Consider the following 288,358-nt stretch of genomic DNA (forward strand, 5'->3'; position numbering starts at 1 on the left):
AGACAAGTAAGTTACCTATTGAAACTAAAGAAGAAGAAGAAAACAGAATCTAAAATCACTACGAATATTATCTACAATCTTTGCTTTTTTAACAAAAAATATTATGAGATACACAAGGAAACAAAAGTATGACCCATACACAGGAAATGAAAATCAATCAATAAAAACTGATTCCAGATGGCCCTGGGTGTTGGATTTAGCACACACACAAAAATTTCAAAAGTGATACGTAAGTATGTCTGTGCTATGCCTTGCTTAGTCAACTCAGTTGTGTCCAGTGCTTTATGATCCCATAGGCTGTAGCCCACCAGGCTCCTCTGTCCACGGGGATTCTCTAGGCAAGAATATTGGAGTGGGTTGCCATGCCCCCCTCCAGGGGGGCAACCCAGGGATTGAACCTAGGTCTCCCCCATTGCAGGCAGATTCTTTACCATCTGAGCCACCTGGGAAGCCCCAAGTATGTCTAAGGAACTTAAGAAATATGTGTATTCAAATAATTAAGAAGAAATATGTTAAAAATGGGTGAGCAAATAGGGAAACACACCAGAGAAACAGATCCTATTAAAAAGATTCAAGTGGGAATTCTAGAGAATGCTGAAATCCTAGAGAAATGCTGAGATGTATCATATTGAAAGGAAAAATATATTAGGTGAGCTCAACAGATTTGACCTGACCAAAGAAAATCAGTGAGCTTTTAAAATATAAATTATAAATCTGAAGAATATAAAGAAAAAAGATTGAAAAAAATGAACAGAATCTCAGAGACTTGTCTGGATCACATGAAGCAGTGTATCCTACATTTAGTTGAATTTCCAGGAGAGAAAAGAGAAAGAGGCGCAAAATATACATGAATAAACAAAGGGTAAAAATAATGTAATTAATGGTTAACTTTGCATCAGAAACAATTGAAGTCAGAAAACACTGATGATTCAAATGCTAAAAGAAAACTCTCTCAACCAAGAATTCTATATCTAGACTATTTTTCAGAAATGAAGACAAAATAAAGACTATTCCAAATAAACAATCTGACAGAATTTGTCGTTAGCATATTTGCACTGTAAGAAATGATAGAGGAAGACCATCAGGCTAAAGGGAAATGGCAGCAGATGGTAACTCAAATCCATAAGAATGAATGAAAAACATGGGAATTGCTAAATACGTGCACCCATAAGGAAGATTATATTTATATATTTTCTGCTTTATTCGCTTAATTTCTTTAAAAGGCATATGACTTTCAAGAAAGCATTTTAACATTTTACTCTGGGTTTTACAACATATAAATATGTAATACCTAGCAACAATAGGGCAAAAGGGAGAACAATGTTGCTAGACTCGCGATGTGTGATGCGTGTGTGGGCTAAGTGCTTCAGTTGTGTCTGACTCTGTAACCCTGTGGACTGCAGTAGTACATAAATATCTTCTTGAGGTAGATGATGGATACTATTGTTGTTGTTGAGTCGTTAAGTCATGTCTAACTTTTAAGGTGTCGTGACACCTTAAACTGTAGCCCACCAGGCTTCTCTGTCCATGGGATTTCCCAGGCAAGAGTACTGGGGTGGGTTGCCATTTCCTTCTCCAGGGGATCTTCCCAGCCCAGGGATCGAACCCAAGTCTCCTGCATTTTTTACCACTGAGGCAGCAGGGATGCCCCAGTATATCTTCAGAACTACTAAAAAATAAGGCAAAGAATAGAGCTATCAAATTAACAAGGATTAAAATAGAATACAAAAGTATAGGAAAATTCTCTTTTCTCCATACCGTTCTAGCATTTATTGTTTGTAGATTATTTGATGATGGCCTTTCAGACTGGTGTGAGGTAATACCTAACTGTATTTTTTGTTTTTTGTTTAAAAAAACGTATTTATTTTTATTTCTGATTGTGCTGCACACAGGCTTTCTCTAGCTGTGTTGTGCAGGATTCTTGCTAGGGTGGCTTCTCTTGTTGCACAGCACAGGCTCTAGGGTCCATGGGCTCTGTAATTGTGGCACTCTGGTTTAGCTGCTCCACGGCATGTGAAATCTTCCTGGACCAGGGATTGAACCCATGTCCCCTGCATTGGAAGGTAGATTATCATCCATTGTATCACCAGGGAAATCTCATCATTGTAGTTTGGATTTGCATTTCTCTAATAATTAGTGATGTTGACCACCTTTTAATGTGCCTCTGTATATCTTCTTTGGAGAAATGTTGATTTAGGTCTTAATGGGAAGGAAATCCAAAAAAGAGCAGATATATGTAGACATATAGCTGATTCACTTCGCTGTACAGCAGAATAACACAAACTTATAAAGCAATTATACCTCAGGAATTTTTTAAAAAAGGAATACAAAAAATAATTTATAAGCATAAAAAGCAGTACAGGAGAAATAGAGGAGCAACAACAATGACAAAAAGGTGAGATGAATAGAAAAAAATAGCAAAACAGCCTACCTCATCCAAACGTATTAATAATTACATTGAATATGCATGGACTCCAATGGAGCAGGCAATGGCACCCCACTCCAGTACTCTTGCCTGGAAAATCCCATGGGCGGAGGAGCCTGGTAGGCTGCAGTCCATGGGGTTGCTAAGAGTCGGCACGACTGAGCGACTTCACTTTCGCTTTTCACTTTCATGCATTGGAGAAGGAAATGGCAACCCACTCCAGTGTTCTTGCCTGGATAATCCCAGGGACGGGGGAGCCTGGTGGGCTGCCATCTATGGGGTCGCACAGAGTCAGACACAACTGAAGCAACTTAGCAGCAGCAGCAAACACTCCAAACAAAAGTCAGATATTGTCAGATAGGATTTTAAAAAGCAAGATTCAATATATGTTTCCTACCAAAGATGGCTTTAAATTCAATGACACAACTGCAATCAGGACATTTTTCACTTTGGATATTATAATTTTCATCTTCAGAAGTTCCACTTGGCTTTCTTCTTTCATATCTCAAATTCTCTTTCAATATGGCTACATGGCATTTCTTCTACCATCTGAATATGTGGAGCATATTTATAGTAGCTGATTTTTAATGTCCTTAGCAGTTAGTTCAATCATTGATATAATTTTTGTGTATGTTTCTATTGGTTTATTTTTGTCTAGGTTCTGATTCACTATTTTCCTGCTTCTTTGCATGCCTTGTAGTGTTTTTTGTTTTTGTTTTTTTTTAATCAGATACCAGACATTGTGAATTTATCCTGTTCATTGCTATATTTTTTTGTGTTCCTTTAAATACCATTATATTTTTTCTGACACAGAGTTGTTGGATCACACTTGGATCTTTTCAAACTTTTTTTTACACTTTTTCTTCGGAGTCCACAGCAGCCTTTAGCATGGTTTTAGGCCCATTGCTGAGATGTTTGACTTTTAAGTTTCCTACCTGATGCCTCGTATATTATGAGATCTTTCCATTCTGACTTGTGGGAACAGGAACTTTGCTCAGTCCTATGCTACGGCTATTCTTTTCTGAGAGATCTTTCCCTGACCTCGGGTAAGTCTATCTCATTCAAGCAAAGATAAGCACTCAGTCATAAACATTTGGTTGACCCTTCTACAGATTTCTGAAGCTCTCTTTCTTCCTAGCTCCCTCATTTGCAGTACTCTGCCCGGCAAATTTTGACTCTCTTATTCTCCCCTAACTCCAGTCTCTGCTTCTGACTCAGCAAGAAACGCTGGACTCTGTTTGGGTTCCCCCTTTCTATGCTACCACCTGGCAACTCTTTCCAGAGGGTAAGCTGGTGCCGTTACAAATCTCACCTTATTTGTTTTCCTTCACTCAGGCATTATAGCCCTGCTTTGCTGTTGTCCAGTTTCTGAAAGCTATTGTTTCATATAATTTTCTAGTTTCCTATTTATTTAAGGCAAAAGGTAGATTTACTCTTCATTCCAACATCTTGGCTAGAAACAAAAGTTTCAATTTCCTTGCTTTTAAAGAATAGTTTTACAGTATAATATGTATATACAATTAATTTTTTGAGTATTCTAAGATTATTTAAATACATGGTAAATAATACTGTAAGTTGTTTTTTAATTATTTGTTTTCTCCACTTAAAGTAGGATTTATATTTATTTTTATTGCTTTTAGTAGTTACAATCCACTCATTTTCACCACTGTATAATATTTCATGATGGGACTGTACCAATATTTACTTCTCTTCTGTCAGTGTTTGGATTGTTTTAGTTTTGTGTTATCATGAACAAAGGTTAGTGCTAATAGCAGTATTCTTAGGTGTCTGCTAGCAGACAGATGCAAGAATTTCTCTAGCATATATAGCCAGGAGTGGAAGTACTGGACTTGAGTGTAGACAATATCCACTTTATAGGATCATGCTCTCCTTTGTATTTTTCAAACTACTAGGCTGATTTCAGTTTCTCAGCTCCTCTTTACCAGCTCAGAGCCTTTGCACAAATCACTTTCCATACCCAAAATACATTTGCTACTTGCTGTTTACAAAGCATGCTCTTTCCGTGTTTTAGATGTCTGCCCAAATGTCACCTTTGCAGAGAAGCATGCTCTGACAACCGACTCCAAACGTTTCCCCTCTTTATTCTCTGTTGTACACCTAGTTCATTTATTGCCTCTTTCTTTCACCAGGCTGTAATGTTCATGAGGGCAGGAGCAGTATCTACCTTGTTGAACATTGTTTATCTAGTGCCTAACTCAAGTGGATATTTTAAAAAATATTTTCTGGAGGAATGAATGCATTTGTTGTTCAGTTGCTCAGTTGTGTCTGACTCTTTGTAACCCCATGAACTGCAGCACGCCAGGCTTACCTGTCCTTCACTATCTCCTAGAGCTTGCTCAAACTCATGTTCATTGAGTCAGGATGCCATCCAACCATCTCATCCTATCAACTCCTCCTCCCATCTTCAATCTTTCCCTGCATCAGGGTCTTTTCTAATGAGTAGGCTCTTCGTATCAGGTGAATGAATACATAAGCAGAAGCAAAAAAAGATATTATAATCTTTTTTTTACAAATAAGGATGTTGAGGCTCAGGAAGGGTTATGTAACATAGCAACATGAGACAGTGACTGAAGAACCAGGATTCCACTACTGGACTTGTTTTTGAAGGCTTTGGATAACAGTGTTAAACTAACAGAATCTTCCAATTGTTATGAAGGCGATCTCTCTTAGTTCCTGGGGCCCCCTTCACTATCTAGTGCTCTAGCACTGTGGGGAACTTTTGGTGCTAACTAGCATGTTTTCATAGGCTGTTGGGCATCTCTTACTCTGCACATTGAAGACAGGTACCTTATTAATTGTTGCCATATCATAAAAGAGTTTCTGTGGAAGGTAAGGAATGGGATAACCAGGATCTATTTCACTAATTAAACTTGGACTATTCCACTGACTTAAGATCACCTTTATCTGTGCTTTAAACATAAACCAGAATGTGTTATTATGGATTTCTTGTGTTCAAGAACATGCCCTTTGATCTCAGTGTCCTAGATGTCTAACAGAGTAACTGCCTTACAGTAGATACTCAGTACATTTTAGGTGAGTGAGAAGCGGCAGAAGCTAGGTTGTGAGAAGGGGATATCATTTCACCTTAAGGGCAAAATAATGCCACTGAGACTTATGCATATGCTTTCATATTATATATAGGCTTACCTCAGAATCTCTGCTCGATTCCAGACCAGTGTGTGTGAGTGCTAAATCGCTTTGTGTCTGACTCTTTGTGACGCTATGGACTGTAGCCCACCAGGCTCCTGTGTCCATGGGATTCTCCAGGCAAGAATATTGGAGTGGGTTGCCATGCCCTCCTCCAGGGGATCTTTCCCGACTCAGGGATCAAACGCATTTCTCTGGCGTCTCCTGCATTGGCAGGTGGGTTCTTTACCATTAGCTCCACCTGGGAAACCCTCAGACTACTGTAACAAAAAGAACATCATAAAAAAGTGAATAACATACATTTTTAAGTTTCCCAGTGCATATAAAAGTTATGTGTACACTATACTGTAATCTATGTGTGCAGAAACATATCTAAAAAATATACATGCCTAGTTTAGAAACTTTATCGCTAAAAAATGCTAATAGACATCTGAGCCTTCGGTGAGTTGTAGTAGTAACATCAAAGATAATTGATCGCAGATCACCATAACAAATATAAAAATACTGAAAATTTTGAAATATTTTCAGAATTACCAAAGTGTGACACAGAGACACAGAGTAGTAAGCAAATACTATTGGGAAATGGAGCCTATAGACTTGCTCAAGGCAGGGTTGTTTCACAGACTTTCAATTTGTTAAAAAAAGAAAAAGGAAAGAAAAGAAACGAAATTCAGTATCTGTAAAGTGCAATAAAATGAAGCACAATAAAATGAGGTGTGCCATATACATATATATATATATATATATATATATATGTAGAAAGTAAAGTAATATAATAGCTTGTTCTGAAGACTTACTGTTATGGGAAATAAGCATTATAAATTACAGCAAAATTAAAGATACTTGACAAAACCAGCATATTCTGGCCAGGAAGACTCTTGAAGCTGTGGAAATGTTGGTAGAATTATCTCTTATGGCAGAATTAACTACACCTATACACAGACACACGCACACACACACACACACAGTATACTAGAAAAAAAAATCTAACAAATACAACTCTGGTAGAGACATGAAAGCAAAACTAAAATCTAAGGATAGCAACATAAACCAGTTGTTACTGTAGAAGGATATTCGGCATTGCGACTAAAAGTAGGGGCAGGAACATCAAACCTGGGTTCAAACCCAGCTCCGCCATTTAGTACTGTAAGAATTCAACAAATTACTGCTCTGAGATTCCAGCTTCTCCTCTGCAAAGTAAGGACAATAACATCTACTTTGTAAGGTTATCGTAAGGTTAAATGACATAATAGGAGTGTTTGAAACAATCCTGGATACATATTAAATGCTCAGTAAATAAGAGTGCTATCACCATTGTTCTCATAATCATCATTATATCATATTGGTAATTTGACTAACACCCTTTAATGGGCAGCTCATGGAACTGGAGATGTACTTTGTTTGGACAGCACAGAAAGTATTTTTCTATATGCTTGCTATGCCTTCTTTTTCTCTCCTCAATAGACAATAGACTATTGTAAAGTACCTGGACAACTGGATTAATCTGCTATGATAACAGTTAATGCAAAATGTATTAGAAATAAAGAACTATATTAAGGCCCATTCCACGGGGAGAATACAACATCTTCATGATCATGGAGCACAGAGGGTCTTGCTCAACAATTAAAACAAGAAAGACTCAGAAAGTTCAGAGAGTGGGAGAAATACTTCTGCACAGTAAGAGGCAAAGAAGCTGGGTAAACGTGTGGTTGAATCCTAGCTCTATCTCATTATTAATAATGCTTGAAGTTAGATAGTTTTGTGAGCAGTAGTTTCTTCACTGATAAAGTGAGAGTATACCTGCCTATCAAAATTCTGTGAGCATTAGATAGTATAATCGCTGCTGAATTGCCTGGTGGAGCATCTGGCACATAGTAGACACCGATAAAGAAAAGAGCGATCTCTTATTTCCTTCCCAAATCTCTCGAGTGTTCTAAAGTCTCAGTGGAAGGAAGCTAAAAAAATTCCTTTCTGAGAATAAGGGGCAGCTGTTGGAAGCGGGAGAATGTGGTCCAAGGCCCTGGAGATCTTCCTGTTTTTATAAAATCTCAAAATGAGGAAGCAACAAATAACAGAGTAGCAAAAAGGAATTGCTGTGTGCTCTCTCTTTGATTTTTTTGTTTGTTTGTTTTAACTTCCATTTCTATCATCTTAAGGTTTTATTGTAGTCTAGATCCTTCTAGAACAAAATGTCCAGGTAACCTGATCATACAAGCTATACTGAGTTTTGGAAGCAATGACAAACGTATCATATAGGCATAAATCTTTAGTAGCTGTGCATTTCTTTTAAGATTTTCTTTTATGTGGATCAGTTTTGTTTGTCTTTATTGAATTTGTTACAATATTGCTTCTTTATTATGCTTTGGTGTTTTGACCTCAGGGCATGTGAGATCTTAACTCCGCAACCAGGGAGTGAACCTGCATGCCCACAATGAAAGGCAGAGTCTTAACCAGTGGACCACCAGGGAAGTTCCATGGTTATGCATTTTTGTAAAGATTAATAAACTCTGTGAAGCTTCATTTCTTCATTCAACTCATAATTTGAAAATTCATTATGTATTAGAAACTGTCCCAGATCCCAGTAACACAGACATAACACTATCTTTTCAAGTTGTTTGCAGCCCAACTCCTTTCCTCTTACCCTCAACCCTTGAAATGTGATTGCAAAGAATATTTACACAGAGACAAAACTCTCCCATACTGATTTCTGACCATTGTCAGCCTTTATAATGATAGGAAGTCAAAGAAAGGAAATGCCAGAAAGCTACAAAGACAAAACAGACACGCAAGAAAGTGTGACATGGTTAATCAACATGGTAAAGATTTTCAACTTAATCTGGGTATCTTCACTGATTTTTAAAATCATTTCTAGGCCATTATCTGAAAAATCTACCTTTTGTCTTTCCACTTAGTTAAATCAGAAATGTCACTTACTTCTGTTTTCTTTTTGATCTGTAATAAGAACTCATTCAGCTTGAGTCTCTTGAGATTTGAGATACATGCATTTTCTTATGAGGTGTGCCCTAATCTCACAAGTGGCCTTTGTTAGATTTTGTTGCACTCAAATTCCCTTTGCTCTATCTTTCATGTTGTTGTTCAGTCGCTATGTCATGTTTGACTCTTGTGACCCGTGGACTGTAACCCACCAGGCCCCTCTGTCCATGGGATTTCCCAGGCAAGAATACTGGAGTGGGTTGCCGTTTCCTTCTCCAGGGAATCTCTGCAACCTAGGGAATGAACCCGCGTCTCCTGTTTGGCAAGCGGATTCTTTACTCCTGGGACACCGGGGAAGCCCACCCTATGTTTCATAGTTATTTTAAATTAATTTTCCTTGCTACATTGTTTGCATTATTCTATGCTACCTTAAATCCCTTTGGAATCAAGGAAAGATAGATAGAAATATAGGCCTTTGGCTTTTATACTATACTTGTTGAGGATAGTCTTTCTTTGTGTATTCTTTTAGAAACGCAACTCACAAGATTTTTTTAACCTGTCAACAGTTAAAAGATAATGGTTACAATGGCAAATGCTAACTTTACAGAATTTTAGTTTATTTTATTAATAAGACTAGTTAGTTTTATTAATAAACAATAGGTCAAGGAATTTGTTTTTTATAATAGCCCAAATTTCAGAGCCCTTTTCACCTTGGTACAAATAAATAACTATTAGAAAAAATTATAAAAACATATATCAATGGATTTATGTTTTAAAGCTGTTTAAATCTGTTTCTTCCAATCATTTCCATGCTATTTGATTTGTAATGAACAGGATGGTTAAAGGTTCAAAAAGCCCCCTGGAAGTCTTTCTTTTGGGATACATCCAACTCATAGCATGAAATATTATAGCTGCATAAATTATTAATACCACTTTAAACCTCTATTGGAAACTGCAGCATGAACCAGACTGTTTTACTATGTAAACTACACCATGGGAGCATGTTAAGCACCTTTAGATGCTGTTCTAATCCTTTCAGCACTTAGCACAGTGTCTCCAAGCACGATTGGCTCAATTATACATGTTTTATTCACTGAGTTCCAATCATTTGAGTTCATTTGATCCACTAAATCATTAATAGGGAAAGAGGGGCTCGTAGTCAGTTCAATTCAACAAGCATTTATGGAACACCTATTGTGTAATCCGATCATGTCACTCCCATACTTAAAATCTTGCAATTATTCCCTCTGGTTTTCAGGATAAAGTTCAACCTCTTCATACAGCATATGAGGCCCTACCTAATCTATCAGCAATGGCAGATATGTGACATACAGGCTCCACTCCGTTCTTCTGCTCCCATTACAAATGGAGCTATTGATTGTATCAATTTTCCCCACAGAGACTAGACATGGCTTTAGAATGCTTCTTAATACAGTGTTCCAGGTGGCCACTACCAATAGATCAGAGTTGAAACCTATTTGCTAGTCCTGACAATCTACCCTTCTAGTCTCCCAAAATGTCACCAAACACCATTACTTTAGCCACATTGCAAGAAATATAGTTCCCTAAACACGGAGAATTCCACACTTGTCTGCCTTTCCTCTGCTATTCCCTCTTCCTAGAATAATCTCCTTCTCCAAGTTTGCTAGCTCACACATTCTGAACAGTTCAGACCAAGCTTCACATGAAGATCTGTATGCCTTTCTTCTGTGCTCTCAAAGAAACCTGCACCTAGTACTTTATCAGGGGGACCATGATTGTTAATTGCTTGTCTCCCTGACTAAAATTAAATTCTTAAAGAGGAGGGGTCATGTTTTATTTCACTTTGTAAATATTTCAGGCAGCCAGCACAGGGATTCAAAAAATGTTCAAAAAACAAACATTCTAGCCACTGTACTAGGTTCCAGGAACACAAAAGAGAATAGGGTGTAAGACTAGGAAACAGTTATTGAGTATTCCTATATACCAGGTCCTATTCCAAGCACTTTATGTGGATCATTTTATTCAAACCTCGCAGCAACAACCCTTCAAGGGAGGTGCTACAAGTATCCTCCTTTTGTGAAATGAGGAAACTAAGACACTGAGAAGTCAACTGGTCTCTCCAAGGTGATTCTCAGCCAGAGTCTGGTTCCAGAGTTTCTAACTATTATGTTCTACTCCCTGGGCCCTGCATGGGCCCTGAACTCCTTAAGGAGTTCAAAGACTAGCAGAGGAAGACAGGCAGGTAAATGACTCATCACCATAGAGCATGGAAAGATTATAGTAGTTGTTCATGCAGCATAAAGGGGTAGCACAAAGGAGGGAGGGGTTAATGTGGTTGGGGCTGCTGGACAGGTGTTCAGGGAAGGTTTCACTAAAGAAGTGTATTCAAATCAGCTTTGACAGACTAAGAGGAGCACAGGAGATGGAGAGGAAGGGAAGGATATGCTAGGCAGAGAGAAGAGTATGTGCAATACACAGAGAGGGGAAGCAATGTGATGTTTGGGCACCAGGACCAGCTATATAATTTGCTGAGCCCAGAGAAAAATGGAAATGTGCGGCCCCTTATTCACAAATTACTAAGAATTTCAAAACAGGTATAGCAGAACATGAAATCAAACAACCCTTGTAAGTGCAGGGCACAGGTTGCATTGTCCATGAAGCCAGACTGCTGGGCACCATAAATGCTTCAGCCTTGCTGGAACAAGAAGTACCTGGGGCAGAAGTACTTTATGAGGCAGGAAATGACACTGCTGAGGTCAGCAGAGGTCAGATCATATGCCCGGCTGAACAGCCTGGACTTTACCCCCTAGTTAACAGGAGGCCAAAGAAGGCATGTCAGCAGGGATGCAACCTGATCAGATTCGTTTACAAAAAGATAACTTCTGTCCTCCTGTTGGGAGTGGATGGAAGACCAGCAGGAGCATTAGCAGTTATGCAGGTCAGAGAGGGTCAGGTCTTGAACTTGGCCTTTTCAGTGGAGACGTCTGAGAAAGATAGGTCTGAGGGATGAGTAGGAAGCTCAGCTGGCAGGAGCTAATGCTAAGGGTGCACAAGGAGCCCATGAGGAAAGAAGACTGGACCAAAGGCTCAGCCAAGGGTGTGGGGTTCAAGAGAACACATCACCCTTGTGCTTGGGCCTACCAGGCCCATTGAAAGCCGTGCTTGATCCAATTATTTACCATCATTTACATCAGGGACACCCCCAATCCTTGTACAAACTGTAAGAGATAAAGTCCTTGTGCAGATTTCCATTCCTGCAGCTCCCACAAGCAAAGAGGCACATGAAGAGTCTATTTATTTGCTTCTTGATCTCTTTCCAAGGAACCATGGCTTTTTGGGTCACTCAAGTTTTTCCCATGAAATAGAAAAAGAAATGATCCTAAAAACCCTTCTGATGTGATTTCTCAACTGCCAAACTGTTCCCAAAAACTTCCTGAGTTCCCTTCGGTTTTCTGGCACTATTTGAATGTGATCTCCAATATAATATGAATTAAATAATGCCTTAGTGTTTAGAAATAGAAGTTCAATGTAAATACAGCAATATCAGTTTCATTTAATGTGAAGACAGTGAACATCCAGATCCTGGGAAGATAATGATGTTTCACAGAACTAATGTATTCACACCACTTCTCCTTAATCTTGGATGCTATTTTCCTTTATTTAGTTTTTCAGCCCATTTGTAGACATTTTCCCAATTATGGTAACTTCCTTTTCACTTCTTTGCTAATAAAACTTAGGGAACCAGAATATCAACAAACACAGACTTAAATAGTCAAAGAATGGGCTTGCTCACAAGTCATAATCATCATTGTTAAATAACTTTTAAAAATGGGAACATTGCAGATTATACTTGGATTTATTCTCTAGTTCTAGGACTGTCACTTAAACATGTTCTTTAATGATCTAAATGCTCCTAAAGAGGGTAGCAATCATCTAACAATATGCAAACCATCAGGCAGCTTGGTGTAGCTGAAAGGTCATGGGCTTTCAGGGAATAAGGGTTGGTACAGGTATGATCTTGGTCAAGTTATTTAATTTCCCTGACCCTGGGTGTTGCCCTGGGTGTAAACCAGAGTTTATCTTTGCATTGAAGGTTAATAGAAGACTGAGTAAGCTCATGAAAGTATAAATAAATTGTCCCAAAGCATACCTTCAATAAAGTGAGGTTCCTGAGTAGCCTATATGTGTGTTTGGTAAGGCAGCTTAAGTGATATTTAATATCTCTTTATTCTCTACCAAACTTTATTTATTAAAATTAATATATTTTTGGCTGTGCTGCATGATGTGGGATCTCAAGTTCCCCAACCAGGGATTGAACCCAGTTCACTCCTAACCTCTAATCTACCAGGGAATCCCCTCTCTACCTAATGTTAATTGCTTGGTTCTGAGGGTTCCTGAGTAGGTTTCTTCCCTTTGGGTGTAACCAAGTGGGAAGATCCTTCAGATCTCAGTTTAAGAACTTGAATAGGTCACTTGAAGCTAGAATCCACTGTGCCAGGGTGGAACCTGAGACAACTCACCAGCAGCACTTGGAAATTCAGAATCTTTATCCTCCAAACATCTAGGAGCTCTTCTCTTCCCTTCCCTTCCTAGGAACTGCTTTTTAGGCCTCACATTCAGTGCTTCATTAATTTCCCCAGAGGCCTCCCCCTGCCTCCCTGACCTCTCCATTCCATCAGATCCTAGGCCATAAGTTCTCCTAGAGACCTGTAGTTGTTTCTTTGTAGAGCTTAGCACAATTATAATTGAGCAATTAATTCTGCAATTAGTTGTTTCATGTGCATTTCCTTCAATAGCAAGAGGATTCTACTGGAACTCTTTCTTGTTCATCACCTGTTCATCCCCATGCACCCTCTTGCACATTGTTGTTGTTCGGTCGTTCAGTTGTGTCCAACTCTTTGCAACCCCATGGACTGCAGCACATCAGGCTTCCCTGTCCTTCACCATCTCCCTGACTTTGCTCAAACTCAGGTCCTTTGAGTCGATGATGCCATCCAACAGTCCCATCCTCTGTCATCCCCTTCTCCTCCTGCCCTCAATCTTTCCCAGCATCAGGGTCTTTTCCATTGAGTTGGCACTTTGCATTGGGTGGCCAAAGTATTGGAGCTTCAGCTTCAGCATTGGTCTTTCCAATGAATATCCAGGGTTGGTTTCCTTTAGGATTTACTGGTTTGATCTCCTTGCTGCCCAAGGGACTCTCCAGATTATTCTCCAGTACATAGTGGGTGCTTAATAACCATGTGTGACTAAATGAATGAGGAGGTGCTGGGTCCTTGTAAACTGATAAACACAAATAGGATCCATAGTTATACATGATGATATGGGTTAATTTGCTTGATTTAGTTTGTCCACTTTGAACAAAGGACTAGGCTTTGAACAAGGACATTTGTGATTGGTAACCAGTACAGTGCACTTACTGAATTGCTTTTCTCAGGGAGGGGGTGAATTTGTGCAGATCTATCCATACTTTCCCCCTTAATAACTGTAGAGTCCAGTGGTATATACTTACAAGTTGGTGAGACAAAATGGCCATCTCTCAAAGATGGCATGTCTTCATGGAGTGGCCAAGTGAGGAGGAGAATAGAAATGAGAGAAACACCTTCCAAATCCATGGTGGTGGCACCTTTAACCTTGCCTACAGAATTTGAGTACATCCAAGAGTGACCTCCTGAGGACTCCAAGCAATGGGGTCAGTGCATGGGTGGTGTGTGGTGATCAGTTGCTTCAGTCATGTCAGACTCTTTGTGACCCCATGGACCAGGCTCCTCTGTGCATGGATTTTTCCCAGCAAGAATACTGGAGTGAGTTGCCATGCCCTCCTCCAGGGGACCTTCCCTACCCAGGGATCTAACCTGTGTCTCCTGCATTGCAGGCAGATTCTTTCTGCTGAGCCACAGGGTAAGCCTGCATGGGTGGAGGAGGAAAGCAATTAACAATGAGAAGTTACCACGCAGAAGATACTGAATCTACTGACACTGATATTTTCCCCCAACTAGAGTTGAAGAGACTGAGGTTCCGAGATCTTCAGTAAACTTTCCAAAGACACCGAACTAGGATGTAAAATAAAGACAACTGACAGAGAGTGAAAAGAAAATACTAGAAAAGGACAAGGAAGAAAATAATGGGGGAAATAGAGAGATATAGGATGGGCCCAGCCTACACAGGCTAAGGTCAGCCTCATTTTTCTAAGAAATTTACAACGGCAACCACTAGCTCTATGACCCATTCAATCTCCCTAATATTCACCCCATGACTGTTAAGAGGCAAAAACTCAAGGTATGTGGAGTCTAGGAGGTGGGACAAAGCACCTCACCTTAAAGCCACTGTTATCAATGATCAATTAGTAGGGATGAAGTATCAGATATCTGAAAAGGATATGAGGATTGGTTAAAGAAAAAGAGGAATGTGGGCAAGATCAAGAAAAATTACCTAAGAGAAGAGGTTGTGGGCATAAAAATCCTTCCACCATCACCATTTTGCCCCGCACCAGCCATTCCAAATCACCACTTTTGCACCTCGGGTCTGCAATGGACACGTTTTAGATGCATGGCCTGAGCTCTCCTTAACAGAGATCTGACCCTTACCATGGTCAATCCATGAAGGTGACTTCTTTTGCACATTAAAAGAATTAAATGGTTCCACCATGAACCAAGTGGCTCGTGCCAGAATGTGGAGTCATTCTTGACACCTCTACTTATTTATTCATCACAATCAATCATTTGTTAAGGCTCAGTTCTGCCTCTGAATATGTTTTCACTCCATTTTTTTTTAATTTCCTCTGCTGCCATCCTCCCCAAGGCCCTCAGCTCCCTCTTACAGACTCCTGATTGTCTACTCTTGCTTCTGTCCATGTTATTCTCGGTCCAAGATACAGAAGAATATTTTAAAACACAAGTTTGATCATGTCACTCCCCTGCTTAAGACCCTTCAGTGGCTCCCTCTTGTTCTTGTGATAAAATCCCCAATCCATCTGACAACCGGCAAGGCCCTACCTGCATCACCTTGGCCAACTCTGCAGCCCCGACTCCTGCCTCTCACTGCACTGGCCTTCTCTCGGTCTCCAGACTCACCAAACCCTTTCCTTTTTAACCCCTCACTTGTGTGCCATTCTCTCTGCCTTTAAAACAGTGTTAATATCAATCTTCCTGGCAACATGTAAGCTCCATGAAGTTAGGGAATATAGCTACCATTCTAAGGGGCCATTGTCTACCATTCTATCTCTAGAGCTTAGCACAATCCATGGCACATAGTAAGATGTCATTAAATATCTTTTGGAAGAGTAAATAAATATTTGTTGGAAGAGTAAATAAATATTTGTTGACTAACTGTCAACAAATAATAGCATCCACTTACTCAGTCTACAAATATTTCTTGAATCAGTAGCTCTGCCAGGTAATGCGTAAAGAAGTAAGGATACGCTGAGCAAAACAGACATAGTCCCTGACCTGTTAGAGTTTATAGTCCAGCAGACTTTCTCCCTTTCCTATTGTAATGAAATATGGATCTAAGATCTTGTAAAATCTTGCATGATAATTTTCCTTTTCTCTGAGTTTTCTTGAACTATATGATTTAGCTCTTAAACTCTCTCTCCTAAGCTCTTGCTCTATTATTTTTCTCATCTCCTCACTGACAAGGTAAGATACTCGAAGGCAGGGGATTGTTTCAACTTTTTTTTTCTTTTTGGTCATATCTCAGTTTAAACAGAAGTTTCTTGTAAGAAACAAAAATAACTATACAGAGTTTTTAAGTTAAAAAGTGGCATGCACATCTATGATGCTGGAAATCAGAACAGTGGTTTTTACGGGATGTGAATATTGACTGGAAGGCGGTTAGAAGGGAGCTTTCTGGGGCAATGGAATTCTTACATATCATGATTGGGGTTATATCATGATTGGGGTTATATCTTGATTGGACTTACATTTTGCTTGGGTTACATGAATGTGTACATTTGCCAAAACTCATCAGATTTTATGATCTGTGTGTGTCTTTCACTGAAGGTAAAATTTTACCTCAATTACAAATATTTTAGAAGAAAAGCAATATATGCTTATTACATGAAAAGTTATCAAATAAAAGTAAGCAAATATAGGAAAATCAAAATGAACTGTAATCCCATCACTCAAAGAGGAGCATTGATTACACTGTGGTGTATGTCCTTCCAAACTGTTTTATTTTTTACATGTTAGGACACAATATGGGTTCATACAGAATGTAGTGCCTCCTAATTTGCTTTTTAAAAATAGTATACTGAGAACATTCATAAGAGGTTCTTTATAATTACTTCTTATGGAACTAATTTGTTAAACTAAGTAAAAATCAGGATCTTAAATTTCTTTCCAAAACTTTTAAAGCCTATGATAAAGCCATCATCATCACCAACAACACTTACTGAATGTGAAATGCCATCCCTGAAAAGATTTCTTGACCAAGAATGCTCTTCATGCTCTGTGTAAGATTACTAAATTTTAACTACCAGACGATCACTAACAGTAAATCTTTGAGCTGGTTCCAAATTTACAATCAGCTTTAACTATGAACAATCTAGTGACTAAGTATATTAAACATCATCTTAGAATCCATTTTCCTGTCCTCCTCAGATTATTAAGCTGTTTTAAGATCCAATTCATGGCATGTTACTTATATTTATTGTTTAATTTGTATAGATTCTAATTCAATACAGGGACCCGCATAATTGTATGGCTAGACTATTGTGATCTACAGCCTCGTAAAATTTGCCACAGCATGAGATCATACATGCAAAGCTCACATTTATATCAGAAATTCAAACCACATCAAACTTAAGACATAATATCTGAAGTCAACAAAGCCACAGCCCACCTCTAACACTTCCTAAAATGTATTGCTAAATCTAGCCCACTAAGAAGACATCTGGGTAAATATTCTGGTGTGTCCTTTGTTAGTTTCCCAGTGGTGGTACACAGTATTCAGACAGAAGGAGAATTATTTGGAACCACCCAGAAAATTAGAAAAGTAAGGACTAGAAGCAAAGATCTGTGAGAAAGAGAAATGTCTTGAGCTTTACACTTTTGGCAAGCGATAAAAGGAAGCTTTAGTGACAGCAGCCAGATGGAGATCAAATGACAACTGTGAGTTCATAATGGTCTCCAGCGTTCTGGCAAACACAGGGGCAGTAGGGGAAGTGGGAGGGATCAGCTTTACTGGTACTACAAGCCAATCTGGTGCGCATCAGCGTTATCTGACGTCAGCTAAAACCAGTTCTGAGGCATTACATCAGGACCAGCTGCTAGATACTGAAAGCACCCTGGCCTGCCTCTGTGTGTTTCCCTAGCTCCTGCTCCTAACATTTACAGGATGCTACTACCGGTTAATTTATGTTCCCTGCAACAGGGAGGACCCAGATGTTGAGGCTGCAGTTGCTGATTTGAAAGGAGTTCACAAATACAGGAAGCTCTCAGAGGATTAAAGAAACATTAAGAGTGTTCTACAGTTTGAGAAACTCATTGTTCTGTATTCACACACACACACACACACACACACCACACACACACACACAGAGGGTTTGAATAACATCAAGCCCTGTTCCTTAGCACGCAGAAGTACATCACTTAGGCTATCAAAACTGCATAAAGATCTAAAGTTCACCAATGAGGGAAAGTTTGCTTCCTCTGTAGTCAGAAGGGAACATGTATATTGGATTCATCTGTGGCTGTATTCAAATTCAGTGGAATTTTTCACAGCATTAGTTGAAGGCAGGGAAGTCCAGTACTTTTACTATCAGCAAGTATGCCCCAAATGTCAGAGAAAATGAAAATGCAACATTTACTTAGATGAAGAAATTGGAAAAATGGGTGCCAAATAATTAACACTTATGGCATTCTATGTGTGGTGCACTGTAAGCGCTTTACCTACATTACTTCACTTAATCATCATCATAAACTTATGAGATAGGTACTATTGTTACTTAGGAAAGAGATAAAATGGGTTAGGTGATTTGCCCCAGCCTGACTCAAAAGTCTGCATTCTGAATACTAAGCCCTGCTGCCGCATAAACTACAGATGTTCTAGAGGAGGATGGTCTGCTGCTAAAGAGCTGAGATCTGGGGTCTCTCAGATGTGAATTTGTATCCTGTCTCTGCCCCTTAGCTATGGGTCCTTTGAGCTAGTAACCAAACTCTCCAACAGGCCACAGCTTCTGCAGCAATAACATGAAGATTACAGTATCCACCCCAAAGATGGTTATGAGAATCAAGTGATATCATATAAATAAAAAGTGCCATGCATATGATAAGCATTTAACAAATCAGCGGTTTTTATTAATAAATCACAAATCTAATTAGAAATCCTCTCAAACATCCCTGGGAGCCAACTTGCTGATGCATACAGACCTTAGGAGAAATTTTAAAGGGAAGCACATGGGTTGAAATCTTCTCATCTCAGATTCTTGGAAATTTCTGCTAAGTGTTTTAGGTTAAGAGGAAGTTCTTTGCCTCAATAAAAACCTAGAAAAATGTAAAGAGACATTTATCCATGTCATGGACGACAAGAAGTCACTTGAGAAAAAGTTAATTGCAGAGTACTGCTAAAGGACTGTGTTTAACAGCTTCTCACAGCTAGACCCAAAGACTTTAGAATTTACATTGTGGTTGAATTTAAGGAGAATATAGCTTCAGGATCACAGATGGACCTGTTTTGATAGTTTATGTAAAAGATATAGGCCCAAACTTATAACATGGAGTAGAGGGTCCAGTTGCTAGGGATAATGAGAGACACGCCAAATTAACCAAACTTAATTTAAATGGTCATTAAACAATGACCCCACCTGGTTTTCAGTCGTTTTACCATCTGTTGTAGCTGTTTCTTCTCAGACGGGAGAATTCCCACTAGCTCCCAGGTGCAACCTGTTTATTAAGAGACAGTGCCAAATCATACTCCATAGCATTTGGTAACCAGGCAATACATTAAGGTTAACAAGGCAAGCTGCAACCTAATCTCGACTAACCTATTGAAATGGTTGAGATTTTTAAAAATTGATACCACAGCAGAGGGATATGAATGTGTTTTTAATCCTTTAGGCAGATGATCTGGTGATTAAGCTTTTAAGGCCCAGAAAAAACTTTTTTATAGTTTATTTTTTATTATTGATTTATTTTTATTTTGGCTGTGCTGGGTCTTCATTGCGGAGCACAGGCTCTTACTTGTGGCATGTAGGCTTTCTCTGTTTGGGGTGTGGACTCCTCTTGCTGCAGAGTCCAGGCTATAGAGTGTACAGGCTCAAAAGCTGTGGCCTGCAGGCCTCTCTAGTTGTGGTTTACTTGCCCTATAGCATGTGGAATCTTAGTTCTAGGACCAGGGATTGAACCTGAGTCTTCTGCGCTGGAAGGCAGATTCTCAACCACTAGATCACAAGGGAGGGCCCTAGAAAAATAACATTTTTCATGGTAAATGAAATATTAAATGTCTTTTGGTGGTTGCTGAAAATTACAGAATGATTATTAGAATAACAAATTATTAAGCAAAAATATCAAAGTTGGAAAGGTGTTATAGAACAAACTTTTTAGTTTCCGACCATGATCAACAAAGACAACGAGTTGAGCTGGGGTGGGGGGCTGTTGATAAGAGGAGGCCCAAGCCCTCAGACTTCTGTTTCTCAGCCCCACCCCCATCTGACTACATCAGCCAGAACACTTCTGCTTTTATTTATCTATGTGTGGGATTATACCTACTACTTCTTTGGAGTAAAGGGAGTTCTCTTCCCCCAAAGGGGAGGCAACTTCTTTCCCATCCCCAAAGAACTCTCCAAAGGGAGTTCTCATCCTCATTACTTAGTAGTAAATGAAGAAACTGAGATATGAAGAGGGTAAATATCCTACCTAAGATCACGTATCATTCAATCCACCTTCTTAGAAGGACATCAAATTAGATTTGTCATGCTGGCTATGTAGGCAAAGTAGCCCCACAGATCTTAATTTTACAGCATCACTTCAAAAGATTTCTAAGATACAGATGTAAAATATAAACAATCAAGTGAATCTATAGACAGGACTTCTTATATTTGATGGTGATGCTTTCCTAAAATAGGGAGGATAGCTTGCCAAGCCAGGGTGATATTCCAGCTGAGAAAGCAAAGTCCCTGACACATTTCTGCTAAGTGGCCAGTGATACTAACGGGGCCTCCCCCTCCTCTGTCTTAAAGGGGATGAGCTATAGCATATGGCAGAAACCCTTATAGGTCAACACAGAATGGTAAACACAATCCATCACTTTGCCACAAACTGATATGGTCCATGAAGCCCAGGAGTAAAGTGTTCATAATGGACAGTCAGATAACAGTCTGCTTACTGCATTCTTTGGTTACTAAAAATGAGGCTACTTTAGACCTTTACAATATAAAGTCAAACAGAAGCCAGAAAGAGTACTGTCAGACAACCTCCAGACCAGCCCTGAGAAATGGGTGTTTCAAAAGACTGTTTCCCAGACCCTCTTCAAAAGATCACAGCCTTATAGGGTTTAATCATAAATTGTCCTTTTTAATATTTAATATCTTCCAGACCTAGAGACTGACATTTCATTGCCAAAGTAAAGGAAGACCAAAGCAAAAATGTAAGAATGCATATTATTCACAGAATAGATCTTAAAAGAAATTTCAGTGTCTAAGCTCTCCTGGCAGAAATTTCCAATGACTAGAGATGAAACGCTTACAAGTGCTAAAGCCAGAGAAAGAGGTAAGAGTTCAAACAGTAGTAAAGAAGGCTTTTATTTCCCTTTGTGCTTTATTTCTTTTGCTTACAGTCTCCTAAATATTACTCAGTGTTTTCAATTGTATTTCCATTTGTTTTTCTTGTATGTTGCTTCTATAATGAACACTCCATCTCTGCTCTTTTAAACCTCCCACTTCAAAACTCACCTTCATAAAAACCTTTCAAGGTTGTTTTCCTCATCATTATAATCTTTTATGCTACAGTGAAAGAACAAGCCTTGAAACTCGCCAATTAAGTACCTTTTAATCTATTGGGTTTTATATGTGCACACGATACAGACTGGTAGAGGTCACAAATCCTTAGTTACAGAATGGGCCAGTTTATAGCACCTGAAAAAATATATTTAAAAATTGTTGGGTTGGGGGTGAAGGGTGTACAAAGAAGAATATAAAAATGTAGATAAGAGCATACAAACCTCTGTGATTAAAAAAGTACAATCAACAAAAATAGGATTCAGTAAAAAATGGTTTCTGATATATAAGAGACTAGAAGATGTGTAGCTTTATGTTCTAGTTCATTAATTAAATCTTTAAATCTGTATAACGTATTCATTCAACAATATCTGATTCAATGACTATTTATTCCGGGTCTACCCTGTGCAAGGCACTCTTCTAACTACTTAGGAATCAGTCAGTGACCAAAACAAATCCTACTCCATTGAACTTATACTTTGGGAGCAGAGTGGGTAGGAGAGGGGAGCCAGATAATGATATATAAGTATGTTAAAAGTATTTTAAAAAGAGAGAGAACAGGGTTTAGGGGATCCGTAATGCCAGGAGTGGGCAGGGTAGGCCTCACCGAGAAAGAAACTTGAAAGGAGTGAGCAATGTGATGGTCAGGAGAAAATATTCATGGCTTTCAGTCAGTACAGGGCTTCCCTCATGACTTAGTTAAGAATCTGCCTGCAATGTGGGAGATGCAAGCTTGACCCCTGGGTCAGGAAAGATCCCCTGGAGAAGGGAATGGCTCCAGTATTCTTGTGAGAACTCCATGGACAGAGAAGCCTGGTGGGCTACAATCCATGGGGTCACAGAGAGTCAGACACGATTGAGCGATTAACACTTTTAGTTAGTACAGAGCCCTGAGGCAGAAGGAAGGTCACTGTGGCTTGGAAGGAATGCATATGATAGAGTAGTAAAATATGAGATTCGAGGAGGGATTCAGTACTTTTTTAATAACAGGTTTATTGAGATACAATCTACATTACCTACAATTTACCCTATATACACTACTCAGTGACTTTTTAATATATTAATACAGTTGTGCACTGCATGGCATGTGGGATCTTAGTTCCCCGACCAGGGATAGAACCCATGTCCCCTGCATTGGAAGCATGGGGTCTTAACCACTGGACCACCAGGAAAGTCACTGGAAGGACTGATGCTGAAGCTCCAATACTTTGGCCATTGGATGCAAAGAGCTGACTCATTAGAAAAGACCCTGATGCTGGGAAAGATTGAAGGCAGGAGGAGAAGGGGGTGACAGAAGATGAAATGGTTGGATGGCTGATGGACATGAGTTTGAGTGAACTCTGGGAGATAGTAAAGGACAGGGAGGACTGATGTGCTGCAGTCCATGGGGCCACAAAGAGTCAGACATGACTTAGTGACTGAAGAACCACAGTTGTGCAGTTATCACCGTCATCCGTATTAGAACTTTTCATCAAGGTGGACAGAGTTTTGCAGGGTCTCTTAGACCTTAGTAAGGACTTTGGCTTTTACTCTAAGCGAAAAGTGGAGCCATTAGTAAGTTTGGGTCAGAGAAGTGACTGTGATCTGACTTGATTTTATAGAAACAGTATATATAGTATTCTATAGTCTATATAGTACTATAGTATTCTATATTTCAGAGTTTCTCTGGTGGCTCAGATGGTAAAGATTCTGCCTGCAATGTGGGAGACACGGGTTCGATCCCTGGGTCAAGAAGATCCCCTGGAGAAGGAAATGGCTGCCCACTCCAGTATCCTTACCTGGAGAATTCCATGGACAGAGGAACCTGGTGGGCTATTCTATAGTATATGTAGTATTATAGTATTCCATAGTATACAGAATACTTTGGCTGCTGGAGGTAAGTAGAGGAAGGACAAAAGCAGAGAGAGAAACCAGTTGTTGCAGCTATCCAAGGGGCAGATGGTGGTGGGGTTGTGGTAGAAGCCTGAGAATTGGTTGAATTATTTTATTTTTTGAAGTAAGTCAATAGGGTTTGCTGATGGACTGGATGTGGGTTGTGAAGAAAAGAAGTCAAGGATGACACCATGGCTTGGGGGCTGAGCAATGGGAAGAATAGAGTTTCCATTAACCCATCCTGCTAAGTCGCTTCAGTCATGTCCGATTCTGTGTGACCCCATAGACGGCAGCCCACCAGGCTCCCCCATCCCTGGGATTCTCCAGGCAAGAACACTGGAGTGGGTTGCCATTAACCTATAGGAGGACTATTACCAACTTTGGTCATTGTAAGTTTGAGATGCTTACTGTATATCAACACAGAGATGATGAGTAAGCCTGAGGTTCAGAGGAGATGACTGACCAGATTGGAAGTATATTTGGGAGTCATCAGCATATAAATATTTAAGGTCATGAGACTGGATGAGGTCACCAAGAGAGTGAGTATAGACAGAGAAGAACTAAGCTTTTAAGAGTTAGGAAGGACAAACCTTTACAATGAAGGACATGGGTGAAAAGAATCACCTCTTCTATTTCAGAGACAGAGAATTCAGAAACCTGGTCATATTACCAGAACACCAATGGCCAATTACCCATCCAGAACACCTATCTTCTTCACTTTTGAGCAGTCCACCAAGTAGAGACATTCACAGAGAGAACATTCCTACCATGATAGAAACATCCTGATACACTTAACTCAGTGGGAAGGTGGGGAAATGGGGTGAAGGGGTCCCTGAAAAATGTCCTAGAGAGTCTCTTCATCTGACACCTCAACTGGATGGCCCCTGCATGGCTGGTGAAACGTGAGCAGCTAATGGCAACACAAGGTGGTCAGCCTGAAGCTCAAAGCAACACCATGCCTCTAGTGCCATGAATATTAATAGCTGAAGAAAATTTCCATAGGGTAAGAATTTATTGAACATACAACAAGATAGTATTAAGGATATTGCATTAGGCTTTGATTCTACATAACAGATTACAAATAACAAGTTACTTAATGGTATAAAACAACACTTAGTATTATCACATAGTTTCTGCAGGTCAGATGTCTGGATGTGGTTTAGCAGGGTGATGGTTTTAGAGTCTCACAAGGCTAAAAATCAGTGTTAACCAGACTACATTCTCATTTGAAGGTTTGACTAGGGAAGGGTATATTGCCAAGCTCCCTCAGGTTGTTGGTAAAATCCATTTTCTTGCAGCTTAATGGAAGTTTGTTCCTTCAAAACCAGCAGTGAAGAAAGAAAGTCTCTGATGCTTCCAGTACTTCTTCAGAGAAGGTTGAGCCCTCTTCTAAAGGGTTCACGTGATTAGGTTAGGCCCACCTAGCATAATCTCCCTTTTTATTTATTTATTTTTTTGTTCTTCTTCAAATACTTTTTCCATTTAGGTTATCACAGAATAGTGAGCAGAGTTCCTTGGGCGATACTGTAGATCCTTGTTGGTTATCTATTCTTAATATGTCAGCGTGTACACAGAAACCCCAAACTCTCAGTCTATCTCTTCTACCAGCCTTACCCCTGGTAACCATAAGTTCATTTTCTAAGTCTGTGAGTCTGTTTCTCTTTTGTAGATAAGTTCATTTGTATCATTTTTTTATATTCTGTGTATAAGTGATATCATATGATCTTTGTCTTTCTCTGTCTGACTTACTTCTCTTAGTATAATAATCTCCAGGTCCCTCCAAGTGGCTGCAAATGGCATTATTTCACTCTTTTTTTAATGGCTGAGTAATATTACATTGTATATATGTACCACGTCTTCTTTATCCATTCATCTGAACTTCAGGGCTTCCCTGGTGGCTCAGGTGGTAAAGAATATGCTTGAAATGCAGGAGACCCGGGTTCAATCCCTGGGTTGGAAAGATCCCCTGGAGAAGGAAATAGCAACCCACTCCAGTACTTTTGCCTAGAAAATCCCATGGACAGAGGAGCGTGGCATGCTATAGTCCATAGGGTCACAGAGTTGAACAGGACTGAGCAACTACCACGTCTTTGCTATTGCAACAGTGCTACAGTGAACACTGGGATGCATATATACTTTTGAACCAAGTTTTTCTCCAGATAGATGCCTAGGAGGGGGGTTGTTGGATGATATGGTAGCTCTATTTTTAGCTTTTTACTGTTCTCCATAGTGACTGTATCAATTTACAGTCAATCTTCCTCCTGATTAACCCAAAGTCAACTAAATACTTATACTAGCAAAGTACTTTCACCTTTGTCATAGAATATAACACAATCATGGGTGTGATAGCTTAACACATATTCTATTGGTTCGAAACAAGAAATGGGTTCTACCCACACGCAAAGGAAAAGGCTTATAAAAAGGTTAACATTGGGGTTAGAGATCATTGAGGCCATCTCAGAATTTGCCTACCAGATGGTCCAAGAAACTAAACGTTTATGTTAAGTTCAAATGGAAATATTGATCTTATGAAATTATACATTTTTAGGTGTAAATTGTCTGAACAGTCTTCTTTGAGAAAAAAATTGAGGGAAATTGAGAGCCTGACTTTAGAAACTAACTTTACCAGACTTATACAAAAAAATACTTCAGGAACCTTAGGATTTTTAACAACAAAATGTAATATAATACAGTTCTAGATAAGTATTAATAGTTAATACATCTGTCATAGACTAATTGATATCCTTCAATGTGAAGAATAATATATCTAGTACTGAAATAATAAGCATCATATTTCCTTCAGATGTTAAAGGGTTGATGAATTTTTGAAAGAGAGAAAATTTATCATTCTATACTACAGTACCAGTAGTAAGAATATATGTATAATAATAATGAAAAAAATAAAAAAAGACTTTTAAGATGTAAAGCAGGCAGCAGTGCTAAAATTATTTGACAATTCCTGAATATAAATTTATTTTTATCTAACATCCAAATATAACCATTTAGCATCATTATAAATATTATCAGAAGGTCATTCAGTTCTGTGCAGTTGAAGTACTTGGAATTACCTGGGATATTTTTTTAAATGATTATATATATTGGAATTATATTTTAATACAGATTATTTTTAGAATATATGAAAAAAGTATATATACACATATGTACCTATCTAGGGCTATTCCTGTAATTTATCATTGGATACCATCCTCCCCAGGGACAAATAAGCATTTATGAACAGTATCATCTAAATTTATCCTAATATATAACTGCAATCTAGTGGCAGACAAATGCAGCTCCTACTTCCAGTGTGAAACACCAAAATAATCAGTGATGAAACAGTCTAGGCAGACTCAGCAATGAGGCAAAATGGTGTAACATATCTGAGTCAGAAAGTATGACAGATGAATATTTTTGAATACTGGAAGGCTAGGCTTATCTCACAGAGAACAACCCCATAGCACTTGAACAAATCACTTTCCCTTGAAATCAAATAAAGAATGCAGTGTACTTGTTGAGTGAGAAACTGGGCCTATATTAAGAAGTAATCTTTTTATACCACATTTTTACTTATTATAATTGACCTTGGTGGGGTATTATCAGGGCTGTGGTTCACTTGAATTGGAATAACAATACATGGGTTCTACTGTTCTACAGTTTCCGTTCAGATGACTAAAGTCATGGGACTTTCAGCATAGCTGGCTGATGACAGTGCATAGTATTTTGTCCCCAAACCCAGTTCAAGCATGGGCATAATAATTAGATGGTAAGCCCTTTAAAGGCAAAGGGCCAGGAATTGTACAGTTCTTGGTATATTGTAGGACAGCAAAGAAGTTTTTTTGAACTAAAATTAAATGTGGAATATCTTAGAATTCATGCATTGCACAGGACTGCAGTATTCTGAGATCTTATTGTTCAATTCAGATTCTACTTAACTCAGTGAACACTGGCCATGCTTCCACCAAATGCAGAAATTGTAGTAGGTGCCAAGAATACCACGTTGATGAAGTCACACTCCCTGCTGTCAAGAAACTCACTCGATTTCCTAATTTGCTGTCAGTTTACAGTGATCATACTTCTTCCAAGGAACCTCTAAGAAATACCTAGTGAGTAGAACCTTGGAGTTCCACAGAACAGAGTTCAACAGTCTCCAAATGATGACTCAGGCCAGATTGCATAATTCAGGTTTTGTTTGCAAAACTGAAAATGCTTCAGCACCTACCTAAATTCCAATTTAAAGGAATTCTTTAAAAGATGCTACATGTTAGAATTTAAGGTATGGATATGAAACATACATTTCTGGGTAAATGACCCACAGACCAGCACCATTCCTTTAGTCAAAACTTGTCCCTTGCTGACAATGCAGTTAGAGATGAAGTGCAAAATGGCAGCTCAAATAAATGAGCCAGAAAACCTGACCTATCACTTTTCTTTTCCTCTAAATTAAGATCAAGAAAGCTGAAGAATATTTTGTCTAGAATGATATGAACATACGGGTACAAAAACTCCCTTGTAGCTTAGCAGAAAATTACTTCTGTGACCTTTGTCTGTACAGTGACCTTAAAAATGCAAGCATTGTTTTGAAAGCAAGCATATGGGAGTATTTTTTTTTCTTTTTTTACCACTTTTGGTGACTTCAGTAGGTTTAACACATATTTGTGCATTTATTGCATAAACTCATGATACAAAGAACTTTCACCTGATTCAAACTCTACATTTAATTTTGTTTTTCAAAAATGTAGAACTACTACTTTCTTTCCACCCACAGATTGCCATTATCTCAAAGGTGAAATTTTAGCCTATGACTAAAAGGACCTATAGCTGCAACTTCATGATTCAGCATCTAACATCAATAATTCACAGTGAGATCATAGGCCCCCTGTGGAAGGTAGTGACATACTTGCCTCATGAAAGGAAGCTGAGGGCATATCCAGAGCATTTTGAGTTTAGATGTGTGCCTTGTGTGGGTGTGAGACTTTTGTCTCTTAGCTGGTGCCCTGCAGAAGGATCCTCCTTTGGGAAAGGCTGAGAAAGGTGAATTGGGGTTGTGAGGCTAGGATAATAATGGTTATACATGTGGTAACCAGCTCCTCCTGAACTCAGTTTTCCAGTTACCCTGGGCAGGTGGGAAGTCTTTCTGCTTTCTGCATAAAAGATTCCAACTTGGTTTCCTGCCACCACCAAACACAAATGTGTTGATTTTTCTTTTTTGAGCTTCCAACCCTTGCAAGTTTCCAAAAATAAATCAAACCAGCCATCAGGGCACCGAAATAATACTACTACTAATAAGCAGCTTTGCTTAGACTTACATAAACAACACTTCTGAGGTAAACTTTGCCCCAGAAGTCTGGATACACTCTTTTTATATAACCTGCGTACTAATAATTACTAGACTTGGGTGCATTAACCCTGAAAATAGATGTTAATAGCAGCCCCCCAAAACAAAAGACTTGAAACGACAATTAAAAAAAAAAAAAGCGCACCAGCAAGAAAAACACTTGGCAGCCAGCTCCAGCCCAAGCTGAAGACACCCTCCTTTACCCGCCCCCCTACGAAGACTCCGCTCCTACCCGCCCCGCCTACCGGGTGAGAGTAGGCTCGGAACCCCGCCCGCCCTCGCCCCCTAGGCTCTTTTTCCTCCTGGCCCCTCCCTCTTCCGCTCCTCTCCGCCTGGTTCCTGGAGCTGAGGTCAAATTGTCTGAACAGGCTGATTTGCATAGCCCAATGGCTGCGCGTATGCAAATGAAGAGGATGGTGGTTGGCTGGGGGTTGGCAGGATAACTCCTGGGAGCGGGGCCTTTGTCCTTCAGCGGCTGTGAGGCAGCTGTGGAGTTAGTGTCGTGGTTAGTGGCGAGTGGGCTGCTGAGAGCTAACTAACGAGCAAGCGAGCGAGCGGGGCGGGAGGGGCGGACGGCGCGGTGGTGGCGGGCGCTGGAGGAGCCTGCAAGGGAGTGTGGAAAGCAGGCGCCCGCGCGCCGGCGGTGGCAGGAGCAGCTCGCACGCCGCTCTCTCTCTGTGGGCGACCTGCAGTTGCAATATGACTTTGGAGGAATTCTCGGCTGGAGAGCAAAAGACCGAAAGGTAAGTCGGCCAGAGCCTCTGCCAGAACTCTGCTTGCCTCCTGCGCGCACTCCGGTGCTGCTGGGCTATGCAAGGTTAATGGGGAGCGAGTGGTTCAAAGTTTGCAGCGGGTACCTCCTATCCCGCCTTTCTTCCTCTGGAACACTCCGGAGGCGCGCGTGGACGGGAAGAGCGTACCCCGCACGCCGGTCGAGCCCCTCGAGGCTTTGCAAACGGCAGACGTGACCGTCCCTGCCCGTGCAGCTCTTGCGGCCGACAGCCTGTGGCTGCACCCAGCGCCAAGGACTAGTAGAGCACTAGGGAAAGGGTGGCGGATGTCACTCTCGGGGCTGCTCACAGGATGCCGGGCCTCTGGGCGTAAGGGTTATGGGGGGAAGGGGATGATATCCCAGGGAGTCCTGGGTTTGCAAAAGGTCGAGGGGCGCTATTGAGCGTGTCCTCGGTTGGGAGGGTCGCGGCGCAGGGCGAGGAGGCGGCGACTACCCGGAGGGGCTTAGTGTGACGGGATCCCCTTGCTTCTTCCCGCGTGTAGGATGGATAAGGTGGGGGATGCCCTCGAGGAAGTGCTCAGCAAAGCCCTGAGTCAGCGCACCATCACCGTCGGGGTGTACGAGGCGGCCAAGCTGCTCAACGTGTAAGTGGAGCCCTCGCGTGACCCTCTTGGTTCTCCTGTTCGCCCTAGCCAGAGAACGTCGCTTTCACTGGTCTCCCCTCGCCCTGCAGCGCCACTTCCTGCCGCGTGCCATCTGTCCCGTGGCTACTTGTCCCAGGGGGAGTGAGCGGACCCGGGCGCGACCCCTGACACCTGGGCGGGGGGTGCAGGCTGCCACGCGGCGGGTCTTGCCTTTGGGCTCACCAGCCCGTTCGTTCCCTGCCCGCAGCGACCCGGATAACGTGGTGCTGTGCCTGCTGGCGGCGGACGAGGACGACGACAGGGACGTGGCTCTGCAGATCCACTTCACCCTGATCCAGGCATTCTGCTGCGAGAATGATATCGACATCCTGCGTGTCAGCAACCCGGGCCGGCTGGCCGAACTCTTGCTCCTGGAGACCGATGCGGGCCCCGCAGCCAGCGAGGGCGCAGAGCAGCCCCCGGACCTGCACTGCGTGCTGGTGACGGTAAGGGAGAAGGGGACTTGCGGGCAGCTCGAGGTTAGAGTCCTGGCAGGAAGTTCGTGAGCGCTGAGAGTCGCCTGACTCCAGATCTGAAACGGGCGAGGGTTAAGAGACGGGAGCCTTTGCCCCATTAAAGCGTGTGGCTGGACTTTCAGCCGAGATGTGCTAGTTTCATCATGGGGATTTTCTCTGGGACAGAACGTGTCTAAGCACGTTGGAGGCTGCCAGAAGCGGAAGAGATCCTTGTGACTCAGCATTGTCAGTCCAGCTACTCCCTACCTACATCTGCACTACCTCCCGTGACTAATTCCTTTAGCAGGGCAGATTAGATAAAGCCAAATAAATTCCTGGCTCACCCTCATTAAGGAGTCAGCTTCATTCTCTGCCAGTCAGAGCTAAAAATAGAAATGGTGTAGGAGACAGACCTCATTAATTCCCTAGAAACACATTAAGAGGATAGAGTGGAAATTTTTTCTTTGTGGTCTTGAAGTTTTTTAAATGCCCCCATGCCCCCATAAAAACCTTTGAAAGGTAGATAACTTGTATTTACAGAGATAAATGTCATTGTTTTGTGTTTTACATTTTGGAACAGTTTGATCTCCTTAAGTGGCAGTCTCATTATTTTGCTACTCCTGAAAAATACTACTCTCTCTTTTGGGAGGATAACAGGTGGCAGTTTTAGTTAACTGCTCTGCAGCTCTAAACTCCTGGTAGCCCAGCACTGAAGTATTTCTCAGGTGTCCACCAAGGTACAAGTTTGGTAGGACAAGCCTATGAATAATACTCTCAGGCAAAAACTGAATAAATATGAAAACATATATATGACTCAGTTAGTTGCATGTGTTCAGACTTTGCAGAGTATAGCTTTGTAGAGAATTACCCTTAATGATTTTGCAGGAAACCCAACTACCTGGAAAAAATTTTTTAATGGTTTTAAGTGGTCTGTAACACAGCCAAAGTATAGAATGTTCAAGCGTCTTCCCCTCAGAAGTATTGTAATTAGTAGCAAAGTCTGATTTTTAAAAAAATAATAATTTTGTTTTTTCTAAATTTGTTCCCAGAATCCGCATTCATCACAGTGGAAGGATCCTGCCTTAAGTCAACTTATTTGTTTTTGCCGGGAAAGTCGCTACATGGATCAGTGGGTTCCAGTGATTAATCTCCCTGAACGGTGATGGCATCTGAATGAAAATAACTGAAGCAAATTGCACTGAAGTTTTGAAATACCTTTGTAGTTACTCAAGCAGTTACTCCCTACACTGATGCAAGGATTACAGAAACTGATGTCAAGGGGCTGAGTGAGTTCAACTACATGTTCTGGGAGCCCGGAGATAGATGACTTTGCAGATGGAAAGAGGTGAAAATGAAGAAGGAAGCTGTGTGGAAACAGAAATACAAGTCAAAAGGAACAGAAATTACAAAGAACCATGCAGGAAGGAAAACAAAACTATGTATTAATTTAGGATGGTTGAGTTACATTTAAATAAACCCAATATGCTTTGTTAAAGTTTAAATGTGCAGCCATAGTTTGGGTAATTTTGGTTTTTATGCCCTCAAGTTAAAAAAAAAAAAAAAGGTTAATCATATTTTAAAACCATATTTTATTGTATTTTGATGAGATGTTAAATTCTCAAAGTTTTATTATAAATTGTACTAAGTTATTTTATGACATGAAAGGTTATTTATGCTATAAATTTTTGGAAACAATATCTGCAATAAACTGGTATGGAATAATTGCATCATTTCTTAATGTGTGCTTTTGTTTCTTTAACTTGTACTTTATTTTCTTTAAAACAAGTTTTTTTTTTCAATATGGAAAAATTAAAACCCATGTGAAATCATGTATATATAGTATATGTGCATCTGTATATATAGATGTGTGTGTATGTATGTATATAAAATATTTTTCTACTCAAAACATTTGGGCTGAACATGGCATGATATTGGTTTTTATTTAGTGGGCATTTTAGTGATGCCTTGCTCTACCCTACACCAAAAGTCAGAAAAACAAAGGTCATTTAGAAGTTGGGTGGGAATTAGGGAAAAGTGGTGTGGGAAATTGCAGTTGCAAAACGGATAAATACAGTTAAATGATAACTAGTGCTATAATAATATATGCTACATGTTTACAGAAGCAGAGGGGAGGGAGTCACCAAAGACCTACCTGCAAGACCAGTGAAGTTTTTCCTGGGAAGAGATCATTTTGTTTGGATCTTAAAACAGGAAAAGGATATTGCTAGCAGCAGCACTAGTTTCTGGGAAGGTGTGGAGGCCTGAAAGACCAAAACCTGTTCAGAGAACCAAGAGTGATTCCGTGTGTGCCTCTGGCGTAGAAAGATAAGAGAGAGATAAGGCTGAAAGGTAGGTGGGATTAGGCCCAGACTGGGAATGGCATTCCAGGTCACCCTTAGCATTTGGGCTTTCTTCTGTAAACTTTGGCCCGTCTGCAGACGCCTTCACGCAGGGAGTGACGTGATCAGTGTTTCAGGAAGATAACGCTGGGCACTGAAAGACGGGTTATTGGATAAGCTGCCACAGGTGAGAAGGCCAATTGGAAAGTGACCGCAACCGTCCAAGGCTGTGCATTTTGCAGAAGCACATTCAGGAAGCAGGGAGTGGCTTGCTGAAGATTTTGGTGCCATTCTTCTCTTTACAGAGCTGTGTGCCTTTCAGCTGAATGTGTGTGCTATGGTTCTGAGGGGTTTGGCTAAATTAGATGGGAGAGGGAAAAAAAGAGCAAAAGAAATGAAAGGCTTTAGCAGAACAGTCATCTTTTACTTGGAACAGTCACTTGATAATTAACTGTAACAATCTTTTGGACATCCAGCCAAAGAAAGCAAAAATGCCTACTGAGGAGAGGCCTAATATAGCTTTGGTACTCGGGATTTTTCTTTGCCTACTTCTCAAACCATACCCTCCCCCACAACACCCCATGGCTCCCTGGCCATCTGTCTCCCACCCTTGTCATGACTACATACAATCAGGAAAAAGTAGAAATCAGAGGAAAGAAATGCCAGTTAAGAGTTACAAAAAGCACCAAGTTTCTGCATATCTTAGGAATAACATAGGCACATGAGCCCTTCACCTTGCAATTAAGTTTCTGTTTTTCCACATCTACCAGAAATGTGGAGTTGTAGTCCTTGTTTAGGCTTGTATCTTATTTAAGCTAGTGCCTGATCCAAAACGTAACTGCTATTTAATAGTTGTTTTTTACATTATCAGAAGATGGAAAGCAGAGAGTTTGAAACAGATTTTTTTTTCGTCCCATTAAGTAAAAATGCTTCCAATTCTTTCCCAAAACTACTTGATTAAAGACCCTCCTGCAAAGATGAGTAAATTAAACTCGGAAGGCAGAGTGGGGAGGAGCGGCTTATGTATGTTCTTAGCCACTCACTGTGTCTGACTCTGATTTACAAATAATGAATGCAATCTACCTGGCACCTGATAGGTGTCAATACAGTGTGTCTACTACTAAAACTGGAGCGATGGCAATAGGAAAACTTCCAAGGCATCAGAAAAATCTGTTGCTTATAACGCGATATACGTATTCAAAGAAAAGTGTCTTGCATGTGTACTCTGATTTCATAGTGCTGAGAGATGAAAGTGGTAGTGTGCATCCTTGAGGTTGTTTGCTTTCAGAAAAATCCCAACAATTCACGGGATTTTGAAGTCTCAGTTTTTAAGTATTAACAGTTGTTATTCCTTCCTGATTGAACATAACACAAAAGTAACAGGGCGTTGAAAAATCCACTCTGAAACAATTGAGTTAATTGTAAACAAGTATGCAATTACCAGGGCAGATTCTGCCTCTAAATGTTGCTAGTATTTTTCAGTTGTTGCTTTAAATGCTATTACCCTGCTTATTACAAGTAGGTGGAAATGTTACAGAGGGGACAGAAGTCCCCTCCTCTTTCTAAGGTGTGTTGTTTGTGGAAAATACCTACTTTTCCCACTGGCAACTTTACCTCAGTGTCATAAATAGTATTGACCCCTCCCTCCTGTAGTTAGTCAAGGCCCTCAGTAAATTAAATTTCTATAATGAAAGGACTCATGAAGGTAAGTAATCTCCCATAATACATATTTTATTTCCCAAATGAAGGAAGTGTCATGGCTAGGAAAGAGCTGTTTGTATATTGTTAATTGGAAGTGTTGTCAAAGCATGTCTTGAGACGCCTTGCTATAACCCTTATAAAATCATTGTTTCCTCAATTTTCAACTATATGGGTTCAATTTTATTCTTTGAGATTTGATAGAAGGCTGCAAGCAGTGAGATGTGGTTCCTTTAAATGAATAAAACTCTCAATGGCATGATTTAACACCAGGCCAGTGTCCCTCAAACTGAATTGAATCTTTTTTTTTTTCTTTTTCCTTTTAAACAATCCTTAGATAACCATCAGGATTCCCCCAGTGGCTCAGCAGTTAAGAATCTGCCTGCAGTGCAGGAGATGCGGGTTTGATTCCTGGGTCAGGAAGATCCCCCAGAGAAGAGGGTGGCAACCCACTCCAGTGTTCTTGCCTGGAAAATCCCATGGACAGAGGAGCCTAGCAGGCTTCAGTCTATAGAGTTGCAGAGTTGGATATGACTGAAGAGACTTAGCACATAGCACAATAAACATAAACTGTGTAAAAAGGTTGTATTCATGAAGATCACGAAGAAAGAATTTTGTTGTTGTTCAGTCACTCAGTCATGTCCGACTCTTTGAGACCCCATGGACTGCAGCATGGCAGGCTTCCCTGTCCTTCACTATCTCCTAGAGTTTGTTCAAACTTACATCCATTGAGTCAATGAAGCCATCCAACCGTCTCATCCTGTTTGAGTGCTTATTATGAGCAAGGGCTATGCTGGTTATATTGAAGTCTACAAAAAAAAAAAAAAAAAAAAATCAGAAACCTACTCTGACCTCAAAGAGTTTCCAGCCTAGTGAAGTAATGAGACACAAACATCAACAGATAAAATCCAAAGCAGAAGTGCCTAGAGAACTGCTATGAGAATTCAAGGGGTGGAAATTTCTGGAGGGCACATGAGGATGACTTGCAGAAAAAGGTTGTGAGTTCTTTGATCAGAAGTTATCATCGTATCTTGCAAACCACACAAATTACTTAACTGATTGAATATTGATTATAATTCTGCTAGGTGCTGCAGAGAATAGACAGAGGTAGCCTCTAAGAGGTAGCGCTTGTCCTTAGAAAGTTTGTTATCAAATAAGGAAATCAATATCAACACATTCACTTCTTTAATGCTATTTACTGAAAGCCCGTCATGCCCTGGGCACTAAGTCCCAGGGCTGCAAAAGTGTAAAAACAAGGTCTTTGTCTTTAAGAATGTGTGCAGTTTAGTGTAAAGACTGACACCTGTGATGCAGGCCAATCAGTGACAATGTGCTGTGTTCAAGGCTTAAGTGTTCTTGGGGGGCCGGGAAGGTTGGGAAGATCCAGTCAGACCCAAAGGATGAAGAGACTGGCCAGGGGATGGTGAAGGGACACTTGTTCCTCTCGAGGAGCTGTAGCTCTGGAGGGTATGTTTGAAGCACGATTGGGGTGAGTTTCTGGGACAGCCACAACCCTCACAGAGGGATTTGTTGTTTTGGTTTTGTGCTTAGTCGTGTCTGACTCTTTGCAACTCCATGGACTGTTGCCCACCAGGCTCCTCTGTCTGTGGAATTTTCCAGGTGAGAACACTGGAGTGGGTTGCCATTTTCTTTTCCAGGGGGTCTTCCCAACCGATGTCTCCTGCATTGGCAGGTGGGTTCTTTACCACTCAGCCATGAGGGAACCCTGGAAACTGGTAGCTAAGAGAAATTTGTCCTACACGATGTTGAAAAACATATTTTTTTTTAAGTTGTCAACATTTATACATGAAAAAATTTCTTAGAAAAATCTTTATTTCTATTGTCTCTTGGAATATTGCTATTTGCGGCAACAGTGGGCCCACAGTCTGCACGGTAGCAATTGGCTGCAGCTGAGGGAGGCTCCTCCATTTCAGACAAGGATTTCCAGTTTGCTACAGACCTTACCCTTGCCTATTGTCAACTTAAGCCTCCTGGACTCACTTAGGTTTCCCTTCCTAATCCTTTTAGGCAAGTGGGGTCCACCTTTCACTCACCCTCCCCCAATGACAAATATCTCTCATTCTGGGGCTCAGATTCTTCCTGTGTAAAAATAAGGGATTTGTCCTCCAGAGATTCTCACATTTTCCAATAGACAATGAAGACCTAGGGCTGTATGTTAAAAATACAGCTCTAAGACCCTTTCCCAAGAGCTTCAGATTAAATGGGGCTGGGAAAGGCTCAGAATTTATTTTTTTCAAAAGTACGTTAGGTTGTTCTTATTATCAGGGCAGTTTGACAAACATTGCATGCTTTCTTGGAGTTCTTCCACCTGAAACGCAGTAGAATCACGCTTTACAAATCTCGGGGGAGGGGGAGGGACAGCTTTCACCAGATCAGTCTCTCTGATGTCAGCTCACCAGGAGCTGAGGGATACAGGTTTCTCTGCAAAGATTAAAGAGACTCTCAGGGAAGAGGTATAACCAGAACAATTTGCTACCTGTGGACAGAGTTAAAATTTACTAGTTTATTATTCTGTACCAGTCCAAAGAACTAGGGCTTCCCAGGTGGTACGGTTCTATCAAGAATCCGCCTACCGATGCAGGAGATGCAGGTTCTATCTCTGGGTTGGGAAGATCCCCTGGAGTCAGAATTGGCAACCTGCTTCAGTATTCTTTCCTGGAAAATGTTCCACGGACAGAGGAGCCTGGTGGGCTATAGTCATGGAGTTGCAAAGAGTCATATACAACTGAGCACTGAGGAAAATAACTACAAAAGGTGGGATGGTCCACAGACAGGTTGGCCCTTAGGGCTTCCTTGAATCGAGAGAACAACAGACCTGTTATGCACCAGACACAGGGCTGGGCACTTGGACAAGACAAGAAGTTGACAGCATTGTAGAGACAAACTCTTGTAGAGGACTGCTCAACGTCAGACATAAGGTAAGGTGCTCGGGAAGTGAGTAGAGTTCCTATTTTTCTTATATCTGTTAAGTACTTTCTGGCTTATAATGCGCTTTCACATTTATTAATCCATTTGGTTCCTTGCCAAAGCTCTTGAGGCTCAGGGGTCAAGAGACTCCTCTAAAGCCACATGGCAAGGAAAGGGAAAATCAAAATTCTACTCTAAACTGTCTCTTAAAGGCCTTCCAGACAGCACAGGTTAGCCTAGGGGAGGCTGAAACTAATTGGATCTAATCTTTTACTTATCCACTAAGTGGGACAGAGCCCCAGGAAAACTAAAGGGGACAAAAACAGGAGAGAATTCTAAGAATTGTTGTCTTTCATCCTAGAACCTCCTCATGGGAGAAGTGACTTTTGTGTCCCTGGGTACTTTATGCTGATATACCTTCTACAAATAAGTGTCTGAGGACTTTGCAGAAAAGCAGCAAACTTTCCTACCATCACCACTTAACACCTGATTACATCACCACAGTATCAAAATAATCACTCTGATAAAAGGCTCACCTGGAGAAAAGCCTTCTGATTTCATTTTGGGCTTCTTTGTATAACTGGACAGAGCTGGCAAGTGATCAAGAATAAGAGTATAGCAGATAAAACAATAGGCTTTTAAAAAATTTATTTTTGGCTATGCTGGTTCTTTGTTGCTGCCCATGGGTTTTCTCTAGTTGTGTTGAGCGAGGGCAGTTTTCTAGTTGAGATGCACGGGCTTCTCATTGAGGTGCACAGCATGGCTCTGATGGCTTCAGTAATTGTGGCTCACAGGTTCTAGCTGCTGCTGCTGAGTCCCTTCAGTCGTGTCCAACTCTGTGCAACCCCGTAGACGGCAGCCCATCAGGCTCCCCCGTCCCTGGGATTCTCCAGGCAAAAATACTGGAGTGGGTTGCCATTTCCTTCCCCAGTGCATGAAAGTGAAAAGTGAAAGTAGTCGTGTCTGACTCCTAATGACCCCATGGACTGCAGCCCACCAGGCTCCTCCATCCATGGGCCAGCAGGTACTGGAGGGGTCGCCATGCCTCCAGGCTGAAAGGAAAGTAGTCGGTCTGACTCCAATACCCATGGCGGGTTTTCCAGGCAAGAGCACTGGAGTGGGGTGCCATTGCCTTCTCCACATAGGCTCTACAGCACAGGCTCAACAGCTGTGGTGCATGGGCTTAGCTGCCCTGGGTTGTGTGTGATCTTCCCAGACCAGGGATCAAATCTGTGTCTTCTGCATTGACAGGCAGATTCTTTACCACTGAGCCACCAGGGAAGCATTTGACAATAGGCTTTTATAGCCAGAAAGACCTGAGCTTGAGTCTTGGATCCCAGCTAGGACTTGTGAAAGGTAGTGTAACTTCTCTCAACCTCAGTGATTTCTCCCAGAAAATGGGAAAATAAACAAGGTTTATATCATTGGTTTGTTTGTGGGGATTAAATAAAACAATGCATAGAGAGCACTTGGCTCAGTTCTTGGAGATACTAAATATATGTGCCCTAATGATAACTACATCTCCCACCGGTGAGTAATTTCCTATGTATGTATGTATTTTGTATCATTATTCTATGTTTGCAAATTAGAGGGTGACTTCAGTGAAAAAGAAAGCACCTCCCCCCAGTAAACTACACTACAGAATGTGAAAAGACATCATCCAATTAAATTATGTTAATTTCCACTAATCTAGTTTCTCCTGTCCATTTCCATTAACTTAATTTGGTCCTTTATCACTCATTAGGATTATCAAAGCAGAGCAGTTTCTGTTCAAAATCAAAGGTTGAATGCATGCTGTGTGCCAAGTTCTGTGCTGGAACTTGCTATAGAAAGATGATTGTGGTGCAGTTTCGACCTGCAGTCTATGTAGGAGCTGACAGACACAGAATTTTCAAGGTGGTGTAGTGGCCTGGCAAGTCTGGGCATGCGCTGTGTGTGTGTGAGTTTAGGGTGGTGGTGGTGGTGGTGAGGAAGCCTTCCAGGAAAGGGTTGATGCTTGACCTGAGTCCTGAAGCATGGTTAAAAGCGAGTCAGGGGAGAAAAAAGCTGTGCACGAGGGACTCTTCTAGTCTGTGGTGTTTGCTAGAGGATTAAGTGTTAAGGAAGGAGTGGAGAAACGTAGGCTAAAAAGGTAGACAGAGACCAGCTCAGAGAGAGCCTTCTGAGGAGCATGACTTTGCCCTGCAGGCAATGAGGGGACTTTGAGGATTTTATTCGGAAGAGTAAAGTGGGGTAATAGTGGTCTACGGTTCACTCTTCTCAGATGAATTCAATTACCCGGGTCAGTGTGATGGGATCGGAGAGGGGCGTAATGTAAAGGGGCAGCTGTTTGTTGTTCTTGTCTGTCCTGCTCCCCTCCTCCTCCTCCTTTCTGGTTAGCACCCCTCACCTCAGCCTCAAAAGGAAATTTGGAATATAGGCCTGGGTCATCTTCCTGGCCATGGTGATTGGGATGGGGATAGATCATGTGACATCAGCTGGGCCAATCAGAAATCTTCCTGAGACTTCTCTGTCAGAGTAGAGAATCTCTTTACAGGCTGACAAGCTGATTGATGAGTCTAAGATTACTGGCAGGCGTTTGCATGCCGTGGAGAGTAAGTTTATTTAAGAGCAAAGGGCAGTCCTATTGAGTGAATTAAGTCAGACAGCAAAGGAGAAATTTCATATGATAGCCCTTATATGTGGAGTCTAAAAAGAGATGATATCAATGAACCTACTTAAAAACAAAGAGACTCACAGACTTGGAGAATGAACTTATGGTTGCCAGAGGGAGGAATGGGGGGAAGGGATAGTTGGGGAGTTTGGGAAGGATGTGAACATACTGCTATATTTTGAATGGATAACCAACAAAGACCTACTGTATAGCACATGGATTTCTACTCAGTGGTATGTGGCAGCCTGGATAGGAGGGGAGTTTGGGGGAGAATGGCTACATATCTATGTACGGCTGGGTCCTTCCACTGTTCACCTGAAACTGTCACAACATTTTTTGTTAATCTGCTATACCCCAATACAAAACAAAAAGTTTAAAAAAAAAAAGCAAAGGGCAGAGGTGAATCTTTGAAGCAGAGCTCCTGAATCCAGCTATACCTGAAAGTAGGTCTATGGATTCTCAGTAATGTACGTAATTTCATTTTCAGTTAAAAATAGGGTTTTAGTTTTATTTGCAACTAAGAGCGGGGACTGAGAGATTTCCTGGGTGCAAGACTTTCAGGGTCAAAACTGAGACAGTTCCAAGTAAACAGAAAAAGTTGGCCATCCTAATACCAGGGCAGCCATGGAGGCTGGAGTCTACATGGGACACTTTTGCAGTTCAGTCAAGGGGTGATACAGGCCTGGACTTGCAGTTAGGAAAATAAGAGATGGATTTTAGAAGTATATGGGCAATGAAATAGGTGAGGCTGGGTAACCAGATGTAAAGAACGAGGGGGAATTCTTGAATGCCTCCTAGGTTTCCAGCTGAGGCAATTTAGAGATAATATGGCTGTCAGTTAAAGTTTCTGGAGGGGAGATGGGTTTAGTCTTGGATGTAGTATGTTTCAAATACTTGTGCGACTACCAGTTAGAAGTGTCCAGTAGAATAGATAAGTTGGATGTTTGGACAAAATTGGGCTGGATGTTTTGATCTTGGAATCCTCAGCATATACTAACTGTGAGAGTGGATGAGCTCACCAAGAAGAATGGATAAAGTGAGCAGAGCAGCAGTCAGCCAAGGATAGAAACTTGGGACTCAGGGTGGGATTTTAAAAGGCAGACATAGAGGGAAATGAGAGTCTTGATGTCACAGAAGCTGGAGGGGCAGAATGGTGAGTTTACAGAAGAGAATAATTCTCACTGTTAGAGGAGTCCCTAAAGCAGAGACTGAAATGTTCCATGGAATTTGGAAATTAAGAGTTCACTGTCCATTTCGTTGGGTGAAATCAGTTTCACTGTGTCGGTGTGAGTAAAACCACGTTGCCTTCAATTGAGAAGATGGGAGGTGGGGAAGAGAAGACACAGAAGGTGGACCACTTTCTGGGGAAATTTTGATGAGAAAGAAGAAAAGAGGAGAAGGGGCTCCAGGAATAGCTAGTGGACTTGCTTCTCACCTGTGAGCCTGATAGAAATTATTTGCTTGGGTGTGATGCAGAAATTTGGATGTGGAAAGGTAGGGAGTTTTAAAAATTCAGGCCAAACGGCCCCAGCATTTTTTCTGTTGGGGAAGGCAGGATTATTTACTTGATGGGAAGGAGATAAATACAGAGAGTTTGAGTAGGGTGATAAAGGTTTGGAATGAAGGAGTTGAACAAAGTTCAATAAAAGAATTATGAAATCCTGGTGGGGGCTTAGAAATAACCACTGTCAGTTTCTCTTCACTAGTTCTTTCTCCTTATTCAGTCTAATTATCTTTAAGGAAACAAAGCTTAACATGTCAAACCCCTGCTTAAGCAACTCTACTAACTCCCTTACCTTGTCTTTATAGTCAGTAGAAAAGCTCTGCTTTTGATGACTTGACTCAAGCTTCTTTCCCAACCTCATCAGCTTGTTCCTCCCTGTAGTCCTGCCTCAGAGATCTGTTACCCAGAATTAACAGAAGTCTGATATGCAGACTTCTTTAGAATTTAGCTTGTACACACTGTTTTAGCAGCTGAGAATATCCTTCACTCCAGTGTTCTTGCCTGGAGAATCCCAGGGACGGAGGAGCCTGGTGGGCTGCCATCTATGGGGTGGCACAGAGTTGGACACGACTGAAGCGACTTAGCAGCAGCAGCAGTCTTCACTAACCAACTCCTACTCATCCTTCAAGGCCCAGCTGATACACTGCCTCCCCCAAGAAATCTTTTCTGACTCACTCAGGCAGGGCCACTTCTTAGAATAGCATTTACCACATTGCATAGTAATACCCACCGTCTACCCCTACCCTCCCTATCTTGGGAGATCCTAGTCTTTTCTGGGTTTATTCTAGGGCATACTTAGTGTTAGTAGTTACATACACAGTGTTAGTAGGAGCTACCATACTCCTAGTAGGAGCTCAACAAATGAATGAATTCTTCTTTGTCCTGCTTCTAAAAACTAAATTTTAAAATGCTCTGTTACTTATATTTAATGTTTGAGTGGCCTGTTTTTCTTTTTGTAGTTATAACTCATGAGACATTGTTGATACTTCGAAGAAATGTGCTCATTTAATTCTATTAACTGCTTATATACAAAATACCTTTCTACAATTCATTTTTCCTTAAAAATTCTTTCCAGGCCTGATGATGAGTCAGTAGCTGAAGTATCGGGAAGTGATCCTTTAAATATCTTTTAAATATCTATAATTATACACAGCAAACCCACATTCCCTTCAGTGACCCCATACTCTAGACTTTGGCTCTTTCCCTCCTGGTTTTCAATTCAAGAAGCAAAATGTGAGATGACTGAGGGTGAAGATGGTAAAAAAAGGTGATCCAAAATGAATTGCTTTCCTCCTCCAAATTTGTATACAATTTAAGACTAAAAGAACAGTTAACAATTACTTAGCCTGAATCCTTCTTAGATAATCCGTTTTCTTTTTTTTCTGGAAACAGGACCAGAAATCACAAAACTCATAAGGTTACACAGCAAGTTAGTGGCACTCCAACTACAGCCCCACGTTTTCTGCTTCCAAGACCTGTTCTTTCTCTTACCTCATACTGACAACTCAAGAAAAATTGCAGTTTTTTAAAAACATGAATGCATGCTCAGTCGTGTCCAACTCTTTGCATCCCTATAGACTGTAGCCCACCAGGCTCTTCTCTCCATGGGATTTTTCAGGTTGCCATTTCCTCCTATAGGGGTTCTTTCCCCAGGGATCCAACCTGTATCTCCTGCACTGGCAGATGGATTCTTTGCCACTGAGTCACCTGGGAAGCCCTAAAAAAGCATATCAAATGCACTTTTGGATCTCTCTGAACTTCCATTACCTCATGTGTAAAGTAGGGTTAATAACAGTAGTGACCTCATGGGCTTATAGTGAGAATCAAATGAATTGAGATGCAAAATTTCTGAAAGCTATACCTGGCCATATTAAGTATCTGGAGTCTAGTGTTGTTTATTATTTAAAGTCCAATACATTACATTCTTTTTTCCCCCAAATTTGTTTCCTTTAATGACATCTACATGTCATGGACACCTTTCCATATCAATAGAAAGCTACTGATGTTTTTAAAGGACTACATAGAAATGCATTACATTCTTGATTGCTGAGGAACTAATTTACTCACTTTACCTTACTTAATTTATTAAAAAATTTTTTTGTTACCGACTTGATGTACAGTATTATGTGTCAGGTATACAACATAGTGAGTTACAATTTTCAGGGTTATATTCCATTTCTAGTTGTTATAAAATACTGACTATTCCCTACGCTGTACAATATATCCTTGTAGCTTATTTACATAATACATAATGGCTTGTACCTCTTAATCCTCTACTCCTATATTATACCCCCCAACCTGCCCCCCTCTGGTAACCACTAGTTTGTTCTCTGTAAGTCTCTTTCATTTTTGTTATATTCACTTGTTTTAGACTCCTCATATAAGTGACATCATACAGTATTTTTCTCTGTCTGACTCTGGATCCACCTGTGTTGTTACAAATGGGAAAATTTCATTCATTTTTATCCTTGAGTAGTAGTTCATTGAATATACTTATATACCACATCTTCTTTATCCATTTACCTGTTAACAGACACAGGTTGCTTCCACATCATAGAATTATAAATAATGCTGCTATGAACATCGGTGGCATGTATCTTTTCAAATTAGTCTTTTTTTTTTTTTTTTTTTGAATGTATGTCCGGGAGTAGAATCGCTGGATCATATGGTAGTTCTATTTCTCACTTAATGAGTTTCAAATTTCCCAAAGTTACTTTTTCTCCCCTCTTCACCCCATTCAAACCATTTTACAAATATGAAGACAGAGACCATGGGTTGTAGAATCCAGCTGAGCTAGGTGCGTGGAATTAGAGTCTGCACTTCTTAGCTGTAGGACCCTGCATAATCTGACTTCTCTGAGCCTCAGTTCCTCATCTGTAGGACAGAGTTAAAGTCTACTTTTCTTTTGAGAGTTGTTGTGAGGCTTAAATGGGAGGATACGGAGTGCCCAGCCTGTGTCAATGTTGGGTCCCTCCTTTCCCCAGTGCCTCACACAAAGTTCTGTAAATACTAATAGATGTTGTATGAGCTATATTGATATGTACTTCTTAGATATCAGAGCTATAATGGTTTATCTAGAACAAAGTGACTCTAACGCACTGGCCTTGGGGAAATGTCTCAAGGTTAAAAGGAGGAAGGATCTACTGCATGTGGATGATTCTTGGAGCACAGTTCTTCAAAGGGATGCTTGCCTTCTGATATACCACAAGGCTTCTTAACCATTTTTGCCATATCCAAGTACAAGCTGTGCTATTATACACCCACATTTTTGAAAATGTAAATTGGCTTTTTATTTGTCTGTTTTAAGAGGAAACTTTATATCACAACTTGTTCAGTGAGTGACTGCTTTAGGCCTGCCCGCCCCCACCCTCACTTCATGTCAGTTTACAGATCCACAGGGTGCTTGTGGTGACACTTGGTTGCTCTATGTGAGGACCAGATTATAGGTCTTTTTGTGGCTGGAGCTCCCACTTCTGTCATTAAGCCATGTATGTGTGGTGTGTGTGTGTGTGTGGTGTGTGTGTGTGTATGTAAAGATGGGTGTATGATTGGATCTAGAGACTAGAAATAGCAATTTATACCTATGTATCTCTGCTGCAGATTTAATTTCCAAGCTCAAGACCTTACCATTATATAGCTCAGCCATTACAATTATTTGCTTTCATAATTGAATAGATTCTCCAGGAGGATTCATAGGGTATAAAAATGCTTCATATGTAAAATTCTCAATATACTTAAAACTTTATGGTGAACTTTTGCTCCTTTGTGTTAAGCATTTCTCTCTCCATAGTTTTATTTTACCGTGCCAGTAGTCTTCAGACTAATACATAGTCATATAGCATTTCAGGATGAACTTATTTGGATGACATTTTCTTCCAGTGCAGAGAAATTATTGGTTTCTTAAAAAATTAGTAGCTGAGGTGTGGGTTCCTGAGACCAACTGTCTGTGTTTGCCCAGGGCTGGCTTATAGCTAAAGGGCCTTTAATAGATGTGATTGACTCAGATAAGGGAACAGTAATTGTGGCAGTGTCTGAAGGCAAAGGTTATTTGTTGCTCACAGCGCTAAGGGGTTGAGAAGCAAGCAGGGCCAGGCTCTGAAATCAAGCTAAAGGCAATACTCATGCCAGGTTATGCAACAGTGGCTAGAGCTTATGGTTGGGTAGGTTCTGCACAGTCAAGAGTCGTAAGCTCAAAGTTTGTAAATGTAGACATAGAAAAGGAGGCAGAAATACCCTAGCTCCAAGTATGAAGGCTTATGGTGAGTGTCCACGTATGTATGTAACAGACCCTTGCCAATGAGAAGCTGACCACAGCCCATGCCCAGGAGAGCTAGGAGATGGCCTGCATCTCCACATTTAACTCCCCCATTACCACCAGGCTGGACTTCTTTGTTTGTGCCATTTAGATCATGGACCATTTCATCTGCCATATTTACTTAGTCTTCTCACTTCAACTTCATCCTCTCTCCCCTATGCATGTTGTGTTCTTAGTTGCTCAGTCATGTCCAACTCTTGCAACCCCATGTACTGTAGCCTGCCAGGCTCCTCTGTCCATGGGGTTACCCAGGCAAAAATACTAGAGTGAGCTGCTGTTCCCTCCTCCAGGGCATCTTCCTGACCCAGGGATTGAACCTGTGTCTCCTGCATTGCAGGTGGTTTCTACCTGCTGAGTCATCAGGGAAGCCCTACCCAAATCCCATTTACCACCTCCTAATACAATCATCTGTGATTGCAAGTCACAGCAACTTCTGGTAATTTGGTTTCAACCATGAAAGTGCTGGTCAGTTGCTGCCTATTTTTCATGACTGCAGTATCTAAATGCTTCAGTCTTTTCCTAGAAAGGGTTGAGTGGCTATCTCTGCCCTGACTCTTTGAGAGTATGTGAGTGCTGGTTTTCTGAAGCAGGGAACATCTCTGTGGCTTGCCCAGCCCAAAACCTTGTTGGCTGCCTTCTTCCTTCCAGCGGCTTTCTGGATGGTGTCATCCCTCCCTTCATCTCTGAGGGAATCCCAGCCCTGGAGGAAGGGACTGGGCAGGAGGCAGGGATACCTTCAGCAAACACTTGGTGAGTGTGAGTCATCAAGTCTGATGACCTTTCCATTTGTTATCTGTTTCCATGGTCATTGCCAGGTCTCAGGATGGGAAACAGCCTTCCACACAGTGAATCATTACACTACTCCTTCTTAACAACTTCCACCCTCTTCCTGTTGCTGGGTGGGTAAGGGGGTATGGGAGATGCTCTGCACACTACCTTTGAGCTCACTTTTCTCCTCCTCTTGCAATTCCCTCCCATGACTGCAGGGTTTCTTTATCTTTCAAGACCTAGCTCAAACACCACCTCCCTTGGAAGCCTTGTCAAGACTTTGCTGTGGTAGAGGCAGCCCTCCTTCCTCTGGACTCTCACAGCGCTGCGTTCCCCTGAGTTCAGGCACATTGACCATGGTATTATTAGTTTATATACAAGTCATTCCCATCTTTTGTTCTACACTGTGAGCTTTTCACAGGCTAGCATAAGCCTTATTCATTTGAGTATAATCAGAGCTTTTGTTCCATACCTGGCTCTTAACAGGTACTCAGAAAATGTTAACTGAATGAGAGCAGGAAAAAGGCAGGAGAACTGGTCTTCTGTTAGTTTATTGAGCAAAATATGGGTAGGAAGATTCAATGAGCCAGACCCAGTAAAGAGAGCAATGGTGCTTTAATGAAACTGTTTTTCAAATCTGCAAACACATTAGCTGTGAAGTAAATGCTTTTATTCCTTCCAGAGAACAGATTTCCAAACAACGATCACAATATATAGGTTAATAAGATGCTGGACAGATAAGTAGTCAAAGAATGTCCTAAAACAACAGTCCCATCAACTAATATATCAAATGCAAATTTACTGAGACATCAAGAGACTATGTTTATAGTTACATGGCTACAAACAAGACTTTATTACAGTAATCAAGTTCATAAAACTAGAAAAAAAAAGCCATATAACAAAAAGGCCTTTCATAAGCTATTAAATGAGCACACACAATAGACAAACCGATTTTATATTTGAAGCAGCGTATAGCACCAACATGTTGGCAGGACCAGTAGAGGGGTAGGCCACTGGACGGAACAAGAGGGTATCAGCCATCAGCTACTTCAAGCCCCTTATTTTACAGATGGTGAAATGGAGGCTCAGAGAGATGGAGTGCCTTGTCCAAAGTCACACAACACAGGAGCACAGGATTGGCTAGACAGCGATCCAGGACACCCAGCTCTAGGTAAGTGCTCTATTTTAACATACAGATAACTTTACTTAATTCAATGTATTTTTTTTTTTCTATTAACAGATCTACCATAAAAGTCAATACAGTCATAACACACTCTGGTATTACATTTATTGAGAAAGGACCGACATGTACTGTGATTCACTTCTTAGGCCTATATAACTCTTAAAATTCAGTGTAATCACTCAGATGACACTATCTTAGTTGTAAATTGAGACAAAGGCATATGGAGGGAAAGTTTGGCACATCTTCCACTACCTAAACTAACTTTATGCCTCAAAATTACTAAATCATTGGTATAATTTTTTTTTTTTTTGGATAGTTGAAAGATTAGTAAAGTACAAAAATAGTCCCAATAGAGAGAAAGCAAATTAGGTCTTTGCTTTAAGGGGTTAGTATGGCACTTTTCATTTTAATAATAAGGAAATGTAAAAACCTGATTCTTTTTAGAAAAAACCTACAGCTTGTGAACCACATGGTATAGAAAGTGTTTCTCTCTGTTTTAAAAAAAAGTGTGTATTTGTAAAATACTTTGGAGTCATGAAATTCTTGCCATGGTCCTGAGGTGTCAATTGGACAGATTAATGATGAACTAAAGAAGAATCAGTGGAAAAAGAGATCATTGTTAATAGAAGCAGAATTAAAGACAAAGTATAGTGAACATATTTAAATAGCCTCATAGATATGAAGCCAGGAAGTTGCATGTACATGAGTGATTGTGTCATTATAGTGGTAGTTTGGAAATAATAACACATATTGGGCATTTGTCCATCATTATAAACCAGCTGCTGTCTAATAGTTAAACTGTGGCTTTACTAGTAGAATAAAGCCTGATAAATAAAAGTGACTTCTGCATATCAAATATATGTATACATATATTATATTTTTCTCACATAGACGTCTCATAAAAAGTAAATCAACACTTAGCTACAATTTTTTCCCCCTTGGGTCCAGCATCAAAGGACTTGATATCACTTTTCTTAAACATGCCCTACACCTGGTTAGGAAGTTATACGATGTTCATACTTGTAGCCTTTACGATATCTGGCTAGCAAAAATAAAAAAAATCTCCCGGGACCTCAAGTCCATTCCTTACCACTACAAGCATATTAACAAATATATAGCAAACCATACTTGTTTTCTAATAGGGAAAAGAACATGTTTTAGTACTAAAGAATAAACTATGCTTCCTACCAAAAATGTGTATATAACAGTATAATAAAAGTAATTTCATGAAAATATTTTGTAACAAGCTACATTATAAATATTCAAAGAAACATGGTAAAAATCAGAGTGAAAATAAGATTAGTGTTCTGAAACTATCAGTAGAAAAATACACTTATTAAAAAGAAAGGAATGTCTCATTAAGTGATGCAGTACATGTAAAGTTGTCTTAGTGTATATTTCAAATTTCACCTTTTGAAAGGAAAAACCTTTCTCCACCAACAGGTGCCTATAACACCCTTGGAAACTGGGCCCTTTGCAGAACCAAGTGTGGATGACAAGAAGGTAAGGGCAGTGGCATGATTTCCACATGATCCTGGAAGAGGGAGGGCAGTTCACAATGCTGGATAGGCGACTTGCAGAAATACGGAATAGATCTGAGCAGTCTGAAAACAGCACTGTATTTGTTCACCCACAATTAACATAATACTCAAAGCTCAGGTGTTAGATTTAAAAACGGGCTTGCACTGCAGGGCAAGACTGTACAGAACTAGGGAAAACCATTGTAAATAATTCCTTCTCAGGGTTGAATCCTTTCTGAGAATACTTTTAACTTTTCATTAGTAATGTTTAATGAATGGAAGCTGAATTAAAATAGCAAAGGTCTGGTGCATGGTTTGGGCCCATAAATAAATGTTTAGAAATACCCTCTCCTCCTCTTAGTGAACAATATGCCCTCTGCCACAGGAGACAACCTTCTTTGGGGATCCCCACTAGCCATTCTGGGTGTGTGTGGCAGTAATATCCAGGCCCAGAGGAAAATCAAGGAACTGTGAGCCCAAGTAGTGAAACAAGCCCCTCTGATGGTGTGAGGCCCAGGTAGGGATGATGCAGGTGCTGCAGATACTTGAAAAGAGCTTACGTGCCCGATACCTTTACATTCTTTGTATACTTCTTTCCCACCATGATCTACCCACTTGGGGCTGGGGAGGTGGACATTAACTCTGAAGACATGATCTGGCTGCAGAGGAAAGATAAGAGGGAAGGCAGAGAAAGCGAGCTAAATCACAAAGTTAGGCCACGAAGAGCAGCTGGTTTTCACGCATTCCTGCTCTGCTCTGGCCCGGGCGCACGGCTGCTCTCTCTAGTTCCCATCGTTAGAGTAGGAATTTCAGGGGTCTACCTCCAATCAGAGACCATGAGCCCTGCGGCACAGCTGCCCAGGGTGCCCCCAAGGGCTGCCTCCCCTTTCCTAGATAGATTCGGGATCGCTGAAACCTGAAATCCCTGGGTGAAAGAATGCTCGTATTATAAAAGGGCTTTCAGTTCAGTTTAAAATTTTTGATTGGCAGGTCAGCACGGTTTTAAGAGGAGAGAGATGACTTCATTACTCAACTACGATGAATATAGGCTGTAGAGTGTTCTTTTTGTACAATAACTACAAGAAAAGAGTTTAATTCTACCTACACACAGCTTGAGATAAAGGTATAACTTCTGGAGTTGAACTGATAGTATGGAGGGAGAGACATTTTAATTGGGAAATAAGCTTTGAGATGTGTATATACAAACACACACATATATATACACAAAACATTTCTCACCCACATATACTGTACAGATTGGCACAACTCTATTAAGAATAGACTACGACAAAAATTTTAGGACCAGTTATCCTTGGCATTTTAATCTAGACGACTGCTTAGGTAATTTAGGTTTTAACTGGATCACTGATGTATTTGTTTTCTTTTTAAAGGCCAGACCAACTTTCCTTCAGCAGTAACTAATAGGACACCGTAGTTAACAAATGGAAAACAAGATTATTATTCTGGATTAATTCAGTAAAAGGCATTTTAGAGAAAGAAAAACCTGGAAGGTAAAGACTTCAGAGTCCATAATTCCAAGTTAAGAGCATTTTCGTTATTAGCAGTGGTTACCAAATAAGCTGAAGGTAAATCTTTTCAAGGAGCTGCTCATCATTTGCTTTGTTGAGAAGAGGGGAGGATCCACTTCGCTACTTCTCTATAAGATGGTGCAGGTCTTCTTATCCTTGAAGGGGTTTTCTGAAGTTGGTATCCCCATCAGCAGAGGGTCATTCCTGGCATGTTCCTCACAGTAGGACATGAGGTCTGCTGACGCCTTTGAAACCTGGTGTGTAGACAAACCCAAGGAAACAAAATATTTACAGGGTGCAACTAGAGATGATCATACTAAGTGAAATAAGTCAGAAAGAGACAAATACCACATGCTATCACTTATATGTGGAATCTATATTACGGCACAAATGAGTCTATCTACAAAACAGATTTATCGATAGAGAACAGACTTGTAGAGGAATGAACTAAGAGTTCAGGGTTGGTAGATACAAACTATTGCATTTAGAATGGAGCAACAATGAGGTCCTAGTGTATATAGCACAGGGAACTATATTCAATATCCTGTGATAAACCATAATGGCAAAGAATATATACATAAAAAAGAATGTATAAGTTTATAACTAAGTCACTTTGCTGTACAGCAGAGGTTGGTACAACACTCTAAATCAACTGTTTAAATAAAAAAAATTTTTTTTTAAAGGAGAATATTTACAAACTCGAAAGGTATTTGCATGCTAACCCACTGGGTGGAAGGCTGTTGGAGAACAAGATAACCAGAGTCTTGAAGTATCAGTCCTAGGTTACCTGTTACATAGAGAGGGGAAAGTTACTTCCAAATGCAGAAATCTGGCAGATAAGCCCTTCCTCAACCAAGTGATCAAACTGACATCAGCTGTCTCTTAGGCTGAGGGCAGAAGACATGCCACCAGCCAGCTAGTATTCCTGCCAAAACCTTTAGCCCGAATTTGATCATCAGCAAACAATCTCATTTGCAGTGAGGGGCCTGGAATCTTCAAAACCAGACTGTGTGTTAGATATCAGCAGCTGATCCTGAGTGTAACAATTGTACTGTGGTTATGTAGAGGAACATGCCCTTGTGCTTAGGAGACAAATGGTGAAGTATTAGGGGTGAAGAGTCATGAGGTCTGCAAATAACTTTCAAGAAATTTCAGGAAAAAATTACGTCAGTTTTGTACGTGTGCAGAGACAGAAAACAAATATGGTAAAATGCTACTTGGTGAATCTTGGTAAAGAGTATATGGGTGTCTATTGTTACAACTCTTCCGTAGGTTTAAAATTTCTCAAAATGTTGGGAGGAGGGAAAAAAGAAAAACGTCTGAGTCAAAGGAAGGCTGTATCTTAGCTTCTACCCAATTAAAGAAAAAATAAATTAGAATGCAGAGCAGAACAGAGTTAAAGCACTGAAATACGGGCTCAGAGCCAAATCTCAGGAAGAACAGAGCCATATTTTGGTAGAGTGTCAAGATTTACCATTAAAGACTGGGCTTGGGGAAATAAAAAGAGGGACAAAACCAGCATGGAAAGATGTAGCACCTTACTTTGGCATGAGTTAAAAATGGAAATACCATGCCTTTTTCGGGGTCTGGGTAGGAGACCCATTAGAATCATCAGATCAGTGTCCTCAGGCCAGGGGCACAGGCCAGCTGAGCCCTGGCAAATACAGGACAGGCAGCCTCCTGTTTTGAAGACAGGTGACTATCTCCAGGCCCAGAGGAATTTATCAGGTGACTGCTTCAGTATCTAGGAAACAGCATTACTCACAACATTCCAAGGCACTCACTGCTTAGCCCTCTCTGGAGATTTTTGGGGAAATGACTTTTAAGTCAGGTGACCCATCAGATGCCTTCTGGTTTCCTCCAGGTCTCAAGTAAGGCTGGCACTATTTGCCCTGGATGCAGACTGTGGTCATCAAAGTTCACACACACTGAAAAAGTGCCTTCTCCTCAAAAGGACACCCGACCGTTGACTTGTTATGCAAGGCTCCCTCGGCTGCAGTGATAACTTCAGAACACTTCATACATTCCAGAGGGCTGACGAGGGTGTTTATATAAAGTCCACCTGGAACCCCTGTCCCCAGGCAGAAAACAGTGCCAGAAGGCTTGGCCGTGTGAGCCCAGGGAAAGCAAGTCCTCAGGAAATCCTGTCATTGGTTTTAGGTTTTCTGTTCAAACAGACATGCTCACTTCAGACACTTTAGCTTGCCCATGCTATGTAGAAAAGAAAGTTAACATTTGGAAACTCTCAGCTTGCTCAGAGGAAATCATGGCACCTGGCTGAATTATATGGCATTATCGTCTCAGAAATATGGCCTGGCCTCAGGAGAGCAGAGGGAGATGGTGAGGAACACGTCTGGCCCACTCGAGACTCTTACCTTTATTCTCTCGATGGAAGCTTCCATTCTCAACTGCTGCACAGTCCTCCGTGCCTGGGCAATATTGTTGGTACTGGCTGTCTTGCTCGACATCTTCAGTTAATGGTTTTCACCTGAAATTTAAGAGAACTTTTTTAAAAAGGTGAAGAGCAGTCATCTTTAAGTTGTTTGGACATTTGTATGCTTTGTGTTACTTGAGGGGGAAAGGATGCATTTCCGGTCACCATAGCTTCTTGGAGGCAGTCACCACAAAGTCCCTCGGAAATGGGAGTGGTAGCCTCGGTGTTTAAACTGGTAATGCTTCTGAGCACTTTCGTGAATCTTGCCTCTGCAGAAACCCAGTATGTGTGTGCTTAGTTGCTCAGTTGTGTCTCACTCTTGGCGACTTCATGGACTGTAGCTTGCCAGGCTTCTCTGTCCATGTAATTTTCAAAGCAAGAATACTGGAATGGGTTACCATTTCCTTCTCCAGGGGATCTTCCTGACCCAGGGATCTAACCTGCATCTCCTGTGTCTCCTGTATTGGCAGGTGGTTCTTTACTGCTGTGTCAAAAATCCAGTACTAGTAGTTTAATCCTGGTGCCCTATATAGAGCATAAAATAGCCTTTCTTAGGATTTTCTAAGGGAAACACACACAAAAACATCTATGGTAATTTCAAGGCCTCCAGCACACATGGGCCACATCCCATGTGCAGGTTAACATAATTACTGCCATGTACCTTAATATAAGGTTTAGATTTCATTTTGTTTTGGCTCTCTTACCCAACTGTTACACTGATGTGAGTCCTGGCAGCAGAAAAATGGCAAATGAGAGTGCTTCTGGAAAACTGTACACAAAGGGTGCATTTTTAGGAGATATCAAGATTTGCAATTGTTTGGAGAATGTTAGGCAGATAAGGAACCCCTTATTCAGGAAAAAAGTAGAAATCTTTCAGATGAAAGACTCTCAATGATAAACCTAAGTCAAATGGTATACAGCCTCAAGCCTGAAATATTTAATGGAACTTCATCAGTCCCCTCCCTCGCCGCCCTCTCCCCGTGGCCCCCCCCCACCCCCACTCTGATCTCCCTGGCTTCATCCTGGTGGCCAGGGTAACCCCACACTTCCACTGCATGTTCCTGGGCTGACTCTCTTCTCGGGTCTGAGCCCGTGGCTTTTAGGCTGCCCTCTGTTTCTATCTCCCCAGCCACCTGGTGCAAAGCAGAGGAAACTCCTGGACCTTGAGCTTCGACCTGTCTAGTTGTCCCACGGCAGAGTCCAACAGGAGGGCAGGCTAGGGAAAGGCACTGCCCGGTGTCCCTGCCATATATGGCCAGGACCTCTCTCGGTGCGGTGGCACCGGAAGAGATCGCAGAGCTCGCAGGTCTGGCAGCAGTGTGGCAGTTTTATGACTCAGAGCAGGTGGACAGTAGGTGTGTCTCCGCATGCTATGCACGGGGCTCAGCAAAGTCTGGCGCCGGCAGCAAACCCAGGCTGACTCAGCCTTCTGGAGGGGCTGCAAGTGTACAAAGCGTATCTGCTGTAAAGGCTCACACCACACAAGGCTGCAGAAAACAAACACCCGCAGCTCCAGCGGCATCCACCAGAGATCTACTGCACTCAGAATGCTCCGGGTGGCCAAGTTCAAGGACTTGGGTAGGGCTTGAGAGGCAGCTTTGGGTCAAATGCCAAAATACAGCTGTGCTTTTAACTGCCTGCAGAACTTTCAAATCCTAACCAGCAAGCTTCATGCCCCTGGTTTGGAGCCTGCCTTCCAGTTACTAGCTGGGTGAAACTAGGCGGGTTACCCAACTTCTCTGAGCTTGTGTTTTGTCATTTGTGATATAGGGATACTGTGATTTTTGAAGATTCAATTCACTGGTGCACATGTAGTGTTTAGCAAAGGACCAAAGCACTCCACACACAGTAGCTGCTACTGTATTTATCCTCAGGGGTCCCACCCAGCACAAGTAATGGGAATCTCCTATGTACCTATCTGTGCCCCACCCTGGTCAATAGGCCTCTAGGATATTGAATGACCAGTGTGGGTGGGCATTGGCCCTAAAGCAGTTCTGTGGCACTCGGGTGTCATGGCAGAATGGAATGGCTAGAGACAGCCATCTGAGGATTCCTCTAGCACAAGGGAGCCCAAGCCACGCAGGAAACTGGGAGCAGCCGTCACATGGCTGGACATGGTGGCCTTGCCTTGGGCGACTGGGTTACAACACACTTCCCGATGAGCTGCCTCTTCCCCAGATTCCTCAGTCATCCTGCCACACCCAAGGGAGAGGCCAGGGGTCTCCTCCTGGTGACCCTGCTCATACCTAGCGGCCTGACCCAGCCCCTTCCGTGCTCCCAGCAAGCACTTGTTAATAGAACCTTTGACGGGTCTAAGGCAGCAGGCAGCCCCTCTGTGAACAGTCTAAGTGCCCAGATTCAAAACCACACTGGTTTTGTTCCCTGGAGCACGTTAAGCTGGGCTCCCCTCCCAGCTGGCGCTGGTTCAGAGGACTGGTCCCCAGCCTCCAGAATGCAAATACGACACCCTTTCTGAGCAGTCTGTGGTTTCCAGGCTGCACCCTCAGGACTTTCTTAATGTTCCCTTCACAGGAAAATAACACCAAGCATTCTCTTCTTCGTCTCAACCTCCAGGGCATAGAGTTTCCAAGGCCTGAGCAAGTTTTCCTGTAACTGTGGAACATTTCACACACGTATCAGGACTGGGTCAGCCGTGGCTCCCACCCACATGGCCATAAGCAAATCATCCACAGTCAGGCTTTATTTATAAAATGCTTGGGTAGGTCCTCCTAAAATTGGTGAGAAACTTTGCATCTGGTACGCAGAGGACTTAACTTCCTGACTGTATTACAGGATGAAAAAGAGCCAGCGGTTCACAGTTCCTGCTTGCCAGCTTGGGGCCCTGACAGCCCTCCCCACTTCTGACCTCTGTGTTCTCACTGGCTCCTTCACAGAGAGCCTTCTTCCCATCCCTCAGATGGCTGCCTGTTCCCTTCTATTCCAGAAAAACTTCTAGAAAAACTTGTTCACTGGGCCACTGGAAAAGTACATCATCTCTTATGATAACATGCTTCCAATGGAGAAGTCAAATCAAAATTATATTGTTTTAACCCGAGGAGCCTCTTTAAGGAACTCGGGCGGCTGAACTGCCTGTCTGAGAGCAAGGTTGCACGGGCTGCTTGACGTCGGGCTGGTGGGCGGTGTTTACAGGAGCCGGAGGTCTCCCGAGGACTTCCTCTCCTTTTGCAGCTGCTCTGCATTGCCTCAACAGCTGGGCTGGGGCAGCACCAGACGGACAGACTGGGACACAAACATCTCTGAGTGTCTCTGCACCCTCAGAGGGTTTCTTTGGTCTTCCCTCAACGGCATGGATGTCTGGCTGTTTGTGCTACTATTTCGATTAAAAAAAAAAACTTGCTTTATTCTTATTCCAAGAATAGCTTCCAAGACAAATAACACCTGATATTCGTAAGGAACCTCAGAGCGTACATGTACTTTCATCTACATTCATCCATGAAGCCTCACTCTCAGCCTGAAAGGTGTGTTACTTTTTCATCCTTGTTTTATAGATGAGGCAACTAAAATTAGAAAAACGTGCTCCCAGTTCATCCAGCTCAGGGCCTTGAACCAGCTTGTAAGCTTCTGTATCCTCGAAGTCACACTTCCTACTGCTGTATCATGAAAGGATGCAATTCCAATTAATTAGATTCACAAACACTCAGGGCATCACTGAACAGTCCACGATGTGGTTCCAATCAAGGGTGACCTTGACACCCCATGACCGGGAGTTGTGGCCTTGCTGATGCCTTCACATTTGTGCAACACTCTTTCTGGTGCAGAAGGCATCTGTTTGTCTGTCTTGTGCTCTGGAAGACAGGTCTCCCCTGTCACATCCATGAGCAAAGTGAGAATATTCTTGCTGCGGCTACTAGGCAAGGACTGAGGTTAGTATCTGAACATCCTGAGTCCCCAGGGGTCCCTCTTACCCAGAAGGGCCCAGGCCTGTGCCTGCGCTGTGCAGAACCACAGGTCGGATAAAACCCTGGCTCTTGCTTCTGCAGCTTGGTTTTCAGTTTTACATGTGGCTGAGAGATTTGAATAAACACAGCATTAGTAGCAAAGTAGCATTTAGCCATTCAAATGCTCTGCATTGGTTTGAATGCTATTATTCATCTGAATTCTCAGCTTCCTAGAAATTCCTAGGAACAAGATGTCACATTAGAGAAATGTGGGCATTTTAATCTTTGTCTAGGGGGGCCTGAAGCAGGGAGAGAAGGGTGGGGATGGCAAATGTATCATAGAGCACACTCTGGCAGGAAGGCACCACCAAGCCCCAGAATCTGAATCACAAGTCATCAAGGCCTGGCCAGTTATTGAATCATTGGAGTGAAGCCAACATTCTAAGCAAACACACCCCTTGTGGCTGTAATAAAAGAGCACACACACACACAGACACACACACAGACACACACAGACACACACAGACACACAGACACACACAGACACGCACAGACACACACAGACACACAGACACACACACACACACACACACACAGAAAAAGCAGGCTTCCTCTTACTCTCTTATCCCTCCTTCAGCTATTAATGTCTTACCCCAGCTTTCTTCCTGCACCTCATCTGCTAAAGCAATCTATCTCACAGGCTTGTTGGGATGACACACAGAGCACCTAGCACTAACACACATGGGTGTTTAAGTGTCAAGGGGACAGAGAGATGAGGAAAGCCTGCAAGGAACAGAGAAGACACACTTTGGGATGGAGAAGAAGAGAGCAAAGTGATAGTGATAGTCCTTTCTTTTTAAAAATTTTGTTTGTTTGCAGTGCACGGCATGTGGGATCTTGGTTCCTTGACCAGGGATTAAACCCGCGTCCTCTGCGCAGCAGAGTCTTAACCACCGGACCGCTGGGGAAATCCTGATATTCCTTTCCAAGAGAAGTATATATGTAGGCTCAGAATTAGCAGAGTGAAAAAGAAAGAACAGTTCTCTCTCAAGCTTGATAACAAGACAGAAACCATGCATCCAATGGGAAACGAAGGTAAAAACTCAGCAAAAGAAGAGTTTCAAAGTAATCAGGCAGTAACATCTACTGACAGAGCCTTTGGAGGAATGCAGAGAGCGGACAGTCAAGCCCCTAAGAACTGGTTTTCTATTCTCATAAACACTTATTATTTTCTATCAGAGCCTACAGGCTGAATCCAGACTGCAGATGTGTTTGGTTGGGCCCCATACAGGGTTAACCCGTGTGTGTGTGTGTGTGTATGAAACAGAAACATACAGAGAGAAACAATGTGTGTATGTGTTTTAACTGTCAACATTTGAAAAATAAAGATATTTCATTTTAAAAAGAAAAATCTCTAGAAAAGTCAGAAAATCTTTTAACAGTGGGCTAAATCTTAGTAGGTGCACACACGCCGGATCCTCTGCTTTAGCTTATAGCCCAGCCTTTACACTCTGCCTTGGATGCTCAGCTCCGAGTGTATGCTTGAGGATTAGGCTAGGGGACTTGGGTTCACTCCTGCCCCCGACCCCTCCTACCTTTAGTGCCCTATGTGACACTAGTACCCTTTCTAAACCTCAACTTTCTCATGGGAAAAATGGGGATAATAATACTTCTCTATCTCAAAGGCATCAGATAAGCATGTGAGTCTAGTAAATATAGAGAGCAGCTAGTACCTGCATCCTCTGATTGCAGCCCAAGGGAAGTGCTTTGAGCACCCACAGGCTCATGTTCCCTCTCTTTCGGCTGAGCCGTGCTACTGCAGTGTCATCAGCTGAACTATGTCCCCAGAAGTTTCATAGGCTGGAGTCTTAACTCCCCCAGAATTCAGAATGTGACTGTATCTAGATATAGGGTCCTTAAAGAGGTAATCAAGTTAAGATGAGCTCATTAGGTGGGGTCCTCCTAGGAAGTGGGGATTTGGCCACAGCAGGGGACAGAATGGCCATGTGAAGACACAGGGAGAAGGTGGGCACCTACAAGCCAAAGAGAAAGGTCTCAGGAGGCCAACCCTCCCCAACACTTTACCTGCAAACTTCTAGCCTACAGAACTGTAGGCAATTAAATTTCTGTTGTTTAAGCCCCTCAGCCTGTGGCACTTTGTGTTAGCAGCCCAAGCAAACAAATATACCCAGGTGCTCTTGCAGCTAGGGTCTGGACGATGCAGGCTTTGCTGATTTCATGCATTCGAGAGGGATCTGGAAGGTGGAAGTGAGAAAGCCACTTTCTTGCTGCTCGGCTTATTTCTGATGGCTAACCAGGTGGTAGGCAACCTGCTCTTGGCAGAGGTTCTTGGCACCCCAGTGTGCAGTCACTAGTAGCATGGTGCTAAGAAGCTGTGTGGCTGCAGCAGCCTGCTAATTATGCTGCAGGGCCCCTGGGCACCAGTTCTGTGGTGGTATCTAGAAGTTGTTCGGGGGGCTCCACTGAGAGCCTGTGTCTCCATTCCTTCCATTGACTACACAAGCACACAATCCCCTATATTAAAGCTCATTCTGCTAACACCCCCAAGAGTGCTTTTGGTTTGCTAAATCCCAACTAATTCACAACTGTTAATCTATTGTTTTGTAATTTGTAAATAGTTTACAAAGATTAGCTATGATTTCTACTTTCATACTATTGTTGCTGAACACACCAAATTCTACGACTTGAAAAGGAAAGCTAAGGCAGAATTCTTCTTCCCAAACAGAGCTTGCAGGCAAGAAGGCCATGGGTAGCTGAACATGTGACCAGCTGCCTGCATGTCCTGCCCTGCTCCTGTTCAGTTTTGAGAACAAAGGGCGAAAATAACAAGTTATTGGCCTATGGGGACGGAAAGTAAGACAAAGAGATGAGGAAGGCCTGCATGGAACAGTGGAAGACATGTTTTGGGATGAGAAGAGATAACAAAGTGATGGTGATATTCCTTTCTATTTTTTTGACTGCACTGTGGGGCATGTGGGGTCTTAGTTCTCTGACCAGGGATTGAACCTGTGACCTCTGCATTGAAAGTGTGGCAGAGTCTTCACCCCTGGACTGCCAGGGAAGTCCCGATATTCCTTTCTAAGAGAAGTATATGTAGGTTCAGAATAAGCAGAGTGAAAAAGAAAGAATAGTCTCTCTCAAGACCTCAACAGAACTCTTCCTTTAAAAGCAGATGTTTTTATACTTGTTAACCCTTTTTAGTCCTTGTCTGGTATATTTGATTAGTTGATTTTACCTGCCATTCAGGGCACCTGTGCTTGAATAATGATGGTGTTACTGTTACTGTCATCATGATAAAATTCAAAAAACAAATACTACTTGTTGAGTACTGAAATATGTGCTAGGTAAGTAAAATCTAAGAATCATTTCCTTTAATCTTCTCAGAAATTCTCTTATCATTTCTGTTTTATAGACGAACACAGATGGTGAAAAAAGTCCTGCCAAAGATCACACTGAATTACGTAGCAGAGCTGGGACTCAGGGCCACCTGACTTGCAATGTCATCCTCTCCATTGCCACTCTATACTGCATGCCTCTGAACATCGAAAGACACAGGAAGAAACTGAGAGAAAGCAAGGCCAAGCATCAGCCAGAAGCACTGGACAAGGAAGACAAGGCCTCCCGTTCAGGGCCTGATGCCCCTTCAGTTAGATGGTCTCCACAGCAATGATAGTAGAAGTGGGGAGTTCAATGGCCTTGAGAGAAGATCAAAGTGAAGAAGAACTGGTCGCTCTTATTTTAAGAGGACTGCCCCAGATTTCAGGTAGGACTATTGCTAAAGACACAGGATGGTTCCCATCCTCCTCCTGTGTCCCAGTGAAGCTGGCAGAGAGCCATGCACCAATGAGCCAGTCCTGGGTAATAAATCAGAGGACAGAGCTGCAGAGCCTGAGCAGCTGGTTCCTAACTTCACTGTGTATCCAGAACACCTGGGGCACTTGCTAAAAAAAATCCAATCCAGTATATCAGAGGCAGGACCCAAGAATCTGTGCTTATAGGCCTCCTAGAGAACTCTGATATAGGTCCTCCTGAGAAACACCAGTGATGATTATCAGAGTCCTACCTCTGGGTTCTACTCACATTTATTTCTGCCTGGGTCTTAGAACAAGTCAGCTTAAAAGAATGCCACTTCCTACCTATGCTTAACTTTTCAAAGGTCTGAACAAGTCCTGGAAAATTCTAACTCCTTCTCATGACCTTAACCTACAGGATTAACCCTCCCTCAGTTTGAAATAGTTCTTAGTACTTAACATCCTTCTTTGTAACGCAAGTCTAAATTTGTTTTCCTAACAACTACTTCCTTCTGGAAAGTGTCTTGTCCCTGGCATCCGTGATGCTAGGCTGTCCTGTTCTTGCCTGCCCAGTGCTGTTCCTTTCTGCAGCTCTTGTTCCTTCTTCTGACTTTGGTTTTCTCAGGGACTCAGTCCTGGAGGGCTGCAGCAAGAGCCTTTATATTCAGATAAATTAGAATCCTGTCTCCTCATGGACTACTACCCAGAACTGCTTTACTTCTCTGGCCTTCAGTTCCCTCATCTGTAAAGTGGGAAGGGATAATAATAGTACATACCTAATAGGAGAAGGCAATGGCACCCCACTCCAGTACTCTTGCCTGGAAACTCCCATGGACGGAGGAGCCTGGTAGGCTGCAGTCCATGGGGTCGCTAGGAGTCAGACAGACTGAGCGACTTCCTTTTCACTTTCCACTTTCATGCATTGGAGCAGGAAATGGCAACCCACTCCAGTATTCTTGCCTGGAGAATCCCAGGGATGGAGGAGCCTGGTGGGCTGCTGTCTATGGGGTCTCACAGAGTCGGACATGACTGACGTGACTTAGCAGTAGCAGTAGCAATAGGGTTGAACCAGGAGCAAATGGGAGAACATATGTAAATTACTCAGCACCTGCCTGACCCACACTGGTCCTCAGTGACGTAGATGGTGACCCTAAAGGACTTTAGCTAAGACCAACACGCTTCCCATGCATACAACCCTGACCTTTTACCTTAATTCCAATGTCTAAATAAAAGCCTATTTTGATTTACACTCGAATGCTGCACAGTTGCTTCAAACACATCACATCTAAGATCCAATACAACATTGCCACCTGCCCCAACCTTTCTCAGGTCCCTTTCTCAGCACCACTATTGTTCTGGCCACAGGACATCTTTTCAATTCCTAAAACCGATCTTTGTTTGACAGAAATGTAAGCCACATGCAAGGTTAAATTTTCTAGTAGCCACATGAAAAAAAAGAGAAGAAAGTGAAATGAATTTATTCCAATATGACCAAAATTAAAACAAATTAATATTAAAAAACTGAGCTATTTTACTCTTTTTGGTACTAAATCTTTGAAACTCAGTGTGTGTTTTGCACTTACAGCACATCTTCATTTGAGCCGGACTTTAAGTGCTCACCAGTCACAATGGCTGTCTAACTGGACAGTGCAAAGTTAGACCCTTTAAGAGGGCTTCCCTGCTGGCTCAGACAGTAAAGAATCTGCCTGCAATGCAGGAGACCTGGGTTTGATCAGTGCAAACTTAGATCCTGGCACTTTCTAAATTCTCTTGATTTGTACTTTGACAAATTTTTCATTTAAACTTTTCCCCATTTTCCAGTTTCTATTTTACCTGAGTTTTGGCCCCCAGCACCTCAATTTAGGATTATTGCATCAGTCTTGTAACCATTCATGTTCCTTATTTGCCTCCAATCTAATCTATCCTCACCAGGATATGCTCAGATAAAGTACCATTTTTAGCTTATGTCTCTCTGGCTCAGGAAAGTTCCAGGGACTCCCCAGTACCCCTAGGAAGAGTTCAAAGGGCTTAGCTTTGCAGTCAAGATCCTCCCCAGTACTTCCATCCCATAATAAAAATTCTAATCCTAAAAGCAGCTTATTACTGCCTAGAGCTTACTGTATGGCAGACAGCAGCCTGTAAGCCAATGACTGGCAGTACATTATCCTAGTGAATCCTCACAAATGCCTTGTGAGAAATACTATGCCTTTTCATCCCCATTTTATAAATGAAGATGCTGAGCCACAGAGAGGTTAAGTATGTACCTAGTGCCACACAGCTAGCAAGCTGCCTGGCTGGGATCTGAGCTCAGGCAATGTGATTCCAGAGGCCCAGCTAGAACCTCTCCTGCTCTCTACTGCTTTAGCCTCAGGGGTCTGTCACCCTATCCCTGGCTTTGTGGGCTGTGTTTTCAAGTCCCATCTGGAAATCTCCACCCACGTTTTCTGCCTGCTTCTCTTGGCCAGTTTATTTTATCTTTTAAAAACGTTTATTTATTTTATTTGGCTGTGTCGGGTCTTAGTTGTGACATGCAGAATCTCTGTTGGGTCATGCAGGGTCTTTCATTGCAGTGAATGGGATTCTCTAAGCTGCTGCACATGGGCTGAGTTGTTCCATAGCGTGTAGGATCTTAGTTCCCCGACCAGGGATTGAACAAGCGTTCCCCTGCATTGCAAGGTGTACTCTTAACCACTGGACCACCAGGGAAGTCTGTTGGCCAATTTAAATCCTCTCTTCTTTTAGACTACTTCACATTTCTCTCTCTTCCAGGAAGGGCTCCCTAACTGCTTTTGCTTACAGTGACTAATTCCCCTTATAGATTCCTGCTATTAATATATGTTTGAAGCTCAGAGGCTCAAGGACCCCTAAGGGATGGCCCATGAATGAGATGGGGAGACAGGAAGAGTTGTGAATGAAGTCCCTAAAGCTATACATAAAATTTGGTATGTGTACCTATGTTTTCTTCTTAAGTGAGGATTTGTAGCTATCATCAAACTGTCAAAAAGCGCCTGCAACCCCATTGACTTCAGTGCTTAACTGCATGTTATTTAATGCTTATTGGTAAGTAACTGACTTTGTGCGCATGGAGATTATCTTCCCACTAAACTGTGGGAAGTTTAGCTCAGTAATAATAGTCTAATAAGTACATTTATTCATCACTTACTATGTGCCAGCTACTATATCAAGTATTCTCTACAGATAATACTTCACTTAATACTGTCTGCAACTATAAGGTTGGAAGCTTAGGAAGGTTAGGTACTTTCTGATCTTCGAAGCTCAGACAGCTAGAAAGTGGTAGAAACAGATTTGAACCCAGAGCTTTTCTGCTTTAAAGCCACACCCTTTACCAGGCAGGTGAGTTCTCTGTGCCTCTCTCTGTTCCTCTCTCAAATTGGGCCTCAATAAATACCTGGTTAGACTAAGACATATGATGTAGCAACCAACACAACATCAGCCAGTGTGAACCTATCACCCCGGGGTGTCAGTGTACCCCGTGTTTGTTTTCCTAGAGACGGGATACACCCTGCTGCTCCTTCCAACGTGTACCCTGCAAAATATTGCCTGTTCCAAGCCAAAGGTTACCCACCTGCTTGGTTCCCTTCACAGCTCTGAGGAGCTGGGGTGGAGTCCCTGGGACTCCGATGCACTTGATTAGGGCCAGTTTCTGGGGCTGTGAACATTAGCCTCCTGCATGGGTTGTCCACTTGAGTGGTGCCCAGATTCTGAGGGCAATGCCACTTTGCACCCTCAGACCATGCCCCACACAGATTTGCAGTCAGTGAAGGTGTGATGAGGGAACAGCTCTCTGATGTGCAAAGTAGGGGTGCAGGGCTCCCCATCACCTACCCCCAAATGCCAGGCTAGGGTCCAGCCATGCAGAGGCACGTGTTTACCATCAAGACTGAGGCTGATCTTTACAAACAAGTTTTACTCTCTGCCTAGCATAGCAAGACAAGATATGAGAAATGATGTGCTTATATCTGCGTGGCTGGCTGAAGTCAGCTGGATGTCCCATTTGTTAATTCTTGAATGACTACATAAATGAACAGATGACTTCCATAACTAGTTAGTACTAAAGACAGAGGCTAACACTAACAGTGTGCTTTTTCTGTGCCAGGTCCTGTGTTCAGGGCTTTATGTCAAGTTATTCTATTTACTCTTTACAACGTCCCTGAAAAGGAAACTACTATTATGTCACTAGTGGTAGTGTAGTGTTAGTTGCTCAGTTGTATCTAATTCTTTGTGACTCCATGAACTGGGGCCTGCCAGGCTCCTCTGTCCATGGAATTCTCCAGGCAAGAATACTAGAGTGGGTTGCCATTCCCTCTCTAGTGGGAAGATCTCCAGGGAATCTTCCTGACCCAGGGATCGAACCTGGGTTTCCCACACTGCGGGCAGATTCTTAACCATCTCAGCCACCAGGAAAGCCCTATGTCCCTAACTAATTTTTAAGTTTTAAAAGAACATATGTGTATAGTCCAGATTTTAAACAATCCAAAAGAGTATGCAACAAAAACTTGCTGTCCTCCTACTCTAGATTTCACAAGGCAATCACTGTTACTAGTTTCTTGGGTTTTCTTCTGAAGACATCACATGCACATACAAATGTGATTACTCATATATCTGTTTCAAAATATACAAATGGGATTATGTCATATGCATTGCTCTGTACCCTGTTTTTATTTTAATATATTTGGGGGTCATGGTGAAGGTGGTGTTATTAACGCATTTTTCAGATGAGGAAACTGAGGCTTTATAGGGCTGAAATCAACCCTGGTGCTTATAGCCATCACGGCACATACTGCACCTGCCTGCAGGTCCTATACGAGGAGCTCGCTGGGGCTGGAGAAAGGAAATGGGAATGATCAGAGAAGCTGATTAGAAGGCTGAATTCCTGCCTTCCAAGGGCTCACTGCTTTGGGGAGCAAAGGATGCTATCTGAAGTGAGAAAGTCCCCTGAGCAGTGCTTCTCCACCTCTGAGTCAGCAGGTCTGGGCTGGGGGGTTGAGAATTTGCATTTGTGAGAAGTTCCCTGAAAGGCTGATGTTGCTGGTATGGTGTGGAGACCACTCGTGGAGAAGCACTAATCTAGGGGCTCCTCGCTGGAGTCACCCCACCTCTCAGGCTCCTTCCCTTCACAGATGCTGAGCACCTGGGGGTGCAATGAAATGGGCTCTTTGCTATGTTCTTCTGTTGTTTTGGAAATCATTCATTTGCTCCCAAAGACACAGGCACTTCACCTTGAGGAAGTTATTCCTGGCAAGGGACACAGGACCAATCTAAGGAAGGAGGCAGAACATTCCAGATGGCCATTCATCTCTTACCCGTGGTTATGTGGTTGATGGCCTTTTCCTCTTTTTTGTTTTTCTAATTATGAAAGCATGATAACACATTTACAGGAGACTTGGAAAATACAGAACCAAGTTATATATAGTTCTGCTCTATATTATAATTATTTTTAAGTAGATGAGATTTTCAGTTGGAGTTTCAATATCAAACTCTCAAAAATTAATTAAATATATGGAACGCTTCACGAATTTGCATGTCATTCTTGCATGGGGGCCATGCTAATCATCTCTGTATCATTCTAATTTTAGTATATGTGCTGCTGAAGCAAGCACAGTTGATGGCCCTTTTATCCCCAAACCCAGACAACTGGTGCCTTCTTCATCTATGTGACCTATTGGGAGTCCTCCCACCAGCCTTCCTGGGGGATCTGCCTTGCACACTCTCTAGCTCCCCAGGCTGAGCAGGGCTGGACATTGTCTACAATAAGATCTATTACCCAGTATGTTGTCCACAACATAGCCATTCTACCCTCGTTCTTAATGGGCTGACAAAGCAGCAGAACAGAGATATTTAGGATTCTGGTCATAAAGGCCTAGCATCTGACTGACTTTAAACAGAGGGCATGTTTTCTAATATTGCTAAGCAGAGAAGAGTTCACCTACTTGCCCCAAGTGAATTAAAACAACCAAGCAACCAAACACCTAATGGGAGAGTTGAAAGTGAGGCAGCAGGCAAATACTGTTCCATCCACTTTCGGTTAAGCAATTTAGCCATTCTGCTTTGAACGGCACAGGGCACAGGAGTGGGTTTGAGAGAGAGAGAGAGGCCGTGAAGGGCTGAGACGAGTGTGCGCAACTCACTGACATTTACAGCCACCAGCTGGGGCTGGGCATGGCTGACAAACAATGAATGTGGGTGTTACACTGGTGATTGAAGGGCTTGTGATTCCAACGAGATGGGCTAAGTACTGAATATGAATAAGGAGTATCAGTGGGCCAAAAGGCATGCCAAGTGCAAGCATTAGGAGCTTAGAGAAGATAGTCAGTGAGGGATTCAGCAAGCAGACATGCTCGCAGGACACAAGTCTTAACAGGACCAATCCCCTGAGGGTATGAACTGGACGGGTGGTGGCGAAGGAGTGGGGAGACTCTCAGAATGGTTGCTGAGGGGAGCGGTGGAGTGGACGTGAAAATGGGAGCCCCCAAAGGTTACTAAGTAGAATGACAGGCCTGGGGAGTGTTATCAGAAAAACAATCAAATGACCTTATGCAGGATGGAACAGAAGTGGGGAACTGAGAGGGACCAGTAGAACATTTCCGTGGAAGGTCTGGGGAGCAGGCAATTTGGTATAGATCATATGTTTGATCAGATGGAACTGGGTTCAAATCTGCGCTCCGTGTGTATGCAGAATGAACCACTTAGCCTCACTGAACCTCAAGGTGCTCTGTAAAATGGGGTAACAAGAGTGCCTACCTCACAGGACCATAATGATTAAATTACAGAAAAGAACCTGGCACATGGAAGCCACCCAGAGTTATCTATCAGCATCATTATTGCTCTTAGGGGTCAGAACATAAGAGTTCAAACAGATGGAGGCAATTAGAATGCAAAGGAAAAGCTGGATACAAGAGGTAAGAAATGTGAGAATGAACAAGACTTCTTTCTTTGGGCTGAATGGGGATCAGCTGCCCGGACGTGGCGGCTGAGTGCTGGACTCTGGAGGGAGGGCATGGAGAGAAGAGCAGGGCGCACCCTTGGGCCTTCCCCGTGTGGGCAGGGACCAGAAAGGCAGCTTTAAAGGAGCAGAGACGGCGCAGAGTGACACCAACACAAAAGTCAGGGAAGAGACGCAGGAAGGACAAGTTAATGCTGTGTAAATATGTTTAGTCAGTCAGTCATAAATATGCTTAGTTAAAATACATTATATCCAGAAAACACACTGGAAGCAAACATTCCACAATGTAGCTGTCACTAGGTGGTAAGGATTTTAGGGGATTTTTAGTATTTTGATGCAGTCCTGCAGTGTGCACATCTTTATTCATTTATTTTGCTCTTAATAGCTAATACTTGTACAGCTCCTACATTGCCAAGTATTGTTCTATGAGCTTTACAGATATTAACTTACTTCATCCTCAAAACGAAGCAAAACAACGCTATGAGGTTCTTACTATTGTTTTTCCTAGTTTAGGATTAAAGGAACCGAGGGAGGCAGATGCTTAGAACACAGACAGCCAAGGTCAGAACGAAGGTAAGTGGAGGCGCCAGCCCTGTGACCCGGCAGCCTGGCTCCGGAGGCTGTGCTCTTAACCACGTGTGATGCTTTTATGATTTAAAAAAAAAAAAAAATCCCAGTAATAGTTATTCACACAACCAAGAGGAGGGGCAGTTATTAGTCACTTCACAGAGGTAAAGAAAGGAGAGAGCAAGCCTAGCGCATGGAACCTGGTGACTGGGGGCCCTGAGTGAATGGTTTGCACAGTGTGAAGGGAAGGGAGGTGGAAAGATAAGGGGAGACCCATTAATTCAGAAACATGGGTGGTGAGCATGGGGCTTCCCCAGTGGCTCAGCAGTAAAGAATCTGCCTGTGATGCAAAAGATGTAGGAGATACATCTTCCCGGGTTGGGAAGATCCCCTGGAGGAGGGCATGGCAACCCACTCCAGGGAGAATCCCATGGACAGAGGAGCCTGGCAGGCCCTGTAGTCCACAGGGTCACAAAGAGCTGGACACGACTAAAGCGGCTGAGCACACACGCACATGGGTGCAGAGCATAGGGGAATATTTAGAAAAGTGTGGCTGAAAGTCTTCTAATTGGCAGTGAAAAAGGGAATCCAGCTACTGACGCAGCAACAACATGGCTGGGTCTCTCAGCCATCACCCTGACCGAAGGGGAGCCCATCACAGGAGAGCGCCTACTAGTTACATTTACATACAATTCAAGAAAAAATTAACCTCTGGTGACAAACCAGGAGGGTGGGGGGACTGGGTGAGGAGGCAGATGAAGCAAGACTGGCCACTGATGTGTTGCTCACTGTTGAAGCTGGGTGGCAGGCACACAGGATGCACCCTACTTTTGTGTATGTTTGAGAATTTCCAGGGTAAAAAGCTAAAAGTAAGATTCTATGATCCGAAACACTTCATAGCCCGTAACACAGTAATTACCAACACTATAAGATGAGCTCTGTCATTAAAGTGTGGGAGATAGGTTAATTAGTATCTACCGTTTCCTCTTCCAGATCACCATCTAGCAAGGATGTCCAATGTCCACAGTGCAGAGGAAGTAATTGCCTTTTGAGGAGGCACAGATGGGATTAAGACAGCCATGATCTGGGCCCTTTGCCTGCTGTATACAGCATTCAGGACCCAGGTCACAGATGCCAAAGGTTAACCTGCCAGGAAGCCCCGGGCCCCTCCGTGCATTCACCGATGAAAAACAAAAGGCCCAACTCTGGTCCGGATACCCATAATGTGTACACGCTACAGACTACATAATAGAATATTTAGTTTTTCTTTCTTCCTTCATCTCACATTCTCCCCTGAAACTACAGGCAGGGAACATGCCCAACCTCCAGTCAAATGTGTCTGGACTTGATTACTGCTTTGGGGAAAAGCAGTGTCCATCACACTTCAGGAGTAACCAGCAAGATAAACTTTCCATGCTGGTGCTCACAGGTAAAGTACTTGTGTGTTTTGAACCTCAAGGGACCTGAAAGTGTATATATTTTCAAAGGAAAAGAACTGAAGATACAAGGGGTCTGTGAGGAAGCTTCTTGTAGTTATTCTCTACGTAAAAGGATCAGAACTCTTTCAAAGCAAACCTGTTGATTCTCTCCTTTTCCAAAAAATGTTACTTGAGGGAAAACATGGGCTAGGAAACCAAGCCACGTCATTTAAGGTCCAAACCTCATTAGCAACATCAATGCAATTTAAAGAAGCTGGCCCCCAAAAGGCACACTTTTACTGCAGCTCAATTTTGTAAAATTTCAGAATATCTCCGATCATCTTAAGAGGCAATATAAAATTCCTTAGAAACACGAATTAATTCAAATCCATTAAACTTTTTCTTTCAATGAGATAGAGAACCTTTGAAATAGATGGTTGAATCAAGCAAAAGATAAATCATGACAGAATGATACTTAAAACCATTGGAAAGATGACACATTTAAATACACAGCATTTTACTACCAACAGCTTGCTTGTTAAGGTTTGTTCTCTTAAAGGCAAGAATTTCACAAAACAAGATCATCAAATGGAATGCAGTGGGAAAGGATGCTGCCTGTAAACCCTGAAAAAGAATTTCTATGGCTACTTTCAGTCCCAGATTTTCCAGGCCAGAACTATTTCAAATATTCCGCTCCTCTTAGTGTGCTAGTAACTTACCAGACCACAGGTCCCAAGAGCTGGCTTTCCAACTACGGTCATCATACTTGGGACCACAGGTCCCAAGAGCTGGCTTTCCAACTACGGTCATCATACTTCTCACAAATATTTGCGTCTACTGCACCCACCAGAGTCCTCCTTTAATTCTCAATCTGACGGTTGGCCCTTGAGGCCAGCCACCCTGTATTACACCGTTCTTTACTTCCATATGCTGTGCACACAAAATCAATACATACTGATTTGGTTTGTTATGAGACACATGGATGGCCTTGGCAGGAAGTGATGGCTTTGCAATTTTTTCCTCTTCATAATTCAGAAAACAGAAGGGAGAATATATTCCTGGGGCTGGACACAGAACAGGAATTCAATAAATACTTTATCCAATAAAATTGACAAGGGATCTGTGGCTGTACTTTAGGTGAGTGATGATAAGGGCCCGAACTCAATGTATAAAAATAAAAAGTCAGAATTTCTGAGACAAATGGGAATCATGTCACATTAAAAAACATTTCTTCAGATAATACTTCCTTGATGTGTTATCTCCGAATGAAGAGGTTAAGTCAGAGAAACTCACTGTATTAGGCCTGATTCTGTATCAGTTAGGAACCATAACAAACACCTCAAGTATAATATTTTGCACAATTCCTTTTGTGTCCTGAGCACAGCTCTATTTGACTTTCCGAAGTGATCACTAGTGTGTACACTTTCTTCTTTCCTTTAGTTATGAGAGTGAGGGTGACACGGAGGTTGGTTTTAGGCTACCTGGTACCATTGGTTTCAAAAGCAGCTCCTTATCTGGCCTTTGGCCTCACTGGCACTTTCCCCGTTGTATTGAGGGCAAACCTAAGAAAGCACAATTCTGATGCTGCACGAGCTGGAAAGAAGGAAATTCCCCCAGATGGCTCCATCACGTGTGCAGGTCAGCTGCTTACAGTGGAGCAGAGCGGGCTGCTTCCCAAGGACGATTCATGTTACGAGTGGCGCTGGAAGTAACATACACTCTCCAGCAAATATTAGTACCAATACAACGACATTAGTGCCTTTTATTTACTCATGCATTTAACAGTAAAGTTAAACTTTTCTAACACTTAATGAGTCCAGGGAGTAAATTCCTGAGACAGATCACAAGAAATCAGCATTTAGTGGTCTGGAACCAAATATGAGTTTCAGAAGGTTGAACTAGATTCTATCAAAGTTTGTCCTTGGGGTATTTTCAGAAGCTCAGGAGATTCTTTGGAACAATTTCATGCATAATATAAGTCAAACGACACATGTTTACTTACATGTAGAAATTGTGAGACTGATTTTAATAGACTGAGTAAATAAACACATCCAAGTCTTATAAACAGCCATTACCTGTCAGTGTCAACATTTATAAATGAACAAACCCAGCAATCCCATGGTTGTGGGATGTTCATGCCTTCGTTTATAAATGAAAACCATCCCCAGTTAAATTCTAGGAAAATATACCTACGTGTCACATGTAGAAGCTGCTATTTGTTATGTTGTTTCTGCCTTGACCCAGAGTTGAAATCTGGTATTGCATTTCTAATGCGGTAGGTCTGGGGTAATCACAATGCCACCAAGATTGAAATTTATGAAATGCTTTCTCATATACCATCGATACCAGAGAGGGTCAACCAAATACTTCATTTTATTTTAATTTCTATTTATGGACTTGTGTGAACCTCTTGAATTTAACATGCAAATTTATGTGAGTAATAAGTAAGAGATTTTTGCAGATAACTGGAAAAGTATAAGAACCCTCTGCGTTGCAGAACTCCTATTTCTTAGTAGCCTAACGGCTGTTTCCCCTATTACTATTAATGTAACTTTCAGTTTTAATAATTCCATATACTTCTTAAATAGAGGAAAGTATTAGTTTTTCCTCTCTGAAATACAACCTGTTTAATGACATTTTCTTAGAAGCAGATTATACCTGCCCTTAAGAGGTAGTGTGGAGTGAGACACAGAAGCCACAAAGTGTCTAGAAGTTGGATTTCTAACCGGTTTGCTTTCGGAATCACCTGGGCAGTTCTTTCAATGCACCCGTAAGCTCCAGAATCAGAATTTCAGGATAAGCCCTGGGCAAAGTACATTCTGAAAAAGGTCTGGGGGATCTGCATGTATACTTGGGTGAAAGAGCCAAAGGGACTGGGACACATCAAGACTGTTCAGCACAACACCTGGGACTCCCTGATTTCTCTGCCAAGCTGGTGGCCTCAGGCATGTCACTTCCTCTCTCTAGGTCTCAGCTTCCTCATCCTTAACAAAGGACAACAATATATGTGCTCGGCACCTTTTCTTTGCTTCTCTCTGAGTGGTCTCTCTGTCCTGCTCTCCAGAACTACTCAGATCATTAGCTTAAGTGCTTAATATTTTTATGTTGTCATGATGATCAAGACACTGAATCTAGTATCCAGAGATAATTATGCACTTGGGAGGGGGCTGAGGTCAGCACAGAACTGCTTCTGAAGCCCCAGCAGACTTTTATAAGTGGGGGCCAGTCCAAATAGGGGAGGGTGGGGGTGGAAGCTTCCCTCACCAAGTCGGTTCTAAAGCAAGCAAGCATATGGGAGAGAAAATACTGTTCATAGATGTTTTAAAATAAAGCCATGCTCACAAATACAGTAACCTCTCTTTTACCCAGAATGTTCTGGGAAAGGCTAGCAGAGAGAACTGAAATTTCTGGCTGAGTTACCATGTGCAAAAGCACGCAGCTATAGGTTTTCAGAGATAACAGCACAATAATATACTTGGAACTCTGAACACTACTGATGGTTAAGAAGGCACTTCCGTGGAATGTCATGATTCCAGATAAAGCTGAAGAACTCTTGGAATGAGTCCATTTTTTGGCACGGACACTGCTGGCCTGTCCTGCCCTCCTGACTCTGACTCGGTCTCTGAGCCCTGGCCCGCCCCTGGGCACGCCTTTATGCCTCTGACTGTCCCGCAGTGACTCCCGGACTGACATCTTTCTGTCTCTGAGTTCTCCAAGCTCAGCTGTCCTTGAAGATTTTTCTTCTCTCTGTCCTCCCTCATTCCATCTCCTTCCAAGGGCTTGCAGAAGACTCTTCTATCTGTGTCTGGTCCCGGAGCTGTGTGCAGGACCCCCCCATCCACACAGCTTGCTTGCTCCTTAAACTTGTTAGAAGTTGGGTTCCCCTTTCTCTCCCCAGTAGGGGGGCTCTTCTCTGGGCTTGGCTTCACAACCTCTCTGCTACTAAAACAACCTTTACTACGGTTTGTTGTTATTCGGTCACTAAACCATGTCCGACTCTTTGTGACACCATGGACTGCAGCACGCCAGGCTTCCCTGTCCTTCACTATCTCCTGGAGTTTGCTCAAATTCATGTCCATTGAGTTGGTGATGTTATCCAACCATCTCATCCTCTGCCACCCCCTTCTCCATTTTTTTTTTTTTTTACTACAGTTACTAGGACTCAAAACTTCAATTCTGTTTCTGAAAGTAGCCCCCTGCATCCTGACATTCAAAGGATTCAAAGGGGTGACCCGTCCTACAGGTTCTATTTTCCTATCTGCACCTTCTTCTATGGTGTCCCTATCATCAGCCTCTGGATCAGGACCTTTCTTGACATGTGTTTGGAGACGATTAAAACCGCTTGCTTTTCTTGGTTTCCCTGAGCTCTCCCCCAACAGCTGTCCAATTGTGAGACTGCTGGCCATGGACCAGTAATTCTAGATAATGGTAAAAGCTAATTAAACAGATAGGAGCACACCTGCTCTGCTGGAGGGCGGCCGTGAATGAGGAGCTCAGAGCACGACTACTAACTCCAGTCTCCCTTCTCTCTGCTTGGTGGCAGCCCCTCAGGGGACTCTGCAGATTCCCAGGGCTCTTAGAAACAAAACACAACTTGAAACCACCACTCTGAGCCATCAAAGATACCACAGCCAGATAAATCTTCCTAAAATTCTGCTCTAATCTTAGGATGCCCCTCAGAATCATCAGCTGGATGGGGGGAATACAAAATATGGCACTCTTCACTTGGGAAGAATATTTACATATTGCCATCCCAGTCCAAGGTGTGTACCTAAGAGAACTGTGTACACATACCTACCAAAAGAATGCATTAGAATGCTCATAGCCACCCCCAAATGGAAACTCCCCAAATGACCCAAGCAGGAGAATAACAACTCACTCAGTGACCACGAACAAGCTTCAAACGCATGCAACAACATGGATGAATCTCACAAATATAATGTTGCATGAAAGAAACCTATGTGAGTGTGTACATGTGTGTTCATGCTCAGTTGGATCCCACTCTTTGTGACCCTTTGGACTGTAGCCCTCCAGGCTCCTCTACCATAGGATTTTCCAGGCAAGAATACTGGAGTGGGTTGCCATTTGAAAGAAGCCAGACACAAAGAATAAAAAGAAGGACCTACCTTATGAGGTCACTAAGCACAAACCCAGGTGAAACTAATCTAAGCTATTAGACATCAGGCTAGTGGTCACTCCTGAAGGGGAAGGTGGCAAAGGGGACACAGGGGACTTTTCCAATAGCTGGTTACATGTGTGTGGTTAACTTGTGAAAAAAATCATTATGGTTTGGCTCAGTAGCTGTAATATATTATACTTCAAAAGAGAGTAAAGAAAAAAAAAAAAAAGAAAAATCAACTGCTCCCTATTTAACTGCTGAAGTAAATGCATTTTCATCGTGGCCCAGAAACACTGCACAATATGGCTATAATCTACCTTTTCAGTCTTCAACTAGCTTTTTGCTTTGGGGATTCTTTATTCCCCAAAAGGTCCAAATGCCCTCTGTGAAACAGTGGGTATTTACATTTTTCAGGGAGAGGGTCCATTGCATTAATCAAAGGGGACCCACCACCCAAAAGAGGTGGAGAAAATCACCTGACCTGTAGCCCTTCGAATGGTCCCTGGACTTGAACTCTGACTTCTTCGACCCACTTTGAGATGTCACCTGTTTCCAGGTTCTGTCAGGTTACTTCTACCACCAAGTCTCTACTGATCCTTCAGTCAAAAGCTACCCCTAACCCTCCCTCTCACAGGTGTTTATCGGGGAGGGGTGGCTAGCTGTTTATTGGGGAGCTGCTCTGATGCTTTGGAAGGCGTTGAGCATGTACAAATAAACCCTCAAGGAGCTTTCCATTCAGCAGAGGGAAAACTGGTATATCCACAAATAACCTAAAGCAGAAAAGCTGCATCAGGAGAGACAGAGGGGTCAGCAAAAAGGGAGTTCCGAAGAGGGAGTGATTCCTTCTGGTTAGGGGAAATCTGGGCAGGCTTCAAGGAGAAGGTGGCACCGTACTGCAGGCATGGGAGCTGGGAGGGTAGGGCATTCCAAACAGAAGGGCAAAGACTATGAAAGCCCTGGTGCTGTGCAGGGAAAGGCAGGTAGCAGTTAGGTTCACCAGAGCAGCGACACCATGAAGAAGAGCTGGAAGGGGTGTGGGAGAGAGTCAAATGGTAGGCTGCCAGTCTCCGGAATTGGGATTTTACGCTGGAGGCAACTGCGGCTAAGTCACTTCAGTCGTGTCCGACTCTGTGTGACCCCATAGACGACAGCCCACCAGGCTCCTCTGTCCCTGGTATTCTTCAGGCAAGAACACTGGAGTGGGTTGCCATTTCCTTCTCCAATGCGTGAAAGTGAAGTCACTCAGTCTCGTCCGACCCACAGCGACCCATGGACCACAGCTTTCCAGGCTCCTCTGTCCATAGGATTTTCCAGGCATGAGTACTGGAGTGGGGTGCCACTGCAACTGAGAACCACTGAAAAATTTTAAGCAGGGAATGATATGATCAGTTATGTCTCTCCTGGGTCTGTCAGATGGAGGTGAGTTGTTCCTCTTTTGAGGGTCTGAAACAGTCCTTGCACCTCTCAGGCACTAAACTGCCTCTGGCTTTGTAATGGCGTTATCTGTGCGCTTATCTCTTGGTGCTCCCCACCCTCTCTGAACTTAAGCCAGTGAAAGACAGATACGGTTTTAGTCTTATGCATGGTGGCACTCAATAAATATTTACTTAACAAATGAAGGTGCAACATCTCTTTAGTTTCTGAGTGAATGAGGAAAGAGAGTGGGAAGGTGAGCAGAAAAAGCCCGTACAGGACGTAGCATAAATGAGCTGGACAAGTTTAGGTGCGCCATTCAACCGGACGATCTGATCTCTCTGCTAAGTCACTTCAGTCATGTCCGACTCTGTGCAACCCCATAGACAGCAGCCTACCAGGCTCCCTGTCCCTGGGATTCTTCAGGCAAGAACACTGGAGTGGGTTGCCATTTCCTTCTCCAATGCATGAAAGTGAAAAGTGAAAGTGAAGTCGCTCAGTCGTGTCCGACTCTTTGCGATCCCATGGACTGCAGCCTACCAGGCTCCTCCATCCATGGGATTTTCCAGGCAAGAGTACTGGAGTGGGGTGCCATTGCCTTCTCCGAATGACTGACATCTGGAGGGAAAACCGGTAAACCCTACAGGAAGTATCTGTGAGGAGTGGAGTTCCACTCCAAGCCATTCTTCAACAGACGCTGACAACCAGTTACAGCTACCCTCAGAATACGGGACTGTTGCATGAGGAGGGTTCAGTTAAATGCTTAGAATGTGGAGTCTAAGAGTCCAGCCTCACTTTGGGCCCTGTTCCCTGACTTCTGTTCCCTGATCATTCTGTGAGCAAACTCCAAGAGATGGTGAAGGACAGGGAAGCCTGGCGTGCTGCAGTCTGTGGGGTCGCAGAGTTGGACACAACTGAGTGATTGGACGATAACAACAGATTCAACCTCTCAGGCCCTCATGTTTCTTATCTACAAAGGGGATTCCTAGGACAGCAAGTCCTTTGACTGCTGCAAAAGAAGGGGCTCTGCTTCCCAATCAATGCAGAAAGTGAACGCTGTGTTGGGAGAGAAATCCGTTCAGGCACTGAGCACTGCCCACCCCTCCCCCTCTTCCCAGCTCAGCACTACCACTACTAATAACCAAGGGCCAGTTTTTCTTTCAAATAGCCACCTTAAAAAAGAAAACAAAACCTGCCACCTTTTACCTTTTGAAGCCCTTTCATGTCTATTATCACACCTCCAACTGCCCTGTAATTAAATTACTTTGTAAGTCTAGCATCTGAGAAAACTGAGGCAAAAGGAAATTTGATTTGTCCAAGGCTCCTCAGAATTGGGAAAGGACCCCAGTTCCTGAATTTGAGACAAGGCTCTCCCTACTCCGTCTCACACTCTCGAATCTTTTCCCCCCGGGCAGGGCTCCAAGCTTTAGGGGAGGAACTTTCTCAGGGAGGGGACTCTGCAGAGGTGACCCAGTGATAACAACGGCCCTCCTGGCAGTCAGTGCCCACTTGTGTTTGAGCTTGGGGAGGACGCCTCCATTCAGTCAGGGCCTGGGTGATTAAAGTGCTTTTTCATGGCCAAGGGCAGTACGGGGGGAGCTGAATCCCCGAGGACCCCAGCAGCCTGGGTGGCTTACCGGAGGGAAGGCGTGGGAAAGGAAAAGCAAAACTTAGCGCCACTTGTAACTGCACAGGCTCCAAAGCCACCCACTGCATGGCTGAGCCGAGCCGGCGCTGTGCTGACTAGGAATGGAATTGGCCCATTTTCTGGTCTGGTCTGAGTTTCCCTCCTTCTCACTGCAAAGCCTCCCAGCCCAGGCTGACAACACCCATTATTAACCACTATTATTTAGTCTAGCCCTATTTTTGGAGCTAGCTAGGGGTGTTTCCCTTTTATTATTTTCTTCTTCTTTTAATAACAAAAGAAATATGTTGAAAAAGTCAACCTATATGCATGTGAGTAGGATAAAAAGTTAAAACTCTTTCCTTCTAATTTTACTCCAAAAGGGTAACTACTGTTCCTGGTCTGTTTCGTTCCTTCCACACCTTCTCCTGGCCCTTCCAAACATAACCATCACACACATATATGTGGATTTTCAAACAAATGGAACTATATTTATATATAGTTCTGCAAATTTCACTTTTTACTCAATAATAACTATATTATGGACAACCAGCCTTGCTCATACAGAGGACTGGTGCATTTTGCTAATTTGAATTTCTCATTTTGAGGCATTTACAATTTAGAGAAAAACTGCCAAGGGCAACAGCAAGTCATTTTAAAAAATTGGCAAATTCCTGTAATTGCTTTACTTCTCCCCAGTGGACTTCTCTCTGATCCTTCCTGGGAGTCAATGCACAAGCAACTTTGGAATGTGCAGGGGAGGGGAAGAGCAGTCTGAACACTATCTGGCTGCTGCAGGACTTTGCACGAGGTGGCTCAGGCTGGCTGGGTGCTGAGACACTAGCACCAGAATCCGAGCCTGCAGAAATTGTAAGGCTTTTCATCCACTGCTGGAGCCCCTTGGAGGAGCTGCTCTGGTGAGTGGTGTGTGACAGGAGGAGCAGCAAATTCAGTCAAAGTGCAATGCTTTCCAATCATCTTCCCCTTCTGGAAATCCAGGAACCAATAGCATGCAAGGGCAGCTGCCTTGTTGAAACCCGGGGAACTTGAGCTCCTTTTTCACCAGCATACTCTCTCGCAGCTTCTGCTGGGGCCACCCACAAGCGTGTGGCTAACACCGATAGCTGTCCCCTGTTCCAGCAAGAGTGCATGCTAATCTTGACTCAAGGGGAGACAGACCCAAGCCCAGCTCTGAGCTGCTATCAGGACCAACCAGATGGTGAAAGGCAGAATCTAGGGCAGCTAGAGAGAGCACTGAGGGGAAGAGGGAGGGTGTACTTCCTCTGTTGTGTTTTCTAAACATCATGAAATAGCATTTTGGCTTTGGCCAGACCCCACAGGTAGCAAGTGTTTTGATTCAATCTTCTACATTTAGAATGAGTACTTCTCTATGTGCGCAACACTCTCCTAGGTCTTCTAGATGTATTGACTAATTTAGTCCTCGCCATCAACCTGCGAGAGAGTGCCATTATATTTCCCCATTGTACAGATGGAAAAGCGAGGCAGAGGAAGCAGATATAGCTTACCCACATAGTAGCAGATATGGTACGTAACCCAGGTATTTGGTTCCAAAGCCCACACACTCACACTTGGTTATATACTTTCATATATCAGGGTGGTGCATCTCAAAATGTGTTACCACTTAATAGGTATACAAGGAAATAAGGGTCCACTTCACATCTATTTTGAAAAGCCCTAGTTCAAAAAAAGTAGACTGAGCAAGAGCAAGACTTCTTCCATGCAGGACTTCTCAGGGTCTTCCCACGCTAAGATGCACTTATGATCTGCAAGAGACATGTGGTTTACAGCATTTCCTCTAATTATTTGAACACAGTTACGTTTTCCTAGGAACATCTCCTGAGATCAAAGTTCTGCTGACACACTTTCTGTAAATGCTGGCAAGGAACGTGATTAGGAACAGGGCTTAAGTTCTGGCGTTTGCCATTCAACTGCTTTGTGACTCTGGATATTGCTTAACCCGAGCTCAGTTCCCCTTATCTGCAAACTGGGAATAACAATAGACCCTCTACCTCATGGAGCTGTTGTGAGGGTTAAAGCTGTATGTGAAGTTTTTAAAAGGGTGCCTGCCTCTGAGCATTCAATAGACGGGAGTTATTCACTATATAATGAATAATTTAAGAACAAGGGGATTATGAGAATTCCATGAAAAGGAGCAGAGTCCCTCAAATATAAATTCTCAGTTGCTCTTCATAAGCAAAAGTTCCTGTCAGAAAAACATGAGCAATTTTTACACAAAAGAAAATCATAAAAAGCCATATAGTACATTATCATCCCAAGAAGAGAAACAAGGGAACATATTTGAATCAAAACCAAACAAAAATCAAAAACCAAACGAAACCTCAGATAGAAAGTTTCTTTGGCAAAGAGGGTCCTCTGATCCCATCACAGAGGCAGCAGATCAAGGACACGGCCAGTTTCCTGAGCACTAAACCAAGCTGTGTCCAGGGCCCTCCTTCACAGGGGCCAGAGCCAGGTGCTAGACCCCACTGTACTGGGGGCGATGCAAGCTGAATGCCAATTTTTCCTTTTTTTGGGGGGGGGTGTAAATTCTCATAACTGAACTGAAAATGGCTTGGCATCAACAGGATGTCTTCCTGTTCCCGTCTCATGCAGTGACTCACGCCTCTGCCATTTCGCTTGCAGCCACTGTGGGAGAACTCTGCAGGGGAACCCTGACTCCACAAAAGGCACCCCCCGCCCTGCCTTCTGGTCATGGCTGCCAAACACGTGACAGTGGACAAAACCCAAAGCAACCTCTCACCCTGCAAACCCACTCCAAGCTGCAGGAGAAGACTGCTACTCCCCACGGCGAATGCTGAGGCGAGGGCACGCCCATGGCTGCGGGACCAGGGCACCTGGAGCCGTGGCTCTCAGTGGGCCAAGCTCGGCTCTGAACACCGCCCCACTTCCTGTTGTGCAACAACTGTAAACGAGCCTGTGCTCAGGCTGGGGCCAGCTGCCCTGAGTGGCGGGGATGTGTGATTAATGGAGCCCCCAGGGCAGCCTACAGGCTCAGACTGTGATGATGCCAGCCCCAGGGCTGGGCCCCCATGGGGCACCTCCTCCTCCATCAGGGAAGCTGTCCAGGTGGCACGGCTGGGCAATTTCCTGGCAAATGCAACCTGGAGGAAGTTAGGAACCAGGAACATCAGGAGGCAGCGACTGAGTTGGGGGGCACAGTTAAAACCTAGGGGACTGGACTGCCAGCTAAACTCACAATGGTCTCTTTGGGTTACTTCTAACAGACCCCAATTTCCTCATGTGTAAGATGTGAGGGGTTCTTCTCTTTCCCCAGGGCCTGGCCTTTGCAGACATCAAATGGTGTGCTTTCTAATGTTCTCATTAGAAAGGAAGTAGCTCCCTCCTCATCTTGCAGATGTGTAAACGGAGGCCTGAAGGACTGCTTTAGCTTGGCCAGCACGGTATATACAGGTAACTGAGTTGTGGAGCCAGGATGTGAACTGAAAATTGTGGATATTCAGATGTGTCCTGTCGTGAAGGTTTCCATGAGCTTCTCAGCTTCCTTAAAATGATGTTTGCAACTCAAATCAAGTTTTAATTTTTCGACATGAGAATTACTTACTTGGTAAATTATCTCCTGCAAATTAAACATTTTACTTTCAGCGACCTTTCCTGGACTACTTATTCTTTAGCATTGCCAAAAGGAATGTGTTTAGGGAATTGTAAATGGATTTTGAAATTAGCTACAGCAAAGTCTAATTATAATTCTCATATTAAATTACCTGCAAAATAAATCACTAAAATAATTCCACGGCCAAAAATAAATGAGTTCTGTTCTAAGGCGATACCTCAATTACTGGTCTGAAGAAACTGGGTGCTGAGAGTCAGAACAGAGTTTCAGGCTCACGTTAAGGAGACCGAGGGGTCCATCCAGTCATTAATTAGCTGTGTCACTTATGCAAGTCACTAATCCCACTCCCCTTTCCTTTCTGTATCAGTAAAACAAAAGGCTTGGATTAGATCTGAGTTTCCCAAAGACTTCTTCTAAAGTACAAACACTCACTAAACTCTCTCCCTTGCAAAGATACTTGGTCATTGGAGTTATTGTTTAGGAGAACACGTCACTCTCTCTTATTTTACTAACTGCAACTGCTTTATATACTTGAATAAGAGTAGTGCATTGATGGTCAAGATCTTATTTATTCAGTTTACTGTCACTGGGCGGTCCCTCAACACTCTCCTACCCTTGGCAATAAACCATCTACTTCCCTTACCATCCCCGCCTCCACAATTTTGAACTTTTCCATTAAATTGTCCTCAAAGATTCCTTTCAGTGTCAAGCTTTGATTCTATCATATGCTAATTACTTCTTAAGAAAAGACACACTTTCTATTTTTGGTCTGGAATAATAAAGCAAACTTTCCGTTAGTACTTTTGTTTTGCGTGAGAAACCTGTATGGAGGTCACGAAGCAACAGTTAGAACTGGACATGGAACAACAGACTGGTTCCAAATAGGAAAAGGAGTATGTCAAGGCTGTATATTGTCACCTTGCTTATTTAACTTATATGCAGAATACATCATGAGAAATGCTGGGCTGGAGGAAGCACAAGCTGGAATAAAGATTTCTGGGAGAAATATCAATCACCTCAGATATGCAGATGACACCACCCTTATGGCAGAAAGTGAAGAGGAGCTAAAAAGCCTCTTGATGAAAGTGAAAGAGGAGAGTGAAAAAGCAGGCTTAAAGCTCAACATTCAGAAAACGAAGATCATGGCATCTGGTCCCATCACTTCATGGGAAATAGATGGGGAAACAGTGGAAACAGTGTCAGACTTTATTTTTCTGGGCTCCAAAATCCCTGCAGATGGTGACTGCAGCCATGAAATTAAAAGACGCTTACTCCTTGGAAGGAAAGATATGACCAACCTAAACAGCATATTAAAAGGCAGAGACATTACTTTGTTAATGAAGGTTTGTCTAGTCAAGACTATGGTTTTTCCAGTAGTTATGTATGGATGTGAGAGTTGGATTATAAAGAAAGCTGAGTGCTGAAGGAGTGATGCTTTTAAACTGTAGTGGTGGAGAAGACTCTTGAGAGTCCCTTGGACTGTGAGGAGATCCAACCAGTCCATCCTAAAGGAGATCAGCCCTGGGTGTTCACTGGAAGGACTGATGTTGAAGCTGAAACTTCAATACTTTGGCTACCTGATGCGAAGAGCTGACTCCTTTGAAAAGACCCTGATGCTGAGAAAGACTGAAGGCAGGAGGAGAAGGGGACGAAAGAGAATGAGATGGTTGGATGGCATCACCAACTCAATGGACATGGGTTTGGGTAGACTCTGGGAGTTGGTGTTGGACAGGGAGGCCTGGTGTGCTGAAGTTCATGGGGTCGCAAAGAGTCGGACACAACTGAGTGACGGAACTGAACTGATATTAATCATGCAACAGTTTAATGGCCACAGATTAATTTACTCATCACACACATACTGAATGCTCGTGCTGGGCACACTGAGGTCAATGAAACAGACACAGTCTCTGTCCTCACAGAGCTTTAGTCTCTGTCAAGAATTTCTCGTGATCCTGAGAGCTCCTTCTATTTATGGCCAGCTTCAATGTCTCCCGGACCTCTGGCTTCTAATATACACCTCCCTGCTCAATATTTACACTATGATGCACCTCAAACTTAACATGTATAAAGCAATACCTGGATTTAGGTACCCTCACCTGCCCAAACCCATCCTTTCTTAGTGTTCGCTGCCTCTGAAATGGCAATATCATTCACCCAAATACTCAGGCCCCAAATACCTGGAGCCTCTTTGACTCCTTTCCTCTTCTCATACCCAGCAGTTACTCCCAGAGAAAGCTCTGCTGGCTCCATCCACAGAAAAACATCTTGAGCCCAGTGGCTTCTTATTCACCTCCCCGCTCCCAGCATCGTCCAGGCTACCCTCTCACTCTCCTAGATGCCTGAGACAGCTTTTTCGTTGTCCTGCCCTATTTCTTTTTTGCTGCCCTTCAGTTTATTTTATAATCAGCAGCTGCAGTGAAGCTTTCTAGATTTAATCTGATCACACTGTTTTTTCTGCTCAAAACCCTCTGGTGGTTTTCATCATTCCTGGAGTAATTCCAGGATTTTAGTATAGTTTATGAGATCCTAGATCTGGCCCCTGGCCACGATTCCACTATTCTCTCCCAATCCGTAAGGCCTACTTGCTTTTTCATAAACATGTCAGATGGCTCCTGCCTCAGGGCCTTAACATTTGCTGTTCTCCTAGCCTGGAATGCTCTTCTCTTAGGTATGTGCATGGGTAATGCTTTGCCTTTTTTTTTTCTAGGTTTCTGCTCACGTCACCTTTTCAGGCAGGCATTCCTTGAAACAGCCACCACCCTATCCTACCTGTCACTTTCCTTTTATCCCACGCTTCGATTTTCTTCTGAACGTGGGTCACTTCACGACATTGTAGACTAGGTGTGTCTGCTCTGCTTTTGTGCCAGAATCTGAGCTTCATGAGGACAAGCTGTCTTTTTCAATGTTGTCTGCCCAGCTCCTAGAACAGGACCTGGTGTGTACATATTGAATGAATGACTGTGTGATATAATATCGATTCTCTAAATACCATTACCTGTGTTTTATGTACCAGCTTCTGTTTTCACTTTATCTTGAGCCCTTGCACTAACCCTACCAAGTGTATAATATCATTAACTATTCCATAGACAAGGAAATGTTGCCCAGAAAATGTATGGAGACTGTCTGCAGTCTCCTGGGCACTGACTGGTGAGGCAGGCGTTGATCCAGGATTTGGGTCTCACAAGTGAGATAAGAAAGCCAAGAAAATGGCAGTGTGTGTCTGCGTAACTTGGCGACTTTGTTGGGTGGGCCTGTGGCTAGTTAGTGGAGTCCTGATGTTCTGTGAGGAGATCACAGGAATTATTCTAGCAGTTCCTGAAGAAGTAGCAGGAACTCCTGAAACAGACTTGGTGGTGACTGGGGGGTCGGGAATTCTGAATCCCTGGCTGCCCTGTGGCTGGACCAGTATTAACCATCCTGCAAGTCCTGTCTCCCTTCAGGTTCTCACTCACATTGGTCTTTTTCTCCCTTATTAAAAAGAAGGGGTTCCAGGTGTGCCACACTCCAAAGGCCATTCTCTGATCACACAGTCAGCTCTCCTCAGGGCTAGAGACAGTCCTCAGGCAGGAGGAAGCAGTCATGGGAGGTACCTGAAAGGACTACAACCAGCTGGCCTGCTGTGTGCTCGGGCTGGGCACCACCCAGTGAGGACCCGGCCATCAGCCTAGGACTCAGCTGGGCAGGTTCTGAAACTCCGTCTGGGGCCCCGAGGGGATCTTCTCAGGAATGAAATGTGCTAGTCAAACTCAGAGCGACAGACAGACACCAGTGGGGACCCTCCTCACTGTATAGGGCAGCCCTCTGTGTGATCAGGTGTCTCAGGGGAGGTGCCAAATGACTGGGTGGTCTCGTGGTGGGGCACACAGTCTAAAGAGAGCTAAGGGATAGCCCAGTCTGGTTGCAGCAAGACCCACAGGCCTCTGTCCCCCCAGCAAGTCTACTTCTTCAGTGACCTTGGATCAGCAGGTCTCTGCCCTGCACAACTGCGATCATGTGCTACTGTGAAAAAAAAATCCATGTAGAAGTGACCAGTGTGGTTTAAACCCATGTTGTTCAAGGGTCAGCTGTCTATGTAAATAAACTGAGCAGTCAGAACATGGGAAGATGAATTTATTTGCTACTAGGACTATGAATACACTTGCTATTGCTTGAGCAAGAAGAATAATTAAGAATATATCAAATAAGGAACAGAAAATATAAACAAACCAATTACCAGTACTGAAATTGAATCAATAATTTAAAACACAAACAAAAAGTCCAGGACCAGATGGCTTTGCAGATGAATTCTACCAAATATTTAGAGAAGAGCTAATACCTATCCTTCTGAAACTACTCCAAAAAATTACAGAGTAAGGGACACTGCTGAACTCATACTATGAGGCCACCAGCACTCTGATACCAAAACCAGAAAAAGGATCACAAAACAAGATAATTACAGCCAACATCACTGATGAATATAGGTGTAAAAATCCTCAGCAAAATATTTGCAAACTGACTCCAACAGTAAATTAAAAATGTTAACTGACTCCAACATATGTCATGATCAAGTGGGATTTATTCCAGGAATACAAGAATTTTTTAGTATCTGCAAATCAATATGCTACACCACATTAACAAACTGAAGAATGAAAATCATATGATCATCTCAATAGACGTAGAAAAAGCTTTTCATGAAATTCAACATCCATTTATGATTAAAAAAAAAACTCTGCAGAAAGTGGGCAGAGTAAAAATATCTTGACATATATGACACACACACATATAAAATAACATATATAACAAACCCACAGCTAACATCATATTCAATGGTGAAAAAATGAAAGCTTTTCCTGTAAGATCAGGAACAAGACAAGGAATCCCATTCTCACCACTTTTATTCAACATAATTTTGGAAGTTCTAGCCACAGCAATCAGAAAAAAAAAAAAAAAAAGAAGAAGAAGAAGAAGAAGAAGAAAGAAATAAAGAAAAGCAATCCAAACTGGAAAAGAAGTAAAACTGTCACTGGACAGAGATGACAATGCTTTACAGAGAAAATCCTAAAGATGCTACCAGAAAACTAGTAGAGCTCATGAATGAATTTGGTAAAGTTGCTGGATACAAAATTAATATACATAAATCTGTTGCACTTTTATAAACTAACAACAAAATGTCAGAGAGAGAAATTAAGGAAAAACCCCATTCACTATGATATCAAAAAGAACAAAATATTTAGGAATAAACCTACCTAAAGGAGGCAAAAAAATCTGTAATCTGGAAATATAAGACTCTGATGAAAGAAATCAAAGAGACAAAAAGACAACCCACAGAATGGGAGAAAATATATGCCAACAATGCAACCAATAAGGAATTAAATTTCCAAAACATACAAAGAGCTCACAGGTTAATATAAAAAAATAAAAATAAAAAATGGGCAGAAGACCTTAATAGATATTTCTCCAAAGAAAACATATTGATGGCTGACAAGCGTATGAAAAAATGCTCAATATCACTAATTATTAGAGAAGTGCAAATCAAAATTACAATAAGGTACCACCTCACAACAATCAGAATGGTCATCATTAAAAAAAATCTACAAATAATAAATGCTAGAGAGGGTGTGGAAGAAAAGGAACCCTCCTACACTGTTGGTGGGGATGTAACTGGGACAACAGTATGGAGTTTCCTTTAAAAATTAAAAACAGAGTTACCATCAGTTCAGTTCAGTTCAGTCGCTCAGTCGTGTCTGACTCTTTGCGACCCCGTGAATCACAGCACACCAGACCTCCCTGTCCATCACCAACTCCCGGAGTTCACTCAAACTCACATCCATTGAGTCGGTGATGCCATTCAGCCATCTCATCCTCGGTCGTCCCCTTCTCCTCCTGCCCCCAGTCCCTCCCAGCATCAGAGTCTTTTCCAATGAGTCAACTCTTCACATGAGGTGGACAAAGTACTGGAGTTTCGGCTTTAACATCATTCCTTCCAAAGAACACCCAGGGCTGATCTCCTTCAGAATGGACTGGCTGGATCTCCTTGCAGTCCAAGGGATTCTCAAGAGTCTTCTCCAACACCACAGTTCAAAAGCATCAATTATCCAGCGCTCAGCTTTCTTCACAGTCCAACTCTCACATCCATACATGACCACAGGAAAAACCATAGCCTTGACTAGACAGACCTTTGTTGGCAAAGTAATGTCTCTGCTTTTGAATATGCTATCTAGGTTGGTCATAACTTTCCTTCCAAGGAGTAAGCGTCTTTTAATTTCATGGCTGCAGTCATCATCTGCAGTGATTTTGGAGCCCAAAAAAATAAAGTCTGACACTGTTTCCACTGTTTCCCCATCTATTTCCCATGAAGTGATGGGACCAGATGCCATGATCTTCGTTTTCTGAATGTTGAGCTTTACGCCAACCTTTTCACTCTCCTCTTTCACTTTCTGCTTCTGCAATTCTACTCCTGGGCATAAATCCACATAAAATTATAATTCAAAAAGATGCACGCACCCCTATGTTCACAGTAGCAGTATTTATAATAGCCAAGACATAGAAGCAACCTAAATGTCCATCAACAGACCACTGACTTAAGATGTCTCACACACACACATACACACACACACAATGGAATATTACTAACCCATAAAAAAGAATGGAATAATGTCATTTTCAGCACATGGATGGACTTAGAAATGATCATATTAAGTGAAGTCAGATGGAGAAAGAAAAATATCATATGATATCACTTATTGTGGAATATTTAAAAAATGATACAAATGAATTTATTCACAAAACAGAAATAGACTCATAGACATACAAAACAAATATATGGTTACCAAAGGGGATAGTGGGTAGTGGAGGGATAAATTGGGAGTTTGGGATTAACAAATACACACTATTAAATATAAAATAAACAACAAGGACCTACTATATAACACAGGGAACTGTAGTCAATATCTTTTAATAACCTATAATGGAAAGGAATCTGAAAAAGAATAGCTATAGAGATATATGTATAAATGAATCACTTTGCTGTGTACCTGAAACTAATACAACATTGTAAATCAATGATAGTTCAATTTAAAAATGGTTTAAAAACTAAAGTGATTTTCCAAGTTAAAAATAATATAGTAAATAAATATAATTATGTCTCATATAGTTCTTCCTCAGTCACCTAGAACCGGGATCTGCAAATTATAGTCTGTGAGCAAAGACCAGCCTGCTGACAATTTTTGCAAATAAAGTTTTATTGGAACATAGGCATGCCCACTTAATGTTTATATATCACCATGGCTGCTTTTGTGCTACAATGGTAGAACTGAGTAGTTGTGACAGAGAATGGATGATCTACAAAACCTAAAGTGGAACTATCTGGCCTTTTATAGAACAGATTAGCCAACCTCTAACCTAGAGTAAGGGCTTTCCTGGCTCAGGGGTAAAGAATCCACTTGCCAATGCAAGAGATACAAGTTTGATCCCTGGGTTGGGAAGATCCCCTGGAGAAGGAAATGGCAACCCACTACAATGGCAACCCCATGGGCAGAGGAGACTGGCAGGCTACAGTCCATGGGGCCACAAAGAGTCAGACACAACTTAGCAGCTAAACAATGACAACTCAATAATCCAGAGCAAAGAAAGATCATGGATTCATTCACAAGTCCATCACATAGATAACCGAACAGGTACTTCATGAATACAGATAAATAAATTAGGAATTGTCTGTTTTACGCTTTTATCCACTAGTTCTTAAAAAGAATAAAATAAAATGAATCATCTCCCCAAATACATCTTCCCACTGTTTGTTTCTGCTTCAACTTGGATAAGTTGGTCCTGTATTAATCAAATAGTTTATTATCTAATTTGGATCTCAGTTCATTTTTATAAAATACACACTGGGGAAAGGAGACAGAGAAATACTTCTTAAGTTGAAGATTAGTGCTAAGAACTGAAAAAGCATTCCTTATGCTTTTTTTTGTTTGTTTGTTTTTCTTTTTAAAGCTTCTCTGGCCTTCTGAAAGAACAAACAAGTCAAGAGTTCCTGGCTATTGTAACTGATTGCACACCTGGACTTCAAGGCCACTACCTTCTTGTGTAAGGTCACTAATAAGCACAGCCAACATGGACCTTCTTTCCAAGCTGTTCCTTATTGCCCTACAAAAAGGCACTGACCCTGGAAGAGAGTTCACCATATTCTAACAGAAGTTCCTACCAGGTTACCTGTGCTGTTAACTGGTTACCTGCCAGTTAAGCCTGGCATCTGCTTCCTTTGTTTGCAAAGAGGGAAAAGATTGGAGTCTAGGTTTTAGGGTTTATTCTCATGTTTTGGGAGGAGCTGGGATTCCCCCACAGAAACTGACCACCAAAGTTACAAATCATTCTTTGACGCCAGCATTCTCAAGAGTTCGTAATAATTAAACTAGCTTGTTTGACATGGGAATAAATTGCTGAAAAAAAAATACTGTTTATCTATGGACAAATTCTGCTATCAATCAAGGAAGCAAAATCTAAGTCAGAAGGCTCATACTAGCATCTGGAGGGCTGGAGCTGGCAGCAGACCTGTTTAATTTGGCCCACAAAGGATTATTTAAAAACAAAACCAGCAATAGAGCCAATATCTAGATATTGGGAGTTCTCACATACAATCCAGATTTCTGATTTTTTTTCAGAGACAGCACATTCCAACATGGCTGCAGACTTCAGGGTAGAGCCCAGCCTCACCCATGACTATGCTGCCCTGGACTGGCCCTTCAGAATCTGAGTTTGCAATGATGGGGGAAACGTTTAGGAAAACTGCTCTGCTCTTTCAGGCAGTGATGAGACCAATGACAGTTCAGGAATCAAAACCCTCAAAGTCCTGAGCCTGAATTTCAGTTCTTTCTCCTTCTCCACTTGGGGGTGGCATGAATGAAGAACTGGCCAGAGACAGATTCTCCAACCCCTTTTCAGAGATGACTTGAATAAAGATAGTCCAAGGTAGCTCAGCTGGTAAAGAATCCACCTGCAATGTGGAAGACCAGGGTTCAATCCCTGGGACGGGAAGATCCCCTGGAGGAGGGCATGGTAACCCACTCCAGTATTCTTGCCTGGAGAATCCCCATGAACAGAGGAGCCTAGAGGGCTACAGTCCATGAGGTCATAGAAAGTCGGACATGACTGAGCAACTAAGCACAGCACGGGACAGTCACTAAGACTCATCTACAATAATATGCATTAATAAGCCAACAGCAAGAAATATCTTATCCTCATGACCCATTTCTGTTTATTTCCCTGACTATTCTACAACCACCTTCTTAATCATTTGATAAATAATGTGTTGGACGTCTACTGGAGGCAAACCAGTATATTCTATACTCAATGAATTCAGGAATCTTTTGATGCCTAGGATTTGATAAAGTCAGCTGGGAAGAAAACACCCACACAGACCAGAGAGGAACTAACAGCCCTAACTTTGTGCCAGGCACTGTACTCAGAGCTTTCATCCTCACAATTACTCTAAGAGATAAGATTGATTCTTATCTCAAAAGAGGAATACACTTTAGACCCTTAAATGGTAGGTAGAGTCCAAAGAAACTGAAGAACAATGGTGCAGCACAGTGTGTAAAAAGGGACACATACTACCTGAGAAAAAAGTATTTATTATAAAGTTGTTACAACGAAATTACTAGCAAATTATACCATTTTGGCTGTTCTCTACATTAAAGAGTACTATTTTCTACTCTTCGTGACTTGCCATAATTTTTGGTGGTACACAGACATCCATTCTTATAATAATGGCTAGTATTTACTTTAATGTTTGTTAGAAAAAAAAAAAAAGAATTATACATCACACCAGTGGTTTTACTGATGAAATCGTTTGAGAAAAGACTAAAAAGTGAGTTAGTTTAAAAACAGATTTAAAGAAAAATATTAAACATGACACGTGATATACAGATATGATAAACACTCTTGATGGTGGTATGCAACAATACTGGTGTTTTATACATATTTATATTGGAAGAGTAAGATACAAGCTGTATATTTATTAATTAGAAAGAACAAAGCTCAGATTCCTTAGTGCAAAATTCACAGCCACGTAGGATTCCCTAACAACACTGTCTCTGCGTAGAGTGTTACCACTGAAGCTACTTTCTGGAATTTGAAGTAGGGAAGGAGTGGAGGAAGCTGGGTGAAAACAAAATGCTGTCTAGTAATTGAATCCTGGATTTGTAGCATCAAGATTTAGTATGTATTGTACTAAGTACCTGAAGGAGAAGCAAGGTTCTTCTTGACAATGTCAGCTAGGTTGGCAAAACAATGTTAAACCACAGCTAAACAGCACAAAATGCAACACATCTTTGTTAACAAACCATAAAACTGTTACCTATGTACAAATGTTTCTATATAGCAGATGGAAGTATTTTTTCTTATTTGCTGCTAACAAGGCCTAAGGCAACAGAATGAGAATGAAACCTAGGTAACAGTTGGATTAGATAAAGAGGGTGCAGTTCAGCTCAATCGCTCAGTGGTATCTGACTCTTTGTGACCCCATGGACTGCAGCATGTCAGGCCTCCCTGTCCATCACCAACTCCTGGAGCTTACTTAAACTCATGTCCATCGAGTCAGTGATGCCATCCAACCATCTCATCCTCTGTCGTCCCCTTCTCCTCCCGCATTCAATCTTTCCTAGCATCAGGGTCTTTTTCAATGAGTCAGTTCTTCACATCAGGTGACCAAAGCATTGGAGCTCCAGCATCAGTCCTTCCAATGAATATTCAGGACTGATTTCCTTTAGGATTGACTAGTTGGATCTCCTTGCAGTCCAAGGGACTCTCAAGAGTCTTCTCCAACCCCACAGTTCAAAAGCATCAATTCTTCGGGGCTCAGCTTTCGTAATAGTCTAACTCTTATATCCATACATGACTACTGGAGAAACTAGATAAGCAGGGTAACAGGCCTGAATGCCTACGGATATAAGGGCATTGCAAAGTAAGGCCCCGGGGAAAGAAGACATTTAGGTCTCCTCCTATCTGTCTATGTCTGGATTTGCTTTTTGACCCCATCACAGAGGAAAAAAGAAAAAAAAAACACCACCACCAAAATCCTATGTAATGTATGACATCTATTGTTTAAACCTCAGAAAACTCAAAGAGCAATGAATAAAGGCTGCTGTCCTGCTTAAAGAATAATTTCATATTTGTATTTATTGATAAACTAAGTTTGTTGTTTTAAAAAACATACTCAGTCATGTCCCGACTCTGTGATCCCATGGATTGGGGCCTGCCAGGTTCCTCCATCCATGGAATTTTCCAAGCAAGAATACTGGAGTGGGTTGCCATTCCCTTCTCCAGGGGATATTCTGGACCCAGGGAGTGAACACAAGTCTCCCGCATTGCAGGCAGACGCTTTACCATCTGAACACTAGGGATGACTGTTTTAGGAAACAGGAGCTAATAAGATAGGAAGCAGGCCAGTCACCCAGCTTTTTTCAAAGGTTTTGGTCCCTAAGAGATGTGGGAACATCAGTGAGGTGCTAAATAATTTTCTGGAAATATCAGTTCAGTTCAGTTGCTCAGTCGTGTCTGACTCTGCAATCCCAAGGACTGCAGCATGCCAGGCTTCTCAGTCCATCACCAATTGCCAGAGCTTGCTCAAACTCAAATGCTGGAAATACATCAAGATGGAAAAAATTGGTATTTATCTGTGATTACTGAAAATGGTTAGTACTGTAATAATGTAAGAAGCCACTTTGGGTGTGTTAGTGTATGTTTAGGTGTATGTATGTGTAGGAAGGAAGGAAAGGAGGCAGGTAGGGAGAGGGAGGGAGGTGAACATCCTCAAAGGTCTTTGCTTGAAGGATAGTAATAGGAATAATACTCTGAACAGTTTCAGTTCAGTTCCGTCGCTCAGTCATGTCCCATTCTTTGCGACCCCATGGACTGCAGCACGCCAGGCTTCCCTGTCCATCACCAACTCCTGGAGCCTGCTGGGTTCTTAACTAAGCAGCAGGCACTGTGCTAAGTGCTGCACAAGGACTACCCCATTTAATCTTCACACTATTCCATGGGGGAACTGTGACCATTGGCATTTGATATGAGGAGGAACTCAGGCATGGAAAAACAAGTAGATTGGATCTAATACACTGCGGTACTGGGACCTGATATACAGGAATTGACTACAAACTTTCACTCTTTAACGCTAGTCCGTTAACTGCCTTCTAAGCAAGATGGGTTCAGGTTAAGCAGGGTTTTGGAACTGCCAACCACTGTATGCAAGTCTAGAGTCCCAGTTGAAGTTCTCAGGGTTACCTGTAGTGTTTCTTCACTGTGCCCCACATCCTCCCCAGTACCTCTCTAAATAATTGATTTTCAGATGTGTAAAGAACATTCAAGGGGGGTTTCCCAGGTGGTTCAGTGGCTGGGAATCAGCCGTGCAATGCAGGGGACAGGGGTTCAACTCTTGGTCAGGGAACTGAGATCCCACATGCTTTGGAGCAACTAAACCCATGAGTCACAACTAGAGAAGCCCACACCACAATGGAAGATGCTGCAACTAAGGCCCGAAGCAAGCAAATAAATTAAAAAAAAATAGAACGTTTGTGGGAAGAGGTGCCAATCTGCGGTCTGCTGAGAGAGCTCACGTAACTTAGTGCAGTTTTATGGAAATGGATCAGCAAGGTGAAGTTCCAGCATCACAAATGTGTAACCACTACTCAATGAGCAGCTTCTCTGTCTCATTTCCTTGCTAGTGGCACTAGCATTAGACTCTTTGTGATCCTATGGACTGTAGCCTACCAGGCTCCTCTGTCCATGGAATTCTCCAGGCAAGAACACTGGAGTGGGCAGCCATTCCCTTCTCCAGGGGATCTTCCTAACCCAGGGATCAAACCTGGGTTTTCTGCACTGCAGGCGGATTCTTTAACATCTGAGCCGCCAAGGAAGCCCCTCAATTCCCTTGCTATGACCCTACAAGATGTGCATTAGTCCCTTGTTACAGATGGAAGAGTGAGGCCTGGAGAGGTTCAATCATTCACAACAAATTGCACACCTAGTAAGGGATAGACCCGAGATGTGAACTGAGGCCGCTCCAGCTTCACGCTCTCTGGTCCTTGTAACGTTTCACTTAAAGAGACGCAGATTGCATGGTTAATTGGCTATACCCCAAAACAAGATAAAAATATTCAAGTTAAAATAAATAAATAAATAAAATAAAGGAATATGGGATCCCGTTTAATACAACAGCAGGGAGTAGTAGCTACATTCACAGATGAGCAGCCAGGCGGTCGGGGCTTGATCAGCTCTGCCACCTGGTAGCTGTGTAAGCGAGGGTGAGTCACTTGTTTTCTTTGTGCCTCTTTCCTCATCTGTAAGATGAGAATAATAATGGCACCTGTCCTCTTAAGTTGTGCTGAGGAATGAATGATTTAGCATTTGTAGATTGTTCATTTACATGTTTGGGAAATAAAAAGATAAATCTCTTTTATGTGAGCACAGATGACAAACAGCCAGGGGTAGTGGATATAGTATCAATGGAAGATGTACTTAAATAAGCTTTCACAGTGGCCAACAGTGCAAGCCCACCACAAATACCAGCTGTGGGGCTGGTTTTTGATCTGAATTGCTGCATCAAAGAATACGTTGGGAATAAAGTCCTAGGCATTAGTCCTAGATTGGATATGAATGAGTTATGATGAGGAGAAGGCATTTCACTCTTCTGGGCCTCAGTTCCTCCCATGGAGATTGGATGGCCTGGCAGGGGAGAGAGGACAGAAACAGGTCTATGTGTCCTGGGTTCTGGTTCTCCTGCACATGAATTTTACCACTTTCAACATACAGCTTCATCTTTGAATTTCAATTTCCTCTCCTCTTTTTATTAATGCCAAAGAAGCTGAAGTTGAATCGCTCTATGAAGACCTACAAGACCTTCTAGAACTAACACTAAAAAAAGATGTCCTTTTCCTCATAGGGGTCTGGAATACAAAAGTAGGAAGTCAGAAGATACCTGGAGTAACAGGCAAGTTTGGTCTTCGAGTACAAAATGAATCAGACAAAAAGCTAACAGTTTTGCCAAGAGAACGCACTGGTCATAGCAAACACCCTCTTCCAACAACACAAGAGACAACTGTACACATGGACATCACCAGATGGTCAACACCGAAATCAGACTGATTATATTCTTTGCAGCCAAAGATGGAGAAGCTCTATATAGTCAGCAAAAACAAGACCAGGAGCTGACTGTGGCTCAGATCATAAATTCCTTATTGTAAAATTCACACTTAAATTGAAGAAAGTAGAAACCACTAGAGAGAAAGAAAACCACTAGACCATTCAGATATGACCTAAATCAAATCCATTACGATTATACAGTGGAAGAGACAAATAGGTTCAAGGGATTAGATCTGATAGACAGAGTGCCTAATGAACTATGGACAGAGGTTTGTGACATTGTACAGGAGACAGGGATCAAAACCATTCTCAAGAAAAAGAAATGCAAAAAGGCAAAATGGTTGCCTGAGGAGGCATTACAAATAGCTGAGAAAAGAAGGGAAATGAAAGGCAAGGTAGAAAAGGAAAGATACACCCATCTGAATGCAGAGTTCCAAAGAATAGCAAGGAGAGATAAGAAATCCTTCCTCAGTGATCAATGCAAAGAAGTAGAGGAAAACAACAGAGTGGGAAAGACTAGAGATCTCTTCAAGAAAATCAGACATAACAAGGGAACATTTCACGCAAAGATGGGCACAATAAAGGACAGAAACGATACGGACCTAACAGAAGCAGAGGTGGCATGAATACATAGAAGAACTATACAAAAAAGATCTTCATGACCCAGATAATCACGATGGTGTGATCACTCACCTAGAGCCAGACATCCTGGAGTGTGAAGTCAAGTGGGCCTTAGGAAGCATTACTATGAACAAAGCTAACTGGAGGGGATGGAATTCCAGCTGAGCTATTTCAAATCCTAAAAGATGATGCTGTGAAAGTGCTGTACTCAACATGCCGGCAAATTTGGAAAACTCAGCAGTGGCCACAGGACTGGAAAAGGTCAGTTTTGATTCGAAAGAAAGGCAATGCCAAAAATGTTCAAATTACTGCACAATTGCACTCATCTCACACACTAGCAAAGTAATTCTTAAAATTCTCCAAGCTAAGCTTCAACAGTATGTGAACCAAGAACTTTCAGATGTTCAAGCTGGGTTTAGATAAGGCAGAGGAACCAAAGATCAAATAGCCAACATCTGTTGGATCACAGAAAATGCAAGAGAATTCCAGAAACACTTCTACTTCTTCTTCATTGATTATGCTAAAGCCTTTGACTGTGTGGATCACAAGAAACTGTGAAAAATTTTTAAAGAGATGGGAATACCAGACCACTTTACCTGCCTCCTGAGAAATCTGTATGCAGGTCAAGAAGCAACAGTTAGAACTGGACATGGAACAACAGACTGGTTCCAAATTGGGAAAGGAGTACGTCAAGGCTGTATACTGTCACCCTGCTTATTTAACTTCTATGCAGAGTACATCATGAGAAATGCTGGGTTGGAAGAAGCACAAGCTGGAATCAAGATTGCTGGGAGAAATATCAATAAATTCAGATATGCAGATGATACCACCTTTATGGCAGAAAGTGAAGAGGAACTAAAGAGCCTCTTGATGAAGGTGAAAGAGCTGTGAAAAGGTGTAAAGCTGGCTTAAAACTGAACATTCAACACATGAAGATCATGGCATCTGGTCCCATCACTTCATGGCAAATAGATGGGGAAACAATGGAAACAGTGACAGACTTTATTTTTTTGGTCTCCAAAATCACTGTGGACAGTGACTGCAGCCATGAAAGTTAAAAGACGGTTGCTCCTTGAAAGAAAAAGTGGTGACAAACTTAGACAGCATGTTAAAAAGCGGAGACACTTCTTTACCGACAGAGGTCCATATAGTCAAAGCTATAGTCTTCCCAGTAGTCATGTATAGATGTGAGAGTTGGACCAAAAAGAAAGCTGAGCGCTAAAGAATTGACGCTTTTGAACTGTGGGGTTGGAGAAGACTCTTGGGAGTCCGTTGGACAGCAAGGAGATCAAACCAGTCGATCCTAAAGGAAATCAGTCCTGAATATACATTGGAAGGACGTATGGTAAAGCTGAAGCTCCAGTGAAGAACTGACTCACTGGAAAAGATCGTGATGCTGGCAAAGATTGAAGACAGGGAGAAAAAGGGACGACAGAGGATGAGATGGTTGGATGGCATCACCAACTCAGTGGACATGAGTTTGAGCAGGCTCCGGGAGTTGGTGATGGACAGGGAAGCCTGGTGTGCTGCAGTCTATGGGGTCACAAAGAGCAACTGAGCAACTGAACTAAACTGAACCTGGCCCTCATATTCCGCAGGGGTGCAGACAAATAAGAATTTCTGTTAATGCCTGCTGCATCTGCTAAGATATGCAATAACATCTTCAGTTTGGATAGAAAAAAAAAGTTGCATGAAGTACAAAAACATAAAAACCAAACCAAACGAAAACAACAACAAAAAAACGGAAGTAAAGATTTTAATTAAAGCCCAAAGTACCGAGAAAAAGAAAGAAAGATATGCAAGTACAAAGCTCTCATGTATCTCCAGACTCCTCTGAATTCTTAGAGGAGGTGGTTTGGGTGGGAGACTGGCTGAGTTAAGAATCTTTACTGTCTGAGCCACCAGGGAAGCCCCTAAGATACTATAAAGTGGTTAAATTAACATACTCAGCAGGTACAGGGGCTTTCTAAAGCTGAATACCAACTGGGATAATTAAAGGCTAGAACCCTCTTCTTTTTTAAAAATTGACTCCCCTGTAAACTACCTGCTGACAAAGGCATAACTGTAAGAATACATAAGGAAACTTCTCCATTCTTAATCTAAAGAAAAAGAAACACACACAAAAGTCTTACTTCACCCCCAAGCTCAACGAGCACACAAATCCACTAGAACTAAAAAGGAAGTTACAAAACACTTTTTTCTTTCTTTCTTTTAAATTAAGTACTGCAACATCCTTGCTTTGCAGTAACCAGTCTGTTGGAGGCTGGGAAGTAGCTAGGGCTGGGGAAGGCATCAGCAGGGAGGCAGGCAGCTGTCCGGGCAAGGCAGGGAGGTGGTCAGCCCAGCTCTGCCCTGAGGGATGGAAGAATGCCCAGGAGCCTCCTCCGTGGCTGTTTGGCCGAAAATAAAATCTGCCATTTTTTTTAAAATACAGTTCTAAAAATAGGGGGTTTGGCTTAAATCCTCCAGTTGGTGTTTTGATTTTTAAATTATGTGCAGATGATCACGGTTAAACCCAAGTGAGTACTGGTAAATAATTCAGGGAGGTTGCAGTTTTATTTTGATTTCAAGGCTCTAAAACATTTCTTCTCTTAGAACCCAGGAAAGGTGAAAGGAGATCAAAGGAAGGTGATAAGAATGGAGAAGGCTTAAATTCCAGTTTGAAAGCAAAAGGCAGCTGAATATCCCTAGAGCGAAAAACATATTTTAAAAGCTTTATTTTGGGGGAGGGGACTAAAATTCGCTCAAAATAAGTGGAAGAAAAACTGGTGAGTTTCATCTTACTCATACCTTTCCTAGTGTCATTTCTGGATGCAAACTTCATGTACACAAAACTGCAAAAATGCCACTTTTAAAAGAATAAAGACTCTTCTGAATGTTGGGTGATGCAAGATTTGGTTTTGGAGATAACAGTTTTAAAGTTTCCTTGATTAGGTACCAATCATAACCAGAATGTATTTCAAGATTGATATCTTATTATAGCATCTTTATTAATGAAGATTAATTTCACATGAAATTGGGCTATTTCTAAAATGCTTTCACAGAATGGGACACAATGGGTGTGGTTGGGGAGTATTATAAGGAAGCAAGTATTAATGCTATGTGCTTCCAGATAAAATGACTGAAGCAAATGTTTGACTTCACTTGTGAATTTTACAGATGCAATTTGCATCTCTAATCTCCAGAGAATAGAGGTTTGGAATTTGGGGTGTGTGTGGGTAGCATCATGTGTGAACCATGAAAGTCACCATCTCTCCCCCTCTCCCCGGAACAAACACCCACAAACCGATGGGGAAGCTCTGAAGGTTGAATTGGATAGTTTAATTGTCCAGGAATGTACGCTATGCAAACAATGTCGGCTCCCTGTGCCAAGGCAGAGATACTGTGGGACTTGAGGCTGCTGGCCACGAGGACAAGGATGGTGGGGCACAGTTCTAGTCACTGTGGCCAAGTGGGAACCCAGGGAGAGTAACTGCCATGTTTCAGTCTCTTAATCTGCAAAAGACAAATAATTACAGAACTTGCTATATTAAAACCAGACTGTGAGTCGGCCTGGGGCAGGGGCTGGCGTAGAGAGGGAGGGGAGGGATAAAGAACCTTTCTTTTAGGGAGGGAAAAAAGGAGAGAAAACTTGCAAAGTGAACTATGGTTCACTTTTCATGGAACTCTTCTGCTTTGCAAAACGGTGCTTCTAAAGGGGATAAGTCCTAGGTATTTAGGAGTTGGGTTAAAGGTCCATAAAGAAATCCCTAACTTTTCAGATGCTGGAGGCAGAGAAAGTAGTATGAGGAGGCACGTTGCCAATCAAAGATCGATCCCACGTGAAGGTCAGAGAAGGCCAGAGGGGATACCATAGGCTTCTGGGAAGATGCAGTTTGCTTTACAAAAATCTCCTTTAGGCCCCGCCCCCCACCGCCCGGCCCCGCCCCAGAGAAACACAAGAGATGTGGTATCTTCAACTGAGGCAGCAGGAAGGGGATGGGATGCTGATGGGGGTCTGGGGAGCAAGGAGAGAGGGTAGAGGAAGGGCCCCGTCTCTCCTTGGGATGGCTGGTGTTTTATTTGCACCCTCTAAGAGTTCCTGAAATAATTAACATGTGCTGCCATTCTTGTTTTTCCAGTGGTGATTTCATCCAATCCCTGCAGAAACTCAGAATTAAATCTCATGGCTTTGTTTTTTGGAGAGCAACTCTCCCCCATACAGGGGAGTTCTGCATACCGTGGAGGGCACGTGAGGCCTGCAACGTTCGCAGAGCACTAATCATTAACACACTGCTTTTGAAGGCAGGGCTCCCCTTTCTCTGCTGACTATCACATTTCCTTCCATTGGATCCTGCCCTGTCTGGTTTACTTTCTGTTTCTCCCACTCGTTTCCACGCATTCTTCCGTAACACATGCGGAGTCCAGAACAACCTCTCCCTTTCAGCTGGCCAGCTCAACGCTTCCCTCACAAACCCTCCTTTTTCAAAATAAATTCATCCCTGACTTATTTTTCCAAGGCCTCTCCCTCTTCTTACTGCCCTGGGAGAATAAGTTCTTTTCCTTCCCAAATAATGCAGGAGAAGTAGGAGCAAGATTTGTAGGAAACTGTAAATAAAAAGTTTTCTGAGGGGAAGAAATACCTGGTAATTAAATGTGGAGCCAGACAGATCTGGGTTTGCGTCCCAGCTTTGTCATTTACTAGCAGCGAAGCTCTGGAAAGTTTGGTTATGTGACCTCCCTAAGCCTCAATTTTCTCATCTGCAAAATGGAGATAATAATGCAAAAACTCTGTTAAGGGCTATAAGGAGAACTGAATGAGGTAAATCACATGAAATGCTTCCAGTTCCTGGAATGTAGCAAACACTCAACAAATATTTGCTGCTACATTACTATTATTATTTAAACCTTTTGGATAGGAATGTCACCACCCCCACCGACTTGCCCCACAGCATCAAGAGTAACAAGGACTCTGCCTCTAAAAGCTAAAGAATAGAACCATAAGGAAGGCTTGGGCACAATTATTTGCTGATCCAGCCTCTGGGAAGCATTTCTCGGAGGCAATGTACAGAAGCGAGCAAACGGTCTATTTTTAGGCATTTCCCATCAGGACACAGTGGTTGATCTGGATGCCTTACCTGGCAGGCCAGCCTGGGCCACAGCCCCCTTCTCTGCAGGCTGTCAGCATTCCCAGGGGGATGGAACACAGCCCCAGACTCAGGAATTTTACTGTCAATTTGCCTCCCTCCTGATGTCCCTTCTCCCTTTTGGTGACCTCCAGGCTGGGGCTAAATGAAAAGCCAAAGCTCAGTCTCACAAGTAAGGCAAGGGGCCTGCCTGCTGCTACTGAGCCACCGCTTGTCTCATTTGTAGAGTCTCTGAGAAAATGACACTCCAAACGCACAAAGTCAGGCTCCAAATCTCAGAAAGACTCTGATTCACCCGGGTGTGCTGAAGAGCTGGAACTCTGGGTACATGAGGTACATCCCTGCCCAGGCTGCCAAGAGTCTACCTACCTGAGAGAGAGAGAGAGATGAAAGGAAGGAAGAAAGCAAGACAGAAAGAAAGGAAAAAGGGAAGAAGCCCGAACCTTTCCTAATAAGGTAACACCACATGCCAGCTGTGGCTCTGAATGGCTCAGCATCCTAGGACCATGTGACATTCCCTGCAGCCATGGCTTCACGCTTCTGTGAGGCTCTCAGGGGCAGGATGGGAAAGTCTTCAGTGTGCCTATGGGGATAACAAACAAATAGGGCCAGGCTCGGCCGGTGGGGCCCCACATTTTCCTGATTAACCACAAGGCCTCACATCCCTCCTTCACGCTGTGGCCTGCAGGACCCCTGCTTTGTAGCTCAGGCACTGGGAATGCTCTCAGGTTGCTCTGCAGGCATGCTTTTCCTCTCCGGCTAGGTACAAGCTTCTTGAGGGCAGAAACGCTCCTTTATTTCCTTTGTTTCACCCTGCCATGCTTATCAGAGTGTAATCCACCCAGCGGTTACTCAATAAATGCTTGATGACGGACTCGGGCTGAGAATTCTACGCATCAGTAGGTGACTGCTTTATATCGTTAACCCCCAACTTATAAATCGGCAGGGTTTCAAAAGTTGGCTTTCAAAGAAGGCACTTAGGGAGCATATTTTCCCATAGAAACAGTCTTACAACTTGGGGTTAGGTTTCTAGGCCCACTTGTTTCTCAGAATATCCTACACATATTTATATACCTTCTTATTGAGCCATATAATTTGTCTCAGACTTACATCAGACTGGCAAGTACATGTGCTTGAAACTTCAGTTCTTTCAGTTTAATGATTCATTTTAGTTACAGCATCAGGGCCTTGTGTAGATTCCCACCCACCCTCCATGCCCTGATTACATATATTTCATAATATGACACTTTATGTAGCATCAGGTAACATGTTTGACACTTTTAAAATAACATTAAGAGGGAAAGAAATATTTTTTGCTCATCATTAAAAAAAAAAAAGGCTTCCCTGATAGTTCAGTTGGTAAAGAATCTGCCTGCATTGCAGGAGACCCTGGTCTGATTCCTGGGTCGGGAAGCTCCCCTGGAGAAGGGATAGGCTACCCACTCCAATATTCTTGGGCTTCCCTGGTGGCTCACCTGGTAAAGAATCCACCTGCAATGTAGGAGACCTGGGTTCAATCCCTGGGTTGGGAAGATCCCCTGGAGTAGGGAATGGCTGCCCACTCCAGTATTCTGACCTGGAGAATTCCGTGGACTGTATAGTCCATGGGGTGGCAAACAGTTGGACACAACTGAGTGACTTTCACTTCAAAAAAAGATGCATACACTTTGGTTTTTGCTTGTATATTAAAATAGTTTATGGGGAGGGAGGTGGGAGGGGGGTTCATGTTTGGGAACGCATGTAAGAATGAAAGATTTTAAAATTTAAAAAATAAAAAATAAAATTAAAAAAAAAAGTTTTTCAATAGTTTTTAACTACTTTATTACTTGGGCCACCTGAACTTACCCAATGACTCACACACACACACACACACACACACACACACACACACACACACACACACTTATACATGAACTCACAATCTATCCTCTTTCAAAAAAATATTTGTAGTAAGAATCAGTCTCCAAGAATGGCCATTTATGTTTTTGTATCAATATAAATGTGCTCTCAGGCAGCACAGTCCAGGATGGGGCCTTCCAGCAGGTCAGGGTTGCTGTGTTTAGGATCATGAGTACAAAAGTACATGTACTTCCCCCAAAATATGCTCACTCAATGCCTGAGGTCGTACTGCTCCCTACAATATTCCCTGGACACTGAAAACCAAAGCAGCCATACCTTGGCCCTTGTTCTCATTCAACAGCATCCTGCAAAGATACATCTAATCGATACTCCAGCATGAAAAGGGAGAATGGTGGGAAAGGGTTCTTCTATGGACACTCCAGAAGAGCCAAGCCCAAACAACAGGCAAACAGGTTGAGAGCAAACTGCACATGCTAGTAAATTCACGTACTAAATGTGCTTCTCCCCACCTTTTAGCATTCACGGTTGCCTTCTAACCCAAACCAGCATTTAACGCAGCCCAACAGAGATGTCAGGTTAATGACCGTGAAGCGTGACAAGCACCAGTGCATTTGTATCACATCTGTCTTTCAGCAAGGTATTACCAAGACACAAGGAATTGTGGTCTCTTCTCCGCTCCTCTGCGCCTGGCTCATCCTTGATTGAATGTGCTGACCCTTTAATGGGAAGCTCTGAATAACTGGATGTTCTCGTTAGCAGCCCTTTCCCTACATCAGCACTTAAGGAGAATCTAACATATGTTCCTCTCCTCTCCTGCCACCGGGAGAAATACAACTTAATCACTGTAGGAATAAATTATCCTATATTTATCTTTCCTTGGAGTTTCAGGATGTGGCTCTGCTTCCAGCTCCGATCAGTGGCAAGCGGGCAGCTGTCTACGGAGCATAGGAGACTGGACTGAAAAAACTGGAATTCCAATAGACAACTTTGAAAGTATGATGGTGTACTTTAAAAAAATTCACATACGAACAGAACACTTTCATCTCTGAAAAATGCCAAGTGCGTAGGGGTGGGATTAATAGGTTTTATGTTGCCAGATCCCAATTATTTGATCTATCATTCTAATCTGAGGATGGCAAATGTTGGCCTGCCTGCTACCCCTCCCCCACTGCACCCATGGCAGACATCACTAATGGATCACATGCTCTTTTCTTACTGGGCCCAGGCATGAATTAACATCCCCTTTCAACACCTGGCTCCAATCAACCATAGGTGACACACAAATTGAAAACAATTTGCTAGTCTTGTTTTAAATGATTTAGTACTTTAACTTTTTTACCTTTGATGCACCTGACAGTTGACTAAGGTATTATTATTTTAGCAACATCCTCTCTGTTCTCAGCTCATCCCTGAGCTAATCTGAGCTGTAAATAATATTAGCTATCAGCCACTGCATGTTTACTATGTGCCAGACACTTAATGTCTGCTGCTGCTGCTGCTGCTAAGTCGCTTCAGTCGTATCCGACTCTGTGCGACCCCAGAGATGGCAGCCCACCAGGCTCCCCCATCCCTGGGATTCTCCAGGCAAGAACACTGGAGTGGGTTGCCATTTCCTTCTCCAATGCATGAAAGTGAAAAGTGAAAGTGAAGTCGCTCAGCTGCTCCGACTCTTTGCGACTCCATGGACTGCAGCACACCAGGGTCCTCCATCCATGGGATTTTCCAGGCAAGAGTACTGGAGTGGGGTGCCATTGCCTTCTCCAACTTAATGTCTAAGTGCCAATTTATATCAGAGTAGGCAATGGCACCCCACTCCAGTACTTTTGCCTGGAAAATCCCATGAACAGAGGAGCCTGATAGGTTGCAGTCCACAGGGTCGTGAAGAGTTGGACATGACTGAGTGACTTCACTTTCACTTTTTACTTTCATGCATTGGAGAAGGAAATGGCAACCCACTCCAGTGTTCTTGCCTGGAGAATCCCAGGGACGGGGAAGCATGGGGGGCTGCCACCTATGGGGTAGCACAGAGTCGGACACGACTGAAGCGACTTCAGCAGCAGCAGCAGCAGCAGCAGCAGCAGCAGCAGCAGCAGCAGCAGCAGCAGCAGCAGCAGCAGCAGCAGCAGCAGCAGCAGCAGCAGCAGCCACCGCCAGTTTAGATCCATGTGTCCTTACAAAAAACCCAAAGCAGGCAAAGGCTGAACGAACCTGATTGGGATCACAGCTTCTAGCAACTTTCCCTGGTGACTCCCTGGCTGAGCTGGTAGCCTCCCTTCAGCCTCCTACAGCGCCACCCCAGCACTGACCTTGGACTACAGAAGCAAGCTCATGGGGCTCTTGTCTTCCCTACTCAACTCCACGAAGGCAAGACTGCATCTTGCTCCCCTTTGCTACCCAGCCCCTGGACCAAGGCTGAGTACATGGTGGGTGTCTGATAAATACACTGTAAGAATGTTTTTGCTTGGTTTTTAAAGCTCCTGTTTTCAAATATCTCCAAGCTTTAGCTCATGTTCTATACTGAAGAGATTATCCCTGACCACTGCTATCTCTGGTGCTCATTTACATCATAATGCATGGTGTGCTGGTGGGTAGAGGGAGCCACAACTGAGGTAGGGACCTGGGCAGACCCCAGAGGCTTGCTTGGGTCCAGTCTTGGCCCCACCCTCTGAGCAGTCCAAAGCCCCACAGTCCCTAATTCTCTGTTTCTATCTTCACTTCTATCTTCACACTGCATTTTTTTTGCCTTCTCTGCCTCCCAAATGGGATTATATTCTCCCTAGCTCTGTAATCCCAGCACTTACTAAAATGCTCAAGCAGGGTGAATCAAGATTCTCTGCAGGGATTTGTAACTGGTAAAAAGAGCACTGGCCTGAGCGGGGAGAGCAGGGAGCTGCTTCCGGGGCTGTACGGACGCCCTCTCCTTGGGTGTCTCCTTGCCCGGTGGTGTCTGTGCTTCTTCACGCGAGAACACTTGCCCCAGCAGGCCGGGCAGCACACAGAAGCGGCAGTGCATCTAAGCCCTCTGCCAGGTTAAGAGCAGGGTACCACGTCTCTCGCATGGACAGGGCCCAGGCGTCACCAGCACACCCCACCCCTCTTGGGCCTGGCCCGGCTCTCCTCCAGTCCCTGCCGTGCAGTCCGCTTCCCGGTCACCTATGAGAACGGATGTGCCCTGCCCCGTGCCCCTCCTACCATGTGACTCACTGCACATTCTCGCCTCGTTTTCTCCCCACCAGCTTCCTGCACAGATTCTTAGGAGGATCAAGTGTAGCCTCCTAGCAGGACCCCGGGAGCATTGACTTTAAGCTCTTTCCAACCCCACTCCCAGTCCACACTAAGCTCCGATGCCACCTGTACTCATCACCCACCCCCACCACTTTACTCATCGCCCCCTGACGCCCACAGCTGTGGTCTCCTGCTTGGGGAGCAATGTCACCAGCTGCCCAACCAGACATTTGGGAGTCACCCTGGGCTCCCCCCACCCACTCCACCTCGGCTTCTTCTTCCTGGTCCTGCTCACTCGACCTCCCCGGTACTTCTCAAGTGGGTATGTTTTTACCCCCCTCGCCACCATGCTACTCAGGACCAAGACTATTATAGCAACGCCGCGACAGCTCCCTGGCTGGTCTGCCTTTCCGAACCCACTGCAACCTCTTCACAGCCGGTGGTTCCTGAAAGAAAAATCTGATCCTATCCCTCCCCTCTAGAGACTTCTGCCCCAACTTAGATGTCGCTTCCTCCTGGAAACCTTGTTCCTGGAGGCCTTGCTCTCACAACAGCTGCATTTCTTCCCTCAGATGCCTGGGTTGGGCGGGGGGGGGCGGTGCTTCTCCACTGAGGAATCACCTTGTTTCCCTCAGAACAACATGAGCTATTTAACAGTTCCCTCTATGGTAAGCACTCTAGCCTGTCACCCAATAGCCATGCCCCCTGCTTCCTCGGTACTGGCAGAACAGGGGCACCATCTCATGTGATTAGGGAAAATCTAGATTGTTCGAGGCCACATAAATGACTCCATCCTATTTGTCAGGGCTGAATTTATGAATGAGCATCTGCCTTAGTGCTGGTCTGCACAACATACTGGGGAGTTGGTTGGGAGCTTTCGAAAGATCTCTTTGTTCTTAAAGAGGGCTGCATAAGAAATCGTTATCTACTTTGGTACTGGTATGAGAGGATGGGATGCCTGCAGCCTTTCTGTACCTATGTGGAGAGTTAGCTGATGCTCTGAGGTTGACATGATAGCTAGAACTTGATGTTGTCAACGAGCACTAAATTGGTCAACTGGGAACAGCCTCCCCCTGGACTTCTTTTCTTAGGTGAGAGATTAAGTCCCCTTTTTGGTTTAGGCCAGTTTGAGTTGGGTTTCCTATTACTTGTAGCCCAAACAGATATAGCTTCCTAGGGCATTTCTCACTTTCTATTTGGTCTTAGAGGCACTTAGGTATAAATCTTGTTTCTTCTGTTAGGCCTTTGGCTTTTTAAGGACAGGGTTTGTATTTTATGTATCCTTGTATCCCCCAAAGTGGCTTATCCCACTCCTGTGCTTGAGTGAAGAGAAACCACTATCTTTTGGGCTCATACTGTGAGGTGCTAGTGCTTTAAAGTGTTCAACATAGGAAGAAACACAAACAAAAAATGTAAGGCAACTCCAAGAGGCACACCCCACCCCACCCATCCTTATACACCTTATAGTGCCGAGAACATGCTTAGTACCAAGTAGATGCTCAAAAATGTTTGCTAAGTGAATAATTTAATTTGCCTCTGATGAGTCAAGGGCACTTAAGAGTTTTATAGTGTCCTAGGGTCATAACGATGAGCAGTAATTATAAACAAATTGTACTAAATATAGCCTAGTACTGGGACATCACTAGTGGTAAGTTGTTGTTTATTTATATGAGAGCCCTGATACCACCAAGATGTTAAGGCATTTAAATAGAACAAGCAGCAGAGCCAGACACTGGAGAATGAAGCAAAAACTAAATTTCAGCACCAGATGCAAAGGTGCCAAATGTGTACTGAATGCTCTTGCTGTTTGTGCCGCTCTGGGGCCACAAACACTAATCAAACAGGCCCGCCATCCTAAGGTGCTTTGCATGTGCAGGGTGCGGGGAGAAAAACAACTTCCAAACCGCGTGGTCAGGGTTAGGAGAGCCAATGGAGAGGGCATGGTAGGGATGCCCAGACCAGACGTGCTGAGTCAGGAAGGTGCCCCAGAGGAGCATTGATGCACCTGAATGCAGCAGAGGAGCTAGTTAATCGAAGGGGCACGAAGAGAGAAGGAAGGGGGAGTAGCATGAAGGCTTTGTAGTTTATAAGAAGCCCATTCTGGCTACATTATTTGGTACGAAAGGTGAGGCTGGACTCAAGACGACCCGTTGGGAGGCTACTGCAATAATTCACTGTGGAATAACAGGGGCGTCTCAGACTAGACACAGGCTGACAGTAAATGACATCAGGTTCCCTAAGATCTCGGGGTGCTGTGGTCTTTGCTCAAAGGGCAACGGCTCTGAACACCAAGCCTCTCATCTTTTGAGTTCAGGATGGGGAATGGGTTTGAGCTGGAGGCAACAACATGGTATAGCCATGTGGCTTAAAATTTCCATTCGGTTGTAAAACACTGTATAAGAATGAGATATGAAAACCTGATACTTTAAAAGAAGAAGTGTAGCCCTGTTGGACCTGGTGTGTATATGTGTATGTACTGATGTAAACGTGTGCACACATGCATGTGTGTGTGATGTCATGCCTCCTCATTCACACTGATCCCACAGTTTCATGTGCACAAGGGATGGTTCTGGTCCCAACAAGGTGACCCAGCTCAAGCCTCTTTGACCCTCAGTTTTTTTTCGAAAGTCCCATGAAAGGGCTGGACCTCAGAATCTCTAAAAATCAAACACCTGCCTTGAATTTCCAACTTCTGGCAGCAAAAAGGTTTGGTAAATTAAGAGTCGTGGATAATGAGCATAGGGGTAATCTGATGATGACTTTGCGGGTGATGATCCTGTAGCTCAGAGCCTCTCAAGCAGCACCCCTGGGTTAAGGTTCAGGTGTGCCCCAGCCCCAGGTGGCCGAGCAGGGCCTGACTGTCCAGAGCCTGGAGCTGTGGGCATCTTTCTCCCTACCCTGATATGATGTTCCTACGTGAGAACAGGCAGGAACTGCTGTCCCAGACAGGAGAGAGGAAAACACCCACAGGAGCCCAGCATCCCCTTTGGCCTCACTTCCACTTCCCCTGCCTCACGCGTGTCCGGTAGTTCTGTTAATGACACAGCAGACATCCACCCACTTCCAACTGCACCTTGGAAAGGTGAGCGAAGGGCCAACATGGCCGGAAGGTGACAAGTGGTGGAGACAAGGGAGCAATGACAAATGGGAGCCTTTCTACCTGTGCTCTCAAACTTCCGCCTCTGCTTGCTTGGGGACCTTGCTCTGTGGACTATCACCTCCCGTTCAACAGTTCCAAACTCTCTGTCTCCTGTGACATGCATAATTTTTGTTACAATGGAAAAAAAAATCTGTTTTAAGGGAGAAATATTCAGAGAGAGAAGCATTGCTTTCCTTGAAAAGATTGAACCTGAGGCCTACAGTTCACCTCCCACTGCTGCCCTCAGAGATGCCGAGAAGTTCTGAGAAGATACAAGACGGCAAAGTTCACGTACAGAGAAGCGGCAGCAGACGGAGGCTTCCAGAAACAAGTCTCCGTGCTCAGAGTCACAGGTCAGAGGAGGAGGTTTTAGTCTAACTTCTTTTGGGCTTCCTATTTCAGTGACACACACATAAAAAAACAAGCAGCCGAACCCTTGGGACTGAATTATTATACCCAGAGCATGACTGAAGAGACCCGGGTCCTTTCCTTTCTCAGACCTCACTGGCACCATGACAGTAAAAAAGACTGCCTGGTCTCAGCGGCCAGCTCACCAACGGAGGCAGCAGGCCCCCTCTGCTGCTCACAGCCCCCAGCACCAGCCAGGCGTCATGACAGGGAAGCAGGCCCGCTTGGGTGCCCTACGCACACACTGACGGCTTGGTGTGCAGGGCTGGCTTGACACCCTGCAACCCTCTGGCCTTTTGAAGCTAATATGTGGCTGGACACCACTCTAGCAGAACAAACAAGCCCAAGAAACGCTTGCCAGAAAAGTGTGAAGCAGATAAAGTTCTCTGAGATGCTCCCTGCGGAAGAGTTTCCTGGAAACATTTGTCACGATGACAGACTTTTCCTGACTGTTCCAATGGAAGAATATCCTATTACTGACAAAAAGTCAGGAGCAAAATTCAGCACATGGAGCTGCATATATACCCCATAATGGAGGCCAATGTGGTTTTTGGGTGGGAGTGTGAAGACTGGTATAGTTCTTCCTTAAGGAGTCTTCTCTGTGTTGGCTAATTATAGTCTGAGTGGAATAGTTCAACTCAGCAAACACTTATCAAGCTCTTACTGCATACAATGTACTGTGGGAGGCAGCACAGTGCAATGGTAAACAAACCAACAACTTTGGAATCGCGTGGGTTGGGGTTTGTATTCTGACTTCCATTCACTCCCTATGTGACCTTGGCAAGGTTACATAACCTCTCTGTACCTGTTGCCTTCTCTGTAAAATGAAGGTAATAATAGCCTCTGACTTAGAGGAGGATTGTAAGTATGGTACTTAAAGCACTTAGAGTAACTTTTGATCTCTAGTAAGTAGGCAATATCTGTTTGCTATTATTATTATATTCTTTGCACCTCAATTTCCTTATCAGTAAGGCATGATAACCCAGCCAGCCTCATAGGGTTGCTGTAAGGATTAAATAGAATAATGAAATGTATGGTGTTTAGCACAATACTTTGCACATAGTAAGTTATGTAACAAATGCTAGTCACTGTTATTCCTAGGAGATTCTCCCCAGACTATTTTAAAAATAAGACACTCAGATCTGAATAAAAGTCCAGGAAACAAATTCTTTCTTTGAACAACTTGAGCAAAGGGCGTTTGTCACTATCCCCCATCATCCCCTTCCCCTCTGAGTTCCACTTATGCACAAAACACTGTGCTTTGTGCTGAGTAAGCACCACAGGGACTCTCTCAGGAGTCCTGATGTCCCTCCAAATATTTTAGGCTTCCCTTTAACTTGATACTGACATGCCATCCACTTTTCCATTTAAGGGAATATTTTAAATTCTGGCTTTGTGAAACAGGGAGCAAGGCACAGACTTCTCCTGCAAAGGCTTCTCTAGCCCATCTACTTGGCTTGGCAGGGAACAGAAAAGTGGTGTTTCATGGTATCAAAAACTAGACTCATCGCTACTAACCTTGCAGAGCACCTCCCCACCCTGGAGAAGTGCTGAGCATGTTATATGCATGACATCACTGAAACAAGGGCCCCAGGGAAGTTTCAGGATGTCTAGTTGGTAGGAGCAGAGCTAACCCACACTTGGCTCCTAAGACCGTGCACACAAACCCTGGGATCCCTGCCTCCTTCTCAAGGCAAGCCTCCCACCTCATCCAAGAGTATAAGGGTATCAGATCACTCCTACTGTTCTCTTGGTAGGGCAATCAATCCGATTTTTTTTCCTTCCCTCTTTGTCTGCTATTTGGCCAACCCCGCCACCTAGTGGCCCTTCAAGCACACAACCACAGGTCTTTGTGAAAGGCCGGCAGATGACACCCATTCTCACAACAGGAGGGACCTGATGATCAAATCCAAGGTGCGCAGAGAAATGAAGCCCAGAAAAATGAAGCAGGTTGCCTCAAGTTAAAGGGAAAGGCGCCTGCACCCTAGAATCAGGACATGGTTCTGATTCAGACTGCCTAAATCCTATCTTCAGCAAGATGCTTCCTTCAATCATTCAACAAATGTAGGTTGGGCACCTACTGTGTGCTCATCACTGTGCCAGATAGTGGGGACAGGACAATAAGCAAAGAGGACAAGTCTATCTTCATAGTCCAATGGGACAGGAAGATAATAAAACTGAGAACGTGACAACACTAGTTAATAGAAATGAAGGGTTTACTCTGCGATTACTACTCTTGCTTTAAAAATGAATGAAAAGACATGAAAGCTGTGGTTAATAAGCCTTTGCAAGGTTCATTATACCTTTCTAAGCTTATGAAAAGGAGCTTGTTGGACTAGATGCTAAAAAATTTCTAAGGCCTCTTTCCAGCTCTGTTTCTCTTTACTTCTAGGACTTTTGGGGTAAAGTTTAGATTAGAAGGCAGGTCACTTGACCAAGAATCCAGTGCTTTCTCTTCATGTACTGTGCTAACCAATGCTTATTAATAATAACTGGTAGGAATCAAACCGGAGAAGGTGATGGCACCCCACTCCAGTACTATTGCCTGAAAAATCCCATGGACGGAGGAGCCTGGTAGGCTGCAGTCCATGGGGTCGCAAAGAGTTGGATATGACTGAGTGACTTCACTTTCACTTTTCACTTTCATGCATTGGAGAAGGAAATGGCAACCCACTCCAGTGTTCTTGCCTGGAGAATCCCAGGGACGGGGAACCTGTTGGGCTGCCGTCTATGGGGTCGCACAGAGTTGGACACCACTGAAGCGACTTAGCAGCAGGAGCAGCAGCAGCAGGAATCAAACACTTACTATATATATTATATCCTGAATTAATATCAGCTCATGCAGTCCTTAACAAACTATGGAAATATGAAAGTAATACAAGTAAAAATATCATGCTCTAAAATGTGTAACAGTTTCCAAGACAAATGGAGAAGCTTTCAGCCCAACCCAAGTGTAGGATTCTTAACCACTATTTGCCCCTGATTGATCTAGTTATGTGGTGGTTTAACAAATACTTATGTATTGGTGGCCCCAGGCTCTAAGAACTGGAAAGGACAATGCGCCCAAGCAAATAAATGGCTCAAAGAATAGTTACTGTCCAGGGAACACATTTTTCAAGAAAAACATTTCTCAACAACACTGCTCTGGGGGTAACTCTGGGAATCCAGACACTGTGAGGTCACATGAGCAGACCTGACCCCTTGCGGAAGGGTCTGATACCAAAAGAATAAAGTAGGTTCCAGGAATTCCACTGAGTATATCAGAGATCAGCAAACTCTCCAACATGGTCCTGCCATCTCCTTTATTCTGTTCTCCCTGGGTATCTATGCAGCATCTGCTTTCTGTGGTGGGGGCCATCAGGCAAAAGCCAACAGTGATTCTGCAAATGGAGGCCTCAGGTTCACAGGCAGCTGGCTCCAGAGCCACACAAAGCTCCTCCTGCTTCCCTCCTGCAGCGGGGCCACTTCTTCCAGCACCTGGGAAAGCAGACCCTGTGGGACCTGGAGCTTCCTGGGTTTTGTAAAACTCTCACCCGTCCAGCCAGGGTCTCCAGAGTGACATGCCAGCAGGCGAGAGTGCGGACATATGCTAGACACACAAGAATGCTCAGCCCACAGTGCTCTGCTATCCTCTTCCAAATGGCAAGATTTCACTTAAATTTCTAGGTCTAAGATTCCTCCCTGCCTTGCACAACCACCACCCTTGCCCCAAGCCAGGTCCGCCCACTGTAAGAGCCTATGCTCCTATAGTACCTAGCATGGGATCGCAATCACCGATTGGCCTGTCTGTGGGTCTGGGTAGCTTTTCAATCCTACACAGTTGGTATCTAGCACCCTGTCTGGATCGCAGAGGTGCTGATTTCCAAAGAACTGGAAAGAAGAGGAAGGAATTTCAGGGCTAGACAAAGCTTAAGAGATACCTTATTTCAGCTACTGCCCAATACAGGATTTCCTTTGAAATATCATTGCCCATGCCTGTGTTCAATAGCTAAGTTGTATCCAACTCTTTGTGACCACACAGACTGTAGCCCACCAGGCTCCTCTGTCCATGGGGTTTTCTAGGCAAGAATACTGCTGTGGGTTACCATTTCCTTCTTTAGGGGATCTTCCTGACCCAGGGATCAAACCCACATCTCCTGTGTCTCCTACATTGGCAGGCAGATTCTTTACCACTGAGCCACTCGAGAAGCCGAAATATCAGTAATGAAAAACTTACAGTTTGTGTATGTATAGGTGTACATCCATACATATACGGTGTCCTTCTAAGAATGAGGTGCGTGGCGGTAAAGACACAAAGAACAAGACTCACTTAGGTTTTCTTTGAGAATTAGCTATCATCTTTCTTGAGAAATTTTGTTTCCTCCTTATTTTTCAAGAAATGCATGCTATTTATAGAAAAATGTGTGAAATACATTAACATGGATATAAGATAACAAAAGTTAACACGTTGCTATATTTCCTTTTACTCTTTGCTATGAGTTTTTAACGTAGCTGAAATCACACTCTATTATGTAATTTTGTTTTGTTCCTTTTCAGCAATGACATTTCCCTAAGTGCTTATAAATTCTTCATAAGCATCCTGCTTAAAAATTTTTATTTTGACATAATTTCAGACCTAAAGAAAAGTTACAGGACTAGTACAAAGAATTCTCTGATCCCCTTCACCCAGATTTGGATTCCTCAAATGTCAACATTTATAATTTACTTTAATCCCTGCACACTCCCTCTGAGGCAGGGAAGTAGAGAGAGAATGTTTTTTATCCTTAAATACTTCCCTGTGTATTTTCTACAAATAAGGAGTTCTTCTAAATAACCTCACTACAGTTAATACACTGCTGTTATCCAATCTACAACCTCATTCAGATTTTAGCAATTGTCCCAATAAAGTCCTTTACAGGAAAAGAAAACCCCAAATTTTACACAGTCACTCAACTGTTAGATCTCTGTGTCCAGGCTAAATCGCTTCAGCTGGGTCCGATCCTTTGTGACCTCATGGACGGTAGCCCTCTAGGCTCCTCTGTCCATGAAATTCTCCAGGCGAAAATACTGGAGTGGGTTGCCATTCCCTTTTCTAGCGGATCTACATGACCCAGGGATCGAACTCCTGCCTCTTATGTCTCCTGCACTGGGAGGACAGTTCTTTACCACTAGGCCACCTGCAAGGCCTTTAGTTTCCTTTAATCTGGAACAATTCCTAAGTCTTTGTTTGTATTTCATAGTATTGATATTTTTAAGAGTAAAGGGTCGGTTATTTTGTAGAATGCTCCTCAGTTTGGGTTTGTTTAGCTCTTTTCTTTCCAGTCAGATAGATTTAGGGTTTGCACTTTTAGCCCACACAAGTGAATACACATCATTTTTAATGATTTCAGAAAGATTTCATTTTACACAGGCATTTCCTGACTGCAGAATCTTGGGCAGTTGTGTAATTTTGCTACAGTTCCAAAATGTAGCACTTTCTCTTTTTTCCCATCAACTATCTATTGACCTTTCTCCATTCATTTGTATATTTAAGGATATACTAACAACTTTTTCCAAGACACTCCTGTCAATTTGTAGCCCCACAGCTGATAACTGGCCTTGCACACTGGCATATTATGAGATATATTTTAGTTTAGGGAGACAAAAACTAACATTGCACTGCTGTTTCAATAGACTTCATCTAAAATAATGGTTATAAAGAGTGCTGTTCCTCTCAGGACTGATCCAGAATAAATGTGTCTGTCTGTCCATCTGTTCCCTGTTTAGTTTATGTGTTCCTTCATTCACTCAAGAAATCTTCAGAGTGTCTGCTCTGTGCCAATATTCTTCTACATGCTGACATCAAGCTCTTGCAGGGAAAAAATAAATATGGTAACACATTATACAAGGGCTATGGAATACCCCAGTGTCAAGTGATGGGAGGGACACTTGTGGCGGAGCAGGCAAGAGCCTGGAGACAGACATGGACTGGTGAGCCTGCAGTTGGGACACAAAGGAAAAGGGGAGCCTCTTCACTTACACCCACAGCACTATCACTTTGATCCTGCAAACATCTGCAAAACCTGCTCTTTACTAAAAACACGAACCCCAGATGGACCAAGTTCAAATACACATTTCTAAAGTCTGACCTTCTCCTTCCTGGTCAGCAGACTCTGAACTTGAGAGGGCTGCCATTTGTGAGTAATAATGACAGCTTGAAAATGCCCTGAAATTAGAGGGAGCTTACAAACCACTCTGATGTTGCTCAGCCTTGCAATTATCTGAATATCAAGGAATCATTAATGAATCAGGCTGTCTCAATGTTAGATTAATGGCCAGTTTCAACAGTGGAAACAGGACAGATGGCCGGCAACAAAGAAAGATAGGGGTGGGTGTGTGTGTGTGTGTGTGTGGGTGTGGGTGTGGGTGTGTGGGTGTGTGTGTGTGAGATGGCCAGGAATAAAGGTAGGTAGGTGTGTGTGTGTGTGTGTGGGGGCTGTGTGTGTTTGTGATGGCCAGGAATAAAGAAAGGCAGGTGTGTGTGTCTGTGTGTGATGGCCAAGAATAAAGAAAGGTAGGTGTGTGTGTGTGTGTGTGTGATGGCCAGGAATAAAGAAAGGTAGGTAGGTGTGTGTGTGAGTGGGGGTTATGTGTGTGTGATGGCCAGGAATAAAGAAAGGTAGGTAGGTATGTGTGTGTGTGTGTGTGTGTGTGTGTGTGTGTGTGTGATGGCTGGGAATAAAGAAAGGTAGGAGTGTGTGTGGTGTGGTGTTGTGTGTGTTGGCCAGGAATAAAGAAAGGCAGGGGTGTCTGTGTGTGTGATGGCCAGGAATAAAGAAAGGTAGGTAGCGGTGTGTGTGTGTGATCTCCCCTCAAATAACTGGGGTGGTGGCTGAAATCATGGGCAAGGAAAGAAAAGCATCCAGCTTGTGCTATGGGTGAGGCTGGGTCAGGAAGAAGTCCAGCTTCCAGACCCATCCCCTCCTCTGGGCTTTGTCACAGTGAGTCAAACAGCAAGAAACTAGAGGGATCTGCCAGCAATTAATTCTGGGGCAAATATGTGTGTGTGTGTGCATGCATGCTCTATCATGTCTGACTCTGCGACCCCCATGGACTGTAGCCCATTAAGCTCCCCTGTCCATGGAATTTTCTAGGCAAGAATACTGGAGTGGGTTGCCATTCCCTATGCCAGGGGATCTTCCAGACCCAGGGATCCAATCCACATTTCTTGCATCTCTTGCATTGGCAGGGAGATTCTTTATCACTGTGCCACCTGGGAAAATATAATCCCCATCTCAACCACTAAGCAATTCCTATTTGGTGCTTAGGACAATTGATTTCCATTTACCTGGGGAAAAAACAAACATGATACCACCCCAAATTTTTTTTTTCTTACATAAAACTTACATGAGGTAAAAAATTAGACTATATATATATATATATAAATGTGATCAATAATCATTAGAAAACACTATCAAATATTGAGAAAATTATAATAACCTATAAGGTATGCACACATTCTTTTCCTTCCACATCTTCCTTTTGAGGAAAAACAGCCCCAAGTAGGCAATTAATTTGATGTATGAGTAATAAACAGTTTCTTACAATGCCAGGCCTTCAAATCTTAAGTGCATCTAAGGGTTTCTGAGAGCAGAGAAAGAAAAAAAAAAAAAGACAACTATTAAAAGCATTATTAATATAAACACTATGGTTGTATCCTCCACTTGGGGGATGGAGATCCAGGACAATGGAGATGATAAACATTCACCAGGGACACACACTACCACTTGGTGGACAAAGGACAGCAGATGAGATTTCAATTATGAAGGCTCTTATTACTGAAGTTACAATAGAGGCTAAATAATCAGGTCAGTTCTGATAATTACAAGCAGCTGTGTAACTTACAGAGGGCTGAGAAAGGTGACAGGATAAAATCATATTTCAACATAAAATGACATATGTGGGAAGGTTTTTATATTTCAGCCATTATCCTTCTAAGTCTGTTCCACGTTTTACCTCTAAGAATATATAAAAAGGTGCAGGAAATAGTGAAATAACTATCACCAGTTAGCCCAACTGTGACTTTCTGGCAACTGTAAGAAGTATGTATAAATGAACTGAAGCAAATAATTAAACTAGCTGGACTAAAGCAAAAGATATCAATGTAGGCAGCAGTGAGTTGGAGTTTGCAAGTCAAGATCACTAATAGATATCCAGTTAGTGGTTGAAATTCATGTTTTCTGGTTGGTGTTAGGTCACTGTTACAATCTCAAGGAGTAAAAGAAGCCCACAGACTGGTAAGGATTTGCCATAACCAGCAGCGGTAGCAGAGTTTTGGCCAAAAAGTTCACTGCAGTTTAATAGGTGAAACCCTTAAACCTAGTGGCATTTTAACCATTTTACTTTCTAGAGATATTTTTTAAAAAATATAACTGAAGCTTAGAATAACCGTTTCAAGACAAAAAACCCATTCCCCAAACCTTAGAGACCCAGCCCCTTTCAGTGTCCTAACTCGTCACAGGCTGACAATTTCTTTCCAGATCATCAGCCATAACAATGTGCATGATAGCTCATTTTATACAGTTATCTATTTATCCACCAGGGGGCGAAGTTGGCCACTATTAGACTGAAAGAGAAAATTATTTTCAAATAGTGGTAGAAAGATATTCACATAAAGAAAGGGCCTTTCCCCTCCTCTCTCTTCTTCCCAGTACCTTTAGTCCTGACTGATTAGCAAAGCACTGCAGCCCTTGCGCAGGCTAACAGGAATGGGACATGCATGATCGCTGCTGAGAGTGAGCTAGCACACATGGTTAGCACAGTCCTGTAGGCTGGCTGGCCCATTCTCCCAAAACTTGAGATCAGAGTTATGGTTTTGCCAAAGCTGAAACAGTTTCAAGGATATTCTCTCTCTTTTTAAAGGAGAATCTTCCACCAGGCCTAGTTCAGCCAGCTGATGCTTCATGCAGGGCTGGCTCCCTCTTGCCTGGCTCCTTTCAGGGCCTTCCCAGCAATCACAAAGCCACAGGAGGGCCTGCCTTCCTGCAGGGATGGTGGGACCTTTGCACCCGGGGGAGGGTGTCTGGTAGCCAGGAAGGAGCCCAGACGGCAATCAGTGGCTGGGACTTCCTCCCCCTCAGTCAGGGGGTTAGGACCTCCCAGTGGGAACTCAGGTCTGGCTGGGTCTAGCCACAGCAGAGAACACACAGGGGCAAAGCCTGCTCCTGCCTGCTTGCTAAGTTGCTTCAGTTGTGTCTGACTCTTTGTGACTCTGTGGATGGTAGCCCGGAGGCTCCTCTGTCCCTGGGATTCTCCAGGCAAGAATATTGGAGGGGGCTGCCATTTCCTTCTCCAGGGGATCTTCCGGACCCAGGGATCGAACCTGCATCTCTGGCGTCCCCTGCATTGACATGCAGGTTCTTTACCACTAGGGCCACCTGGGATGCTTGTTCCTGAGGGGGAAGCAAACTGGAGTTTCAGCATTGTGGTGAAGGCGAAACTGGGCGCAGGGAAAGACCCAGAGTGTGTGCTCGTTCTCCCAGGTCTGGGGGCAGATCCAGTTTTTAGTGAATCCTGAGTCTTATACAATTTGGGAACCTCTTTAAGAAAAGAATGTGAAATTAGGAACAGCATATGCACTATAGGACATCAGAAGGGGTCCTTGCAGTGAGAGATCCTTAGGCTTAAGCTTCATAATGCCAGAAGCTCCTTCATGGGCCCTGCAAGTTGAGGATATGCGGGCAGGGGGTTCCCAAGAGGCTTGTCCACAGAATGCCAACAGGAGATTTCCCTAAGGCCACATGGCTCAGCACCTGCCTCAGGGAGTGGGTCATGGAGCTGGGCAAGGAAGAGGGCAAGAGGTTCGGTTCTGCTCTCCGTTTATCCTACCTGAGATGCTCCATAAACACTTGTTGATCCACCAATCCAAGGGGCCCCGCTGCACGGTCCCCTACCCGTTCCTCCCCTTTCTCTCGAGCTTCCCGGCCACATTTCAAGTTTCCGCATCAGGGAAGATCATTGTACTGAACTGCCTGATCAGTGAAGATCAGACAGGAAGATCACTGATTGCTGAACTGTCTGCAAGGGTGAGTAACTCAGACCCAACCTATGAGCAGGTGTCCTGTTCACCTGGATGATTCCTTCCTCGAGGGTATCCAAGCATGAGTGACACAAACTTCAAAATCAGCCCAACAAATAGTGATGTTATCATTATTCCTGGCAAACCTGCTATTTGGTGCAGCAAGTGCACTGGTCAGTAGAAAGCAAGGAGATGGGAGCTCTGCCGGCTCAGGACTGCCCACTGCTCCAGGAAGGCCCTAGGGACTAGCTGCTCCGTGGAGCGCAGGCATTGCCCTGTGTCAGGAGCAAAGCTCCCCGTCAGGAATCCCCATTCCGCCCTGTGTCGGGGCAAAGCTCCCCAGCAGGGATCCCGCTCCACTGAGGCCAGCTCTCCATCTTCCTGACCAAACCCTGACCCCCAGTTTGGATCCTCTTGTTACAGCTCAGGCCTTGTCATCTCCTCCATGTCCCCTTCCAAGTCCTCTCTGGGTGCCATGAAGGTGCCTACTATACGTCTTTATTGAGAGAAGTTTATTGAAAATAAACTGATCTGAATTTACAGCATCTAGTTAAATATAGCTATGTTTGCATATTTCCACAGGACTTGTAAAAATAATATGTAAACTTCTCCTAATCTAGTGAGAAAATCACTTACCCAAGACTTCACAAGGAAAGGAGGTGAAGCCTAAAAAATTGGAAAGCTGTTTGGTTTAGTTACGTAGCCTGCTTTCATATATGCTACACTTTGGTATTTATAAGCAAGCCAGGGACTCAATGTTCCTGTTCCTTTTTGAACAAAACAGTGAGAACAATTTCTTATATATAAAAGTGTCTTTGTGAAGCCATTTACCACAAGGAAACAAGGGTTCTGAAAATTCTTATCTGTAAAATGGAGATAATGCAGGGATGGGGAAATGATGGCCACCATTTTTTTGGGTACTTACTATGTGCCAGGGCTGTGCTGGGCATTTCCTACAGATTACTTCACTTAATCCTCTCAATATTCCTGCGGAGGATTATCCTCCATTTATTAAAGTCAAATTTAAGACTTAAAGAGTGACTTGCCCAAGTATTGCTGGAGAACTGATACTTTTTTCAAGGCTTTAAAATTGTTTTAGAAATCATCACAATAGTCAAATGCAAACAATGGTAATATTGCATTTATTGAATATATACCATGTGGCAAGCCATTGTGCTGAATTCATTTCATGCACTGGTTTCTTTAATACAGCTCTCTTGTAAGGCAACTGTAATTATCCTCATGTAACAGATAAGGAAACAGGCTCAAGATGCTAAACCACTGTGCTTAAAGCATGTCAAGTGGCTGAGGAATGGTCTGAAATCTAGTCTATCTGCTTATACTATGTTACTTCCTACTGTAAAATACATAAATAGAAAGCTTGCTTTAGGTGACAGCCTATTAGCAATTTTACATATCTAGATTTTTTCAGTGGCCCAATATATATATTCTTTCAGGCCAAGAGAGGAAGATTAGGTGAGCAGTGCTAGGCTAGATCAGCTGTGCCCTCTGGGTCTCTGTCTCCAATGTTATCTGGGGCAGGAGAGGGGACCCAAGGGCAGTGGAGGAGGAGGGGAGGGGAGCTACAGCTCACCAGCTTTGTAGACAGCCATGAAAAGTAGCATGAGGACGTTCACATCTGGAAATGTAAGATTGAGACCGGCCAGGAAAATCAGTCCACCATGGAACAACCCAATGTACATTTAATATTTTCTTAGGCTGACATCCCCAAAGTGACTCCTTCCCTAAATTTAGCTGGTCGAAGCTTTTGCTAGCACTTGTCACTTGCTCATCTGAGATGCTGCCCTCACCACGGGGCGGGAATCTAAACAGAGTGACCTGCCTGCTGTGGGATCCACCATCACAGTGGCCCAAGCTGCTCACGATGCAGAAGGGCACCTGGAAGAGAGGCCCATCCACAATGCTGGGGCTGGACAAGGCAGACCACCAGCTGAGTCCAAAGGATGCAACATAAGAGAAAAACTGCAAAAAAAAAAAAAAAAAAAAAGTGGGGAGGGGTGTTTGGGCGGGAAGTAGGGCACATTCTGCAAGGCTTGCATGTGGAGAGTTCATAAACTGTGGATGGACCCCGATCAAGATGCTCCTGTGAAGCCCAACAGATCAGCTCTCAGATCAACAGAAAGGATATGAGGGTCAGGAGCATGAGAAATGATGCTTGAGCAGAGTTTCCCAATACTCGCTTTCTGCTGGGGTTAAGTCAAGTGCACCCTGGTGTGACAGTACGGGAAAAAGACCCAGAGATGAGGTCAGCGGCTTCCCGGTGGTCTTAGAGAACGGAGTGCGGGTGCAAGCCTGGCTGTCTCTAAAATCCCCGAGTCCAGGCAGGTTTTCTCAGATGAGCCACACGCACACAGTTTCGATCCCATTAAAGGGAATGTTATGGGGACCCAGGCTCAGCTTCATGGGAGCAGCATCTTTCCAACAACTCCAAGCATCTGAAAGTCAGAATGGGATGCTTGTGAGGGAGGGAAGAGGAAGGTTCCCATGCCTGGACAGCTTTCAAGCACAGGCTGAAGGACAGCTTTTAGGGCTGTTGCAGAAGAGTTCCCTGAACTGGGCCAACAGTTAATATAATAAGATGCTCAAGTGGAAGTTTCCATTGAGGCAACACAATTCAACAGATGGGAAATTCCAAAGCCAGAAGCCAGACCATTACATGGAAATTTCTAAGAAGTTGACCTAGCTGGCTTAAAGGTTCAGGACAGTGGAAAGTGATGGGAGGATTTTGTGGGGCTGATTTCTTGCTAATGCTCTGATTCCCACCCTCCCTGAGGTGGGTGGGGTGGTAGGCGTACACTTTTCATCTGAAACCTGGAGACAAGAGCTTCAAAGGCCACATGTGGAGGGCTTGATACATGTCTCCTTGAGTTTGGGGACTGGTACGTGACACCCACCCGAGGGACCACAGTGTGGGAGGGGGCTGAAGAGACACAAGGTGACTCAGAAGAAAGTGACTGCTCGCTCCCTCCCCTGATGGGAGGTTAAAGGGCACCAGGTATGTCAGCCTTGGTCTCCTTGAGACAGATTCTGTCCACCAGGGCTTCACACTGAGGGTGAGAGAAGCCCAAAGAGAGAGTCTGAATGGGAAGCAGAAGGTGCTGAGGACGGTGGCAGACAGCAGGAGAGGCACTGCCTGAATCCTGGGAGATCCAGATGGAGAGCGCTGGCAGGGGAGGCCTGCGGGGAGGCCCCGGGGCTGCCTCAGAAGCAGCCCGAAGAGTAAGAGAGTCCATCCACCCACCAGCCAGGCTCAGAGAACCCAGCACCAGGCCTGACAACAGTGGTCAGGTAAGAACTTTCCCCTCTCTCTGCCTCACCCGGGCAGGCCTTTGTGGCGGGCAAGATTGAGGAAGTCTTCTCTTGGAACGAAAATTGACCATACATAGACTAAAGTGAGCATTTCCAATTTCCAGAAAGGATGGGTACTTATGTGTGTGTACCTGAGTGCACAAGAAACCATAGGACTTTCATTGGAAGGACTGATGCTGAAGCTGAAGCCCCAGTAGTTTGGCCACCTGATGCAAAGAACTGACCCACTGGAAAAGACTCTGATGTTGGGAAAGATTGAGGGCAAGAGGAGAAGGGGGTGACAGAGGATGAGATGGTTGGATGGCATCACCAACTCAATAGATGTGAGTCTGAGCAAGCTCCGGGAGTTGGTGACGGACAGGGAAGCCTGGTGTGCTGCAGTCCATGGGGTTGCAAAGAGTCGGACACGAATTAAGGACTGAACATAGGACTCTTTATTACCTAAGAGTAACCAGAAACATCACAGGCCTGATCAAGTTCTCATCAGAAAACAGACACACATCCCAGTGAATCAACTTTAAAGGCACAGTGAGAGACAAGAAAAAAGCTATGTCTTAACTACGTTTCACAAGCTGTGTTGTGCTGTGTCTTAGTCACAGCTAACCTCTGCATCACTACCTGTGTGCCAGGCGCTGGGACGAGGATTTTATAGATGTGACCTCTTCCAAGCCCCCAGCAGCACCGTGGGGCAGACATTATTACCCACTTTGACAGAAAAGGAAACTGGTTCAGAGAGGTGAGGCAACTTTCCCAGAGTCACACAGGTAGGTGAGCGGAGTAGTAGCTTGGACTCAACCTCAAGTCTCACATGGAACCCTGGACTCTGTGCTCCCAGACGAATGGTTCTCAGCAGCCAGTGGTGAGTGAAACACGACAAGGTCAAGGGGCCTTCCTATCCTTTGCTCTCAGGAGTCCCCAAGCTAGAAAAATAGAAAGCTGAGTTTGAAAACCACTGAACTGCATGATCTCAGCAATCTCCTCCAATTCTGGGATTCTAGGATTCTATCATCGGTGGGTGCGGCATGGAGAGAGGTGGACCCCCACAAGAAGACATGGAGAAGAGGGAAAAATCCAGAGACAGCCGGAAGGAGCTGGTTCCAGCAGGTGGTACCATAACACACCCAAGGTTCACAGAATTACAGTCACATGCATAAAGGCATAGCTCAGAAAATGCACGTAAAGCACTTAGCAGGGGGTGAGCACCAGAGTAAGTATTAGGTAAGTGGCAACTACGACTGTGATAAGTTTGCATACATTCCTAAAAACCTCAACATGCAATTTGATGCAACATACTCAGCCACTGACATCACCATGTCTGCGCCATAAGGAGCTGTGTTTATCATGGACGCTAAACTCGACTAGCTTAGCCAAGAAAAGAAACGAACACATAGGATTAATTAAGCTAGCCAAATCTAAAACAATTCAAGTAAGTCTGAAGTACTGGCTCTTAAGCACTAGGGAGCTGGGGAGTCCCATAAAAAAAAATGATAGAAGTATGATCCTTTTCTCCAGTTTTTTTTAAAAAAATACCACACACCACTTTGCAAATAATTACAGAAGCCCATTCACTGATCCACTCAATGGATTACAGGTCCACTGAAGCCCAGTGTCTTCAGGTTAACAGTCTAGATCTGGGAGCTGCAACATGAGGTCCGCAGGCCAAAAGCTGCCTACCTGACCCCACAGTGGGGTCATCCACCCTCTTCCTCTCTGTGTGCTCACTGTTGCTAGTCTCCATCATGATACCAAACTTGGAAGAGGTAGTCAATGTAACTGACGCCGAATCTAATTTTTAACCTTTCAAGTTTAATGGTCCCATATTAAGAATTTCTAAATCAGTACACTCTGGTACCTAAAAATTTTATTTGCTTGGCACGCTCTTTGTTTTTCTGGAAACAACAAAAAAAACCCCTCATTCCTCATTTTTTCCTAAGGACCCTATTTCATGTGATTTTGGTGGGATTCATCCTTTCTTGGGGAAGACATGAACAAGCCCTGGCCAAACAGATGCTGCTCACTGTCTACTGCCTAGTCCTGGGATTGAGGCAAGGAATCCAAACAGGGCCAAACCTCTTTGGTAATAGTAACAGAACAAAGGCAAAAGAGGCACTCTAGCTGCTGAGATCCACGGCTGTGAAGATGATGGAAATGTGATGCTAGTGTCTACCTCTGCATGTACTGAGGGGGCTCTTGCCTGCGAATGAAGCTCACCGAGTTAAACAGAGCCAAGAGATGAAGAGAGTGAAGGATAACAGCCTGATAATTGTTTTTGAACCCATGCATACACCCATGCCCAAAGTCCATGCTAGCATGGACATTTTAGTCATCAAGTCAATGACACCAGTTTACACTGGATTTCTGTTCCTTGCAACCAAAATAACTCTAAGGAAACTGATCTAAAGACAAACAAAGCCCAAAAGCAAATTCCCATCCGTGGGCAGTCTTCATGGAATTTTGACCTCCTCTCTCACAAATTTTTTTCATCTTATACACATTACTCTCACATCATCCTCTGTTCCTGCTGGTTCATCTTACCAGCGCTGCCAACCAATCAGACCCATTACTCTTGGAAAAATTTATTAAAGTTATAGTTGGGAAGAGGAAAATTAGAAGTGGACAATATATAGCTCAGTTTATAGTTTGCTGCCATCCAACACATCCTTGGAGTCCACTAATCGTATTCCAGTAAGCTTCTCAAACTGCCCTGGTTCCCCTCAAAGGTACAGAACACCCTGGTATCTAAGATGACATAAAGCCACAGGGCTCAAAATGGAAGGAGAGAGACACATGGAGCAAGGACAGCGGGCTGCACAGGTCACAGTGGACAGGGTCCATATAAATTCTGTGTATCAAAAAGCCACTCCGCAGACTGAGTCAGGGCATAGCATGATTTGGAGTTGGGAGAAATAACATTCACTGAGTACTTCCCAGGAAGTTGTTTATTATTCTTTCAGAACTGGGATGGTAAGGAGATTGCAATGCACGTGCCAAGTCTGGTCCGCAGCCAACTGTCCAGGCTCAGCATCAAGAAGCGTGACAGTCTCAGACGTACATCACAGGGGGAGTGGGGATGAACGTATGCACTTGTTTCCCAGTGGAAAATACTACCTTTTATACTTTGATGAAGCAAGGCCAGCAGAGAAATGCACACCCAGACTGAAAGCAAACTTCTTGGGCTGCACTTGGGTGTCAGCACTGCAGGTTGACACCGAGGGTGGTCTTTATTAGTCATTCCTATAGGGATGTTGTTTGCTAGCTTCAGTGGCATCCACTTCATAACCACTGGGGGAAAATTACTCCAAGTTTCAAAAGAATCACAATTAACCTTGCTTCTTCTGAGTAACTAGCATGCTTTTATCCTCAAGCCACCAAGAACTCTTAACTGAGTATGCTTTCCTAGTACTGACTTATCAGAAGCTCAGAGGCAAGACCCTGGGGCCTACCAGTGCCCGTACAGGCTTCTCACTTGAGAACTGGGAGCCTGACCTTACCTCTGACTTCACCTTACTTTCCCTTCCCCACAAGCTTCCTCCCTTCTTTCTTTGTCTGGATCTTATCACGTGTGTATTTAGACGTCACCTCAAAAATCTTTGAAAGAAGACAGGCATATATACTAGATCAACAGCAACCAAAATAATGTGTAACAAGTCGGATGGTGAATGGAGGGCAATTTTACAAATGCTGCCTGTTCTGACAGCCGGGATGGGGAAGTTCCAAGGGAGCAGGGTGAGAAGGTGGTGGCCTTGGACCTGGAATAGCCCTGGGCCAAACTGTCAGGTCAGCAAATGTCTCAGACAATCTCCGACTCTCCCGCCCTCCTGCAAACCTCTCTCCATCCCCACTTCATCCTTCCTTGGGCAACTGGGTACCCTCTTACCCATTCCTACACATCCCACACCTACTCTTTCATTAATACTGCTGGTTGCCCTCCCTTCCCCAACTTCTCCCACCAATCAAAGCAGCTGACACTTCTCTAGCACCCTGTACTTGACAATGACATGTTGTCAATGGCTGACAGCAGCTTTAACACCTATTGCTTCTCAGGAATGAAGAGGAAGAAATCAAAGGACTAAATCACTAATAGTGGAACAGGTTGCAATGATGATACAGACGCAACTGAGGGAGATGCTCTTCTTGTAAATTCCAAATAATTCTCTCTGTAAAGCAGTTAGCAAAGTGCCTAGCACACAGTCTGCATTCAATAAATAGTAGACGCTAACTGTGACTATTGCTACTGTAATTATTAATCTTTCTACCACTGGATATTCATTGTCTATTCCTCAATCACCACCATGATTACCCCCAGGAGGGAACCCCTTTCAAAAACACTGGCGAGTCACAGTTTCATAGTCAGTTAATGTAATCACACTTTATGATTGATAAAGCACTTGCACATACATCATTCTTTTTTATCTTCTGGACAATCCTCAAGTGAAATATTATTTCAACTGGTTGCTGTTGGAGAAATGGCAGACAGGCTAGTTTGGCGAGAAAAAAAAGGAATGGTGGGAGAGGACAGGGCCAGATAATGGAAGCAGGGAAACTAGAGAGAAACCTAGACTGGTGTGGTGGATGACATGGAGGCAGTGACAGCTTCTGAACAAAAGAGTAACATCCTGAAAACTAAACTGGAGGTTCTATATTGTGATGCAAGGATGGGAGTGGAAACCTGGTATCAGCAAGACCACCCAGGATCCTGCTGAACTGACCTAGATGCCAGATGGCAAATCACAAAGCCAGGGCGAGGGGATGGGCTATGAGACGGGAGCATGTCCTGAGCACTCTCAGCCTCCAGGTGATTTTCATTCCATCACAGATGTTTCCATAAATACTGTAGGGTGGACTATAAAAATGGCCACAAATCTTCCCCTCTCTGCCCTCCCTGCAATGTAATTCTGCAGCTCTTCTCACCAAGAGGTAGAATCTAGTCCTGCACCTTTTGAATCTAGGGTCGCCCCAGAGCTTGTTTTAGCCAACAGAATGTGGTAGGGGCAGTGTGACGGCAGTTCTGAGCCTTGGCCTCGACACTTCTGTTGTCTCTCTTGGTACTCTGCCCAAAGGCCAGGCGCACAAGCTCAGGGGAGCCTGCAGAACACTGAGACACATGTCCTCACTCCAGCCGATAGCCAGGTGACCCCCAGCCTAGCTGACCCGGACCTGCAGTTAACCGAAGACACACGAATGGTCCCAGCTGAAGTCAAAAGAATCACACACCTAGGCCCACCTCAAACTGCCAACACATTTATGGTACCCAAAAAAAAAAAAAAAAAAAGATGGCTATTTTGAGTCAGTCAATTTTGGCTTATATTTCTGGCAGTAAATTTGAGGGGAGGTTTGTTATGCAGCAAAAGCTAACTGAAATACACCGCAAATAACAGTAACACCACATAGCAGGGAGAGGCGCCACATGAAGCTTCGAAGCTTTTTTTCACTTAAGTACTTTACTTCCCTAGGTCTAAAGGAAGTTTTCTACTACTAAAGAACTGTTATCTCCTGACAATCACACTTAGGCTTAAGGAGAGATGCAAGGAAAATATACAGCAATAAGAAAGCTAATAAGTTACAGCTATGAGCCAATTTTACATTTTAACACACTGCAAGGGACTGTCTGAATTCCTTGGCTGAAGTAAGACTTTGTTGTTTTGGATACTGTTTGAAACAAGCAGACCATCAACAGCGGCCTGGAAATAGTTTCATTACCAAAAAAGTTTTTATTTTAATAGTATTTGGCATGTAATCATAGATCTTTTCCCTGACCATGTTCTTAGCAAAAGAACATGGATTGATTTTTTTTTTTTTTTTTTTTTTTTAGGGCCCGGAAACATTGTGAATCATTTCGGGGAGCGGGGGGGTGGGGGGGACCATGAATAAATAGACATCTAATCCCAGTACCAGTAAGGATACATTTAACTTAGAAGTGTGAATATCATTTCAAAAATAATGTCAAATGGTCACTTTGTTTTAAAAATGAAAGCGCACTTACCAGTAAGACTCTGTGTGGCCCACCGTCACCAGGTTTTAGGTGATGGAATGAATCTGAAATAGAATGAAACAAGCATCCCGTAAGAAAATCACATTTGGAAAGGGTGTGCCTTCGATCCCAGCGACTGCCATCCTGGTATTTATTCTTTTAAAGATTAACAAAGCTTTTTCTGGCTCCTGATGGAATAGGGAGAGTTTTTCGCCTACATATTTCAACTTCCTCAACAGAGCGCATTCCCTCATCTCCTTCAGGGAGTTTGGAAAGTCTGAAGCCAGTATAACTATAAATGGTAGTGTTTTCATCCAAACCCCTCCAAGTCGGCAGAAGCCTCCCCGGTTGCTGCTCTTGCCTTGGCCCTTCCACTGCCTTCTGCAAGGACCATGCCCTGACTTCCTTTAGGAAACCAAAAGGAGGAGGCCAATGGGAGGAGTACACAATGCTTTCCAACAGAGGTCACCTGTTCTCAGATAATCACAACCTTTTCTTTTACTGATAATGGTGAGTCTAAAGCTCTGCTGTTCAACAGTAGTATAACACAAGCCACACTGATAACTCTAAATTTTCTAGTGTGTGTGCTATGTCACTTGAGTCATTGTGACTCCACGGACTGTAACCCACCAGGCCCCTCTGTTCATGGAATTCTCTAGGCAAGAGTACTGGAGTGGGTTGCCATTTCCTCCTCCAGGGGATCTTCCCAACCCAGGGATCAAACCAGCATCTCTTACATCTCCTGCACTGGCAGCAGGTTCTTACCACTAGCGTCACCTAGGAAGCCCAAATTCTTTCTAGTAGCCACATTAAAAAAGCAAAAATAAGGACAATTTTAATATTTATTTAATTGAATTTATTTAGAATATTACCATTTCAACATATATAAAATGTTGAATAATATAAATAGTATAAAAAATGATTGAGATGGTTTGCATTTGTTGTGTGTGTCATCCTAAATCTTCAAGCCCCAGAGCATTTCAACTCAGGTTGGCAGCAGTCCAAGCAGTCAACAGTCACAGCAGCTAGTGGCTTCCATAGCAGACAGCACAGGTCTAGGCAATCTATGCTTGGCCTTCAGGTAGGTACTGGCAAGGCTCCAAAGTGACTGAAACGCACAGAGATTTTGTTCATCCAGTCTCCTGCTCTTAGGAATCCATCATTAATTACCCCATTCCAGAATGTCATTTAGCATAAATAATAACATAGTAATAGCAGATACTGGGTTGCCCAAAACATTCATTAGGGTTTTCCATGCAATGCTATGGAAAAAGCTGAACGAGTTTATTGGCCAACACAGTATAGCACTCACTGTGTGTCCTTGGCAAGCTCCCTTGTTAGTTTAATGAACCCTCACAATAACTTCATGCTGTTCAGCTGCAAAGCCATATCTGACTCTTTGCAACCCCAGGGACTACAGAATGCCAGGCTTCCCTGTCCTTCACTCTCCTGGAATTGGCTCAGACTCGTCCACTGAGTCATTAATGCTATCCAATCTCTCATCCTCTGTCGCCCCCTTCTTCTCTTGCCTTCAATCTTTCCCAGCATCATGGTCTTTTGTAATGAGGAAACTGAGGCAAGGAGAGGTTAATAAGATACTGAAAAAGCTGGGATTTTAATCTACTTAGCTGGCCTCCAGAGCCCATGCCTGTAGCCACTATACTCTCAAGTTAAATTTGAACAGCTCAAAATAAGATATTAATAATTACTTTCAGTTTTAATTATAATCATCAAGTGCTCCAAGGCTGTTCCCATGACACATGGTCAGATAATAGCAGTGATGGCAGACGGGGGAGCTATGGGATGTGCTAGCAAATTAAATTTAAAATAATTTGGGATGGGAATACAAAAACCACACGCAAGCCTGGGGTCGAAAAGATTGCCTTGCATCCAGGGATCTGTTTGGCTGATCAAGATGGGAGTGCAGGCGGGAGCAATGTGGGGTATCTGGAAAATTGTATCTTAGTGATTTTTCCAAGGGAAGAGTCCGTCCATCACTTTCATATGATCCTTAAATGAGTCTGTAAGACAGATATCTCTGTGTCCGTCCTAACAGGGATAGGAAGGAGAAAGGAACTAGGTAAACACACTATTTCACTTGATTAATCTGTGCCCTTCTCCAGGGGACCTCATTTTGTGAGGTCCCCTGGAGAAGGGAATGGCAAACCACTTCAGTATTCTTGCCTTGAGAATCCCATGAACAGTGTGAAAAAGCAAAAAGATAGGACACTGAAAGATGAACTTTCCAGGTCAGTAGGTTCCCAAAATGCTACTGGAGATCAGTGGAGAAATAACTCCAGAAAAAATGAAGAGACGGAGCCAAAGCAAAAACACCACCCAGTTGTGGATGTGACTGGTGATGGAAGCAAGGTCTGAGGCTGTAAAGAGCAATATTGCATAGGAACCTGGAATGTTATGTCCATGAATTAAGGCAAATTGGAAGTGGTCAAACAAGAGATGGCAAGAGTGAATGTTGACACTTTAGGAATCAGCGAACTAAAATGGACTGGAATGGGTGAATTTAACTCACCCATGCTGTGAAGAAGCTGCACTCAATATGCCAGCAAATTTGGAAAACTCAGCAGAGGCCACAGGACTGGAAAAGGTCAGTTTGATTCCAATCCCAAAGAAAGGCAATGCCAAAGAATGCTCAAACTCCCACACAATTGCACTCACCTCACATGCTAGTAAAGTAATGCTCAAAATTCTCCAAGCCAGGTTTCAGATGTACAAGCTGGTTTTGGAAAAGGCAGAGGAACTAAAGATCAAATTGCCAACACCCGCTGGATCACTGAAAAAGCAAGAGAGTTCCAGAAAACCATCTATTTCTGCTTTATTGACTATGCCAAAGCCTTTGACTGTGTGGATCAAAATAAACTGTGGAAAATTCTGAAAGAGATTGAAATAGCAGACCACCTGACCTGCCTCTTGAGAAATCTATATGCAGGTTAGGAAGCAACAGTTAGAACTGGACATGAAACAGACTGGTTCCAAATAGGAAAAGGAGTACGTCAAGGCTGTATATTGTCATCCTGCTTATTTAACTTATATGCAAAGTACATTATGAGAATCGCTGGGCTGGAGGAAGCACAAGCTGGAATCAAGATTGCTAGGAGAAAAACCAATAACCTCAGATATGCAGATGACACCACCCTTATGGCAGAAAGTGGAGAAGATCCAAAGAGCCTCTTGATGAAAGTGAAAGAGGAGAGTAAAAAAGTTGGCTTAAAGCTCAACATTCAGAAAACGAAGATTATGGCATCTGGTCCCATCACTTCATGGGAAATAGATGGGGAAACAGTGGACACAGTGTCTGACTTTATTTTTCTGGGCTCCAAAATCACTGCAGATGGTGACTGCAGCCATGAAATTAAAAGACGCTTGCTCCTTGGAAGAAAAGCTATGACCAACCTAGACAGCATATTAAAAAGCAGAGACATTACTTTGCCAACAAAGGTCTGTCTAGTCAAGGCTATGGTTTTTCCAGTAGTCATGTATAGATGTGAGAGCTGGACTTTAAAGAAAGCTGAGCTCTGAAGAATTGATGCTTTTGAACTGTGGTGTTGGAGAAGACTCTTGAGAGTCCTTTGGACTGAGAGGAGATCCAACCAGTCCATCCTAAAGGAGATCAGTCCTGAGTGTTCATTGGAAGGACTGATGTTGAAGCTGAAACTATAATACTTTGGCCACCTGATGCAAAGAACTGACTCATTTGAAAAGATCCTGTTGTTGAGAAAGATTGAAGGTGGGAGAAGGGGATGACAGAGAATGAGATGGTTGGATGGCATCACCAACTCAATGGAGATAAGTTTGGGTGGACTCCAGGAGTTGGTGATGGACAGGGAGGCCTGGTGTGCTGCAGTTCATGGGGTAGTAAAGAGTCAGACACAATTGAGCGACTGAACTGAACTGAATCTCTACCCCCTTCCCTCCTTCCAACCCCCACACAAAGAAATCATAACAAGTGAGCAAAATCAGATCTACACACACAGAGTCTTCACCACTGTACTACCAGGGAAGTCCCTCTGGTGGGCATCTTGTCCTTTACCCACACAAACCTATTTATAGGTCCCTAAATACTACCCCCTCCCATTTCTCTGCATCTTTGCCAAAGACTGTGTTCTTTCTGTCAAGAATGTCCTTCCCTGCAGTATCTGCCTGCCTTCAAGTCTCAGCTAGAAAAATCAAAACTTCTGGGGAGCCTGTGTGAACTCTGTTGGCTAGCGTAGGGACAACTTCTCTGCAGTAAAAGCAGTAAAGCATTATTCACTCAATTCAACCAATAATCATGTACCATTACTACAGATAAGAATAAAAGCTGATCTTTATGGAGCTACATGCCAGGCACTATTTCAAGTGCTTTACGTGCTCCTTTAATCATCTGAGTAACCTCATGAAATGGGTTATTTTATTAGCCCATTTAGCAGGTAAGCACGCTGAGGCACAGAAGTCAAGTCAGTAGCCTAAGGTCACAGAGTTTACAAATGGCAGAGACAGACTGTGAACCCAGACAGCTTGGTTCCAGAGCCTATATTCTTTTTTTTTGAAGTATATTTGATTTACAGTGTTGTTAGTTTCAGGTGTACAGCAAAATGATTCAGGTGTATATTCAAAATGATTCTTCATATTTACACATTTTAAAATACTTTTCCATTATAGGTTATTACAAGGTACTGAATATAGTTCTCTGCGCTGTACAGTAGGTTCTTATTTATCTATTTTATATATCGTGGTACGTATCTGTTAATTCCAGTCTCAATTTCTCCCTCCCCACCATTTTCCCTTTGGTAACCATAAGTTTGTTTTCTGATCCAGAGCCTGCTCTCTTAAGGCTGCACCATGCTCGCTTTTCACTATGTTCCCCTGCCTTCTCCTCTCATTGCTCCAGTACTTGTCTCTGTTAGTCCAAGTGGCTCCTGTGTTTCAGTGTTTCATTTACTGGCCTCTTTGCTACCTTGTTTGCAGAATCTCTGGAGGATGAGAATGTGTCCAACTCATCCTTATCTTTCTAGGACCTTGCAAGGTGTTTGGTATACAGCAGATGCTCCACAAGGGCACACACATGCAAACACTGGCACAGCACTGGAAGGACAGGGGATAAGGGCTACAAACTTGGGCATAAGAAAAGCACACAGGGAGAAAAGTCTCCAAATACACACTCGAATAAAGCAAGCTCTAACTTCATCTTTTAAATTTAGCCCGTGCTAAGAGCATAGTCATTTCCTAGGCCTGTTTAATACCAGAGGGAACAGAGGCAACTCAGATCTTGGCTGACTTGACTATACTCCCAAGCTCATCAGTTTCTGCACATGGATTTAAGTAAGAATACGCCCTTTAAAAAGCTTTGGCTGGCCATCATAAAGAAATGCCAGAAAAGACATTTTCCTTTAAAAAAGACAATATTCAAGCAAAACAGGATGCAAAACCCTATTTATTAAAGGTTTCCTTGGTTTCAAATAATTGCCTATAAGTATATTCCAATTTTTTTTTTTTTAAACAACAGCCTCATGTCGAAAAACCTCCTTTTGCTGTTCAGACACAGCTGTGCCATTTTCTACCCTAGAATTTCATAATATGTTTCTTTCCATCAATATTTAAACTTTCCTTGGATGGATATAAAAGTCCCTGTGGAAAGACACTTTCCTCTTTCAATAACAATAGGAAAGACAAAAACTTCAAGATCTGGGATGTATATAGACTTCTAGAGAACAAAAGAACTTCTGGCTCACATCAGAGATTACATCAGGACTTTGGCCCAGCCTATCCACTCAGAGATTATATATTAATACAATTAGCCATAATACCCACCCTTCCCACTTGCATCCAGAATGTAAAAGAAACCATCAACTTCCCATGAATATGGATGTCAGCATCCTCTTAGATATTAACAACCAAATTATAAATCTTCATTTTTGATTCTTGCTATCTCATCTCCTTCCACGATAAACAGTAATTTAATTATTCTTGAGTGCAAATTAAGGGCCAGGCACAGTTGTTGGTGCTAGAGATACAGCTGTGAATAGGGGTCCTTATATTGCAATCAGTCAGTCAGAGTTCAGTCGCTCAGTTGTGTCCGACTCTTTGCGACCCCAAGGACTGCAGCACACCAGGCCTCCCTGTCTATCACCAACTCCCGGAGTTTACACAAACTCATGTCCATTGAGTTGGTGATGCCATCCAACCATCTCATCCTCTGTCGTCCCCCTCTCTTCCCACCCTTAATCTTTCCCAGCATCAGGGTCTTTTCAAATGAGTTAGCTCTTTGCATCAGGTGGCCAAAGTACTGGAGTTTCAGCTTCAACATCAGTCCTTCCAATGAACATTCAGGACTGATTTCCTATATTGCAATAGGAGACAGAATAAGTGTACAAACCAGAAAATAAGAGAAGTTCCAACAGTGATGAAAGTGAAAGTGAAAGTGACGTTGCTCAGTCGTGTCCGACTCTTTGCGACCCCATGGACTGTAGCCTATCAGGGTCCTCCGTCCATGGGATTTTCCAGGCAAGAGTGCTGGAGTGGATTGCCATTTCCTCCTCCAGGGTCCAACAGTGATAAATTCTACAAACTCTTTCATACAAACACGGAGTGATGCAACCCAATGAAAAGCTTAACAATGTCTCTTTGGAAGCTGTATGGAGGAGTCTAGAAATGGCAACACTGAACAAATAGATCAGTGGTAACCAAATCTGAGGTCACTAAATTGTGCAGAAGAGATATGATGTTACCTTGGCCTAGGGTGGTAGCAGCAGAGATGGGAGAACCAGATGGATTCAGTACAGGTTCTGGAAGTAAAATAGCTAGGACCTGCTGATAAAGTGGTTGTAGGAGATGAGGGAGAGGAAGGGGCTAAGATGATACACAGGTTTCGGTTTAAGCAACTAGGTCGATGATGGCTTTATTAGGGGGGAAACAAGTTGAGGGAGGAAGGAAAATCAAGAATTCTGATTTGACCTTGTTCACTTGAAGACATCTAAGTGAAGACGGCAAGAAAGTACTGAAAAGTCTAGTACTGTGTTGTCCAATACTAAAGCTATTACTACATGTGGGGATTTAAATTTAAATAAACACAGTTAAAGACTCATTTCCCCAGTTGCACGAGCCACAGTCAAGTGATCAGGCAGACACAGAAGCACCTACCATCCTGAACAGCACAGGTGTAGAATGTTTCAATCACCATACAAAGTTCTATTGGGCAGGACTTGTCTAGAATGAACATGATAACTTGCTAGACTCCTTTCATTATTATAAAGCTTATTGCAATTACAAAATACAAAATCATAATTCTCAGAGACCTTTAGCTTTGAATGGAAACTGGATGCTGATCTGTCTGAAAGTATTTGTGTCTAATCCTCAGGAAAAATAAGACAATAGAGGCACAGTGGGAGAATGAACACTAGATTTATAGACCTGGCTTCCAGTTGTCTTCACTGCCAATGATTTCCCGCAAAATCACTAAATGTCTATGTGCCTCAATTTCTCCCACAAAATGATCTGGGATGGACTATATTGAGAAGTACGCTGGAGAATGTTTCCACCTCTGCAGACATCCCCATTGTTCTCTGGTCATATCTATTGTTTCCACTTGCAAATACTGACATGATGCTATCTCAGATGGCAAAACAGATATAAAAGGGCCTTTGAAGCACATAAAAGACTCTGTTGCTGCTGCTGCTAAGTCGCTTCAGTCGTATCCGACTGTGCGACCCCATAGACGGCAGGCCACTAGGCTCCCCCATTCCTGGGATTCTCCAGGCAAGAACACTGGGGTGGGTTGCCATTTCCCTCTCCGATGCATGAAAGTGAAAAGTGAAAGTGAAGTCGCTCAGTCATGTCCAACTCTTCGCGACCCCATGGACTGCAGCCTACCAGGCTCCTCAGTCCGTGGGATTTTTCAGGCAAGAGTACTGGAGTAGGGTGCCATCGCCTTCTCCGATAAAAGACCCTACCGTAGCATAAAAGGTATATATTCCATAAAGGCAAGACAGAGCCAAAAGAAATATACCCCATGCCTTGAGTCTGCCTCAGAAAGTTGGGTGTTTTGGGATGTTGGCAGGGTTCAGTTCAGTCGCTCAGTTGTGTCCGACTCTTTGCGACCCCATGGACTAGAGCACGCCAGGCCTCCCTGTCCATCACCAACTCCTGAAGTTCACTCAAACTCATGTCCCTGGAGTCGGTGATGTCATCCAGTCATCTCATCCTCTGTCGTTCCCTTCTCCTGCCCCCAATACCCCCAGCATCAGAGTCTTTTCCAGTGAGTCAACTCTTTGCATGAGGTGGCCAAAGCAGGGAGTTTCAGCTTTAGCATCATTTCTTCCAAAGAAATCCCAGGGCTGATCTCCTTCAGAATGGACTGGTTAGATCTCCTTGCAGTCCAAGGGACTCGCAAGAGTCTTCTCCAACACCACAGTTCAAAAGCATCAATTCTTCGGCATTCAGCTTTCTTCACAGTCCAACTCTCACATCCATACACGACCACTGGAAAAACCATACCCTTGACTAGACGGACCTTTGTTGGCAAAGTAATGTCTCTGCTTTTCAATATGCTATCTAGGTTGGTCATAACTTTCCTTCCAAGGAGTGAGCATCTCTTAATTTCATGGCTGCAGTCACCATCTGCAGTGATTTTGGAGCCCAAAAAATAAAGTCTGACACTGTTTCCCCATCTATTTCCCTTGAAGTGATGGGACCAGATGCCTTGATCTTCGTTTTCTGAATGTTGAGCTTTAAGCCAACTTTGTTACTCTCCTCTTTCACTTTCATCAAGAGGCTCTTTAGTTCCTCTTTACTTTCTGCCATAAGGGTGGTGTCATCTGCATATCTGAGGTTATTGATTTTCTCCCGGCAATCTGGATTCCAGCTTGTGCTTCTTCCAGTCCAGCGTTTCTCATGATGTACTCTGCATGTAAGTTAAATAAGCAGGGTAACAATATATAGCCTTCACATACTCCTTTTCCTATTTGGAACCAGTCTGTTGTTCCATGTCCAGTTCTAACTGTTGCTTCCTGACCTGCATACAGGTTTCTCAAGAGGCAGGTCAGGTGGTCTCGTATTCCCATCTCTTTCAGAATTTCTACAGTTTATTGTGATCACAGTCAAAAAATAAAGTAATGCAATGGGTGTTAGGGGGTTATGAACCAAGTGTTGATCCCCAAAGGTAAAAGACAGTAGACAGTCATCAAATGGTGACACTTTCCCTTCCTATGCAACCTTTCTGTCCCAGGGAAGGGCACACCTGGAGTGGGTTAGCTGGCCTACTTTAGCCAAATGGTGCCCCTGAATTTTTCCCACCTCAGGATTATCTCCTGGCCAGAAGAACTGGTCTGGGCTGTTGACTGGGAGAAACTTTTGTATCTCGTCATCTGCAGAGTTTCTAGTGACTTAAAAATTTTTCTGAGGACCTGGTGGTTTATATCCTCAACTAATTGGTGGATAGGTTTGGAGAAAGTGTTCTCATAATGCCAGTGAGAAATTGTAAATATATATATATATATGTTGCCAAACTTTAAGAGAATATATTAAAACAATTAATTATGACATGTTACATTGCACATAATTTTTTTTCTCCTTTTCTACTGAGAGGGCAATGACAATTTTTTGTTAGTTTGTTTCTCCCAATGGCAGTTTTTTAAAAGGACAGCATTCTTTGGAACTACCCAGATTTCTACCATCCTAGAGCTACAATTTACTTTTGCCTGTCACCCTTGATAGACATATGCGCTATATGACTATGGCCACAGTTTGTAGACTGTTGCAGCAAGGCTTTCATGTTTGACAGATCTAGGTTTGAGTACAGGCTTTTTAACTATTGTGAGTCCTGAGACAAAACACCCCTAAGCCTCAACTGTCTAATATGTAAAGTAGGACTAATATGCCTTTTGCATATTGTTGCTCTGAGGGGAGTAAAAAAGGGAGGACACAGAGAGCCATCAGGAAAAGAACCCATGTATGACTGCTGTTATTTTCTTTTTTTATTTAACTTTCAATTTCAAATCTTTTTTGTGTTTCTATCCATATTCATAATGACTGTTGTAGGGACCTAAATCTCTCCCCTAATGCTGTATATTTAAATTATTGCCAGTTTTTATTACTATAAATAAGATTACATTGGAAACCTTCATGCTTCTGCTTTTTTCATCCCTTTAACCTGTTTCCCTAGCTTCCCTTAATTCCTAACGGTACAATTCATAGGTTTTGCTTTTAAAGGGGCTTTTTAGTTAATATATGATAATATCATCAACAAAATAACTGAAAATTTCTGAGACTGACATTTCATATATATTTTATAGATAAAATGGTATTCCTGATGCTGCTTTAATCTGTATTTCTAAGATAACTGGGCTTCCCTGGTAGCTCAGCTGGTAAAGAATCCACCTGCAAATGCAGGAGACCTTAGTTCAATTCCACAGTTGGGAAGATCTGCTAGAGGAGAGACAGGTTACCCACTCCAGTATTCTTGGGCTTCCCTGGTGGCTCAGACAGTAAAGAATCTGTCTGCAAAGTGGGAGACCTGGGTTTGATCCCTGGGTTGGTAAGATTCCCTGGAGAAGGGAATGGTTGCCCACTCCAGTATTCTGGCCTGGAGAATTCCATGGACTGTATAGTCCATGGGGTTGCAAAGACTCAGACATGACTGAGTGACTTTCACATACATACATAAGATAATTAGTGAGGATGGGCATTTTTTCCTATTTATTAATGATTTGTAACCTTGAGAAACAGCAAGTCTATATACTCTTTGCTTATTCATGTAGTGAGATCTTGATATTTTTCTTTTGAATTTGAGTTTTTTATAGTGCATGATAATCAAAAATTACTATATGTATTTGCTACAAATATATTTCTGATATTTTTCAATGTAAAGATAACCATTTTTTATTTATACAGCATTTAATAACTAATAAGCAACAGCCATATTTTGTATAAACCTCATCAGCTATGACATTGCTTTGTGGCAAAATGTCTGATTTTTGACAGCTTTTCAACGTCTATTGACACTCTGATTTTCCCAGAAACCCTGTGAGTGATCTGGGGAGGATGATAATTCCCACTACAGAGCAGAGAAAGTGAGACCCAGACAGGCCAGGTGACTATATTATAGAGGGTCCCCAAATTCTGAAGCTGGCTAAGACTAGCCTCAGTCCTTTGCTCTGTGAACCCAAGGGCTCCTCATGAAAGGAAGCTCACCATGTAAAATGAAGGGATGTATTTTGTGCAAAATGGATTCTTATCCCAAGCACCAATTCCACACTGTCTTTGATTTAAAATTCTTTATACAGAGGATGAGAAAGTTGGATGGCATCATTGACTAAATGGACATGAGCTTGAGCAAACTCAGGGAGACAGTGGAGGACAAGGAAGCCTGGCATGCTACAGTTCACGGGGTTGCAAAAAGTCAGGCACGACTTAGCAACTGAACAACGAACAACCACCACATGGCATCAGAGCACTATGCCTGCTGCACTGGAGGCACTCAAGAAATCTTAGTATGATTTTAGCAAATCCTCTCAAACAATGGCTTACATTACGGACCATCCTTACTGAGTTTTTATGTAGTTATGATAAATTAAATAACTTACACCTAAAGTTAGTGTTGCTTTATTATTATTTTTTAACCACGCTCGAGTATAACTTCTTTCCCCAAGTATTCCTTCCTTCTTTGGCTGCATGAAACCATTCTCCTTGAATTTCAACAAGTGCTACCACTTTCTTCTACCTGTCTAGGTGCTTCAGAACATGTTTAAGCTCTGCTATGGGAGAATCCATCTGCCAATGCAGGAGATGTGGGTTTGATATTTGGGTCAGGAGGATTCCCTGCAAAATGAAATGGCAACCCACTCCAGTATTCTTGTCTGGAAAATCACATGGACACAGGAGTCTGGCTATAGTCCACGGGGTTGCAAAAGAGTCAGACAAGACTTAGTGAATCAACAACCAAAGGCTCCATATAATATTTGTGTGTATCTCCCAAAGAGCGTAGCACCCTGCTCAGCACAAAGATGGCACTCAAGTCAGTGTTTTATGGGGAGATGGGGGAAGAATTTTATGAGCTAAGAGACAATGGAAAAAGCAATTACAGTTTAGTTAAGGATCGGGGCATTGAAATATAGTTTGCATGAATTGTGTGCTTTCTGCTACGCCACTCTTTATTTTGGCAAGCACACTATCATGGAACAGTTCTAATGCAGTCTTAAGCCAGAAGTCTACATTAGCTAAACAATACTGAACTACATTAAACAGAACATCCAAAAGCGTTTCCAGCCTTGGACAAATCTGTATAATTCTGTAGATGTATCTGTTATGTTTTTACTTGAGGATTCTGATATAACTCATTCCTCAAAAATTTACTGTGAACACACACACACACATACACATAAAAGTTCTGGTTCAGCATTTGGAAAAAAAAACCTCAAGATAAAAATATGGAACATCTGCTTCCTAATATCAGGAAAATTCACAGGAAACGATTAATGTCCACAAGGGAGAAAGAAAAATAATCTGGATCACATTATGAAATGAAACATCCAAAATTCACAATTTAATATAATATATCCTGCAAGTCATCAGATCTTCAGAACTGAGGGGAAGATTTCACATTTTATTAAAACTTGCAAGACAAGAAATATTTTTATGACATGTACATACAAATAAACATAAAATGGAATGTCCTCACCCTACATAATATTCTTGGGTCCTGTGTCTCCCCTACTGATATTTACATAATGTTTAGCAGTTGGGTTGTTTACCTCACATGTATTTTTGTAATGTGCTCAGTGTCTTATAAGGCAAAAGAAGACCTAACTAAACTAGATGGTGGTCCATGAATGAAGAGGATGTAACTATTTTGAGAAAGATCTAGAGTTGCTTATGTCTCCCAAGGAGGACTGAAAGGACAGTCAGGGTCACTGCAAGGCCAAAGCCACTGTATATAAAAGTGGTCTGCTCCTTGGCAGCTCTTCCACTATCCTGCTTCTTATAAGCCTCACTATACCGACTATGAGCCTGGCAATATGGAAGGCTCTGTGGGTAAAACAAAGAACAAAATACATTCCTTCTCCACAAGGAGTCTACCATGAGTCACAGGGATGACTGATCAGACAATTACAACTCCAGAGGCATGTAATGTACCATGATAAGTCCAAGGAGCTCCAAGAACACAGAGGAAGGCTGCCTATACCAGTCTGAGATGATTACGGAAGGCATCCAGGGAGCAGTGGCATCAAAGTGAAAATGTAAAGGATGACCAAGGTTAGCCAGAAGATGCAAGGAGGGAGGCATGAGCAAGGCAGATGGAACAGTCTGTACAAACGCTGGAGGGGAAGCAAGTACCTTTGTTTGCTCTGGCTGCAATTTTGAGAGTAAGGATTTCAGTGAACATGGGGGCATATGTATCTTTTAGAACTGGATTAAAATATACACACTACTATATATAAAATAGATAACCAACAGGGACCTACTGTATAGCACAAGGAACTATACTCAATAGCATGTAATAACCTATGTAAAAAAAAAGAATGTCTATATTTGTATATCTATATGTGTAACTGAATCACTTTGCTGTACACCTGAACTAACACTGTAAATAAACTATATTTCAATAATTTTTTAAAAAATCTGAAAAAAATATTTGAGCATTTTTCCAACCAACTATGCCAAGTGATATGGCAAATTAAAATAATGAAAGACTTCATATATTAAAAAAAAAAAAAAAGGCAAAGAGTTTCAAATCAGTGAGAGGCCTTATTACGTAAGAGGCCGTAGCAGGTAAAACCCAAAGAGGATAACCACAGTGAGAAGCATAAGGCCAATAGAAAGAACTCAGGCTCTCTAGCACCCTCACTCCAGAAAGAGCTGGCACTGATTCATCCAGAGGGAACAGTCAAGGCCCCCTTAGGTGACAGGCCTCTGGAGGAGGGCAAGGAGACAGACTGCCCTATCAGAGATGATGCTGGTCCCCAATTCCAAGGAAAAACACACAGCCAGCTTCCCAACCTCACGATAGGAATAGTGAGCAGGCCTTATCACTATCCCATGGGGAAGACAGAATCATCTCATTCTATAGAAAAGTTGCTGGTTTTAGATGACAGTATTCATTGGTATTCCTTTCTGTTAACTGATTCCACATCTGAATAGAGAAACCAACTCATCTTGGTCTGGCTGGAACATTCCAGTGCTAAAACTAGAAAGTCTCATGTTCCAGGAACCCCTCCTCAGTGTCATGCAAACTATGATGGTGGTCACCTACTCAGAGTTTGTGAGGTACATGAAGTGGACAATAGGGTTTATGCCCTAGGCTTTTATATTAGAACTGGTGCAAAGTTAAATGTGATCTAACCTCCTGGAAGCTAATCTAGACTCTCTGAGCTACAGGACCCTCCTGGACATCTCAGGGGCTTGTCTGGGGACCCTATATCATTTGCAATAATTCATGCTGAATTATATTTGCAAAGCACAATGATTAGCTTAGGGCCTAGTGATTACTAGCTGTTGTGCTAAAGGGAGTCACTAACTAAATGCTTACCGAACACAGTAATCAGCCAAAAGATGAGTCTGAATTTAATTTCTGTGTTTCCTGTTGTTGACTGAGAATTAACCAAATATCTTTCAAATTTAATACTGCAAATCATCCTTAAATAAATGAAACTATTTACTTACACAGGGTCATAAACATATTTTCATTACTTTGTTGGCTAGGGACCTAACCCATTGTAATGGCTTATCTTCTTACCGGTCAACAGACAGTTAAGAAAGCAGAGAAAACAAAGAAAAACATCAACATGGTTTCCAATAACTATAGTTCCAATAGGATATTACTTTATGGCAATATCTGAAAGGTAGAGAGCATCTAATAAATCTTGATAGAATGATTGGGGGTGAAAAATTGGGCCATGGAGAACTACAGAAAAAAAGTACCAGGGTTTGTGGATTAGATGATGGCCATACTTGAGTTTTCGCTTCAGCGCTGTTGACTCAGACAGCCACAGCCCACAGCTCTTGTCTGACAAAAGGAAACACAAGCTCTTCAAGAGCACTGCTTTCCTTGCAATGGGGTGATGAATAAAACAGCCCCTGGGGTGTGTAGTCAGCAGAAGATGCAGAAAGACTTCAAACTGATAAGAGCCAAGGGCCCACTATTCAATCCTGCTTCAAAGGCACCCCCACCCCCACCCCCCAAAAAGCTCAGCTAATGTTAGTAAGGCTCAATGCTCCTTGTAAAGATTCCTGAAACAGGAACGGATGGAGATATGACCTTAGACTCTTTTTTTTCTGCAACAGACAATGACCTCCAACACATTTCTGATTAGTTTTCAAGGAAAAGAAAACACTATTTTCAAAATCCAATCATGCTTGAATACAGCTATTCAAGGAAGAAAACCATTCAGTAGGGTTCAATTTTATTAGCCTCAAAAAACTGTTTAAAAAAAGAGTGAAATGTAGCAGCATTTATCACTGGTAATGTGTATTAGAATTATGTTTCCCTCTAAAAAGTTTGGGGCATATATATTAGAACTATGCTTCCCTCTAAAAAGTCTGAGGTATTATGGGTAACTGAGGTTTTGCAGATACAATGAAAATAATCATTCTCTCCATGAGACCTAGCTCTCTAATCATAGCACTCCTCTCCATGACACGCTTTTCATCAGAAACTGAGACAGAGAGATTCACTGCAGAAATATTCGGGTTATGTCCGCTGCAGAGAGTCAGACAGCGCAATGAGGGCAGGATGTAGCAAAGGGCACAGCCCTAAGCCTGGGTCAGAAAAACAGGACAGAGGCTTTGTTTTCACTCTGCCAGACTTTGCTGTGGGTGAGCGTATGTCTGCAGGCCTTGGACTCAGAGGATAAGGAAATGACAAGGGGTCCTCAAGTTAGCCTGTGAGTGGCTCTCTCCAAGTCACCTGTGTTCACAGTCACATGGAGTGCCGTGCTATGAGATCTCCCACCCTGGTTTGGGCACTTGGACTCTACTGGATGGTTCAGTCTTTCACTGTAGCCACCAAAGACATGCCTGGGCATTGAGAATCTTCTAGGAATTGTTCATCTTTATCGCATATTATCAAGAGGCCAACAGCTTAAACAAGCAAGCAAATCCAACTATGTTCAATATAATCCACTCAAAGCCACAATTCAATAAGACGACAGCTCCTAAGAAAATTGGTACAAACTTCCTGTTTTTATACCTACCACTTGTACTTGCTTTCTGGGTAAAGCCATCTTTGCTGCCTCTATTCTAAGTTTGTACCCCACTCCAGACATTCTCATGGACATTTTCATGCATTTTATACACATTCTGGACACAAACCACTGACACTACTTCAGGGAAGTATACAGGCATATATCCACTGCACCACCACCACCACTCAGAACCAAGAAAAAAAAAATCTGCCACCCACCATACCACTGGGATGATTGTGAAGGCGGTCCAAGGCATTAGGCAACATTCTGACTATGGGTTAGCCATTTCCATACCCAACCTTCCCCTTGAACCCTCATGTATCTCATTTCTTAATGTATCTGCATGGACAACTTGATTATAAGGTCCTCTGACTACCATACTTTAAATTTCCATGTATTTGTTTTCCTTCCCACAAGAATGAGTTCTTTTATTTAACATATCCTAGGCTTCCAATAAAATTTTAAAATATCTAGATGTACATATTTCTATCTATCTAAACCTAAGAAGTTCACAGTGGTCTAGGAGAAGCTCAACAGAACAGCCAGTTCAGAAATCAGCTATTTCCTATTTATCTTCTATTGGCAAAGCTAGTTTTTATTTCTCTGAATATGTCTTCCTTGATTCTGGGAACAGCTGCGGATACTGATGATGTAAGACAGTCTTTTTTAACCTTTTAAAACTTACACTCATTTTTGATAACCATAAAAACCTTCTCCTTCCTTCCTCCAAACAGATTCTGATGTGTCCTTCCTAAGCTGTTTTAGGAAACTATGATATCTACCCCTTGGCTGGATTCTCTCGTCTTCCCTACATCTTTAAAATCTACAAGTCCATTCCCAGGCTCTTCTCTGACTTAACATCTCCTCAATGAAGCCTTATTAGGCATCTCAAACTTACACCAAAGGCCACAGCCTAATAATCTCCCCATACGGCTCATCCCCTGGGGCTGCCAGTGCTGAAAGTGGGACACCACCATTCACGCTTCCTGTTCAAGGTGGAATCCTCAGTCATCTTAGGCTCCATTCTTACCTACTCTACATCCAGTCAACTATCAGTACATCCTGTCAGCCCTACCTCTAAAACATCTCTGAAATCCAGTCACATCTCAGCATCCCACCCCTCCCTCCTTTCTTGTCCAAACAGGCAGCATTTCTCACCTGGTGACAGCAGCAGCCTCCAAGCTGATCTCTCGCTCCCTCCCAGCAGGGGGCACTGGCATCCTCAGATGACTTAATTCTTTGCTAAAATCCTCCAATGGCTTCCCAGCATGCTTCGCGCACCCCCTACTGCCAACCCTTTGTCTATCAGGCTCTGCAGGAACTGGACTGGGCCACTCTATCTGATCACAGTGACCTCCCCTTTTCTCAAATATACCACACGATCTTTGCTTCGAGCCTCAACATTGACCCTTCATGCTGGTGGCCTTCTTCTTACAGACACCACAGGCTCGCACACTTGGCGGCCTCCCTGCTGGTTTCTGACAAGTGTCATCTCTCTCTTCCCTTACCCTGCTTTGCTTTCCGTCATAGTACTTAGCACTCTATTTTCTGTCCTATTGAGTTATGAGCCCTGTCCTCTACTGGAATGTAAACTCCATGAGAAAAGGACATTGTTTGTTCCCTGCTGGACCCTCAGTGCCCGAGGCGACGCCTGACACAGACTAGGCATTCCATAAAATAACGTTTTTTTTGTTACTGAATGAATGCATATTGTCAACTAACCAGAAATATTTTGTTGAACTTGATTTTCAGATGTTTGTGTTATGAAAGTAAATATTCCCCCTTTCTCTAAGTAAATCATAAGACATGATTTTTAAATGACCCCACCCCCCACACACATTTAAGATTCTGATATGTCTGCCCTTCCTAAAACACCCCACCAGGGGTTGGGCTAGGGTGCCCCATCCCCTTGAGAGTCAGTGGTGTGGTCACCCAGTTCACTGCATACAAACTCATAGCTACACTCTGAGTTTCTACTAAGCATCTGACATGTTTTACAGTCTTCTGCCTCTTACTAAAGCCTTAAAGCTTTATTATCTTCAAAAAATGCTCAGAGAATTCAACTAATAAAGAGAACTGTCTGCCTTATTTATGATAGTGGCAGTGTTTCTTTCAGCTAATTCTGAATACAGCTGGCTCAGATTTCAAAGCCAAGTGGTTGGATACACTGCTTTTGTTGTATGCTTCCAGAGAGTTTGGGCCCCAGTGGTCACAGAAAATACTGGGAAATATTAAGGAAACTCTTTGGAAGAGACAGCAGGAAGGAGGAGACACAGATCCCTCTTGCCAGGCATCCCCTATACATCTGGGTTTTCTGGTTGCTTCTTCAATATGGGTGCTTTTCAGAAGAGCAGTGTTTCCTTCATGAATGAGCTCCATTTATGATGAGGCACCAAGTGGTCAGTGTGAGCTCCGAGGGGACAGCCATTCCCAGCCCTCTGGCATTTTCCCAGTGTGGCAGTGAATGCAACCCCGTAGAGACTAGTATCTCTCTCTGAATTCCACCCTTCTCTCCTTGGCCTCTTGGCAAACCTCAGCTTCAGAGAGTCTAGTCAACTGGCATTTGTCTACTGTGTCTTCTTCCTTTTCTTAAAGTATCATCTTTCAGGAGCTTTTATACATGAGATTTTGAAATCCTTATATAAAAACGGGATATTATTCATCTCCAGTCACTTGAGAAATAGCACAGTTCAGGGATATGGTCAAATTCTAAGAGCAGAGATAACACAGACATAAAACACTGATTGGTATCAGTTCTGCCCCTTTACCTCTTCAATGAATGAAATGCAATAAATCAAATACTGCAAGTCTTGGTGAACTTCTACTGACATGTGCGTTTTTCTTTAAAGCTTAAAAGTTTTGATGTCTGTGACATGAAATCCTATTTATTTAGGAATGTAAGTTGTTGGATTTCCTGTTTTCCAAAAGAGGAAAATGACAGACACTGATTATTAAGAATTTTGCCATCCAAGTCCAAAGCTCCACAAAAATACTTTGATATACTCATACATGTCTTAAACCACAATCCGGATTCCTAGAATGTGTGTATGTATAACTTAACTCTGGACTTAATCCCGCTATAGGTTTTGCATCCTTCTCAGGCCAGGCAAGTGGTGTCCTTTCTTCCTCTGCTCTCTGAGCATTAAACCCGAGCAGAGCCAGCATAAACTGCACACTAGTGAACAACTCTTCAATTCCTGCACTTTCTGCAAAGGTTTACTGCCAACCTTCCTTTCAGAGTATCTACCTCCTCCGCCTCCGCCCATACTGTTTTATATTTTCTTCTCTTCATTTAGCTTGGTTGGGAAGTATTTTGTTAACAGTTTTTTTGGCCAGTTTCAGCACAGGGCTTCTGGCAAGTCAGGGTTGCAGCATTTCAGAGGCCTTGCACTAACTCCAGAAAATATTTTCCTACTTTAACTCTTCCTCCTCTTTGCTTCTGCCACTCAAAAAGAAGAGGAGGAAAAAAACCTTCACACACACACAATAAAGAGACATACAGTCACAAAAACATTTCTACCCAGCTTAAAACCAGCAGAATCTTAACACCCTAACTGGGGTCTTGCAAATCCTGAATCTCCGAACACATATTGCAAAGTTTTACAAGCTAATCATATCCATTAAAGTTGAACTTTTGCTTTTTTTTTTTTTTTTTAACCAGTTCACTTCTGTGAAAATAGGACTCCATACAGCCCTCAACATTTCCCTGCTAACAGAACCCCAGTCTATCTTGTGTGCAGATGCTATGAGCTCAGGAAAGGCGGGAGCACTGGCCTAAGGGTGGCCGTTGCTCTCAGCTCAGTAAGTCCTGAGGGGACATAGTATGAGGATGCTGGGAAAATTCTGCCTTCGCACAAAAGACTAGCAAAGTAATGCTCAAAATTCTCCAAGCCGGGCTTCAACAGTACATGAACCGAGAACTTCCAGATGTTCAATCTAGATTTAGAAAAGGCAGAGAAACCAGAAATCAAATTGCCATCTGTTGGATCATAGAAAACGCAAGAGAATTCTAGAAAAACATCTAATTCTGCTTCATCGACTAGGCTAATGCCTTTGACTGTGTGGATCAGAAGAAACTCTGTGGATCACAACAAACTGTGGAAGATTCATAAAGATATGGGAATACCAGTCACTTTAACTGCCTCCTGAGAAACCTGTATGCAGGTCAAGAAGCAACAGTTAGATGTGAACATGGTTCCAAATTGAGAAAGGAGTACATCAAGGCTGTATATTGTCATCTAGCTTATTTAACTTATATGCAGAGTACATCCCCTTGAACGGGAAAGAGGAGAGTGAAAAAGTTGGCTCTTCAACATTCAGAAAACTAAGATCATGGCTTCTGGTCCCATCACTTCATGGGAAATAGATGGAGAAACAATGGAAATAGTGACAGAATTTATTTTTGGGGGGCTCCAAAATCACTGCAGATGGGGACTGCAGCCATGAAATGAAAAGATGCTTGCTCCTTGGAAGAAAAGCTATGAACAACCTAGACAGCATATTAAAAAGCAGAGCCATTACTTTGCCAACAAAGGTCTGTCTAGTCAAAGCTATGGTTTTTCTAGTAGTCATGTACAAATGTGAGAGTGGGACTATAAAGAAAGCTGAGCTCTGAAGAATTGATGCTTTTGAACTGTGGTGTTGGAGAAAACTCTTGAAAGCCCCCTGGAGTGCAAGGAGATCCAACCAGTCCATCCTAAAGGAGATCAGTCCTGAATATTCATTGGAAGAACTGATGTTGAAGCTGAAATTCCAATATTTCGGCCACCTAATGTGAAGAACTGACTCACTGGAAAAGACCCTGATGCTAGGAAAGATTGAGGGCAGGAGAAGAAGGGGACAACAGAGGATGAGATGGTTGGATGGCATCACTGACTCGATGGACATGAGTTTGAGTAAGCTTCGGGAATTGGTGATGGACAGGGAAGCCTGGCGTGCTGCAGTTCCTGGGATCACAAAGAATCGGACCTGACTGAGAACAACAAAAGATAGGAGCCATGCCTCCTTGGTTCTCAACTTGAAACTGGTAGTAAAGCACAGAACTGTGATCATCCTGAGAAAGCAAGTCTAAATTTCAAAAATGGTAGATGCAAGGAATGAAAAGGGCACAGATCATCAGTGGCAAATGAAAGAAGTGACCATCTCCTCTAGACTTTCTGAATATGCAAGTGAAAAAACTTCTACTTGTTAGGGCCACAATTAGTCATATTTTCTTTTCTTGATATGCATGAGATGACAAGATTGATCCCCACTAACTCAAAGTGAGAAAACTAGTTTGGCAAATTTCAAGCTAATAGGGCAAATATGACTTGTTTAGATGACTTATAATCATTTATCACAGAGGTTCTCAGTCTTTCTCCAACCATAGTAATTGTTCCATCCATTCATCCAACCATCCATCCATCAATCATGATCTATTTAACCATCCATCCATTCATCTAACTAGCCACCCAACTAACCATCCAACCATCCATCCTTTCTTTTTTTCTGCCAACAACCAACTGCTGAACCTCTATCCAGCACTGGCCACTGAACTAGGCACTGGGAATATAAACAATGCCTAAAGATAGAAAATACTATACCTGTTTTAGAGGGAAGGACATTTGAAGTTCAGCAAGTATAAATGTTTTCCCCAAAACCACAAGGCAACATGTGGCAGTTAAGAGTCAAAACTGGGGCTGTCTGAACTCACAGGCCTTGCACTTTTTGCTCTACCACGCAGCTTTGCACCTGGCCATCACTCTGTTAGCCCAATTTAGAAATAACAAAACATTGTATTGCTTTTTAATATCCTACAATTTTGACTGCCTCTTACCCCTCCCTTGGCAGTTAATCTAAAGTAGGAGTTACACTGTAAACTGTATCTAGACCCACCCAAACCAAATATCCACTTTTCACCTGGAAGTCTGACACTGTGCTTACAGGACGGCAACATCACCATGACAACATCTGCCTCCACAACACTCATCTTGCATCTGCTGGCCATGTATGCACCATTAGCTGGAGACCTTTTCTACCTTGCTCACCAGGGCCTGGTACTCCCTTGCACAGGCTAGGTCCTCCCTACATATCTCCTAATTATATAAAAAAAATAAGCCAAATAATAAGATGCTGTCTCAGGAACTCCTGAGTGCCAGTTCTCAAGACTCTTAGTTTAATGAGCTGATATCACTTCTAAGACCTTGCCAGACAGTGTCATTCCAGAAGGTGCACAATAAGTCACTGACTAAGCAATCTCTACACTATATTTACAGCAAATATGTTCCTCATTGTGAAACACTGGCAACAACCCAAATGTCTAGCATTTGGATACAAAGGTGAATGGACGGCTACTTATCAGTACAGGAGAGACCATTTTATTGATAACCCAAGGAGAAAGCGGTGGAGTGAATGGAAACAGGAAAAGGTCAGCATCCACCAGGGCTAGACTCCAAAGCAGATCCACACAGAAGCTGCACACACTGACACAACTATGCAAAAATAAACATGCTGGGAAACTGGCACTAGAATGTGAGGACTCATAAGAATGGCTGTAAAGTGTCCAATGAAAATTCAGAATAAAACCACTCACAACTGGCTCTTCTATTTTATCTTCATAGTTCTTATGATCAATATTACAGAATTCTTACAAATGCATGTTTACAATTTAACATGTGACCAACTTTGAAAAACATGCCTGCTGGATGCCCATCATGAAAATGAATGCCCTAGTGATAAAAGACACCCATTTATTTGCCAGCTTAAACATATACATTGTTCTCGGTGCCTGAAAACCACATAATGAATGTTCTCTCTGTGTGTATGTATGTGAAAAGCATGACACATGATTCTTTCCAAACTGCACATTGAGATAACCCAGTCTTTGCCAGCGACAGCCCTTCCTTGCTGAGACTGGTGCACTCAGGAGGCTTTCTGCTTGAGACCTGGATTTCTATAATCTTGCTCTGACTAACTCTGGTTTGTTCAAGAATTTCTGAATTTGGGTGCACTTCTATCAAAAACAATAACAACAATGGGTAACATTTACTGAACATTTTACTACCTACTGGGCACACCTGGAAGTACTTTTTTTGAGCCCCATTTCAATCTTGGTTTTTACTATACCACAAGCACAGGGTAAATGACATATAGTAGATACCTGTTTATCAATTGAGTTACATTTAATTCACTTAACACTTATGTCCACACTAAGAAGAGAATATTTTAATTATCTATTGTAATAGATGAGGTGCAGAGGAGTAAAGGCAATTGCTTCAGTTCAGTCGCTCAGTCGTGTCCGACTCTTTGCGACCCCATGAATCGCAGCACGCCAGACCTCCCTGTCCATCACCAACTCCCGGAGTTCACTCAGTCTCACGTCCATCGAGTCTGTGATGCCATTCAGCCATCTCATCCTCGGTCATCCCCTTCTCCTCCTGCCCCCAATCCCTCCCAGCATCAGAATCTTTTCCAATGAGTCAACTCTTCACATGAGGTGGCAGAAAGAAATCCCAGGGCTGATCTCCTTCAGAATGGACTGGTTGGATCTCCTTGCAGTCCAAGGGACTCTCAAGAGTCTTCTCCAACACCACAGTTCAAAAGCATCAATTCTTCGGCGCTCAGCCTTCTTCACAGTCCAACTCTCACATCCATACATGACCACAGGAAAAACCATAGCCTTGACTAGATGGACCTTAGTCAGCAAAGTAATATCTCTGCTTTTGAATATGCTATCTAGGTTGGTCATAACCTTTCTTCTAAGGAGTAAGCATCTTTTAATTTCATGGCTGCAGTCACCATCTGCAGTGATTTTGGAGCTCAAAAAAATAAAGTCTGACCCTGTTTCCACTGTTTCCCCATCTATTTCCCGTGAAGTGATGGGACCGGATGCCATGATCTTTTTTTTTCTGAATGTTGAGCTTTAAGCAGCTAACAATTTGCTAAGGTTAATAAAATGGAGTAGCTTCTTACCGCAGCTCACCCCAACTCAATATGCAACTCATTCTAACTTGGAATATCACTTTTATGTGTTAAAAATTAATTAACCGGCAAAACACAAAAAGTCATGCTCACTAGAATAATTCTTGACCTCCCATGAAAACACAGGTCCTTGAAACGCAGGGACCCCCTTCCCTTTTAACGTTTCTGAAGGATGAAATGCTCTCCTAAGATGCCACCACATACAAGACAAACATGTAGAGGAGGGTGATCCTGCTGCTTGTTGAGCATCTAAATTCACAAGCACAGTTGAGCCAGGTGGTAAAAAACCATAAATTAAATTCACTGTGAAAAACAATAACTCAAGTATGAATAACAGAAAAATAAAATGTTTACAGTTCACATCTAAAATCTTGAGAAACCCAACCAGGAGTACATGGCTTTGGGAAAAGGGCCCCTTCCTGTGGTTGTGCTGACTTTTGGAAGTGAAAGTGAAACTCGCTTAGCTGTGCCCAACTCTTTTAGACCCCATGGACTGTATAGTTCATGGAATTCTCCAGGCCAGAATACTGGAGTGGGTAACCTTTCCCTTCTCTAGGGGATCTTCCCAACCCAGGGATCGAACCCAGGTCTCCCGCATTGCAGGCAGATTCTTTACCAGCTGAGCCACCAGGGAAGACCTTTCGGAAAATCCTCAATTGATTTTATGCAAATGATTCCCCATTGAACTTTTCACACTTTTCGCAAAGAAGTTCTTCCCCAGTTCCTACCTTTCCCTCAGCAAGGAAGGGCTTTTCCTGGCAAAGACTGGGTTATCAGAATGTACAACATGGGGTGGGAGATGGAAAAGAGAAGGATCATTCCCATTCTAGTCAGCACAGGTTCTAGCCACCTCTGGGATGTTCCCTAACACAGCTGCACAGCAGTTAACCATACCAAGTCCCTGGAATCAAGCCCTTTCTTGGGTGAATGAATGGGACTGGCTCTTCAGGCTCTACTGTAACCAGGGCTGAGGTGACCAGCACATCCATGGACACTACAGGGTTATCCTGATGGCCTTGAAACCAGTATCCCTGCCTCAAATCCTTCCTGGTTACCAGGCCTGTCTAATTTTCACCTACTTCCATTTTCAGTACTCTCTACTCAAGAACCTATAGAAGGTTCCTTTCACCTTTTGCCATAGTTGGCCTCCTCTGGTGCTTTCCAATGCTCTCTGCAAGAGTTCATTTGAGCTAACCAGCTTGACCAACCAAATAATCTCTTCATACACTACTTTGGTGACCTCTCCTGCCACCGTCTTCCTCTCCTCACACATGCTTCTCGGCCATGCTGGTGCTCCAGCCTGGAACACCCTCTGTCCACTAAAGCTCCGTCGGACCCTGCTGACACCATCTCCTGTAAGGCATGTCTCCTACCCCACCACCCGGACTGACTGCCAATCACCTTTGTGTATGTTAAGCTCCTTTGTCGAAAGAACAGACTCCCTCTGTTGACCTCACATATTAGAGGTTTACTGTAAAAATACGCAAGACAGTGAGGGCCACGGTGACAGGTTTCCCTGAGACCAAAAAAATCAGCTCAAGAATCGAGAGGAGCCAAGGCAGCTTTGGGGATTGAATTCTCTGGTCTTGCGTTAACAGCAGAAATACGGGACACCCGGGCCCACACACACTGATGACTCAGCCTTTCTTCTCTGCTTGGACTGATCCTGCCATGCATCCTAGGTCTCCCCTCTGCTTCTGTTTCTCTCAGTTTCTGCTGACTCAGAGCAGGCGATGTGGCTTCTGTGCTCGTATTCTCAGCCACACATCAGTGTGCCGGCTCTCCCGGTCCTATGTGTCTTTCATTCACAAATCTTTATAAAGAATCCAACTGGGCACATGGTGCCTTTAAGAAAGTTCCAGAAAAACATCTACTTCTGCTTTACTGACTATGCCAAAGCCTTTGACTGTGTGGCCCACAACAAACTCTGGAAAATTCTTAAAGTGATGGGAATACCAGACCACCTGACCTGCCTCTTGAGAAATCTGTAAGCAGGTCAGGAAGCAACAGTTAGAACTGGACATGGAACAACAGACTGATCCCAAATCAGGAAAGAAGTACATCAAGGCTGTATATTGTCACCCTGCTTATTTAACTTATATGCAGAGTACATCATGAGAAATGCTGGGCTGGATGAAGCACAAGCTGGAATCAAGATTGAAGGCAGGGGAAGAAGGGGATGAGAGAGGATGAGATGGCTCGATGGAATCACCAACTCAATGGAGATGAGTCTGGGTAAACTCCGGGAGTTGCCCATGGACACGGAGGCCTGGCTGTTGCAGTCCATGGGGTCACAAAGAGTTGGACACGACTGAGCAGCTGAACTGAACCGAACTGAAGTTTTCACAGCAAACTAGGCTGTCTGTCAGGTTATGGCTTCCGGAGGGGCAAGGGTTCCTCTTGACCAAATCCTATGGGGCTAAGGGAGAGGGCCAGGGGATAAGTCATATTAGTTAGGAACATGACCACTCCATCTTTAACTAATAGACCGGGATGCTTCCCTCAGCAGAAAGTGGACTTTTTAGAAGGAACTGACACATTTATTGGTCTCTTGGGTGAACTGCTCTTCTTCACATCTCTAATATATTACTATGCACTCCAGGCTTGGTATGCATGCCAGAGTACCATAGACTAGTCTATAATCATTTCATGACTATTTGAACTAATTTTGTACTTAGATGCTGCCAGAAAACCCTGAATCACAGGGATATTCTGGATAAACTTCACTGGAGGAGGGACTTAAGTTTTCACTGCTCTGTACGCCAGTGATCAGTTCAGTTGCTTGGTCGTGTCCAACTCTGCAACCCCATAATGACTAGAATTGTTCTAATTCAGCAGTTCCCAAAAGTGTCTGCTCTCAGGATCCCTTTACAGTTTCCAAAACTGGGGTCACAAAGGGCTTTTGTTTACTTTTTTTTACTCTATTGATATACATATCTATATCCATATATATGTCTATACACACACACACACACTGTTGGAAACTAAAGCAGAAATTTTGAAAATATTTATTAATGGACTAAAAACATAGCAACAATAAATCCATTAGATCCTAATAAAAACAACACATTGTGAGAAACTGTTTTTCAAAGCAAAAGAAGATAAAGTGAGAAGTGTACAGTTGTTTTACCTTTTCTTAAATCTCTTCAATGTCATCTCTGCAACTCTCTCTAATAGAGCACAGCTGGATTCTTACTTTTGCCTTTAAGTCCAATCTGTTTTGATATTGTACTGGCTTAGTATATGAAGTTTGGCCTCACATAGATAGAGATGGATGTTTCTGACAACACCACAACTTAACAAATGATAATCTCTTAAAGTTTAGCTGAAACCCTTCCAATGATCTTTTCATATACTGCTATGTTAGAATTGCTTAGTCTGTCTCTCATTTGAATTCACTACTGTGCGGGGCTTGTAACATCACACATGGGTCTTTGAAAACTATCAGTTCACTGAGTTATGCAGGTTTTCCATATCTGGACATATTTCATCACTTACTACCAAGAAAGAATACTTGTTAACATTATCACCAATCTCATTAGGAAAGTCATTAAGTATACTTTCTTAAAGTATGCTTGAGATGTCATCAAGCTCATGGCAGCAGATACAAATTTTCCAAAAAGGAGTCTTAGCCTCCACTGTTTTTGCTGCATTACTCCAAACGTCAATACACTAAAAAAGTCAAATATCATCTTAACATTATAAAAGAATTATGTAAGAATATTATAAAGAGCCTTGAGAACTCCCTGAAAGGTTCTTGAGCCCCTCAGGGTCTGCATACCACATGTTGGAAAACAACTATTCTAAAAAGTGTTTCATAAGTATTCTTGAATCCTTCAATGAATGAATAAAACTTCATATTAAGCAAGGAGGTTCCAGAAAGGTTTACAGGATAAGATACTTTTCCAGTTGGGCCAGCAAGAAAACACAGGATGTTTAAAAGTTGAGAGGAGTATAAGCAAACATACGGAGCTAGAAAAGTGCAGGGAACCTTACCAGAATAGGAGCATAAGAAAATATAACTTCAGATGATCAGCACCTTACACGGAGCAAAGCATATTCATGTCCATCACCTCTGTCAACTCTAAGCAACAGTCCAGTGAGACAAAAATCAGCATAATGCTCGTACAGATGAGAAAACTGAGGCCAGTCTGGAAGCTCATTGAAGGCAAATATCATGCATGTTTTCTTCACATTCAAAACCCTCACACAGAGGCCAGCATATCAAAGGCACATGATAAACATTTGATAAATAAATAAACAAATGAGGCTCAGAGAAAGCTGCTCAGGATCACACATCTAGAAAGTGGTGGTTCCAGGACTGGACTGAGCCTAGGTCTTCTGAAATCAAATCCCAGATTGTTCCCACCATACCCTGATGTCTTCAAAGGGATAAAAAAAAAAAAAAAAACAGGGACACGCTGCTGTGGGGGACTTGGATGTCAGCACAGTTATAAATTGAGGGATTTTTTTAAATAAAGGAGTTACATGATCAGAGCTTCCCTGGTGGCTCAGATGGTAAAGAATCTGCCTGCAGTGCGGTACACCTGGGTTCAATTCCTGGGTCAGGAAGATCCCCTGGAGAAGGAAATGACAACGCACTCCAGTATTCTTGCCTGGAGAATCCCAAGGACAGAGGAGCCTGGTGGGCTGCAGTCCACAGGGTTGCAAGGAGTCAGACACGACTGAGCAACTGACACTTTCACTTTCACTTTACATGACCACATTTGTGCCATTGAGGATCAAATCCAGCAGGATCTGGGAAGGCTTGGAGTGGAGAGGGACAGGAAGGAGAGAGACCCATTTGGACTTTTTCAGTGGTTTACGTGAAAAGCATGACCCGGGGGGTTATCAGACAGACACCACAGATTCCCCCTAATTCTGACACTTAACTGTGTGAATTTGGACAAGTTACTCTTCCCATTTGATCCTTCCTTTTCTTATCTGCAGAAGGGGATAATAATATACAACTTCACAGAGCTATTGTGAGAGTTAAGTGAAAAATGATGTGCACAAAGCAAGAGCACAGTTCTCGGCTCCTTACCAGCTACAAAAAAGAGAAGAGTGAGGGGGAGGAAGGGTAGGGGCAGGAAAAGAAGAAGGAAGGGGAAAAGGAGGGGAGGGGAGGAGAGGAAGGGGCAAGAAAAACAGGGAGGAGAGGGAAATACTTATTGAATGCCCAAGTGAATGTGGGCAGCGCCAGAGGGAGACAGAATCTATTACGCCCTCTCTGTTGTTTCTTAGGGCTACAATAAGAGAGAATGAAGAAGATCATTCTAAGGTTTCAAGCCTGGGTGACCACTGAATGAGCTGGTATGCAGATGCCCACAGGGCATGCAAATGGAGTTGCCAAGGAGGCTGGTTCTATGGATGCCAAAGGTCAGACTTCCAACAAAGATCTGGACAGTCAGGGAAGAGCACCGAGTAAAAGGATCCATTAATATCTTCAGGACATGCAGCATCAAAAGTGAAGGCAAATGGGAGAAAAAGGAGGAAACTACATCAGAGACACAAAAATAAAGCACCTGCTTTAAACCATTTACTGGCTCCCAACTCTTGAATGCAAGGCATATTTAGACTCTCCCTATCTCCAGACAGCCACTCCTGCTCCACCAAACCTGACATTTGATGCATTCACAGCACCAAATTTTGTTCTCTCTGCCTGTAAGTCTTTCACTGCTCTTCCCCAGAAGTCTAGTTTCTCAAAAAGCGGTACTTGAGACTTTTAAAGTCATATGTTACGATTACAGCAAAACAAAACAATTAGGAATAGCAGGCTTCAAAGTGGTCCATTTGAAGCTCTGGTTGCCTTGCCTCTCCCTGCAGATGCCCACCACACACTCGCCTCTCCTGGCTCATTTTTTAGTTTCACTGGATGCTGCTCCTCTGCCCACCACTCTTTCCTGCTGTTATAAAAGGAGGTGTGACTTTTGCCCTGAGTTGTGACCCTGTCCTGAAGTCTCAGATGTGCAGTCCCAGTTGTGTGGTCCAGGAGAACAGATAGAGGAGGTGTCATCAGAGCAGCAGCAGGCAAAGGGCGGGGTACCACTGGTCAGAGGTATGAGGAGAGACCAAGGATGGCAGGTCCAGAGGAAGCCGGTGGGTTTCACAAGAAAGAGACTCTTAGGGATCTAAAGCATGTACTCTCATTGGATGGGCTATTGCCCACTCCCCCTCCCCAAGGTGGGTGCAAACTGGCTCTTGGGCCAGGGTAGGAAGGGTAAACAATTATTAATATGACAATATTTGTGGCCCTCTACAGCTCACCCTTATGTAAGAAGATTTTCACTCCTTAATGTTTAATTAAATCAATTAACTTAAACTTATTTTTTAATCTTTCTCCTTTTTTGTTGTTCAGTCACTCAGTCTTGTTTGACTCTGTGACCAATAGGACTGCAGCACGCCAGGCCTCCCTGTCCTTCACCACATCCTGGAGTTTGCTCAGACTCTTGTCCGCTGCCCTGATGACGCCAATGAACCGTCTCATCCCTTCTCCTCCTGCCCTCCATCTTTCCCAGCATCAGCGTCTTTTCTCCCTAGAGGTGATAATGAAAAAACGCTGGGAAGCACTGATCTAGAAAGTAGTTCAATGAAAGGGGCGGACTTTGGAGGAGGGTGCTCTGTTAGGACTGAAGGCAGAAGGAGATGGTGGAGGAAAACTGCAATGATAATGACTTTTCCCTCCTTCCCTTTGTGGGGAAGCCTCTTGACCCCATAACCACCCTAGGTACTTACTTACACACCTCAGGCCCTGCAGGAAGTGCTGTACCTGTATTGTTTCACTTTTATCTTCACAACAGCCTTAGGAAGTTATGTTCCCTTTGTACAGATGCTTAGAGAATGTAGGCAGCTTATCCAAGGACCTATGGTAAATGATGCAAGTTTAGTTCTTAGCCCAGATTGGACATACCATAACTATGAACAGAGCTGGCAAGCCCGGACACATCTGTAGAGAGAGGGGAAGAACTGTCTGCTACACAATGAGTGTAAAAAAAAAAAAAGTTATTTGAATGAGACAGCAGAGAAGTGAAAGGCAACTAGGAGAGGAGACAGCTTATGGGGAAGGAATCCAAGCAACAGAACATGACAGAGTCCAGGAGGAAGGGCTGGCCCTGCCAGCAGCAGAACAGGGAGGGAGGAAAGAAGCGGAGAAAGCCAATTCGGGGCCGGGGACAGCAGGAGTGGGCAAATCCTGTCCTCAGTGGGGCCGGCAGTTGCAGGCAGGCTGTGAAGAGTCCCTGGTGGAATCCATGCACACGATCACATTACTCTGTACGGCAACCGTCTCAAATGAGTTCTCAGTTCATACTCTGTCTCCCTCCTCTTTCCCAAAGGCCCAGATTTAGAAAAGGCAACCGGACACCATGCTTTAGTGAAATAACCCCCAATCTTTTCTAGTATGTAAAAGAACTTCTTGCCATCAGAAACAAGAAACAAAACAACGGCCCAGGCCCCTAGTAATGATAGTCCTGTTGTTCCCGTGTCCACTTGTGTGAGAAAATGCTCGCTTCACATTAGCTGTGTTCAGCTGAGACACTTAAGATGACTTCACAGGGCTTTTATCACAGGAATACATTTGTGCAACAAACATCCAAAACGTGAGACAGTCTGCAGGCCATGCAGGCTGGATTTGCAAACCCCACCCTCACCTTGGGCCACAGGTTGGGAAGAAGCAGTCTACACGAAAGGCAAATGATGTCCTAGATTGGGGCAGGGTCTGGCATAACCCAGACCTCACCGCAAATTCCAACAATTTAATGATGGGTAAGTTATTGAAATACCGTTTGTAATGTCTTGGTTTTTGCCTTTGTAAAATGTGGATATTAACAGAAGGTTTGTAGTTTCATTTAGGACTGAATTTATTACTTCTAACACAGCACCCAACACAGAAGAGGTAGCTACTATGATTACTTTAGTTCTGTACAATCAACCAGTGGTTCAGTTTTTTGAAGCGTGGGTCCATGGACCAGAAGCAGCAGCATCACCGGGGGAACTGGTTAGAAATGTAATTTTCAATGCAGACACACTGACTCTTCAGGAGATGGGCCCGGCAATAACAAGCCTTAACTAGCCCTCCAGGGGGGCTTTAACAAGCCTTTCTGGTGACTCTGGTGCTAAAATCTGAGAACCATGGCTCTATGGCTATGGTTTTCAGCTTTTTAAAAAATAAACAGAGGAATCCTTTATACAAAAAGTTCTTCAAAAGGTTGATTTGTGAAATACGAATGTTTGAAACAGCTCTGAAGATCCTGGGTAGGGAGAACTCGGACAAGTACCTCATTCCACTTGCCAACCCGATGGACCTCAGGAGCAGTAAACAGGGTCTCTGACTTCAGTTCAGTTCAGTTGCTCAGTCCTGTCTGACTCTTTGCGACCCCATGAATCACAGCACGCCAGGCCTCCCTGTTCATCACCATCCCGGAGTTCACTCAAACTCATGTCCATCGAGTCGGTGATGCTAAGTTACAGATGCTACAATTTTGGGTGGCACCACTCAGAAAATACCCTGATGCTGGGAAAGATTGAGGGCAGGAGAAGCGGCTGACAGAGGATGAGATGGTTGGATGACATCACTGACTCAATGGACATGAGTTTGAGCAAACTCTGGGAGATAGTGAAGGACAGGGAAGCCTGGCGTGCTGCAGTCCATGGGGTTGCAAAGAGCTGGACACGATTGAGCGACTGAACAACTGAAAGAATGAAAGACTCAACACACCACTAAACTGTTCAACCGTCATTACAAGGCACACCCAGCTGTGATAAAATATTGCTCCCCGGGGTTTCCATGGCATCTGCAGCTAAGCCACTTCACCCTGGGTCACCCCCCACCCCAGGGTTAGCCGCCAACACCTCATTACTGGCCCTACTTGGCTTCTCATATGCTTGGGGGCAAACTTCCCACAACTGCCAACTTAGCCATCTGTCTTTGGCCCCAGCTTGATGTTATACTGCCTGCTACTCAGAACAAGTTTTACTCCACTCATGCCAGGCTAGAAGATCCATTTCTTCTGTGGAAGTGAAAGTACACTATGCCTTGATCGAGACTTGGTGGCATACTTCTGAAGAGAGCTGAGGCCCACCAGTGCCTGCCAGGGGCGAATCACTGCCTGGGGACAAGGTCTGAGAACCATTAAAGGACAGGCTATCCCCAAGGAGCCCTGAGAAGGTTTCATCTGTTTACTAAAGATGACACGGTCAAATGTATTCCACAGAGGGCTTAACGTAGGCTGTCATGAGAAAAAGAGCAAAAGGAAGAGAAATCAGGAGGAGAGCCGCTCTGGTTTCTCAGATGAAAGGCTGACTGTGCAGAGATAGATTAGGGAATGCTTCATTAAGCAAGATTATTAGGAAAAACTAGCAGCCACTGATCAAATCAGTCATCTGTCATCAGGACTGTATCTCCCAGCTCCTATTTCATAGGGGTTGTGTGGTGTTTGTCTCTACTCTGGTGATGAGGATCACTTTGACATGCTAAATTCATCAACTGCAGCATCTCAAAGGAAAGAAAACCCACCTAAGACTTCTATCCAAACCAAAAAATATTTCCAGACACCAAAGACCATTAAAAACTGCTTGCAAAGGGATTGCTTCTCATTGATCTCCTACTCTGAGCCTCTCCCAGTGTTATGGAGAGGCAGGAGCAGCACAGGTATTAACTTCAGGTGACAGAGGAGGACAAGGCAGAGGCAAGCAAAGCGCCCTTCTGAAGGTCACACTGCTTATCAGTGGAGAGCCGCGACTACACACAATGAGGTACAACCAGCCCCCTATTTCACAGAGGAGTTACTTTTCATCCAGAAAGAGGGGGTGATTGGCCCAGGCTGATTCTCCAGGGTTGTCACAAAACCAGGTGTATCTGAGCCACTGGAAAGGCGAGCCTCTCACCTAGTGAGAATAAGGCAGGAGGTAAGGACGACTTTTTTCTCCTCCTCAATGTCTCCAAAGCTGGACTGTCCAAAGGTGGCTAAAAAATCTACAATACTAAGATCATGGCATCTGGCCCCATCACTTCAGAGCAAATAGAAGCGGAAAAAGTGGAAGCAGTGACAGATTTTCTTTTCTTCGGCTCCAAAATCACTGTGGATGGTGACTGCAGCCATGAAATTACAAGACACTTGCTCCTTGGAAAGAAAGATATGACAAACCTAGATAGAGTATTAAAAAGCAAAGACATCACTTTGCTGACAAAGGTCTGTATAGTCCAAGCTTTGGTTTTTCCAAGAGTCATTTACAGATATGATAGTTGAACCATAAAGAAGGCTGAGTGCTGAAGAACTGATCCTTTCAAATTGTGGTGCTGGAGAAGACTCTTGAGAGTCACTTGGACAGCAAGGATATCAAACCAGTCAATCCTAAAGGAAATCAATCCTGAATATTCACTGCAAGGACTGATGCTGAAGCTGAAGCTACAATACTTTGGCCACCTGATGTGAAGAGCTAACTCACTGGAGAAGATCCTGATGCTGGGAAAGATTGAAGGCAAAAGGAGAAGGGGGTAGGTAGAGGATGAGATGGTTAGATGGCATCACCAACTCGATGGACATGAGTCTGAGCAAACTCCAGGAGATTGTGAAGGACAGGGAAGCTTGTTATGCTGCAGTCCATGGGGTGGCAAAGAGCTGGACATGACTTAGTGACTGAACAACAACAACAAAAATTAAATAAAGCAAGAAAAAAAAATCCACTCAGTTAGTTTCAATAGTTGTATTTCAAGTTCTCAGGGGCCACATGAGGCTAGTGACTACCATCCTAGACAGACTGAACATTTCCATTCTGCAGGAAGTCCTACTGCACAGAGCTGCTTGAAAGTACACTAATGACAAGTGTGTAGCTGCGTGGAACAGGTATCTGGAATCTGGAACCAGGAGTCCCAAGGGAGCCACCACTGAGTTCTATGAATTCAGGCCAATCTCTGGGCCTCTGTTTCCTCATCTGCAAAAAGCAGAAGTTGGGCTCCATGATCACAATGGGCCATTTCCGCTATAACCTCCCTTAATTCTGTACCTAAAAATGCCCGACAGAGGGCTCCTGACTCTGTCCAGTCTTCTTCCCTAGGACCTCCTGGCTGGCCCTTTATCAAATTAGATCAAGAGAACAATGCACTTGGACTTAATTATTTCCTGTAGAAACACAGTCACTGAATGAGAATAGCATCCTTCTAATTACTTCAAGGGTTAACAGAAGAAATGGTCCTGAGCAAGAATCTCCAAACATTCCCCAGGAGTAACTGCTGAAGATACTCGGCAATCTGCCTCCAGGATACCTCACATGGACCTATGACAAATTTGCTGGTGTTTAGAGTCAGCAGAAAAGTGTATTTCTCTAGAAAAAAATTCCTTTCACCACAGAATGAAAACCACACTGTTCACTCTGATTTGGGGGGGAGCTGGTGGGGAGGTGCTGGCTTCTCAGAGGAATAAATGATTCCACTCCGTCAGTGCCCAAGCCCAGGGCCCGTCTGTCCTGCACCTGGATCAACGACATCTCATGCACAGAGATCTTGATGGCTTCCCCATGACCATAGCTTTGCCCCATGACCATACAGTTTCAGCAGAGGCCACATCTAACATTTTTTGAAAGTACAGCTGGAATTATAACATGCCTAACAAATAGCTTAACGATCTTCCCACTATACTATACTGTAGTATAAATTTGGAGTACTGTGAGAATAAAACACATGGACTTCAAACTATCAAGCTAAACAGAATGACCGCTTCTGGCAGAACTTGCAAAAGGCTGGCTCTACGGCACCTTAACATTCCCGTCCCAAACTGTCTCCATCAGGCCCAGCAATTAGATCAATTAAACTCCCAACTAATTAAAAGAACAATGGCAAACAATTACTGGGCATCTAGATTACTCAGTGTCAGGCACAGTTCTACGCACTTTATATGTATTAACTTACACTTCATAATAATTCTAGAAAGAAGACACAGTATAATCTTCGTCTTCCAGGAGAGGAAACTGAGGCACTGAAAGGTGAGGTAACTTGTTCAAGGTCACCCAGTAGCAAGTGGCAGAGTTGGGATTAATCTCTCTGCTAGATAGGCTCCTCCTCTCTGCCGTTGCTGAAGCCCTTTTTCCAATATGGACAGTAAACCCTGTCTCAATTCATCAAGTATAAATTTTAAAACATCTCTAGAAACTATTACAAAAGCATGCAAGCCAGGCCAACAAAAAAAACAAAAATTGTTCTTGCTTAGCATACACAACTTCCAGATCTGTCCCCTTGTACCCCTCGCAGCCTGCCAGCTCTGAGCCTTTCCTGTTTAGAAATTCTGGAGAATGCCAACACTGTAATTCTGTCACTTTTCCAACATTTACTCTAAACTTCCACAGCATTGTTTTCTGGTGAAACAACCAAAACTTGTGCATTCAATGCTACCATCAACCAAAAGCATATTAATAATCAGCAAGGCGGTTCCTATCTATTACAACGCCGTGTTTAACACGGGCAAGTCACAAATAATAAAAAGACAATTGAGCTGGGAACTGATAATTCCAGTCTTCGCAGCTGTTATGAGTCAGTTTAAAAACAAATGCACATGAGTGATTGCTGGGCTCTTTATAAAGAGGGTACCTGCCAGGAAGCAGCTCCACTTTCTCTTCTCTGGACTTTCTGTCCTCCCATCCATGCCGACTCCATTAAACCCTCAGGTTTTACAATGCCTTTATGTGTTTTTATGTTTTATATGCTTCTCAAGACAATCTTCTCTCGACGATAAAAGAAAAGTCTCTTAAAGCTACTAGAAAATTAACCCTTATGGAGTTAAGGGCATTTTTTTGTTTTTGTTTTTAGTACTAGAGAGCAGAATGGTGGAGTCTGATGGACACACAGATTTGAATTATGGCTCTGCTCCTCATGATCTGTGCAGTTGGACAAGTTACTGAACTTCTCTGAGTTGCGGTTTCCTCTTCCATAAAATGAACTAATTATACTTCCTTTATAAGGCTGTAATACTTGGTCAAGAGCAGGCACACAAAAACGTTACTTCCCTCTCCTCATCATCCAATTTGTAAAAAGCGAAGTTGGGTTTCAAAACCTACTGGCACTCCAGAGATTTCATTTTAATTTGGTGTGTGGCCATAAGAGTTACAAGGGACTGCCACTTTCAGATGCTTCTGGAAGGCATCACCATACAGAAAACTTCCAGCTCTCGAGGGGGGAGGGGGACATCTATGTGGAATAGACGTTCAATCCAAAAACAACCTCTCTCTAAAAATAAAATTGTACTTGTATCCAGCAAAACAAATCCACAAATCATTTCCATGAAAGTGAATTTCACATTTCACAATTTTGCCTTTACTAAATCTCTGGCAAAAATAAAAGATGCTACTGGACATAAAACAAAATGAACACTGATTATTAAATCCATTTCTAATCAAAAGTCAAGAGCCTATATATGTTCCTCCCAAACACTAATTTGTTCCTAGGCTCCACGTGACAAGTCTGGCCATGAGGAACACATGTTGATCATGACTCAGAAGACACAAGAGTGGAATGGATTTAGCTTTCTGGAAAAAACTGTCCATGGGTGGTGTGATTTGTCAGAGACAGAAGCCTTGACTGAGAGCCCTCCTGCACCCAGAGAAGCTGTGCTCTTCCACTGGGGGTGGAACGGTGACGTTCTCCTTCTAGAACACTTCTGTTTGTCTTTACCTAATAGGATACACCAATAATTTGTTCAGAAGCGGGAAGAGCTGGATTAGACAGCTCAATGGTACAGCTCAGCGTGTCTCGAAGAAGGGGCTCTGTGGCTGACGCAGAGAGAGGATCTGTGCTCAAAGGCTGCTCCCAACCCCACAATTAGATAAGGAAATGAGCCAGGATCTGTAAGAATCACTGGTGGCCAAGTCACGACTTCTCCTGTCAACCAGCACTGCAGAGACCTGGCGCTAATGTAGGGAGCAAGAAGGCCGTCCTCCGGCACCACCGTCTATGCTTGACTGTGCCCTGAAGCCACCTGGGAACTTTACAGGAATGGCCACCCTTTAGCCCCATGCCTGAGGGGCTGACTTAACAGGTCTGCAAGCAGCCAGGGCTCCCTGATAGTCAAAAACCACTCCCCAGCTGATCCTAATATGCAGACATGTTTACAAACCACACCCTTGATTTCTTCTGCTTTCCAGGTGACCTGAGCCACAGATCCTACTCCCTTTGAGAATTCTTTTCCTTTTTTTTTTCCCCCTAATGAAAAGATTAAAAAAAAAAAGGAATGTCTGAAGTCATAAATTTAAAACTTTTCTCAAGGAAGTCTGAGGTCAGAATTCACCACTCCACCCTGACCTCATCATAAAGATTACAACCCAATTAAAGTGATGAGAACACGGAATATACTCTTCAGCAGAGGATCAAGGATGGCCCTTTCATAGAGGGGCTGAGGGAGATGCATCAGGATGTTCCTGGAGGGGAAAAGAAGTCTAAGAAAGCTTCACTGCTTTTGGATAGCCTTACGAGAGTTTTCCCATCTCTCCTGCCTCTTGACTTTACTGGGCTCCTCCTTGACTTAGCCCTGTAGCCTGCTACAAATCACTCACTCTTAGTAAAGGTCCTCCTGCCGCCACAGGTCTTCTCAGTCCTCCACCTCCAACCCAGGTTTCCACGTGGTCGCTCACTGCCAAGGGTATGACCCATAAATGCTACTAGGGCAGCTGTAGCAAGATGGGTGGAGAGAGGTGGGGAGATAGGGTATGTCTAGAGGTCTCTCCAGGCCTGGTTCCTGCCTACTTAGCCATTCTTATACAGGCTGGTCAGATGACAAGAGCTTCTGAGACTGGCCAGCACCCAGCCAGACCCCTGGCTCACAAGGTGGATTTGACAAGGTGGCACAAAACAGGGAAACAAGAGACGTGAGGTGTTCTAAGTCTCGCTTCTGCTCTCCGCGAGCTCCAAGACCTTGGACAAGAAACAGAAACTTTTTAGAAGAAGCCTCAGGTTTCCCATCTGAAAAGCAGTAGCTAATGTTTGACCAGTCCATTCAGGCTGCTATTACAGAAATGCCATATGCTGGGTGGCTTAAACAACAAACATTTACTTCTTATAGTTCTGAAGGTTGGAGTCCAAGGTTGAAGTTCCAGTAGATTCAGTGTCTGGTAAGAGCTTGCTTCCAGGTTCATAAACGCCATCCTCTCACTGTGCCCCTCACAGTGGAAGGGATGGGGCAGCTCTCCGGGGCCTCTTTCATAATAAGTGTAAGAATCCTCTTCATAAGGGCTCTGCCCTCGCGATCTAATCACCACTCAAAGGCCCCCACCTCCTAATATCATCATTCTGTGGCGGGCTGGGGGGTGGTTAGGATATCAACCTGTGAGTTTAGGGAGGACATAAACATTCAGTCCTTAATAACTGGACTCCACAAAGCTTTTCGACAAGAAGTGCTCAAATTTAAATTTTAATACAATATATAAATTCTCTAAATATGCTTTGAGTCTTCTATGACTTGAATACTCTGGCAGTAGAAAGAGGAAAAACTGTCACTAACTTCAAGAGGCACAATACATTCTGGAGAGGAGGTGGAGAAACAGCAGGTAAAACTAACCAACTCACTGCAGTCATCAGTATGCTGGTTGAAGAGTGCCACTGGAAATCCAGACAAGGGAAAATTTAAATACGTGCTTAAGGCAGCGGATCAATGGGAGAAAAAAAAAAAGACGGTAACAGCCAGAGTGATAACATCTAACATTTATGGAGCTGTAGATGTCAGGCTTGGTTCTGGGCATATTACATATACAATAATTTCAGGTGACTCTCAGTCTTATGGGTGGATTGGTATTGCTATCCCCATTTTACAGATGAGGAATCTGAAGTTCAGAGAGTGCTATGGCTTGAATATATCTCCTCAGAATTCAAGTTAAAATCACAAACCCAATGTGACGGTGGGTGGAACCTTGAAAGGTGACTAGGTCATGAGGGTGGAGCCTTCATAAATGGGGTTGGTGCCCTTATGAGAGACCCCATAAGTGATATAATATTCTCTAGTTCCATCCATGTTGCTGCAAATGGTGATATTTTATTCTTTTTTCATATTCCCCTTTGTGTATATATGTGTGTGTGTGTGTGTATACCACATCTTAAGCCAATCGTCATGATATTGTAAGTCAACTGTACTTTGATAAAAAATAAAATAAAATAGATCCCACATACTAAGAAGACTGCTATCTATGAACCCAGAAGTGGGTTCTCAGACACTGAACCTGCAGGTGTATTTACCTTGGATCTTCCAGCCTCTAGAACTGTGAGACATAAATTTCCATCATTTATAAGCCACAGAGCCTATGGCCTTTGTTTGAGCAGCTGAACTGACTGAGTCAGTCACTCAAAGTCACGTCACTAGTGAGTGGCAGAGCTAGGCTTTGAGCCTGGTTTTGGATCTTCAGCTTTTGATGACATTGCCTCCACTGTACCTGTGAAACCACTTCCGAGCTCCCAACCCCTTGTCTGGCCAAGGTAAAGTCAGATACGCCATGCCCACAGTTCACATTTCTCGCTAACCCACACACCTTGTGTGTATATGTACTCAGTCGCATCTGACTCTTTGCAACCCTGGTGGACTGTAGCCCCTTGTCCATGGGATCTTCTAGGCAAGAGTACTGCAGTGGGTTGCCGTTTCCTTTTCCAGGGGATTTTCCCAATCCAGAGATCGAACCCATGTCTCCTGCATCTCCTGTATTCGTAGGTGGATTCTTTGCCTGGAAATTGAGCCACCTGGAAGCCCAACCACCCATCCTATTATCATTGTTTTTGTGTCTGTTCACACGTTCCCCCCACCACTTGATAGTCCTTAAGGGCAGGGGCAGAATGTTATCAAGAGCCTCATAAACAGTTGATATTTAATACATTTTTTTTAATGGGTGAAAGAAAGAACAAAATTATGCTAGGTTTCAAAACACAGGCAAGAATTCACTGGGAAGCTGGAGGGGAACTTCCTCAGAGTAGAGGCAGTTATCTTACTCACTCTTCTATCCCAACACCTAGCACTTAGGTGCTGAGTAAGTGTGTAATAAACTCTGGGCAGAGGAAATGCTGTAAAGAAATCCAGAGAGATTTAAGGATACACAGTGAATATCGATAACCTGGCCAGGATGAACCAACTAGACAGGGTGTGTGGGAACACAGAAGCACTTCTCAAACTATCCTTGGTGAAACATCAGCTTTTCGGTTTTATTTCCAATTCATCATAGACCAATTCTTTTTATAAGATGCAATAAAAAGAACTGCTAGAAAAATGAAATATAAAATGCAAGTCCAATTTTTCATTAGATTTAAGAGATGTAAGATGACTGCCAAGTTGCTATGAAAAGGTCTAAATGTATGCTCTCTGTGTGGGTACTCACCTAGTGTCTGATCATTAGCCAAGAGTCTATCGCAGAGCAAGCTTGGCGTGAAACTGAGAGGGTGGGAGGATGAGGTGCAGATCAGCAGGGAAGGTGAGCTCCAGTCATGCTATCAAGAACTGTGGGCGGAGGGCTTTCTGTGTGCCAGGCAGTTCTAATTGCTCCACACATATTAACTGACTTAAATTCTATAGCCTATCTGTAAGGTTGGTACTATTATTACACCAATTTTAGAGATGGGGAAACTGAGGCACAGGGCAACTAAATAACTCTTTCAAGATTCCAGAGCTTGTAAGAAGCACAGGCAGCCTTGAACTTGGAACTCTTAACTACTAGGCTGTGATGCCTTTGGGGAGCTGCCAGACAAAGAAGTGGCATATTCAAATCCATGTTTTAGAAAAACCCTCCTGATGGCAGTGTAGAGAGGAAAGGTCAATTAGGAAGCCATGGTGACAATCCAGAGAGGCAGTGGGGATAGCAGAGATCAGACCAGATGTGTGGGCTAGTTAGGAAGTGGATGTGGCAGGCTTTGGTGGGGGCCAGGAGTGTCTGAGCTGGAGGGAGGAGGAGAAGAGGGAAGGGTTTCGGATGACTCAAGGGGCCAGAGCTTCCTGGGTGGATAGAGACGTCCACTGATAGAGAAGGCAGGAAGAAAAACAGGCTTTAAGGGCAAGATGGTAAGGTTGGTTTTCAAGGGTGCCTAATTGAATTTGAAGCGCCTAAGACAATCTGCAGCTGTCCTGGGAAAATGCCGGAGGTTGAAATCTTAAGAGTGGTTTACTGCATTCAGGGCAATACTATTATACTCTAGTTCTGCTAAACCACTCTCTTTCTCTTCTCCCCTCCTCTTTGCCCCAGTGACACTTAAAATAGTCTAAAAAATAGAAATTCCCCAATGCTAACTTTCCTCCCTTTGAAAGTCATACACAGTATACAAAAGTATTCTGGTCACTAACTCCAATTTGTGGCAGAGGCTTCCACATAGCCAAGGAATCGCTGACGCAAGCTGAGTATCCTACAGCTCAACTCAATTCTGACACTATCTGGAGAGAGCATCGGATTCCACAGATTCACAGTGGAGTCATAGAACTTTTTACCTACTAGATCACAAAGTTTATTATAAAAGGATATGACTCAGGAACAGCCAGATGGAAGAGATGCAGAGGGAACGGTGTGGGGGAAGGGCACGGAGCTTCCATACCCCTTTAGCAAAGACCACTTTACCCCACATCTCCGCGTGTTCACCAACCGAAGCCTTCCTAACCCTGTCGTTTTTAGTTTTTATGGAGGCCTCATTACATAGGCATGATTGATTAAATCATTGGTCTTGGGTGACTGATCCAGCCTTCAGTCCCTCTCTCCTCCCTGGAGGTCTGAGAGGTGGGGTCGAAAGTTCTACCCTTCTAATCACATGGTTTATTCTCTAGACAAACAGCCCCCAACCTTAGGTGTGGTCCCAAAGTAACCTCAATAACAGAGCAAAAGACACTTTTATTGCTCTCATCATTTAGGAAATTTCAAAGATTTTAGGAGTTCTGTGATAGGAAGTAGACAAAGATTGCGTATATATTTCTCCTTATAAATCACAATATTGTTCATAGCTGTATCCTCACAGAGTAGGTATAAATGCCTTGTGAATGAAAAAAGATCATTTTTGTGTTTATTAAAAACTGAAAAAAGGACAGAGAGACAGGATCTTTACCTTTGTGAATTAAACAGTTAATAGCAAAGAAACATCTGAGTGCAAGAGAGATAAGTCACAAGGCGACGTCTTTTCTCTCATGTTCCTTCTCCTTCCAGGAGGCCACCCCCTCCAGCTCACACACCTGGTGGGCATCAGAAGAGGTAATATGGTGTCATGAAGAGCATAGACTACAAAGCCAGGCAGCCGTGGATTCAAAGAAAGAAGCCCCTTCTGCTGAGCTCTAAAGTGGTATTCAAACTTCTGAATCCATTTCCCCACCTAAAAATGGAGCCCGTATTGCCTACCTCAGAGGGCTACTCAAGGCCTGTGAAAGGCTCCAGCACATGTCAGCACACAGGAGTCACTCAAGGAGTAACTATCATATCACTGTCATCGAATTAACCGCTGGCACCCTACACTCTCAATTAGGGTTTGTCAAATGCATATAACTCTTAAAGTAACTTCAATTGAAATTAAAGATGATGGGCATTATTTGAGCACTATAATCATAATATCAATTATAATGATAGTAGTTAATACCTGAACACTACCATCGACCTCCCCTGAATGCTTTATATACATTAAGAAGCTCTTTTAACAGAGAAGGCAATGGCACCCCACTCCAGTACTCTTGCCTGGAAAATCCCATGGATGGAGGAGCCTGGTAGGCTGCAGTTCATGGGGTCGCTAAGAGTCGGATACGACTGAGTGACTTCACTTTCACTTTTCACTTTCACGCACTGGGGAAGGAAATGGCAACCCACTCCAGTGTTCTCGCCTGGAGAATCCCAGGGACAGAGGAGCCTGTTGGGCTGCTGTCTATAGGGTCGCACAGAGTCGGACACGACTGACGCAACTTAGCAGCAGCAGCAGCAGTTCTTTTAAGCCAAAGACAGTATTTAGTCAATTCTAAGAAACATATTCTGTTCACATTTTAATATCTCCAATACTAGGGTGACTGTGGTAGTCAGGATGGCCCCTCAAAGATGCCCTTGCCCTAATCCCCGAAACCTATGAATATATCTCACAGCAAAAAGAACGTTGCAGATAAAATTAAGGGACAGGAGCCTCGATAGTTCAGGTGGGCCCAACTGAATCAAATGAGCCCTAAAAGCAGAGAACTTTTTCTGGTGGAGGCAGAGAGAGCAGAGGAGACCTCAGAGAGATTCCAGGCAGGAGAAGGATTCATCGTGCTACTGCTGCCTCTGAGACAGGGTCCAATGCAAGAACCAAAGAGAAGTCGCTAAGAGCTGAGCGTGGCTTCCCTCTCTGGCAGCCAGCAAGGAGGTAGGAACCTCAGTCCTACAACTGCAAGGAACTGACTTCTACCAACCTGAACAACTGCAAATGGATTCTTCTCAGAGCCTCCCTATAAGATTCCTGACTTGTAAAATCCAGAGCACAATAAAGAGCCAAACCCACGATGACTTTGGAACTGTGAGATAATACATATGTGCTGCTTTAAGCGGCTAGATTTATGGTAATCTGCAATGGCAGCCAGAGAAGACAAATACATTCTTAGGGCCGATGTGGGTTACAGCTGATAGTATAGCTATAGTACAATGGCATAATGGATGACATCTTAGATTTGTTGAAATATGGTATCATTATCTTTGTTTTGCAAATGGGAAAACAGGCTCTTTGAGGTCAGGTGACATGCTCAGGTGAATCACATTGAAGGCTCGCACTTTAAACCATCAAGCACACTGCCATAGAGTGCACAAGGGCCGGAGCATCACCCAAAAGGCCAAGGAAGGGCTGACATGATCTCCATCCCAGGCCTGTGTCCAACATGGGATCCCTAACACGGATGACCACAAAGACCCACCCGGGTCCAGAAGGCACCCACCTGCAGCAGCATTCATTCATCCATTAGTGGAGCATCCCAAGGTGACAGATCCTCAGCTAGATCACCTATCTTACGAGAGCTGACACTGCAGAGAGGTCAGCACTACAAAGGCCGGAGCACCAGAAGGGAAACAAAGCATCCAGAGTGCTGAAAATCCACCTTCAAAAGCTAACAATCCACACATTTAGGAGTTCAGAAGAGAGCACTTGGGCTTGGAAAACCAGACCCTCCTTTCTAGAACTTTCATGGGCCTCTGTTAAATGTGGGAATCCTGAGAAGGAGAGACTGTTGTTCTGTTTTGCTTTGCTTTTTGTTGATGGAGATGGAAGCTAGCTTTACACCAGACCGCCTCATATGAATCTCTAAAAGCAAAAAATTTAAAAAATAAACCACACACAGTCATCTTTTCACTCAACCAAAGATTTTCTCTCTTTTGATGGATTTCATTTTAAAAAGATGAAAATTAATTTCATATTAAAAGAGCATCCCAAGAGCTAACGGAGAGAACATTTCAAAAAGAAAGATGATTCAGTGTAACTCTAACCTCATGCCCTTCATCGAACCCTGAACTCTGGCTGGTCTCTTTACTTTGTACTTTTACTTGCCTCTTTTCTTTCACCCTGGAAATAAGAGTAGACAGCTCTCTGATGGTGAAATCAAAGGGTGAACAGGAGGCCTATTCAGCAGGTACACAAAAAAGTGGCATGTATAAGCTTTCAGGAGATGCATGTGAAAGGAAAAATCTAGATTTCTACGAAGATTTTGCAGAAAATGCCACTAAAATTTATATATTCTCAATCTCTCGTTTTTGTTTGAGAGTGAGAAATTCTAGACTAGAAGGTCATCTTCATAATGGTTTTGGAGAAGTCCCAGTTTAATAATACCATTAGCCGAAAACTATTTATAAATCAGACATTAGCAACTGGCATAAAACCCTACTTTCCACTTCTCTCGATTTTGCACTGACAATTTGGCAGCCCACTTTACCCGTAGGCCCAAAAGAGCTATCACATTCCTGAGTCTGTATTTAAGAGATTCTGACAGTGATGTAGGCAAGAGGCTTGCTTCAGGAGGAAAGGTCAACATATGCCCACAGGGGGACTGGCAGGCCTGGACTGCCCATGGGAGAACACGTACAATGACTTCAATCCTCTCACCCATTCACAATTGAAAAATGTAACTGACCCTAATTACCATTTCTCACCACTGAGACTAGCAAAGATAAAAAGAGCTGACACCCTCCGTGCTTGTGGGGCTGTGGGGAAGCAAGCCGTCTAACGTGTGGCCAGGACAGGGAGAAATGACGCAAGCTTTCCCGAGGGGATGATAGGCCCCGTGATTCAGCAGTCCTGTTCCCAGGAATCAATCCTCTAGGTTCACCTGCACAAAAGCAAAATGACACCTTTATCTGCTGCAGCGCTGTGCGTATTAGCGACAGACTGGGAACAACTCAAAGGTCTAGTCGCAGGAGACTGGTCAAATAAACTGTGGTCCATCTTCACTTTAGAAAACAATGGTGCTGACCAAGATCTCCAGGACAGACTAATTTTAAAAAGCAAGACACAGAACAATATATATAAATATACCACCTTTCGTGAAAGAAGGGAAAAACATTTATATATATATGAGGATATATATGCTCATTCATATATATGAGCAAATGAGGATATATATATGTGCGTGTGTGTGTGTATATATATATATATTTGCTTATATTTACAAGTTGCAACTGGTAGAGAGTGTGGTAAAGGCTTGGTTAAGAGCAAGATTTCTCAGTGTTTACCTTTTTATATGATTATGAGCTTTGGGGGATACCGTATAAAAACATTGCTGAAGTCCACAGGATGGCAAAAGATAGGACTCAGTCGGATAGAACTGAGCACACATGTGTGCACACTGTATATACATGACCAATTTTTTAAAAATGGAAAAGTTGGCATTTCTAAGGCATTTTTTCACAGGAGCGTGAAGACTAGAACAAGCCCAGCATGGAAGACACAAAGCTGAGGAGCCATCTGAGGTCCAGGCAATGCGGGTTGAGGCAGGTGAATTCTCACGTCGGCATCAGTAAATCAGAGGAATCTGAGTCCAGGGTTCAGGAGCTGTGCACGGAGAGCTTGGTTTCTGCCCTGTGTGATGTCACTGTGGGGTGTGGCTGTCCCTGAGCCCCATGACATTTATGACAGCAGGAGGAAGTCAGAGACCTGGAGGCTAAAGAGAGGTAAAGGAAGAAACGCGAGGATTCCCTCCCAGGCAGCATGCCAGGTGCATTTATTTGCTTTCTGGATTTGGACAGTAATGGCTGAAGCATGCTGCTCATTAAATATTTATGTTGAAAAAGAGGGCAACACATGTGCTGGAATCTTCTGCCTAATTCAACAGAGAGATATTCCTGAAAAGCTGAGATTCCTGGAGTTGTATAAAATAGTCATACTGTAAAGGCAACAGGTTAAGTCTGCTCTCTCAAGAGATTCTGTGGGGAATCCTTCTTAGGAACTGTTACTTCCTGCGATTCCTTGAGAATCAGAGCTTGCCTGAAGAAAGCTGAATTTAACCAGATGAAATGTGACAGGCATTCACGTTTCTGCACCTGTGGGCATTTTTCACATGGTGCGGCCACTCCATAAAAACAGCAGAAGGCCAAGGTCCTAAGTGCAAGCCAGCACATCTATCCTTCGAACCACTGCCTTAGCAGTCTGACCTACTACATGTGGCTGACCCTACCTGCTGTGCAGATTACCTCTCGAGAGGAGCCAAGAGGAAGGTAACTCTGACAGTCTGCTTCTAAAGGGTCAACGTGAAAGAGAAAGCATGCAAGCAGCACCAGCTGGCACTGTGAGGGACACAGACAAATCCCTTTTCTCAGTTATTGGTGGCTTTAGCAACAAACCTCTCCACTTCTCACTCCAAACTAGAAAAGTCTTTCTACGTAAGCAGCAGCCGCTCAGAGGTGGATTCCCGACTCCTGCAGTCACTGTCCTTTGCATCTGTCCCCAAGAGGAGGGCCCATGGCTGGTCAATAATACCACAGATCCCTCTGTCTGTTCTCAGGAGACACCACCGCAGGTATTGGGCAAGGCTGAGCAAGCCTGTTTGTTGGTGTTCAACTCACAGTAAACAATGTCAGTGTTGTTTCAAGTGCTGGTCTCAAGTGCTGGGTTTTACCTGCCCCTTAGGAAATGATGAACTGAAGCAGCAGCCTGTCAGAGGGAACATGTACCACCAAATGTGCAATTCCCAGTAGACAGCATCAATTTTACCTTTGATTAAAAAGAACATTCGCTCATCTACTTCACTGTGTGCAGAGAATGTGGTTTTATTTATTCATTCCAGCGGCATTTAAGTACCTACTATGTGCCAGACTTCTGCCTGCTCATGGCATTTAGAGGGTTACTGTGGCTGAAGGAGCCTGCTGCTCATCATATTGTGTCTTTGTGTGAATTAGGAAAAAGCCAGCCCTCCAAGTGGACCCAGTCTTGCAGGCTCAACAGAGTCATAAAGAAGCATCCCCTCCTCCTGGCAGAGGCAATTCCAGCCCAGGACACATGGCTTTTGGAGTAGATTTGAGCCCCAACTTTACTTCCTTGACCAGCTACTCCTGTGCAGTGAACAATCTATTGTTCAAAGCTGCCCTGTCAAGAAGTCACAATTCAACTCTTCTGCTCCTTGGCGAGACATTCAACCTTCCCCCGACAACTCATGTGAGCAGCTGACTGTGACCTTACATACCCACAAGAAGCCTCACGGTCTAATGTACAGGCAACGGTCTAAGAGTGCAAAAGTCTGGGTGGCTTAGGTACAGGACGGGCACCAAGTCTGTGGCTCTCAACACTTTGCCAATGTGTCTGAGGTTCTGGTTGAATAAACCTGGCACGATGGTTTCATATCAATAAAATTCTCACGATGTCTCAATAAGGTCCAAGAAGTTTTTGGATTTTGATCCCTCTTTCCATCCTTAAATTTCTTTTGTTCATGTTGAAAGCTAAACTGCAGTAACTTCTCCTGGAAAAGCAGACAAAACGTGCAGTCACTGAAAGCTTGGGATCTTAAGTCAAAGGGCTCCAGTTGGGGGGCTAAAGTGTTAATGTCCAGTGCTCAGAGCCTTTTCGGCTGGTGTGTGCTCAGTACTCAGTCGAATCTGACTCTTTGAGACACTATGGACTGTAGCTCGCCAGGCTCCTTTTTCCACGGGATTCTCCAGGTAAGAATACTGGAGTGGGTAGCAATTTCCTCCTGCAAGGGATCTTCCCAACCCACGGATTGAACCTGTATCTCCTGAATTGCAGGCAGTCTTTACCGTTGAGCCACAAGGAAAGGCAGTAGCATCTGCAGCTAAACGAGAGCCTGGTTATTCTACATGGGTAAAGTTAAAATTCCACCCCCATGGGCTCACGTGCGTTTGCACACAGCCATTGGGAATGAAGGCAATTCTCTGTACATGGTATGTGAGTGCGGCAACGATCACTGACTCAGAGCCCTCTCCAGGGAGCACCTGTGATGACACCAACCCCAGTTAAATCAGAGCTTACGCTCCTCTCCTCAGTCAACCAAGGGGATGCTATGTCAGTTACATGACACTGACTGCAAACGGAATGGTAGCCTATTCTGTAAGAAAGCAAAGGGAATTAAGACCTGCTGGCCCCAAAGTCACCTGCATACAATAAATGCACATGAAAAACGACAAAAGATACTTAGCCACTGATTCACTAAAGCAGACCTAAAAGAAATTCTTTGAGCTACTAATTCTCCAGCAGAGTTGAAAATATGAAAAGTCTTAACAGTCTACAACACCCTGGTTTTTATTATACAGTGATCCTCTGAAATGCAGACCCATTAAAAGAAGACAAAAACCCTCCTTGTCAGAGGATGGCAACCAGACACTCCCAGCTAAGCAGTTTTATGATACCCAATAAAGCCTGACACAATAAACCAGACATTTAAGTGACACTAGAAATGATTTTCAAGAGACTTGGGATTAAATGGAATAATCCATCTAGAAGCAACCTTTGATCAAATCACCTCCACCCTCTGCCCTGTGTCCAAGCCACCTGGCTCACTGCTCTTTCCTATATTCTCAAGAGAGAAGTGGGGAGACAGGACTTCCTAGTGTAAGCTTCTAGAGTAGGACTTATGGCCAGTGCCCCCACTTCCTCTCAAGGTCCTTTCTGGGAGTCCAGGGATGGGAAAGGACAACCATACAGATCCCTTCAGGTCTGCTGCCTCTCCGAGGCAACTGTAGAAGCTTCAGCTTTTATGGCTGCAGAGGTGGTGAGCCCATTGGCAAGGCGCTGGTAATACTCCTCAGGCGGGTCATCTCACCTCTAACAGGAGCCCTCTCCTCCTGTTTCTCTTGGTTTGATTTATAGCTTCTAAACAATGCTTCCTCCATAAAGCCCTCTTTCCCCCACCCTAATTTTAGCACTCCACTGAAGTGGCTGCAGAGTGCTTAGCGCATGGGATGTGCAGTCAGAACAACCCCAGGTCACAGTCTCATCTTGCCGCCTGGGGAGCCTCAGCTTCCTCACCTGTGCTGCTGTGAGGACTACGCAAGATCATAAACATAAAGGAATTAGACTTGGGCTTAGGACGTAGAACAGCTCCGTCAAAGGAGTCGCACAATTGTGCTATATATTTTTTTACCTATTGACCTTTCCCATTAACCTAAGTGCAGTATGTCTTCCCCTGTGACCATCTTGTAGACCTCTAACATGTGGCAGGTGCCATATGCACACACTTCTTCCAGTCAGGGCTAGGATGTAACAGATCTGGGAAGTGACAATTTCCATAAAGTCAGGGTTGGCTGTTCAGTGAGTCTGCACGCAAACCCGAAGTTCAAACATCTTTTAAGAAGATAAACCTACTACAAACTTCCAAAAGGGTCTCTCTTACTGCTAAATAATTCTCACATGTAAGTCCAGAACCTTCAATTGTTTATGCAAGCTGGTGTTTTTTTCCCAAACAAAACCAAAATCCTGCTATTTACAGCTAATCAGATTTTACTGATTGTTACACAAATAGACTATTATTTATTGGGGGCAGGAGAAGAAGGGGACGACAGAGGATGAGGTGGCTGGATGGCACCACCGACTCGATGGACATGAGTTTGCGTAAACTCAGGGAGTTGGTGATGGACAGGGAGGCCTGGCGTGCTGCGATTCATAGGGTCGCAAAGAGTCAGACACGAATGAGCAACTGAACTGAATACATGCTCAGTGGAGAAAATGTGGGGAGAAGCACCCCAATTCCACCATCCATTTGTCTGTACTTTGTTTTCTATGCATAGCTAAACTTTTAAAAAATCAGTTATAATTATAATAAGGCACTATAACTGGGCACACTGCCCTTCTGCTATTAACTTATCCTAAGGTAGACTTTATGGATCATGGATTTTTTTTCAAGCATCTAATAAGAAAGCAAAATGGGATTGCGATCCAAGAGAATTTTAATTTGTTGAGCAAATCAACACTGCAATCCACTTAATGTTTAAAAGACACAATGACAATTGCCTGATGGTATTCTCTTACTTCTTAAACACTACTTGATAGGACTTTATCAATTACTGAACCTTTTTAGATTCAGGGGAAACATTAAATTTTCATATGGTTGTTTTCCTGTTACAAAAACAATGCATGTTCATAACATGTAGAAAATCTTAGTAAGCAATAATTTAATGCTAATATTTATTGAGCATAGACTATGTCAGGCACTGTGCTTTAGTGAGATAAACTCATTTATCCCTCCCAACGTCTCATTGAAGCACAAAGGTATTAAGGAACTTGCCTACATGCTACACACCTAGAAGCATGAGCCTGGAATCCATCGCTGTGCTATAATGTTCTAAGAGTGAAAGGAATCAATAATTTATTCAATCAAGTCCTCCACTGCTTCAGAGTATAATGTCATGGGCAAGAAATGATTCATAATAATGCTGTACCCCTTATAGTTATTTAAAAATATTATAAGCATGATCTCTGAGTCCCTATGGAACAATTAGTAAAATGAAAAGTCATCTGTGACACAAGCTGCGATTCCAATCAGCCCAATTCTAAGCACCTGATGTGCGTTAAGAAAACAACAGGTGCTTAAAAGGGTTTGTTTTAAAGATGGAAACATTTTTCTAAAATTCTGCAAATGAGTCAATGATGTGATGAGTGTATTCCCTGAATTAACTGGACACGCGGTCTCACAAAAATTTACCATCAGTCACAATGCTTTTATAAAACATTTACGAACTGGGTCTGCATGCAAACCCAAATTTCAAACATCTCTTAAGAAGATAAATCTATAAATTTCCAAAAGGGTTTCTCTTTTACTGTTAAATAGTGCTGCTAATTATTCCTAAACACTTCTTATGGCTTATCTGTTAGCACTGGACATCAGTACATGAAAAATAACTAGATACCCTGGGTCACATTTTTTCATACGTTAATGAAAAATTATACTAGGTAAAAGATAGACATTTCTGTTTACAGCCTATCCAGGGTTAATAAGCCTAGCTCTTTAAATATAAAGTTCTCTTTAAATTTAAAATATGATTAATGGAATGTTTCTGATTGCCTGGCTCTAAAAATATTATACGACTATAATTCACACTAAAAGCACATTAAAACTATTAACTCTAGTAATTGTAATTATTCATACTGCTGTTGAAAATATATGACGCACTCATGTATACAAATATTTCAGATATTTAGACAGATAGTTGGCTAGATAGATATCTATAAACCCAGGCAATTTCTTTGGAATTTAATTGTTCTAGTATTTCCAGAAGCACTATCTATCTATTGATATCTATCTATAAAATCAGATGCCTTCTTTATGTCTCTGTTTCCAGAAGGTTCAAACTGCCATCTTTCACTTTATCTGATGACTGGCTGCTAGAGTCAGTTGATAAAATATCTAATAATCTTGAATATTATCCACGTATTAGGTGCAGTGTTCTCCAAAGATTGTTTCACATACTTTCATAAAAACCCTCGAGATTGAGACCACACTCATTCTCATTTTACAAATCAGACTGAAAATGGTTAAGTAACTGATATTCTCATCCACATCTGTCCAGCACTGAAACCATACCTCAAACCACTGTTAAGCTGCCTCTCTGCCAAATCAGACTCCAGAAAAATTTGACTTCCACTACTTGCCTCCCTAAATTAAGCTTAAGCTGACATATAAAACAAAAAAACACGCAACACGAATCCAACAAAATAAATGACATAATTCCAAATCTGATTTTTTTTTTCCCGTGAGAGGTTTTTAACATAAAAAAACAAAATTAATCTGATATTTACTAGCCATTTCTTCAAGTGCTTTGACTGTACAGCTTTCTGCTGTCACAACTGGACAAATCACCCATGTCCTTCAACAAGTGACAACATAAGCTCCACACTGCAAATCTGTTAGAGAGCTAAGCTTTCAAATGAGACGAGCCTGCTACACTGAAAATTTTTATAGTATTAATCTTTTTGGTTTCTTATGAAACACAGACCAACATCTTAATGTATTTCTAGACAAAGCTAAATTCTGTCTGGATTCATCTTCCTGAATTACCTGGGTTAAAAACAGTAAAAACATGACTGCATTTTTTTTTTCTCATAAGGCCTAAAGGAGCAGTCCTTAGACTGTTTGGCATTTTTTGGATTTAAACCAGGGTTTTATGGTGCTAATTAACTGTTAGAGAAGGCAAAGAAACGGAACAGTCGATCCCAAAGTCCTCTTATCTCTGAAGTCTCTGTAAAACGTTTGATTACTTTAAAAAATTATGTATGTGTGAATCACAAGTTTGTTTATTGAAAAAACGGCTTGCTGACACATACACTTTGGGTTTTTTTTTTTTTTAAGAATCAAAACAGTTCCTTACTTGAATGTGACTGTTTTGGCAACAGTTAAACTCAACCCCGTCATTCTAGCGCTGCCTGCCTTCCTGGTTCTCCTAGGTGAGGGCCGCCATCCTGCGATAATTTACACGCAGGGCTAAGACGCACCAGCAATGGTGCAGTGTGGTGACGAGCACTTTAGAAACAAAGCCAAACTCCGCTTTTAAAGCAGAGAACACACGTACACAGATTCCCGTCTCTCACAACGTCCAAAAGATTCCTTATAGACAACCTACTCAGACGAAGCTACAGCAGCCTCAGGAAATATAAACGGAGTCCGCAAAGACCGGGGGGAGGGGGGCCGCCCGGGGGGACAGGAAACAACTGATGGGAAGGAAACTGATCATGTGAAGTTTGCCCGACTCCACAAGGTCTAATACGTTCCGGTTTGTTTCCACTCGGAGCAGCCATTAAACGTGCCCTGACACGTGGGCGCAGGGGACCTCCCTTCTCGCCGGTTTTTGGCCATTTCCTTCACTGTGCGCTTGTTTGTATACAACCTCGTCCGGACAGGGGGTGACCACAAGATGACAGGCCTCGGCAGTTCCTTCACTCGGATTTCCAGTTGTCCAAAGTTTCACTCCACGGCGGGGATTTAACGAGAATCACGAGGTCCTTTCCGAAAGTTATGAATGGTTTAAGTTTACAAGACACAAACAGAACGCGAGGGACGAGCGAGTGTTGGGCGACTTCAGCCGCAGCGTTTTAAAATTAGCTTTAATTGATATGCCCTAGTTAAAATTAAAAAGGGGGGTGGGGAGTCACTCTGATCCACTCAGTAAGTGTCGGGGGCAATACTTAAAAAAAAAAAAAATCACTCAAGACTCACGTCCGAGTTTTGACTTCCTCATATCACCTGCAAATACAGTCTCCTGGCCACTCACTGCTCGGGGGGTCCCTCGCGGGATGTGTGATCGGAGTCCTCTCGGTGACCCGCTGTTTCCCCGCCAGACCCCCAGCGCCTAGCGGGTTCCAGGACTGTGTACTCGCTGCCTAGTCCCCAGAAAGAGCGGAAGAAAGTAGGAAAGAGGGGCGTGGCACCCCGGTCTCCCCCATTTGCCTGCCCTCCTCCCAAATCTGGCACCACCGCAGCGGGAGCTAGCGGGGAACCCCGGAGCCTTCCAGCCCCAACCTGGCGCGGGGCGCACGGCTGCGGGCCGGCCGCGGAGCCAGCGTGCGGGGAGACCTTTCCTCCTGCTTCAGCCCTCGTCCCAGGGACCGCGTCCCCAGACCTAGCCCCGCAGGACCCCCGGCTTCCCGGGCCATCTGGCCGCCGCCCGTCGAGGGCGAGCGCGCCGTCCGTCTCCCGGTCTCGGCGTCCCTTGCCCTCCACCCCCATCGCAGTCTCCGGCGCCCAGTGCCCCGACCAGTCCCCGCCCTCCGGGACACTCTTCCCTCCTTCCTTCCTTTCTCCGTTCCCTCCCTCCATCTCCCTTCCCAGCACCAGGAACTGGGAGGCGGCTCCCAAACTGGTCGGCCGACGCCCCGCGCTGCGCCCCTGTCCCCTCGGGGACCGGACTTGCCACCTGCGCCCGCCGCTCGGTGCTCACTTGCCTGCCGATGCGCTGCCCCTGCCGCCACCGCCGCTGCCGGGGACTCTGTCTCTAAGGGCTCCTGGAGACGACTCCGACCTCTCCTCCTCCTCCTGCTCCTCCGGGCGGGGGCCGGCTCCGCCTCGCTCGGGGTAGGCGGGGCGGACAGCCCGACGGGCGGGGCGGCGGCAGCGGCCCAGGACTCCTTCCTCCCGGCCGGCCCGCCTCCCTCCTGCCCAGATGCCCTGGCGGTTCCCTGGTCTGGCTGCTGAACCCGGGTCGAGCCTGGGCCGGCAGAGGAGAAAAGTCGGCAGCACTGAAGCCCAGCAGACATCTGGGAGCCTTGGCCACCCCTCAGGGTCCCTTCCTCGAATTCCCTGAAGCTTTGGAAGTTCAAGGACTTCTCGGGTCCCCCACTTAGCGACCCTCCACAGGGCTGCTCTGACTCCTCAGCAGTTTCCTTCCCTTGCGAACTCTAGGCACCCCTTCTGCCAGTCGTCCCTTAGGCCACGAATATGCCAACCCCCTACATAAAAGTTAGGCTCTACTCCAGGAATTTCTTAAGAAAACAGTCACGGTAAAATTAAGGGCCCTGGGGCCACCGAGTGATTTTGCTTCCCAGAAAATGGAGCTATAGCTGCGGGTTGTTGAATGTGTAGTACATCCACCCATCATGAGCTTCCCCTCCATCTCTCGCCATGAGATTTGTATTTCCCAGTGCCTCGTACCTGGCAGAATTCTGCTTATTGATTGAATTAATTAGATTTGGTTAGTCTTTTCCGGAGGGATTCAGGGTGAGGTAGTTTGAAAAGCCACTTCTATTTCCATGAACTTCAGACTATTCCTATACACAGCCATTTAACGAACGTTCATTGAGCACCTGTATGTGCCCAGCATTGCAACAAAGGTGATTGGAGAGAGATGAAGATGATTCAGACGTGGAACTCACCCTCAAAAAGTCCAGAAAGAGTCAAAAAGATGGATGTGCAGAAATCTTACCCCCCAGCAGACTTCTTGCATGCTCCTAGGAATCAGCTTTCTTGTTTGACAGGGTATAGAAAAAGGAGGAGAGGAGGCCAAAGGAGGACACTTAGAACCAGTGTGGGTCGAGTCCATACTTGAAGTGGAGTCTTAAATCACTGGTGAAAGACGCCTGTGTGTTGAGCTTCACCCGCTGGAGAGGAATAAGGCCTAGGGAAGTAAGGAGCCAAGTACAGGAGGAAGGACACTGCCTTTCATTTTTCCCTCCTGACCCCTACTCAAGTACTATTCTTGGTGAAATCTTCCACCAGGCTGCAGAAAGGGGGCTATGGGTATAGGAAGTCAGTGGTTGGATGCCTTGTCCCCAGACTGTGGTTCTTGCAACCTGTGGATGGCAGTGGTTGTTGGGATGCAAGCCGCAGCCTGCCAGGGGAGCTCAGCATTCCTTGCTTTGTACAGTGGTAGGAATTGTTTGACTGATTCACAGATACTGACGGTTCTAAGGATATATGCTGAACAGAACAGCTTAATGCCAACTGGGGCTAAGACCATCATACTCTGTATCTTCTGACCACAGACTACAGAATCAACTCCTAAAGCCCTACCAATAATTTCTGTTTCTGCTGCACTTTAGAGTTTAGTCAATGCTTTCATGTATGTAATCTCATCTGGAAACTGAGGTGCCAAGAAGCTTTTGAATTATTGAAGCTTTTCTAATTTAGTGTAATTCAAAGTGTGGTCCATAGAAGAGTGACCGTCTGAGAACTATTACCCATCTGTGATGGGATAAGCATAGAAACTGAAGGTGAACATGTAAAAACTTACATAGTGATTTGAGTAATTTTCCTGCCTGTTGAACTTAATAACTAAAAATATGGCTTTGTATTCTGTATGTCTCTTTTCTTTTTCTCATTATCTATTTTGTATTTATCATGTTGAATAAAAGCATCAGCCGCAACAGATTGAAAATAAAATCCCACAGATAGTTTGAGAGGCACTGATCTAGGCAGGAGCAAGGCAAGAATAATAAGAGCTAACGCTTTCACGGCAGATGTTGCTTTAAGTGCTTTACATATATTAACTCTATTAATCCTTCTCACCACCCTAGCAGGGAGGCTCAGGGAGGTGAAGCAATGCAATCCCAAAGTGGCAAGATCAGAATTCCACTCAAAGAGTCTGGCTCCAGACTTCATGCTTTTACCTACGCCCCTTTAGCCAGTGTTCATTTGGCTCTGCTGTGTCTAAACTTCAGTCGTTCACATTTCATCTACATATTGCTGTACCTCCTGTATGATTTCTTAAATTTATATGTTTGATTGACTTGCTTTTGTGATTTCTTCCATATATGATGCTTGTCGTTAGTAATTTTACCAGTGAAATCATGACTTTGGTAAACTAGCATCAGTCTCTCATTTTGGATCACAAGCTATATGCTTAACTCCAGCAGTTGCTGTCAATGCTCCACCATATCCCCTCTGATCCTTCTCCAGTTTCATGCACGCTGGCTCCAGGTGTGGGTTCATTCCCATCACCCATGCCTGGCACCTGCATCTCATTGTCAAAACACCATACTCAGCTGCAGGATTTACTTGGCCAGCTCACAGAACAGCTGAAAGTACCTGGGAATTAATGTTCCCCTACCCCTGCCTCAGCCTTTAAACAGTGACTAAGGACTATGGCTGTATAAATACTCCAGTTCCTTTACCCTCAATTGGGATAACTTCAGAATAGATCTCCAGGGTCTACCAGGCTCCCTACAAGACTGAGCCAAATTCTCTCCCCACTTCTATGGGGCTGAGGTCACATTCTTGCTTGTCTTTCTTACCCTTCTGGGACCTATTTCTCACTCCCTCACCTAGGAACATATTATAATCAGGACAAATTATATACTTTGCAGGGCCTGGCACAAGATTTTTAAATGTTCATGAATTATTAAGGATCTGAAGGTGGCAAGAAACTATCGAAGGGCCCCATGTGACTGCACTGGTGTGCCACTTTACAGGTTGCATGACAGCAACGCTGGCCTGAACCCTGGTAAGTAATTTTCACGTGAGTTTTCATCTCAGGGTCTGTTTCTGGGGAATGTCAAGCTAAGATAACAACTATTACAGTAAAAGCCAGCACATTCAAGGACTATCCGAATCATCTTGTCTAATACACTGGTGGTCAGCATCCCATAGCTTGCGAGACCGTCTTGTAGGAGGATGGGTCATGCCAAGCTGTATGTAAAGAGCTTTAACCGCAGGAAGTGGTATAGCAGATGAGACTGGTTTAGGTTAACAAGTGATGAGGCAAGAGGTGTATATTTTCTTCTTAATTCTGACATTGAGTGATACACACAAAGCGTGAATTTGAGTGGTATCTTAGACTGAGTTACCTGGAAACATACCTTGCATGAAAAAGGCTTATTGATGAGTGGCTAAAAAGATATACCTGTAAGCATGTGAGGCTGGCAGGATAGGGGAGAGGAAGATGCTGACTTTCAACATGGTTATGGCTAGACCTTAGTCCAAAGGCAGCTGGAGGTGGGTGGCTCTTCAGAAATGGACCAAATCAAGTACAAGGTATTAGACCTTTATATCTCCATATCCTGCATTCCTGGGAAGAGGTGTATCATTGGGCAAAGCAGTTCCCTGAGGGCAATACTCACTGATGGATACAGTTGTGACTGGTCAGAAACCAATATTACCAACAACTCAGGAACAGGTGTGCCCTGAACAGAGGGTCTAGGAGAAGTTGACAGCATACAGGACAGGTGGGATATCTCTAAGATTGTACTTGAGGTTATACCCAGTCATAACTGGCATATTCAGCCCAGCCCAGGAATGCCTGACCCCTTGGTCTTCCTTGGAGCACTCAAGCAATGCTTGGTTGCATTTTGCCTTCTTATTTGCTTTATACTAGGAACCTATTTGATTTCCCATTTTTCCTTTCTCCAGACATTTTAAAACTCTCTTTTCTTTCCCTTTCTATTTTCTGGTCCAACTATTTTCTACCCTCCAATAGCACTTGAGACAAATCAATCAATCAGTTGCCTATGAAAGAGTGGCAGTGTAGTGAAGTAAAATCTTACGCATAATGAAACGAGGCCCTTGAGATTAAGTCCTGGCTTTGCCACTAACAGTCTGTGAATTTGGGGCAAGCACATCACCTTATGTAGTTGTTGCTTGTCTTTAAAAAGAGATTTACAGTGGTCTCTGAGATACCAGTTCTTTGAAATTAAAAAAAAATGTTTTAAAAGACGATTTTCTCTGCTGTATTATCCTTCATGAAGCATGCAAGACAAATAGTTTTATAACTCAGGACAGCTGATTTTTTAACTTAATTGCAATTTGTGATGTAAACTTCCACTCAGTATTCAATGACAATACTTTAACCACAGGCTCAGTCAGAAGATGGGGGAAGAGAGATGAAAGAATGAGGCAGATCAGTTGGTCTGTGATTGGATCTCCACAGACTTCAGAACAATTTATCTAGGATATCAGAGTTGCTTCCTAAGGATTTTATTTATCTTAATGCACATGGCCACACTCTTTGTCTGAACCTGCCCTGAAAGTTATGGAGAACTGCCTCCTTTTGAATAGCTTACCTGGGTTAGTGTTTCACAAACTGGTTTTTCTGCTCAGTCAGAGGCTGCCATCTTCTCATGTAGAAGTTAGATCAGGAAGAAGCACCCACAATCTTGGAAATCCCCAAGTAACTTGTTGAAACATGTATGGACACAGGCAGGAGCTATGACATAAACTATGACTATAGATGGGTAGCCAATTCAGTGCCGTGCCATTCTCAAATGGATGGAAGCCTCCAGAGGCCTGGGTGGGAGGGGCCCAGAACTGAGTTATTAACTCAGGTTAGTTGATTACTAACTCAGAATGAGCTCTCTGACTTATTACAGAGCTAGGCTCTCTAGCTCTGGAGAACGGAACTCCCAGACACTGTTTTATAGAGGTCAAGTATGTGGGCTTAAGAATTAGCAAAATTTCCCATCATTGGAAGGGTTCAACCATTAGTCAGCTAGGAAGCAGAGATATAGAGGTTATCAAGGGAAGCAACCCAAATGTCCACTAGAGGAGATAGGATGCCTCCATCTAAAGCACTCTGTGAAAGGAGATAGATCTAAATGTATTCACATGGAAAGATGCCCCAAATTTATTTTTGAGCATAGAAAGCAAGTTATAGAAGACCGTGCATGGAATTTCCCACTCATGTATAAAAAAGCGTATATATACCAGCACAAATGTCTGTATGAGTAAATCTGTGATGATGTTTGGCAAAATGTTAGCAGCGATTTTCTCAAGGTGGTGCGGTTTTGAGTAACATACTTTTTTTTTATATTGCATGTTTTTTTCTTTTTACCATGACAGTATATCTTTTCTTTGAATAACATGGTGTTTCTCTCTCTCTCACACACACACACCCACAAACACTTATCTTTTCATGTTATAAATAGAATAAAAAAGGCACTGTGTCTATCACTGGTTGGAAAACTACGGCCAAGTGGGCTAGACCATCAACTCTTTTTGTAAGTAAAGTTTTGCTGGAATGCCACTACACCCATTCTTTTATCTATTGCCTTTGACTGCTTCTACTTACAGAGCAGAATGGTTATGACAGAAATCTTATGGGTCTCAAGGCCTAAAATATGTATCTGCCTCTCCAGAGGCAGAAAACTTGTGGCAATCCCTGGTGTAGACAATTAGAAAACTTTTTCAATATGGCAAATTGAAGCTTGCTGCTGCTGCTGCTGCTAAGTCGTGTCAGTCATGTCCAACTCTGTGTGACCCCATAGCCCACCAGGCTCTCCTGTCCCTGGGATTCTCCAGGCAAGAACACTGGAGTGGGTTGCCATTCCTTCTCCAATGCATGAAAGTGAAAAGTGAAATGTGAAAGTGAAGTCGCTCAGTCATGTCCGGCTCTTAGCGACCCCATGGACTGCAGCCTACCAGGCTCCTCTGTCCATGGGATTCTCCAGGCAAGAGTACTGGAGTGGGTTGCCATTGCCTTCTCCAAATTGAAGCTTGCTGCTGCTACTGCTAAGTCACTTCAGTCGTGTCCGACTCTGTGCGACCCCATAGACGGCAGCCCACCAGGCTCCCCCGTCCCTGGGATTCTCCAGGCAAGAACACTGGAGTGGGTTGCCATTAGATTTCACTAATTCTTCAGATTTTAACGTATCTGAATTTTCTTAAAAAATGCAAAACCTAAACATGGTCTGTGTATTTTAAAGTGCCTCCCAGTTCTGAGTAGTGATTATGATAACACAGCCAAGAGGCACTATGTATCTTTGGTCTTACTTTCCCTCCTTCTTCTTTTCCTCCTGCTCTTTCTTGTCCTCCTCCTGTTCCTACTCATTCTTCCAAGGAGATACGGTAAGTCTCATGCTATCCATTTTACCCTCAGATGATTTTCCACTTGAATGAGGACTAGATGGAGAATGGAGGTTCCTCTCTCCTCCTGGCTGGGTCTCTCCAAGATAAAATGATTGGGGAAGTTCTGGACAAAATAAATTATCCTGAGGAAGGAAGGGTGAGCTCCCAAAGGATCCACCCAGACTTGGGTGAAAGCAAGCCAGGGACGTTGCAGAGAGTGGCACACTCCAGAGGGGAAGCCTGGGAACTGGATGGAACAAGTCCCATCTCTCACTCTTCTCATTCCTCTCTCCCACAATCCTCCAATTTTCCTGAAAGCTTCCCTTCCTGCCTAATCCATCTGGCCTCAAGGTGTGCAGAGGAGGTTTGGGATGTTTCTCCTTCACCATCAGTGGTACTCAGCACAAACACGTTCAGTTAGACCACACAGCAAGGATAGCTAGTGCCAGTCTGGCCAAGCCAGGCCCTTGCTCACTGCCAGAATTTGCCTAGAGGAGCTGGATGTTGGCCCTGATGTGGAATGTACGCAGATGCTAACTAATTAAATGGTTCAACAGAAACATTCTCTTCGTCAAGCACTCACTCCAGACCTTCCCTGAAGAAAATAGAAGGCCCTTGCAGTGTCAGAAAGAGAAGCAGCCTGATAGATAATTAGATTATCAATCCATCTATAGCCCTTGCTACAAGGTTTTGACTCAGACACAGTCAACCATGTGGATCTGTGAGCTAAGTTGTGATGAGAATGGAAAGTATTTTCTCTGACACTCTGATGACAGACCTGCTAATTTCATTTAGCTTTATATTCTGGGGAGAATGGAACGTACTTTGCCTGCAACCTCTGTGACTCCAATTTACACTGCATTGTTCTCAAAGTATCTAAAATGTTTTTTTTTTTTCCAGAGTATTGAGTAATCTCAAAAAATGTGATTAAAATGCCATTTTTCTTAGTATTCTAATATTACTCTAGAAATACTGAGATAATAGAATAATCCCTACCACAATGCCACAATATAAGTACAAAATCCTAGCATCATCATTGGTATTATTCCATTATCTCAGTGTTTCTAAAAATAAAAATATGGACTATTCCTGTTCTGAGACTACACTGTGAATTATAGACCACATTCAAATTTTGAATGCAATAAAAGTGCATTAATTTCAAGAGTGTTCTGACCATTTCTGTTTAAACACTCTCTAGATGTCTTATCATTGTTTTCTCTCCTATTTCCTAGATTACTAGGTAGGTTGCGTCTGGTCCTACTACCAGTTTGGGCATGGATTTATTTTCAGAGGTTTCTGATGAATTGTGATGGATATATTTGTATTGCTATAAATAGCCTTGATCTTTGTTCTAGAATATAGTTAAGTTACTGGGACCAAATTTATCCTTTTAGGTCTTGCTTTTAAGATTAATTTGGCAGGAGTAAAGTGGTTATTGCTCTAGGACTAATTTCTCCATTTGAAGACAAATTGTTTGTCTACCCAATGATACATAAATCTTGAGGTTTTCCAGTCTGGCTGGTAGAAAGAGGCAACACTTCTGGTCCTGCATCAACATCAGGCACTGTTACCATTGATCCTTACAGCTGGTTCTGCCCTGGCCTTGATTAGTTGCTTTACCTGAATGAGTTCATCATCACTCATCATCAGTTCAGTTCAGTTGATCAGTCATGTCTGACTCTTTGTGACCCCATGGACCGCAGCACACCAGGTTTCCCTGTCCATCACCAACTCTCAGAGCCCTTGCTCAAAACTCTTGTCCATTGAGTCAGTGATGCCATCCAACCATCTCATCCTCTCTTGTCCCCTTCTCTTGCCTTAAATCCTTCCCAGCATCAGGGTCTTTTCCAATGAGTCAGTTCATCATTATATTCAGAGGGGACCTTCAGTGAGTCTCTGGGTTCTCTTTGTTCAGCTCTCTTCGATCTCACGCTCCTTCCCATGAATCCTAGTTGCTTTGATCTCCCTGAGTTCCCATACGTATCTCCTTGACTCAAGGAGCCCATCAGCTCCTTTTGAATTCCCACCTCTCCCCTTTGCCTGGAAATACCTTCCAAGTAGTCAGCTCCTTTCGTTTGTATTCCATCTTTCAGGGATCACCATCCTTTTGTCACCCGATGTACAGTGTTTTGCAAGCTGTTGTTTCTCTATTTTGTCTGTTTTTAGATTATTTCAGATAGGGGGGTAAAACCAGTTCTATACTGTAAGTAGCAGCCTCCCCAACACTCTAAACCATACATTATTCTTCTTTTCTACTTATCATTGTAAAATGTTATTTGGCACATTTGTTTTTTAAGGGGCTTCCCTTATAGCTCAGTTAATAAAGACTTTGCCTGCAGTGCAGAAGACCCAGGTTCTATTCCTGGGTTGGGAAGATCCCCTGGAGAAGGAAATGGCAACCCACTCCAGTAATCTTGCCTGGAGAATCCCATGGACAGAGGAACCTGGCAGGCTACAGTCCATGGCGTTGCAAGAGTTGAACACGACTTAGCGACTAACCCCCCACCCATTTTTTTATTGTCTGTCTCCTTATCAGACCATAAGATATATGAGGGAACTTATTATTCTATTAGGTTTACTGTTGCATCCTCAGCTATTATATCATAACATTTATTATTCTCTATATAATATATAAGAATAATAAAATAGTGTTCATTAAATGCTGAATGAATGAATGTGAATGAATGAATGAAAGCTAGACGAGAGCCAGATCATGGGAGACTCTGAATGCCCAGCAAGGAGAAGGAACAAGTTTTGCTGAGAGCAGAGGCTCTTATTCCAAGCCTAGAAAGACATATATAAAATCCTATTCATTTGCAATTTGAGGGCCTTGTGGGGTGCTTTGCTGGTGACCACTCAAATTCCTGTCTTTGTAAATCTGCCCAAGCTCTTGGTAGATTAGGTCACATTTTTGGAATCTGTTTGTAACTGAGGAACCTGGCAGTCATAATGAATCTTGCCTTTGACCCTGCCTCCTGATTTTAATGGCTCTAAGCCCTTTACAAATATTAATTATGTCTCACAATGGAGTTGCCACCCTGACCTCTTTTCTTAGGTTGGTATCACTGGGACCAGTGTTCAGCATTTCTTCCCATAATGGTAAGCTTATTCCTCCTTCCTAACAGAGAAAGGTTAGGGTAATATTTTTACAAACATTCTTAGTCAGTTAGTGTCCTAATGACAAACTTTACAGGTGAATAGTTTTCTTAAACTTCATGTGATAATTGCAAAAGCATCTCCATTGGTCTTTCTGACTTGCCTTTAAGACAATGCAGGCAGGATAAAAGTATTTGAAATTATAGCTATACTTATTTTCCCTTTTGTTAGTTATATAGTTAGTTATATCCCTTCTATTTGTTATGTCATATCAGGGATATAATATATAAATAAAAATATGTATATTGGGTTGCATATTCAAAGTCTGTACTGATGATGTGCCCAACAAAAAATATTTAGGGATCATAGATCTAGTCTCTGCCAACCCACGCTAAATGAGCCCAGATTACTCTTCCTAGAAGGCACCTTTATTTGTTTTCCTTTCTTCTGCCAGTACAAATGAGTAAACAAAAAGGAGTAACCCAAACCCCCACACCTTCTATGGCTTCAAGATGAGAAAAGTGACAATTAAAAAGAAGGGAGCTTTTCTATGCAGAGACACATTCAGTCCGCAACTGTTAATAAGCCCTCACATCTGTACAACACATTATAATTTTAAATGCATTGAACTTTGCCTACAGGCCTTTTGATTTCAGAAGAACATGGGTCTGCTCCCAGCCAAGATATACAATATATATTTAGTTCTACTCTAGACATGACTTTGGGTAAACTCTGGAGTTGGTGGTGGACAGGGAGGCCTGGCGTGCTGTGGTTCATGGGGTCGCAAAGAGTCAGACACGACTGAGTGACTGAACTGAACTGAACTGATGAAGCCCTTTATGCCCAGTTAGAGACTAAATTATGGACCCAGAACAATAACTGCAAGACCACGACTATTTCCCAAGGCTCCATCAGTGCATGTTAAGAGACACAATTACTGAAGAGATGATGGAAATAAGGAAATTTAGACATATGAAGTTATTTACTATAATTATACAGAAACAGCAATTGAGTAAAAACCAAGCCCAGTACACTGGGGGTGTGTGTGCTTGTGTGTGAACATGCAAGTGTGTATGAGTGCTTAGAAAGGGGGGCAGGGATTACCAACACACCAGATATGTGAATAAAGAAGCTGTTATGGAAGAGGAACATCTGGCCCTGAATAAATACCACCTGACACCATCTGGATTAGTAATGGTGTGTCCAGCTGAGCCTTTCCTGAATTCCTAACGTACAAGCTCATGAACAAAGTAAAACCGTTTCGTTGTCAAGTTTTGGCACAGAAGAGCTGAGAGCTGTAGACATCCCGTGAATACCTGGATCAAACGCTGCCTGAAGCAGAACTACCCTGGATTTTGCAGTGAGCCAGTACATTCCTTTTAGTTTGTTTATGCTAGTGCAGGTTGGGTTTCTGTCACTTCCAACCAGAAGAACTGTGAATAATACAGTGAAACTCTTTTAACTCAGGTGCAGAAGCTTCAGCTAATCATAATTCTCAGCTCTTGACTTAACTCTCATTATCAATCTGTTCAAGGACCTTCTCTTATTTGATTGATTGAATTTCTATTCATACCCTTTTTACCCTATTCCTATTCCCGTTCCCTTCTGTTCACAGACAAACATTTTAATTCTGTTGTGTATCTTTTTATTTGTATGTGTCCTTACAAAATACATATTATTTTTTGTACATATATTTTACTGTGGTATATTAATGGTATTGTGTACTCATTTATATGAATAATAGTTAATGAGTTTTTCCAATTCAGTGTTGTGATGGGTCATACTTTTCTCTAAAAATGCATCTCCTATTATAAATTTTCCAAGAAATATATATTCTGTCTATTGTTATTGACAATTGTTTTTGTCATCTTGGTATTTTAAGAAAAACCTCTTTTATTCTCTGAATGTCTTATTTCTCAACCCTGCTCCATTCCATACACAGTTTATTTTTTAATAATAAATGTTTGGGTTACAAGGATGCAATATTTTCTCCTCTCTTTGAGAGTATTAATGATTTTTTTTTTAGTTATTTTTCTGTTATTTTCATTGTCTCAATTGTTTTTATCTTTAAAAAAAATTTGTTCCCTTTTTATAGTCTGTGTCTTTCATGTTGGCAGCCTTCCTCAGGTGTTTTATCCCTGGCTGATTATGATTTTCTATGTGTGTGCAGAGCTTACTGTGTGGGATGAATGGGTGATGTAGTGTACATCTGGTCCTTCTGTCTGCCTACAGATCTCTATTGGTTTCCGTAGGTCTCTTTCTTTGGGCTAGTCAGATACATGAGTAAGAATCTGACACAGCACTTGCAGGTAGGGAAGGTTTAAGTCTGGCTACCATCATTCAAAGAGCCTGAAGTCTCATCATGTTTTTTTGCCTTGCTGCAGATTTTAAATCTAGATTTTCAGCTGATCTTGTTTTCTGAGTACCCTGTCCTCAACTGTGACTCATGTCATACTTTTGGTTTGCCCGATCTTTCAGTCATTCAACAAATATTTATCCAGTACCCCCTTAGCACTTGGTGGCAGGCATAATCCTAGGTATTGTTGATCCACTAGTAATCACATCAGATGAAAATCCTTTCATGAAACTTACATTTTAATAGAATCTCTATTAGAATTGAAGTGAAGGGCAAATCGCTCAGTCACGTCTGACTGTTTGCAACCCCATGGACTATACAGTCCATGGAATTCTCCAGGCCAGAATACTGGAGTGAGTAGCCTTTCCCTTCTCTAGCAGATCTTCCCACGCCAGGAATTGAACCAGGGTCTCCTGCATTGCAGGTGGATTCTTTACCAACTGAGCTATCAGGGAAGCCCATAGAATCTCTGGTCTTCTCTAAAAACATCTCCTGTCTTTTGCCAGAGTTGGGGGTGGAGTGGGAGGATGGGTGCCCAAGGAAGTGGGGGGTGGAGGAATCTGGAGGTCCAAGTGCTCCTTATGAAAACTTCCAACCAATCCTCTTATTTTCAGCCCCATTTTATACCCCCATCTTCAAAAGTGCTCATTGGCTCTGATTCTGAGCCTTTCTGGGTTTTGGTGGAATGCACCAGCTTTCTATTCTCATCCCCCCACCCTTCACAGGCATTCAGATTTCAGCTTTCTTCATTTTGCTAAGTCAATTGCCTTGTCACTTGTTCATCTATTAAAACTTCCTGTTTCTTGTCTGCTCTAGTTTTCTCTCCCATTTTCCTTTTTCTTGTTACTTATACCTTTTTGTTTTTCATTGAATATTATTTTAGTGTAGATTTGGGGAAGGAATAGAGAGAATTCTGTGTTCAATCAACTTTGTTTAGTCACATACCAGCACCTCTCTCTATGGGCACAAAGTTGCTCGTTTGACAGGTAAAAATGGTGTCACCCTGGATGGTGGCAGGATCAGGTCCCGATTTTCGGAGAGTCACATATCTGTGAAGGTATATTGTTTGAATTGACAATAAGATCACACGCTGTTTTGGGGCCTGTATTATCATGGCTCGTTTTCTTTCTCTATTTCTCTTGGGCCTTACAACATGTCTCATTTAACCTTCTTGTCCTTCAAATCATATTTTCATTTTCTTGTATTTCTATCACTGATATCACCTTTTCCTTGCTTTGATACCCTTGGTGAGAAAGTGCTGCAGACCAAATTCCTAGTTATCACACATATGTATTGTAATACAGTGAAATAGTGCTTTTTCTTAAAAAAAGCTGGAAGGAAATAATAGGAAGACAAGTAGCTAATATTTATTGAGCTCTTGCTATGTGCAAGACACTGTCCTATGCATTTTACATGCATTACCTTATGAAATCCTGCTCTTCCCCATGAGATAGCTATCACTGTCACCTCTGCTTTGGATGAGGTATCAGATTCTAACACTTTATTTTACAAATGCAAGACTAAGATTAAAAACTTGCCTAAAGTCTTAACAGCAAATGAATGACGTTTTAAAATATCCATGAAATGAATCTGGTTTCTTTATTATCAGAGTCACAGAGACTCCTTGTTAGGAGTTTGCAGTGGGGTTTGGTGCCCCAAATCTCCAAGGCTCCCAGCAGAGGGAACCACATATCAATAGCCAATTAGAAAGCAGAAAACCAGATTTATCTGATAGAAGAGCAGGGATGTCTGGTTAGCTGTGCTGGAGGGTTGGGTCTAGAAACCAACAAGGGCTTTCCTGCTCCCTCAAGTGGAGACTGGCTGGGTCTAGAAGGGTGAGGCCTGTGCAGCAGATTCTAATCCATTCACCTAACCTGCTGTGCAGGAGAGAAAGGCTGGCTGCCTCACCCTCCTCACACTGCAGACCAAAAAGCTGGGTAGAGAGACAGGGACACCTGTGCCCAGGGTGTGATTGCCACTGTGCGAGAGCACATGAAATAAAGGAGAATGCTGGGAATAGACCAGGTAGTCATCAAGAAGTGACTCAATATGAATTAGACCCCAACCTTTTGGATTAGCACCTGCTAGTTTCCTCCTTACTGACTCAATGGACATGAGTTTGAGCAAACTCCAGGAGACAGTGAAGTTCAGGGAAGTCTGGCAGTTCAGGGAAGTGCTGCAGTTCATGGGGTCACAAAGAGTCAGACATGACTTAAGCGACTGAACAAGTTTCCTCCTTGAGGCAACTGTGAAATGGCCTGGAAGTGGAGGTGGAAATGTTCTTTCTCCTAGCAGCTAGGAAAAAGCAATCTCCTTGCTGTGGGTCGAGGTGGAAATAGTCTCTCTTCTCAATATTTCTGTTTAGTGGCGATAAAAATGCCACTATTTTAAACATCATTTGTAGTTATTCTATCTTATCCTTTATATCAGTGCTAGTTGCAATCCACTCAATGGGTTTCTTGACCCACTAATGGGTTGGGGCCCTCAAATTGAAAAAAAAAATGTTGTAGGAGGTTTGTTGACAGTTTTATTTATTTATTTATTTTTAGTAGCTTAAAATAATACAAGTTTATTCTCTCATAGTTCTGGAGGTCAGAAGTCCAAAAAGAGTTCGTGAGGTTAAAATCAAGGCGTTGTTTAGTTTTAGAGGAAACAATGATTCTTATTTGCAGAGCACTTCAGGGGACCCTTTTGTTGTGCATGAAACAGGAATTAGAGACCAGAATGGACAGGAGTGGTTGACAAAGACATGTAGCTTGGTACACCTGTGAAGGATAATTCAATTAAAAAGATGTGAATAGCAATGGGTAGAACATTTTCTCATGTTCCTATTTGCCATTTGTCTTAGTCCAGGCACCTAAACCAGAATAACATGGACTGGGTAGCTAAATGAACAGACATTTATTTCTCACAATTCTGGAAGCTGAAAGTCTGTGATTAGGGTGCCAGCATGGTTGGGTTCTTGGTAAATTCCCTCTTCCTGGTTTATAGAGGGTCATCTTCGCTTTGTATCCTTACAAGACAGAGAAAGAAGGGCACTAATCCTATCACGGGGCAACATCCTCATGACCTAATTATCTTAGAAAGGCCTAGCTCCTAATTCTATCCCATTGGATGGATGCTAAGATTTAACATATAAATTTTGGGAGGACAAAAATATTCTGTCCTTAGAACTGTCTGTATATCTTCTTTGGCAAAGTGGCAACATTTTTAATAAGTCATGTGCTAAAGGCAAGTGGGATTTTTTTAAATTAACAATAGTAGTAATATTGGTAAAAATAAGCTTTCTTTAAAAAAAATCTCCTATGCATAAAACTCTGTGCTAGGTACCAGAAATACAAAGTTTAACCAAACATATGTGGCTCTTTCCCTCATGGAACTTATACTCATGAGGTAGGTGAGGAATTGGAAAAGTGTTTTTAAAAAAACAAATACACAAATGTATAATTACAAAAATGATGTCCCCTAAAAAAACCCCAAGATGTCCTAAAAAAGAATACAGGGGACTTAATCTACAGTGAGAGTCAAATATTTCCAATTCATAGCTGTAAAATAAATGGGTGATATTCAAGCGCTTTAGGGATAAGAGTATCTAAGTCCATGGAAACAACATGTGGTAAGGTCCTGAGGAAGGGAATTGCCGAGAATGTTGTTTAAATCCAAAAGCAGGCAAGTGTAGCTGGGATGCAGAGCAACAACTGAAGAGTGATGTGAGAGGGGTTTAGCAATATAGGCAGGACCCAGATAAGAAGAAAGAAAATCAGTTAGGAAGTTACTATATATAGTTCAAGTGAGAGAGAGTGGTATGAATCGGCATTGTAGCCAAGGAAGTGGAGAGAGAAGTAGATGGTTTGACATATACCTTGGAGAGAGGATGGATGAGACATGGTGAGGGACTGTATGATGTGGGGCAGAGAGATCAGGTGAGGAGGAAAAAGGTATCAAAAATAACTCCCAGGTTGATGGAAGAAGATGGGGAAAACAAGAGAAGGGCTTGCTTTGCACGGGGGTTGGGAGGCAGTGGATAGTGGTCATGTTCCTTTTAGATATGTGTGAATTCTGAAGACTTGCATGTGTTTACAAAAAAAAAAAAGTCTATTTAATAGCATAACACAAACAGGAAACCTACAACTGAATCTGAAAGAATTGAGGCTAAAGAGAACAACTCAAGTTCAAAATACATCATCACCCTTCCCTTTGCTTTTGAAATTTTTTCATGGAGATTTTTTTAAAAAGTGTGGGCAGGTGTCCACCAGATGGCAATATTTCTTTATAAAAGCCTAGATTTAGAAACCATACCTTCACCGCCGCTACATCAAGGTAGATTCTTGAGGGGCACAGAGTCAGAGTCTAGTCCAAATTGTTGAAAGCAGAGACCCATCTGCTGCTACTTCTAGTAATGTTCATAGGCAGTGGCAGTTTCATGAGTACACCTGCGCTAAGTGGGACCAGGTGCTTCTCATCATGAAAAGTCCCTTAATCCTGAGTGCTAGCACACGAGTGACATTGGAAACCTCACATCACCTCTCCCAGCCTCTTTCTCACCGTAGAGTGGTGAACACATTAGTACCAACCTCACTAGGTTACGGTGAGTATGAGATTAGATGATGCATGCCTACAAGGTCCCTAGCATAGTCCTGGTACAAAGTACAAAGTATGCGCTTCATAATTGGTAGGTCTAATTACCATATTATCCCCACAGTGACCCTTAATTCCCTACTCTCAGGCTCGACCCTTGGCCAGCCTTGGACTGCCTTCCAGGCATGAACCTCTCAAGGGAAGCAGGTGAGTCCCAGCAAGATGGTGGACTCCCTTCCATGTCCTCTCGAGTGGCTCAGGGTTAAAGAGCCTGACTGCCAATGCAGGAGATGTGGGTTTGATCCCTGGGTGGGGAAGACCCCCTGGATAAGGAAGTGGCCACCCACTCCAGTATTCTTGCCTGGGAAATCACATGGACAAAGGAGCCTGGCGGACTGCAGTCCATACGGTCGCAGAGTTGGACATGACTTAGCGGCTAAACAACAGCATGGCAGGTGCTCCTCTTTGATAATCCTTGCTCCCCATGCATTTCCAGGAAGACAGAGTCCCGCTGTAATTGACTTGTCTGATTGGACAGGCAAGCCATGAAGATGGAGAGGGAGGAAGCGCCTGAGTGGAACACAAATGCCAGAAAATCAGCCCCTCCTAGCACACCGCGTTGAATTCAATTACTCCCTGTTTAGTTGCTTTTCCTAATCTACTGAAACATGTACAATTGCTATCAGCGGACTTATAATTATATATTCCCAGCCTGCCAGGTGGGATAGGTCCAAGAACTCATTCTGTTTGGAGGCTGATGCAATATGAATGCAGCTCCGATTTGTCTTGGGAGGAAGTCAGCTCAATGCTAGTGCCTGTGGTTCAGCTATAGGGAATATTTCTTTGGCAGGGGTCAGCCAGCGCTCCCCTCCCACTGTATTTATCTTCCTCTTAATCGACTAGTTCAGCCCACCAGATGCTTCATTTTAAAATATGCTTTAAAAATATGTTTTCAGAAAAGCTACCAATTATCATTATTATTGTCCCATAACATTGTTTTATAGGTGTTTGTTAGCTTCTTTTTATTTCATATAGGGTTCTGAGAAGCAGGTAATGAGAGTGTAGTGAAAAGAGGATAGGACATATAACTTCATGGAGGAAAGGAAAAGATATTTCTTGGTCTCTAAAGAATCTGTCTGCCAAGCAAGAGATGCAGTTTTGATCCCTGGGTCTGGAAGATCCCCTGGAGAAGGAAATGGCAACCCACTTCATTATTCTTGTCTGGGAAATCCCATGAACAGAGGAACCTGGTGGGCTACAGTCTCTGGGTTCGCAGTAGGGTTGGACATGACTTAGTGACTAAACAGCTTGTATTGCAAGTAGCAAAACAAGTTTTTATGTTTTCAGTCCACATAAAAGTGCTAAATTAGCAGAATGTCAAATGTGGCCACATGGAACACAGGTTCTCAAACTTCCTTACATTTATACAGCCTAGCTTGGTTTACAAGGCACAGTATTTCATTGGCCTCTTAGGTTAATCTTATATTGTAGGTGTGGGTTATTTCTCACATTTATTTAATTGATATTCAAAAGATTAGGCAACTTGATTCATTCAAAGAATATTTACTGAAAGCATGCTGTGTGCCAAGCAATGTTGTAAGCAGTGACCAGAAGCCCCCACCCTCACAGTTTATACTCTAATGTTAACACATTCTAATGTGTTAACACACATGTAGATAAAATATATAATATGCCAGATAGCAATGAGTGGCATGGAGGAAATCAGATGGGGAATTCGGCAGGAGGTTGTACATGGATGTGTTTCTGGGTGGTGTGTTACAGTTTTAACTTTGGTAGTGACATGGTATTTTGTTAAAGACCTAAAAGAGAGAGGGAGGAAGCCATATGAAAGCCTAGAGGAAAGAGCGTTCTGGGAGGAAGCAAGAGCAGTTGCAAAAAGTGGAGGAAGAAATCCTGCTAGAGCAGAGTGGATGAATGAGAGAGAGCCAGGGGATAAGGTTTGGAGAGGGTTGAAGGAAGACTATGTAAGGGCTTATGGACCATCCCAAGACTTTGAGGAAGGGTCCGTAATCTGATCTAGGTTTTTAAAGGGTTACAATGCATTGTGCTACAGTTAGGATGTAGGAGGGTAGGGGGAGAAACAAACTGGCCAATTAGGAGGCTATTCCAATAGTTCAGGAGAGATGAGTTTAGCTTGGACCAGGGTGCTGGTGATGGGGTTGCCACAAGTGGTCAGATTTATTGGCTTTGCCAATGGATTAGCTGTGGGGTGTAAGAGATAGGCAGGAGCCCAAGGCAACACGAGGTTTGTGGGAGGATAGAGTTTCCACTGCCTGAAATGAAGAAGGCTATGGGGCAGGCTTGGCAGAGAGAAGATGAAGAATTAGATTTAGACATGATCAGATTGAACCTGTGATTAGACATCTTAGTGGAGATACTGAAACATCAGTCAGATATGTAAGTCTGGGGTCCACGTAGAGGTTCTGATTGGAGAAATAAATGTATCAGTCTTCTGTGTACAGATATTATTGAAAACCTTGAGATTAGATAGAGTCCCATGGGAGTGAGCGTAGACAGAGTAGAGGTCTGAGGTCTGAATCCTGGGACCTGCCAGCATTGGAGGGTTGGGGAGGTGAAGGATCTAGCACAGGAGAAGGGATGGCTAGTGAGGGAGGAGGAAAACCATGAGGACAGGATCTTCTCAAAGCCAAGTGAAGAAAATGTTTCAGAGAGGGAGTAGTCAGTTGCATCAGAAGCTGTTGACAGTCCATGTGAAATGAGGATGGAGAAAAGGATCATTGGATTTAGGTCTCCCCAGTTATCCTCTCGTAGCAATCTCTTTTCTTCATGGAAAAACAATATGGTAATGCCTGTCTCTTTCACTGGGTAGTGCGTGCGTGTTCAGTCACTTCAGTCTTGTCTGATTCTTTGTGACACTATAGACTGTGGCCTGCTAGGCTCCTCTGTCCATGGGATTCCAGGGAGGAACACCGGAGTGGGCTGCTATTCCCTCCTCCAGGGGAATCTTCCTGACCTAGAGACAGAACCCATATCTCCTGTGTCTCCTGCACTGCAGGTGAATTTTTCACCAACTGAGCCACCTGGGAAAAATATGTTAAGAACTCACTGTGAGATTTGTCTTCCTTTTGCTTTTTGTTTTGCTACAGAACACCATTCCTCCTTCCTTGCCTTCCTAACAGTGTCCCAAATCACTTTGGGGAATTCTCTGTCTCCTGTTGTATGTAGCTTTGATAGGATGGAAAATTCAGGTGCTTGTCTTTCTACTTTGGAAGCCAAAAGGGGCAGATGCTGGCCAGGACCCCTACACAAGGGGGCAGGCTCCATCCATCAGAGGCTCCTGAATTTATCCAACGCAGGATAAAGTGTTAAGTACCAGAATTTCTATCCTAAGCAGACCCCTCCTGGTGGGAGACTGTTGCCATGGTTCCTGTTTCCTAGGCCTCATGTTCCTCTGGGTCTTGCTTCTCCAGCCGCTCTTTAGTTTTCTGAACTCCCAGTACCTTTCCTTAAGTAAATTTTGACTTGTTTAACCAGAGCCAGTTCCTGTTCCTTTTAATAAAAAATTGTAATGTTTAAGCATGGATAAATATTTGTTGAATAAATGAAAAAAGCCTGGTTTTCATAAATGGAAAGTCTGAATTTCAAAGAAGTTTAGCCTCTAGTCTAAATCCTCATAGCTTCCATTATTTCATCATTTCTTTGATGTATCCTTTTCACATTCTCAGATTTCTGCAATCAGGATGCATTTTATACTTGATGGTGTCTTATAATTAATGGGCAGTATTTTTCTGTTTTTACTGGTATATAAAATAATGCTGTGTTTTATATCAATTTTGATTCAATGAAATACATTATTAAGTATTGGAATCAGGATTCAAACATATCTCAAAAGAATACACACAACTGTTTCCCAAGAAGTTTACTATCTAGTTGTAGAAAAAAAAGTGGAAAAAGAAAAGTCTCTCTAAATCTGGAGAGAAGACCTAACCATGGCTTCAGGGCTATATAAACTCTGAGGGGTTGGGCAGAGGAGCCTCTGGGTGGGCATTTAAATTGATCTTAAAGGGTAAGGAAGATTTTGGGAGTTTGGGATTAGCAGAGATTGGGAGTTTGGGATGATATTACATATAGAGTGGATAAACAGCAAGGTCCTACCATATAGCACAGGGGACTATATTCAATATCCTGTGATAAACTACAATGGAATATACATATGACTAAATCACCTTGTTATACACCAGAAACTAACACAGTATTGTAGATCAACTATACTTCAGTAAAAAATAAATTAAAAAAGAAAGATCTTGGTTGATGGAAAGGTGGGAGGAGAAGAGAGAAGAGAGGCTACACTCTGGATGTTGGCGATGAAACAGACACTTTAAACGCATGTCCGAGACAAGAGGCTGAGGTTGGTGAAGATCACTGCTCAGTGTTTCCCTCTCACTCTCTTCTTCTTTTCTAGAGTTAGTGATTTCTCCACCTCTCTCTGTTTCCTATCATAATTCTTTTCTGCTGCAACCTTTTTCTGGCAAGCTTCTCCTTCCCGTTTTCTGTCCTTTCCTCCCAGTTAGTTTGGCTCGTGTCTGGTCGACAGTATCCCCCTGGGCACCAGGAAGAGATGAACAGGGGAGAAGATCCTAGGTGGAGGGGCAACAGTGCGTGAGGGCAAAGACACACACACACACACACGTATATACACACACATATATGACAAAATGTCAGAGGGTAGAAGAGCAGTGCAGGGTTAGAGAACTGAGGATGCTGCAGCGGGAGCTGGTAATTCAAAGAGAATGGCCAGGGAAGCCCTCTTTGATAAGGTGAAGCATCAACAGACACCTGAGAGGAGGAAGGTGGAAGATGCGCCGGGATGAGGGCACAGCAGAGACAAACACGTTGGTGTGGGGCGGGGATCACTGTCTAACACACAGCAGGTCTTCAGAAGAGTAGGTGAGGAGCAACGTGACAGCAGATGCCTGGGGGAAGGTGACATCATCCAGATTCTACAGGCTTTGCCAGTGGCATAAGGGTTTGGGGGTTTTAGTTCATGTGGATGTAAAGCCTTTGGAAAGATCTGAGCAGAGGAAAGAGAATGGGAGGTAGATGGTGTATGATCGATCACAGAGGAGTTGGAATGCCACCCTAAAAAGTTTGAATGTGATTCTCTAATGTCCCTGTGATGTTCATTTTTGAATCATGTAAAGAGTATGAAATATACTCTAATGGATAAAAATGATTTTTTTTGTGGAACCCAGAGAGGCCCCCCCTACCTAGAACAGATGCAGTGATGTGATAGTTTGTTTTGACAGAAACAGGCTACAGAAGGTTACACTCCCTCCACTCTGCGTTTGGTTGTCAAGGAGACACCTCTGGAAACCTCTTCTCTTGTATCTAAATGTCACTGTGTAGCACTTAGATTTTTCATGTTCTCTTTTTATTATGTTATTGTAAAGTTCACCATGTAATTTTGTGCAGAAGTTAACAATTTCATCACCGATGTGTCTATTCACGGCAATGAATAGATGTGTCTATTCAGGAGCATACCCTATTCTGCTCCTTAGTCCTTCTCCATCTTTCTGAAGCTAGTTTCCCAGAGGGGGTTGCACCTGAGAAATAATCCTGTCTCCAGGAGGTCCTGAGGTCAGACAGGCTAAAAGAGGCCAGTTCATTCTGAGACGCAGATGGCAACATGGTGAATCGATGGATTCAGCTACAGAAAAATGTCTGGTGCTGGGTTGTTTTCAGTAAAGTGCATTATTTCAACTGCTTATTAATCAGGGTAGATTCTGCTGTGTTCATCTTATAAAGAAGGATATTGAGAGGTGGTGGTAAAGAGACTTAACCAGGTAGTTGGTAGCCTTGAAACGAACATCTCCTCATTGAGCGTGATTTCTACAACGCTGCACTTTTTCAAAGATAGGAGCCAGAGGTGATAGATTAATTAGTTCATCCATTTATTCATTCACACACTGTGATTGAGCGCCTTCTGTGAGCTGTGTACTGCTCGAAGCCCTGGGAGCAGGGAGGTGAATGAGTCAGACCACAGCCTACGCATGTCCCTCCAGTGCCTACGCAGACATTACTCTTGGCTGTCGGCTGGATGTAGATGCGGAATCCGTTATTGATCAGTGTTGGCCCTTTAGATGAAAATCTGTTTGCTCTCTCTGGCTCAGGCGGACATGATTCAGAGTCCGACACAGCTGATTTCTAATCAGTTCTCCCTCTGAGAGGAAATTGAGGTTTTTCAATAAGCTTCAGACTAAAAGACGTGCGGAGACGAATCTGGAGATTAAGATGGTCATGGATATTGTTGGCCAGGGATCAGACTCTCCCAAAGTGTTGTTCTCTAAACTGTTTAACAATTCTGGTGAATGGAATGTATTCAAATTGCGCATCTTAAAGCCTTGGGTTTCTGTGCTGTGATGCACAATCAAGAGTAATGACACATGCTGCTATCGCTTCCTTGCAGCGCAGAGAGGAAACAGGTTGATGTCTTTGGACCTTGTTCATCATTTACCCACAGTAGCAACACTTTCCTCTTGCTGCGGGAGGTCTTGAGGGCTTCCATCTGCTAGCAGTTTGCTTTTCACAAATATTTTTAACCAAGGAGAGATTAGAGTTTCTGTATCAAAATATCTTTCTGAAAGCTGTCAGTATCCAACATATTTAAGGAGGAGTTACACTATCTATATTACTGTCTGCACATCTTAATTACTCAAGTCTTCCAGGGCTCACCCAAATTAAACAAAAGAGGAGACTAATGAAATGTGTTATGTTGTTTAAAAGTGAAAAGTGAAAGTTGCTCAGTAGCATCTGACTCTCTGCCACCCTGAGGACTATAAAGTCCATGGAATTCTCCAGGCCAGAATACTGGGGTGGTAGTCTTTCACTTTCTCCAGGGGATCTTCCCAACCCAGGGATCAAACCTGCATTGCAGGTGGATTCTTTACCAGCTGAGCCACAAGGGAAGTCCAAGGATACTGGAGTGGGTAGCCTATCCCTTCTCCAGAGGATCTTTCCAACCCAGGAATTGAACTGGGGTCTCCTGCATTGAAGGCAGATTCTTTATAAACTGAGCTATCAGGGAATGTTTAGACAGATCAAATAATGTATCAGAAACAAATAGTTCACACTGCATTATCTGATTTTATCCTCAGCCTTTGCTTTTTCATCTGAAATGTCTGGATATACATATTATCAAGAGTGGCTCATCTGTCATGCTGCTTCTTGAGTGGCCCCTATAATGGTTTAATATAGAGCTAAGAAGCAGTCATTGTTCTAGGGGTGGGGGTTGGGTATATCTGAATTTTGTCAATCCAGCAAGCCTGCTACTTGGGGAAACTGATTTGGAGGCGAGGGAGGAGATGACAATTGACTTGTACAAGAGGGCAAGGCATTTTGGAAGACATGAGGCCCAGGTTCCAAATTCTGTTCCCTGAGGTCTGGTTGGGTAGAGATGCTGAAGAAGGGTAAGTGGAGGGCTCCCATTAAGCCCAGGACAGTGAAGGGTTATGAGATTCCTAAAATAGAGTCAACATTATGGATAGCAGACATCTAGGCTGAGGATCTGGGACCAAGATCTTAAAGTTTGTGACACAGGGCTAGGTCTTACACAGTGAATCGCTCATAAAAATAGCTCTTCTGGGTCAGCTCTGCTAGCACAGTGAAAAGGATATAGGGAAGAATTCCTGAGAACAAGGGTGTCATTGGAAAGACCTGTAATTTCAGAGCAAAAATAAGGGGACAAGCATGGGAAGGGTTGGGCAGAACCAGTCTCCATGGTGACACTGAGTAGAAGACTTGGCAGCTCTAGGCTCATCCATCTTGGTGTGGAGGGGCAGGTCTGAACGCTGGTGCATTGTGTAAGCTCTTAGGAGATCACTGGACTAGTTAGAGTTGAGGATGTCCCAAGATATCACTTCTTGCTAATAGGGCATGAGGGTGTTTGAGTATTCAAGTACAAAAGAAAGGTGATATGACCATATTTTTGCTCTGAACTTGTGAGACAGGACATACTAGCAGTGTATGTGTGATTGTGTGTGTGTTGGGGGATTCAGTGGAGATGCTATAATGCTCTGGACAACCCATATCATCACAGATTGAATACCTTCCCCTAGAAATGGAGCTGTTTAGTGACTGAAATAAGGGCCATCACTTATCATGGAAAAAGTACTGATGACTGGGAGGATTCTAGGGGACTGTGCTGAGCACAGCCTAGAAAAAGCTCTAGCTGCTGCTGCTAAGTCACTTCAGTCGTGTCCAACTCTGTGCAACCCCATAGACGGCAGGCCAACAGGCTCCCCCATTCCTGGGATTCTCTAGGCAGGAACACGGGAGTGGGTTGCCATTTCCTTCTCCAATGCATGAAAGTAAAAAGTGAAAGTGAAGTCGCTCAGTTGTGTCCAACTCTTCGCGACCCCATGGACTGCAGTCTACCAGGCTCCTCCATCCATGGGATTTTCCAGGCAAGAGTACTGGAGTGGGTGCCATTGCCTTCTCCAAGAAAAAGCTCTAGGGAAAGCTCTAAAACCCTGGGTAAGCACAGAGTGGTGGGCAGGATATTTAGGAGAGGAGAAAAGACAAGAACTGCAAAGGAGAGTGGTACAAGATGTAGCTTTACCTTGAATCTCCAAGGCAACGTATGGAGGGTAGTCTCACTCAAGCTCTGAATTTCTAAATTATAATGAAATCACTCCTTGGAGGAAGAGCATTCAAGATCTGATGTTGTAGGTCCTGGGTGTGAAAGGATCCCTGTCACCCCAAATCTGGACATCTCCAGAGATACGGGCTCATGCAGGAGTGAGGACCTGCAGTGTCCATCCCAGTGGAAGCCCCGAGGTACTGAAACATCCTAAGAGGGTGTTTGGGGGAATGAAATTATAGCTCTGGGGGAAAACATTTTAACTTTATTCAGTGAGACATACTTCTAAAATAATGGTAAAAATAATAGGTGTATATATATGTGTGTGTGTGTGTATATATATATATATATAGTTTAAAACCATATGCCAGCCCTTGCTTTAAGGGTTAGGATTAGGGTCATTCAATTAAGTAATTAAATGTAATTCATAGAATCCTCACAACTATCCTCTGAGGCAGGCCCTAGCATTATGTTTCCTCTTCTCCCTTCACTCCAGGCTCACTTATGCTCCTCATGGTGCCCAGGCCAGGCAAGGTATGCTCTTCCCTGAAAGTCGTCTTTCTGCTCTCTCTTCCTTCCCATGTGCCCGCACACCCTGCTCCCTGACATTCCTCGGGTCCTTTCTCCAATATCTCCTTCTCAGTGAGACTTCTCTTGTCGCCTTTTCAAGTTGACATTCTCTCTCCTCCTTGCCTGCTACATTTCTCTCCATAGCACTTATTACCCTGCAAGATCTGTCTCTCTCAATCTATCTCTCCATTCAGCTGTCCATCCATCCATCCATCCATCCACCTACCCACCCATCCATCCTTCCACACACTTATGTGCCTTACTTATTGTCTGTCTCCTCTGTCAGGATCATAAAGGCATTTTTGTCTGTTTCCTTTTCACTGTTGAATCCAGAGGTCATATTAAAGCACCATTAACGATTTCACCCACACAAGGACAGATGCAGGCAGGAGCACTGGGGCAGGCTTCTGCAAGGACCCCGCTCTGCCATGCTTCATCCTTTTAGTTGCTAGACGGTGGGAAGTCCAGAGGGTCCTAGGGTAGAGACTGAGGCAGATATGAAGTTGGGGCTGAGAGTGTCTGAATTTCTTAATAACCAATAACAATGTACATGTGTATTCTGGCTGAATCCCCAGTGCCTAGAATTGTGATGGCATATAGTAAGAGCTCAGTAAATACTGGTTAAAGGAATAACTCTCATTTTATGGATGAGGCCAAGTCACAGAATTAGGGAATTTGACAGTGCTGGGCATGGATCCAGCCCCTGGTCCAGTCTGGCTCCAGAGCCTGTACTGTGAACTGCTAGGTTCTACCTTTGCAGGATGGCTTTTATGAAGAGAAAAATAGAGGAGGCCGTCATTCTAAAAGTACCGGACACATCATCTTCATCACATTCTTAAGGACCCATAAGAGTCCTTAAAGCCCTCTTAGAACAAGTTGGGGATAGGAATAAATGAAAAAAAAATACATTTCTAAAAAGTTGAAAATAAAATTGTTTCAGTCAAGTTTATGATTTTTCTCTTCCTCCTGTGACTGAGTAGCCACTAGGAGAATCCAGCTTCAAAACAGAGAATAGGCACCACTTTAAAACATTATTTCTAATAGATAATAACTCATGTGGAACTCAGAGCAATGGGCCTCCAAAGATCTCCATACTCTAACCACCAGAACCTGTGAATGTTACAGTATGTGGCAAAAGAATCTTTGCATATGTGATTAAGTTAAGGACTTCGAGATGGGGAATTATGCTGGATGCTCTTGGTGGGTCCATTCTAACTACAGGTGTCCTTAGAAGTGGAGAACCTTTTCCAGTTGTGATCAGAGAGAGAGAATCAACTGTGGAAATAGGGTTAGAGAGGCACAGAACTGCTGGCTTAGAAGATGGAGGAAGGGGCCACAAGTCGTGGAATGTGGGCAGCCTCTTGGAATTGGAGAAGGCGAGGAAATGTATTCTCCCCTATAGAAAGGGGAGCTCTCTCTTACAGAGCTCACAGAAAGGAAAGTAAGCCTGCCTAGGCAGTGGTTTTAGCCCAGAGAGACCTGTGTGGGACTTCTGGCTTACAGAACTGTGTTTAAGCTTCTAGGTTTGTGATAATTTGTCACAGCTGCAATAGAAAACTAATAGACCATACCAAGTACAGGTAAAGTAAAAAATTAGCCAAGTCATCCAAGTGTTAAAAAGACTAAAAAGATTCAACTGTTGTTTTTGATTGAGTTCATTCAAAATGATTGTATTCATATAGTAAGTACATAGCTATGATTACTGTAACATTTTTGATTGATGTGTCATTGATATCAAATAAGTCTTTCCAGTCTTTTAAAGGAATGCATGATATTCATGACTATCATGTAAGGAAAATCAAATTATAGGGGAACATTCTGCTACATCAATTTATGAGTCTATATTTCTCTATTAAATCAAGCAGCTTGTCACTTACATAGAGCAGACTTCATATAAGTGGGAGAAGATTGTTGCCAAGATTTTGAACTCCCAGAGGTCTACCCTTGTAACTCTCTCCACAAATTAATCAGCCTCCAACCCTGTTCGTTCTTCCATCACCATAGTCCTTGTATCTGTTCCTTTCACAGCCACTGATTCAGGCTCCAGCACTCTACACCTAGACAAATAGGCATCTAACTGGCCCCTTTGTCTTTTACCCTCTGGTCTGTCCTGCATGTGCTTTCCAGATTCATCACTCCCAAAAACATTCTTCATCACACTGCCCTACAAGGACATTTTCATGCTCTTGTTATCAGGCATAGTCAAGGTTCTCAGCTATTAGCAGGACCTGATTAGTGGTAAGGGGGTTGCAAGTCACTGGTATGTATCCAGTAATGATGTTCTAAGATATATAGTTGATTTCCTTTCTATAAAAAAATTCTGGGGCAGATATATTCATTTATATTCATGTCATGAATATTTACAGTGTATTCGTTAGGTACCTGGCACTCTTCTAGGTACTGGGGACACAGGGTGACTAAGAGAGAAAAGTGCACCTCCCAGAGTGGACAGACAGAGCATTCTCTATGAAATAAGCAAGAAATATCTCACTGTGTTAAATGCAAGGCAAAGTATTCAGACAGGGGAAAGTAATAAAATGATTGGTGGCTACTTTGGACTAAGTAATCAGAGAGAACTTCTGGAAGGAGATGACATTTGAGCTGATGTCTGCGAAGACGTCTGGGGCATGAGTATTCCAGGAAGAGAGAAGGGCAAGTGCGAGGGGTCTCAGATGGATGTGATCTTGGAGTGTTCAAGGAACAGAGAGAAGGAGAGTGTAACTGGAGGGTGGTGGGTGAGCTGGCAAGGAAAGACTAATCATACCTTTGGTCTCAGGCACAGAACACTGAGCTTTGATTTTTCTCTTATTGTGATATAAAGCCACTTGAGGTTTAAGTCAGAGAATTGGCGTATATTAACATTTGTCTTTAAAAGCTCACTTAGATGACTGGGTTATTGTGGAAGACAGTCAGGAGCCATCGCTATGTCCAGGCAAGACTATGGTGGCTTGGACAAGGGTGATGAAGGTGGAGGTAAAGAGAGATGTGTGAACAAATCCAGAACACATCTTGAACTTATAACTGAGAAGACTTGCTGATGGATTAGATTTCTAGAATGAGGCAAAGAAAGTGACTTCTGATTTTTTGACTTGATCCAGTGGGTGATACTATTTGTTTTGATGAGGGGACCCAAAATTATCCACCACGCTTTCTTGGTTTACCAGGCATCTGGGGAAATTTGTCCGGGTATAAGATAATCAAGATGGCTTTTCTTTATAGGACTAATCCTAATACAGAATAGAAAATTAAACAGAGGAGCAAAATAATATTTAGCCAAATATGCTAAGTGGGACAAATTTATAAAGTTTTTAAACTATAAATAAACTATAAAACACATTTTAAAATCAATACTATTTATATTTTATGTAATTTTATAGTACTTTTTTTGGGACAGGATTCCCACCAAAGAAGTTTTCCCTTTCTCCCAAAATCTGTCATGGGCTAAGAAACCAAATACAAATGTTCATTAAAATTGCACATAAGATTAAGAGCAAACAGGGTCTGTTATAAATCACTTTGCTGTACACCAGAAACTAACACTACATAGTAAATCAACTCTACTTCAATTTAAAAAGTTTAAAAGAGAGTAAACACGGTCTGAATGAGGAGATGAAAAGTTGCCTATGAGTAAAAGATAAGTATTTCTCCCGTGGGATTTATTGTGATAAATAATATCACAATGATTTATTGTGATATGCTCAAAAACCTTGTTTGCTTACTTATGGAGCCAAGGAGACTACTGAATAAGTGATCTCTAGATAGATAAGGAGTTACTGACTTCAGGTTTGATATGTCTACGAGTTGCCTGTCTGCCTTTCCTAGACATCTTCTCTATCACCAGCTGACAGCTTGATCTTTGTGAGTAGGTTTGGTCCAACTCCACTGTGTCTCACTTGCTGCTAGTTCAAAGCTGATTATCTGTCCCAGTTTCAGTTACTGCATTTCCACCCTGTTATTATGACCTGATCTCCCAGGTGTACCTTGTTCTGTATCTAGGCCTTTGCCTCGCTTTGCTGGGTGCCTGCCTTGATGCCACGGTCTACGTAGAAGTGTGACTGTAGTTTTTCCATTTCAGTTCTCATTCATGTTGGAGCAGGCATTCTATTCCTGAACCAAAGGCTGGAAACAGACTCTACTACATCTCTTTCTGTGCCAAGCACTGTGATAAACACATTACATAGATGATCACACAAATTCTGACAGCTATCCAATGAATCACGCTGTTTTTTTTTTTTTTTTAATGATGAAGCTGAAGCTCAGAGAAAATATACAACTTTTTTTAGTTCGCACAGCTAGTTAGTGGGGGATAGAATAAGGATGAGGACTGAGGGTGACTGGAAAATCCCTGCTTCTCATCACTATCTGTGCTGCCCACTATAGACTGATACACAAATTTGAGCCCCCTAGCTTCCTTGACCAGGGAATAACTTGATCTGGGAATAACTTTCCTTTCTGTGTCCTTGCTACGCTTCAGTCGATGTCTCTCTGTGATGGGAAACAGACCCATATCCCTTCACTGTCATGTGTCTCTGACGTTTCCTTTTCCTTGTTAGATCATTTCATTAGGTACCTGAGATGGCCAGAAGCCAAGTCTAAAGGGGAAATTTGTATTTGTATTTAGTCTCACACTTTATAGATACCGAAACAGCAATTAATAGACCACTCACTGGTTAACTGGCCCTATAAGTAGGTGCTACGGTTTCTATTTTTGGAAAGATAAAGGTACTAAGGTCCGTCTAGTCAAGGCTATGGTTTTTCCTGTGGTCATGTATGGATGTGAGAGTTGGACTGTGAAGAAGGCTGAGTGCCGAAGAATTGATGCTTTTGAACTGTGGTGTTGGAGAAGACTCTTGAGAGTCCCTTGCACTGCAAGGAGAGCCGAGCAGTCCATTCTGAAGGAGAACAACCCTGGGATTTCTTTGGAAGGAATGATGCTAAAGCTGAAGCTCCAGTACTTTGGCCGCTTCATGCGAAGAGTTGACTCATTGGAAAAGACTCTGATGCTGGGAGGGATTAGGGGCAGGAGGAGAAGGGGACGACCAAGGATGAGATGGCTGGATGACATCACGGACTCGATGGATGTGAGTCTGAGTAAACTCCGGGAGATGGTGATGGACAGGGAGGCCTGGCGTGCTGTGATTCATGGGGTCGCAAAGAGTCGGACACAACTGAGCGACTGAACTGAACTGAACTGAAAGGTACAGATCAAGATCATGTAGGTATTTTATGCTGGGTCCTAGATTTCAAACCATGTCTGACTGATTTCAGTGCATCCTCATACTAATTTCTGGGAACTGTCTCCTAAGTGGATCTAGTTTGGGGCTTACAGGCTTCCTATTTTACATGCAGCATTGTGTTTCTATTTTATTTCCATGTAAATAAATGTCCCTGTATGAGTTTTTATGGTAATGAAAATTCTTTCAATGCAGTTTTCATCCTCTTGTGCACTCCCTTGAAATAGTACAACTGATAAACTGTTTTTGTTCATCTCATTTTGGAACACAGTTAATCTTTTTCTTATTTTGGATTTGTGCTTTTGAATGCATATTTTGTCTGATTCTTGCCTTGGAATATTTTTTAATCTGATTATATTACTGTCTTAGGAAAGGGGAGCTTTTTCTTAATAAAACAGGGTAATGCAATTTCTATAACAATTGCTTAATTATTCCAAAATAAACACAATATATCATGTGCAAAGCATCATTGAACAAATTTACCACATGAATGCTCAAAACCAAGAGAAAAAGTTATAAAGGCCAATTTTATGGAAAACCTAAAAGGATTTTGGAAATTAAAAAAATAAATCCTTTGGCTACATTCTTGAGTTGACATGTATCTGAAAGAGCCAGTTTCAAAGATGTTACTGGCTAAGGGGAAGCTTTATATTCTGAACATAACCCTACAGGCATTTTTCAGACCTCTGCTATGTAACTGGCCATGTTTTGCGCTGCATGTGCAAAAGTAGTAAGACACAATCCTTGAACTCAGAGTCTAATAGAGGGTAGGAAGCCATGATAAACAACAACAATAACACAAAGATAATAATAGTAGTAATACAGTATGATAAGTGTGCCAACAAATGTATATACAGTTTGAATCCTGCTCCCTGGTGCTCCCTCGGATTTTATGGATATATTTTCTAGCATCCTTTGACTTTGAGTACTTTTTTGTAAAATAAAAATCAAAGACTTATTGTTAAGCCATTAAACTTAGATTAACAGGAAAGGATCAGTTTTGTTAACTAATTTTTTGAATTGGCAATAAGTAGAATTTTCATTGTTACCTTTTCTATTCAATCAATTTTTTAAAATCTCCAAAATATTGTGTTAACTCACTTCTACAGTAGTTCCCAAATTTAGTTATGTATAGGAATCTCCTAAAGGACTTGTTAAAAATAGATCCCTGGGACCCCAACTTTTTTAGTGAGGTTCAGATTCATTAGGTCAAGACAGGGCCCAGGAATCTGCACTTTATACAAACTACTCAGGTAATTCTGATGCAGGTAATTTGTGAGAGAATACAGCCCCCCTAAGTCATAATGTCATAGTAGTTTGCCAGTCCTGGGCCTATTTTCTGTTACTGTGATTTGCTCTTCTCTGCTCTGCATCCTGGAGAGCAGGCTGGTTTCCCAAATTCATATCAAGTGGCTTCCAGCTGGCTTTGACCAACGGGAGGAAGACTGGTCACTGGTGGGAGACTGTAGGACAGCAGGAAGGAAGAAGCCTCTGTTTGCCTCCTGTGGAGTCCTTACATTAAAGTGTTAGTCGCTCAGTCCTGTCTGACCCTTTAGGACCCCATGAACTATAGCCTGCCAGGCTCCTCTGTCCATGGAAATCTCCAGGCAAGAATACTTGAGTGGATAGCCATTCCCTTCTCCAGGGGATCTTCCCGACCTAGGAATCATACCCTGGTCTCCTGCATTGCAGGCAGATTCATTACCATCTAAGCCACCAGGGAGTGTCTAAATATCATTCAGTTAGGCAGTTCAGTTGCTCAGTTGTGTCCAGCTCTTTGCAACCTCATGGACTGCAGCACCCCAGGCTTACCTGTCTATCACCAGCTCCCAGAGCTTGCTCAAACTCATGCCCATCGAGTCGGTAATGCCATCCAACCATCTCATCCTGTGTCCTCCCCTTCTTCTCCCACCTTCAATCTTTCCCAGCATCAGGATCTTTTCAAATGAGTCAGTTCTTCACATTAGGTGACCAAAGTATTGGGAGTTTCAGCTTCAGCATCAGTCCTTCCAATGAATATTCAGGACTGATCTCCTTTAGGATGGACTGGTTGGATCTCCTTGCAGTCCAAGGGATTCTCAAGAGTCTTCTCCAACACCACAGTTCAAAAGCATCAATTCTTTGGTGCTCAGCTTTCTTTATGGTCCAACTCTCATATCCATACATGACTACTGGGAAAAACACAGTTTTGACTAGACGGAATTTTGTTGGCAAAGTAATGTCTCTGCTTTTTAATATGCTGTCTAGATTTGTCATAGCTTTCTTCCAAGGGGTGAGCATCTTTTAATTTCATGGCTGCAGTCACTATCTGCAGTCATTGGGAGTGACTAAATGCCTTCTATGAGTCTAGTGTCTGCCAAACAAGAACAAGTGTACAATAAGCATCCCAGCTTCTACATGTATTCCTGGCTTCTGGGACCCAGTAACCTCAGCCCCAGACTCTGGATGTCAAGGTCAGGGGTAGTGGCAGTTGTTGATTTTGTTAACTTCTGAGTTGCTTCGCTATAGCTGATGCTATCAGTGCTCCATCTGCATCTTCAAGAAATCACTTACCATTTAGTTCACCAACCTAATTTCCAAAGGTAATCTCTTGCCTGTATCTTCATTGGAGGACTTACCAAATCTGTTGAAACCCACTTTGTGTATAGCAGGCTATAAGTGCTTAAGAATTAACATTCCCTTAGGGGATAGCCCTTAATCAATGACTGACTAGTATAAATATGCCAGCTCCCTTACCCCTTGGTCTATTTTGTGCCATTTTGTGGAGCATCTAGGCCAAATAGATGCCTTTGTGGGCAAGCTGTCTTGCCTTTCCTTCCTGCACTTCCCTCTCACCTACCTATAGTCCTTGCATTTTCAGATAAATTGGCTGCATTTGAATTTTGTCTGAGTCTGCTTCTTAGAAACCCAAACTAAGATGCTCACTGTCCTTGGTTGGCTTCTCAGCTTTCTGTGTCACCTATATATTCACTTCCTGGCAATAAAGTTCTTCTGTTTGAAACTCCTGGAGGAATTTTTCTTATCCTGGTTAGATGAAACTAGGTACTAAACACCACAAGTATTCAGGTGAACAAGCATGAACTTTATTCTCAAGAGGCTCATCTACTATAAGGGAAGACAAACAAGTTTATAAGTATATATGTGTGAAGAGACGTTGGAGACAAGATGGCAGAATAGGACTTGAGCTCACCTTCTCACATGAAAACAGTGAAATCACAACTAACTACAGAATAATCATCAGCAAAAAAGACTGGAAGCTACCAAAAAAGATATTCTGCATTCAAAGAAAAAGATGAAGCCACAACTAGATGGTCGGAGGGCACATTCACAATATACTCAAATCTCACCCCCACAAAATGACCAGTCTGCAAACCGGAAAATAATTTTATGACAGAGTTTCTCCCACAAAAATGAAAGTTCTGAGCTCCATATTCTGGGGGTCTATAACCAGGAGGAAGAACCCCCATAACACTTGGCTTTGAAGTTGAGTGGGGCCTGATTGCAGGAACTCCACAAGATTAGGGGAAATCAAAACCCCACGCTTGGAGGGCACACACAGATCTCATGAAACTAGCTCCCAAGGAAAAAGCAGTGACTTCACAGGAGCCTGGGCCAGACCTACTTGCTGGTCTTGAAAGGTATCCTGGGGAGGCAGGGAATGACTGTGGCTCACTGTGGGAACAAGGACACTGGTGGTGGAGGTACTGAAGAGTACTCACTGGCATGAACTCTCCAGGAGGCTGCCCTTCTGACACTAAGACCTGGCCCCACCCAACAGTTTTAGGCTCCAGCGCCGGGATGCCTTAGGACAACCAACCAACAGGGCAGCAACACAGCCCCACCAATCAGCAGGCAGGCTGCCTAATTTTCCTGAGGCCACAGCCACCTCTAAACACACCCTTTGACATAACTCTGTCCACCAGAGGGACAAGACCCAGCTCCACACATCAGAGGGCAGGCACCAGTTCCTCCAACCAGGAAGCCTGCACAAGCCTCTAGATCAGCCTCACCCGCTAGAGTGAAGACACCAGAAGAAGAGGAACTACAGGCCTACAGCCTGCAGAATGGAGACCACAACAGCAAGTTAGACAAACTGAGACAGCAGAGGAATACGTTGCAGATGAAGGAATAAGATAAAGCCCCAGAAGAACAACTAAGTGAAGTGGAGACAGGGGATCTACCTGAAGAAGAGTTCCAAGTAATGATAATAAAGATAATCCAGGATCTCAGAAAAGGAATAGAGGCACAGACCAAGAAGACACAAAAAATGTTTAACAAAGAGCCAGAGGATATAAAGAACAAACAAACAGAGTTGAACAATACAATAACTGGAATGAAAAATATACTTGAAGGAGTAAATAGCAGAATAAATGAGGCAGAAAAATGAATAATTGAGTTGGAAGACAGAATAGCAGAAATCACTGCCGTGAAACAGAATAAAGAAAAAGAATGAAAAGAAACAAGGACAGTTTGAGACCTCAGGAACATTAAACACACCAAAATTCACATTATAGGGGTCCCAGAAGGAGAAGAGACAGAGAAAGGGCCTGAGAAAATAGTTGAAGGATAATAGTTGGAAACTTCCCTAACAAGTCCAGGAAGTGCAAAGAGTCCCACACAGGATAAAACCAAGGAGGAACAGGCCTTTCCTTGTGGTACAGTTGTTAAGAATCCACCTTGCAATGCAGGAGACACCAGTTCGATCCCCGGTCTGGGAAGATCCCATATACCATGCAGCAGCTAAGCCTGTGTGTTACAACTACTGAGCTCACACACGCTAGAGCCTGTGCTCCACAATTAGAAGCCGATGCATTATAACTAGAGAGTGGCCTTCGCTCACCGTAACTAAATAAGTTTTTCATGCAGCTATGAACACCCAGCACAGCAAAAAACAAATAAATAACCCCCCAAAACCACCCCAAGACACACATAATCAAACTAACAAAAATTAAAGACAAAGATAAAATAATAAAAGCAACAAGAGAAAAGCAGCAAAAAACACATAAAGGAATCCCCATAAGGTTATCAGTTGACTTTTCAGCAGAAGCTCTGCAGGCCAGAAGGGAATGGCACAATATATTTAAAGTGATGTAAGGGGAAAACTGGAAAGCTACAATCAAGAATACTCTACTTAGCAAGGTTCTCATCCAGATTAAACAGAGGAATAAAAAACTTTAGAGGCAAACAAAAGCTAAGAGAATTCAGCACCATCAAATAAGCTTTAGAACAAATGTTAAAGGAACTTCTCTAGGTAGAAAAGAAAAGGCCACAACTAGAAATAAGAAAATTACAAATGGGAAAGCTCACTGGCAAAGACAAACATATAGTAAAGGTAGGAAACCACCAACACACAAATGTGATATCAAAACCAGCAATCATGAGAAGAGGAGAGTACAAATGCAGGTGATTGGAAATGCATTTGAAATTAAGAGACCAGCAACTTAAAACAATCTTGTTTATATATAGACTGCTATATCAAAACTTCAGTGTAACTAAAACACATTCTACACTAGATAAACACAGAAAAAAGAAAAAGGAATCCAAACACAATACTAAAATAGTCATCAAATCACAAGAGAAGAGAACAAAAGAGGAAGGGAAAAAAAAATACCTATGAAAACAAATCCAAAACAATTAACAAAATGACAACAAGAATACACATATTGATAGTTACTTTAAATGTAAACAGATTAAATGCTCCAACCAAAAAAACACAGACTGGCTGAATGAACACAAAAATAAGACTTGTATATATGCTGTCTACAAGAAACCCACTTCAGATCTCGGGATACATGCAGATTGAAAGTGAGGGGATGGAAAAAGGTATTTTATCCAAATGGAAATCAAAAGAAAGCTAGAGCAGCAATACTCATGTCAGACAAAAACAGACTTTAAAGTGAAGACGGTTATAAGAGACAAAGAAGTACACTACGTAATGATCAAGGGAGCAACCCAAGAAGATATAACCATTCTAAATACAAATGCACCAAGCATAGGCGCGCCTCAATATATAAGGCAAATACAGGCATAAAAGGAGAAAGGGACAGCAACACAGTAAGAGTGTGGGACACACGCAATGGAATATTGCTCATCCTTAAACAGCAACACGAATGGACCTAGAGGTTATCATACTACGTGAAATGAGACAGAGAAAGAAAAATGTCAGATGATCGCTCTCATATGTGGAATCTAAGAAAATGATACGAATGCACCTATTTACAAAACAGAAACAGACCCACAGACTTAGAAAACAAATTTATAGGTACCAAAAGGGAAAGGTGGGAGGGGGTAAATTAGGAGTTTGGGATTAACATATACACAATGCTATATATAAAACAGATAATTAAAAAGGAACTTCTGTATAGCCCAAGGAACTCTACTCAATATTCTGTAATAATCAGCATGGGGGAAAGACTCTGAAATAGAATAAATGTATGTATATTTATACTGGAGAAGAAAATGGCTGCCCACTCCGGTATTCTTGCCTGGAGAATCCCAGGGATGGAGAAGTCTGGTGGGCTGCCGTCTATGGGGTCACACAGAGTTGGACACGACTGAAGTGACTTAGCAGCAGCAGCAGCATGTATATGTATAACTGAATCATTTCATTGTACACCTGAAACTAACACAATTATTTAAAAAAAGAAAAAAAGAAGAACAGCGTGTAACGAATGCAGCAATTCATAAATGTGCAAAATTCAGAGGAAAGAGATTATCCGGAGAATCGGGTGAGATGAGGGAAAACTTCACAGGGGAGTTAATAGTTAAGCTGGATTTTGAAGATGAAGTTTGTGAGTGGCTAAGAGGAGGTGTAAAAAGCATTTTAGACATAGGAACACTGTTGGCAAAGTTAGAGAAGAGGAAAACAGGCTCCATATTTAGAGATTCAAGTCATTTTTCTGGAACATAGGTGGGGTTGGGGAATTGTGGGACATGTGGTCAGAAGGTGCATGGCAAAGCTGTGTATAATATACTCCAGAGTTTATGCTTGTAGGCCTGAGGTAAGTATTAGAGAGTTTAAGGTGTAGGAGGGACATGTAAGGTTTTCTCTTTAGCACTATGACTGTGGGGCTCTGTAGAGGATGAAGTTTGCTCAGATCTTATTAAACACAATATAATTAACCTAATTAAATTTTCCTTTGATGAGCATGGCTCTTGTAATGCCTCATGCAATTCAGACTTTCCAAGATGAAATATACAGATAATATAAACATATTCCTTCAGTGTCTCCATTTATTGAGTGTCTTCTTTGTACCAGGTCTATTCTAGGCATAGGAGATTCAATGGTAAATAAGACAGGCAATTTCTTACCCTTAGGGGCAACAATACATACTGAACAAAAAGGTGGCATGGTCTAATTCCCCTAAAGGTGTTCTTGAGATACTTAGTTTAGTTCATTTGGTTTAACGTGTCATCTAAGGCCAGTGTTTCCTTACTGATTTTCTGCCTGGATGATTTATCCATGGATGTAAATGGGGTGCTAAAGCCCCCTACTGTTATTGTATTACTGTCAAGTTCTCCCTTTCTGTTTGTAATATTTGATTTATGTATTTAGGTGCTATGTTGTGTACATACACATATCAAGTGTTACACCTTCTTGTTGGATTGAGTCCTTTATCATTACGTAATGCTCTTGTCTCCTGCTAAACTCTTTGTTTTAAAGTCTATTTTGTCTGATATAAGTATTGCTACCCAGATTTTCTGTTTGTTTATATTTGTGTGGAAAAACTTTTAAAAATCCTCACATTTTCAGTCTGTGTATCTTTACAAGTGAATTGAAGATTTTGTAGGCAGATGTATATGAGTCTTATTTTTTTTTAATCCATTTGGTCATCCTATGTCCTCTGATTGGAGCATTTAGTTCATTTACGTTTAAAGTAATTATTAATAGATAGGTGCTTATTATCATTTTGTTAGCTGTTTTCTGGTTGTTTTTGTAGTTCTCTGCTCCTTTCTTCTCATGCTCTCTTCGCTTGTAATTTGATGTCTGTCTTTAGTATTATGTTTGGATTCCTTTCTCTTTATTTTTGTGTATTTTTTATGGGTTTTTGGTTTGTGGATTCCATGAGGTTCCTATATATCCATGAGGTTCCATATATAACGATGTCCATCTAGATCTATGTCAATATCTATCTATATCTATGTATTTTAAGTTGATTATTCTTATATTAGAACTCATTCTAATAGCAATTCAGACTTGGCTATATTTTTTACTTTCTTCGTCTACATTCTATTTTTCACATTATATTTTATATCTTTTTATTTTGTGTATCCCTTAACTACTTATTTGTAGACATAGATGATTTTACTACTCGTCTTGCTTAATATTTTTACTAGCTTTATATGTAGGGATTTATTACCTTTACTATATGTTTCCCTTTGCCTTTACCTAGAATTTTTCCTTTCATAATTTTCTTATTGCTAGTTGTGGCCTTTTCTTTCCTGGTTACAGAAGTATATTCAACATTTTTAGAAATGCCAGTTTGGTAGTGATGACCTCTTTAGCTTTTGCTTATCTGTAACACTTTATCCTTCAAAACTGAATGATAATCTTGTCAGGTAGGAAGTCAGGATAAACCTGGAGTTAACAGGCCAGTTTGGCCTTAGAGTACAAAATGAAGCAGGGCAAAGGCTAAGAGAGTTTTACCAAGAGAATGCACTGGTCATACCAAACACCCTCTTCCAACAACAGAAGAGACAGTTCTACACACAGACATCACCAGATGGTCAATACAGAAATCAGATTGATTATATTCTTTGCAGGCAAAGATGGAGAAGCTCTACACAGTCAGCAAAAATAAGACTGGGAGCTGACTGTGGCTCAGATCATGAGCTCCTTATTGCAAAATTCAGACTTAAAATGAAGAAAGTAGGGAAAAACACTAGGCCATTCAGGTATGACCTAAATCAAATCCCTTATGATTATAGGGTTAAAGTGACAGATTAAAGGGATAGATCTGATAGACAGAGTGCCTGAAGAACTATGGATGGAGGTTCATAACACTGTACAGGAGGTGGTGACCAAAACCATTCTTAAGAAAAAGAAATGCAAGAAGCAAAGTGGTTGTCAGAGGATGCCTTACGAATAGCTGAGAAAAGAAGAGAATTAAAAAGCCAAGGAGATAGGGAAAGATATACCCAATTGAATGCAGAATTCCAAAGAATAGCAAGGAGAGACAAGAAAGCCTTCTTAAGTGAACAATGTAAAGAATTAGAGGAAAACATTAGAATGGGTTGATCCTAAAGGAAATCAGTCCTGAATACTCATTGGAAGGACTGATGCTGAACCTGAAACTTGAATACTTTGACCAACTGATGAGAAGAACTGACTCATTGGAAAAGACCCGGATGCTGGGAAAGATTGAAGGCAGGAGGAAAAGGGAACAACAGAGATGAGATGGCTGGATGGCATCACTGACTCGATGGACATAAGTTTGAGTAAGCTTCGGGAGTTGGTGATGGACAGGGAAGCCTGGCGTGCTGCATTCCATGGGGTCACAAAGAGTTGGACACGACTGAGTAACTGAACTGAATAGAATGGGAAAGACTAGAGATCTCTTCAAGAAAATAAAAGATACCAAGGGAACATTTCATGCAAAGATGGGCACAATAAAGGACAAAAATGGTAAGGACCTAACAGAAGCAGAAGATATTAAGAAGAGGTGGCAAGAATACACAGAAGAACTCTACAAAAAAGGTCTTACTGATCTGGATAACCACAATGGTATGGTCACTCACCTAGAGACAGACATTTTTATTTTTCTGTTTAGCTTCAGTGATTTCCGCTACTCTGTGTTCAAGTGCTTACTTTTTCTCTTGTGTCATCTAATTTACTATTGATTCCCTTTATAATAGCATTTTTCATTTCAGCTATTGTATTCCTAAGCTTTGCTACTTTTTAATATTTTCTCTGTTGAAATTCTCACTATTGTCCATTCCTCGCTTGAATTTGGTATGCATTTTTATGATTATTACCTTAAACTCTTTACTGGGTAGATTGCTTATCTCAGTTTCATTTAGTTCTTTTTTCTGAAGCTTTGTCTTGTTCCTTCATTTGGAACATATTCTTCAGTGTCCTCATTTTGCTTAATTCTCTATGCTCATTTCTATGTATCAGGTAAGTTGGTTATGTTTCCCAGTCTTGGAGAAATGGCCTTATATTGGGGACATCTTATGGAGCCCAGCAATATAGCCCTCTCTGGGCATGAGAGTGAGTTATTCCAGAGCTATCCCCTATGTGTGTTGCATGTACCCTTGTGTTACGGTCCAGTCAACTACTGTGGGCATGCTTGTCAATGGGGCTGGCTCCCAGCCCAGGAGCTTTGAGGCTTTGCCTTGGCTTTGTGGTTTGCAAGGCCTGGTGACATGCAACCACTGTGGGCCTGCTTGTGTGTGGGACAGGTCCCTGGCTCTAATAGCCTAGAAGGAGGATTCCAAAAGTGCTCTTGCCAGTACCGATATCACCCAAATAGCTGCTGCCTGCATTCTGTCCTCACGGTGAATCCCATCTGCCTCTAGCCTCTCCAAGTGGCTAAGATCAGCAAGTGGTTCTATCCAAGAACCTTTCAAAGCACTGGCTCTGTGCCGGGACTTAGAGCTTGTGAAAATTTGCATGTACCCTTTAAGAGCTGACTCCCTGTTTTCGATAGCCCTCTGGCTCTTCTCAACATAAGCTCTGCTGGTTTTCTAAGCTAGACATTCTTGTTGCTCATCTTCCTAACACAGGATCCCTGGACTAGGGAGTTTAATGTGGCACTCTGACCGTTTGGTCTTTGGGGAAGACTTCTGTGGTTATAATATCCCTCCTCCTATTTGTGGGTCACCAGCCTGGAGATGTGGGTCTTGGGGAGCCCATATCTCCAAACCTCACCCATCTCACCCTTCTTTATAGATTTTCTTGTGGAAAATCTTTTCTGCTCATCTTCACGTCATTCTCATATGTATTTGCTCTGTAACTAGTTTTAATTTTGGTGTGCCCATGGGAAGAAGTGAGTTCAAGGTCTCCCTATTTGGCCATCTTAATCACTTTAGTCGCTAGAAATATTCTGTTAAAATTTTTTATTTGCAAAATAATTGAGAATGTTACATATTTTATTTCCTATTAAATTCATAAAACCAAAATTTTCTAATTAAAGGCTCTGAGAAGTCCTACAGTAAAGAAATTGAATACCTAATTAATTGTTCAGTGTTAGCTATCTGTTTTGTTTTACCTACTTAGCATGGGTTCTCCTTTCTAAGAACAGCACCCTAATTTTGTTCTGGGGAACTATTCCTCTTGCTTGATCACAGTGCTGCAGGGCTGTTAATCAGCTTGCTCTGTCCTGGCCAAAATATGGACATATGGCCCAAGAAAAGGCAATTAGATGCTTTCTCTCTGGAATTTGTATCTTGAGTAGAGCAAGGCAGTAATAAAATATAGTTGAAGCCTTTTATCCCAGTCATGGTGTCCTGCTTCCTGGATTTTTTAATATATTGCTCTTTTTCTTGTGCCTTTAATATTTGGTTATTCAGCTTTTCCTTGTATTGTCATTCATATTATACACTGTGCAGAAGATGGAAAGCATTCATTTATCAGTTCAGTTCAGTTCAGTCACTCAGTCATGTCCAACTCTTTGCGACCCCACGGACTGCAGCACACCAGGCTTCTGTGTCCATCACCAACTCCCGGAGCTTACTCACACTCATGTCCATTGAGTCAGTGATGCCATCCAACCATCTTGTCCTCTGTCGTCCCCTTCTCCTCGTGCCTTCAATCTTTCCCAGCATCAGGGTCTTTTCCAATGAGTCAGTTCTTTGCAACAGGTGACCAAAGTATTGGAGTTTCAGCTTCAGCATCAGTCCTTCCAATGAATATTCAGGACTGATTTCCTTTAGGATAGACTGGTTGGATCTCCTTGCAGTTCACCTTATAGACTTATTTTAACTCCTGTGAGAGTTTAACCCCATCTCCTATGGGGATAGATTGTGGAGAGTCTGGGACTTCTGGCTGCATGTTGAGGCAGCAGAGGAGAGCTCCTGATACAACAGACTTGCACTGACATCCAGGAATGTACATTCACCCTGGAGACCTGTATGTCCACTTATTGACGCCTGCACACGCACAACAGGTCTTATTCCTATGCAACTCGAGTATCCCCTGAGGTTGCTTCTCTTGCTCCCCCACAGCTTTCAGATGCACTGGCACATCTGGGACTCCCCATTTAAGTACAGTCCCCCTGGCTGGGGAGTCGTCCTGAGGGCATGGAGCATGCCTACTGCCAGGGTGTGTAACCTCCAGTATCAAGACGTGGCTGAACAGCTAGAAATACGAGCACACCTATGTGTGCGTGCCATTACAGCTTCTGCTTACTGGGGCCCTTGCAAATTTCCTTTAGGAGGGTCTGGGAAACCAATGTTATGTATCTGTAGTAGTCTGTTTGAGCTGACAGAACAAAATACCACAGACCGGGTAGCTTATAAACAACGCAAATATATTTATCACAGTTCTGGAGGATTGAAGTCCAAGGTCAGGGTGCCAGCATGGTTGGGTCCTGCTAAAAGTTCTCTTCCAGGTTGCAGACTGCCAACTTTTTTGTGCCCTCACATGGTGGAAGGGATGAAGGATCTCTGTGGGGCCTTTTTATTTTTTAAAAATTTTATTTGTTTGCCCTGGGTCTTAGTTGTGGCATGTGGGATCTGTAGTTGTGGCACCCACCTGGGATCTTTAGTTGTGGCATGAGAAATTTCAGTTGCAGCCTGTAGGATCCAGTTCCCCACACAGGGATCGAACCTGGGTACCCTGCACTGGGAACTTAGAGTCACAGCCTCTGGACCATCAGGGAAGTCCTATTCCCACGTGGGGCTTTTTAAAATAAGGGCACAAATCCCATTTATGAGAGCTCTATCCTTATGACCTAATCATCACCCAGAGGACTGACTTCCTATTCAATGTGTGAATTTTGTGGGGCACAAACATTTGGACTATAGCAATGTCCAAGCAAGAGGCTTTAGTTTTACTTTGAGTGGCTTTGAAGGAGTCTTTTGGGTCTAGAAAAGAAAACAACGGTCTCAAAGGCCCTTGCTGAAACATCTAACTTCGGAGAAAACAAAACAAAATTTTAGGTCCCGCTCTGATGCTCCAGGCCGGTTGCATCTATCTGGGACTTATCACCCCCTGTCCACCCCCTACACCTGTCCAGAAGACTTATTACCCTCTGTCCGGAAACCTTCCACCCCCTACACCTGCCCAAGAGACTTATCACCCCCTGCCCAACTACAAATACCATCTCAACTAAAGAATACCCCAAACATCCACCCGATTAATACTTTCCTTATTGTTTCCACAAACCTCAGTATAAATATGGAGCCTCCCTGATCCCTCTCCACGCTCAGCCTGGTTGTTAGGCCAACTGTTGCCCCTCCTTGCCTGAATAAAGGTAACTGAGAATCTCAGGGATGGGGGAGCCTGGTGGGCTTCCGTTTATGGGGTCGCACAGAGTCGGACGTGACTGAAGTGACTTAGCAGCAGCAGCAGCACTTCTGTTGAGGTCGTCTTTCCTTTTTCTGCCTCGGCCCGAACGATACCTTACAGGCTTCCCAGGTGGGGCAATGGTAAAGAATCTGCCTGCCAATGCAGGAGATGCCACAGACATTGGTTCAGCCCTTGGGTGGGGAATATCCCCTGGAGAAGGAAATGGGAAACCACTCCAGTATTCTTGCCTGGAAAATTCCATGGACAGAGGAGCCTGGCAGGCCATAGGGTCACAGTCAGACATGACTGAGCATGCGTGCACATACATATACATATACATATATATATATATATATATTTATATTTACTTATACACATACATACGCTGGCTGAAACTCAAGCTGGAATCAAGATTGCCAGGAGAAATATCAATAACCTCAGATATGCAGATGACACCACCCTTATGGCAGAAAGCGAAGAGGAACTAAAGAGCTTCTAGATGAAAGAAGACAGTGAAAAAGCTGGCTTAAAACTCAACATTCAAAAAATGAAGATTATTGTATCTGGTCCCATTACTTAATGGAAAATAGATGGGAAACAATGGAAACAGTGAGAGACTTAATTTTTTGCACTCCAAAATCACTGTGGATGGTGACTGCCACCATAAAGTTAAAAGATACTTGTTTCTTGAAAGGAAATCTATGACAGACCTAGACAGCGTATAAAAAGCAGAGACATTACTTCACCAACAAAGGTCCGTAGAGGCAAAGCTATGGTTTTTCCAATAGTCATGTACAGATGTGAAAGTTGGACCATAAAGAAGGCTGAGTGCTGAAGAATTGATGCTTTAAATCTGTGGTGCTGGAGAAGACTCTTGAGAGTCCCTTGGACAGCAAGGAGATCAAACCAGTCAATCCTAAAGGAAATCAACCCTGAATATTCATTGGAAGGACTGATGCTGAAGCTCTGATACTGTGGCCACCTGATGTGAAAAGCTGACTCCTTGGAAAAGACCCTGATGCTGGGAAAGACTGAGTGCAAGAGAAGGGGACGACAGAGGATGAGATGGTTGGACAGCATCATGGACTCAATGGACGTGAGTCTGAGCAAACTCTGGGAGATAGCGAAGGACACGGAAGCCTGGTGTGCTGCAGTCCATGGGGTTGCAAAGAATCAGACACTACTGTTCAACTGAAAAACAATTTGTTATATACATGTATGGGCCAATTTGAAAGATAAGTTTGATAGAATCCTGCCTCTCCTTTTATGTATTCACTTCTTTCTCTTTCCCTACTCTTTGCCTTTCTTTACTGATGAGAAAGTTACATGTCTGGTTTCTACTTTCCCTGGGTGGTATGGTATTTATTTGTGAAATAATAAACTAACAGTAATTTTTGTTTGAAGGAGCATCCTTTTTAATTTGTACTAACTGCAGTCTTGTCTCTGGGCTGCCTCAGATCCTTCTAAACTATCAATACTTCAGCCAGAGTCAGGCAAGGTTGCTCATACCTGAACCTTAGGCAATTCCTCCCATGCCATATTTTAATACTCCTCTAGTTCCTTAAAACCTTTGGTTCCTGGTCCCTAGAACAGGACTAGAAATGAAGATACCCAATTTTATTAATGAGAAACTGAAAGCCCATTAAAATGAACAAGAGGCGGGATTTCTAGGAATGCAGACTAAAGAAGATGCCAAATTCTATGCCTCTAAAACAACTGGAGAAAATTATCTGAAACAACCATTTCAGGGCTCTGAAAATTGACAGAGGCAGATAACAAATTGATAAACATTTATTCATGAGAGGCTGCTAAACTTTGGGTAAGAACAATGGGAGTCTATAGCCTGCTTGCCTGGGGCTGCTCCATACCCCTGGCCCAGATCTATCCACACTGAAGTGTGCTAGGGTGGGGCTGCCTGTGAAAAGCAGCAGCTTAGCTGCCAGAGGGGACTGACTTGATTTGGAGTGAAGCGCACTGTCAGTAAAATTAGAAAACTCATTAGAAAACAAATAGGAAAAGCCTTGCCTGCCTGAGGTTGTGGCCCAAAATTCAACAGGGAGATCTTGGAAATTAGACTAGCTCTTCACATATCATTGGCCGACTGAGAGGATGTGCACACACAAGAAGCCCAGCCTGGTGCTCCACGATGACCCAGAGCGGTGGGATGAGGGGAGGGGAAGGGAGGCTCAAGAGGCAGAGGATATACAGATAATTACATGATTCATATTGTTGTATGGCAGAACTCAACAACATTGAAAAGCAACTTTCCTCCAATTAAAAAAATAAATAAATAAAATACATACAAAAAGAAAAATCCTGGGAGGTGACTAGTGGAAAATAAAAGCTGGGGCACACTTGAAACTGACCTGTATACATATACGGAATGACAATAACAGCACCAAGAACAAAGAAGGAACTGGAGCTATACTGGAAAAATGTTGCTGTATTTTACCAGAATTAAGTTAGTATTAACTTGAAATGAATTGTAGTAAGATGTATATTGTAATCCCTAGGGCAATTACAAAGGAAATAACTTAAAACACTGGAGTTAAAAAGTGAATTGATTTGAAAGCATCATCTAACCAGTTAATGGGAGTGGAGACAATTCACCTGCCTACCTTAGTTTCTCTTTGTGTCAGTTCAGGACAGTCACACCAGCCACACATCCTCACTTAGGTTCTGACCTCCCGTCTTACATTTGACTTAGTTCTCTGGAACACCCAGTATACTGCAGCTACTTATGTAACGAGCAGAAGGAGCAAGCCCCTTTGGGCCTTCCTGGATAGACTCCTCACTATCCTTTGCTTTAACTTCTCTCTGAAGTACCTAGATAATATTGGGTTGGCCACAACATTCATTCAAGTTTATGATATGGAAAAACCCAAATGAACATTTTGGCCAACCCAGTAGTATCTGGTATATATTTCCTGAGTTGTTTTACAGGTGCTAAAACCACCACCAGAGAAGACGGTGGTTAACAACTTGGTAACCATAAGCACATAACCCCCAGGCTTCCTGGAGCTCAAGGACTGATCATGTTAACTCCTGTGACACTGCCCTGTTACCTTAGCATCAACCAACCAGAGAACTGTGCTCAAGCTGATCACATACCCTGTGACTCCCCTTCCTTACCTGGCCTTTAAAAACGCTTTGTTGAAACTCATCAGGAGTTTAGGTTTTTGAGTATTTGATGTCCCAGGTTCCTTCTCTGGCACTTTACAATAAACACTTCACAGCAAGTCAGAGTTACCAAATTGGCTTTATTGCACGTGGGCCAGTGCACCCAAATTTGGTTCAGTAACACTTGGCCTCTAGCCAAAATTAGAAAATCTGCTGTGGCTGGGCTGTTCATTCTCTATTGTTCCCCTCCCCCAAGCAGGCCATGAACTTGGCTACCTCTTCCTGGAGCTGAAGGACTCAGCAGAGATATCAGAAAAAGTCTGGGTGCTTTGGGGAAACTTGAGTGTCACAGGATTTTCCATCTACTTTTAGTGCAGTAGAACCTAGGGGAGGCCTTGCATCATATTTCAATGCACTGACTATAGCCTCCTGCATTTCCTATGGTCCTGTTATTCCAGAAGATGAGCTGTACTACTGTTCCTTCCACCTCATATACATACACACCATTCCCCTTCCCACAGCCTCCTTTCTTCACCCCCAAAGCTCATATTTTATGTTCTAACATATCAAACTCTCTTCTGCCCCATCTTATTCTTCTCCATCAGAAGGACAATACTTGGGTTTATTATACTTTGCTTGGGCTAAGTGATTCCAAAAGCCCTGTTTTTCCATTCATTATTATTCCCGTGTTTCTAAGACTTTATCTTGTATGGGAATTATCTGGGGAGCTTATTAAGATGCAGAGTTTGGCTTAGTAGGTCTAGGGGGGAGCCCAAGACTGTATTTCTAATGTCAGCTGGAGAAAAAGACACAACCTAAAAGTTGTGAGTTAAGTTTTATTCTGTGACCTTGTTGAGGACTTCAGCCTGGGAAGAGAGCCTCTTAGATAGCTCTGAAGAACTATTTTGAAGAGGTAAGGGAGGAGACAGTATTTATAGAAGTTTTTTGCAGGGGAAAAAAAAAAAAAAACATGTGTGGTCAAACATCAAAAGATTACAGCTAATCACTAAACCAGTCATCTCAAGTTAATAATTATTCCTTAGATAACTATCTAGGGCCAGTATCCAAAGTGCATAAGGCTTCCTATTTTTCTCTATTCTGAATTCCATTCAAGATGCACCATGGTGGGGAGGGCCACCGCAGTGGCTAATGGATTGATTCTTGTTGACTAGGATGGCAGCAATGTTCCCTGTCCACACTAATACGGTCCCAGGACATGGGATGTTGCTACTCAGTACTTTGAGTAACTGAGTTCCAGACTTTGGAGCAAATATTGACATAACATTCTTTAAGGGTACTGAACTAAAAGAAATGAAAAATAAAACTAAAAAGTATTATAAGAAAAACATTGAATCAGGGTTATTGACTTCAGAATGTAAACTTAAAAAGTTTTGTTAAAAACAAAACTTTCAATGCTAGCATGTTATTTTGTGTGTTTTGTCTAGGTTCTACTATCATCCCTGGCACCTTGCATCTCTCTTTCAACAGAATTTAATATTATACTGATTCCTCTTGAAGCCCTTCCAAAGGAGTATATTGATTGAGGTAAGAAAAATAACTCATTACATTCATCCACCCTGCCATCTGTACAATCATTTTTTTAAGCTTCCAAACTACTACCTCTTCATCCATCCAGTGGTTCCTAGAGTCTACTAAGACATGCCAATGCTGTGAAGGATGTAGGTGTTAATGAGACAGTTTTTGCCCCCAAGAAATTTCATCTTTGGTGGAGATGACACAATTCTTAAGATATATTCTGAAGGACAGTATTGATGTAAAGCCTTAAATGTTGTCAGAGTGCTAGTTAAGGAGTTAGCTGCAAACTTGGGTCATTCATGATCAGACCATTCAACAAACAATATTTTCAACTATATGGACAAAACAGAATTTTATTTTCTAGCTAATACAGCTTTTCAGATTTTTCTCCTGCCTCTTTGCACAAAGGATCAATTTGAATTAAAAAAGAAATCAAAATTCTACCTTCTTTGTTTTCAGAAAGATGCATTCTTTTCTATAACACAGGAAAAATGAGAGGAATTGGCAGGGGTGTCTTTAAGGAGGTAGTGATTACCAGTATAGAGAGTAGTGTTTGTTGATTTATTTCAGTCAGGAAGCTTTATAGAGACTGCAATAACTCTGGAGGTGCTTCCAGTTTGGAGTGCACGGGTAGAATTGCAAAACTTTAGAAGGGACTTTTTAAAGTTCATATTACCCATTGCCTCCCAGATTGGCTAAGTCAAACATCCTATTAGAGGTATTGGGTTGGCCAAAAATATACTTTGGGCTACGGAAAAACCCAAACAAACATTTTGGCCAATCCAATATATCTAGGATTTCTATTCTTGGTCTCTTCCTCCCAGACAAATCAGTATATGCTAGCAGTGACTCTACTAGTATTTTTATTAAGGCAAATCATTTAAAAAATTCATATGTATTTGATGGTGATGATCAGTCAGTTCAGTTCAGTTGCTCAGTCATGTTTGACTCTTTGCAACCCCATGAACCACAGCACGCCAGGCCTCCCTGTCCATCACCAACTCCCGGAGTTCACTCAGACTCACGTCCATTGAGTCAGTGATGCCATCCAGCCATGTCATCCTCGGTCGTCCCCTTCTCCTCCTGCCCCGAATCCCTCCCAGCATCAGAGTCTTTCCCAGTGAGTCAACTCTTCGCATTAGGTGGCCAAAGTATTGGAGTTTCAGCTTTAGCATTAGTCCCTCCAATGAATACCCAAGACTGATCTCCTTTAGGATGGACTGGTTGGATCTCCTTGCAGTCCAAGGGACTCTCAGGAGTCTTCTCCAACACCACACTTCAAAAGCATCAATTCTTTGGCACTCAGCTTTCTTCACAGTCCAACTCTCACATCCATACATGACCACTGGAAAAACCATAGCCTTGACTAGACAGACCTTTGTTGGCAAAGTAATGTCTCTGCTTTCCTAAGGAAAGAAATTAGGTGCTATCTAGGTTGATCATAGCTTTCCTTCTAAGGAGTAAGCATCTTTTAATTTCATGGCTGCAGTCACCATCTGCAGTGATTTTCGAGCCCAGAAAAATAAAGTCAGCCACTGTTTCCCCATCTATTTCCCATGAAGTGATGGGACCAGATGCCATGATCTTCGTTTTCTGAATGTTGATCTTTAAGCCAACTTTTTCACTCTCCTCTTTCACTTTCATCAAGAGGCTTTTAAGTTCTTCTTCACTTTCTGCCATAAGGGTGGTGTCATCTGCATATCTGAGGTGATTGATATTTCTCCCGGCAATCTTGATTCCAGCTTGTGCTTCTTCCAGCCCAGCATTTCTCATGCTGTACTCTGCATAGAAGTTAAATAAGCAGGGTGACAATATACAGCCTTGATGTACTCCTTTTCCTATTTGGAACCAGTCTGTTGTTCCATGTCCAGTTCTAACTGTTGCTGTAACTTAAAATGCATGAACCTCTTTTTCTCTTCTACTTTTCACAGCTAGATGAGTAAGTGAATTCTAGATAATTCTGTTGGTTCATTCTCTCTTCAACTTTCTTCCTGCCTGTATTCAGCCAAACTGATAAGACGTCAAGATGGAAAAGTAGAGTAGGGGGTCTCAGGCCCCACTGTAACCTTTATCAAGGTGTTGCACTTGGGTTCCAAGCTTGGAACAACTATCAGTAAAGTGGTAGCTTGGTTTTTATGTATTATTCTTTTTTTAGATTGCTCCCTTAGGATCTCCAATGGAAGGTGAAGACATGTGGAGCAAGATTTGGGCATTTCTGAGTCCCTGGCTATAAAATCATTATCTCACTTTAACTCCCTGCTGCTACTAGAGATAGAAAGTAGAACAGTGTATTGGTTAGGGTTCAGTGCATGAGAGAAAAGTCACTTTAGCTATTTAATGCAAGAAAAAAATTAAGGAAGGAAATTAGGTGCTGAAAGACAGGGAAGTCAGGCATGCTGCAGTCCATGGGGTCACAAAGCTGAAAAATCACTGGAGGGTTTCCCTGGTGGCTCAGCGGCAAAGAATCTATTTACTAATGCAAGAGACACGGGTTCTATCCCTGGGTCAGGAAGATCCCATGGAGCAGCAAATGGTAACTCACTCCAGTATTCTTACCTGGGAAATCCCATGAACAGACAGGCCTGCTGAGCTATAGTCCATGGGGTCATAAAGAATTGAACACAACTGAGTGTCTAAACAACAACAACAAAAATCACTGGGAGGGTAGGAGGAGAGAAATCGTTCCTGCCAGAACAGCAAGACCAACTGCTGGAAAGTTATCACCTCTGAGGACATCCCCAGAAATTCTGAGTAGAAAAACTCATCACTCTGGAGCCAGGGATCCTACACTGCATGATCTGAATAGGTCTCCAAGGATCAGAATCAAAGTCAGGAGGCTACTATCCCTACTGCCTCCATCACAACTGCCTCTCTTACACACACTGGGACTCTGCTGTAGCAACATCTTCTGTCTTTGAGATAATATTGGCCAGAAGAGAAGCAGTCAAAAGGGGCAAGGAAAAGGCCTGTGCTCCATTCCTGCCTTCTATATTTTGCATAAGTGTCTCTAATTGGTGAGTCATAATTTGAGTCCACACCCTAGCTGAAAAGGAGTCTGACAATGCAGACTTACACCTTGTGTAGTACAGACAGGCATGGCAGCAGGAAGGAAGAAAGGAAGCTGAACAAGGAGTCAGTCCATCATGACAGGGAGCAAATGAAGGGGGTAGCACTGTGTTATAGACTGAATGGATGTGGCTCTCAAATTCATGTGTTTAAATCCTAACTCCCAAAGTAATGGCATCAGGAGGTAGGGCCTTTGGGAGGTGATTAGGTCATAAGAGTGGTGTTCTCATGGATAGGACTAGTACTCTTGGAGCTTCCCTGGTAGCCCAGTGGTGAAGAATCTGTCTGCCAGTGCAGGGGACATGAGTTTGATTCCTGATCCAGGAAGAACCCTCATGCTGCAGAGCAAATACGCCCATATGCCACAGCTCCTGAGCCCAAGCTCTAGAGCCCTTGAGCTGCAACTACTGAAGCCTGTGTGCCCTATAGCCTGTTCTCTGCAACGAAAGAAGCCACCACAATGAGCAGCCTGTGCACGGCAATGAAGAGTAGTCCCCACTCAACGCAGCTAGAGAAAGCCAGCGCACAGCAATAAAGACCCAGCGTAGCCAAAAGTAAATACATTTTTTAAAAATTAAAGAAAAAGAAGACACATGAGAAAGCTTCCTTCCTCTCCTTTCTGCCATGGAAGATACAAGAAAACAACAGTCTGCTGTCCTGAAGAGACTTCTCACCAGAATCCAACCATGCAGACACTACTGATCCTGGACTTCTGGCCTCCAGAACTGTGAGAAATAAACTTCTTCTGTTTGTAAGCCACCCAGTCTATGATATTTTGTTACAGCAGCCCCAACAGACTAAGATATGGTGGTGTATTACTTTATACTTTAAAACATGCTCTAATTAAGTATTACATACTCAAGAAAAACTTGGGAAAATATGAAAAGTATAAAGAATGTAATAAACATCGGATACTGAGATTGGTTGCAAATAGGAGAAACCCTCTAAAGTGACTGGCATTAACAGAAAAACATGTGCGCAAAGGACAATGCAAGAGCTCCTGGAATAATGAAAAGACTCTAAAAAGGACAAGGTCAGCTGTCTTGGTTCTTTATGGTTTACTGGTTCCTGTTTCAAGCTTCTGTGAGATTTTACCATTTACCTTCTCTTCCTCAGATTGGGTGGATGCTGGGCCATTTTTCAAGATGAAGAATTTGGAAAAATGACTCCTTAGATCCTGCATCCTTGATATTCCTCAATTTTGTAATCTTCATCATTATGTAATGCTCTGATATTTATTAATTTGAAGCCTCTTGAGGGGCCTATACTTTGACACTTCAAAAAACTACAAGATAAAAATGGTGGTGGGTGGCCCAGTGGTTGAGAGTCTGTCTTGCAGTGTGGGGTAGGGCATGGATTCAGTCACTGGTCAGGGAACTGAGATTTCCACATGCTGTGAGCCCCAATGAAAAAGGTCCCACATGACGCACTGGAAAAGACTGAAGGCAAAAGGAGAAGAGGGCAGCCCAGGATGAGATGGTTAGATAGCATCATCGACTCAATGGACATGAATCTGAGCAAACTCCGGGAGACAGTGAAGGACAGGGGAGCCTGGTGTGCTGCAGTCTGTGCGGTTGCAAAGAGTCGGACACACAATAATAACAACAATAATGCAATGAAGATCCTGTGTGCCACAGCTGGGACCCAATGTAACCAAAGAAACAGATAAATAAATATTAAGAAAAACAAGGTTAAAGGTTTAAAAGCCAACCAACCTAAAATAATATAGAAGCTTAGGATGGGTAGGGAAGACAGTCAGGTGGTTGTTTGAAAATAAGAGTCAGGGCCAGAGTGACAAGGTTGAAAACAATTAGCACTGATGTTGTGGTTGGAGGGGACATTAGCTCATATTCCTCTTTCTCTGATTAAGAACTAATAGAGAAATTAAGATGTCAGTAGATGGAGAGCAATGTTCTGTTTCATTACTGGCAAGATTGGCCTGGTGAACATGGTAAATGTAGCTTAGATCCATTGCTTCAATTGGGTTTCCTAAAACTCCTTCTGATTTGAAATGACTGAGGCCTACAGTTAAGCTTAGCATATGGAGGAGAGCAGGACTTTTGCTTCAACATCTTAACCTCTCCCTAATAAAGGCCTGTATAAAAATGTATAAAAAAGTGTCAAAGTTTATTGTCACTCAATTACATACAGCAATTCTCCTTCCATGGAAAGAAAATATTCCATTCAGGTGGAGTTTTCCAAAACTGTTTTCTTTTTTGGAATATAAGTCATTTTGGATAAATAGAAACATTTTTAATAGAACTGAAATAATGGATATAAGAAAACTGGGAGAACAAGAATAAAAGAGGACCAAAATAGAGAAATTAAGTAAATAAAATAAAAACAGAGACTTCTCTAAAACTACATGATTAAAAAAAAATGGTTAGACTAGCCTAAGAAACTATAAGAATGGTCAGAGGAATAGGTGAAAAACCAGAAAAAAATGGATGCTCAAGAAATCAAGGAAGGGACTTCCCTAGTGGTCCAGTGGTTAAAACTCTGTTTCTATTGCGGTAAGCATGAGTTGGATCCCTGGTTTGGGAACTAAGATCCTGCGTGCCATACACCATGTCCTATCCCCACTAAAAAGAAATCAAGGGAAGGAAGAATTTGGGACATAGATGGTTGGTCACTGGTAGAAAGTATGAGTAAGCTGAGTATTGAAATAGATTTTTTTTTTAAACTGAAGTATAGCTGATTTACAGTGTTGTGCTAATTTCTATTATATAGTAAAGCGACTCAGCTATACACATAAATACATTGTTTTTTATATTCTTTTTCATCATGGTTTATCTCAGGATATTGAATATAGTTCCTTGTGCTATACAGTAGGGCCTCGTTGTTTATTCATTCTTTATGTAATATTATAGCCTGCATCTACTAACCCCATCCCTCCCCCACTCTCCCAAAATGAGTTTTTTAAAGCAATTTATTGAGGTGAAATTCACATAACATAAAATTGTCTTACAGTGACTAATTCAGTGGCATTTAGTATATTAACAAGGTTGTGTAACCATCACCTCCATGTAGTTCCAAAACATTCCCATTACTTCAGAGTAAAACCCTGTATGCATTAAGTGGCTTCTCTCTTTTCCCTTCCGCTAGGCCCTGATAACCACCAATCTGTGTTCTATCTCTATAGACTTAACTATTCTGAGTATTTCATATAAATGGAAGCATACAACATGTGCCCTTTTATGTCAGGCATCTTTCATTTAGCGTAATGGTTTCAAGGTTCATCAATATTAAGGCATTTATCAGTGCTTTGTTCCTTCTTATGGCCGAATAATATTATATTCTCTCTCTATATACATATATATATGTGTCATGACTTTTTAATCCATCTATCCATTGATAGATATTTGGTCTGTTTCTACTACTGGCTCCTATGAATAGTGTTGCTGTGATCATGCGTGTGTATGTACCTTTTTAGTATCTGTTTTCAGTTTTTTAGAGTATATATGTAGGAGTGGAAGAGTGGGGTTATATGATAATTCTATGCTTAATTTTTGAGGAACTATCAAACTGCTTTCTGAAAACTTATTTCAGATTTAGCAATTTGATATTAATTGTTGATCCTAGCTAGAAGAGTGCCAGGAGAATAATGACTACAAAACAGATGGCAAGGGATTAAGAAGTAAATGAGTTTAAAAATTAAAAAAAAAATTAACAGCTTTATTGATGTATCCTTGACATATGCTAAACTGCACATACTAAAACCACAGGTTTTATTTAGTATAGGCACTTCTTCCTCTGAGACAGAAATAAGCTAACTAAGAGTAAGAGGGTATTTTATATACAGATAAGTTAGAAGTGGAGGGGAGAGGTATTAAGGGATTTGACATCTAATGGGTTTTTTCCCTTGGTAAAAGAGTTATATTGAAATGAGAACAGTAGTGTGGGAATAAGGGGGGTTAAGAAGACGATAGAGGCAATCGATGTTTATCCCAAATTCATTCTCCTCTTCCTTTTTAGTAACAGAGCCTTGATTTTGTTTAGGTAAGTGACAAAGACAGCTAAAAGACTTCATTTCCCAGTTTCCCTTACAACTAAACGTGGCCATGTGACTATAGTGTCTACATATATACGTGTGTGTGTGTGTGTGTGTGTTATAAGGAACTTCTAGGAAGGCTTCCTAAAGAGAGAGAACTTAGCTTTGAGGGGAACCCATTTGCTTCTCTGGCCTTTCACTTTCTGGCTGTTTAGGACATGACAACTGGTGCTCCCGTAGTCATCGTTTTGTGTCATGAGGTTTTCGGCAGGATAGAAGCCATCTGCTGAAGATGGCAGAATAGAAGGATAGACATCTAGGTTCTGATGAGTTTGTGCTGGTGTCTCCAGAGCACACTATGAACCTCTGATTCTTTTACCCAGTTAAGAATTAAACTGAGATCAAGTTTAGGCCACTGTTATTTTGTGTTTCAGTTATAACTACCCAAATACAACCTCAAGTGAAATAGGATCATATTAAACCTTTAGTACATTCTCTGTGGTAAGTGGGAAAGAGAATCATGGGCTGAGGCCGCAGTGAGAGGGAGTCATCAGCTTGCAGGACTGTATGCTCTTCTCCACTGTAGGCAGCCTGGAAGCAGCATCAGAGGCATAGACTTAATGGATTCTCTAAGACTTGGGAGCCATTCTAGCAGAGGCAGCTAAACACCTGTTGAGTGAAGAACTGAAGATGGTGCAGTTATTGGGTTTGAAGCCTTTGACCTTGGGATCCAGGTCAAACAGGAAAGACAGTTAAGCCAAATGGTGATGGATGACCTGAGGGTACTGGATTCTTGAAGAGGACTTTGGAAGGGTTTTTATGGCTCTATAGGTAGAGGTTTAGGAAACTGTGATCAGATAGCTGAACAGTCATGCTAAGGCCCGTGTGTGGCTATGGGAGTGAGGAGATTACTGCAGCAGGATGGAAATGAAGTTATTGGCACAAAGGGCCAGAGAATGTTTGCTTTCTTTGAAGGTGGGGTGGGGGAGGTAGGGGGAGGATCCTGTTTACTGAAGTGACCCAGCAGGATATCAACTTGAAATCTGCTAAGATAACTGAAACAGAGAGGAACAACAATTTTAGCTTAGGCAGGTCACACTGAAAATTTCTGGAAAGAATTCCAAATGGGCTGATGAGTGCTTTAAAACAGGGCCACTAGAGAGACAAGGAGAATGCAGGAACTACCACCATGACCAAAATACAGTACAAACATCTCCAATTAAGTGAAAGGACCAAGGGGCCTCTGGCCAAGATCCCTGAGGTGGACAGCGACTTTTGGAAAGGCATCAACAAATTAAATTAGACATATTTTCTGTTCAGCTGTCTTCTGAACATGAATAATATTTCAATTAGTGTCATTCAGGGAGGATGACTTCTGTTAAAATCAGTGATTCTTCTCCAGGACTCAGATATGACGTTGAAGGAAAGAACAGACCAGGGACAGGGATGTTGTGTGTGTTTTTAGAGAAATCACTGTGATTTTGTATTGATTTGTACCAGAGAAATAAAGTGTAATTTAATGAAATACATAATGTTCTCAGCCAGGGTAGCACATCAGCCTGGAAATGAGGGGAAAATGGTCAGTAGATTGAATTCCTCAGATGATGGCAGTGCTTTTAGAGCAGAGGCTATTAACCTTTCCAGCATAGAGATATCCTCTCCTCAGAACATCAGGAGGCAGCGAGACATGGTGGTAAGGTTGAGTTCTATGATTAGATTCTCTAATTCTGAATCCCTGCTTTTTGAGATATTCACCAGGTGTCCTCGGGGAAGTAATTTAACCTTTGCATGCTTCAGTTTCCTTATCTTAAAAATTCACCTTCCTGTCATTTTCACTGTCCACACTGAAACCCTCCTCAGAGGTTAGCAATATCACCATTTTTGGTGTATACCTCTGAAGATGGTCTATGCACTTAACAGGCCACAGGTGTATTAATTTTCTCTCTTTCTGACGCACATGAAAAAGCACTTTTCTGTAACCTTCTAAAAAAAAAATTAACAGTAGTTTCTTAGAGATCATTCCAAGTGTTGCACAAAGAGCCTCCTCAAGTGTATTAAAACAGCTTTTGCATTCATTATCTTATTTGGAAATGACTGGTTGACTCTCCCCTTGTGTGACAATCAGCAGGGTTAATAAACTTGCCTATTGACACACAGGGAGAAAATTTCAGAGCTTGAACTAGGACACAGAACTTTGAACTTCACATCCACTGTTGATTTCCTAAGACCAGCCTGTCCCTGAAATTGATCTGAGGCCCAGTGTTTTCTCTGTAACAAGTCCATCTGGATGTTTGCATCGAGCGGCACTGTTACCTTGGCCCAGTGTCTAACTAAATATAGTTGTTCTATAAATGTTTGTTGAGTGAAATACGACTGGTTAATTCCTAACCCTGGATGATGATTCACAATTTTATCATTAATCCCTGATGTTTCCTAGGAGATATAGCCTTAGCATATGTGCTAATGGAAATGCTGACCATGAGTGCAAATACAAAATGTCCTGGTCTCAGCCAAGCACAAATCGTTTAGTGAGCTGGAAATATTTGCACGGTCTTTCAGCTATCACACCCGTGAATCAGCTAGCACCCCTCCTGGCCCACAAGGCCTCCAGCCTGTTAGTTCTACTTCTCAGAAATGGTATCTTTAATCTCCAGTTCTGTCCTCCTGTGATTCCTATATTTATTGAACAGAGAGATGAACTGAGTAAATTGTACATTGCTTTTAAACCCCCCCCTTTTTTTTCCAGGAATCCGTTTTCTTGGAAAATGATTACAGAAATTCACCTAGCTGCGTGTTTGTACAAATGTGTGTATTAAGAGTGGGTGACACTCTCCTGTTTAGTGTGAACATATTCTGCCATGTGAAGGAGGAAGCCCAAGCCTTTGAGAGTCCTATATAACCTAGTTGTCTGCATGTGATGGCTAAGGGAGGCATCCGTTAGGTAGCATTTTGTTAGGCTTTCTGCTTGGGCAGCTTCTGTTTTCATCTTTTACTTATTTATTTATTTACTTATACTGATAACTGAGGTATACAGTGCATGTAGGGAAACCAGGTAGACACAGGTTGAGTACCCTATTTGAGCAATGAGTTGACTAATTTCCAATCAGTTGGGCATTTCCTTGAGCTTCCCTGGTAGCTCAGATGATAAAGAATCTACCTGCAGTACAGGAGACCTGGGTTTGATCCCTGGGTTGGGAAGATTCCCTGGAGAAGGAAATGGCAAACCTCTCCAGTATCCTTCCCTAAAAAATCCCATGGACAGAGGAGCCTGGTGGGCTGCAGTCCATGGGATTGCAAAGAGTTGGGCACAACTGAGCGACTAACAATCTTGCTTTTTGGGGCACTTTCTAGTAATCTTTTTGTTATTCATCTCTAACTGAATTCCAGGGGATACACTTTTAATGGTTTCAATATTTCAAAATTAGTTGAGACTTGATTTATGATCTAGCTTATGGAAAACTTTTATAATCCTCACAACCATACTATGAGATAGATGTTATCATCCCGGAAATTGGCACTGGAGAGGCTAAAAAAACCTTACTCAAAGTTGAGTTAAAAATTTGAATGCAGGTATCCTGGCTCTTGGGCTTCTCAGGTGACATAGTGGTAAAGAATTTGCCTGCCAAAGCAGAAGATGCAGGTTTGATCCCTGCGTCAGGAAGATCCCCTGGAGTAGGAAATGGCAACCCGCTCCAGTATTCTTGCCTGGAAAACTTCATGGACAGAGGAGCCTGATGGGCTATAGTTCATAGGGCCACAAAGAGTTGAACAGAACTGAGAGACTGAGCACACACTGGCTCTTAAGTCCATCATTGTAAGAACCATGGTATAATGTCTCTCCCCACAAGAGGGAAAAAAAAGTAGCCTCTTTAAAAGATCTTATATCCAAGGTCTTATGATATTCGTTCTGGATGATGACTCATACTTAGCACAGGTAATATACGATGAATTTATTTTCAGAGTCTTATGCTGTTAGCTGGGTATGCAAACTTATCAATGGAAAGGATGGGTCCATTGGTCCAAGGGTCCTCACTGGAAGGAATTTAGCTTAAGAGACAAGACTGTTAAGAAAAGCATGCCTGGGTTGTGGACATAGGAGCACTGTTGTGGGAGAAATATGATAGGAGGTATCCTACTCACATTTCTATTGGTTCTACCCCTTGTACCAGGTCTTTTTGCCCAGGATCTGAAAGGGGAGTGAAGACAAGAATAGAATTACTTTGCAGGTGAGGAGTATTTCCCCACTGGACTTGAAGTGGCCATGTCTCAAAGGGAGAAAACTGGAAGAGTGGTCAGGAAGCCAGACTTCCCAGATCACCTCCCATGAGTCACAACATTGGCTCCAGGGCTCCTCAAGGTCACTGGTAGCCATATGAAGGAAACAGCAATCTTGATTTCATTTGCACACCCCATAAGAACGGCGCCCAAACAGCTGTGGGGGAGAATCGCACTGACCCAGAGACCTAGGGTTTGAGCAGGTGGAGGCATCACCTGGACTCTCCTTAGTCCAGAAATCACAGGCAGAGACGGAGATCTACAGTTTGGTTACATGGCCTCAACCTCCCCTTTTGGCTGCTAAGGCCTGAGAAATATTGTATGCATGTTGCATTTCTAAGGCAGGCAGAGCACCCAACAGACCCCTGCTGTGGAAGGATAAAAGCAAACTCATGTTTGCAAAACACATTCAAGATTCTTTTAAGCTTTTCAACACAAATTTATAATAAAAGATACTGTAATTGATTTGTAATATAAGATAACAGTGCTGCAAACATAACTAGTTTTCAAAATTCACTCCTACTTGCTACTGGGAAGACAACTTAAATTGTGGTTGATGTTAATGTACTTAACTGTCTTTATACTTTTAGTCTTTGACCTATCTTGCAGAGGATGGGAGTATTTTTGTCACGGTATCATAGAAAGAAATTATCTGAATGCTTCTGAATACAATTTATGTGGAAAGCTTTCATGTTACCATTTGATTCCTTCTTTTTTTTTTTTTTTGTAGATTCTTTAGAGTTCATAAAGCACTTTCACATAAAATACCTCAATTGATTTTCAGAACAGTCTTAGGTAAGGCAGCTCCTACTATTCTCATTTTCCCTTTGGAGAAATTGTTTCCCAAAGAGGCATAAGGGATGCCCAGAATCACAGTAGGAGAAGCAGAAGAACTGGATTTGAGCTCCATTCCTTGGAATTTAAGTCCAAAGTTTTTCCACTTCACCTCATATTCCCTACCTTTCATCCATCCGTCTATCCACCCACTTACCAATTAATCATCAGTTCATTCAACAAAAATATCTGAGTGACTATCATAAGTCAGGCATTGTACTAGGTGCTCTGGCAAATAGAAATATGAATCAGCCACAGATCCTGTTCTTAAGGAATTCATAATACACTGGAGATATTAGCTATGAAGCTGAGTAATTCTAAACTGGGACAGAAAGTGGTATATACAAGAGAATCAGAATGTCCTTATAGGAGTTCTGATGCAGGAGGAATAACTTGGAGCTGGTAGACAGAGGAATAAAAGATGGAACATGAAATGATGTATATGGAAGGAGGCCATAATATGGGAATACTAGGTGTAGAGAAAAATCTTTTGAAATTGATTGGCTATGAGAATGGTTCAGGGAGAACCTGAAATCACTTAGGGAAACAAATACAGAGAAAAGAGAGAACATATCAAAGAGGGAACAGAAATGGAAGAGTTCTAACAAGTAAAATAAATGATTAATTTTAAAAAATGTATACAGTATCAAATAGAGGAAAACAATAGAATGGGAAAGACTAGGGATCTCTTCAAGAAAATTAGAGGTACCAAGGGAACATTTCATGCAAAGATGGGCACAGTTAAGGACAGAAATGGTAAGAACCTAACAGAAGCAGAAGATATTAAGAAACAGTGGCAAGAATACACAGAAGAACTATACAAAAAAGATCTTCATGACTTCATGACCCAGATAATCATGATGGTGTGATCACTCACCTAGAGCCAGACATCCTGGAATGTGAAATCAAGCAGGCCTTATGAAGCATCACTACGAACAAAGCTAGTGGAGGTGATGGAATTCCAGTTGAGCTATTTTAAATCCTCAAAGATGATGCTGTGAAAATGCTGCACGCAGTATGCCAACAAAGTTGGAAAACTGAGCAGTGGCCACAGGACTGGAAAAGGTCAGTTTTCATTCTAATCCCAAAGAAAGGCAGTGTCAAAGAAGGTTCAGACTACTGTACAATTGCATTTATCTCACACACTAGCAAAGTAATGATCAAAATTCTCCAAGCCAGGCTTCAACAGTACATGAGCCATGAACTTCCAGATGTTCAAGCTGGTTCAGAAATGGCAGAGGAACCAGAGATCAGATTGACAACATCCATTGGATCATCAAAAAAGCAAGAGAGTTCCAGAAAAACATATTTCTGCTTTATTGACTAATGCCAAAGCTTTGGCTGTGTGGATCACAACAAACTATGGAAAATTCTTAGAGAGGTGGGAATACCAGACCACCTGACCTGCCTCCTGAGAAATCTGTATGCAGGTGAGGAAGCAAGAGTTAGAACTGGACATGGAACAATAGACTGGTTCCAGATGGCGAAAGGAGTACGTCAAGGCTGTATGTTGTTACCCTGCTTATTTAACTTATATGCAGAGTACATCATGAGAAACACTGGGCTGTAAGAAGCACAAGCTAGAATCAAGATTGCTGGGAGAAATATCAATAACCTCAGATATGCAGATTACACCACCCTTTATGGCAGAAAGCGATGAAGAACTAAAGAGTCTCTTGATGAAAGTGAAAGAGGAGAGTGAAAATGTTGGCTTAAAGCTCAACATTCAGAAAATGAAGATCATGGCATCTGGTCCCACCACTTCATGGCAAATAGATGGGGAAACAGTGGAAACAGAGATTTTATTTTTGGGGGCTCCGAAATCACTGCAGATGGTGACTGTAGCCATGAAATTAAAAGACACTTGCTCCTTGGAAGAAAACCTATGACCAACCTAGACAAGATATTAAAAAGCAGAGACATTAACTTTGCCAACCAAAGTCTATCTAGTCAAAGCTATGGTTTTTCTAGTAGTCACACATGGATGTGAGAGTTGGACTATAAAAAAGCTGAGCACCAAAGAATTGATGCTTTTGAACTGTGGTGTTGGAGAAGGCTCTTGAGAGTCCCTTGGACTGCAAGAAGATCCAACTAGTCCATCCTCAAGGAAATTAATCCTGAATATTCAATAGAAGGACTGATGTTGAAGCTGAAACTCCAATACTTTGGCCACCTGATGCAAAGAACTGACTCATTTGAAAAGACCCTGATGCTGGGAAAGATTGAAAGTGGGAGGAGAAGGGATGACAGAGGATGAAGATGGTTGGATGGCATCACTAACTTGATGGACATGGGTTTGAGTAAGCTCTGGGAGTTGGTGATGGACAGGGAAGCCTGGCATGCTGGACTACATGGGGTCGCAAGGAGTTGGACATTACTGACTGACTGAACTGAATACAGTATCAAAACAATCTTAGTTTCCACCATTAATAGATGAATGGATAAAGATGTGAGATATATATATATATATATGCAATGGAACACTACTCAGCCATAAAATAAGGGAATTTTGCTATTTTCAGCAACACAGATGGACCTGAAGTGTATTATGCCAAGTGAAATAAGTCAGATAGAGAAAAGGAAATACTGTATGATATGGTTTATTTGTGGAATCTAAAAAAATACGACAAACTAGTGAATATAACAACAATATCAACAACAACAAAAAACAGACTCACAGATATGGAAAACAAGCTAGTGGTTACCAGTGGGGAGAGAGAAGTAGGGAGGGGCAATATAAGGGTAGGGGATTAAGAGGTACAAACTATTAGATATAAAATCACCTACAAGGCTATATTGTACAACATGTGGAATATAGCTAATATTTTATTCAACATAATTACTATAAACAGAATAAAACTATTAAAAAGCATGATTTGCAATATTGTACCCCAGTAATTTATACAATATTGTACAGGAACTACACTTTGGGGAGAAGAGGGGAGAGGGTGAGATGGATGGAGAGAGTAACATGCAAACTTATGTTCAGTTCAGTTCAGTTGCTCAGTCGTGTCCGACTCTTTGCAACCCCATGAATCGCAGCACGCCAGGCCTCCCTGTCCATCACCAACTCCTGGAGTTCGCCCAGACTCATGTCCATCAAGTCAGTGATGCCATCCAGCCATCTCATCCTCTGTCATCCCCTTCTCCTCCTGCCCACAATCCCTCCAACCATACATAAAATAGATAGCCAATGGGAATTTGCTGTATGGCTCAGGAAACTCAAACGGGGGCTCTGCATCAACCTAGAGGGGTGGGATGTGGAGGGAGATGGCGGGGGAGGTTCAAGAGGGAGGGGATACATGTAAACCTATACCTGATTCATGTTGATGTTTGACAGAAAATAACAAAATTCTGTAAAGCAATTATCCTTCAATTAAAAAATAAGAAAAAATTATAAAAGAATTTTTTAAATGTGTACAGGTTTGAAAGTTCTGAGCCAAAGGAAAAGAGCCTGAAAACTGGCTGTTAATGTCTAGATGGTACAGAGATATAGTGCTTCTAAACTCAGGGAGTATTTTCTGTTCAGTCTGAATATTTGGAGTATCCTATAGACCAGGGCAACATAAAATCTGATATAGTTGTTTCCAGAGAAGGTTTAGGTAGAATCTAAATCAACAAATATAGTAGAGTTAAGACAGCTAAGAAAATTGGAAATCTGAGATTTTGGAAATGAGTCTGTTAGGAGTATTAGCAGTGTTGGGCAACGTGAATGAGTTTTAAAAGCCGGGATCTTGAAGGGATTCTCAGTGTCTAGATGTGGTCTGCATATTTAATGTGAAATGTATATGTTATACAGCATTTTCTCTTAAGTATACATTTTAGTTGGGCAGTAAACCAGGTGGCTCAGTGGTAAAGAACCCACCTGCCAATACAGGGGACCTGCGTTGGGAAGATCCCCTGGAGAAGGAAATTACAACCCACTCCAGTATTCTTGCCTGGGAAATCCCATGGAGAGAGGATCCTAGCAGGCTATAGTCCATGGGGTTACAAGAGAATCAGACACAACTTAGTAGCCAAACAACAGCAACATACATTTTAGTATAATTTTGTATTGGCTATTTGTCCTGTATATTTGATATTTCCTATAGTGGTAAGAAAAGAAACTAGTGAAATATACCAAGGAGAAATAACTATTATGCCATGAAGCTAATTGCCCTGAGGAATTAACCTAAAATTCGTCCAGATAAAGGTATTATGTACATGCTATCTCATCAAAGGGCCTGAGACTAGTTCAGGAATTAGGTGCAATTGACCCCAAAAGGAGCAAATGATAGTACTTTCCAACTATCCAATTCACCTAAGGGAAAAAAATGTGGCTAAATTTGTGTTTTCTTAGGCTATAAAGGGGGCTTCCCTGGTAGCTCAGAGGTTAAAGCGTCTGCCTCTAATGCAGGAGACCTGGATTCGATCCCTGGGTTGGGAAGATCCCCTGGAGAAAGAAATGGCAACCCACTCCAGGATTCTTACCTGGAGAATCCCATGAATGGAGGAGCCTGGTGGGCTACAGTCCATGGGGTTGCAAAGAGTCGGACACGACTGAGCAACTGAACTTAACTTAGGCTATAAAGAACCCATGAAAGGAGGGACCCTTTTTGATCATCTCTGCATTCTCTATGCCTAGCACTACACCTAGAAGGTAAAGCTGTTTCTCTGAACACAAGCATACAGCTTCATCTGTCAGCACCTCATAAATTCCTTGTAGTTCTTCAAAGACTACATAGATGGTGGGGTATTTAAGAGATATAGATGTTAAGTGCCATAGGAATTCAGACTAAAAAAAAAAGCAAGGGCAGAAGGAAGAAGACATTCCTGGGTAACTGGGAGTTGTTAAATCTTTAATGTGTAAGGTGACAAAAATACTCCCAGTGAGGTGTGTTTGAATAGTTAGTGTCAGATAGGCACTGAATGCTTTATTATGCATATTCACTCAACTAAAACAAACAACCATGTGAGTTGGGCCCTGTCATTAAGACAATTTTATGCAAAAAGGTGGGGGGAGAGGAAATAATGCAGATAAAGCAGTTCATTTTTTTTGTTTTACGGCCACAGCCATGTGGGATCTTAGTTCAAGGAGGGAGGGAACTCATGCCTCCTGTGGTGGAAGCAGAATCCCGACCCCTGGACCTTCAGGGAATTCCCCATGCAGTCCACTCTGACCACCATATACCTGTGCCCCTGGGCTTCGCTGGTAGCTCAGATGGTAAAGAATCCACCCGCAGTGTGGGAGACCTGGGTTTGATCCCTGGATTGGGAAGATCTCCTGGAGGAGGGCATGGCAACCCACTCTAGTATTCTTGCCTAGAGAATCCCCATGGACAGAGAAACCTGGTGGGGTACAGTCCATGGGGTCACAAAGAGTTGGCCACAACTGAGTGACTAAGCACACTGGAGTTAGAGATGTTTTTCTTTTATTTACATATAGGCATTTGATAGCTATTTAGAATTTGCCCAATTTTTTTTCCTGTTGTAAACAGCATGGCATTACAAGTCATTCTTCAATGTAGAGACCAGAAGTGGAATTGCTGGTGGGAGAGAATGTAAATTTAAAAAAAATTGATTAGCTACTCCAAATTGTCCTCCAAAAAGGCTTTTTCAATTTATTTTCTCACCAACTGTGTATAAGAATACACCTTTTGCTATTTCTCAGAAAGGCCTGTTGTTATCAATCTTTTTACATTTTGTGCCAATCTCAAGTGTGAGAAATGATGCCTCGTTATTATTTAATTTGTTTTCCCTTGATTACTAGTGAGGCTGTGCATCTTTTCTCATCAGCTATTTGTCTTTCTTCTACAAATTAGCTCCTCATGTCTTCATTTGCTTTTTATTTGGGGCTATTTGTCTTTGTTTTGTTGATTTATTAGACTTCTTTACATAGTCCACATTTTTATTTCTTATATATGCAATAGATATTTCTTCCCAACCTATATTTAAAATTTTTTAGTCTATGGGCTCTTTTGTCATTTAAAAGTCAAATGTATTTGCCTTTGCATTTTGTGCCATTGTGTATTCTTCTGTATTTTATACATTTATGGTTTACTTTCATGGTTAGCTCTTTAAAACAACTGAAACCTGTTAAACATATGTGGAAGTTTCTCTGTTTTTACTCTAGGAAAAACATCTGAAGGGAATGCTAATTCTATAGCAGCAACCAAACCCAAGAGAGGTAAGCAGCAGTGGCCATCATTTCCTCTGGGAATGAGCTGTCAGATTCTGGTACTTTGCAAGAGTATTTCCTAAGGCATAAACCAATATCCCCAAAGAGCTTAGGGAATCAAGCTCTTCAAAATTGTTTTTTTTCAAGGTGGACAATGAATGGAGTGTTTTCCAGAATACATGAGTTACTCTGGGACATTAATAGGATCTTCATAACTATCACACAAGGAGAGGCTTTCATTGTTCACACCTGAGTGGAAGAAGCTTAGTTAGACAATGTTAAATGGGTTTCTTTGGGGACAGCTCAATATTTATTTATTGACTAAGCCAAAGTCTTTGACTGTGTGGATCACAATAAACTGTGGAAAATTCTGAAAGAGATGGGAATACCAAACCACCTGACCTGCCTCTTAAGAAACCTGTATGCAGGTCAGGAAGCAACAGTTAGAACTGGACATGGAACAACAGACTGGTTCCAAATAGGAAAAGGAAAATATAAAAATATTGTATATTTTCCTTTTGGAAAAATATACAATATACATCAAGGCTGTTTATTGTCACCCTGCTTATTTAATTTATATGCAGAGTACATCATGAGAAACGTTGGGCTGGAAGAAGCACAAGATTGCCAGGAGAAATATCAATAACCTCAGATATGTAGATGATACCACCCTTATGGCAGAAAGTGAAGAAGAACTAAAGAGCCTCTTGATGAAAGTGAAAAAGGAGAGTGAAAAAGTTGGCGTAAAGCTCAACATTCAGAAAACTAAGATCATGGTATCCAGTTCCATCACTTCATGGCAGATAGATGGGGAAACAGTGGAAACAGTGTCAGACTTTTTTTGTTTGGGCTCCAAGATCACTGCAGATGGTGATTGCAGCCATGAAATTAAAGATGCTTACTCCTTGGAAGGAGAGTTATGACCAACCTAGATAGCATGTTGAAAAGCAGAGACATTACTTTGCCAACAAAGATCCGTCTAGTCAAGGCTATGGTTTTTCCAGTGGTCATGTGTGGATGTGAGAGTTGGACTGTGAAGAAAGCTGAGCACCGAAGAATTGATGCTTTTGAACTGTGGTGTTGGAGAGTCCCTTGGACTGCAAGGAGATCCAACCAATCCATCCTAAAGGAGATCAGTCCTGGGTGTTCATTGGAAGGACTGATGCTGAAGCTGAAACTCCAATACTTTGGCCACCTGATGCGAAGAGCTGACTCACTGGAAAAGACCCTGATGCTGGGAAAGATTGAGGGCAGGAGGAGAAGGGAACAATAGAGGATGAGATGGCTGGATGGCATCATCGACTCGATGGACATGGGTTTGGGTGGACTGCAGAAGTTGGTGATGGACAAGGGGGGCCTGGTTTGCTGTGGTTCATGGGGTTGTAAGGAGTCAGACATGACTGAGTGACTGAACTGAACTGAGCTATTTTGATCAGAGGCTGCAAATTGTCTTCAGATAGAAGTGCACTGTGTGTTGAAAAATCTTAGTGATTATTTAGTTCAGAGCCAGTATTCTCAGCCTCAGCTACATTTTCAAGGAGCCAAGGGAGCATCAACCAAACATGGATGAATCTGAATCTTCTAGCCCCAGAGTCTGGATTTTACTGTTGCAGGGTGTAGTTTGGGCATGGGGATTTTTAAAAGCTCCCATGGTGATTCTCATGTGCAGCCCAAATGGAGAACCTCTGATTCATCCAATGGTTTCATTTAGTAGTGAGGGAAACAAACATTTGAAGGGTGAAGTTTTACAGGCTAGTTTTGGGGGATAGCTGGGATCAGACACAGATGTTTGGAACCTTAGACCTGGTCTTTCCCTCTAGTAACGCTGCATTAGGTGTGTAGGGTACAACTTGAAGCATGCATTACAGGCACTGGCTCTGGTTTAGACAGTATGCTTCCTTCTAGTGTCATTGCTTTGGAATGTCCTCAGATTCTTTATCTATAAAAGGGGCAGAGTAATACCTCTTCTTCCTCACTTCATACTTTGAGAATTGAATGAGTTAATGCATACTGCCTCATTCCAAAGTGTTTTGAAAAGTATATATGGTACAGATGAGAGTGATACAAGTAGAGAAAGGTAGGCAGTAGTGCTCGACACAGTACCCAGTTCATTAAAGGGATTTGGCAAGAGCTATTGGTGAGCAGTGACTGATAGTAGAGATTAAAGTCTCTCTTACAGAAGAGTTCCTTCACAAACACACCTGGAATCCCTCACGTCTCAGGCAAGTTGTCAACATTACCTCCCTCAGGGAACCCTTGATTAAAGTTACCATATTTCCAGCCCCAGGAGGTCAGAACATAAATTTCATATAATTAACATTCACATGCATATGCATGAACATTTGTATAATTTTGCATGCTGTGTTCAATAGTCTCTGACTTAATAAAGTAGTATACCCTGCGGTGGTCATGCTGGGGGTGTCTTTTTCTCTGGGCCAGCCCCTAATATGCAGGATAATTGTAAGGGTCCAGAGAGACAGGACACATGGAGGAAGCTAAAGAGAAGTTGCAGGCAAAGAAGGAGGCATCCAGGTGCTGAAAGAGAGGCCTCCCTCTTGCTACAACAAAGCAGTTGCTCTGAGGCTCGCCTAGAGAGTCATGAAACAGTCATGCTTTCCTGAAAAGACTTTGGAAACATTTAGGGTTCTTCAGGAATCTGGAAAGTCAGCTTGTAAGAGGACGTGTGCCTGGGAGACCCACTCACTGCTTAGCCACAGAAGGAACTAGAGATGAAGGGGCCTGATGGAGGCCGAAACATCACCACAGACTTTCCCTTCAGTTGGAGACCCTGAAACCACAGTTTGTGCTATTCATAATTAATTCAAAATATTTACATGGTAGATGCTGGGACACAATGGTGAACATACAGACCCCATCCCTGTACTTGTGGAGAATACACTGCATATGGTTATGGACAAAATATTAAAATTTATAAGCTGTTGGTGATCACTGTTAATGGGGACAAATAGAAGTTGTGGCAATTTCTAATTCAGCACTTTTATTCTGAGGGCGCGTGCACACATGAGGACACATACAACCCAGGTAGCCCCTCCACGCCAAACGTTCTCCATGCTGTCTTGCCCCTCTGCATTTGTGCACATAAATCCTGTCATCTGCCCTTCCTGTTGACCCTGCATGACTTAGTCACTCTCATGACCCAGCTTAAATACCTAACTCTTTGAAGCACTCTTGATTTTCCAGCTAGATATGAACTTTTCCTACTTTGAACTCTCTTTCTCTGTAGTTGGACTTCACTGTGGTTCTTTCTTTCTGAATTAGTGGGAGTTGCAAAGCAATCAGTCTTTCCTACTAGACTGTGAAAACAGTACCTTAAGGCCAGAGAACATATTATTTATCTTTGTATATCTCTCAGTACAACCTGTCTTACACTCCGATGTAAACAAGCCTTGTTAATAGTCTGCAAAGAGGGACTATTTATCAGTCCTGCCAGTCTGCACACCCAATACTGATGTGAGGCTCCAGAAGAGTTGAATGTAGCAGGGTTGGGGGCTCCTGAGAGGTTCTAAGACAAAGATTGATAAACTGCAGTCACAGAAACGGGAGGTGACATCAACAGAGGAAATGAGGTCACTCCCTCACAGGGAGGCTGTGAGGATTGGTAAGAAGTGAAGCAGACTGAGGACTAAACCTTGAGCAAACAACACTGAAAGAGAGAAAAGAAAAAGAGGAGCCTCTGAGAGAGAATAACTAGGATGCAGAGGAAAAATTGGGATAGAGTGGAGTCACTGGAGCTGGAAGAAATGGTGAACAGTGTCAAAATTCAGAGAGCTCAAGGAAGATAAAGTTTAAAAAGTGTCCATTGGATTTAAAAACAAAGATGACCTTTGCCAAAAAGAATTCTATGAAGAGGTAGCTAAGGGGACCAATGGTTCCCATTGCTTGGGACCGGGGTGCGGGGGTTCCCCAGACATGGAATATGCAGTGTTAAAGCCAGGAGAGTTCTAGGCAAACCAGGATGAGTTAGTCACTATAAGTAAGGCAAAAGAAAAAAAAAGTCAGACTCTAGGGCTGATGAATGACTGGGAGTTCAGTAGTAGCCACAGGAAGTGGATTCGGTTGTTTTAATTGTGTGTCAAAGGGTGTAAAGAGATTAAGGCTGAATATATACAATAAGACAGATATAGATGAATACATTATGATCTGACTTAAGTGTGAAATCTAAAAGTAAAAAAAAAAAAAACACATAAGACCTTACCCCTGTTAGAATAACTGTTATCAAAAGCAAGAGATTATATGATGGAGAGGTTATGGAGAAAATGGAACCTGTATACCTTGTGGGTGGACATAAATTGGTACAGCCACTATGGAAAACAGTGTAGAGGTTCCTCAAAATATTAAAAGTAGAACTACTATATGATCCAGCAATCTCACTTTGGGGTATATTTGCACTTCTGTGTTCACTGCAACATTATTCACAACAGCCAAGATCTGAAAACAACTGAAATGTCCATTACGGAGTGAGTGGATAAAGAAGATAATGGTTTACACACACACAGACGCGCACACACACACACACACATACACACACACACAGAGGAATATTATTCAACCCTAAGAAAGCAGGAAATTCTGCCACTTGAGACAACATGGATGGGCCTTGAGGGCATTATGTTAAGTGAAACGTCAGAGCAAGATGAATACTATAGGGCTCACTTGTATGTGGTATCTAAAACACTGGTCTCATAGAAACAGAATAAATGGTGACTTCCAGGGCCTCAAGTGTGGAGTAAATGGGGATGTGTTGGTCAAACAGTATAAACTTTCACCTGTAAGATGAACAGCTTCTGGGGATCTAAAGTACAGCATGGTTACTATAGTTAACAAGACTAGATTATATACTTAAAAGTGAAAGTTGCTCAGTCGTGTCTGCCTCTTTGCAACCCCATGGACTATACACTTCATGGAATTCTCTAGGCCAGAATACTGGAGTGGATAGCCTTTCCCTTCTCCAGGGGATCTTCCCATCCCAGGGATCGAACCCATGTCTCTTACATTGCAGGTGGATTCTTTACCATCTGAGCAACCAGGGAAGCCCATATACTTGAAAGTTGCTATAAAAGTAGAGCTTTAAGGGCCTCATCATGAGCAAAAATCTGTAATTTTGAGAGGTGAAGGATGTGTTAACTAACCTTATATAGTAAACGTTTCTCATACATACATGTATCAAATCTTAACATTGTAAACTTTAAACTTACAAAAGTTTATGTGTTAATTATATTACAACAAAACTGAAAAAAGAAAATGCACAGGCAAAAAAATAAATTAATAAAAAAATAAATAAAAAAACCAAAAAATTTCAAACTCCTAAAAGACATCAGGTTTATGGTTACCAGAGGTGGGGCTGGGGGAGGGGGGAATTGAAGGAAGGCCATCAAAAGGTACCAAGGAAGTACCAGGCATGTAATGTACAGCATGGTGACTGCTGTAGGGTATATATGAAAACTGTTAAAAGAGTAGATTCTAGGAGTTCTCATCACACAGATTTTTTTTTCATTTTCTTTTTTTTTATTTTATTTTTATTTTATTTTATTTTATTTTTTTTAATTTTAAAATCTTTAATTCTTACATGCGTTCCCAAACATGAACCCCCCTCCCACCTCCCTCCCCACAACATCTCTCTGGGTCATCCCCATGCACCTGCCCCAAGCAAGCTGCACCCTACGTCAGACATGGACTGGCGATTCAATTCTTACATGACAGTATACATGTTAGAATTCCCATTCTCCCAAATCATCCCACCCTCTCCCTCTCCCTCTGAGTCCAAAAGTCCGTTATACACATCTGTGTCTTTTTTCCTGTCTTGCATACAGGGTCGTCATTGCCATCTTCCTAAATTCCATATATATGTGTTAGTCTTGTATCTATATGAGAGGGTAGATGTCAATCAAACTTACTGTGGTAATCATTTCACAATACATGTAAGTCAAATCATTGTGCTACACATTTTAAACTTATAAAGTGTTGTATGTTGATTGTATCTCAATAAAACTAGGGGAAAGACATCTAGGCTGGAGAATAGAGAGATGCTTTCGGAGCCCAGGAGGGAGCAAAAGCCTAGGTGAGCCTGGGGTCAGGGGAAGAAGGATCCTTAATAAGGGAAATCTGAGGGCTGAAGGCCAAGGGTAGGCTCCTGGATAAAACAACATTTAAAGGATAGGAGAAAGGAAAAACATTCCACCTGGTTAGTCCTTTCATTCCTCAAATAATAGACCTGACGGAGCAAGTGAACAATAGCAACAAAATGGCTTGTGGCAAAATTACATATTTGTCCGGTGATACAACTGAGTGACTTCACTTTCACTTTTCACTTTCATGCATTGGAGGAGGAAATGGCAACTCACTCCAGTGTTCTTGTCTGGAGAATCCCAGGGACGGTGGAGCCTGATGGGCTTCAGTCTATGGGGTTGCACAGAGTCGGACATGACTGAAGCAACTTAGCAGCAGCAGCAGCAGCAGCATACCTATGCAATATACCTTGCTTCTGGCAAGATGGCAGAGTAGGAAGATGGATGGTCATCTTCTCCTAGAAGAACTCCATAATTACAACTCACTGCTGAACAACCATCGACGGGAGAATGTTGGATCCCACCAAAAAAAGATACCACACATCCAAGGGCAAAGAAGAAGCTGCAGCAAGATGGTAGGAGGGGTGAAATCATGTTTAGAATCAAACCCCATACCTGCCAGAGACATTTGGAGGGCTCAAACAGAGTGTTGTGTGTACCCGGAGACACTGCAGAAACTGAGCCAGACTTGCCTTTGAGTGTTCAAGTGTCTCACGTGGAGGTATGGGTCAGCAGGGGCCCATCGCAGGGACAGGGGCTCTAGGTGCAGCAGACCTGGGTATGGCATAAGCCCTCTTGGAAGAGGTCACTACTAACCCCACCATAGAGCTGCCAGGACTTACACAGGACTGGGGAAACAGACTCTTGGAGGGCACAAACAAAACCTTGTGCATACCAGGACCCAGGAGAAAGGAGCAGTGACCCCACAAGACACTGACCTAGACTGGCCCGTGAGTGTCCAGGAGTCTCTGGCAGAGGTGTAGGTTGGTGGTGGCCCATTGCAGGGTTGGGGGCACTGAGTGATCACCATCATCTTCATTACCTTCACCATAGTTTGGCCTCAGGTCAAGCGCAGGGAGGGAACACAGCCCCACCCATCAATAGAAAATTGGATTAATGATTTATGGAGCACAGCTCTGCCCATCAGAACAAGGTCCAGTTTCCCCCTCAGTCAGCCTCTGCCATCAGGAAGCTTCCATAAGCCTCCTATCCTTATCTATCAGAGGGTAGACAAAATGAAAACTACAATCACAGGAAAATAATCAAACTGCTCACATGGACCACAGCCTTATCTGACTCAATGAAACTATGAGCCATACTGTGTAAGGCCACCCAAGATGGACAGGTCATGGTAGAGAGGTCTGACAAAATGTGATCCTCTGGTGAAGGGAATGGCAACCACTTCAATATTCTTGCCTTGAGGACTCCATAAAAAGGCAAAAGGATAGGACATTGAAAGATGAATTCCCCAGGTCGGTAGGTGCTCAATATGCTACTGGAGATCAGTGGAGAAATACCTCCAGAAAGAATGAAGGGACAGAGTCAAAGCAAAAACAACATCCAGTTGTGGATGTGACTGGTGATGGAAGTCAAGTCTGCAGCTGTAAAGAATAATACTGCATAGGAACCTGGAATGTTAGGCCCAAGAATCAAAGTAAACTGGAAGTGGTCAAACAAGAGATGTCAACATTGAACATTGGCATTTCAGGAATCAGTGAACTAAAATGGACTGGAATGAATGATTTAGCTCAGATGACCAATATATCTACCACTGTGGGCAAGAAGCCCTTAGAAGAAATGGAGTAGCCCTCATAGTCTACAAGAGTCCAAAATGTAGTATTTGGATGCAATCTCAAAAATGATAGAATGATCTCTGTTCATCTCCAAGGCAAACTATTCAAAATCACAGTAATCCAAGTCTATGCCCTGACCAGTATGCTGAAGAAGCTGAAGTGGAATGGCTCTATGAAGACTTACAAGACTTTATAGAACTAACAAGCAAAAAAGATGTCCTTTTCATTATAGGGGACTAGAATGCAAAAGTAAGAAGTCAAGAGATACCTGGAGTAACAGGCAAATCTGGCCTTGGAGTACAAAATGAAAGCAAGGCAAAGGCTAACAGAGTTTTGCCAAGAGAATGCACTGGTCATAGCAAACACCCTTTTCTACAACACAAAAGAAGACTCTACACATGGACATCACCAGATGGTCAATACCAAAATCAGACTGATTATACTCTTTGCAGCCAAAGATGGAGAAGCTCTATACAGTCAGCAAATACAAGACCAGGAGGTGACTGTGGCTCAGATCATGGATTCCTTATTGCCAAATTCAGACTTAAATTGAACAAATTAGGGAAAACCACTAGACCATTCAGGTATGATATAAATCAAATCCCTTATGATTATATAGTGAAAGTGACAAATAGATTTAAGAGATTAGATCTGATAGACAGAATGCTTGAACTATGGGTGGAGGTTCATGACATTGCACAGGAGGCAGTGATCAAGAGAAAAAGAAATGCAAAAAGGCAAAATGGTTGTCTGAGGAGGCCTTACAAATAGCTGAGAAAAGAAAAGAGGTGAAAGGTAAAGGAGAAAAGGAAAGACATACCCATCTGAATGCAGAGTTCCAAAGAATAGCAAAGAGAGAGGCTTCCTTGCAAGGAAGGCTTTTTCTCAGTGATCAGTGCAAAGAAATAGAAGAAAATAATAGAAAGCCTTCCTCAGTGATCAGTGCAAAGAAATAGAATAAAACAATAGAATGGGAAAGACTAGAGATCTCTTCAAGAAAAGTAGAGATACCAAGGGAATATTTCATACAAAGATGGGCACAATAAACGACATAAATATTATGGACCTAACAGAAGCAGAAGATATTAAGAAACGATGGCAAGAATACACAGAACTATACAAAAAAGATCTTCATGACCCAGATAACCACAATGGTGTTATCACTCACCTTGAGCCAGACATCCTGGAATGTGAAATCAAGTGGGCCTTAGGAAGCATCACTATGAAAAAAGCTAGTGGAGGTCATGGAATTCCAGTTGAGCTATTTCAAATCCTAAAAGATAATGCTGTGAAAATGCTGCACTTAATATGCCAGCAAATTTGGAAAACTCAGCACTGGCCATAGGACTGGAAAAGTCAGTTTTCATTCCAATCCCTAAGAAAGGCAATGTCAAAAAAGTTCAAACTACTGCACAATTGCATTCATCTCACACACTAGCAAAGAAATGCTCAAAATTCTCCAAGCCAGGCGTCAACAGTATGTGAACTGTGAACTTCCAGATGTTCAAGCTGGATTTAGAAAAGGCAGAGGAATCAGAGATTAGATTGCCAACATCCATTGGATCACTGAAAAAGCAAGAGTTCCAGAAAAACATCTATTTCTGCTTTATTGACTATGCCAAAGCCTTTGACTGTGTGGATCACAATAAACTGTGGAAAATTCTGAAAGAGATGGGAATACCAGACCACCTGACCTGCCTCTTGAGAAATCTGTATGCAGGTCAGGAAGCAACAGTTAGAACTGGACATGGAACAACAGATTGGTTCCAAATAGGAAAAGGAGTACGTCAAGGCTGTATACAGTCACTCTGTTTATTTAACTTATATGCATCATGAGAGATGCTGAGCTAGATGAAGCACAAGCTGGAATCCAGATTGCTGGGAGAAATATCAATAACCTCAGATATGCTGATGACACCACCATTGTGGCAGAAAGTGAAGAACTAAAGAGCCTCTTGATGAAAATGAAAGAGGAGAGTGAAAACGTTGGCTTAAAACTCAGCATTCAGAAAACTAAGATCATGGCATCTGGTCCCACCACTTCATGGCAAATAGATGGGAAACAATGGAAACAGTGAGAGGCTTTATTTTGGGGGGCTCCAAAATCACTGCAGATGGCGACTGCAGCCATGAAATTAAAAGACGCTTGCTCTTTGGAAGAAAAGTTATGATCAACCTAGACAGCATATTAAAAAGCAGAGACATTAACTTTGCCAACCAAAGTCCATCTAGTCAAAGCTATGGTTTTTCTAGTAGTCATATATGGATGTGAGAGTTGGACTATAAAGAAAGCTGAGCACCGAAGAATTGATTCTTTTAAACTGTGGTTTGGAGAGGACTCTCGAGGGTCCCTTGGAATGCAAGGAGATCCAACCAGTCCATCCTAATGGAAATCAGTCCTCAATATTCATTGGAAGGATTGATGCTGAAGCTGAAACTCCACTACCTTTGGCCACCTGATGCAAAGAACTGACTCGTTTGAAAAGACCCTGATGCTGGGAAAGATTGAAGGTGGGAGAAGAAGGGGTGATAGAGGATGAGATGGTTGGATGGCATCACCGACTTCATGAACATGAGTTTGAGTAAGCTCTGGGAGTTGGTGATGGACAGGGAAGCCTGGGGTACTGCAGTCCATGGGGTCACAAAGAGTTGGACAGGACTGAGCAACTGAACTTATATCTATGCAGTTACACACGTGGTTTTGTGGAGCCACATGTAAGTATGGGTGTACCCGGCATGTGTCATCCACACTTTATATGTGAGAATGGTCACAACATACGTAGAGAAGAGCACAGTGGAGGTGGCTTCGATAGGTGCCATTCATAGTGGGAGGCAGTGTTTCCTGAGAATGAAGTGAAGTGAAGTGAGAGTTGGTCAATCTTATCTGACTCTTTGTGACCCCATGGACTGTACTTTAGTACAGCTGATGAACCTGCAGGGACACACGATCAATCAGAGTCCACAGATTATATTAGAGTTCACTCTCAGTGTTGTACATTCTGTAGCTTTGGACAAATAAATACTGACATGTATCCATCACTGGAGTATCATACAAAGTAGTCTGACTGACCTAAAAATTCTCTGCGTTTCACTTAGTCATCCTTGACTCCTCTCTTATCTCTCATAACAACTTTTTTTTTTACTATCTCCATAATCTTGCCTTTTCCAGAATGTCATGTTTGGAATCTCATACAGTATGCAAACTTTTCAGATACGTATCTGTTTTCAAGAGAAAGAAAAACATGACTGGATATCTTCTGCAGACTTTGGCTCATATCTCACTGGGCAGAACAATGTCACATGGCTGCTTGTAACGAACATTGGGGGTTAGTCAAACAAATCATGTAATCACAGTTCTGGCAAAGATGAGATGGTGGATTCACCTCACCCATGACTCAGAATTAATATCTGTGAAGACCGCCCTGATAAGTTCTTCCTTTGCTTGAAAAAAAAATTGAAGTAAACTCTGAATAAGGAAGACTAGTATTAATAAAAAGTGTAAATAGAAAGCACATCAAAAGGGCTTTAGGTACTGCTGTACCAAGGTGCATTTATAATTTTTATCTTTGTTCCATTTTTGAAAAATCATTTTTGTCTGTTTTGTTTTCTTTGCTTTATTCTTCAGTTGGCATTCTGCCTTGCTTTTGTGTTTTTGTTAGCTTTGCTTTTAATTGCTTTTAATGTGTGTGTGTGTTATTTTGCTTTCACCATTTGTATGTTTTTTTTTTCTTGTTTTTAAATCTCCTTTATAATTAGTTTGTAAACCATCTTTATTAAGTCTCTGCTGAAGTGTTATGTTCTCAAGAAACCCCCAGTTCAGCTCAGTTCAGTTCAGTTCAGTCGCTCAGTCATGTCTGACTCTTTGTGACTCTATGAATCGCAGCACGCCAGGCCTCCCTGTCCATCACCAACTCCCGGAGTTCATTCAGACTCACGTGCATCGAGTCGGTGATGCCATCCAGCCATCTCATCCTCTGTCATCCTCTTTTCCTCCTGCCCCCAATCCCTCCCAGCATCAGAGTTTTTCCAATGAGTCAACTCTTCGCATGAGGTGGCCAAAGTACTGGAGCTTCAGCTTTAGCATCATTCCGTCCAAAGAAATCCCAGGGCTGATCTCCTTCAGAATGGACTGGTTGGATCTCCTTGCAGTCCAAGGGACTCTCAAGAGTCTTCTCCAACACCACAGTTCAAAAGCATCACTTCTTTGGTGCTCATCTATCTTTATGGTCCAACTCTCATATCCATACATGACTATTGGAAAAAACATAGTTTTGACTAGATGGACCTTTGTTCGCAAAGTAATGTCTGCTTTTCAATACGCTATCTAGGTTGGTCATAACTTTTCTTCCAAGGAGTAAGCGTCTTTTAATTTCATGCCTGCAGTCACCATCTGCAGTGATTTGGGAGCCCCCAAAATAAAGTCTGACACTGTTTCTACTGTTTCCCCATCTATTTCCCATGAAGTGATGGGACCAGATGCCATGATCTTCATTTTCTGAATGTTGAGCTTTAAGTCAGCATTTTCACTCTCCTCTTTCACTTCCATCAAGAGGCTTTTTAGTTTCTCTTCACTTTCTGCCATAAGGATGGTGTCATCTGCATATCTGAGGTTATTGATATTTCTCCTGGCAATCTTAATTCTAGCTTGTGCTTCTTCCAGCCCAGTGTTTCTCATGCTGTACTCTGCATATAACTTAAATTAGCAGGGTGACAATATACAGCCTTGACGTACTCCTTTTCCTATTTGGAACCAGTCTGTTGTTCCATGTCCAGTTCTAACTGTTGCTTCCTGACCTGCATATAGGTTTCTCAAGAGGCAGGTCAGGTGGTCTGGTATTCCCATCTTTTCCAGAAGTTTCCACAGTTTATTGAGATCCACAAAGTCAAAGGCTTTAGCATAGTCAATAAAGCAGAAACAGATGTTTTTCTGGAACTCTCTTGCTTTTTTGATGATCCAACAGATGTTGGCAATTTGATCTCTGGTTCCTCTGCCTTTTCTAAAACCAGCTTGAACATGTGGAAGTTCACATATTGCTGAAGCCTGGCTTGGAGAATTTTGATCATTACTTTACTATTGTGTGAGATGAGTGCAATTGTGCGGTAGTTTGAGCATTCTTTGGCGTTGCCTTTCTTTGGGATTGGAATGAAAACTGACCTTTTCCAGTCCTGTGGTCACTGCTGAGTTTCCAAATTTGCTGGCATATTGAGTGCAGCACTTTCACAGCATCATCTTTCAGGATTTGAAACAGCTCAGCTGGAATTCCATCACCTCCACTAGCTTTGTCGTAGGGATGCTTTCTAAGGCCCACTTGACTTCACATTCCAGAATGTCTGGCTCTAGGTGAGTGATCACACCATTGTGATTATCTGGCTCATGAAGATCTTTCTTGTACAATTCTGTGTATTCTTGCTACCTCTTCTTAATATCTCTGCTTCTGTTAGGTCCATACCATTTCTGTCCTTTATCAAGCCCATCTTTGCATGAAATGTTCCCTTGGTGTCTCTAATTTTCTTGAAGAGATCTCTAGTCTTTCCCATTCTGTTGTTTGCCTCTATTTCTTTGCATGATCGTTGAGGAAGGCTTTCTTATCTCTCCTTGCTATTCTTGGGAACTCTGCATTCAGAACTTGTATCTTTCCTTTTCTCCTTTACTTTTCACTTCTCTTCTTTTCACAGCTATTTGTAAGGCCTCCCCAGACAGCCATTTTGCTTTTTTGCATTTCTTTTCCATGGGGATGGTCTTGATCCCTGTCTCCTGTACAATGTCACAAACCTCATTCCATAGTTCATCAGGCACTCTATCAGATCTAGTCCCTTAAATCTATTTCTCACTTCTACTATATAATCATAAGGGATTTGATTTAGGTCATACCTGAATGGTCTAATGATTTTCTCCACTTTCTTCAATTTAAGTCTGAATTTGGCAGTAAGGAGTTCATGATCTGAGCCACAGTCAGTTCCTGGTCTTGTTTTTGTTGATTGTATATAGCTTCTCCATCTTTGGCTACAAAGAATATAATCAATCTGATTTCGGTGTTGACCATCTGGTGATGTCTATGTGTAGAGTCTTCTCTTGTGTTGTTGGAAGAGGGTGTTTGCTATGATCAGTGCATTTTCCTGGTAAAACTCTATTAGTCTTTGCCCTGCTTCATTCTGTATTCCAAGGCCAAATTTGTCTGTTACTCCAGGTGTTTCTTGACTTCCTACTTTTGCATTCCAGTCCCCTATAATGAAAAGGACATCTTTTTTGGGTGTTAGTTCTAAAAGAAACTCTGCTCTACTTTAAAACCTTACCATCTATGACTTTCTTTGAACCCTTATTCTCCTTCAATTTCATTTAAAGTACTTCTTTGTATATGATACATTATATATTTGTATTCGTTTACTATCTACCTACCCTATGGTCTGAGGGGAGGGGCTGTGTTTTGTTCACTGATGATTCCCCAGAACCTCAAGTAGTGTCTGACATATGTTCAGTTCAGTTCAGTCGCTCAGTCGTGTCCGACTCTTTGCGACCCCATGAATCACAGCACGCCAGGCCTCCCTGTCCATCATCAACTCCCAGAGCTTACCCTAACTTACGTCCATTGAGTTGGTGATGCCATCCAGCCATCTCATCCTCTTTCGGGATCCTCCTGCCCCCAATCCCTCCCAGCATCAGAGTCTTTTCCAGTGAGTCAACTCTTCGCATGAGGTGATCAAATTATTGGAATTTCAGCTTTAGCATCATTCCTTCCAAAGAACACCCAGAGTTGATCTCCTTTAGGATGGACTGGTTGGATCTCCTTGCAGTCCAAGGGACTCTCAAGAGTCTTCTCCAACACCACAGTTCAAAAGCATCCATTCTTTGGCGCTCACCTTTCTTCACAGTCCAACTCTCACATCCATACATGACCACTGGAAAAACCATAGCCTTGACTAGATGAACCTTTGTTGGCAACATAATGTCTCTGCTTTTTAATATGTTATCTAGGTTGGTCATAACTTTCCTTCTAAGGATTAAGCGTCTTTTAATTTCATGGCTGCAATCACCATCTGCAGTGATTTTGGAGCCCAAAAAATGTTAGGTTGGTGTAAAAGTAATTGAGGCTTTTGCATTGTTGAAATTGGATGCTGTTTGATATTGGAATACATTTTAAATAAATGTGGTTATACTATACATAATTGTAATGTGCATTTCTCATTTTATTTTTTTTTGCTAATGACTTATTATTTGCTGTTTATTAAAACTATGGAAATGCTGTTAGACAAAAAGCAAACTTGAGCAATTTTCTTATTTGAATTCAAAATGGGTCATAAAGCAGCAAAGACAACTCTCAATATGAACAATGCATTTGGCCCAAGAACTGCTAATGAACATACTGTGCAGTGGGGGTTCAAGAGGTTTTGCAAAGGAGATGACAATCTTGAAGATGAGGAGTGCAGTGGCTGGCCATTGGAAGTTGACAATGACCAAATGAGAGGATCATTGAAGCTGATCTTATAACTACATGAGAAATTGCCAAAGAACTCAAGGTTAGCCATTCTACAATCATTTGTCATTTGAAGCAAATCGTAAAGGTGAAAAAGCTTGATGAGAGTGTCTCTTGAGCTAACTGAAAATCAAAAATGCCTCATCTTGAAGTGTGGTCTTCTCTCACTCTATGGAACAACAAATGAATCATTTCCCAATTGGATTATAATATGCTATGAAAAGTAGATTTTCTACAGTTTCTACGACAACTGGCAATGACCAGTTCAGTGGTTGGATCAAGAAGCTCCAAAGCACTTTCTAAAACCAAATTTTACCAAAAGAAGGTCGTGGTCACTGATCGATGGTCTACTGCTCATCTGATCTACTATAGCTTTTTGAATCCTGGTGAAACCATTACACCTGAGAAGTATCCTTAGCAAATTGATGAAATTCACTGAAAACTGCAATGCCTGGAGCCAGTACTGGTCAACCGAAAGGGTCCAGTTCTCCACAACAATGCCTGACCATACAGCACACAACCAGTGCTTCAAAAGTTGAAATGAACTGGGCTACAAAGTTTTGCCTCATCCGTCATATTCATCTGACCTCTCACCAACCAACTGCTACTTCTTCAAAGGATATCAACAACTTTTTGCAGTGAAAATGCTTCCATGATCAGCAGGATGCACAAAATGCTTTCCAAGAGTTCGTCAAATCCTAAAGCACAGATTTTTATGCTACAGGAGTAAACAAACTTATTTTTCATTAGCAAAACTATGTTGACTATAATTTTGATTAATAAAGATGTGTTCAGTTCAGATGCTCAGTCATGTCCGACTCTTTGCAACCCCATGAATCACAGCACTCCAGGCCTCCCTGTCCATCACCAACTCCTGGACTTCACTCAAACTTACGTTCATTGAGTTGGTGACGCCATCCAGCCATCTCATCCTCTATCGTCCCCTTCTCCTCCTGCCCCCAATCCCTCCCAGGATCAGCATCTTTTCCAATGAGTCAACTCTTCACATGAGGTGACCAAAGTACTGGAGTTTCAGCTTTACCATCATTCCTTCCAAAGAACACCCTAGTTATAATGATCTAAAATTCACAATCTGAAACTGCAATTACTTTTGTACCAACCTAATAAGAGATACTCAATAAATACATGTTGAGAGGGACATGGAGTCAGGACTGACTTAAGATAATTAAGATTTTCCTTCTGAGTCATGCAAGGAATAAAATGTAACCTCTATATGCCAGGAGAATGGGAGAATAGCTGTTGAGTGTGAGTCAGGATGAGATAGTTGCCTATGTTTGGAGATTTCTGGCTCTAAATAGCTTGTGACCCTCCATCTTAAAGTCTTTTAAAATAACTCTTGGCACCAGGGGAACCATGTCCTTTGTGCTCCAATCCATGCAAACTTCCCTTCAAAGTATCTGGCCCACAAGGTTGACATTTAATGATTTTTTTTGTCTTATCCGATTTGAGGTCTTTTCCAACTTGTCATAAAGTTGGCAAGAAAAAGGCAAGGCCATGACTCAGACATACCATATCAATGAGTAGGTTCTGGCCAAAGCAACAAATAGATTTTCCTGCCTGGTTTCCTATGCTAAACCACCCATTCAAATGAGAGATTATGTTGAGTTCTTAGTATTATTATCGGCAGAGAAAACAATTATTATTCCTTATACTGATTTACCACCATATACTTTTCAAAATGATTCTGTTCTCTCATTTGCTGATTGTAACAACTGGCAAAGTAATAAGGTCATCAGGGCAGACTTTCAGAAACTGAAACACTTCTTCCCTCCCTCCATAGTGACTTGTCTACACTGTTAATAAGTGACAGAGCTTGATTTAAGCCCAGGTTTCTGATACCATGTCCATTGTTTCCATAATACCCATATTGACAATTTCTTCTACCCTGGCCCATACTAAACAATGAAATTATTTATTTCGAGTTTGGATTGAATGTGGCAAACGTTTGTAAACATCTGCAAACAAGTCTATACCTCAACTATAAAGAAGGGGGTCTCTCCAGTGCTTGAACTATTGATATTTACCCCTAAATAAGTCACTCAAGTTGATTTTTCCTTAAGCATTCACTGTCTTCCAGGAAGAGTAAATGCTGGCTCTGTGAACACAGAAATAGTAGAAGAAAGTTGACATAGGATGACTTCTGACTTCTTTTCCCACATCTGGGCTGCCATAATGCTTCATCTTAACCTTATTTTATCTGCTTAAACCTTTTGGGTGTTGGTGGAAGAATAGTGTATGGGATGAATTCCAGGTCTGCCCTCCCCTGGGAATGCTCCTGTTTAAAGCCATTCTGTTGCCTTCTGGCATTTCTGAGACCCCTCCTGGGATGTCCTTTGCTTGTTTAGTGTCTTGGATCCTGTCTGTTGGAACAATGTACACTAATTGAGAAAAGATGGTTCCATAACTCTCCCCTACATACTACTGTAATTTAGAGTGTTGATGTGGGAAGGAATTATGAGGTGTAATCAAACTGGAAGGGAAAGGATACATGGCAAGCTGCATTTGCCTGGAACTTTACATTACATTGAAAAAAATACCAATTGTTACAGCAAAGTGTAAAGGGTTACTGAAGATTTGGGAGGAAGATAGAGAATGTCTCAAACTACCTGTAGCTCTCTAAGTAAAGCCCTATGCCTCCTAAATAAAACTGAGACGCCAGAAATGCATTGGTATAAGTTAGCAAAGAAATGAAATACTTAGGGAGATAGGAATCCTGGAGTAACTCTGTTATGCATGCCTCATTCATTTCCCCCACAATGACCATTAAGAGGTCTTAGAAGATATTTCTTTCCTCAGGACATTAAGATGGAATTTCTGGGTCTGGAAGTATGGCAAACTAGATGCTCTGGCTGACCCTCCTACCAAATGTAATTGACAAGTCTGAAAAAAAGGTTTTAAAAAAGTAAGTGAATAGAGAATACTTAGAGTCCAAGACCAAAGAGAATAAAAAGGAGCAAACCCGTTGATAGATGCAAAATCGATTAATCTCAGCACCATTATGCTCAGTGAAAGAAGCCAGGTCAAAAAGAGTTCATACAGCATGACTTCATTTCTGTAAAAGTCTAGGAACTTCAAATGAATCTGTGGTGATAGAAAGTAAGCCTATGGTGATGGTGACAGTGCAGATAGAGGGCTGCTGCCTGGGGATGCGCATAGATGGAGGGATGTGCTACAAAGGGGCAGGAGGAAAGCTTTGGGGGGATGGAGATGTCCATTATCCTTTCTCAAAGTTCCTTTCAATCTCTCTTTGTTTTTGTTAATTAATTTTTATTGGAGTATAGTTGCTTTATAATGTTGTATTAGTTTCTACTGCATAACAAAATGAATCAGTCACACATATACACATATCCCCTCCCTTTGGGACTTCCTTCCCATTCAGATCACCACGGTGCATTAAGTAGGGTTCTCTGTGCTATAGAGTGTGTTGCCATCCGTTGTCTATTTTATCTTGATTACAGGGATGGCTTCATGAGTATAAACTGCTAAAATTGATCAAATATGTGCAGTTTATGGTGCTTCGGATATGCAGCAATAAGACTGTAAAAACAAAAACTAATTAACAAAAAACAAAGTGATACCTGGAACTCAAACTGAAACTTCAGCTGTGAAGTGATCTTTACCCAGAGGACATACACTCAACTAGTGATCTTGATTTTCCCTTTCACAATTTTACAGGGTGATGGAAAATGGAGAAAAAGCCCAGACTGATGAGTAGAGTAGGAGAGCCCTGTACAAAAGTGTGAAAGTGAAAGTGTTAGTAGCTCAGTTGTGCTTGACTCTTTGCCACCCCATGCTACTCTTTGAAGCCTGCCAGGCTCCTCTGTCCATGGAATTCTCCAGGCAAGAATACTGGAGTGGGTAGCCATTCCCTTCTCCAGGGATCTTTCCCACCCAGGGATCAAACCCGTGTCTCCTTCGCTACAGGCAGATTCTTTACTATCTGAGCCACCAGGTGAACCCCCCTGTACAAAGCTGAACCTCAAAGTCCTACACTTTTATGTAAGCATGACCAGAAAATAAAACAGCCTCTCACCCTCTGCCCACTCAGGGGATGATTGTTTTAATGTCTTTCTATAGTTTGGGGGCTTCCCAGGTGGCTCAGCAGTAAAGGGTCCATCTGCAAAGCAGGAGATGCGGGTTTGACCCCTGGGTCGGACGACCCCCTGAAGAAGGAAACGGCAACCCCACTACAATATTTTTGCCTGGAAAATCCCATAGACAGAGGGGCCTGGCAGACTACAATCCATGGGGTGGCAAGAGTGGGACATGACCAAGTGACTAAACAACAAAAATAGTTATTTCATCTTGATAGCAAACACCAGGTTTCTGCATCAGGGATCAGACCAATATTTACTTACAGCCAGTAACAGTGCTGTCTTCCCAGGCTCTATTTCCCTGTTGGGGTGATGTGATAAGGGCAGGTGTTCACCCTGCATGGACTGAGGGGTTTGTCACACAAGAGGGGAGCCCTGAAATCTTGACTCACCGAGCTTATATAGGAACTGCTTCTCAGAGGCCAGCTTCCCCTCTGCAGAAAAAGAGAGAAATGTGCTCTCTGATGTAAATGGACCTTCTCTGGGAAGGAAGGGGAAAGCCTGTAGGTGTTTGCAACCCTTTGAGATGTAGATACACAGCTCTAAATATACCGTCTTAAGCTAGTACTAGCCATTCACTCATTCTTTGCCAGAAAGCTTTGCTCACATACAAACATGAAAATAGTCGTCTGTTCCCTGAGAGGGGACAGATGGGAAAACTGCATATTTTGACTTTATATGCTTATTAGAAGGTGGGAAACACCCGCTTGAACATTCATAAGCACAATATGGTCTCTTTTAGACTGAATTCCCAGTTGACACTAGTGGTGAAGAGCCTGTCTGCTAATGCAGGAGACTTGACGCTGACTTGACCCCTGGGTTGGGAAGATCCCCTGGAGGAGGAAATGGCAGCCCACTCCAGTATTCTTGCCTGGAGAATCCCATGGACAGAGGAGCCTGGCAGGCTACAGCCCATAGGGTTTCCAAGAGTTGGACACAACTGAGCTGGGAGGGATTGGGGGCAGGAGGAGAAGGGGACGACCGAGGATGAGATGGCTGGATGGCATCACTGACTTGATGGACGTGAGTCTGAGTGAACTCCGGGAGTTGGTAATGGACAGGGAGGCCTGACGTGCTGTGATTCATGGGGTCACAAAGAGTTGGACACGACTGAGCAACTGAACTGAAGCAACTTAGCAGGCATACACCCATCACCTGGATAGTTGTAGTTTAGTCACTCAGTTGTGTTCGACTCTGGCAACGTCATCACTAGGCTCCTCTGTCCATGAGATTTCCCAGGTAAGATACTGGAGTGGACTGCCATTTCCAACTCCAGGGAATCCTCCTGACCCATCCCAGGTCTCCTGCATCACAGGCAGATTCTTTACCGACGGAGCCACCAGGGGAGTCCCAACTGGATAGCAGTAGTAAATAAAATTTGATACTTAATAGATGATTTAACATTGATTAGGTACAGCTCAAGATAGAATGGACTTTCCTTGTGGTGCAGTGGATAAGAATTCTTCTGCCAATGCAGGGGACTTAGGTCCCTCGTTCAGGGAGGATCCCACATGCTGCAGAGCAACTAAGCTTGCATACCACCACTGCTGGGCCTGTGCTCTAGAACCCATAAGTCACAACTACTGAAGCCCACACACTGTAGGGCCTGTATTCCACAGCAAGAGAAGTCACTCAATGAAAAACCCACACACAACAACAAAGAGGGGCCCTCACTCACTGTACCTAGAGAAAGCCCATGCACACAGCAATGAAGACCCAGTGCAACCAAAATAAATAAAATTTATAAAGGAACTGGAAAATAGATCTAAAGAAATCAACTGGTATGTAGCAAGGAAAAATAGAATGATGAAAAATATGAAAAAGAAGTGAGTAGGTACAGAAAGGGGAGTGAAATAAATTATTAAGAGTCTAATTAGAGCCCCAGACAGAGAAAGAGATAATTTGGGTGAGAGGCAAGTTTTGAAGAATAATGGCTCCAGAACTGATGAAAAACTCTAATCCTCTAACTTCAATAGGCCAATGGATTCTATGCAGATTACATTAAAAGATATACAGTCCTAGGTATATCATAGTGTATATTAAAAGTAACAAGTCAGAAAGATACACTACCTTCAAACAAACAAAATAAAAAAACAACACCTGAAGTATTAAATGAATACTAGATCAAGGAGTCAAATGGCTTTTGAAAATTGAGATATATTTCACACGCCATAAAATTCACTCTTTTAAAGTGTACGAATCAGTGACTTTAAGTATCACCATAGAGTTGTACAATTATTAGCAGTATCGTTTCAGAACATTTTCATCACCCTGCAAAGAAATCTTACACCCATTAGATGTTAACTCTCCTTTCCACTTCCTTCAGTCCTGGCACCCAACAACCTAATTTCTGTCTCTATGGATATTTTTTGACATTTCATATAAATGGAATCATAAGATACATGGCCTTGTGTGTCTGGCTTCTTTCATTTAACGTCATGTTTTCAGGGTTCATCTGTGTTGTAGCATGTATCAGTACTGCGTTTTTCGATGTGTGTGTGTAGCTGAATAATATTCCACTGAATGGATGCACCGTATTTTGTTTATCCATTTATTGGTTGATGAACATTTGGGTTGTTTCTACCTTTTGGCTGGTATAAATAATACTGGTATAAACACTCATGTACAAGTTTTTGTGTGAACATATCACACACCACTTTTCTTGGTATATACCTAGGAGTAGAATTGCTGGGCCATGTGGTAACTACGTTTAGCTTTTTAATGCACCACCAAACTGCCTTCTAAAAGTGGCTGCACGATTTTATATTCCCCCTGCCCCAGCATGATATGAGGGTTCTGATTTATTTACATGCTTACTAACACTCCTTATTGTCCATGTTTTTGATTATAGCTGTTATAATGAGTATGAAATGGTAGTCCATTGTGATTTTGATAAGCATCTACCTCATGACTAATGACACTGTTTTTGTATGCCTATTGTCCATTTATGTATCTCCTTTGGAGAAATGCCTATCAAATTCTTTGCTCATTTTAAAAACTGGACTGTCATTATATCACTAAGTTATGAGAGTCCTTTATATATTCCTGATACTAGATTCTTATTAGCTACATGGTTTGCAAATATTTTCTCCCATTCTTTGGGCCATCTTTTTACTTCCTTGATAGTATCCAGATATTTTTTTGGCACCATGGAATACTAAGTTCAAAAAAAATTGTTTTCACTATTTTTAATGTTGTCTTGCTTTGCTTGTGCTCTCTTTTTGTCAACCTTCAGTGGGTAAATTTGGCAAAACTTAAAGCTTCCCTTGGATGAATGACATACCATACTGTTGGTAATCCTGAGCTGGTCCTTTCTTTCTCAACACATCACTTTATATAGACACATAGGAAATACATAATGACTTCCCTTAGCTAATAGCAATTTGAGTGGTAAGAGAAAACAAGTAGCAACTTGGGTATATTTGTGTAGCACATTGCATGTTACACATTTATGCACGTGTATGCATGCATGCACACATCCATTTAGATGCAGAGCTATTGGGACATCTTAGTGTAATGACTGGTGGTCTTCCCTGGGAATGGTGATGAATATTGGGTATATGTGGATGACTTACTCATGGTTCAATTGATCATTTTTTTCAACTCACTTCACTGGATAAATGGGAGAGGAAATAGAGCTGATCCTTTCATTTCTCTCCAAACAGACTGAGAAATTCTCCTGTTTCCTTATATAACCACTCCTCTCAGTCCCTTCCTCTCTCCATCAGCTGATGGACCACTGAGTCTCCATGACTGGGCCAGCTGGGTAAACCATGTTTTCCTTCTAATTCCATCACTACTCCCCTGGTTGAGGCCTTCATCTTCAGCTGCCTCCTAATTCACTCCCTTGCTACAGCCACTTAATATTCCACTTCCACCTCGTCGCTGCCCCAGCACCCTTCCAAAGGCCTACATCTTGCCACTTACACCCTGAGAATCCAACAGAAGGATTTAGGTTTTCTTCACCTTTATGAATATTTGTCCTCAATAGAGTTTGTTAAAAGAAAACGTTCATGAACATGTCACTTATTTGCACAGAAATCTTCATTAACTGCCTTTGCAGATGTCTGAAAAACTTGGCACAGCATCCAAAGTGCCTTCTGAATTTTGCATAATCAGCACTTCCTGCTCCATCTCCCACCCCACTGTTGTCTTTTCCTCTCATATTCTGTCTTAGCCTACAGTATAGTCACCCTACATTACTCTGTTCCTTGTCACCCATGGCACCTCCAGGACTCTGGGCCTTTATTCATTTTATCTCTCTTATAAAAATGTTTTTATTATTTTTTTAAAGCTAATTAGAATTCTTCTTAGCCTTCTAGGAACAACTCCCGCATTTTTCTCCTCTGCGTACTTCCCTGATTTGCTATCTGGCTCCATCCCTCTTCACTCCTGCTGCAGTTTGCTTCTCTCTAACAACTGTTACACTCCTCCTGGCTCCTTTCTGGAAGGCTGAGATTTTGCCTAATTTGGATGCATCCTCTTGGAGCCTGGTTCAACTGATGTTCATTAAACATTTGTTGAATTGAGCTAAACTTTTATGTGCAAGCTGAATATTTGATTATATCACCAAGGAAGAATACTTGATATTCCATAGAATTATGTTCTCTTGATTCCCTAAAAGTTTTAACTTTTTAAAGTTTATTTTTATTTATTTTAATTAATTTTTGTTGGCATGCAGTTGATTTACAATGGTGTTAGTTTCTGCTGTAAAGAGTATCAGTTAAACATATACATATATCCACTCTTTTTTAGATCCCTGGAATTTTTAGATATTTCAGATGCCACCAAGCAGAAATCCCTGCTACCCAGGGCCCCTGTGCTGTCCCTCTCTTTCTCCCCTTCCCTCTAATCTTGGGCTTGCTGCCACCACATCTACATGATCAGATGGCAGTGGGGTCAGCCTCCTTTCCCCTCTGGTTTATTTGATGCTCCCACAAAGAAAGAGGAAGGAAGGAAGGAAGGTGAACCTCCCTGGGACTGTCTCCATGGTGGCCTGGGATGTCACAGGCATTGGTCCATCTGCAGGCATGTGAAGGAATGGGAGAGTGAAGCAGGTTTTCTGGCCCCCTTTTCCCTCTTGCTCTCTAGTGAAATTTACATAAGGATATAACCCAGAGCAGGGGGTTCCTCCTCTGGAATTCAGGATGCTACTCTAGCACTTCATCTTTCCTCTGCAATCTGACAGTTGCTCACTGCTCCCCAGAACTACACTGTCTTTGGGGGAAAATCTAAGGTTCAGCCAAAGGCCATCAAGCAGGATCATAAAACTCTTACATATCAAACCATCCATCCTGCTGATGTAATTCATTTGCTGAGACACCATAAGGATATTATATGGAGAGTGATGCACTTAGCACAGTCTCTGTGCTTAATCACTCAGTCATTTCCAACTCTTTGGGACCCCATGGACTGTGACCCGCCAGGCTCCTCAGTACTTGGGGATTCTCCAGGCAAGAATACTGGAGTGGGTTGCCATGCCCTCCTCCAGGGGATCGTCCCAGCCCAGGTCTCCTGCATTGCAGGCGATTCTTTACTGTCTGAGCCACAAGGGAAGCCCAAGAATACTAGAGTGGGTAGCCTCTTCCATCTCCAGGGGATCTTCCTGACTCAGGAATTGAACTGGGGTCTCCTGCATTACAGGCGGATTCTTTACCAGCTGAGCTACCAGGGAAGACCAGGTTAGGAATGGCTTTCCCTTCCCTGCACACAGTGGTGATCATCTCCATTCTTATGCTGGGGTGTCCATCTGCCCCCTTATCCCCTATTATCTTGCTGCCTGGCCACTTGGCTCTTCCTTCTTAAACTTCTTACAGCAGCTGTATGCAGACTCACTCTCCTGGACAGCTTTAAAAATCAATCTCCCTGTCTACCCTTCCTGTCCCTGTACATCCTACCCAAGCTTCTCTCCACAACACAGGCTTAGAGGGCATAGCATCCACCTGCACTGTTCAACATGGTACCCACAAGCCAGGGCCATTATTTAAACTGAAATTAATTAAAGAAAGTTTAAAATCCATACTCTTCACATTCCAAGTGGTTAGGCACCACATGTGGCTAGTGGCTATATGTTGGCCAGTACAGATTTAGAACATTTCTGTTATCACAGAAAATTCTATTTGAAGGTACTGTTACTATGAGGAATTGTCTTTCTGGGACATGTTTGTTGGATTTTTATCCAAGAAAAATGATTTTTCATTTTAGTTTTTGTTTCAATAACTTAAAAAAATAGAAATATAGTTAATTTACAATGTTGTGTTAGCTTCAGGTATAGAACAAAGTGATTCAGTTATATGTATATATCTTCTCGCTCTCTCTTTCTATAGAGGGAAAGTATATATATATATATATATTCTTTTTCAGATTCTTTTACATTATAAGTTATTACAAGGCACTGAATATAGTTCCCTGTGTTGTACAGTAGATCCTGTTGCTGACCCGTTTTATACACGTGAATGTCCCTCAGTCATGTCCAACTCTTTGCAACCCCATTGGGTGTTTCCCACCAGGTTCCTCTGTCCATGGGATTTCCCAGGCAAGAATAGTGGAGTGGGTTGCCACTCCTTTCTCCAGGGGAACCTCCCAACCCAGGAGTTGAACCCAGGTCTCTGGCATTGCTGGCAGATTCTTTATCGACTGAGCCGCCAGGGAAATAGCAGTGTGTATATGTTAGTCCAAAATGCCTAATTCATCTCCCCTCATTGTAGCTTTTCTTACTCATCTGTTAGTTTCTTCAGAGTGTCACTTCCTAAACCGGTACTTGGTTTCTCCAGGATATGTACACAAAGGGAGAAAACATAAGAATAGCCACTAGTGCGCAGTGGCAGCTACCACGCCTTGCACTTTCTATATGGACTCTTGATCCTCACAACAACCTCATGGACTAGGCATTTTTCTTTCTACTTACAAACACAGAAATTGAAGCTCAGAGAGGTAAAATGCACTTAAGTGTACACCTCCAGTCAGGAGCTGGGATTCAAATTCAGGTCTGTCTGGCATCAAAGTGACCTCTAATATATCTCAGTGCCTCTTCAGCATGAAAGATTCTGAAATAAGGACTTGCTCCAGCTGAGATATTCGGACTTGGGAGATTTAGTGCACAATCACTGTTCTCAGAGGTCTTTCAGTCTAGCTGGGAAGACAAACAACCTCGCTGCTACTGTCATCACACTGCAAACATTTGTACAACAGTTTATAATTTACAAAGGGCATTCTCAGGATTTCAGTATCCCAGGAGGTGTTATAGAGCTGGGCTTATTAAGGGACACAGAGGCATATGCAACTGGATGATCGAAATGCTGAAGAAGGAGCAATTAACTATGATTGACTGGCAGGCACAGAGAGGATGTCCCAGGAGCTGAGTCCTGATGGATGGGGTGGATTTCTACAGGCGGAAGTGGGCACTGGGCAGGGACAGCCACGTGATGAATGGCAGGTACCCAAGCTGCAGCCTCACTCCTCTCTGATCCATGCTCCTCCCAACAGCCAGAGTGAGCTTTCTAAAGCACAAGGCTGTCATTGGGTGGCTTAAAAGTTTCAGCGACTCCCAGGGCCCTGGGATATAGTCCCAAGGCCCTAGGACAGTTTGGGAGGCTGCCAGTCTGGACACAGGCTTGTGCCCTCTCTTGTCACCTTGCACCACCAAAGTGACCTCTTTCCTTCACACCCACTAAGCCCTCTCTCACCTTGGAGCTTTTATTCAGATTATTCTTCTGAATGGAAGCATCCTTCCCATTACTGACCCCCTGCTTTTCTGACTGATGCCTCTTTATTCCTTCAGGCTAGAGTTAGCTGCCCCCTTGGTGTTCTGTGGGTGCCCTGTACTTGCCTCTACGTTAACTGCTACCCCTTCCATACATTGGAATTGCCTCATTTATGTAAGGCATCACCTCAGTCAATAAACAACTCAAGGGCAAGGGCTGTGTCTTGTTTGTTATGTACAGAGCACTTAGCAATAGTAAGCGATCAATAAATATTTGATGGCTGAATAAATGAAGCTGTTGCCATTTACTAAGGAAACTCAGCTGGCTTCAGGGTAACACTTTGTTTCCTAACGAATGTATAAGACCCTAAAGTAACCAGCATGCTGACAGTGCATGACTCTTGGAATTTAACTACAGATCAATTTTATTTATGTCTCCCAACGTCAGTCTACGTGTATTCACTAGTCCTAGTTCTTTTCTTGCCTTTGGATAAAAATATGAGCAGACTCATGACTTTTCTAGTTTAGGTTAAACTATCCTTAGGTTAAACAATCCATCCCCATTTAGTAATTAGGGAAACAGCAGCCAACTCTTAGCTTCCCCAGCGACTTGCTAATCTGGTCCCCTCCACTTAGATCTATTACTTTCTATGATTTGTCGTTGTTCGGTCACCCAGTCACGTCCCACTCTTTGCAACGCGTGGACTGCAGCACACCAGGCTTCCCTGTCCTTCACCATCTTCCAGAGTTTGCTCAAACTCATGTTCAATGAGTCAGTGATGTTATCCAACCATTTCATGATAAACTCGCATTATTATCTTTCACCTGGAGTGCTGCAGTAACCTCTAAGTGTCCCCCACGTTTGTGTCTTTGACTTTCTAAAGAACAGGTGAAGCTCTTTCCGCAAGAGTTTTTCATGGCTTCCAATTGTTTACTGAATCAAATCCAAATTCTTAACCTGGCATTTAGATCTCCATGACCAAGCTCTAGCCTGTTCTTCCAGTTTTTTTTTTTCCCCATCAATTTCATACAACCTATGCTGTCACCAAATTTCTCAGTGTTTCCTGAACACGACTCTCTTACTCATGCTTTCTTCCATCAACCTGGATGCCTTGGTGTCCCTTTTTGTCTAAGAAGACTGGATATGGTTCAACTGCCCCCTTCTCTTGAGACCTTTCTCAGTCCCCCAGTAGGAATTACTAAATTATCCTTCTATATTCCTGTAGCTGCTATAGGGCTTTAAACAAAACCAAAGTATGCCACTTCAAATTAATGTGTAATTGTTAAAAGCCTGATTTTATAGGATATATCAACTGTTGGGTATATCCATACAGAGGTTTTATGGGGGTGAGTTGGGTGGGAAATTAAGATCTGCAGGCCTTCACAAAGGCCTTTGGACGAGTTAGGACATGATCCTCCCTTTTTGTGGGGTGGAGAAGGGTATTCTGGGTAGAGACCGATGAAGGACAAATGCAGCAAGCAGAAGATGATAACTGGCTAAGAAAGTCTCTATTTCCTTTCACTTAAGTCCACAGATAGTCTGGATCCATGGGTTCTAATAACACACTCAGTTGAGAATGTGTTGCCTGACAGCATGATGGTTTGCTGGCTGAATACTGGGGATTCAACTCCAGGCCTGTATCTTATAGGTGAAGTCAAGGGCACTACAGAGATCAGAAATTTGGCAGTTTAGGGAAAGGGCTTGCCAAATGTCTTAATCTGTTTCCTGAAGATGTCTTAGATTATTTTAGGATGATAACATTTTGTAATAAAACTGTGTGCCAAGATTGCTTCCAAGATGGACTGTGGGATGGGGGATGGAGAAGAGCCTTGTCTGGTTCAATGTAATGGATGGCCCCAGTCACCTTCCAGAACTACCAAATTGGGGCTTTCAGTAGCATCATTATGGAGCTCTAGAAGAAGAGGATACATCACCAGGTTGCAGAGCACTTACTTCGTCCCACATTGTGCATTATAACATTAGTTTTGTGAGATTTGAATGCCCCGTTAGACCAGTCTTCTGAGTGTCCTCCCAATTCTCGATGATGAAGCTCCAAGAAACTTCAGGGGCTCTTCCCAACCCTCCCCCTTAATCAGCTTGGAGAAACACTTCTCTAGATTGGGTATGAATCTATTCCAGTCCTAATTAATACTGAAGCCACACTCTTGGTGCTCAACCCTACTACTGTAAAGCAGCCAGCTCTTGCCTTGGAGTAAGAAAAAGACTTAAATAGTGGGGATCTCCAATGAACCATAAGAGATTCCTGTCTCTGAACATATTTCATTTTGTTTAGGCCCTTTTAAAGATACAGACTCTTGGGGCTTCCCTGGTGGTCCAGTGGTTAAGAATTGCCTTGCAATGCAACAAACATCAGTTTTATCTCTGGTTTGGGAAGATCCCACATGCTGTGGAGCAACTAAGCCTGTGCGCCACAACTACCGAGCCAAAGCTCTAGAACCCACGAATCACAACTACTAAGCCCGCACACTGCTACCACTGAAGCCCATATGCCCAGAGCCTGTACTCTGCAACAAGAGAAGCCACCATAATGCAAAGTCCGCAACTGCAAGTAGAGAGTAGCCCTTACTCTCTGCAACTAGAGAAAGTCCACGTGTGGCAATGAAGACTCACCACAGACCAAAAGTAAAAATAAATACATCTTTAAGAAAAGATACACACTCGTTTCACTATAGTTCCTCTACTCTTACCCAGTTGTTAGTGAAGTATTGTCAGAGCTTCTTTTCCCAAGAGGAGGCAATAATTCTTGAGCATCACAGTAGTCATCAGAGTAACCAACCAGGTGAATTAAATGACCCACTGATATCTTTTATTTGTTCTGTCTATGACAGTATAAAAGATGATTCTGGAGGCACTGATCACTTGCCCCTATTGAATCAGTTACCATCTTCCTTATAGGCAAAATCTCCAAATGAGATGGGCAAAACTCACAGTGCACCTCCCATCAAAATTCAAACAGATCTCTCAAAATCTCTTCCCAGAATTAATGAATACCCTATAAGTAAAGAAACACTTCAAGGCATAAAGCCGACAACAGAAAATTACAAGGCTCAAGGTCTCATTATTTCCTTTACTAGCCACTGTAACACTCCCATTTTACTGGTGAGAAAACAAAGGCTGAGAGTGGAGGTTTGTCCAAGACCCCTGAGCAATAAACACATTGTCATCCTTCAACACCCTGTTGTTTCAAACCCTCATATATTACTAACATCCATTCCAACTGGAAGCAAATTTTTTACTGTAACTGATTTATGCAGGGCATCCTTTAGTTTCAATTGATGAAGTAGGTCAATACCCTCTTGCCTTCTCTTAGGAAGAAAAACCATCTACCTGGACAGTAATTCCTCAAGATTTTACTGGGAATCCTTATTTCTTGCAAATCCTGAAGACTGATCTGGACAATATAAAGTTCCCTAAAGGTTCTACTTTGTTGCAATATATGAGTTATTTGCTTCTTTACTCTCCTCAAGTTTCCTCACAGGAAGACAACATACATTTGCTAAAGCTCTTAGCTTTAAAGAGATGTAAGATTGTCAAAGAAAAATTGTAGTTTGCCCAAACCCAGGTTTACTATTATTTATGGTATCTAATATCAGAACAAGAGCTATACTAAGATCCAGATAGTCTTCATGGTATTCTAAGTTTCCTAAAACCCAACATTAAATGCCAGCTGCCAAGTTTTTTGCAGCTAGTTGGTTACTGCCAAAATCGGATCCAGAATTTTTTCTGATGGCCAGCCTCTGTATATCTTACCAAACGATAATAACTCTGACCCAATTTAAAGGACGAAAATAGTTTTTAAGGCTTAAAAGGACAGTTTGATGAACAACTAGTCTTTTAATATTTTTATTCTGGTAATTCAGATGGTAAAGAATCCACCTGCAATGCAGGAGACCTGGGTTTGATCCCTGGGTTGGGAAGATCCCCTGGAGAAGGGAATGGCTACCCACTCCAGTATTCTTGCCTGGAGAATTCCATGGACAAAGGAGTCTGGCAGACTACAGTCCACGGGCTTGCAAAGAGTCAGACATGACTGAGCAACTTTCATTTTCACTTTTATTTATTTTTAATTGGAGAATAATTGCTTTACAATACTGTGTTGGTTTCTGCCATATATCAACATGAGTCAGCCGTATTCCCTTTTTACTTTTTCTATATAAAAAGGAAGAAAATTACCTTGGAGTACTCACTCTCTCACCCCAAAGTGTGGAGCCATCATCAACCCATAGGTTATTATAGTGAGAAACTGGGGCATAGAGATCCCCCCGCCCCATTGCCTCAGAGCCACTGTCCTTTTGGGTAAGGCCATTCAGTTCAGTTCAGTTGCTCAGTTGTGTCTGACTCTTTGCAACCCCATGGACTGCAGCACACCAGGCCTCCCTGTCCATTACCAACTCCTGGAGTTTACTCAAGCTCATAATTATTGAGTAGGTGATGCCATTCAACCATCTCATCCTCTGTCATCCCCTTCTCCTCCCTCTTCAATCTTTCCCAGCATCAGAATTTTTTCAAGTGAGTCAGCTCTTCGAATCAGGTGGCCAAAGTATTGGAGTTTCAGCTTCAACATCAGTCCTTCAATGAATTTTCAGGACTGATTTCCTTTAGGATGGACTGGTTGGATCTCCTTGCAGTCCAGGGGACTTTCAAGAGTCTTCTCCAACACCACAGTTCAAAAGCATCAATTCTTTGGCTCTCAGCTTTCTTTATACTCCAACTCTCACATCCATAGGTGACTACTGGAAAAACCATAGCTTTGACTAGATGGACCTTTGTTGGCAAAATAATGTCTCTGCTTTTGAATATGCTGTCTAGGTTGGTCATAACTTTTCTTCCAAGGAACAAGCATCTTGTAATTACATGGCTGCAGTCACCATCTGCAGTGGCTTTTGAGCCCCCCAAAATTAAATCTGTCACTGTTTCCCCATCTATTTGCCATGAAGTGATGGGACCAGATGCCATGATCTTAGTTTTCTAAATGTTGAGTTTTAAACCAGTTTTTTACTCTCCCCTTTCACTTTATTCAGTCACTCAGTCATGTCTGACTCTTTGCGACCCCATGAATCACAGCACGCCAGGCCTCCCTGTCCATCACCAACTCCCAGAGTTCACTCAAACTCATGTCCATCGAGTTGGTGATGCCATCCAGCCATCTCATCCTCTGTCGTCTCCTTATCCTCCTGCCCCCAATCCCTCCCAGCATCAGAATCTTTTCCGACAAGTTAACTCTTTGCATGAGGTGGCCAAAGTATTGGAGTTTCAGCTTCAGTATCAGTCCTTCCAATGAACACCCAGGACTAATCTCTTTTAGAATAGACTGGTTGGATCTCCTTGCAATCCAAGGGACTCTCAAGAGTCTTCTCCAACACCACAGTTCAAAAGCATCAATTCTTCGGCGCTCAGCTTTCTTCACCGTCCAACTCTCACATCCATACATGACCACAGGAAAAACCATAGGATCCCCTTTAACCATTTTTGTCCCTCATGCAATAGAAGCTTTCCCGAATTCTCATCACACTCAACATCTCTTAGTCAGCTGCCTCACCTGCTTTTGTTAACTGCTCTGTGCATAACTCTTTATGTTATAGTAAGATAAACCCTGCTATTCTTCTTTCTGCCACTGATGAAGTCCTTCATGACTGCTTAATGCTGATGGATCACCTCTGACTCCTTGTGATGATCTATAAGAAATTCCTCCATATAACAATGAGTTCTCATGGTTCACTGATGGTTCTTATTTAAAAGATGCCAATGGCAAATATTGTGCTGAGTTTGCTATTGTGACTCCTTTCGATGTTATTGTGGCAACATCTTTACCTAGGGCTACTTCAGTTCAGCAGGCTGAACTGTATGTTTTTTCATAATCTTATACTTTAGCCAAGGACAAAACTTCCAATATTTTACTCATGGTAGATATGCTTTTGAAGTAGCTCATGATGTTGGAATGTTGTGGAAGCAACGTGGATTCCTTCCAGTGGAAATAAAATTTAAAATGGCCCTTATATTCAGGAATTACTGGATGCAATACTCTTACTTGCTCCTTTATCTATTACTAAGATTCTGGGGCATTATGTCAAGAGGGAGGGGATATATGTATCAGTTCAGTTGCTCAGTCATGTCCGACTCTTTGTGACCCCTTGAATTGCAGAATGCCAGGCCTCCCTGTCCATCACCAACTCCCGGAGTTCACTCAGACTCACATCCATCGAGTCAGTGATGCCATCCAGCCATCTCATCCTCTATTGTCCTCTTCTCCTCCTCCCCCTAATCCCTCCCAGCATCAGAGTCTTTTCCAATGAGTCAACTCTTCGCATGTATACATATAGCTAATTCACTTTGTTGTATAGCAAAAGCTAACACAACATTGTAGAGCAATTATACTTCACTAATTAAAATAATTAAAAAGAAAGAATGTTCATCATGAAAAAATTACTAGAAATTTTTTGTTCTTAATATTTACTTGGTTTTGAGTTATCTACTCATATAATTAAATAATATTTTAAAGTAAAAAAGATATAAGTTCCTGAGAGTTTTCCCTCCTGTTCCTTTTCTTACACAAATATGAGCTCAATAGGTCTCTAATCTGCGAACTTTTCCTCCAAAGTGAGACATCACACCAAGAAAATGTCCCTCCTGCCACTGGGGACAAAAGCTTCTCAAACTAGAAAGCCTAACTCTTGATCAGTGGTTCTTTCAGAGAAAGATCTTGATCAAAAGGGGTAAATGTAAAATAAATAAATAAAATACATGGAAACCTTAATTAAATAGAGCTGGGAAATGAGAGGGGAAGCTCTTAGGCCCTGGAATGATATAGCAGAGCCCAACAAGAAGATCAAAGACCCTTCTCTTTCCTGGAAACAACTCAGCCAATGAAAAGCAATGGTCTCCTTATTTACTACCACTCTCCCAATTTCCTTTTCCCTTTTATGAGAATGTTCTCCTTCCTTTGCCTCAGGAGCTTGTATGTGGCTACCATGGTTGCAGACTCTGAACTGCATTTCTCTGCTGGTCCTAAGTCAACCCATCTTTGTTGAAGCAATGTCTAGTAGTCTCTTTGTTTTAGAACAACAGTGTTCACAAAAAGAATACTTTTTACATTCCCTTTTGATGTATATTTATTGAATGGGAGAAGGCAATAGCACCCCACTCCAGTACTCTTGCCTGGAAAATCCTATGGACGGAGGAGCCTGATAGGCTGCAGTCCACGGGGTCTCTAAGAGTCGGATACGACTGAGTGACTTCACTTTCACTTTTCTCTTTCATTCATTGGAGCAGGAAACGGCAACCCACTCCAGTGTTCTTGCCTGGAGAATCCCAGGGATGGGGGAGCCTGGTGGGCTGCCGTCTATGGGGTTGCACAGAGTCAGACACGACTGAAGTGACTTAGCAGCAGTAGCAGCAGCAGCAGCTTTTTTTGCTTTGGGTTCCTTGCTGTTCAAGATTGGTTAATTCAGCTGTCTGAAGCTATAAACAGGCAGTTGAGGCTATGAGTTCAAGCCAGGTTTGGATAGATGGGCAACATGCTCTTCCTTAACCCTTTAGGAAAATGTTTAGTCAGCAATCAGTGATCAAATCACATGAGAGGGAAAGGTGGGTGGAGATGTTGAGTTATATCAAAAAAAGTTTTACAGTTCAGGACTGGATAGTCAAGTGTGAAATATGCTGTGAGTGCATAAATAGAATTTCCTATGCTGTGTCATGTGTTTTTATAATACCACATAGCTCACACATATTTGATTTTAAAAAAGAGAGAGTGAATGTGTCTATATAATATTCAAATTGTGTTGATTCTTATATAATTTTCCTAGGCAATGGAAGCTGGATTAGATGTAGTAGAATTATAACTACAGTAGGAAAGAAAAAATGTTCAGCTTGGCTGCTGATTTGAAAAAGCCTCTAAGCATCTTTTGGGAAAATTAATTTTAAGCCCCTGCGCCTGGGACTTGCTTCCTGGCATGTGCACCTCAGGCCTGCACATTTCCAGGCAGGTTACCTATCCTCCTGCACCCACTTTAATGGCAGTGTAATTGCATTGTTTTTGTGCCTGAAAGCTAGCATCTGCATTCTTGTTCTGTGTATTTTTAATGTCCCTTTAGTCCCTATCATGCTTTGCACATGTGATGTACTTGATGAATAAATGGAAAATGAAAGGGCTGGACTCTGAACTTGATAGCTCTATTGTATTCCAGGTAAGAGATTCTCACCAGAATAATTATTATTTGAATACATTATCAGTAACATCATGCTCAATTGTTTTGATGTGCTAAACAAATAGGCTACTTGTTAGGAAAGACAAGCTTGCTCTTATGCGCCAAGGACAGACTCAGAAGGATCTGAATTTATTCCACTTGCGTTCTTTCAGCTCTATTTTACTAGGCCCTTGGAGACCCATCTCCAAGACCCACTCTCCAAAACCTGATACTCCCCAAATCTCTATCCGCTACTCTACTTCACTGCTACTCACTTTACTAGCCAAATTATAATGCTTATTTATTTACCTGTTTATTGATTGTCCCCATGGAATGTAAGCCCACTGTTACAGCTCAGCTCTAAGAATAATGTTGGTACATAGTAAATGCTCAATAAATACTTATTTAATGAATGAATATACTCAGGTTTCGCCCTCTGATCCAAACACTTGGGAGAATGATTTGGCATTGCCTTGTACAAATGAACGCAGCTTGTCAACCAACAATCTTACTCTTAGGTATGTACCTATGTATGGTAAAGCCTTCTAGCACTTTCCCAATATTTATTCTCTTCTTCTACCATGGAAGCAGACTTTCTAACGGGTCATATTCTGTCCAAGGAAAAAGACTTCATGTGTCACTCTCCACTGAAGCTAGGCATGGCCACATAATTCATGGCCAGAAGGATATAAGTAGA

General features: G+C 42.6%; 2 protein-coding genes across 3 annotated transcripts; one reads left to right on the forward strand and one right to left on the reverse strand.

Moving 5' to 3' along the window:
* On the forward strand, positions 28,976 to 32,252 carry GADD45A (growth arrest and DNA damage inducible alpha). Its single transcript, XM_005678467.3, has 4 exons — positions 28,976 to 29,390; positions 29,923 to 30,024; positions 30,272 to 30,509; positions 31,568 to 32,252. Exons 1-4 carry the CDS (start codon positions 29,347 to 29,349, stop codon positions 31,679 to 31,681), a joined length of 498 nt encoding a protein of 165 aa, XP_005678524.2. The 5' UTR covers positions 28,976 to 29,346; the 3' UTR covers positions 31,682 to 32,252.
* On the reverse strand, positions 47,320 to 185,192 carry GNG12 (G protein subunit gamma 12). 2 transcript variants are annotated; one of them, XM_018045385.1, is made up of 4 exons: positions 185,078 to 185,192; positions 129,662 to 129,714; positions 53,331 to 53,443; positions 47,320 to 51,209 (listed from the first exon to the last, which is right to left on the reverse strand). In XM_018045385.1, exons 3-4 carry the CDS (start codon positions 53,421 to 53,423, stop codon positions 51,084 to 51,086), a joined length of 219 nt encoding a protein of 72 aa, XP_017900874.1. In that variant the 5' UTR covers positions 53,424 to 53,443; positions 129,662 to 129,714; positions 185,078 to 185,192; the 3' UTR covers positions 47,320 to 51,083. The 2 variants fall into 2 exon arrangements, with proteins under 2 accessions (XP_017900874.1, XP_017900880.1); XM_018045391.1 differs by having other exon boundaries at positions 185,074 to 185,192.

This window comes from Capra hircus, chromosome 3 (genome assembly GCF_001704415.2).
Source record: "Capra hircus breed San Clemente chromosome 3, ASM170441v1, whole genome shotgun sequence".
Classification (NCBI taxonomy): Eukaryota; Metazoa; Chordata; class Mammalia; order Artiodactyla; family Bovidae; genus Capra; species Capra hircus.

Excerpts from the sequence above, each read along its gene's own strand:
- GADD45A (XM_005678467.3), top strand. The coding sequence starts at position 29,347 with ATGACTTTGGAGGAATTCTCGGCTGGAGAGCAAAAGACCGAAAG. Across the intron at positions 30,025-30,271 it reads GCGGCCAAGCTGCTCAACGT|CGACCCGGATAACGTGGTGC; the intron begins GTAAGTGGAGCC and ends CCCTGCCCGCAG. Across the intron at positions 30,510-31,567 it reads TGCACTGCGTGCTGGTGACG|AATCCGCATTCATCACAGTG; the intron begins GTAAGGGAGAAG and ends ATTTGTTCCCAG.
- GNG12 (XM_018045385.1), bottom strand. The coding sequence starts at position 53,423 with ATGTCGAGCAAGACAGCCAGTACCAACAATATTGCCCAGGCACGGAGG. Across the intron at positions 51,210-53,330 it reads CTTCCATCGAGAGAATAAAG|GTTTCAAAGGCGTCAGCAGA; the intron begins GTAAGAGTCTCG and ends TCTACACACCAG.